The sequence below is a fragment of the Lampris incognitus genome, chromosome 7 (assembly GCF_029633865.1).
Source record: "Lampris incognitus isolate fLamInc1 chromosome 7, fLamInc1.hap2, whole genome shotgun sequence".
NCBI lineage: Eukaryota > Metazoa > Chordata > Actinopteri > Lampriformes > Lampridae > Lampris > Lampris incognitus.
The window spans coordinates 38,611,705-38,900,062 of NC_079217.1; the positions used below are offsets into that span (position 1 = coordinate 38,611,705).

At 44.2% G+C, this 288,358-nt stretch overlaps 11 protein-coding genes across 20 annotated transcripts in view; 6 read left to right on the forward strand and 5 right to left on the reverse strand.

Annotated features, from left to right (window-relative positions):
- Positions 1–11,075: 11,075 nt before the first annotated feature.
- Positions 11,076–14,663, reverse strand: cbln20 (cerebellin 20). Its single transcript, XM_056282853.1, has 4 exons — positions 14,657–14,663; positions 14,224–14,337; positions 13,893–14,033; positions 11,076–11,503 (listed from the first exon to the last, which is right to left on the reverse strand). The coding sequence occupies exons 1-4, from the start codon at positions 14,661–14,663 to the stop codon at positions 11,076–11,078; spliced, it is 690 nt and encodes a 229-aa protein (XP_056138828.1).
- Positions 14,664–23,580: 8,917 nt separating this feature from the next.
- ftr86 (finTRIM family, member 86) lies at positions 23,581–27,759 on the reverse strand. Its single transcript, XM_056284062.1, has 10 exons — positions 27,096–27,759; positions 26,719–26,814; positions 26,288–26,521; positions 25,875–26,037; positions 25,677–25,763; positions 25,539–25,586; positions 25,175–25,225; positions 24,820–24,885; positions 24,454–24,656; positions 23,581–24,277 (listed from the first exon to the last, which is right to left on the reverse strand). The coding sequence occupies exons 1-10, from the start codon at positions 27,624–27,626 to the stop codon at positions 23,942–23,944; spliced, it is 1,815 nt and encodes a 604-aa protein (XP_056140037.1). The 5' UTR covers positions 27,627–27,759; the 3' UTR covers positions 23,581–23,941.
- Positions 27,760–28,127: 368 nt separating this feature from the next.
- Positions 28,128–32,555, forward strand: nudt8 (nudix (nucleoside diphosphate linked moiety X)-type motif 8). 5 transcript variants are annotated; one of them, XM_056283613.1, is made up of 6 exons: positions 28,132–28,290; positions 29,271–29,354; positions 29,543–30,412; positions 30,546–30,678; positions 31,228–31,305; positions 31,418–32,555. In XM_056283613.1, the coding sequence occupies exons 3-6, from the start codon at positions 29,544–29,546 to the stop codon at positions 31,601–31,603; spliced, it is 1,266 nt and encodes a 421-aa protein (XP_056139588.1). In that variant the 5' UTR covers positions 28,132–28,290; positions 29,271–29,354; position 29,543; the 3' UTR covers positions 31,604–32,555. The 5 variants fall into 5 exon arrangements, with proteins under 5 accessions (XP_056139591.1, XP_056139588.1, XP_056139587.1 ...); XM_056283614.1 differs by lacking the exon at positions 28,132–28,290 and adding an exon at positions 28,529–28,932; XM_056283616.1 differs by lacking the exon at positions 29,271–29,354 and having other exon boundaries at positions 28,128–28,290; positions 31,228–31,310; positions 31,418–31,552.
- Positions 32,556–33,158: 603 nt separating this feature from the next.
- On the reverse strand, positions 33,159–63,753 carry mfrp (membrane frizzled-related protein). Its single transcript, XM_056284022.1, has 13 exons — positions 63,700–63,753; positions 63,067–63,169; positions 62,688–62,828; positions 62,106–62,270; positions 43,097–43,316; positions 42,245–42,375; positions 41,958–42,083; positions 38,316–38,392; positions 38,070–38,218; positions 36,510–36,640; positions 34,857–34,991; positions 34,273–34,400; positions 33,159–33,453 (listed from the first exon to the last, which is right to left on the reverse strand). The coding sequence occupies exons 1-13, from the start codon at positions 63,751–63,753 to the stop codon at positions 33,229–33,231; spliced, it is 1,785 nt and encodes a 594-aa protein (XP_056139997.1). The 3' UTR covers positions 33,159–33,228.
- A 1,316-nt stretch (positions 63,754–65,069) lies between these two features.
- Positions 65,070–88,381, forward strand: si:ch1073-280e3.1 (complement C2). Its single transcript, XM_056283096.1, has 19 exons — positions 65,070–65,166; positions 65,328–65,428; positions 65,692–65,839; positions 70,411–70,596; positions 79,091–79,264; positions 79,355–79,453; positions 80,586–80,719; positions 80,938–81,079; positions 81,249–81,383; positions 82,265–82,369; positions 82,508–82,645; positions 83,018–83,124; positions 83,247–83,373; positions 83,587–83,734; positions 84,055–84,128; positions 84,215–84,309; positions 84,464–84,596; positions 88,041–88,090; positions 88,186–88,381. Exons 1-19 carry the CDS (start codon positions 65,109–65,111, stop codon positions 88,366–88,368), a joined length of 2,337 nt encoding a protein of 778 aa, XP_056139071.1. The 5' UTR covers positions 65,070–65,108; the 3' UTR covers positions 88,369–88,381.
- pnkp (polynucleotide kinase 3'-phosphatase) lies at positions 88,369–101,364 on the reverse strand. 3 transcript variants are annotated; one of them, XM_056283097.1, is made up of 18 exons: positions 101,273–101,364; positions 101,050–101,175; positions 100,705–100,751; positions 99,887–100,165; positions 97,661–97,948; positions 97,344–97,423; positions 97,074–97,131; positions 96,445–96,552; positions 96,284–96,355; positions 95,953–96,001; positions 95,714–95,784; positions 94,645–94,737; positions 94,447–94,543; positions 94,249–94,310; positions 91,055–91,164; positions 89,664–89,751; positions 89,427–89,494; positions 88,369–89,120 (listed from the first exon to the last, which is right to left on the reverse strand). In XM_056283097.1, exons 2-18 carry the CDS (start codon positions 101,168–101,170, stop codon positions 89,000–89,002), a joined length of 1,812 nt encoding a protein of 603 aa, XP_056139072.1. In that variant the 5' UTR covers positions 101,171–101,175; positions 101,273–101,364; the 3' UTR covers positions 88,369–88,999. The 3 variants fall into 3 exon arrangements, with proteins under 3 accessions (XP_056139072.1, XP_056139073.1, XP_056139074.1); XM_056283098.1 differs by having other exon boundaries at positions 101,050–101,346; XM_056283099.1 differs by lacking the exons at positions 97,074–97,131; positions 97,344–97,423; positions 97,661–97,948.
- A 300-nt stretch (positions 101,365–101,664) lies between these two features.
- LOC130115438 (TRPM8 channel-associated factor homolog) lies at positions 101,665–132,136 on the forward strand. The gene is made up of 13 exons (XM_056283095.1): positions 101,665–101,843; positions 102,132–102,195; positions 104,388–105,258; positions 112,783–112,996; positions 113,177–113,474; positions 116,382–116,683; positions 118,838–119,012; positions 119,447–119,541; positions 122,117–122,327; positions 128,900–129,136; positions 129,697–129,920; positions 130,121–130,234; positions 130,552–132,136. Exons 3-13 carry the CDS (start codon positions 104,612–104,614, stop codon positions 130,792–130,794), a joined length of 2,760 nt encoding a protein of 919 aa, XP_056139070.1. The 5' UTR covers positions 101,665–101,843; positions 102,132–102,195; positions 104,388–104,611; the 3' UTR covers positions 130,795–132,136.
- Positions 132,137–167,576: 35,440 nt separating this feature from the next.
- Positions 167,577–190,943, forward strand: npat (nuclear protein, ataxia-telangiectasia locus). Of its 2 annotated transcripts, XM_056283517.1 has the most exons (16): positions 167,577–167,715; positions 167,889–168,007; positions 168,131–168,360; positions 168,493–168,533; positions 172,276–172,491; positions 172,918–172,993; positions 173,442–173,544; positions 173,769–173,860; positions 174,981–175,062; positions 175,341–175,437; positions 175,565–175,681; positions 175,936–177,243; positions 177,571–177,671; positions 177,777–177,870; positions 177,956–179,361; positions 189,696–190,943. In XM_056283517.1, the coding sequence occupies exons 3-16, from the start codon at positions 168,224–168,226 to the stop codon at positions 189,774–189,776; spliced, it is 3,951 nt and encodes a 1,316-aa protein (XP_056139492.1). In that variant the 5' UTR covers positions 167,577–167,715; positions 167,889–168,007; positions 168,131–168,223; the 3' UTR covers positions 189,777–190,943. The 2 variants fall into 2 exon arrangements, with proteins under 2 accessions (XP_056139492.1, XP_056139493.1); XM_056283518.1 differs by lacking the exons at positions 167,577–167,715; positions 167,889–168,007; positions 168,131–168,360; positions 168,493–168,533 and adding an exon at positions 168,885–168,970.
- A 302-nt stretch (positions 190,944–191,245) lies between these two features.
- vmp1 (vacuole membrane protein 1) lies at positions 191,246–226,278 on the forward strand. Its single transcript, XM_056283079.1, has 12 exons — positions 191,246–191,446; positions 192,063–192,149; positions 195,666–195,798; positions 196,235–196,325; positions 206,226–206,336; positions 217,230–217,397; positions 217,515–217,646; positions 219,260–219,340; positions 219,532–219,648; positions 222,586–222,647; positions 224,600–224,699; positions 225,182–226,278. The coding sequence occupies exons 2-12, from the start codon at positions 192,071–192,073 to the stop codon at positions 225,323–225,325; spliced, it is 1,218 nt and encodes a 405-aa protein (XP_056139054.1). The 5' UTR covers positions 191,246–191,446; positions 192,063–192,070; the 3' UTR covers positions 225,326–226,278.
- tubd1 (tubulin, delta 1) lies at positions 222,975–242,454 on the reverse strand. Of its 2 annotated transcripts, XM_056283078.1 has the most exons (9): positions 242,204–242,454; positions 241,890–242,037; positions 240,195–240,411; positions 239,495–239,726; positions 236,531–236,695; positions 235,568–235,708; positions 229,725–229,908; positions 227,944–228,083; positions 222,975–223,017 (listed from the first exon to the last, which is right to left on the reverse strand). In XM_056283078.1, the coding sequence occupies exons 1-8, from the start codon at positions 242,352–242,354 to the stop codon at positions 227,978–227,980; spliced, it is 1,344 nt and encodes a 447-aa protein (XP_056139053.1). In that variant the 5' UTR covers positions 242,355–242,454; the 3' UTR covers positions 222,975–223,017; positions 227,944–227,977. The 2 variants fall into 2 exon arrangements, with proteins under 2 accessions (XP_056139053.1, XP_056139052.1); XM_056283077.1 differs by lacking the exon at positions 222,975–223,017 and having other exon boundaries at positions 226,459–228,083.
- Positions 242,455–269,412: 26,958 nt separating this feature from the next.
- rps6kb1b (ribosomal protein S6 kinase b, polypeptide 1b) overlaps positions 269,413–288,358 on the forward strand; it is a 23,600-nt gene continuing 4,654 nt past the window's right edge. For both annotated transcript variants that reach the window (XM_056283200.1, XM_056283201.1), the window contains exons 1-13: positions 269,413–269,562; positions 270,750–270,793; positions 270,902–271,022; positions 271,212–271,280; positions 272,617–272,764; positions 280,458–280,515; positions 280,665–280,765; positions 281,044–281,134; positions 281,609–281,699; positions 281,828–281,935; positions 282,053–282,115; positions 285,958–286,035; positions 287,549–287,656. In XM_056283200.1, the coding sequence (XP_056139175.1) occupies positions 269,425–269,562; positions 270,750–270,793; positions 270,902–271,022; positions 271,212–271,280; positions 272,617–272,764; positions 280,458–280,515; positions 280,665–280,765; positions 281,044–281,134; positions 281,609–281,699; positions 281,828–281,935; positions 282,053–282,115; positions 285,958–286,035; positions 287,549–287,656 (1,218 nt within the window). In that variant the 5' untranslated portion in view covers positions 269,413–269,424. The remainder of the gene's footprint in view (positions 269,563–270,749; positions 270,794–270,901; positions 271,023–271,211; positions 271,281–272,616; positions 272,765–280,457; positions 280,516–280,664; positions 280,766–281,043; positions 281,135–281,608; positions 281,700–281,827; positions 281,936–282,052; positions 282,116–285,957; positions 286,036–287,548; positions 287,657–288,358) is intronic.

Below are 288,358 nucleotides of genomic sequence, written 5' to 3' on the forward strand. Positions count from 1 at the left end.
AATGATATTATACAAACAGTCTACCATACAGATTGGGCAAGTTATATTGTATTCACATACTATACAATACAGATTTTTTTGGGGGGGGGGGGGCAAATATTATAGCCTTTTCATAGCCTTTTCATAAAGGAAAGGTTACATAGTAAGGCTTTAGAATTAGATGTCAGTCTCCCTAAAGAAACATTATTTTTTGTAGATATGAAGTTTCATTGTTTGATTTATATGGGAAAAGTCAGAAGTTAAACTACTGTAACAAAACAGGCAGAAACAGCACATTCACCTGGACTATCTAACGTTATGTACCCCTGCTTATTCATGCATTTACTCCAAGTCTCTTTAATGATAATCCCCTTGAGATGCATCATCTCGTTTTAGATAATCATGGGCTAACAATGCATAGAATAATGCAGTTTTCCGAGTGTGTAGCTGACATAATGCTTGCTTACAGTAACTGTATGTCTTCACAGACAGGGTTGTAATAGTAACAACATAAGTGGCTAACCGATGCTTGTTTACCCTCCACTACACTCCGATTAAAGCCTTATTGAGCAGAAAAACATATGGAAAAGCACATATATTGATCCTCGCTTGTTGAATTAGCTAAAAATCTAAATACCTGTCTAGTATGTAACGTGGACTTCGGTAACAAGAGGGTAGCTACCGGTAGTAGCTAGTCTGCAGTGCAGGGTAGCTAGTCTGCACTTAGCACAAAAGTCGGCGCCAAACTTCGATTTTCAATGCATTTCTTCAATAGCAACTTACCGTATTAACTGCAGCCACCTCTTCTTATCTTTGTCTTTCGGAGGAAAGCGATAGAAAGACAGTTTGGTCTCAGTTTTACTCTCTGATCGATTTAAACAAAGGGGGACACAGCAGTGAGGCATATTGTCAACAAGTCGATGGAGCCGGAAGCAAATTCGCCCGCGCGCGCCTACGCAACAGGGACGTGCCTACGTCATAGCTTAAGACGCGAATAGACTTTGCATGCATTCGCGCCGCCCAAAAATTTCGCGCCGCCTTTGGTCTGAACGTAGCATCAGGCTGTGTGTCGCTGCTGGAGCTAAAGACTTCCAGGCTAACGTTTTCGTTGCTAGCTAGCTGAGGTTGTGCATTGCTGCAACCGATGGTAGACGCTTCCAGACTGTCGTTACTATTTGCTAGCGCGACATCCTCCATCGGAATGCCCTCCTCTTTAAAAACAAAAACACGACCCCCCCTCTGTAAGCAGCAGGATCTGACTGATATTTTGTTGCAATTCCTCAGCTTCACTCAACCATTTTTTAGCATCCTCTTGAAATGTGTTGCTATATTTCATGATGCTGGCAAACCATTCATTTTGTTCATCCTCCGGGAGTAAAGGAATCAACACGTGTGATGCGGTAGCATTTTCACAAAGTTGAATTAAGTTCTCCAAATGAAGTTGAACATGTGAAGCATTTCCCTCTCTTTTCACAAGTGCTTTCATTTCGGGTATGAGCCCTTTTATTCTATTCACAATGATTTTTCGTTCATGCTAAGCTTTTCGATTTTATTTGCCCAGGCCTTGGCTGTGAGTCTAGTTTCTCTTTTCCCACAACCCATTTCAACACCAACATTTATTTCACTCATGTTCCTCCTTTTTGATTTCTTCAGTATATTGTTTGTGCACTTGAAACATCCACAGACCGAAAGGAAATTCATCCAACAAACATCATCCCATATAACAGCAGAGCAGCAGCAACTTCAGAGAGACAGAGCGGAGATTCACACTTTTACAGCATGGAGATAAATTCAGCATCGGGATACACTCCAATAATGTTAATGTCAGTGCGCCGAGAGATTCAATCAACCAATCAATCGTCCACAATTAATAGTCAATATTCAAGCTGCATTCCTTCCATTAATATACAGCCTAATGCGCACATCCACAGGTGTGCTTATTTGGCTGTAGTTCGGTTTGACAGTGGCTCCTTAAACTGTTTAACAGCCAGCGCCTACCTCCGTGCTTTATCTCCGATGACTGTTTAATTTCATCCGTTTCCACTTTTCGTCCTCTTGATCAATTGTGCCAACTGATGATGTATTTTTAATGCCTATTTTTATTGACAAAAATGTAGCGACTTCAATGAACAAAGGAGTCGCTGAGAGGCTGGGGTCGGGCCTGTAACTTGTCTGACGCGCTTCCCAAAATATTCACCGAGATACGAAAAATACGTTCGACTTTCTATTAACAAAAAGATGATCAACTCATGAAAACCAACGTGCACAAACTTATAATCAAAAACAATCATGGTGATCAAAGGAAATAGCGGTCAGCAAAAAATACGGCGACCCAGCTCACTTTCTCTATCTAACCTGGGGGAATATATCTGCTGGGGAGCCAATCAGGGAAATGGGGCGCAGGTGAGCAGGGCAGGGCCAGAACGCCAATCAGGGAAATGGAGAACATCCCCGCCCATATCCATGTGACCCGCTATCTCTCTAAGCAATATGACCATACAATAAATGATATCATAATAATAAAAAAAACACCAAAATATAAACCATCACACACCTTCCCCTTAATATTACCTCTCAATTCATTCACGGCTCCTACAGTGTTTGTGTTTTTCTTTTCAGGTAATGTTTCAACAATATTTACAAATAGTATCTCATAACTGCTGTTTGTAGTGACTGCAATGAAATCCACAATGGTTTGGGAGCTCTAAGGAAAGGCAATGGTGTTATTTAGTCATTTCACAGCTATCAAAAACCATATAAAACAAGAAAAAAATACTTCATATATACTTTGACAATATTTTTGTTTAGGTTTTCAATTAGAGTGCAGTTCAGCCAGGGGGGCACAATATTCTAGAATTCTGTGGCAGCTGGAAGAATGAAGAAGGATCAGATTGTTATAAAAAATTAGAAAGCACAAAAGGATGTAATTTGGATTTGTGAATGCCCACTGCCTACCCAACCACTGACCTCACTGCGCGTCATCGGTCTTTACAGACATTTTGGCCCCATTGTTTTTGAGTTGGACTCTCCACCTTAATGTCTTGGACTTGACTCAAACCTACTCCAATTAAAACTTGGTCTAGATGTGATTTTTGCCTTAAGTGGTCTTGACTACAATGCTACCATTCCCCCAAAACTGACAGCCATCAATCAAAATGTTGTTTTACGTGTCTTCGCTCTCAATATTTTTTTGCGGTGGTTTGTGATTTTACACGGCACTGTAGTAACCTGGCCTTTTTTGTCTCAAGGAGCCATTAGGTAATGGGGTGTTTCCTCACTTCGGGCAATTTTAAAGTAATTTGAGAACTGAGGGGTCACATATTGTTAACAGGGCATTGTGTGGGATATTGTGACAGCCACCTGCATGTATGGAGTCCCCAAGCAGGTGACCTGAATGTTCTCAGCTGGATAGAGACAGGGGTATATCAGGTGATGATTTACATCAGCACTGCTCTCATCTGATCAAGACAGACTGTTTCTGTTGATGATCCCCTACAAAAAAAAAAAATCAAGGTAGAATAGACGTGCAGATGTGGGTCTGAAGGCTGCAGCACTCATGATCTCGTACAAGCGGTTCATGTTTCAAGTTTAAAAAGAACACTTCTCTATTTTTTTCTTACTTATCTGATAGAACACAGTGTGTTTTCCATGGTAATGGTACATCTAAATTATTTGCAGTGAAATATGGTGTGCCCCAGGGCTCAGTTCCTGGTCCTTTGCTATTCTCCCTTCACATCTCTCCTCTTGGCCAAATTATACGGAGCTATGGAATAAATTACACTGCTAAGCTCATGATACTCAGCTGTATGTACCAGGTAAGTCAGACAATCATTCTCATATCAGAAATTTAGGGGCATGCTTATCTGCAATGAAAAATTGGATTTCCTCTAATTTCTTACTGCTTAATTCTGAAAAAAAAACCTGATATGCTTGTTATTGGCCCTGCAAGACAAAGTCAGTTATATGACCAAGTAACGGTATCTCTTGACAACTGTGTGATCTCCCAAAGTTCCACAACCAAAAATCTTGTTTTTTGTTTGTTTTTGTTGTTTTAATTACTCAATCCCTATATTTTGAATTTCACACTTTTGAAATCACCAAGTCGGGCGTCCGGGTAGCGTAGCGGTCTATTCCGTTGCTTACCAACACGGGGATCGCCAGTTTAAACCCCTGCGTTACTGCGGGTGGGAAGCATGGATTATATGTGGGTGAGAAGCATGTAGTATACCGGTGTGGGTTCCATGGCGCCTGTTCTCTCCTATGAGAATTGCTCGCCTGGCGCTTAAAAAGTTTCTGGTTTCTTTACCCTGGTCTTCTTTCCGTTCTACTTTTTTGCCAAATTGAAATGTTAAGAAGATATTTCTCAATTAAAAAAAAAAGTTTCTGCCTTCCGGGTTACTTCCACTGAGTATACGCAGTAGTGTTACTCCCATCATGCTAAGCTATGAAAACGAGCAACCGCGTTCAGGATCCGGCGCTGCGCGTTCATGAACGCTATGCGAGCGGACTTCATGGACGCAAGACTTGTCACTCCCTCCAGGAATTAGACCAGACCATGAGTTCTCTGCCACAGGTGGATTTATTTGTCTACACCGCTTTTCTTCCTTAAATCCACCATCAAACTTTAAACATACAAAATGCACAGAACAACAACATATTACTATCACATAGTACAAGCTATAAAACATAAATATAAATATGCACAATGACGAACAAAAATACAAATAAACATACCTCGCTGGCTGCACCAACCTCGAGGGAATGAGTCCACTTAAGTATAAATAAATAAAATCTTCGAACAAATGAACACTGAAACAAAAACTCCCGACTTTAAATGGCGTACAAAACCTCTTACACCTGTCGACTTCTTCGAGGAGCATTGTGCCACATGGAAAACATCACGTGCAACAACAAAATATGTCCCCTGTGCAACACAAACTGAACACCCAGTTCTCGTGCAGCTCCAAAACAAACAAAATCAAAATTCACGAAAATAAATCATATAACTAATGCGAGAAAACAAAATACATCAAATACTGACATAAATAATATGTATGGCAGTTAAAAGACTACTACGGACTTACTTGGGACTTGAAACCATGGATGTATTTATACAAACGGCAAACTAAAAACAATTACGTTCAAAACAAAGTCTAACAAGTGACCAACAAATGCGACGCAAAACCACAAACTCAAAATATCTGTGTGTGATGTGTGAAAGAGAAGGCTGAGCTTTGTGTCATTTATTCACCTTTACCTTTGATTTTTGTTCATCCGAACGGTGTTTGTTTAACCTAGCAAAGATCCTCGTTGCCGAGACACAACACGACCGCGCGTAGAGAGCGCGTACACAGCCGTGACGTCATGCAGAAAAAATGATTTTTCTGGGCTTTTTCTCGGCTTTGGAAAATTTTTTGAAAAGATTAAAACTCCATAGCTTACGAATATACAATACAAAGAGTAATAATTGACCATGATTATAGCTGCAAGTGCCCTGTCAACAGTTTTACAGGCGTCTCTTTTACAATGGTGGTCTGTGGGGAAAATGCTTTTTGGGCCGCAGAGGATTTTTCGCTGCAATACCGCGAGTGACCACTGGAAAAAATTGGCTGCAAGGCTAAGCGGCGGCGCCGTATCCATTTCTAGTTTAATACAGCCATAATGGGAAGCCAGATGTGGGTATGTGTCCTGGTCGCTGCACTAGCGCCTCCTCTGGTCAGTCGGGGCACCTAATCGGGAGGGGGGGTGAACTGGGGGGAATATCTTGATCCTCCCACGCGCTACGTCCCCCTGGCGAAACTCCTTACTGTCAGCTGAAAAAGAAGCGGCTGGCGACTCTACCTGTATCGGAGGATGTATGTGGTAGTCTACAGCCCTCCTCAGATCGGCAGAGGGGGTGGGGTGATTGGACTGGTACAATTGGGGAGAAAAAGGGGGGGGGGAATTTAAAAAAAATAAATCACGGAGTCCTCCTTTTTCCACCTACAAAACATTGCTAAAATTCAGTGTTTTCTGTCCATGGCTGATGCCGAGACCCTGATCCATGCTTTTGTTTGATCCAAATTAGATTACTGCAATGTCGGTCGTCCGGGTAGCGAAGCGGTCTGTTCCATTGCCTACCAACACAGGGTTCGCTAGTTTGAATCCCCGTGTTATCTCCGGCTTGGTCGGGTGTCCCTCCAGACACAATTGTCCGTATCTGCGGGTGGGAAGCCGGATGTGGGTATGTGTCCTGGTCGCTGCACTAGCACCTCCTCTGGTTGGTTGGGGTGCCTGTTCAGGGAGGAGGGGTAACTTGGGGGAATAACGTGATACTCCCACGCACTATGTCCCCGAACCTCCTCACTGCCAGGTGAGGCGACTCCACATGTATCGCAGGAACCATATGGTAGTCTGCAGCCCTACCCGGACCGGCAGAGCAGGTGGAACAGCAACCGGTACTGCTTAGAAAAGTGGGGTAATATGCCAGATACATTGGGGAGAAAAAGGGGGAAAATATTACTGCAATGTCCTTTTTTCAGCCTGCCATGCATAAGCACTAAACCCTTTTAGCTGGTTCAAAATGCTGCTGTTAGGATATTAAGTACAACAAAAAAGGTAGACCATATCATACCGAATCTAGCCTCCCCTCACTGGTTAGATCTGGTTTTAAAGTACTACTTTTGAATGGGCTTGCCCCTTCATATTTGTCAGATCCTATACAGGCTTAAGAACCTTTACGTGCCCTCTGTTCTCAAGGTGCAGGCCTCCTCTCTGTCCCCAGAGTTAAAAAGCAGTCTGCATGCTGCAGAGACCTCTCTTATCACATCCCCTTTCTTTGGAATAGTCTCTCTGCCATCATCAAATAATCTGACTCTGTAGACTCTTTCAAATCTAAACTTAAAGCCCATCTCATCTCATTATCTTTCCCTTATTCGTTTTATCTCTTTGATTTATCTCTTTGACTTCTTTCAGAACTTTGTCACAACTATCCTCTTTTGGGAGGGTCACAGTCTCAACATATTTATAACTGTAGGTCTCTGCAGTAATTTCTTGGTTTTGTCCTGCCGACGAAAATCTTCCTAAATTTTTCCGAAAGCATCTTACCATCCTAACCTTCTGTTTGTATCTCTGAGCACGAGTGCCCATGTTGTGCTCCTGCCCCCCCCTCTTTTTTCTCTCACTTACAGGACCATTTTTTTTCTTTCATGAACTGTCTAATGACCATGGATCATCTCTCTCCTCTCTCTCTCTCTCTCTCTCTCTCTCTCTCTCTCTCTCTCTCTCTCTCTCTCTCTCTCTCTCTCTCTCTCTCTTTCTCTCGACAGCCTGATGACTTCGGATCCTGTTTGTGCTGCTTCCTGTTTTCCTTTGGTCACAGTCCCATCCTCCCGGAGATTTAAGCTATCTCTGCCTCCTGTGTGCATGCGGTCTATTCTCTCTGCAGGCCCCCACTGACCAGAGGTGGTTTTGTGGCGCAGGGTCCAGACGGCTCTTGACTGTATCTGTGAGATTCTTGACATTGTCTTGACATATTTACTAAATTTGCCATGCACTCTTTCCTTACAATTTTATCACCCATTACGTTTAAATTAGCTATTTTTTTGCATTAACTGTATGTATTCTACTTCACTTGACTATTTTGATTTACAGGATGATTCCATTTTTTTACAAACTGGGTCTTATTTTTGTAGTTTTTAATTTTGCGTTTATCAGTTATGATGTCATTTTACCCGCTTAATTTTTGGAGCTTATGGGCCATCACCAGACACAGCTTAACAACAGCATGTTATGGGGCAACTGAACACGATTTTCAGACATTTTTTAACATGTTCACTTTAACCCAATTGTCTATAACACATATTTGAAAGTTAAAAAAAAGGTGCAAGTTGAAAGTCATTACGTGATACAGTGCATCCGGAAAGTATTCACACCCCTGCACTTTCCTTACATTTTGTTATGTTACGGCCTTATTCCAAAATGGATTAAATTCCTTTTTTTCCTCATCAATCTACACACAATACCCCATAATGACAAAGTGAAAAAGGTTTTGTAGAAATTTTTGCAAATTTATTAAAAATAAAAAACTGAAATATTGCATGTACATAAGTATTCACACCCTTTACGCAGTACTTGGTTGAGGCACCCTTGGCAGTGATTACAGCCACAAGTCTTCTTGGGTATGAAGCTACAAGCTTGGCACACCTATATTTGGGGTATTTCTCCATTCTTCTCTGCAGATCCTCTCGAGCTCTGTAAGGTTAGATGGGGAGCGTCGCTGCACAGCTATTTTCAGGTCTTTCCAGAGATGTTCAATGGGGTTCAAGTCTGGGCTCTGGCTGAGCCACTCAAGGACATTCACAGACTTCTCCCGAAGCCACTCCTTCGTTGTCTTGGCTGTGTGCTTAGGGTCGATGTCATGCTGAAAGGTAAACCTTTGCCCCAGTCTGAGGTCCTGAGCGCTCTGGAGCAGGTTTTCATCAAGGATCTCTCTGTACTTTGCTCCATTCATCTTTCCCTCGATCCTGACTAGTCTCCCAGGTCCTGCCGCTGAAAAACATCCCCACAGCATGATGCTGCCACCACCATGCTTCACTGTAGGGATGGTATTAGCAAGGTGATGAGAGGTGCCTGGTTTCCTCCAGACGTGACGTTTGGCATTCAGGCCAAAGAGTTCAATCTTGGTTTCATCAGACCAGAGAATCTTGTTTCTCATGGTCTGAGAGTCCTTTAGGTGCTTTCTGGCAAACTCCAAGTGGGCTGTCATGTGCCTTTTACTGAGCAGAGGCTTCCGTCTGGCCACTCTAACATAAAGGCCTGATTGGTGGAATGCTGCAGAGATGGTTGTCCTTCTGGAAGGTTCTCCCATCTCCACAGAGGAATGCTGGAGCTCTGTCAGAGTGACCATCGGGTTCTTGGTCACCTCCCTGACCAAGGCCCTTCTCTCCCGATTGCTCAGTTTGGCTGGGCGGCCAGCTCTAGGAAGGGTCCTGATGGATCCAAACTTCCTCCATTTACGAATGATGGAGACCACTGTGCTCTTTGGGACCTTCAAAGCTGTAGAAATTTTTTTGTACCCTTACCCAGATCTGTGTCTCGATACAATCCTGTCTCGGAGGTCCACAGACAATTCCTTTGACTTCATGGCTTGGTTTCTGCTCTGACATGCACTGTCAACAGTGGGACCTTATATAGACAGGTGTGTGCCTTTCCAAATCATGTCCAATCAATTGAATTTACTAGAGGTGGACTCCAATCAAGATGTAGAAACATCTCAAGGATGATCAGTGGAAACAGGATGAACCTGAGCTCAATTTTGAGTGTCATAGCAAAGGGTGTGAATACTGTACATGCAGTATTTCAGTTTTTTATTTTCAATAAATTTGCAAAAATTTCTACAAAACCTTTTTCACGTTATCATTATGGGGTATTGTGTGTAGATTGATGAGTGAAAAAAAAGGAATTTAATCCATTTTGGAATAAGGCTGTAACATAACAAAATGTGGGGAAAGTGAAGGGGTGTGAATACTTTTCAGATGCACTGTATGTCCAGCATTATTAGTGGTCAATTGCATTGCTGAGCTACTACATCCTGGTTTGGCTTGCAGAAATTACTATTTTACATAGAGTAGGTTGTAAGTTAGATATGTAGATTATGGGAAATCGTGTAGGCCTACACAGTGTCATTGAGGCACTAAGGTTTGTTTATTTTTTTTGTTGAATGGACAGGTTTAAGGCTCACGTTCAGTTGCCCTGCAAGATGCCATTGTAAAGCTGTGTCTGTCTGTGTGTCCATATCTCCAAAATGAAGCTGACCAGCAAAATGTTAACCTAACCGATATGCATAATGGAAATACTGTGAAAATAAGATCCAAATTGTGATTTAAAAAAAAAACAGAATTTTCTTTGAAGGTGATTTTGACAGATGCAAATTAATCATTCAAAATGTGTTAAGTCTGAAAACAAAAATAATAATTTCAACATGAATGAGCTTGAAATTCTTAACTGAGTTGTAACCTGCGGCCAAGTCATATGAGATCAAGAGAATGTCCAGGTATACATTTTGATATTGATGGTAAATAAAGAAAGTTAGGGTTTGCAAAAATGGCCTCTATTCATTAAATCTATGCACCCACAACATTATAGTTAGTGCAGCTACATAATACATACAATGACTTAAGATGTCAATGTGCATGCTCGTGTCATTTCGTCCAAGTGTTTTGTTGCCCTGTACAGAATCATCCTTTTATAGGTTGCATTTACGTCTGATATTTTGTAATTTAGCAACTGCTTTTATCAAAAGCCACTAACAAGAGTCAGGAACTGGCAGATGAAATTTTGTGTTTGTCTACGGACATCTCAAAGCATTAAATAGCCAATAGCACATTTCCTGACACATTCAATTTGTGTGAGTGTGAAGTGGGTTGCATTTTGTTTAGATCTGTATAAGTGAATACATGTTTTACATGACCAGGACCTGTTGCTACATATACCTGTAGCTATTCCACCAATTGGTGGATTATCTTCTGCTGAAATGAAACTATCCAACTGTGTGCAGTGAATACAAAGTGACTCAAAATACTACCTACTCTTTCATAAAATCTCAATTTATTTTCACATAAATGTACAGGTGCACAGGTGTTTGGCATTTTTCAATCACAGTTACGTCACATCACAGTTGGATCATGTCAGCAAGTACAAACTATCTCAGCTGTCACAAAACCAAAGCTAACCGGTCCGTGTGGAGATATCACGCAGTTGAGAGGACATTCAGAAGACGGAAAATTATGGCTGAATAAGTAACAAACACTTTTTTTCTAAGGTTCACAAGGTTTCAACATTTATCTAGAGGCAAACCTCAACATGTTTCGTCATCCCTTCACAGGTAGTCTTTTGCAGACTGATTTGCGAATCAAAGACCTGATCTCTGAAAGTAGAACAGAAACAGACAGAGCAAGAGGGATGAGAGGGGTTTATTCGGAGATGGTAGTGTGTGTGTGGGGGAGGGAGAATCTAGGGGGAAGAGGGCACAACAGGGGGACTTTATCTATCAGATCCCAACTGGGTCAGCCAAGCATGCTTTGGTACAAAGTGTGAGGTGGCCACAGTTCCCTAATTTAATCAGTGGAGTAGAGCAGGAAGCCGGTGAAGGTGTTGAAGTGGCTGTTGCTGTCACACAAGAAGCAACCTGTCGGCAGGATGACGTGCACTCGGTCCCCAGCCTGCAGCTGGAGGGCCACAACAGTGGTGGCACTGTCCTCCTGGTCCTGCTGGTTTCTGTCGCGGGGCCCGACCACCAGCTTGTTGTTGACCATGATACTGGCACACGCGTCAAGGCTGTTACCGGGAGAGCCAGAGTCACTGTAGATAGTTAGTGCGAGGCTGTAGACACCTGAGCGGGGAACGGTGAAGACGCCGGTGTCTTTGTTGTAGTTGTCCCCGAGGTTGATGAACACATGCTTGAAGACTACGTCGGTTTCGTCACGGAAGGGGCCCAGGCACCAGCGCTTGTCGGTCAGAGCCACAGAGAAGGCACTGCGGCTGGCTGGAGGCGGAAGGAGAAGGAAAGTGAGGTTATGTTAAAGGAACATTCCGGTGCTTTACAACCTGAGCCTTACTTTTGTCATTTTTGCAAGCATGATATCTGCTATGGTGTAATTCTACTCACTGGCCTCATTTTGAAGATTTTTGACATGGGACCATCACTGTACACAGTTTTGAAAAATTATCTAATGGGGCATCTGAATTCAATCTTTAAACTTGTCCTTTAAATCAGGGGTCCCCCACCTTTTCTGCACAGCGGACTGGTTAATATGAACAATATTCTTCCAAATCGGGCAGTGGGGGGGGGGGGGTAATCACGACTGGAATATAGGTTAGGTTTCTAAGTCAATAGCATCATAACAGTAACAGTTTAAGTAGCGTTTGGATATTAAACACAGCGCATATTTTCCTTGCATGAACATGTAAAAAACATTGCAACTCACCAATATAACTGAATCAGTGAGAGCCCTGGGCTTGTTTCCCTGCAACAAGACTGCCATGACATGCGAGTCATCGGTCACAATAAAGCCATATTTTAGGTATGACAAGTCGCATTTTCTTTTGAAGGAAGCTTTTTTTGTGCTGTCTCTGCTGTCTGTGATATCGTCATCGTTAGACCTTTTATTTCCCCTACCTCTTCCAAAGAAGCTCTCAAGCAATGTTTGTTTGTTACTCATGGTAGCTAGCTAGTTGAAAAACGCACACCGAGTAGGTAAGTGGGTGGTGACCTCGCGTGCGTTGCATTACTCAAGTTCAACATCAGTATCCTCATCCTGTTGTAGTGTGACAGGGTATGGTGAGGAAAGGTGCAGCACAGACATGCCATGCCAAGTTCAATGTAATTATCGCACAAATAGAAGAAAGCCACTTTATTTTGTCATTGTATTCTTACAACGAATTGTATTCTTACAACCAATGTGTTCTCTGCATTTAACCCATCCTATTGTATAGGAGCAGCGGGCAGCTGCAGCGCCCGGGGCCCAACTCCAGCTCTTCTTTCCATTGCCTTGCTCAGGGGCACAGACAGGAGTATTAACCCTAACATACATGTCTTTTTGATGGTGGGGGGAAACCGGAGCACCCGGAGGAAACCCACACAGGCATGGGGAGAACATGCAAACTCCCCACAGAAAGGACCTGGGATGGCCTAGGGTTCGAACCCAGGACCTTCTTGCTGTGAGGCAACAGTGCTAACCACTGGGCCACCATGCCGGCCTATAGGGTTATATGTTTATTATTCAACTTTAAAAAAAAAGTTTTTTTTATTTATTTGCTTGTTTGTTTGTTTGTTTTTTGCCAAATCATATAATTTCTTCATCCAAATGCTTTGCAGCCCGGTGCCAGTCCATGACCTGATGGTTGGGGACCTATGCTTTAAGTAACAACAGCAAAAAAAGAAGAAGAAAAAAAGATCCCCTACTTCCTCAACTAGACTTGTTTATGACTTTTCAGTAGTTCTGGCCAGGTAGTTTATCACTGGTTATTTCTACCTATAGTAATTACAGGTTGCAAATTGAACCAGCAAGTAACTTAGCAATGCAGTCAACCATTGATTGTATTAAACATTTCAGGTAATAATTTTTAACTTTTGTTTTTATTTTCACTTCCAAGTATGTAGTTTAGATATATGAGTTGAATTGGACTTGTTGAAATATGTCTGACGCCCATATTCAGTTGCCTCATCACATTCACGTGTGCACATTTATTGGGGGTGGACCTACACACACACACACACACACACACACACACACACACACACACACACACACACACACACACACACACACACACACACACACACACACAAACACACACACACACACTCACACACACAAAGCACCTTACATACATCAAACACTATTGATGCTGTTAGGTTATTATTGTTACAGCAGTGTTGAAGAGCTGAAACTCAAGAATTTTACTCTCTTATACTTTTATAATGAGATGTAACAAATAAAGAATCTTGAATCTTGACTAAGACACTGTTGTAAAGCTGAGGTCCAGCGGTGGTCCCGTGTCCAAAATTTCTACAATGAAGCCAGTAAGTAAAATGATATCGTAACCAAAATGGATGATGGCAAAAACTACAAATATAAGGCTCAGGTTGTAAAAGAAAAAAAAAGAAAAAAAAGAAAAAGGAATTATCCTTTAAGTTGAAACTGAGAAAGCTGTTTGAGGGGGAGCGCTATTAAATTACATATTAGCTCATATGTAAGTCATCATGGTCACTGATGATTGATGAGGATTTAAAAATGTTCTTGAATATGAGGCAGGGTAAGTGGTACATAATCACCTAGGGATGTGTGTGTATGGGTATGTTTGTGTGTGTGTGTGTGTGTGTGTGTGCGTGCGCGCTTCTATGGGTCAGCATGTGTCTGTGTGTTTCTCACCTCTGACATTGTTGAGGACATTCTGTGTTTTATCCAAACTGTTCATCAACTCATTGAGGCTCATGTTGAAGAACATCTCCATTCTGTGCATCTGCTGCTGCATCAGACAGCAACCGCATGACATCTTGTCCGTCAGGCACACTGCACAAGCACACACACACACACACACACACACACACACACACACACACACACACACACACACACACACACACACACACACACATATGATCTCAAGCGTAAGTTAGTGGGGATTAATGTGTGTGTGCACATCTGCTTTATTTAAACACACACCCTCCAGACTTGATGTATCTCTTGACCTCAAACTCACCGTTTTCTGTGTTGGTGTCTCTGTCACGGGGGTCAGCCGTGCCCCCGGGTCCCTCCCATGTGTAACGGCTGTCCAGGGCCAAAGCTGCCCCCAGCAAACACAGCAAAACAATGGCTGGGAAACGGAAAGTGTGAGCATGTACCATTAGACACAGAGAAGCAAAGTTTGGCATATCCCTGATGCTGCCACTCACAAGAATACCGTTTCATACCCTTACTCTAAAATACTCCCCTTGATGAGTCCGTTTTATCCTTATCTTGGAGATAAACTGCATTTCATCTAAATCTCCAGGTGCAATGAAGATTTTTGAAAGCTGAACTAGTGTCACCAGTCAAATTAATTTCTAGACTCCATTTCTATCCTGTGTGAAGCTTCAAGCATTTCATATGTCATGCCTATAACTGCACTTCCTTTTTAATCCCGGTTTTCTCACCTCTCATGTTTAAGATGGTGGATGATGATCTTAGAGAGATGGATGGTGGTGATAGACTGTTGGAGGGAGAGAAGTTAGGGTTATATATCTGAATCAGAGCCTCTTCCTCTTCCAGAGCCTCTTTCCATTTGCATCACTCCGCCCAGTTGCTTTCCTCAGTCTTCTTTATTTTCCTCTCTGCCTAGTAATACATTCATTTCTTCACACACACACACACACACACACACACACACACACACACACACACACACACACACACACACACACACACACACACACACACACACACACACACACACACACATTTCCCTACAGGGCTTTGTCTTGTGGATGTAGGCCATGTATTGTCTCCCCCTTCGGGTGAGGTGCCCATGTGGTTTCCCAAAGTCTCTCTGTCAGCAGACAAAGCCACCTTAGCCCTTCTGTATTTACAGGTGGATGCAAGCCTCCACCTCAATATAATGCTTATAATGCTATGTGAGCCATTGAACAAGTGTCATGTTGCGTGTCAGAGAGAATATACCGTCATTGTGTGCCATGCTTGTGTGTGAATGTACATATGTATGTACAAGTGTGTGTGTGTGTGTGTGTGTGTGTGTGTGTGTGTGCGCGCGCGTGTGGCGCGCGTGCACACATGCGTTTGTGCATGTGCTTTGTGTGCAGTCTTGTCAAAGGAAGGGCTGAAATGTACACATTGTCTATGGAGTCAGTGTGATGTGAACTGGGACAGATGTTTTTGTCACATACTCAAAGAATTTGTTTTTTAAATGCATTGAACTCAAGTTTATTTCAGTCCAAAAAAACCCCAACAACAACATCAACCCTGGGCTTTAGACTTTTTTCAACATTGTAGAATCAATTCTTTATTCCAGCAAAAATCGCCTGGTTGATACTCTGAAAACACACCGACTGGCTTCATTGTGTGTTACTGCCATCACAAGAGCTCTTCATAATGTGTAAATTAATCTCGCTGTCCATCGATGAATGGTGTTAAACAGCTAACGTTGACAAAACATAACATTGTTATGTGTGTATGGATGATCTGTGCAAAAGGGGTAGAGACACAGAACTGGATACAAAAATATATATTTCCTTAAAGAAAATACGGCGTGAAGAACTGAGAATATGATGGAAGAAAACAAAATCGTGTCTTCATACCAGCCCGCTCTTCAGTCATGACTGCTTAGGTTAACAGGACAGATCTTATCGGGGAAACAGCATGCAAGTAGCAGACCAAAGGAGCTGAGCTAGGCCTCGACCGATTCCTCCCACATACGCATCCATGGGAAGTACTGGAGATATTAGCGATAACCAACAGAAGGGGTGAGGAGAAAAGGAGACGAAGAATGCAATTGGGGCATCGCATTTAGACTTGCTGACATCAAAACCCCCTTTCAAACCTGGTATTGTCATGCAATCTGTATTTGTGTAGTCAAGTCAAGTCAATTTTATTTGTATAGTCCATTATCACAAGTTACAAATTTGCCTCAGGTGGCTTTACAGCAAAACAACGTCCTGTCCTTAGACCCTCGCATCAGATAAGGAACAACTCCCTAAAAAGAAAAAACCGTTTAATGGAGAAAAAATAGGAAGAAACCTCGGGGAGAGTAACAGAGGAGGGATCTCTCTCCCAAGACGGACAGACGTGCAATGGATGTTGTGTGTACACAATTTACAGAATGCAACATTGAAAGAGGATAACAAAATTATAATGGACTTATAAGATGTATGAAGAATATGATGAGAAGGGAGTTCTCATTTTCACTGGGAGTGACGAAGGACAGGATTAGGAATGATTATATTAGAGGGACTGCTCAAGTTGGACAGATTGGAGACAAAGCAAGAGAGGCAGGATTGAGATGGCTTTGACATGTGTGGAGAAGAGATGCTGGATATATTGGGAGAAGGATGCTGAATATGGAGCTGCCAGGGAAGAGGAAAAGAGGAAGGCCGAAAAGGAGGTTTATGGATGTGGTGAGAGAGGGCATGCAGGTGGCTGGTGTGACAGGAAGATGCAGAGGACAGGAAGAGATGGAAACGGATGATCCACTGTGGCGACCCCTAACGGGAGCAGCCAAAAGTAGTAGTAGTAGTAGTAGTAGTAGTAGATGAAGAGAAGGATGCCAAGCAGTGTCCAGATGCCACCGGAACAGTCCAGGACCTCAGCCACGTGACCAGCATCACCATGTAGAGCTGATAGGAGGACAGACTACACATGCACACAGCGGAGACTCACATCACACCATTCACATATGCAGGAGAAGAGACGAGAGAAAAAAAAACACATTAGTCACACATCTGAGTGAGAGAAGGATACAACATTGAAACAGGATAACAAAATTGTATAGCTTTATAAGATATATAAAAAGAAAATGTGATGAGGTGGATGCCAAGCAGTGTCTAGCTGGGGACCACCATCACCATGGAGGAGGACGGACTGCACATGCACACGAAGGAGACTCACTTCACACCATTCGCATACACAGAAAGAAGAGAAAGGAGAAGACATCACTTAGAGAGAGAGAAAAGACATGTGAGAGAACAGTTTAGAATAGTCAATAATCTATATACTATAATCTCATCAGCAGAACAGTGGTTGGTAAATTCATTGAGACAGAAACCAACCCACCATGCAGTACAGGTTGTGAAGCACTCGACTTAAAGGCAACTAAATGTAGGCTAAGGCAAAAAGATGAGTCTTAATTTGGATTTAAGGACTCAACAGACTCTGATTGTCTGAAGGCAGCAGGCAGGTTATTCTACAAGAATGGGGTCCAATAGGAAAAGGTCCTACCACCAGCTGACTTCTTTTTAATTTTGGGTACAAATAGGAGCCCTGTATTTTGAAAGTGGAGAGCTCGAGAAGGAATGTATGGTTTAAGATCAGACAGGTATGATGGGGCAAGCCCATTTAGGATTTTATAAGTCAGCAGAAGCGCCTTGAAGTCTGATCTAACATGAATAGGAAGCCAATGAAGGGAGACAAGAATTGTTATAATATGGTCAGATTTCTAGTTTTAGTTAGGATTCTAGCTGCAGCATTCTGAAATATTTGAAGACTTTTAGTACTAGCATATGGCAGACCTGAAAACAGAACATTACAATAATCAAGTCTGGATAAAACAAATGCATGTATTAGAGTCTCTGTGTCAGTCATAGACAGCAAAAAACGAATTTTAGCTGTTACATAAGTGAAAAAAGGCAGTCTTGATGATTTATTTAATTTGCTTATCACAGGAAAGGTTGGGATCAAACGTGACACCAAGATTTTTGGCTGTCACACTTTGTGAAACCACAGAGTTGTCGATTGTTATTGTTACTTGATCAAATTGGCGTCTGTGTCTAGCAGGGCCAATGACCAGCACGTCAATTTTATCCAAATTTAAAAGCAGACAATTTAGTGACATCCAATTTTTCACAGTAGCCAAGCAGGCCTCTAAGTTAGTCATTTGAGTACGATCATCAGCCCTTATAGGCACATACAGCTGAGTATCATCAGCATAGCAATGGAAATTTATTCCATGACTGTGTATAATTTGGCCAAGAGGTGAAATATAATGAGAGAAAAGTAGAGTGCTAAGAACCAAGCACAGAGGTACGCCATATTTAACGTCAGAGAATTTTGATGTAATATTACTCTCACAGACACAATGTGTTCTTCCAGCTAAGTAGGACTTAAACCAAGAGAGAGCTAAACTACAGACACCAAAATTACAATTTAATTTGTCTAACAGTGTACAATGATCAATGGTGTCAAATGCTTCACTTTGTTCTAGTATTAGAAGCACAGGAGTGGAATGAGAATCCATAGCTAGAAGAAGGTCATTCGCCACTCTGGTCAGAGCAGTTTCAGTGGAGTGACAGGCCCTGAAAGCCGATTAAAAAGGTTCATATAGATAGCTTTCCTCCGTATGGGTCAAAAGTTGTTTATACACAACTCTTTCTAGTAATTTAGAAAAGAATGGAAGATAGAGACTGGTTGATAGTTATTAAGAGACCCTGGATCGAGGGGGGGGGGGTTAAGTAGAGGTTTGACCACAGCGGTCTTAAAACTGCTGGAAACAATGCCAATTGTAAGTGATAAATTAACAATTTCTAGCATTGTAGATCCCAGGAAAGGCCAGAGGTCTTTAAAAAGTTCTGCTGGTAAAGGGCCAAGTAGGCAAGTAGCTGGTTTAGAAGCTGACACGAGCTTAGTCAAAGTATCAAGAGAGATAGTCTCAAAAGCTGTAATAACAGGAACCATCAGTGACACATTGTATAGATATGAATTTGGTAAGACAGGATCTGCAGGAGTAGCTGGAGTTGAAGAACTAATTTTGTTTATGATCTCATCAACCTTATTGCAGAAAAAGTTAAGAAACTCAAGGTCCGTGAATGGTGACCAGTTAATAGACAGCTGCTTTTTAGTAAGTTTAGATTCAGTGTCAAAGAGAAATCTGGGGTAATGCTTATTAATATTTATTTAACAAGAGAGATATGCTGCTTTGGCAGCAGATAAAGCACATTTGTATTTCAATAAACACTCGTGCCAAGATAGGTAAAAAACTTCCAATTTTAATTTTCGACATTTACGTCCCAGTCTCCTGCAGGCCCCCTTAAGAGTACATGTCTCATTGTTAAACCAGGGTGTAGGCCTCTTTATTCATCTAGCTCTGGTAATGAGAGGTGCAACTGAATTGAAGAGACTAGAGAGGGCCACATTTAAGTCACTTGTGAAATTTTCAACAGAGTCTGTCACTACAGTGAAAGGAGCCAAGACTTCAGGCAGCTGCTGACCAAATGCTGCTACAGTGGATGGACCAATATGGCATGTGGCAATTATATCTGTGCCAACATTAACAGGACAGGTCAATAATGCTTCAAATTTGATGAGAAAATGATCTGACACAGCAGATGTGGTTGGCAAGACATTCAGATCAGAAACAGCTATCCCTTTAGATAAAACCAAATCAAGGGTGTTACCACTGCAATGAGTCAACGCTTGAACAAACTGAATAAACCCAAAAGTATCAACAAGTGCCAGAATGGCTTTACTTAGAGGATCAATAGCCTTATTCTGATGAATATTGAAATCACCAAGAATTAGAATATCATCAGAATGAGCAACAAGACCTGAGACAAATTCTCCAAATTCTTCAAGAAATAATGAGTAAGAGCCAGGAGGCCGATCAATGTCAGTATCACAATCTGGACTTAGCCAAGTCTATTCATGGCTGAGGGAGATGGACCCAGAACAACAGCCTCAAAAGACTGGGATTTAGATTCAAGTCTGGAAGTCAGATTGAAAATAGACTTATATATTAAGGCAACACCCCCACCTTGTTTATTTGTCTGAGCTACATGGGCATTAGTATAGTCAGGTGGGGAAGCTTCATTTAAGGTAAGGAAAACATCTGGTTTCAGCCATGTTTCACATAACGCAATCATATCAAAACTATGTTCAAGAATCAGATCATTTATTAGTAAGGCTTTGGTAGACAATGATCTGAAAATTATTAAAACAAACTGAAGCATCTTGTTGAGGTGATCAGTAGTAGGCAGAACTTGAGCTACCAATAGGTGAAATACGAATTGGAATTAGATACCTTGTATTAGTTGACAATTTTGGCGACCAACTCTTTGGACGACATGTGGTCACACTTTTGATAACATTAGATGTTTGATTCTGTAGTTTATTAGATACTTTGTTGCACATTTCACCACCACCAGTGGTAGTAGGAATGATTATTAGATTATTGTGATTCACACATTTAGGAGAGGAGAGCTTGGGAGCAATACAGCAGGGTAAGGAGACGGTCTCAATGTTATAGACCAAGCTGTCAGTCTAATAATCTATATTATGAGAAATTCCCTGACTAAACGTGTTAATTAAATTACTTGACTCCACATCCACACTAGATTTAAACCTAGCAGGCTTTCTAATCACCTGCAACCTGCTGAATGATAAGGCCCTAGTGTCAAACTAAACGTAGACAGCTATCTATACTGGTAGACAAAAGAACGGCGCTTTCCCCGGTAGGATGAATGCTGTCCGCTTATATGTTATATATGTGATGAACGATCTGATCACGTCCTTTACAGTTACACCTGGTGTCAGGTCCGGCTCTGCGGTTTTGGAGGCCCCAAACAAGAACATATTCGTGGCCATAGTACTAAAAAAAACAAAAAACAAAACACAAATCACATATACTACTCACAGCTAATTGGATAAATTGATTTCCTTGCTTACAGCAGTCATCACACAACAGATCTTGCACTTCCTTCATGCTTTGGATGAAACAATATTACCTGTTGATGCATTGCGTCTGTTATACGAACACACATAAAACAAGCAGGCAGGCTAACAAACAATCTTCATCAAACAAACATTTTAAAGACTTATGACAGAAGCAAAGGATGAAGAGAATATCTAAAACTGCAAAGACGAGTATTCAAACATAACAATCAACAAACTTGGAACTATTGAGGAACCAGAAATTTAAGTATGAAGACAGACACTATTTCACACAAATAAAATATTGGGAATCAACACGGGTAAAAATAAAATCAATATTTCAACAATTGTGAAACACAAGGAGTGCAAACTTATTTCACGCAGTCACACTTAATAAGTGCTGTACTGTGGTACAATCATGTACTGCTCATAAGCTACTGTGAAATGTCAGGGAGCGAGTAGATGAACTGAACTTTTTGATGAATATACCTCACCAACATTGATTTCATGTGAAGGGTTGGATGGATCATGCTCCCCCAGATGAGGGTGCTCCAAAGTATGTTAAGTAAAGTCATTGAAAGGAACACAAATGCATATAACTTTTTGCACAGAGGCTGCCAGCCTTTGCTGACAACATTACAATCATGTCCACTTATTTGAAAGGTTGCCAGCTACAATCTGGTGTTAATATTTGCCATGCAGAAGTTAAAAGCAAATATGACGTCCCACATCTTCAAGAGGTTTACTGAATTATCAAACTGATATTTTCCTAAATTATAGCCATTGTGTCATTAGAAAGGCAGCATAAACTTGATATATTTTACAGTGTGCATCCATCCATCCATGTCCAATAGATTCAAAGGTTTGCACTTGGAAAATTATTCCAGTCTCATACTGAGAGATACGGTTGTTGACATCTACCAGATATTGTGCAATAGGCTTCCTAGCAAGAGAAAAATATCCTTGTCATACAGACAGCTTGGTAGACTATCTTAGCAAGCCTGTCAACACATGTAGGAAAAAGCCAAGCTCATTAAATAAAAAAATAAAAAAACATGTAGCTGTAGTCAATGCATGCATGGACTTTGTGCTGGCTTGGTTGCAGGCCGTGACTGCTTGTGACGTTAACCAATACTGGGTTATACTGGGTTATTTTTCAAACCTAGGCTAAAGCAAAATATCTTAAAACCAAATCTTTTTCATACATTTTACAGACAGTGCAGGAACCAGAGACTTAGGCCAAATAGAAAGCAGAATGTCCTTTGAAGGCTCCTGCTGTGTCACTGTAGCTAGATGGCTGTCTACATTTTCAAGGAAATGGTTTACAAATGACTCATGAATATGGACTCAGAGGATTCACTAACTGTAGAATGACTAAATCTCCTCATCCAAGTTTTTTTTTTTAGATATAATAGTCATTACCTTGAAGACAGTTAAGTTTTCAATATGTATGTCCACATTGGTGCATGTTTGCATTTCTAGTGAACATCATATCCAGAGGCCACAATACACCCAAGTCCAATTTGTCCCACAATGCGTGCTGTGTGCATTCACACTTTCAATTAGTTTGCGTTTCTCCTTACTGGAAAACTTATCTGCAAAAGATTGCATGATAATACCAGGTGTAAATGGGGTCAACAATGAGGGATGTTTTTCCTGAGGTAAGTAGTATTCCAGTTATTCCTGCAATGTAATAAGAAAAGGGTACTATCTCATTATCTCACCATCAGCCGCTTCTCCGGGGTCGGGTGATGGTGGCAGCAAGCTAAGTAAGGCACTCCAGACGTCCCTCTGCCCAGCAACACCCTCCAGCTCCTTCTTGGGGATCTCAAGGCATTTCCAGGCCAGATTGGACATTACATTACATTACAGTCATTTAGTCGACGCTTTTATCCAAAGCGACTTACAATAAGTGCATTTAACGTAGGAATTCAGGAGAACTACTAGTCATCAGAGGTCATAAGTGCATCTTCTCTCTAAACAAGAATCTAAGAGCAAAACCAGTGCTACAGTAAAAGCACAAGAAAGAGATTTTTTTTTTAAATGAGTGAATACAATGAGTGCTAAGAGCAAGTAATAGGGTAGTAGTTATTGAAGAGGTGAGTTTTCAATCAGTGCCAAAACACGCTGAAACTCACCGCAGGGACTACATGTCCCTGCAGTGAGTTTTGGGTCTACCCCGGGGTTTCCTCCCAGTTGGACGTGCCCGAAAAACCTCCAATTGAAGGCGCCCAAGAGGCATCCTAATCAGATGCCTGAACCACCTCAACTGGCTCCTTTTGACGCGAAGGAGCAGCAGCTCTACTCCAAGCTCCTCACCCTATCTCTAAGGCTGAGCCCAGACATCCTATGGAGGAAACTCATTTCAGCTGCTGGTATCTGCGATCTCACCCTTTCGGTTGCTACCCAAAGCTCATGACAATAGGTGAGGGTTGGAATGAAGATTGACTGGTAAATTGAGAGCAATTTAATAAAGAATACTCGGCTCCAAAAAAACTGGATGTGCAAAGCACAAAACTACTTGCACATGCCACTCACCAAAACAGCTAAAATAACCTTGGGATATTTAACTGTTACAATAAAAAAAAAGACACTAACTTCATCTCTAAGAAATCTGAGAGAAGTTTAGAATACAAATGCTTATTTTAATAAAATGTTTCGCTGTTACTATTTAGGGATTCAAGTATGATGGGTTTGTAAATTCCTTTATTCACAAAAATATGTGTAAACAAAACTTAACATAAAATAAAAAAACAAAAGCTGAAGAGACACCATTACAATGAAAGGTTGACTAAGCAGAATCCCACCAAAAGGTAGACAGAAAAACATACTGTGACAATGCCATGATGAATTGTAGAGTAGTTTCAATTCCTTTTCCCATTTTTTTTTTGTTTTTTTTTTTTAACTCCAGAGAAAGAATTCCTGGCAAAATATGTGCCTGCCAATAACACTTTCTGAGAATCACCTTCATCTAACCAGATCTGCAAATTATATTAGAAAGTTTATATTTAAGTTATTTGTTCCCAGTATGACTGGGGTTTCCAAACAGCCCATTACCCATCTAGAAGTCAGTTCAGTTTACACACAGTCAGCGTGGATCCTACCCCTGACCAGAACCGGAACCCTGGGTAAAGCGGTCCATTGAACTGACTCTGGTGCTTGTGGATGAGGTGAGCCTGGTTTTTATGGATTCGGTAGAAAGCAAGAACCCCAGCATGTTGGTCCAGATAGATGCCAACCCTTTGAGACTTGGGTGAGCCCAGCAGGGTCTCCTGACCCTTGTGCCAGAAGGAGAAGCCTGTTCCAGACCAATACAAGCTCCACGACTGAGCATTATGGCCTAGACGGCTTGTGTTATCAGAACCCTTGCGTTCCATCTCCCTGTACGCCACACCAATGGTCATCTGCATGGCGAGTGAAGAAAAAAGTGTTATCGGAAAGAACAAAATTAAGCTCAGGAAAAAAAAAATACAGTTCATAATTTAGTGGAAATTCCAATCAATTTATTTTATAAATGACACAAAATTGGTTTGAGCTGCAGAAATCAATTTAATTGATTACTCCAGTCATCAAGCCTCACTTTCTGTCCGGTCCACTCCACCTCCCAGTAGTAGGGGCTCCCACCAAGGGGCTCCTGACAGAGAATCTGTCTCCAGAACTGAAAACGTTCAGGGTGGTCTGGTGGGTTCAGGTTCTCAGCCCGTAGGGTGGCCTTACGGTCCCAATCTGACAGCAACAGGTGGCGATATGCAGTGTTAGAATCCATGGTGGGGTCAAAGCGAACTAAAGGGAACAGAGTGTAAACAATAAGAGCTCTGATTCTTGACACACCTACTATTTGAACTGCTTTAATAATGCAAAAAAAAATATATATATTCTGTCAAGACAACTTAAACTCAGGTTCACTGAAAGAGATTTTTTTGGCCGTGAAATAAGTTGGACTCACATTTCAGCAAATCCTCCCTGGTCTTTGGCTCTGGATTCACAATTTCCACTTCTGTCACAAGAGCTGCTGCAGTAGATAAGGAAAAAATCTCTAAATCACTGTTGAGCAACATATGCAACTTTCCATTACAATGAGAAATTACTGTCTTTCAGGTGTCTAAAGCATCAGTATTTACTGTGAGGTTGAGGAGGGAGGCGGTGTGGAGGAGCAGCTGATGATATTGTCCATGATGTGGGTCAAGATACAGAAAGAGGAAAACAAGGCAGAGAAAATGTCAGGGGAAATATTTCCCTGTCATTTAACATCAACAAAGTAGAATTGTTCATAAACTGTTGCAAGAATTCTAATTCATTACCTTGAGGGTTAATAGGGGGTGAATATGGAAGGATGGCAGCACCTTCATTCCCTATGGATAAAGAAATTGAGGGGATTAGTGAAACAAAACAAACAAACTAACTAACTTTTGCCAGGTCAATGAGAGCTGACAATTCAACAGACTGCTCACTCCGACTCAGCCCTAACCCGGAGAGGACAGTGAATAACTTCACTGAACACCGAGCTCTATCAGATGTCTTAATTGCTTGAGATCAACTTACTAAAGGGTAAAGGTGGAGGATTGGTCAGTGTGTCATAAACCACAGTGGAGGAAGAACAGGTCATTTTTGAGCAAACTATTCTATTTAATGTATATCTTTATAAAGCGATTGTGCAGTATCTACCTGCTGTCAGCATTGGGTTTGGCTGCTTTTCGTGTGCTGCAGTGACCCCTGGTGACACAAAGTAAAAAATGTTAGTCAATAACAAGGGTTTGTGTGTGTGTGTGTGTGTGTGTGTGTTTGTGTTAGTGTGTGTAGTACCTGGGTTTTGTGTGGGGGTCTGGCTGCTATCATCAGCTGCTGCAGTGCCTGTTGCCATCACACCATTGGTCATGGAACAATCATTCACTGAAGACGACAGAATGCTTTTCAATAAAAACTACTGTAATCTCTTTTTTCTTTTGGTTAGAATTTGATTTGATTATCAAAAGAATGGGAAACTTTCTTTCCAGCACTAACCTACTTTGAAAATCTTAGCCAGGACACCTTTGCTGAGGTCCTGTATAGAGTCTCTGAATTCTACCATGGCTGAGCGGATCACAGCTACCACCTCCTTCTTCTGGCCCAGTCCCAATTCATCTATTGCCATAGTCGGGCCCAATGGCTCTAAAGTCAGGAAGTTCTGAAGAACAAATATCTCAAATTAACACAACAGCCGTCTTGAGCCCTCACTTAATGACAGAGTCTAGCCTAATGTAAATACATACGTTCAAAACTCTGCAAAGCATGCTGAAAATTGCAATAGTCAAGGAGTGCTCAACAAATAGGCAAAAAAAAAACTAATAAATACTAATGTACATTAAATTAGCACAACAGAAATAAAACTAATCCATTATCTCAGCAGTATACTCCCTTATCCCAGTGGCCCATACTTTCAAAAAGCAAACATGGTCTTGCATGTCTGCCAGCCGGCTCATCTCCTCGCTCTTCCAGCGCAGCTGTGCCACCTCCTGCTCCAGCCTGTGGATGTGCCCTTCGGCCCGGCTGCTGAGGGAAGCCTCATGGGCGCAGAGGAGCGAACCAATCTGGGTGCCCATGAGCTCAATGCTTTTCACAAGCCCAGAGAACGAATCCACACCCTCCCTCTGTAGAGCTTGGATTGAGGCCTGAGGGTGGAAAGGGATGGGGAAGGGAGGCAGGATGGTGAAAACAGAACAGAGGAGACAGGATTTCAAAAGAGAGAAGAAAGCATGTTAGTCAAAATATAGTATAGTAACAAAGAAAAACAGTAAATGATGAAAAGGCTTCTGCATTAAACTTAGTGAAATGGAAACTATTATTAGTTAGTCTATTGGTTTTGTACCTTGTGTTGTCGAGCAGATTGAGGGAGCTCCTGAAGTGCCTTCTCAGTCACATGGATTCTCCCCTGCATGTCTGCTTGCATCTGTACTAGCTCCTTCTGGATAAACATACTGAGGTATTATGCATGTATTCATCTTAGCATGAACAAAAACATGATGGGAATGGGCACAGATATGAAAACTGGATTACTAGTTGTTCAAAAAGTGTGTCAAGTTCAGCTACATTATAAAAACACTACATGTGTAATAACGAAACATTAAGAATTCAACAATCTTTGAAACCAGAAACAAATGAAATGAACACTGCTACTACAATGCATTATAAAACAGTGCCAGAATTGACCATACTATTGAAATGTTTGTCATATCAAACACATACCTGTCTCTCCCTGCGCGCCTCGTGTGGCTTGAGCACACGGTGTCCCTTGTGTCCATGCTGACAACACTCTTCACAAACACACTCTTTGTCATCATGGCAATACAAATCCAGGGGTTTCTGGTGTTGAGGGCAGGATCTGGGTGCTAGCGTGGGGAGCTCGGGGTAGACACTACCCTGTCGCTGGGGGCCTCCCACTGCCGCCAGCCCTGTATCTGGTAGGACCTCCAGGTATATGGGCATTGATGGTGGTGCGGAAGAGATAGACTTGTGGGGGCTCTGCTTGACACTGTTGGTCATCAGTTTCTCCATTGCTTCTACGAGAACGGTGCTCCTAGCCAGTGAGGGTCGGGGTTTGAAGACCTGTCGACACTGGGGGCAGCTGTACTGACCTTTGGTGTCTCCTCGGTCCCAGTGTCCCTGAATACAGACCAGGCAGTACGAGTGGCCACAGGGCAGGGTAGCCGGATCCTTCAGGACCTCCAAACACACTGCGCACACAAAGGTCTCCTCTTCAGACCACGCTGAGGCCATAGTGCATACAGGCTCGGAAAGGGTGAGGATGAAGTGGATTTTGTTGCTTGTTTGAGCAAAGAATTGAAAAATAAATGTTACGAAGTCACCCAAGGTATAGGAGTGCACACAAAGAAGTCAATGCTGAAATGCCAATTCACATGCTGTTTAAAAGTCTATGCAACCTGGGTTCAGGGTGGTGCTGGAAAAACAGGTGGGACAAGAAGTTTCTGTCTCACAATGATGTCATGGGTATGTCCTGTAAAAACTTTGCTCCATCTCATGCCAACGGGTGAAATTGGTGACGGTGATGATCTCATGTTTGCATTAATGTTTGACACTAGATATGGGCTCATAATTATTTTTTTCATGTTTTTTAGCCAGATAGGCCTATTTGGTCTCCTTTTATGTAAGGACATGGACGCTATGGTTTCATCCAGTTCAATGATGCAAGTGAGAAGGAATTTGTATCAAGTCAGACTGGTTTTGTCCACTTGCATGGGGTTTTCCTAAGACCTACCCCAGCCAAAACACATGGGGGGGGGGGGTTAAGAGGTAAGAGTGCCGTCATCGATGCGCTCAGGTCAAACTTGAATGGCAGTGTCATACTATTTAACTTACGCCATATTGGATAGTGGCAGTCAGCTAGTGCTAAAGGCCAGCTACTGATGTTGCAACTTCCAAGGTGAGTGTCTTACCTCTGCTTTCAAATTATGACATTCAACTTATTTTTTTCCCAATGGTTGTGATATGTGACTCGTTATTCGGCGAGTGGACGGTTTAGCCGGAAAGACTGCCGCTCTTATTTGTGTCTCGCCGGTTTCTTGCTAACTTTTTAGCCGGCTTGCTAATGTTGACAAGTTTGGTAGGTGACGGTCGGACCTACACGTTTTTTTAATGCCACCAAAAAACAAACAAAAAAAACTGATTGCGAAAATTCAAATTGACGTCAGCTTTTATCGGGAATGATCAGCAAAGACGGCGAATCGACAAGGTGGCATTGATTCAAGACCGCGTTTGAAAGCAACGAGAAGCGAGTGACGTGCGAGCTAAGTTCCCAAGTTAGCCTAGCTAGCCTGACAAAAAGTCTGACAAAAATGATGGAACAGGTGGGACTGAATTGATTGACTGTTGAACTCGGGAAATAAATTTGTTGACTTCAACCACAATATCGACTCTTTAACCACAATATCGACTGAAGCGGACAAGAGAACCCCGATAACTAACACCACGGATGTTTACCATCTGAGCTGACATGACACAAACAGCATCCCAGTTTGACTCACCTGGGCGGGCAGTACAGTGGGAACCTCCTCCGGAAAAACAGGTAGAAATAAGAGTTTGTGAAGGTTTTTTTTTTTTAAATCTCGGCCGCCGAGGCATGAGGCAAAACGTTGAATGTAATAGGTTAAAATTATTTTATTTTTTTAGGGTCGGGCAGAGTATAAATGTAACGCTTGATAATTTACTGTCAAGATGTGAACCCACAACTCGGTCACCATTTCAAGTTTGCAGATGGCCCTTGTTCAGTTCGGTCCCAGCTCCCTTCGTTAATAGTCTGTCTGCCCAACTCACATGCCAATTCGAGTCATGAGCTACCCTTGAAAAGTTCGCCTGGTCAGTGTTCATTTATACTGGTACCATTATCCCGCACCTGTGTTGCAGGAATACTCAATATGCGGAGTAAATGCAATCCTGCACGAGGTTTTGGTGTAATTGCTGATGAAGTTATGAGTGTGACTGAAACAGGTAATGAGTACATGTCAAAACTTATTTCTGTATAGCGCTAGGCACTTTCAAAGGAAATGAGTGAAATTAAAAAAAAGTTTTGTTTTTTTGTTTGTTTGTTTTTTTGTTTTTAAGCTGACTCACTCCTTCCTTTTTACTGCATGTAAGGGCCACTGGTGTAAGGACATGTTTTGTTTTATCCTTCGTAGGATGTTCAGGGCTCCTCAGATCCTGACCCTGCCCTGTCCCATAAGACCCCTACTGCTTGGCGTGAGAGACCCTCATCTCACTCTTTTGACTGAACACACCGGCTGCACCTCGCATATTGCCAGAGCTAATAGGGATGGAGCCACTGCTGATAGAGCAGACAAAAAGGAGAACTTTTCAATACCCAACAAGACTGCGTCTTCTTTGTCGCCTCGTATTTCGTCAGTATCGGACTGTCGGAAACAACAGCTGAGTTCAACTTTACCCAAAGCTCCTCTTCCCAGCTGTCCCCGGCTGACTCAGAACTCTGTCTCCTCAAAACCCAGGCTAGAATTTCACCCATGGATGTCCACAATATTAGAACATTTTGCAGAAAATCCCAGATCCACAAACAATTACCATGGCTGTATTAAAAATAAATGCCCTCAACTGCACAGAAGGCCATATAAAGGTATCCCATATTCATTCAGTATTGCCACTAAGTTACATTGCAGTCTCATTCAAAGCACTTTATTTTGCAGTGGACACTTTCTTAGACCTTTTAGCTCCTTGAAACATCGACCGTGGGTTTTTAGCGCCTCCCAGAGAAGACTCCCACAATGTGCTGTTTCTGCGCCCAAGACCAGAGCAGTTCATTGGGCTACTCATTGCGAGGCATTGGCCCTGAGGGACTGCTTTTCCCCAGAGAATGAGGAGAGGTGTCGACAGACCTTGGGGCCCAACCTGAAGCTGTATGAGCGGATGGGGGAGGGTAGGAGCCAGGGGAAATGTGCGTCCGTCCTGGTCTCTCTCTGTTTTGTGGAGGGGGAGCCGGCATTTCTCTTCACACTGCGCTCCAGCACACTGAAGGGCAGACACAAGGGTGATGTGAGGTTAGTTTCCAGCAAGTATCAGTGTTTGCGGCACATGCTGTTGTGTACTTATGTGCCATATGTCTTAGATAGCGTTGCGCTTATATCATAAGTGCTCACCATTTTGCTTTTCCTCATTTTCTTGGCTATGTAGCTTCGCAGGTGGTAAGAGTGATCCATCAGACAAGGACATTGTGGATACAGCCCTGAGAGAAGCCAAAGAGGAGCTGGGTGTTAATGTGGCCACAGAAAAGGTCTGGGGTGTTCTGAAGCCACTCAGGGACAAGGTGTGTAAAAAATGGCAGAACCAGACTGTCAGTGAACACTGTTTGTTTCCTCTATTTTTGATATGAAAGACATTTACTGACTGGATGATTTGATGAAAGTGATGAATACATTGCTCAATGGCTATAGCCTAGGTGCACACCCCTATGCATTGGAGTCTCCCAGCCCAAAGAATCGCTATGCATCGCTATACATTCAGGTCACACTCACATTTAAACATCCTGTGAAAATCTTGCCAAACATAGACTACAAAATAAATAAGCAGGGGTTTTAAAGAGTTTTAATGTAACGTAGTAGTTGTTCCCACCTCTATTTTTCAAGGTAAGCTTGTGAATGTTAAAACAATGGACAGATCCTTGGTCAACAAACAGTTACTATGTTCCCCTGAATTTTCTTGTTCCTGCAAGACACTGTTATTAAACTAAGGCTAAGCTCAGGTAATCCTTATCTTATTGCATGATTTTGTGTTGTCAGTTGCCAACTAAGCACACCAACATAGCTTATGAAAAGGTGTGTGCAAAATATGATTGTCCATGTTTCTCTTCCATTAGTCAGGAATGATGATCGCTCCGGTGCTGGCTAACCTCGGCCCAATAGAGCAGTTGTCCTTCAAACCAAACCCTGGAGAGGTAAAGTCAGTATACATTTAATATCCACAATGTAATTGTATTTTTCTGTCTATGTCAGAATTGAGATGGATAGAAGTCACTTTTCTCTTTCTTTTGTCTGTATGAACTCCAGGTAGAGGAGATCTTCACATTGTCAATCTCTCACTTGTGCAACCCTTTAAACCGTGGCTACACACACTTCCGCACTGGTGTCAAATATGGATACACTCTTCCGGTGTTCCGGAATGGGAAGCATCGTGTTTGGGGCCTGACGGCTGTTGCTTTAGAACACACCCTCAAACTCATTGTGCCACCGTAGCAACTGAATCAGCCAATCACAGTTGTTCTGCGTAAGCACATGATTATTATGTATGATGACTAAATTATTTGATTTGGACTAGAATGCAATCAATGAGACTTTCTGTGCCAAAACCTGGGCAGGGGACAGTCTGAATACAGTTTGGGCTCTAATTCCTCTTTATTAGGTTATGAAGTGAAATTACTTTCATGATCTAAAAATGAAGGACTCTCTGAGCCTTGGGTGAACAAGAAGCTCTCTAGAAAGGATCAGGTATGTAAAGAATGTGGCCAATCGGATTTATAAAGTGAGAGTAGTTACCCTGTTAACATTTGAGTGATTTGCATTGTGGGACAGGCAATGAAAATGAAATCAAGTTGAAAGAAAACAATTTAAATATACTTGATCCATTCTTAGTTGAACACTTTACACTACACTGATAGTGTGCCAAACGCCTAATACAGAATCCTTTGTTAACTTGCTTTTACCAATTCTGTGTCTTCCCCTCACCAGTGAAGTGGGAGTTTATTGGTTAAATCAATAAGGAATCATAGCTTTCATCTGTTCATTCATGGAAATAATGAGTGTTACTAATTTTTGTACCATTAATTCATCATACTGCTTGGCAATCATTGCTAGGAGTATTTTTGTGTTTTCACTAAGGTACTCTGCTCAGACATGGCTTGAAAGGTTGATGAATTTTTTTTACAATTCACTTGGGGATAGCTTCCTTTGAGCCACTTGGAAAAGGCTGCACATCAGAAGACCTGTTGTTTTTTTATTGCGTCAAGTAGGCTCAGTCAAGCTCAGCTAAAATACATTTTAAGGATTTCCAATGCCATTTAGCCCATGTCTGATTCCATTTCCCCATCCATTATGTCAAATCTGTTCTGTTATCAATCATAGGTGTATTTTGAGCACATCATGATGTTGTGCCCTATTCAACGATGCAATTAAATACATGTGAAATTTGTTCTCCCTGTGATATTAATTTCTAATGTATGGTTTAATAACCTGTCTTTGGAATGCTTGAAATCAAAGCAATAAATAAAGAGCAAAAAATTACGTACAGCATTATAATTCCTACCTAAGATTTGAAAACCTTTCACTTGCCTCATCCAGTCTGATCAGCACCTAAATCAAAACTAAAAAAGAAAAACTCAAACACACTACCCCTTGCATCCTCTTGAAAATTGTACTTTTAAAATGACAAATATCCAAAATGTTACAATATGGTAATAGCAGGAGTTCAGTGAGCTGTTGGGATTTTCAAACCACAGAGTACGGTTCTCACAGTACTTCGGTTCAGTGAGCTTGTGTCATCTTTGCTTTTGTTTCTCCTTAGACATATTGCTTCAACAATAGACCTCTTCTGGGTCGTGTACCTCGTGGCCTATGTAATTGGGCCCAAATACAGTGAGCACTCCGTAACTCTTGTGCGTTGAACACATGTCTTTCCTTGGGGCTTAATAGCAGTATTTCAAGAGACTTGTGATGTACAGTGTAGGGCTTTTGAGACCTTTAAATCAGGTGTCGTATGATAACTGGAGAAGAAAAAATGTTCAAAGTGGTCCCAGAGGGCTGTCTCTCTCATCATCACAATACACTTTAACCGCTAACTTAAATCCATTTTTGGTGTTGCGGCATCAAGGCAGAGAGCACTCCATGGGGTTCAATGAGTCCGGCAGCAGATGGCAGTTAAAGGGCCAGCTGAAGGAGAAGAGATCAAGAGCTTGGCTGCACTGTAGTTCAGCTGAGGAGCAGACGGAACGACAGGGCTCGAGGACCCCGCCATGGGGGCTGCACTGTGGCAGGAACATCCCACACACCAGCCTCCTCAGTGGCTCGAAGCATGCCAGCTCCATCAGCACCTGCAAAGAAGAGAAAAATAGAAGGGTTGAGTTAGCCTAAGTAACCACTTTTGTGAGGGAACCAGTGCATTTGTGTGTGTGTTGTGCTTCTGTCTATGTGAGGATTTGAGATTTTAACCATCAGAGTGAGGACATCTTTGCAAAGTGAGGACATTTTGGCCAGTCCTCACTTCTTTAAGGGTCTATTTTAGGGTCAGGACTTGGGTTTCGGGTTAAGGTTAGCAGTAGTTTAGGGTTAGGGTTAAGGACTAGGGAATGAATGTAGTGAATGAGGGGTCCTCTCAAAGAGAAGCACAAGAGTGTGTGTGTGTGTGTGTGTGTGTGTGTGTGTGTGTGTGTGTGTGTGTGTGTGTGTGTGTGTGTGTGTGTGTGTGTGTGTGTGTGTGTGTGTGTGTGTGTGGACAGAATGCTGCCCAGGGGGAAAGTATGTTCTGAGCTTCCCACCAGACCCCCAACAATGAGATGCATTGTGCATCAGCTCTGTCAAGCACTGACCTTCACAAAGCACATTTGTGTCCCTGTTTGTGTGCTGACCTATCTGTTGTGTCTACTCAGGCCGGCTACTTTTTGCCTGGACTGCTAGCACTTCGTCTTTGTTGTACCAGCAAACTTGCACACCACCTGGCACCATTTTCTGCTTTTTTTGACATTGTACAGCACTATTTGGTTGATGTTTCTTTTTGAATGTGCTTTCTAAATATATCGACTTCGCCTTGACAGTAACAGTAAATGTTAGGGTTGCTAAAATAGTAAGCAGTGTTTCCATGCAGGGTAGACACGAGGCTGGTGATTTATGGTGTGCATGGCAGTTTGCCTCACCCGGTACTGTCGGAGCAACGCACCCGCCTCCCTCTGATCAGATATGGACAGCCAGATGTTGGGGAAAGAGGTGAGGTTGTAGCTGAGGTCCTGACACATCTCCACCTCTATCAACTCACACGAAGAAGCTAGTGAAATGGAGAGATAAAGACGAGCAATCTCATCTTACAGAGGAAAGATAGATAAAAACATTGAGATGTACTATTCATGATTTACATTGAGAGCTTGGGGGAGGAGATGGAAAGGTAGATGTAAGTGAACTGGTTACAGCAACAAGTCAGGGAACTATAGCTGCCAATGATGTTTCACTTTGATTTCTGAATTTTATCAGGAAGGATGTATTATGGGTATTGGGTGAAATGGAGGTGATAAATGTCATATACTATGTGTGCTTTGTACCAGATCATTGATTTTAAGATTAGTCTACTGCACCTACAACCTTGTTATGAAGAAGAGCACCAGTTAAATGACTGACATGCTCATGTAACCAAGACCCTGTCCCACAAATGTAACTGTGGTATATGCGGCATATCTATCATGCAGGGGCGGCTAACAGAAAAGGTAATGGTGACACAGTGACTGACTGAACGGAGGGTAGGTGGAATTGTCGCAGCCGTGCTCGTCCGCCCCGTCGGAGCAGTCGCTCCATCCGTCACACAGCCACTCCTGGCGTAGACACTCCCCGGTGCTGCAGGCAAACTGGCTGGGGCCACACGTCCCTGAGACAGAGCACAGCACTGGTGTTCAGACCAGATCAGTGAATGTGACAAAGACATTATTGGAGAATTGACCAGAAGTCTGACTGACTTCTCCGCTCCGACTACTGTTGTTCTGTCTCTTATCTGAGACTGGCTTGCTAAGCAGTGCCAGGCAGGGCGCCCCCACATGTATTGTCAATGAAAAGTTGTGTAGAGCCCCCTTAATTGGGCCCCCTAGCTCTAGTAAGTCAAGTCAAGTCAATTTTATTTGTATAGCCCAATATCACAAATTACAAATTTGCCTCAGTGGGCTTTACAGCGACACAACATCCTGTCCTTAGACCCTGTCATCGGTTAAGGGACAACTCCCTAAAAAATACACACAAAAAACCTTTAATAGGGAGAAAAAATAGAAAGAAACCTCATAGAGAGGAACAGAGGAGGGGTCTCTCTCCCAAGACAGACAACGCACAATGGACGTTGTGTTTACACATTTACAGAATACAACATTGAATGAGGATAACAGAATTATAATAGAATTATAAAATATATGAAGAATATGATGCGCACTAGTAAACGCCTTCTGCAGCCTCTCTCTTTATGGTGCTTCAGTGGGAAGATAGTGAGTTTGAACAAGCTTCAAATGAAACAGCTTATGAAAATACCCGATATCTGATGTGAATCTACAAGTATGTTCAGTGGGCCATGAATGCTGTAGCCTGATGTGTGTCCACCATCTACTGGTTTAATTGTGTAACTGTTAGGACGCCTCTGTTATGCACCTCGTAAAAACACATCCAACTTCACGGCTTTTAAAGGTGTTCCAAGGTTTTCCCATTTTAGAGGTTCCCACCTCTCACCTCTCGAAAATGGGAACCTCTCGCCCCCTCTGTCAAACACATGTCTTCCCGTGGCTGGAGGGAGTTAAACAAAAGAGGAGGCCAACAAGAAAAAGAAGAAGAAGAGGACTGAGCAGTCGATATGACACACAATGTACATGTGTGCAATTGTCACATTGCAAGGGTTGTGGGCAAATTGGGCCAATCCCATCTTTTTAGGCTAAAACTAATTGCTTGAAAATTTTGAAATTTAGCAAGGCCTTCTTTTTGTAACTATTATTCACCAAAAAAATAAATAAAATAAAATGCTGTAACATGTCTAACAAATAATTTTCAGTGACTTGGACAATTGTATTATCCCCCCCCCTCCGTTGAATGACCCAAATCATTGCTACAGTGATCAATTCTTTGCAAATGCAGCTTTGAGTGTCAAAAGCTGCTACAGATATCAGTTGAAATTATGTAACTCCTTTTTATTCTTTAATATTACAATTAGATATTGAAAAATAAAAAATATTGCAATATAGTTTTTTCCCCCTTCATTGCTAGAATAGAAGAAGGAAAAGGGAGAACAAGAAAATAGTTTAGTTTTAAAGAGGTAAGACAGGATGGTTATTAAAATGGTTGGAAGCAAAATGTAATTGGATAAACAAATACAAAAACCTGGTTTCACCCTGAGGGGAAACCAGCAGGAACTTACGGTCTGCAAAGGGCACAGCCTGGTATGTTGCATTGAAGCCACTGTCAGCAACTCCTTCATCCGCTACAAACACTACAGTCATCTGAGGGCCAGAGGAGGTCAGGTCTGGGGGCAGGCTGGAGCCACAGAAACTGACAGAAACAGGTATGTTGATATATATATATATATATATATATATATATATATATATATATATATATACAGGAAAAAACGTTTTGCACGAAACAGGCCTATACTGCAATGTATTAAAGCTTTTTTTTTCCTGTATCTGTATTGATATTCCACTCATTAGTTGAGCACTTATAACAACACCATTGATTGTTTTAAGAAGAAGAAAAAACGCTATAGTATATACACACACACACACACAGATGGGTGACAAATGAAAGGAAAAAGCTGAATGCTTGACCCCTACTGTGAGGGGTCCGGGGGCTCTGTTATGCTGCGGGGGGCATTTTCCTGGCATTGTTTGGGTCCACTTGCACCCTTAGAGGGAAGGGTCACTGCAAGTCAATACAAAGTTATTCTGAGCGATCACCTTTATCCTATGATGAAACATCTCTATCCTGATGGGCGTGGTCTCATCCAGGATAACAATGCCCCCATCCACAGGGCACGAGGGGTCACTGAATGGTTTGATGTGTATGAAAATGATGTAAATCACATGCTATTGCTTTCACAGTCACCAGATTTCAACCCAACTGAACACCTATGGGAGATTCTGGACTGACGTATTAGACAGCGCTCTCCACCAACATCATCTAAACACCAAATGGGGGAATATCTTTTGGAAGAATGGTGCCCATCCCTCCAGTAGAGTTCAGAGACTTGTGGAATATATGACAGGGAGCACTGAAACTGTTCTGGAGGCTCCTGGTGGCCTACCATCTTACCAAGAGACACTATGTTTGTTTATCCTTTCATTTGTCACCTGTCTGCACACACACACACACACATATATATATGTATATATGCATATATACATATATATATATATATCAATACGGATACAGGAAAAAAGATTTTAATACATTTCAGTACAGGCCTGTACTGAAATGTATAAAAATATTTTTTTCCTGTATCCGTGTTGATATTCCGCTCCTCATTAGTTGAGCACTCACAACACCATTGATGGTTTCGAAAAAAAAAACGCTATATATATATATATATATATATAATATAATTATAAAATCTATGAAGAATATGATGCGCACTAGTAAACGCCTTCTGCAGCCTCTCTCTTTATGGGGCTTCAGTGGGGAGAAGTAGTGGTAGTACTAGTAATAGTGGTAGTAGTAGAAGTAGTAGTAGTAGTAGTGGTAGTAGTAGTAGTAGTAGTAGTAGTGGTAGTGATGTTGATGGTGGTAGTGTATATATATATATATATATATATATATATATATATATATATATATATATATATATATATATATATATATATATATGGTTTGCAGTCTTCTCTCCTGCGGCTGAGGCTGTTGTAGTGAAAAGACAGGGTCTCACCAACTCCCCGTACAAACAGGAAGTCATGAAACACACAGGTACTATAAAAGTTCTCACCGCCCCAGAACACGTCCAGCTCCGGTGTTGGTGCTGTCAAGGACCTCCACATAGTCAAACTCACATACGTCTTGAGTCTCCAGACTGAAGTTCTTGAAGCTCAGTCTGATCACATGACCATCCTCAACAGATATCCGCCAAGTACACAACTAATGAAGGAGGGGAGGATATCAGTCAGACAACAAAACCAAGCTTCAGAATTAGTTGGCATTGCAGTTTAGCTGTCTGGACATATTGTCAAGGTACCTGCTGGTGAGGGTAAGGCTTGGGGTGGTTTGGACTTGCAAGGTATCCATACTGCTCAGTCTTCTGCCCCCCACACTCTGTTTAAATGCAAAGGAAACAACTATGAACAGTGACCTTCTAAGGCCCAATGTGACAATTTTAATTCCCCCATTTTTAAAACCCTGGTAAATTGTCAGTATGTTATCAATAATGTTAAACACAACTTTATTTAGGGCGTCCGGATAGCGTAGCGGTCTATTCCGTTGTCTACCAACACATGGATCGCCGGTTCGAATCCTTGTGTTACCTCCTGCTTTGTCAGACGTCCCTACAGACACAATTAGCCATGTCTGTGGCTGGGAAGCCAGATATGCTTATGTGTCCTGGTCGCTGCACTAGCATCTCCTCTGGGCCAAGGGTACCCAATCTTCTTTGCACCGCGGACCGGTTTAATATTGACAATATTCTGGTGGACCGGGGGAAGCGCGGGGGTGGGTTAATAACAACCGGAATATAGGTTAGGCTTATAAATCAAGTCAAGTTTATTTATATAGCACATTTAAAACAACCACAGTTGAACCAAAGTGCTGCACAAGCTTAAAATACAATATAAAATAAGTGACACATATGAATATAAAAATATATGTAAAGAAGACAGTAAAATAAAGAATATAAAATGTAAACAATAAAACAAGAGTAAAAGTATATTTGCACAATAAAATCATGGTGTCAAGCTCAACTTGAATTGAATGCCAGCAAGAAGAGGTAGGTCTTAACCAAGATTTAAAAGTCTCTAGGGTCTGAGCAGATCTTATGTGTACTGGTAAGTTGTTCCAGAGATCAGGGGCAGCCACTGCAAAGGCTCTGTTGCCCCTATTCTTAAGCCTGGATCTGGGAACATGTAAGAGCATCTGGTTTGTTGACCTGAGTGCTCTGACTGGTGTATGATGATGTATCAGCTCAGACAAATAAGATGGTGCCAGCCCATTTAAAGACTTAAAAACAAGTAATAAAATCATAAACTGGGCCCTAAAACAGACAGGAAGCCAATGAAGGGAGGCCAGTACAGGCATTATGTGATCACGTCGTTTCTTTCCTGTCAGCAGGCGAGCAGCTGCGTTTTGTACAAGCTGCAGGCGACGAAGCGACAACTGAACTACACCAACATACAGTGAGTTACAATAATCCAAACGAGAGGTAATAAATGCATGAATTACCCTTTCAAGATCATTTGGCGGGAGATAGGTCTTTAGGTTTCCCAGAAGTCGTAATTGAAAAAAACTTGTTTTGAAGACTGAGTTTATTTGTTTATCAAAGTTAAAAGAGCTGTCAAAAATCACACCAAGATTCCTAACAGAAGAGCGACTGTCGGAAGCTAAAGGGCCAAGAGCGCTATCATAACCATCCAGAAGATCCGGTTGTCCATATACAATTATTTCAGTCTTATTTTGATTTAGTGTCAGGAAATTTAACTCCATCCATGTTTTGACATCCTTTAAACAACTCAGCAAAGCCTGTATAGAATCTCTGCTGTTTGTTTTTATAGGCAGATAGATTTGCAAATCATCAGCAAAACAATAAAAAGACATATTATGTTTTTTTTTTAAATTGACCCCAAGGGCAGCATATACAATGAGAAGAAAATGGGGCCCAAAACGGAGCATTGGGGGACCCCACAGTTAAGTGGGGCCACAGCTGAAGAGAATTGGTCTACATGGACAGAAAAGCTTCTATTTGACAGGTAGGACTTGAACCATTCTAGGGCAGTACCTTTAATGCCTACACACAGCTCAAGATGTGATAAAAGAATATTATGGTCAACCATGTCGAAGGCAGCAGTCAGGTCCAAAAGCACCAGAACAGCAGAGTTCCCAGAGTCCACAGTTAAAAGAAGATCATTAAAAACTCTTAAAAGGGCTGTTTCAGCGCTGTGACGTGATTTGAAACCAGACTGGGACTTTTCAGAAATGCCATTAATCTCTAGTTGCGTTTGTAATTGTACATAAACGGCTTTCTCTAAGACTTTTGAAAGAAAAGGCAGCTTGTTAGCTGCAGCTTCCCCCAACAGTTCACGGCACATGTCCTGGGCAGCAGGCAGAATCGATTCTTCGCCGATAGTGTGAAAGGCTTCTTAGCCTTAGCAACACGGCTAGCCACCTAGTACGACGCTCTCAGAGCAGCAGCATGTGCAGAGGTGGTGGCTCTCATCACACGCTCCTGTCCCGCTGGCTCGCGTTGTTCTCGCTCAGAGAACTGCACGGGTTTGTCTTTAAGTGCGGGGTGCTTGGACTCAAGGTGCCGAAGCAGTTCTGAGGGCTTCATTGCCTCATTAGACCGCTTGTCTCTACACATCACACACAGGGGGTTTGGAGCATGCGAGTCACCGGTTGCAATAAAGCCATATTTTAGGTACGACTCATTATATTTCCTATTGAAGGAAGCGTTTTTGTTTGTTTTTTGTTTTGTTTTTGTTTGTTTTTTTGCTGTCTCGGCCTCTGCTGTCTGCGTTACCATCGTCATTAGACCTTCTATCTCCCCTAAATCTTCTGAAGAAACTCTCAAGCGACGTTTGTTTTTTACTGGTACTCATGGTAGCTAACTAGCTGCTAGTAGCGAGTTGACTGAGTGCGTCTCTGAATTATGAAGTTAGTTACCATTGGTCTGTCCAATACCACATGAGTGAGTGATAAAATTACATCACTGTGTACACGCTTCAAGTATCCGTTTCAAATTAAAAGCCCTCTAGCATTATGGCTGGACCAGGCTTTTATTTGAATATTCTATATCATATTGTTTGCTTGCGGCCCGGTGCTGGTCCATGGTCCGATGGTTGGGGACCCCTGCTCTGGTTGGTCAGGGCGCCTGTTAAAGGGGGAGGGGGGAACTGGGGGGAATAGTGTGATCCTCCCATGCGCTATGTCCCCCTGCCAAAACTCCTCACTGTCAGGTGAAAAGAAGCGGCTGGCGACTCCACATGTGTCGGAGGAAGCATGTGGTAGTCTGCAGCCCTCCCCAGATCGGCAGAGGAGGTGGAGTAGGATATGCTCAGAAGAGTAGGATAATTGGTCAGATACAACTGGGGAGAAAAAGGGGGAGGGAATTAAAAAAACCAACAACAAAAAAACAACTTCATTTGTTAATGGCAGTCCTGTTGTGCAAACGCAACTCCCTCTGTTGTCAACTGTTCAAAATCAGGATGAATAATGCTAACAGCCCAATGAATAGTTTTAGCCATCAAATGGCAGAAGAGGCATAACCCACCCTCCTCTGCTGGATGATATTGTCATATTCAAAAGTGCATTTTCCGATTTTTGGTGCATGCAGAAGGCAGATAGTGGCATACTGTGGCATACTGTATAAAATTTATAAATAAAGCATGTCAATGTTGAGACGTTGTCCTCTTTGTAAATGTATTGTGTTAAAATTGTGTCACATTGGGCCTTGAGGGTCACAAAGCTGCCTTTTCGTTTCTGTGTTTGTATGCACTGTAACTCGGGAAAATCGGGAGTATCACATTGATGCTTTTTACCACATAAAAGTGGGTTCAAGGGTTTATCTCTTCAAACTCAAACTACTAGATTGTTGTTTTCCTGTTATTCTTGCTTCACTGTGAGTTGCATATTTATTTGAATCAAATAATAGTTTAGCTTTGCATGCTCTCACCCTTGTGCTTATGGCTACAGTTAGCCTCATCTGTTTGGTCATGGCAATTTGGCTGGCCATCACACACAGACACAGGGAGGAGACAGCGACCGCTGTCACACATGAACTCTTCTCTGGAGCAGCTCTCTGAGAGAGAACACACACACATACACTGTCAATACTGAGTCTCTCATCCTCCCTATGCAAACTTTAAGCATGAATTTCAAATCTCTTTATGCGACCCCTTCTTTCGTTCCACAAACAAACACCAACACACACTTCTACACACTCATAGACACACAACTGACTATGTTCAGGTGGTATGGCTCTGTACTGTGCGATGAAACCACTTCCTGCAATGCTGCTATCAGAGCGGAAGGTAACCCACACTGTGCTGCTGTTAGTGTTGACTGTTGGTGGTGCAACATTACCACAGAACCTACAGGGGAAAGGGAGGAGAAAAGACAAGATGACAAAATAAGACAAGAGAAAATGGATGGTTGTAAAGAAACATCATTTAAGATAACGCAATACTTTTAGGTTGGCGTTCAGCTTTGTACTGTAAATTCTTGAAAGGATTTGTGAACAAGGGTTATGCAGCATTAGAATTTGTTGGATTAGTTATAAAGAAACCCACCTAGTACAGTCTCAAAGGAATGCTAATTAGATGAAAAAATATAGCCAGAACACCATATGTATTAGATCTTTTGAAGACAAAAAAAGAAAAGACTGTAACTGATATAATCCCGAAACACATGCAGATCTGTAGTTAGTGCCATTTAGCAATTATTAAAGATAATAACAGCCATACTGATGCACTCAAACACAGAGGAATGCCCTTTTGCAAGAAAATTACAAAGATTATGTCTGCTGCACACTTGGGAATGAGTCAACTTGCAAATTTGTACAATACAACCAGTTCCTGAACGTTACTTTAGCATGTTTCTGCTATTGATAAGTTCCCTGACACTATATTTTTGACATTTAGAAATTTATAAGAACGTTACTTTTTCCTTAAGCTGTTAGCTACATGCACCTATTAATCCAAATAGCTTAAAACAGACTCATAAAACAGGAAACATGGGAAAGTACATAGGAAATTACAGAGTTGCATCCCAAAACTTTGATTTGTCTGGTCTGGGCCTGGAGATCTGACCAACCTGGTGACCACAGAGCTGTGGTCAGTCTGCTCCTGTACCCCCAGCCAGTCAAACAGACAGGGTGATGGTCCTTCCACTGTCAGAGAGGAAATGTGGATTTGAACTAGGAACGGTGATTTGACCCGGATCACCCAGACACACAGAGAGTCAGGGGGGTAAGAGCCAGGGTGGTTTGGAGAACTGAAACTGCCCTCCAAGTCAGTCAGTACACCCCCACAACCTGAGAGAAAGAACACAGTGGATAAGGAGAATCTATATATGCACACACACACACACACACACACACACACACACACACACACACACACACACACACACACACACACACACACACACACACACACACACACACACACACACACACACACACACACACACACACACACTGTTGAATGGTAAGCTTTTGTGCCGTGTTTCTCAACTCCTCTGGACCACTTCTGAGTTTTTGTTTTCTTTAAGTAATTGCTATGTTCATGTTGCTTGCATTAGGTCGAAATACTCCCTGAATGGGTAACTAGATAGGCAGAATAGAAAACCAGTACTGAGGCGTCCCACAGACTAGAGATGTAAACCACTGCTACGATTTAACAATCAAACAATCAAGTTGCATTTTTATAGCGCTTTTCTGCAACAGCCACTCAAGAGCACAATATTACCAGTGACAGTGTTTAATTTAAATTTACAATTTTGAAGGTTTACATGCAGACATATGACCTTCTTGACATTTCATAGCTGACAATTTTAAGACAATAGCTAATCCGAAATCATGAATGCTTTGGCTGTTGTAGTATACTGATACTAAATGCTTAGCTGAATGATAATCATTAGTAGACCAACAGAGCTACCTAGTGGTGGTTAAGCTAGGCTCTCATATACCCCGGATGTTGACTGCTGCGCCAGTCGGAGAGTTACAATAAAGAGGACCAGACGTTGGGAATTGGTCTCCGGCTCAAATCACTGTTATGGATATATTAGCAGTATAAGATACATCCAGATAATATAGCGAATATATTACAGTGGCGACGAGGATGGGATACCTTTAATGTGAGAAGGTAATCCCAGTAGTTAATAAAAGCGGACGAAGCAACGTGACGCTACAAGCTAGTTTACAGCCAGCTAGCAAGAAAAGACTAGCTAGCCAAGCCAAGCACAAGCATGGCGCATTTCATCGGCAATATTGCTGAATACAAGGAAGGTAAAGAGGACTTCGAGTCGTACCTTGAAAGATTGGAGCAATGGATGATCGTTAATGAAGTGGAGGACGGTAAGAAGGCCAATGTTTTCCTGTCTGTGATAGGCGCTGAAGCCTATGGCCTACTAAAGAACCTCTGCATACCAGAAAAACCGAGTAGCCTCACGTATGCAGTACTGAGCGGGAAACTAGCATCCCGTTATAAACCCAAGCCACTAATCATAGCTGAACGTTTTATATTTCAGAAAAGAAACCAACTAGAAAATGAGTCAGTGTCTGATTATGTGGTTGCTTTAAAGCACCTGTCCACACATTGTGAATTCGGTCAGCATTTAAATGAAGCACTGAGAGACCGATTTGTTACTGGTTTAAAGGTGGAGGCTATTCAGAGAAAGTTGCTCGCAGAACACAATCTGACTTTTGCAAAAGCATGTGAGCTGGCCTTATCTATGGAAATGGCGTCAAAGAATACGCTGTAGTTTGCCAGCAAACCAAGCGGAGCTGCAACTGTGAATAAGATAGACAAGAAGAGAACAAGCAAGGGTGCGTGGAGAAGCAAGTCGTCCACCAGCGAGTGGAAAAGCAAGCAACCTACCAGTGATAACTCTAGACCACAGAGAACAGAAACGCACCAACCCTGTTACCGATGTGGAGGTAACAACCATGCAGCTCAAGTATGTAGGTATAAAACCGAGACATGCCACAAGTGTTCCAAGGTAGGGCACATAGCAAGAATGTGTAAAACTAAAAATAGACAGGGACATACACAGTATGTGGCTGAAGACCACAGTCCAAGTGAGAGAGGAGATGGAAATGAGGATGAACTGTTTGGTGCGTATCCGATGAATACAGTGTACTCCACGAATACAGTTGGTAATGGAAAAAAGGACATTAAGGTCAATATTAAGTTAGAAGGAAACCCTGTAAACATGCAGCTTGACACAGGAGCTGCCGTAACCCTGGTATCTGAGATAGTGTACAAGGAACATCTCTCACACCTGCCACTGAAAGAAAGTAAAGTGCGTCTGTCAACCTTTTCCGGTGAGAACATTCCCTTGATGGGCCAAGTGACTGTCAATGCGAAATATGACAACCAGAGTGGAGATTTACCTCTTGTGGTTGTGAAAGGTGACAGACCAGCCCTCCTTGGCCGTAACTGGCTGGCCAATTTTAAACTAGACTGGGCAAGCATATTCTCAGTTACACCAGCAGGGGGCAGTGATAACACAGATGTAGAGGCAGTGTTACAGAGACACAAAGCAGTATTTGCTGAGGAGCCTGGCACTATTCGTGAATTTAAGGCAAATATCAAAGTGAAGCCAGATACAAAACCTGTCTTCAGAAAGGCAAGACCAGTGTCATACACACTAAAAGACGCAGTTGAAAAAGAGCTAGATAGGCTGGAAAAAGCTGGTATTATCTCAAAGATAGACCATAGTCAGTGGGCTGCCCTGATAGTAGTTGTACCCAAATCAGACAAGTCAATTCGTATCTGTGGAGACTATAAAGTCACGGTTAATCAGTGTGGAAGAGGAGACCTATCTATTGTATTTAGAAATCACGTCAGGACACAGCACTGTCGCTCGACACAACTGCTACGTTGCATTCTTTATTTAGACTGACACAGCATCACAGGCAGACCCGATCAAACAACCCAGAGCCCGCAGGCATCACCAATCGATCCCAGCACAATAGAACAGCACCAAATCAAATGCAGCACTGTCGATGTGTGCAGACATAACATTCCCCCCCCCGGCAGGATTTCAAACATGAAAGGTTGACACAAAGTCCTCTAGGTGGCCAGGGCATAAACGTGTGCGAACAGGTCGCGGGGCGGCCTGAGGCTGGGCAGGCCGAGGTGGGGAGGGAGAAGGCAGGGGAAGCTGAGGCCCAGGAATGTCTGGGGCCCGTGTAGGAGCTGCATGAAGCCCCGGGGTGTCTCGCCATGCCGAGGGAATGGCTAAGGTTGTGTCACCAGCTGTGTGTGGCGGAGCTGACACCTTCCGTAGACGACTGGAGTGCCACCGAGTGCCATCGCTGAGGAGGTAAGTGGCTGGGCCCAGCTGACGGGTGACTTGGAGAGGAGAGGACCAGTATGAAGCCATTTTATTGTCCCTGTGGGGCCTGCGGACCCTGACCCAGTCTGACACATTGATGTCTGGCACCCTGGTTCATTTTGACTGGTCAAACCGTTGCTTCATCCGCATCTGCTGACGAGTGACTGAGGCTCTGACCCCAGAGGGAGGTGCCTGGGGTGTGGAGGGGCGGAGCCTGTCAAGGGGCATGCACAGTTCCCGGCCTAGCATGAGAGAGGTTGGGGAGACGCCCGTGGTCGAGTGCTGTGTGGCCCGATAGTGCAGCAGAGTTTGACGGATGGCCTGCGTGAAAGAGCACCCTTGGGCCATGTGTGCTCTGAGGCCATTCTTCAGTGACTGGTGAAAACGTTCAACGCCGCCATTGGCCTGGGGGTGGTAGTATGCAGTGCGTATATGACGGATGCCCTTGCTTTCGAGATAAGCAGTGAACTCAGCAGAGACCAGCTGAGGGCCGTTGTCAGTGGTGATGGTCTTTGGGAGGCCCCAGCGAGAGAAAAGAGAGTCCAGGAAGTCGATGATGATCTGTGAGGTCACAGTGACGGAAGTGGTGAGTTCAGGCCATTTTGAGTGTAGATTGTAGGCGACCACCATGAAGCGTTGGTGGTGGGGAACTCCATGGATCTCACCACAAATGTCCAACTGCAGGTGTTCCCAGGGCTGAGAGGGCCAGGCGAGAGGTTGCAGGGGTGGGGGAGCCTGGTGGCCAGTCTTGCCACTCACAAGGCAGGCAGAACAGTCCTTCACCAGAGCCTCAATATCTCTGTCTATCCCCGGCCACCACACCAGGTCTTGGCAGCGCTGTTTCAGTTTCACAATGCCCAGGTGGCCTTCATGCGCCATATTCAAAATACGTGCGCGGAGAGCAGCTGGGACCACTGTGCAAAACTCACGTGCCACGCAGGTGTCGTTCCAGCAGGAGAGCTCCTGTCTGACTCGGGCGAACGCAGCCAGCTCCTCTGGGACCTTGTGAGGCCAGCCGTTCTGGATGTAGGTGCGGAGCTGGGAGAGGACAGGGTCCTGTTCGGAGGCTGCCTTCAGCTTCTGCAGAGAGACAGTGGCCTGAAGGGGTGTGTGTAGCATTTGGACAATGTCCTTTTCCACACAGTCAGTGTCCGTCTGTGGAGCTGGGGTGGAGACAGAGCGAGAGAGCAGGTCGGCGACAACATTGTCTCTGCCTGGGGTGAACTGCAGGCTGAAGTTGTACTGGTGGAGGTGGTCAGACCAGCGGTGCAACCTCAGGGGTTTGTGGCCTGTCCCAGATGTGGACAGCAGCGCTGTCAGGGCCTGGTGATCTGTCCTGAGGGTGAAGGAGCGGCCATAGAGGTAGAGGTGCCACCTTTCACAAGCCCAGATACAGGCTAACGCCTCACGCTCACCCACGGAGTACCGCTGCTCGGTCAGGTTGAGGGCACGGGAGGCGAAGGCGATGGGCTTCTCCACACCATTCTGGGTTTGAGACAGCACAGCCCCTATCGCTGTGGCTGATGCGTCACAGGTCACAAAGGTGGAGTTGGAGATGTCGAAGTGAGCCAACACTGGTGGTGAAGTCAGTTGAGTCTTGAGATCACGCACAGCGTCACTGCATGCCTTTGACCACACCCATGGCTCGTCCTTACGCAGCAGCTGGCGCAGGAGGGCTGTGGTCGCAGAGTACTGGGGAAGAAACCTCAGGTAGTAACTTGTCATACCCAGGAAGGAGGCGACCTGGGCGGCCGAGCTGGGCTCAGGGATGGCCTGAATGGCGTCCACGTTGGATTGTAGTGGAGTTACACCGCTCGCTGACAGCCAGAACCCAACGAACTCGATGGCTGGCACAGAGAGGACACATTTCTCAGCAATGAGAGTTAGCCTGTGCTTGGACAGGGCTGCAAAGACCATGTTGAGGCGCTTGTCGTGGATTTCACTGGTGGGCCCGTGTACCACTATATCGTCCAGATAAATGGCCACACCCAGCATGCCAGCCAGCACAGAGACCATGATTTTCTGGAAGCAGCTAGGGGCGGAGCTGAGACCGAAAGGCATCCTGGTGTAGCGAAACACTCCTGCATGTGTCACAAAGGCTGTGAGGTTTCGGCTGCTGGGGTGGAGGGGCACCTGTAAGTACCCCTGTCTGAGGTCGAACTTGGAGAACACCTCAGAGCCATAGAACTGAGCAGTGAGTTCTTCTGAGGTGGGCAGTGGATACTTATCAGGGACCACTGCCTTATTTACTGCACGTAGATCGACGCAGACACGCAGGCCCCCCGACTTCTTCTTAGCCACCACGAGGTTTGAGACCCAAGGTGATGCGTCCACCGGTTCAATGATGCCAGCTTCCAGCAGTTGTTGCAGCTCGGCGGAGACCCCATCACGTAGAGCCAACGGGATGCGGCGCAGTGGTTGGATGACAGATTTCACAGCAGGGTTGAGGAGAGGTTGATGGGCGAAGGTGGAGAGGCAGCCCAGCCCCATAAACAGCGATGGCCACTTCTGCTGCCAAGGTGTGGCAACAGTCAGGATTGCTGCCCCCCTTGTGTCTAAGAGGGAGAACCCCAGAGCAGAGAACAGGTCCAGGCCCATCAGGTTGGCCCCACGGCGTGCCACATGAAAAACTGCATTGGGCACCAGCTTGGTTCCATAGCGGACAGTCACTTGGAGAGAGCCAACCAGATCGATTTTGGAGTCACCATACCCACAGAGGACAGCTGAGGGTGCGGACAGTGGCAGTGAACCGAAAAATTGACTGTAGGTATCAACATTCAGGAGAGACACACCTGCACCGGTGTCCAACAGCAGGGGGATGCACACATCATTAATGTTGACTGTGCATGATTTGAATGACACTGGCCCAGAGCTCACCTTGTGAATGACAGCGGTTGAAGACTGGGGGGTGTGGCCCTCTGACCCAGCCGGGGAAGATCGACAGACGTTGGCAAAGTGATTTTGCTTATCGCAGCTACGGCATGTCTGGCCACGGGCAGGGCAGTTCTGAGCCCTTGAAACATGAGACCGAGACCCACAGTTACCACAGGACTGTTGAGGGCGGGGCCGAGAACGCCGTCATTGCAGTTGCAGGACGTCCCCAGTGGATTCGGCGCCCGCCTCGCTCTGGCTGGGTTGCGTCCCGAGGGGCAGCCGTGAGTAGAGGGAGGAGTCGTTGGCAGCTTGACTGGAGGTGGCCACTTGCTGTGTATTTAGCACAGCAGCACACTCAGCTGCTCCCTCAACCTGTAGTGCGATGGTAATTGGTCTGGACAGCAGCAGATCGTCTTTTTCCAGCAGGAGAGTCTCACGCACCTTTGCGTTGTTGGTGTGTTCGATTAGCTGGTCGCGAACCATCTCGTCCCGAAGCGCGCCAAACTTGCATGAGCTAGCTAGCCCTCGCAAATTAGCTACATACTGCTGCACAGACTCACCAGGCAGTTGGTGTCGCTGACGGAATATAAATCGCCGAAGGAGGGCACTCTGTGGAGCAACGAAATGGGTGCTCATAAGTCCCACAGCTTCGTCAAAGCTTGTGACGTTCCCCAGAATCCCGAGCACACGATGACCCTCTGCTCCCAAGCAGTGTAGCAACAGAGCCGTCTTCCTAGCCTGGCTCACGTCGTCGAGCCCTGAGGCGATGATGTAATTTTCAAAACTATGTAGCCAGCGAGTCCATGTGCCGGAGGCTCGCCAGGTAATGCCAGGAAGGGGGCAGGTGGTGGGAGAGAGATATCAGCCATCCTCGTCGCCAATATTGTATTTAGAAATCACGTCAGGACACAGCGCTGTCGCTCGACACAACCGCTACGTTGCATTCTTTATTTAGACTGACACAGCATCACAGGCAGACCCGATCAAACAACCCAGAGCCCGCAGGCATCACCAATCGATCCCAGCACAATAGAACAGCACCAAATAAAATGCAGCACTGTCGATGTGTGCAGACATAACACTATCCATTACCGAACGCCGAGGATCTCTTCGCCACACTGGCCGGGGGCATTCTCTTTAGCAAATTAGATCTCTCACATGCCTACCAACAGCTTGAGTTAGAGAAGGACTCAGAGAAGTATTTAACAATAAATACCCACAAAGGACTGTATGTTTATCACAGACTTTCATATGGAGTGTCGAGTGCACCTTCTATGTTCCAGAATCTGATGGACCAGATACTACAAGGCTTAGAGCATGTGACCTGCTTCCTCGATGACATACTAGTCACAGGCAGAACAAGAGAGGAGCACCTGAGGAACCTAGATGAGGTTTTAAGCCGACTGGAGAGCTACGGGGTAAGAGTGAAAAGAGCAAAATGTGACTTCATGCAGGAGAAAGTAGAGTACCTGGGGCATCTGATAGATAAAGAGGGACTTCACCCCACTGAGACAAAGGTTGCCGCCATCGTAAATGCACCCCAGCCCACAAACGTCACAGAGCTACGGTCATTCCTAGGACTGTTAAACTATTATGGCCGTTTCATGAAAGATCTGTCGACCGTATTGCAGCCACTACACCAACTCCTGAAGAAGGAAGTCGAATGGAAATGGATACCAGAGAGTGCAGCAGCATTCAAGGCTGCCAAAGAACAGTTAGTGAAAAGCTCAGTAGTAGTACACTACGACACGCAGAAACTACTGAGATTAGTTTGTGACGCATCCCCTTATGGGATAGGTGCGGTAATGTCGCACATAATGGAAAATGGGGACGAGAAACCAATCGCCTTTGCGTCACGTACGTTGACAGAGGCAGAGAGTAAATATAGTCAGATAGAGAAGGAGGCGTTGGCCATAATATTTGGCGTGACCAAATTTCATAAATATCTCTATGGCCGTAAATTCAGTTTAATAACTGACCACAAACCCCTCCTTGCCATCTTAGGACCCAAGTCAGAAATCCCTACACTAGCCGCTTTGCGTGTGCAGAGATGGGCACTGAGGCTTATGGCTTATGACTACAGTATAGAGTACAGAACGTCAGCGGACAATGCAAATGCGGATGCGTTATCTAGACTGCCGGGGAAAGAAAAGGACAACACAGCGGAGGAGAATAGCATCTTTTATTTCTCATTAGTAGATGAGCTACCCGTGCAGACTACAGAGATTGCACAGAGCACTCTCAAGGACCCAGTCCTATGCAAGGTACTGGGACTGACCCGGTCTGGATGGCCGAGTTACATCAACGATGACACACTGAAACCGTACTTCAACCGAAGGAATGAACTGTCTGTGGAACAAGGATGCATTCTGTGGGGTATTCGAATTATCATCCCACCAGCACACAGAGAACGACTACTGTACGACCTACACCAAGGGCATCCCGGAGGGTGCAGGATGAAAAGTTTGGCGAGGGGCTATTTATGGTGGCCTCAGTTGGACAGTGATATCGAACGTGCAGTGCAGCAATGTGATGCTTGTCAGAGTGTGAGGAAACTACCAGCAGTAGCACCACTACACTGCTGGCAGTGGCCTACGAGAGTGTGGCAGAGGCTACATATTGACTTTGCAGAGAAGGATCAGCAACACTTCCTAGTGTTAGTAGACAGTCATTCAAAATGGCTTGAGGTGATCCCCATGGCAACAACTACCGCCGCCAAAACGATCGAAGTGCTGCGGAGCATCTTTTCGTCCTACGGTCTTCCTGAGGAGATCGTCTCGGACAACGGTCCACAATGCACCTCACTGGAGTACAAAACATTCCTGAAAAGCAACGGCATTAAGCAGACCTTGGTGCCAGCTTACCATCCTGCGTCTAATGGTGCCACAGAGAGAGCAGTCCAGACGGTGAAAGCTTCACTTCTTAAACAGCTGCTCGATGAGAAGAAACAAAACGTCACTATTACAGTGAAACACAGGCTCGCCAACTTCCTGTTGTCATACAGGACCACACCACACAGCATTACAGGTTGCACACCAGCAGAACTGTTCCTCAAACGTCAGCCTAGGACCAGGTTCAGCCTGCTGAAGCCAGACCTCGCTCGAGTGGTGGGGGCCAAACAACAAAAGCAGAAGGACTATCATGACCAACCCGCCTCGAAGCTGAGACATCTGTCAGAGGGGGACTCAGTACTGATCCGAAACTTCCGTGGAGGAAAGGAGAGGTGGACGAAAGGGACAGTGGAAAAGAGACTCGGACCAGTCACCTACCTGGTGTGGAATAGAGTGAACCGATGTTCAGTCCACATTGACCATCTGCTGTTCGACCGACCCTCCAGTCCTCCTGAGGCATTTCAGTTTCAGGATGACCAGATGGGCATCAGCAACACCTACCCTGCAGTTGCGGATTTGGGGGGGGAAAGGCACACCTGGAGCCGTAGATGCTAGCCCGTACTCACCTGAAGATACACCCATTCCAAGGATGCAGGCTCTGGAGAAGTGTGCAACACCCTTACGAGGTTCGGTGGGCAAGGCCGTGTCGCCTCCTCACCGAGCATCCACTTCCCCTGAGGTGGTTGAGCGCCGGTCCCCTCAGAGAGAGAGGGCACCTCCAAAACGACTGTCTCTGTAAGATCAGCCGAGTTCCTGAATAAAAGAGTTCCTGAGAGACTAAATTGTTCAACTCCTGTTCAAAAAAAAAATGTGAAAAAGAGTTCCTGAGACTGATATGTAAATGGACAAATGTGGGTCGAAGTGGGTTGTGTAACCAGTAATGACCAAGTAAAAGATGTTGAAAGTAATTTGCATATCAGCATGTTTTAGAGTGATAAAATGTTATTAGGGGAACTTCATAGTTTAAGGGGGAGGAGTGTAGTATACTGATACTAAATGCTTAGCTGAATGATAATCATTAGTAGACCAACAGAGCTACCTAGTGGTGGTTAAGCTAGGCTCTCATATATCCCGGATGTTGACGGCTGCGCCAGTCGGAGAGTTACAATAAAGAGGACCAGACGTTGGGAATTGGTCTCCGGCTCAAATCACTGTTATGGATATATTAGCAGTATAAGATACATCCAGATAATATAGCGAATATATTACAGCTGTCACTCACCTTAATGGTTTGGTTTCTATCAGTAAACAATCCTGAGAAAAATAATATGCAACATAACATTTTGAATCTTTACTAGACTGCAACCAAATGTAGGAGAATAAGGCAAGTGTAAATGTAGCCATAATGGTGCATACAGTTTATATTAATGGTTGATTCTATGGTTGGTTTGTACGTTGTTTGTTCGTTGGTTGTTGGGTGATACATGGTTTGATTAGTTTGTGATTTTTTCCATGCGTGCGTTTGGGTCTGGTCTCGCGTTGTTTGGGAGACGTGCTTTCGCCTATTTCCGGTCGCGCGCTTCCGCCTGCTTCCTAGCAGGATGATGCATGGACTTTCGGGTGGCCCTCGGTCTTTCTCGTTGTTCGCGGGCATCATGGCTTAATGTTTGTCACGGAAGCTATAAGGACATCAAAGACAACCAGCAAGTTTCACGGACAATTCCCTCATTGTGGCATGCAGCCAACGAGGTACGTTATGTATGTTATGTGTAGCCCACGTTATGTGCGGTCTGATTTTATGTTAATTGTGCTAATTGTATTGTTCCGTTTTGTGTTACAAGTTTTCACGGTGTTGATGGAGATTTGGAGACTTCATTAAACCTGTTCAAGAAAGCTACTTGTGTTCGCCGTGCCTTGGGGGGATTTACAGCAAGTAACCAGCAATTTTAAAGAAAGGGCAAAATTGTTTATTGCTATTTCAAAACTAAATTTTTCTTCTGTGCTTAAAAACCCAGCATTCTTTGAAATGCAAACTAGACTGGTATTTTTAAGTAACACCGATGCATTTCAAACTTTAAATTTTGTCCTACAAGTGTGAAATACAAGAAGTAGATGAAAGGTTTCTAAAAGATTTCGCTATACTAGATTTGACCTTTAATTTGAAAAGCAGAGTACAGAAGAAAATCCACTTCCTGGTTCAGGCTACTGCTCTGGCAACCAAGAGAAAACCATGAGCAGCTTCAGGCGTTGGCGCGAGTGGAGGAAGTCTCTGCAGCCAAGAGGGAAACGGTATCAAATACTTCCTACCAAAGCCCAAGAAACAGGTCCTTTCAGATTACTATATTTGCCCATTCAGAAATGTAAATAGACTTTGTTTCGTTGAGCTAATTTTATCCAGCCAGGCAGAGGCCACTATGGTTTTGAAAAAGGAAGAGGAGTCCTTATGGAAAACATCTGGCCAGGAGACTCACCTGGTTGACCCCATTAAACAAACGGATACCTTGACTCTACTCTGGTTGTTGAAGACCCAAAATCTTGGTAGATGCTTTCGAGACTCCCCTCAAGTGATGACCTCATTAATTTTCATAAAGGGTGATGCTGTGATATTTCAAATCAAATACAACCGTCTCTACACTGCATTGAGACTTGTGATTTTCTGTGACTTACTGGAAAAGAGGTAACTAACAAATCAAGAATTTTAGGGGTTAGTATTGTAATAAAGTGAGCACTGGATATGATGGAATATAGCAGAACATCATCTCATCTCATCATCAGCACTTCTCCGGGGTTAGGTCGCGGTGGCAGCAAGCTAAGTAGGACACTCCAGACGTCCCTCTCCCCAGCAACACCCTCCAGCTCCTCCTGGGGGATCCCAATTTACTCTCAACTTACCAGTCAATCTTCGTTCCAACCCTCATCTATGGTCTTGAGCTTAGGGTAGTGACCGAAAGGGTGAGATCGCAGATACAAGCAGCTGAAATGAGTTTCCTCTGTAGGGTGTCTGGGCTCAGCCTTAGAGATAAGGTTAGGAGCTTGGAGTAGAGCTGCTGCTCCTTTGCGTCAAAAGGAGCTATTTGAGGTGGTTCGAGCATCTGGTTAGGATTTGTCCTGGGCGCCTTCCTTTGGAGGTTTTACGGGCACGTCCAACTAGGAGACGACCCCAGGGTAGACTCAGAATTCGCTGGAGGGATAGCAGAACTTAAGCTACTGGAATAAACTGAGATAGATTTGTCTAACTACCACTTTAGCCATACTCATTTTGACTTGGCCCCCTGAATTGGACCCCAAACCTCAATATGGACTAGCTGGCTTTCAGAACATGGATGTTGAAATGTAAACCAAATGCAATGTAATATAAATATACCTAACTCTTGAGTGCTACTATCAAATCAATGTTTTTGTTTACAAGCATGTACATAGATCATAAGCACTTCATTAACTAAAAGGGTCTTTTTTCTTTGCAAATGGAAAACATCAGAATTTGGGGAATGCCATGAGAAATTTTTAGATCCATTACCTGATGGGAAGTAAAGGGACTCCCTTGGATTTTGTTTGGGCTCTTGGACATTCATTACAATTTTCAGTGCAAAAAATTGAACTTTTTTTCTGAAAATGACAGCGGCGGTTGTCCAAGATAACACAGAGCACTATTTTGATACATTTAAGTTTCTTAAAACCATCCACCACTTGCTTGACCTTGATGACAAGAGCATTTAGCAGGTATGGGCAGTAAAACATGACCAAATATTTTTCCAATGGCAAGGTTTTTCTTAACACCTATTATGTTTGAACAAACTTGTTAAGTTCCACCAGAGAGCTGAAACAGAGATTGGTTGCCAAATCGGGAGCAACAATCAGCACCATACCAAGAGTATCATTGAGCCAGTTGGTACAATTGGGTAGGTTGGAGAACAGCAGTTAGATGTGTTTGGTTGTGCATCTGACCTACCCATGGGATTTGTCTTATGGTTATTATGAAAGAATCCATTGTTTGGCAACACATTGTATAATCATTTTAAAGGGAACCAATGTCATTGAGGGTACTAAATCTAATAATCAATGTCTTCTCCAGAGTGGTGTTGTTGTCTTTGCTATTTGTTGAAAGACATCAAGCAAGCGGTAAGTTCAGTGTCCTTCCAAATCCAAAGTTGTCCCAGTTGCAAAGGGAAAAAAAAAAAATCATACATTCAAGGTTTTGACTTAATGTTTTGTACCTCCACCTGCAGCCTACTATGCTGGATATGAGCCCCAATTTCAAAATCCTGGTACAGGATACCGTCCGGATGATGGCCACTCTAATATTAAAGAGGAAGCCATAAGTAGCCTCCAGCCACCTATTGCAAGTCAGGGAGGTGTATACAACCAAGGAAGCAGTGTTGCCAAGCACCAAGCCAAAGATGTGTCTTGCTATCAGTGCCAAGGGCCCCAGCTCTCACTTGTCACTAGCTCCAAGCCCCAGGCTCTCCAGCTTCCTGGCCACAGGCCCCAAGCTACATAGGTACCTGGCTTCAAGGTTCCCCAGATGCTCAGCTACAAGCAAAACAGCAAGGCAATTGGTTCCCCAGACACCCTGCTAGAAGCCTTAGGCTCCCCAGGTGCCTGAGTAGAAGCCTTTGACTCCCCAGGTGCCCAGCTAGAAGCCATAGGCTCTCCAGGTTCCAGACTAAAAGCCTCAGGCTCCCCAGCTGCCCAGCTAGAAGCCTTGGGCTCCCAAGATGCCCAGCTACAAGCCTTAGGCTCCCAAGATGCCCAGCTACAAGCCTTAGGCTCCCAAGATACACAACTAGAGGCCTCAGACTCCTCAGGTGTCCAGCTAGAGGTCTCAGGCTCCCCAGGTGTCTGGCTTGTAGTTTACGGCTCCCAAGGTGCTCATCTGAAAGCCTTATGCTCCCCAAGTACCCATGTACAAGCCCCAGGTGCCCAAACCACAGGCTCCCAGCTATGGACCCAGTTAGTTCCTGGTTCCTGGCTGTGAAACGGTGGTCTTAAACTCTCAAGAGACTGAAGGTGCAGCCAGCAATGCATGTTTAAGTGGGTAGGTCAAAATGTACTTCCATTTGTAAATAGGTCATTTAGATTATGATTCACCCTTTGCAGACACGTCACAATTATCACGTGATGAGGGAGACAGCGCCATGACGGACGGCAGTAAGTGATAGACCGGGAAATTCAAAAGCGAACAACAAAAGCAAACAAAATATTGCGATGGATGAGTAGCTATTATAGTTTAAATTTAAGTGACGGCTACCAATAGTCAGAGTAATGTTGTGGAGTTGTCCTGTGAAGTGAGTCACCTTGTAGGACGGCACAAAGAGCGATATGTGGAGAAGCTAGCGATAGCAGGGTTAGCTACCGACCCGTACCTTCTTCCTACCAATGTGTTCACGGATCTAGCAAAATCGTCCAGTCTGCCCGGGTAAATCCACACGATCTGTACCACTATGTTACCAACGGAGTGTCCCCATATGCAGGTGCTGACCTAAAAGCATATAAAAGTCTGGATGCTTACTAGTTCTTTGTAGCTGGTTGGGTTACAGAATCGCGGTGCTACGCTCACAGCAGGGGGATGTACCTCATAATTATATATATAGATATACACTACCGTTCAAAAGTTTGGGATCACCCAAACAATTTTGTGTTTTCCATGAAAAGTCACACTTATTCACCACCATATGTTGTGAAATGAATAGAAAATAGAGTCAAGACATTGACAAGGTTAGAAATAATGATTTGTATTTGAAATAAGATTTTTTTTACATCAAACTTTGCTTTCGTCAAAGAATCCTCCATTTGCAGCAATTACAGCATTGCAGACCTTTGGCATTCTAGCTGTTAATTTGTTGAGGTAATCTGGAGAAATTGCACCCCACGTTTCCAGAAGCAGCTCCCACAAGTTGGATTGGTTGGATGGGCACTTCTTGCGTACCATACGGTCAAGCTGCTCCCACAACAGCTCAATGGGGTTCAGATCTGGTGACTGCGCTGGCCACTCCATTACCGATAGAATACCAGCTGCCTGCTTCTGCTCTAAATAGTTCTTGCACAATTTGGAGGTGTGTTTAGGGTCATTGTCCTGTTGTAGGATGAAATTGGCTCCAATCAAGCGCTGTCCACTGGGTATGGCATGGCGTTGCAAAATGGAGTGATAGCCTTCCTTATTCAGAATCCCTTTTACCCTGTACAAATCTCCCACCTTACCAGCACCAAAGCAACCCCAGACCATCACATTACCTCCACCATGCTTAACAGATGGCGTCAGGCATTCTTCCAGCATCTTTTCATTTGTTCTGCGTCTCACAAACGTTCTTCTTTGTGATCCAAACACCTCAAACTTGGATTCATCCGTCCACAACACTTTTTTCCAGTCTTCCTCTGTCCAATGTCTGTGTTCTTTTGCCCATCTTAATCTTTTTCTTTTATTGGTCAGTCTCAGATATGGCTTTTTCTTTGCCACTCTGCCCTGAAGCCCAGAATCCCGCAGCCGCCACTTCACTGTAGATGTTGACAGTTGACAGAAGATGCCAGTTGGGGACCTGTGAGGCGTCTGTTTCTCAAACTAGAGACTCTAATGTACTTATCTTCTTGCTCAGTTGTGCAACGCGGCCTCCCACTTCTTTTTCTACTCTGGTTAGAGCCTGTTTGTGCTGTCCTCTGAAGGGAGTAGTACACACCGGTGTAGGAAATCTTCAATTTCTTAGCAATTTCTCGCATGGAATAGCCTTCATTTCTAAGAACAAGAATAGACTGTCGAGTTTCAGATGAAAGTTCTCTTTTTCTGGCCATTTTGAGCGTTTAATTGACCCCACAAATGTGATGCTCCAGAAACTCAATCTGCTCAAAGGAAGGTCAGTTTTGTAGCTTCTGTAACGAGCTAAACTGTTTTCAGATGTGTGAACATGATTGCACAAGGGTTTTCTAATCATCAATTAGCCTTCTGAGCCAATGAGCAAACACATTGTACCATTAGAACACTGGAGTGATAGTTGCTTGAAATGGGCCTCTATACACCTATGTAGATATTGCACCAAAAACCAGACATTTGCAGCTAGAATAGTCATTTACCACATTAGCAATGTATAGAGTGTATTTCTTTAAAGTTAAGACTAGTTTAAAGTTATCTTCATTGAAAAGTACAGTGCTTTTCCTTCAAAAATATGGACATTTCAATGTGATCCCAAACTTTTGAATGGTAGTGTATATATATATAATATTTGGTTATGATCAAAAACCTCAAACTTCCAAAGTCCAATCTTAACACTTTCCATGGAATGACCCGCCTGCACTATCTGTAATTTCAGGTCCATCATAGTCAGGCTCTGTCTGCGACCCAGCTGAAACCATGGGTGTCTGTGAAGAAGGATGGAACCGTTGTGTGTGGCCTCTGCACATGTAAAGCAGGCCTTGGTGAGGTCTGCTCCCACATCACAGCTCTGCTGTATGCACTAGACTCCGCCGTGAAACACCTGGAAGACAGAAGCTGCACTGATGGGCCATGACAGTGGGGACAGCCTCCCTTGAAACCAGGCAAAGCTCTGTTCGAGGAGGCGAAATCGATTGATCTTCTGCCATCCGTCATGGCGTTCATATTCCCCGCGAGTGGGACGTGACGTCACGTGCAAAGGGTCAATATCTGCCTGTACAGAAATGCCAGTAGATATTTTCATTGAGAACTTTTGTCTCATCAGGTTAAAGGGAGAGGTGGGCATCCGGGTAGCATGGTTGTGTCTGCCGTCGCCTACTAACATGGGGATCACCAGGTCAAATCCCCATGTTACTGCCGGCTTTGTCGGGTATCCCTGCAGACACAATTGGCTGTGTCTTTGGGTGGGAAGCTGGATGTGGGTATGTGTCCTGGTCGCTGCACTAGAGCCTCCTCTGGTCGGTCAGGGCATCTGTTTGGGGGGGGGAACTGGGGGGAATAGTGTGATCCTCCCATGCACGTACACCTGGTGAAACTCCTCACTGTCAGGTGAAAAGAAGCGGCTGGTGACTCCACATGTATCGGAGGAGGCATGTGGTAGTCTGCAGCCCTCCCCTGCTCAGCAGAGGGGGTGGAGCAGCAACCAGGATGGATCAGAAGAGTGGAGTAATTGGCCAAGTACAATTGGGAGAAAAGGGGAGAGGTAACTAAAAAAGGGAGAGGTAACTACACATTTGGAAGGAATAGGAGTCCTTATAGAGAATGTCCAGCCAGGAGACTTATCTGGTCAATTCTGTTAGACAAATGGATACCTCTGACTCTTGTTGTTTCAGACCGTACACCTTAGGAGATGCTTCCAAGACCACCTTCAAGAGATGGCCCTATTGATTTTCAAGTAGAATGATGCTGTGACATTTGAATAAAGCATAACTAGCTTTACTCTGCAGTGAGACTCCTCCCTCTCAGTCATGTTTTACTTGAACAGTAGTTGCTTAATCAGTTTGGCTTGAAAATTTTCATCTTTTAGGTCAGGAAGAAGAAATTTGATAGGGTAGGCAGTGGACATTAAGGGACTTGGGAATATATTTGAACCTAATATATTGAAATGCTCCAGCATATTTTGTGGGATTAGTGATGGTAATGTTTTCATAGAACCTGCATACACAAAAGTACGCACAGCTCTATTAGTGCACAAATAAGAAACTATGTGCCACGGAGCCGGGCATCTGGGTAGCATAGCGGTCTATTCCATTGCCTACTAATATGGGGATTGTCGGTTTGAATCCCTGTGGTCGGGCGTCCCTGCAGACACAATTGGCCGTGTCTGCAGGTGGGAAGCCGGATGTGGGTATGTGCCCTGGTTGCTACACTAGCGCCTCCTCTGGTTGGGGGGGGCGCCTGTTCGGGGGGAGGGGGAACTGGGGGGAATAGTGTGATCCTCCCATGCACGTACACCTGGTGAAACTCCTCACTGTCAGGTGAAAAGATGGCGACTCCACATGTATTGGAGGAGGCATGTGGTAGTCTGCAGCCCTCCCTGGATTGGCAGAGGGGATGAAGCAGCTATCGGGACAGCTCGGAAGAGTGGGGTAATTGGCTGGGTACAATTTGGGGGTAAAAAGGGGGGAAATTGTGTGCTATGGAGTGCAAAGACTAGTTGTATCTCACAGAAAGTTGAATCAGTTCAGAGAATATATCAGAGATGCTGAAATAGATATTAGCAAGTTACTTACATACATGCCTGAGGTAGATGGACATGACAGAGTGTACCAGTATACTTACAATGTACAGTACAGTATAAAAAATGCTTAGATTTATTGACAATGTTAAGCGTTCATTTGAATGACAGCCCGCGGAAAGAAAATTTTTATATTTTGGCGTACAGTGCACTGTAGCGCCTACCAGAGGGAAGGAGTTGGAACAGGTTGTGACCAGGGTGGAATGGGTCTGCAGTGATGTTACCTGCCCGTTTCCTGAGCCTGGAGGTGTATAAGTCCTGAATGGAGGGCAGGTTGGCACCAATGATTTTCTCTGCAGACCTAAATGTCCATCTTAGTCTGTCCCTGTCCTGTTTGGTGGCCAAAGCAAACTAGACTGTGATGGATGTGCAGAGGACAGACTGGATTATTGCAGTGTAGAACTGAATCAACAGTTCCTGAGGCAGGTTGATCTATAGTGTATAAAGAGAAGGAGCGGCGATAGTGAAAAGAAACATTTTTCAAAGGTTTTGAATCACGACAACCACAAGAGGTTCTTCATCATACAGTCATGACTGCATAAAAAAAAAGTTGGCCGATAGGTCTGAGGGATTATGTGTTACACCTGGCAGAGAGAATTAGTGTTAAACGATTTATTGGTGTGGGGTTTGGACGCACCACTTTCAGAATGTAGATAATCATTTGAGGATTTCATTTAAGCAATTGAGATAAACTAGACTATGCTCTGGCCTTTGTCCTGGCTTCCGACCTAGTTACTCATTCTCCATAAGTGTTATAGACTTATCAGAGATCATTATTGCCCACTCCTGGTTATTGCTATTTTCACAGAGAGGAACCAACCAAGACAACACAGCACCATCAAGCAGGCCGGTCATTAATCATTTGTATACGTTACATGTTCGGCTCAGGACTCTTACGTGTGTCAGATGTAGGGTATATAGCCGGTTGTGGTGCTGCCGTGCTGTCCCTCTGGCTGCTGTTACCAGGAATGGTAGATAGGCTGTAGGAAACTCCAACACCACCCATCATGTCTGGAGTTTGTGTGGACAACTGCTCTCTGTCCACTGTCTGCCCATTTATCTCTGAACCAGACAAAGCACAGGTGAGAGAAAAGAGGGATTAGACAGGAAGAATGGACAGAGGGTTATTCCAAAGATCTCAGTGTATAAAATAGTAGAATATATTACAGAGAAAAAAATTTAGGTGGTACTGAAGTACAATGTCCAAGGCCAGTACGATAAATAAGTGTACATATCTTTTACTAAAATTATGAAAAGATGGGCAGATTTCATCCTGGAAATATGAGTAAAAAAACCCATCATGGTTATCCTCCACAATGACAACAGTGTGAAAGTAGGTAGGATTGGCAAAATAGAGACTCTAAAATGAACAAGGGGGGGGAGACTCATTTGAAATCAGTACCCTTGCACCCATTTATGCACCTTTTTTTTTCTGTTGTGATTTCAGTGTTGTCATGACGTGCGGTGGTACTGACTCACGCGTGAGAATAAGAACCAGTGCAAGTCCCAAAGCTGCCACTAGGAGCAGAGCAGCAGCAGTGACCACCACCGTTCCCCGGCCACATCCTGGCATTCGCAAACACATCAGACAAACGCCAAACAGACCCCTGCCTGAGGGATGTATACACACACACACACACACACACACACACACACACACACATTCAATGACACAATAGCAAAGACACATTTGTATTTGGGGTTACAATTTGATAAAAACTTGTTCCTTATCGCTGGCAGAGAAGGGGATTGGAGTGAGTAATCTACTTTCTTAGTGAAATTGTTGAATTCATATTAATTTTAAGTTCTGTAATGCGGTCACTGGGAGCTACACACTGACTGGAAGACTCACTGGCTGATGGTGGTTTGACTGGTTCAGGGGTGGATGAGGTGGTCCTGAATCCTTCCACCCTCTCTTCCCGCTCCCCCTCCAGCTCAAATGCAGGATTGCAGAAAATATTCTGGTTAAAAGCCAAAAGGCAACCTGGAGCGTAAATGACCAACCTAATACACTTACAATTTCTTCATATAGTTAATGTAAATTTGAGGAAAGTATTCATTTAGAAAAAACAAAAAACAAAAAAAACAAAACTAACTACACTACAATGTAATTTAAGGTTAAGGCACTCGATCAAGCACAAGTGAGACTAATCTATTCTCTTTCTTAACTGGAAATGACACATGGTCCTACTGAATGAAACCATTTAAGAAGCAGACTCGCGCATTGCAAGACAGTGGTTTGAAAGTATTCAGAGAGAAAACAGCTTCCTGACCCACCATAAAGCTTTGAAATCACACACAAACATCCATACCGAATAAATCAAGGAAGGGGAGCTTCAATGACATGTTGAAAGTCCACTAAGGCCAAAGTCTACCATGTTACCAAATGTTGTTACCAAAGTAACAATGGTGACATTTCGGTTGTTGGCCCCGTCCATAGAGCACCACATCGCTAACCATTAAGACTTCCGCATGTACGGATCTCACTCACCTTGTAAATATCAGATGAGTCTGAGTACACTGCAATTTGAGTGAGGTCAGACATCTTTAGTCCAAGTCGCCAGTCCTTTTTCTCAGGCAAGCAAGAAGAACCCAGACATAATTCCTCCGTTCTCCACAGAGTAATGTTATGAGGAAAACAGTTTCACTGACATCCTGACGAAAACTGCTTCTCAGTGAGATCGAGTTTAGCTGGCTGTCCTCCCTTGCACTCTCACAAGGTATTTCCATTGAAGTGTAGAAACCTTAGGGCCTTCTCTCAGGCAGCAAACCAGAGCCGCCATTGTTGGAATCCATCCAAGTAATCCTATAAAATGCCAAACAAAAGAAAACTAAACAAATTAAATATACTCCTTGCCTAAAACCTTTCAAAATCCAATCAAAGCATCCATGTTTGTTTGCATTGCCTCCCTTTTGTCTGGGCGATGTTGAAGGTCAGTAGAATAGACGCAGTTCCCTTGCAAACGTTCGAGGGTGAGTAAGTAGCCACAAAGAGTTTTAGAAACTCCTTCACGGTGTTCCACAAAGCCGAGTCAGCTGAGACGACTGAGCTCTCGGAGGGAGAAAGGGTAAGGGTGCAGGAGATTGAACGGAACGGGAGAGGTGGGAAGGACGGGGGTCGTGGGTCTCATTTAATTCGCCCCTATAATACCTTGCAATGGTTTACGCAGATGCACTCACACACACACACACACACACAATCTCTGACCGGCAGAGAAAGAAGATGGACAATTGAGGTGCACATGCTGTGCAAAAGTGCACTCCCGCCTTCAATGGCATTTCTAATGTGTCGAACTACTGTGGCAAAGGCATTTATGCCGCAACATATTTCAGCATAAAGTAGTAACTCAGGGTAAGAAGCAACCAGTAACAAGCATGGCCCTGCAATATAGCCATGCACCATTTCCTTGTGTCTCAGAGACAGTATTAGCTGTTCAAGACCATAACAGTTGTGCTTTCTGAATGATGATTTTTCTCATCTTTGTTGAATTCAGTGAAATTCTCTTTCTCTTTCTCTTTCTTGACTTCAAGGAAACTGGCCTCTGTTTCGACAGGAGTCTGGGTTTAAACTTTGCAACAACTGCTGGCTTAAAACGTTACATCAAAAACGTTATTTAAGAAGTGGACTTTGAAAGGATCTCCAATTAAGAGACCAGACAAAAAAAAAGATTACTTTAAAAAGAGCTTCTATGTGTTATATAGTGAAGCCAGCAGGATTTTTCCAGGATTGCTTAATCTTCAGTTTCCAGTCTGGAGTTGCTACATTAATAGATAACCAGTTCTCAAATAAAACAACTGGCTTCTGTTTGATGTAGACATAACTGACTGTTTTCTATCTCCCCCATACATAGGGAAAAACAGAACACACAAACACACAGGCTGGTGGGAATAACATCCACCATGTTACTGTATACTGTACCGCTGTTTTCATTCCTATTCTTCATCTCTGTCCACAAAGGTGAGTGGCCTGTGTCTATATTAAATCTCCATGTTGCATAGTATCACCACATTCAAACTTTGAGGGTTCAGTGTGTCAGTATGTGTATGTGTGCATACTGTATGTCCATCTGTTGATTCCCTCTGTCTTTGCACATGAGTGATCTTGTGTATGTGTTCCAGTGTATTTGCAGGAGGAAGAATATGACTATAATTATGAGTATGAGCCCCTGAATTGCTCCACTACAGAGACCATAAGAGGTGGAAGTGTCACATACTCACAGGTATGAAAACTCGAAGTTACTATAAATCAATCTGGATAACAGTGCCGGAAGTGTAAATTTAACTGCACAAATAAACCATTGATAAAAAGTCACGGAATGTGTTTTATTTGCATTAAAATGTGACGCTGAATTCATCTTCAAACTGTGGGAAAATGAGAACTTCTATAAGACAAGTGCTAGAAAAGGAGACATTTCAACATTCTTGGTTCATTGTTGAGGTGAACACCAAAAGTAAATCTGGTGATTAAACGTTTGCTACATAGGAAGGATTGGAGGGCAGTGTGCTGACATATCATTGTGGCCCAGGACGGTACCCTTTCCCTGTCAGACACAGGCAGTGTGGCGCTGACGGGGAATGGTCACCCATGAGATCAGCTACTGGCAGACCATCAACACAGGCCTCCTGTAAAGGTAATGTTTTGGTTATTAATGGGAGAGGAAAGACAATTTGAATACATATTCTCTGTCTTTTATGATCCCTTATAGTGTAAAGGAATTGATGGTGACAGGCATGGATGTAAGTCCATGAATACTGGGATGGCATCCAGCGCCTTACCTGTGCCCCCGTCCATGGGGTTAGGGATTGTGTCAGGAAGGGCATCCAATGTAAAATTTTGCCAAATCAGTATGCGGATTTACTAGAACATACTATATCGGTCAAGGGCCGTATTTACAATGACCACCATTGGTGCTGTTGATGGAAACTATAAAAGTCAATATGGCGACCCCTGAGAAACAGGGAACAAGCCAGAAGAAGAAGAACATAGATTAATAGAACTGCATTTCATACTAGTATTCTGCAGGCCTGCCCACAGAATTGGTTGGGCCCCCCAAAAAGGTCTAGTGAATGGGACCCCCCCCCTCCCCAAATCTGCTTACTCATATCAATGCATGCACATGCCCTCTCTCTCCTACTAAACACATGAACTGAGAGAGACTTACTCAGTAATGAGGGCAACACAAAGGCACACACACACGCACGCACACACACACACACACACAGACACACATACATCATAATAGAACTAATTGTCACAGTTAAACACACCAAGGTCAACAAAGATCTGCTACACTTACACCACACATTTCTTTGTAGGAAATTCAATTTAATCTTTGTCTCTTATACAGCCATCTTCCTCATCTTACTGGATGCAAAGTCCTTTATAATTTCTTTAAAGTCCATATGTTTAGCCAGTTTACATTCAATGGCAAGTATTGCCTATTGTCATTATCATTGCTTATATTGCATGGGCTTGCTCCAGGTGCTCCGGTTTCCTCCCACAGTCCAAAGACATGTAGGTCAGGTGAAGCGGTCATACTAATACTGATCTGCTCTCCCCCTGGAACCAGCCTCTACCTCACCTGATGATCTCACCAATCACCTCAACACCACTCAGTCTGACTCCCTCAACACACTGGCCCCTCTCAAAACAAAAACAGTCTCCTTCAACACCTCTGCACCCTGGTTCACACCTGAGCTCCGCACAATGAAACAGACTGCCTGTCAACTGGAATGACTCGTCATGAAAATATCTTTCACTGTACATCAGGAAGCCCACCACCTCCACCTCTCTGCCTACAAAGATGCCCTCACTGCCGCCAAGTCTGCCTATTTTTCCACCATCATTAATGACTCCAACCGTAACCCCCACACCCTCCTCTCCACTGTGAACAACCTCCTCAAGCCCTGTGCTGATGCCCTTTCCAACTCTACTCCGGAACAATGCAACTAATTCCTCCAATTTTTTTTTGCAGACAAAATCCCCACTATCAACAAATCACAGTCTCCTGCATCTGACACGGCAGCCCCTACCCCTCCCCCTGATCGCCGCCTCTCCCAGTTTGTTCCAGTTGCCCCTACCACTATCTCTGAACTCATTAGCTCATCAAAATCCACAACCTGTTCCCTTGCTCCCCTCCCCACCCCCCTACTGAAGAAATGCCTCCCTGCCCTATGCCCCTACCTCACCAACCTTTTCAATTCCTCACTGTCCCATGGAATTGTCCCTTCTGCCTTCAAAACTCCTGCTGTCACCCCAATTCTCAAGAAACCCGGTTTTGATCCATCCTGCCTCAACCACTACCGGCCAATCTCCAACCTCCCCTTCCTCTCAAAAACCCTGGAATGCATTGCTGCCACACAACTCCAAACCTACCTACACTCCAACAACCTACTCGAGCCCCTCCAGTCTGGTTTTTGCCCACTCCTCAGCACTGAAACTGTACTCCTTAAAATACTCAATGACCTCCTCACCTCTGCTGATACTGGAGCCCTTAACATCCTCATCCTCCTCGACCTGAGTGCAGCCTTCGATACTGTGAGCCACAACATCCTGCTCACCAGATTGAAAGATGTTGGTATTGAAGGCACCATACTCAGCTGGCTCCAGTCCTACCTCTCCAACAGGTCTAACTTCATCTCACTTCACAACCACTCCTCTGTTCCATCCACAGTCACACAAGGTGTTCCCCAAGGTTCCGTACTCGGCCCACTCCTTTTCATCATCTACATCCTCCCTCTTGGTCAGATTCTCCGCCATTTCAACCTGGACTTCCGCTGTTATGCTGTTGACACCAGTGTTGTAGTACTCGAGTCCAGGACTCAGACTCGAGTCCGATTTGAGTCCTGATTTTCAGGACTCATGACTCGACTTGGACTTGAGCACTGATGACTCAGACTTGGACTTGGACTCGAGCATTGACTGCATTCAGACTCAGAAGTTGGAGATGAGGACTCGAACTTGTTAATTGATAAAGACAGTTTTTTTGTTTTTGTTAGTTTTGTTTGTAATAGGCCCTAATAATTTGGCATAAGAAGTTGATAGCTATATTAATACCATAACATTGATCCCCACGTTCTAATAGAATGTGGTGATCAATGGCTTTTTTACAGTGCCAGAGTGGAGCACTAGAGCCCATCTCGGAACTCGACTCAGACTCAACCTTGATGACTCGGACTCGGACTCAGACTCAGGTAATGTGGACTTGACTTGGACTCGATTCGGACTCTTCTTTGCGGACGCGGACTCGAACACTGGGGACCCGAGACTCAACTCGGACTCGAAGTTTAGTGACTCGACTACAACACTGGATGACACCCAAATATACCTCAGCACCAAATCCTCTCACAATCCACCCCTCTCTCACATCAACTCCTATCTGTCTGCAATTAAAGTCTGGATGCAGCAAAACCTCCTCAAACTCAGCAGTGACAAAACTGAACTCTTCATTGGCCCCAAGTCCACTCTCAGCCAAATCAACAACCTCACACTCGCCATCGATGGCACTACTGTCTCCCCTTCCTCCCAGGCACACAACCTTGATGTGATCCTTGATCCCACCCTCTTCCTTGAGCCACATATCCACCAAACATTGTGAAAATAAGACCCTCTCTCACACACCTTGCTGCTGAGATACTGATCCATGCCTTCATCTCCTCCCGCCTTGATTACTGCAACTCACTCGTCTATGGCATCAGCGCTAGCTCTATCAAGAGACTCCAATTGGCCCAGAATGCATCCGTCCGACTTTTAACTTTCACCAAATCCTGGCACCACATCACCCCAGTCCTAAAAGACCTCCACTGGCTACCCATCTCCCACCAGATCAATTACAAAATCCTGCTTCTTACTTATAAAGCCCTTCACAAACTGGCTTCCCAAGACCTCACCAACCTCCTCTCCCCCTACCAACCCTCTCGGTCCCTTAGATCCACCTCAGCCTCCCTTCTCTCTACCACCAGGTCCAACCTCCGCAGCTTTGGCGACTGAGCCTTCTCCAGGGGCAGCTCCCAGGATCTGGAAGTCACTCCCCCAAATCATTAGAGACGCAGAATCCCTCCCACTCTTCCAATCCCGTCTCAAGACACTCCTCTTCTCCATTGCCTTCTCGTGCCCCCCCCTCTCATCCACCCCAAATCTGAGGCAGACTAAGGACCGAGAACTCGACCTGCTCCCTCCGTGAACTCCCTCCCAAAGCACATCAGACACTGCTGCGATCTGCCCACATTCAAGTCATTAATCAGGACTCACCTCTTTAGACTTCATCTGCGATTTATGATGTTCGTTTTTCTTTCCCTTTTGTAGCTGTCCAATTTAGAGAGTACTGCTGGCGTTGTGTGTGGCTGCCGCTTCTCTCTCTTGTAGCCCCCTTCCCATCCACCCCTGTATGTCTGTGTTATGTTTGTCTGTTGGCTTGTTTCACCCCGTTTATTGTAAAGCGACTTTGAGTGTTAGAAAGGCGCTGTATAAGTTTATTATTATTATTAAATTATCCCAGGTATGTGTGTGTGTGTGTGTGTGTGTGTGTGTGTGTGTGTGTGTGTGTGTGTGTGTGTGTGTGTGTGTGTGTGTGTGTGTGTGCGTGCGTGCGTGCGTGCGTGCGTGCGTGCGTGCGTGCGTGCGTGTGTGTGTGTCGGCCCTGTGATGGCCTGGCGACCTGTCCAGGGTGTCTCTCCGCCTGCCGCCCAGTGACTGCTGGGATAGGCTCCAGCATCCCCGCAATCCTGACAGCAGGATAAGCGGTTCGGATAATGGATGGATGGATGGATGGATATTGCTGGCCTCCATGGCCCCACCTAACGGCTGGGTCCCAGAAAGCTTTTTCCCCTTGTCTCTCGTTATGGGTGACCCTGGTATTAGGAGCAATTGTGTCTCACCATAGTTAAGTTTTGCTTTATTGATTCGTTTTCGTTTTTTCATTCATACTCTATTTATAGCTATGGGCAATTTAGATTCTCCTGTTCACGTAACATGCATGTCTTTGGGCTGTGGGAAAAAACTCATGCAAATGCGGAGGGAACGTACAGACTCCTTACAGAAGGACCGGGATCAAACTCAATCTCTTTTTAGTCGTGTAATGATTGTGCCAACTACTAAGCCACCATGTTGTATCTATTGAACCACGTAGTAGCTCTGTTTAACTTTTTCCTCCTCTTTTCACTTTTTTGGTACCTGCCTCCATCTTCTTTCTCTGCCTGTCAGAGATTTTGTGTCCGGCCCAGCTCCAGTTAGACCATGGAAACTTCTGGCCCAGGGACCAGTGGTTTCGTCCAGGGACAGTTCAGAGCTTCTCCTGCAAGGAGGGGTTCCCCCTGTATGGGTCAGCTCAAAGAAACTGCACCCTGTCTGGGGATTGGACTGGAAACGTGCCCATCTGTGACAACCATGGTGAGGAAGGAAGAAACAGTTTTTGTTTTCATTTTAATTAGTCGGCAATTGCTGAACATATTACAAATTGTGTTCAGAACATATTTAACATGTGTCTGAGTGTACTGTGGATGTGGAACATTTTGTTTATTAGTTGGGAATGGATGGACTTACACCACGATGAAGGTTAGCTAACGGGTTCATGTACATCAGGTTAGGTACCAATATTATTATCAAAAGGAAGGTGTTTAAGGGCACATAGGCATGTACCTATTTAGTTTTTGGTTATTTAAAGTAAGCATGAGATTACAAGCTTACAGTAGGTAAGCTTACTGTATTTCTTTTTAGCATATGATGCTCATATTTCACTTATTGAAAACTAGAGGGATATACAGGAAATGATTTCTCTTGCAAATATTTGGTGTAAGAAATGGAGATGAACCCTAATTAAGAAGAAAAGAGTGTGTGACATGACAGGACAATAAGCAGTTCATTCACCCATTCATACTGTAGGTGTACTGTCTGTCAATGCTGAACCACAGGCTTGGACTCAAACGCAGACTCAGTCTCAGTTCACAAAAATCAGTCCTTTTAATAAGAATGAGGTCGGTACACAGGTGATCAGATAACAAGGCAACGGTGTCCAAATCGGCAGGCAAAAGGCGAGGTCAAAAAGGCAAAAAACAGGTCAGGAAACTATAGGGCTTAAGAAACTCACACAAGGAAAAAATGCTGGAACGCTGTCACAAGGAACAAGACGAACTGGCACAGAAGGAAGGGAACACTCTGGAGGAGGGGAGACAATGAGACACAGGTGCAACACATTAGGGCAGGGCAGGTAATCGCACAGGAGGGAGACACATGAGGGCAGGAAGTAAAGGACCTGAAACGAAACAAGAGGTGAGTATCAAAATAAAACAGGTAGTACAAGACAAAGAACACTGGGAGAAACGAAAAGATAACTTCACTAACCAGATGGGGCATGACACTGTCTTTCCCTCTACTCGCTACTGAGCAAGGGCGCTGGCAGCAAGTGTCAACACCTTCTTTACATTACCTCTCTGAAGACGCCTAGTGTTGTCCACAAGTTTAATAATGTTGGAAGTTGTGAAACTACAAACAAAAACACAAATCTCAAATTATTGGAATGTACTCATTCATAGTCCTTTACATGAATAAGTTTTTCACTGCTGAGCTAAATAACATGAAAGCTAGCCTAACACTAGCAGTGCATAGTAACAGTTAACTTGGATTATGGTGCATAGTAACGTTAACTTGGATTCCTCCTTATGTTCTAATTAACTAAACAATATGGTGTGGTGACCCACATCTATATATCGAGAGACATTCACCTAAGAGGACGGTGTACCTTTAAGGGAAGAGGCGAGGGGTCAGATAATGCACTTCCGCTTCCGGTTCACAGTCAGTTCAGTGTCGTCAGATGTATGACATGCTAAGTTGGAGCTAGTAAACTACCTCGACTACGTCTACTCTCACGTCTCCTGTCTCGTTGTTTTCTAACTCCACATTGGTGACCCCGACGTGATCGAACTACTAATACAAGTATGTCTGACAACGAAGACGCCGGGAATAATGCTGCCGCGGTACCCGCTCCCGACGCCGGTGCTAACAACATGGCTATTGCTAACGCTAGCATTTACGCCGCTACTGTGAAGCTACCCGACTTTTGGCAGCATAATCCACGGCCGTGGTTTCAACATGTGGAAGCCCAGTTCCAGCTGAGAGGGATAACGCAGGATGCAACGCAGTACTTCCACGTAGTGGCGGCGTTAGACGCATCGGCAACGGCGCGAGCAATGACACTGTTGGAAGCTCCGCCAGCTGCCGGCAAGTACGATGCTATAAAGACATTCCTCCTGAAACTATTTGAACTGTCGGAGCTGGAGAAGGCAGACCGTTTACTGTCCCTGAATGGCCTCGGCGACGGCAAACCGTCTGAGTTAATGGAAAAAATGCTGTCTGTGCTGGGATCGGCTGATCCGGCCTTTCTTTTCACACACATTTTTCTGAGGCAGCTCCCCGCACCTGTACGCACAGCACTGGCCAGTTCTCCTCTCGCCGCCTCCAAGGACTACCGTTCTCTGGCTGCTGAAGCAGACAGGGTTTTCCTGGCCAACCGGCAACAGTTTGTGCATGCCCTGCTACCCCACCAGACCGCCCCACCACCACCTGTGTACGACTATATGGACACCGCGGCTGCGGTGACAGACCGCCGCCAACCTGACGACGGGCTCTGTTATTACCATGCCAGGTTTGGGGCAAAAGCAAAACAGTGTCACAAACCCTGCAGTTACAGGGTTCAGGGAAACGCCAAGGCCGGCGCTCGTTAACGGCTATGGGCGCCGGCCGTGACTGCAAGCTGTTGTTCATCAGAGACTCCTTGTCGGGCCGACGGCTGCTGGTTGACTCTGGCGCTCAACGCAGCATACTACCAGCACAAGCTGTGGACACGATGACCGACAGTCACGGCCCCCAGATGGACGCCGCCAACGGCACGTCCATTTGGACGTACGGTATCAGACATGTGGATGTGTGTTTTGGCGGCCGACGTTTCGGCTGGGACTTTGTGATGGCTGCTGTATCCACCCCGCTCCTAGGTGCGGATTTCCTCTGTGCTTTCAACCTGCTGGTGGATGTTAAAAACTGTCGCATGATTGATGCCGTCTCTTTTGCGTCATACCCCTGCACGCTTGGGGGGGCTGGAGCGCTGTGCCTCGCTAACACACTCGCCACCGGGGATCCATACCAACGCCTGCTCGCCAATTTCCCTGAGCTCACCACACCCACCTTCTCCTCGGCGATGGCCAAGCGTGGCATGGAACACCATATCACCACAGTGGGCCCCTCAGTTTACGCCCGGGCCCGACGCCTTGACTCGGCCAAGCTCGCAATAGCCAGGGAGGAGTTTTCGACTATGGAGCGCCTCGGCATTGTCCGCCGTTCTGACAGCCCGTGGGCTTCCCCTCTTCACATGGTTACTAAGGCCGACGGGGGTTGGCGCCCGTGCGGGGACTACCGTCGCCTAAACAATGCCACGACCCCCGACCGGTACCCCATACCGCACATACAAGATTTCTCTACCCACCTGGCGGGCGCTGCCATCTATTCCAAAATCGACTTAGTGCGGGGGTATCACCAAGTGCCGGTCCACCCACTGGATGTCCCAAAAATGGCTGTCATCACACCCTTTGGGCTCTTTGAGTTCTTACATATGCCTTTCGGCCTTAAAGGGGCGGCGCAGACGTTTCAACGCCTTATGGATTCTGTGCTCCGCGACATGCCATTTTTGTTTGTGTACTTAGACGACATCCTCGTGGCCAGCGCGTCGGCGGAGGAACGCATGACGCACCTCAGACAGCTGTTCGACAGGCTCAGCGAACACGGCCTCATCATCAACCCAGCTAAGTGTCAGTTCGGGGAGTCGTCCATCACCTTCCTCGGGCACCACATCACTCCACAGGGGGCCGTTCCCCTCCCTGCCATGGTTGAGGCTTTCACCATGTTCCCCCGACCCCGCACTGTACAGTCGCTGCAGGAATTCCTGGGCATGGTGAACTTTTATAACCGTTTCCTGCCCCGTGCCGCCCACATCATGCGTCCCCTGTATGAGGCCCTGCGGGGTAAGAAGTCTAAGGACGAGCTGGACTGGTCTTCGGGGATGGACGAGGCTTTTGTGGCCGCCAAGACCGCGCTGGCCAACGCTGCGCTGCTAGCTCACCCGTCGCCTGCCGCCCCCATAGCCCTTACAACGGATGCCTCCGACTACGCCATGGGGGCCGTGTGTGAGCAGTGGGTGGGGGGGGGGGCTGGCAGCCATTGGCGTTCTTCAGTAAACAACTCCGTGAGAGCGAGCGCAAATACAGCACCTTTGATAGGGAACTACTGGGTCTCTTCCTCGCAACCAGACACTTTAGGTTCCTATTGGAGGGCCGACAGTTCACCGCTTTCGTGGACCACAAACCGCTGACGTTCTGTATGGCCAAAACCTCAGAGCCGTGGTCTGGGCGTCAGCAGCGCCATCTCGCGGCGGTTTCCGAGTTTACCACGGACATACAACACGTGTCGGGCAAGGATAACTTCGTCGCCGACTGCCTTTCACGGGCGGTTGTTAACGCCGTTCACTTGGGACTCGACTACGCCTCTATGGCAGCGGACCAAGCCAAGGACGCGACCGTTCAAGACTACCGGTCGACCCCTACGGCGCTACGGCTGGAGGACGTGACGTTCGACGCGGCCAACACCACCGTCCTCTGTGACATCTCCACCGGTCAACCGCGCCCCCTGGTGCCTACTTCCTGGCGGCGCCGAGTTTTCGACACCGTCCACGGCCTTTCCCACCCGGGAGTGAAGGCCTCGAGCTGGTGAGCGTCAAGTTCGTTTGGCCTGGGCTCCGTAAGGATGTTAGAGCCTGGGCTGGCTCGTGTGTGGCGTGCCAACGCGCCAAGGTGCACCGCCATACCAAGGCCCCTTTGGCGCCGTTTGTGGTTCCAGAGAGGCGGTTTGACCACGTCAATGTTGACCTGGTGGGTCCCCTGCCCCCCTCCCGTGGTTATACGTTCCTCCTCATTATTGTGGACAGGGCCACCAGAGGCTATTCCCTTGTCCTCCACGACGGCAGCAGAGGTAGCACGGGCGTTCATCGGCTGCTGGGTGGCCCGTTTCGGCACGCCTGGTGACATCACGAGCGACCGGGGCTCCCAGTTTACCTCGGAGCTCTGGACGGCGGTCGCTGAGCACCTGGGGGTGAAGATCCACCGCACTACGGCGTACAACCCGCAGAGCAACGGACTTTGTGAGCGGTTCCATCGGGACATGAAAGCCGCTCTGCGGGCAAGCCTCACTGGCTGTGACTGGATGGACCGGCTCCCGTGGGTCATGCTCGGCCTGCGTTCGGCCCCGAAGGAAGACCTCCAGACCTCCTCCGCTGAGCTGGTGTATGGCCAGCCCCTGCGGGTTCCGGGGGAGTTTCTTCCGGATGCTACGGCTCCCTGGTCGGCCGCCTCTCACCTCAGTGCGTCCCGGAGCGCTGCCGGTGCCTTCGCTCCCGTTCCGATGTCTCAACATTGCCTCCCCCGGTCCTACGTCCCCAAGGATCTACCATCGGCGAGGTACGTCTTCATTAGGCACGACAGCCATCAGTCCCCGCTGCAGCCCCCATACGACGGGCCCTTCCGCGTCCTGGAGGCGGGGGATAAGAACTTTGTGGTGGACATGGGGGGCAGGCCGGAGCGGGTCGCTATAGACCGTCTCAAGCCCGCTCACTTGGACATTGGGGAGCCAATGCAATTGGCCCTACCCCCGCGGTGGGGGCGCCCTCCTAGGTCGGCCCCGGCACCTGCCTCTGTTCCTGCTTCGGCCTGGGTTTCGGCCCCATCTGTTTCCCCTCCTGTGAAGCGCAGCCGTTATGGCCGCAGGGTCCGCCCCCCGACTCGTCACCTGTTTTCCCCGTGACTTTGCACTATGTCATTGACTGTTCTGTTGTAGGGTCTATTTTTATGTTCATGACTTGCACTTTTGCTGTTTTGCATTGTTTTGTGTAGGTGAATTCTGGGGGGGCCTGTGTGGTGACCCACATCTATATATCGAGAGACATTCACCTAAGAGGACGGTGTACCTTTAAGGGAAGAGGCGAGGGGTCAGATAATGCACTTCCGCTTCCAGTTCACAGTCAGTTCAGTGTCGTTGTCAGATGTATGACATGCTAAGTTGGAGCTAGTAAACTACCTCGACTACGTCTACTCTCACGTCTCCTGTCTCGTTGTTTTCTAACTCCACAATGGTGACTAAATGGCATAAACTTAATGAATATCTGAATGTAAGTAAAGATAAGTATCAAACTAAGAATATATAGACAGACGATGCCACGAAAGACAAAAGATTAAAGCAGATGTAAATTGATCGCGGGGAAGTACGTCAACATGGACTTCCGGAAGATGGCGAACCGGGCAAGCTGGCATTTCTAAGCTCTCGCTCAATTGCCCCTAAATTTACATGAGAACTTCAAGTTTTGCCAGTCAAACGAGATAAAAACCGTAAAGTGAACATCTGAGCAAATAATTGGACTACCTCAAACTACAAAGTTGAACCTGAAAGTTCTTCGATCTACCATGCCGCGTGAGAAGACAGAAACTAACGCTAAGCTAAGTGTGGCCTCAGGCCAAGCAAGCACGATCGATCACGACTTGATCATGATGGAAGTTTCAACCAACAACGGTATGAAGAGAAAACTTACCCTGTTACTTCAGCGGAAGTTCTCCCGCAACCTGTAAAGATGAGAACCTCACAAGAGCCGAATGCAGTTCCAAATGCGATTCTCGTCGAAGCTGTAGAAAAGGTAACCTTAAAGTTGGACAACTTCGGTGATCAGTTGAGAGAAAACTGTCATGGTGGCTTATCTCACCAGACTCTAGTGGAGATGAATGCCGCTGACATTAAAGACTGCAAACTCAAGATACAATCAGTGGAAAAGGCAATGCCCCGTCTCATCAAGGAAAACGAGGAGCTGAAGGAAAGAGTGGCTGAGTTGGAGCAATACAAGAGGCGCTGGAACCTCAAAATATGTGGTTTGAAAAAAAAAAGACGACCAGCACATCCGAGAGACGTTGTCATGGACATCCTGTCCGAAATAGCGCCGCAATAGTCTACATCAATGGAAACAGTGGTCGACACTGTGCACCGCCTCGGGAGGAGAGAGGATACCGCCAGGTCATCATACAGTTCGCCATACGACATCACCAGGATGCCTTCTGGAAGCTGTCCAAAAACTACCGAGATCTGCAAGGACTTAGGGATTCACTTCAAGGAAGATTTCTGTAAAGCCGACAGGTTAGATAGGATAAACGGAAAAATGCGTCAGTTATTTCGCGCACTCATACATTTAGAGGCCTACCTCAGAGGTTCGATGTTAATGAGCACATAATAATAAGATAAAACAAGCACATCTGAGATGTTCTCTTTTGAAACCCTAACAATTTTCTCAAGGTTTTTATAATGTTTTAAGAAAGAAAGAAATTTTGTAACACTTCAATGAGATCTGTTTGGAGGTCGAGCGAATTTACCTTTACCTGATCTCATACGAAGGTTAGCACTTTAAAAGTCAGCAGGTAGAATGAGGCGAAACTATAAGAATATATGTTCACTTTAATTAGATTTCACAATTTGAGGACAAGAATGTTTGTTTTGTAGTAAGAGTTTATTGTATTCAGTAGTTCCAGACAGGGGCATTACAACAGTCTTTAGTTCCAAAAAACTAACATCCGTGAATTCTTTTAATTTAGATTTTTACTCCCTTTTTGTGTATATCTTCTATGTTCGCTTATGTTTCACTTAATATTAAGGGTCTAAGAGATGGTATAAAAAGAAAATCGACCTTCCTCTTTTTTTAAATGAAAAAGCAGTGTTTTCTTCTTCAAGAAACTCATTTAAATGACATGGATGAAAAATTCTGGTCAAACCAGTGGGGAGACAAAATACATTTTAGTCATGGTACAAATCGGTCAGCGGGAGTTGCTATTCTTTTAAACAATTTCCCTGGGAAAATTTTGGCTACTAAAAGGAATACTTTTGGTCATTTGATAATTTGTGTTTTTGAAATAAATACTAACTTTATGATCTTATGTAATATATATGGGTATAACAACCTTAACCAAAACAAATCTATCATTACTGAAATTACCAAATTTGTAAAGGCTCTATGTCAAAGGTAACGTGTCTACTTATCCATGCACGTTACACTAGGGGGTAGTGTAACGTGCATGGATAAGTAGACACGTCGGTCCCTTTAGTGGAGCGGTTAGCGACGTCTCCCGCGGTGCGGTAGATACGGCTTCGCGTCCCGGCTGCGACAGTTCCTGTGGTCGCCCCCCGAATTCGCTACAATATATTCCGCTCCTCATTTGTTGAGCACATTTATCAACATCATTGACGGTTTCCGAAAAAAAAACTCTCTCTCTCTCTCTCTCTCTATATATATATATATATATATATATAATTACAAGGGCAAATTAAAATCATCTTTTACCTTCAATGGTCACAATTTTATAGACGCATAGCACAAATACAACTCTCTTTTTTTGACGTTTTTAGGACCCAAATCGGTTGATAACCACGTCATGTACAGTACAAGGTGTAAGTTTTTTAGGTTTTTTTTTTTCACTCCTCCGATACATGTGGAGCCGCCAGCCGCTTCTTTTCACCTGACAGCGAGGAGTTTCGCCAGGGGGCGTAGCGCGTGGGAAGATCACGTTATTCCCCCTAGTTCCTTCTCCCCTCGAACAGGCGCTCCGACCGACAAGAGGGGGTGCTAGTGCAGCGAGCATGACACAGATCCACCTCCGGCTTCCTACGCCCGACCAAGCCGGAGGTGACACAGGGATTCGACGGGGATTCGAACCAGCGATCCCTGTGTTGATAGGCAACGGAATAGACCGCCACGCCGCCCGGACGGTGTTTGTTTTTTTTTTTACACTACTTTATTCTCTCTGTTCAAACCCAGCGGATGACTGCACAGACCCGGGGATTCCTCCTGGCGCCCTGCGGTCCGGGCGAAACTTCAGGACCGGAGAGAAGGTGGACTACCAGTGTCAGTCTGGTCTGACTCTGCTTGGCTCTGCTGAGCGGTTCTGCTTGGACGTTAGCAAGTGGAGCGGTTCAGAGCCGCGATGTCAGGGTATGGACTCTCACAGATTTGCAGATAAGTAGAGCACATCGTCCATCTGACAAAACAGTGTGTAATCGATCCCCTTGTTCTTGAACACAGCCCCATACATCTTCGACTCCCCCACCAATGTGGCGGCGGCAATGGCAGGGTCACTGTCCGGGCTCATGGATGTGATGTCGCCGCAGTACAAAAAGCAAGGTGGGTGTGACTTGCGACTGACGTCACTGAGCATCTTGACGTTTTGACAGTATAGTAACGTAAAAGTACTACTGTTATCTATATTGCATTTCTGATGAAATTGAATTAATAAAAATATTTTTTTTTAAAAGTTAAAAAAAAAGAAAAGAAGAAAGTGTAGTTGCGCAAAAGTTTTCCCAACTTTTTTAATGCCATGATCCACCTGTGGAGATCCATTTTGGCCCGGGACCTTCCAAAATATTGAGCAATTAAAAAAATAAGCAAGACTATTAACAAACCTGTCTGAATTTCATCAACGCAGTATTCCACTTGTCACTCTTCAGTCTTGGCCTACTAATGATCAAATGAAACAGACGAGGCATGTCAACGCTTAACATTATTTTAGGGCTAATTTGGATTACACTGAAAGTGGATATCAGTGATTTAATTTAGAACACTTTTTATAATATTTGGTCATCCCCATAACCATCAAGTAAGTAGATACACTGAGAAACAAATTCAGTCTCTGTGGACGTTCTAGTTGCTGGCAAACGGAGACAGAAAAGTGTCCCTGTACCCGTTCCTTATTAGCCAACCAGGAGACGCCTTTACAAGCCGACGTCTCAGTTGGTCCCTACTCGCTGTCAATCAGTTTGCCAGTTCAGGAGGCTCTTAGGCAAAAGTCAGGGGGCGGATTCTTTTGCAGGCTGTTTTCAGAATTAGATAGCTCTTGTTAACATCCGCCCAGGATTACCCCCACTTTAAATCATTGCATTATTCACATTGACTGTGTGAATAATACTTGACTGTATGAAATCACTGTTTACTTTAGTGCTGTATTGAAAAAAAAAAGAAAAAGGGACACATTTGTTTTCCATTTTTTATGATAAAATATAAAATAAATGTATCCTTTTTTCTACTGCCAAACAAAATGTGTTTATTGTGGACATCCCGCAACCCACCTGGTCCCCTGCTGTGATCCACTTGTGGGACCCGACCCTTTGTTTGAAAACCACTGCATTAGCGCATGCTCTCGTAATGGAATCACCCAAGAGATACATGAGTACTTTGCAGGCTACGGTCATGTGTGTTCATGTGTGGTAGGAAGGTTCTGGGGAGCATGTCTGCAATGATTTCTTTCTTCTCCTTCAAGTGTCTTTTGGGCGAACCGTGCGCATTACTCAAGGCAGTCGTATGAACATCTTTATCTTATTGGACACATCAGGAAGTATCTCCCTGGAGGACTTTGAGAAGTCCAGAGAAGCCACTATTGCCCTTATTGGGAAGGTGTGTGGAATCTGATATCATATCAATACAACACAGGCACCCATAGACTTACATTATGAAACTAATGAAACTAACGAGAGGATTCTGTCAAAATGTGTCCAACTTTGACAAAGAACATGCTGAAAACACGAACAAATGCTTGCCTGACTTCATCTATTTAATCTGAGTTGATCTTTCAGATATTGGAAAAAGCATTCTTTTATTTACTCCCTGTCTAGCTGGACAGCTACGAGGTGCAGATTCAGTTCCACGTGACTTCATTCGCCAGCCAGGCAAAAGACATTGTGAACATCACCGATACCTTCATGAGCAGCAAAGCTGAGAAGGTCATAAGTCAGCTAAAGAAATTTGACCACAAAAGTAGGATACCACAACATCAGCTTGTCAGTTTTTTGAAATTCATATTTTTTGCCTTTGTTGTGACTTCCCATATTGCAAGTTTGGTTCTGGCAAAAACAACTGTAATGTTTGTATCTACGTGTGCATTGATCCATCTCTCTCATTTGCTTTTTCATGTGTTTACCTGAAGGCCATGGGAGCAAGACGGGCACTAACCTCTACGCAGCGCTATACCGTGTCGCTGAAATGATAGCCTTGTTAAAACAAAACCGCAAAGAGAGCCACTTTGAGGAGACACAGAACATTATCATCGTAGAAACAGATGGTAACAAGAAAAGCGCTTTCAGATTACATGGAATGTCTTTTAGACACATAGGTAGAGCAAACCAGCTACTATGACAGTGTTTCCCACACATGGACGAGCGGCCCAAGTATATTTGGAGACCCACTATAACAATTTTCTTGAAAGAAATCTATACAAAATCACTATTTATTAAAATGAATCGACTGTTGTTGTTGTTTTGCATCACAGTACCCACCCTTACCTTCTACCCCCAAGTGCGCACTACCACCACAAGAGCAGTCTCTTATCAGACGGGCTCAGAAAATAGTATCTGATCCAACTCACATTCTCCAATCTGTTCCTTCCGGTAGAAGATTCACAGTTCTCCAGGGTAGGCGAGCGCACCATAAACATTCATTCCGGCCTATGCCCATTAGGACTCTCAATGCTAATTGTTAATGTTGGTTGTTGGCCATATAATAGTTGTGCAACACCTCGCCATTGCCAGTAGCTATGTATGAATGGCATGTTGGTGTGTCCACTGTTACATGAGAAATGTATTTGTTAGGGACAGGACTCATGTGTACAAAAGTATGAATGGGTCATTGTGTCTGTGTACACAACTGTTGCAGTGTCAACGTCCAAGACAAATTTCCCCATACGGACAATTAAAATATATCCTATGTCCTGTGTACATTTCAAACCTAGGGGAAACATCGTAACAATTAAAATGGCTGCTACAGGTCCATGCAGGTGCACAGTGCAAAATTACACAATGCAAAAAAATAAAAAAATAGCCAGGCTTAACAATTGCTTTGAGTTCTTGAAATACAATTCCTCCGATAAAAAGGGTCAAGAGAGCGACCCTTTCTTGTCAAAGTGTAATCAACCATTCCTCTTTTCTTTTTTTTTTATCCCGGCAGGTTATTCAAACACAGGCACCAATCCCCTAAATGCCCTGTTTAAAATCCGGGCCCTACTGGGCTACAACCCCAGAGCCAAGGAACACACAAATGAGACCCTGCTGGGTAAGATGTTTTAGGCAAACCAGTGGGTTGCTGACTGTTGATTAGGCACCATTGTAGGTAAGATGTGTTACATACCTCCACAGAAAATGTGAGCATGTGTACATACATATACAGGCTTATCTGCTTGTGTGTCTTCAGACATCTATGTATTTGGTGTTGGGGAAAAAGTCAACACAGTTGAGTTGAATGGCATTTCCTCAAACAAGAGCGGCGAGAAGCATCTCTTCATCCTGAGGGACTACAATACCCTGGGGGAGGTCTTCAACAGCATGATCAGTAAATACGTCTTCAACTCAGATGTCTTATCAACACTGAAATATGGAAAAGTACATATTCAACACATTAACAAATTCAACCGGCAATCAAACCTGGGAGCAACTAAAGCAATTTTATGAATGGAAAGGATCGACTGAAGACAAACTGGGGGCCTGTGTGGCTTTTAAAAATGACTGACTGACTAGCTACAAACCAAAGTTTACCTCTGATAGCGGATGGCACAAGTTCAGTGTGTGTGACATGGAGCTATACAATATTCAAACATCAGATCCTGATAATTACACAGTTTAACAATATGAAATAGCAGGTAATATCAACCGCTTTTCAATCCATTCTCTTACCTGATGTTGTTGTTAATGTTAAATAATACAGGTGATGAGAGTTTGGTAAGGTGCGGGGTGGCCCAGGAATACGTTTCTAGTGACCACGAGCCAACCAAACCAGTGTACACCAGACCCTGGCATGTCACTCTAACAATGGTGAAAACTCAATATGCTCTCCCACTGAATTCTTCTGAATGTATTTTTTCAATCATTTTCATATATTACTGTCATTTGTCTAATTTTTTTTTGCTATTTCTTAACCCTTTTCCTCTCTGTAGTCTGAGGGATCAACTGTGAGGACGTGCTTAGGATCCATCGTGAGCCAGAACTGGGTACTGACCGCTGCTCACTGTTTTGCCAGAGCAAGCAACGAGAAAGTGAGGCAACCGGTGGAGGTCCAACACGGTCAGTACAGGGAAATAGTTTTGAAATTTTGCGCAAGCATTGAAGCAAGAAAAATATAGAGCGTGAGGGAGAGCAGGAAAAGGGAACAGAAATGAAACACCTTAAAGAAAGAAAAGAATTGAAGAAGGCAAGACATTTCTGTTTCTGTTCGATACCTTGCTAATTTCACACACTTGATGCTGATGTAATGCAGATGTCTTCTCTGATCCCTAGGGGAGGGGACAGTGTTTGCCAAGCGTGTGATCATGCACCCCGAATACGACACCAGCAGGCTCAAACACAGAAACGTGTCTGAGTTTTATGACTATGACATAGCTTTGGTGGAGGTGGACAAAAGTATACCTCTCTCCTGGAAAGCTAGGTAAGATAGCCCAAAGAAATATCTTATACACAAATCAACCGTTGTGCACAACCAGTATCGAAGACAGGACAATCATTGGCAATTGGGGATAAAACTGAGAGCTACATCCAAGGCTGCTGGTCTTCCAGGGACAAGCATAAAAAGAATAATTTGTTAATTTTGTTTCCAGAGTGTATCTCCGAGTTGAAAATAGGACACTGTTCTTCACTTTACAATTGGACGATGTCGAGGTTAAGATGAAAAAACATCAATGGAAGTCCATGGAATGTTGTGCGAGTTTTAGTATGCCATTGCAAAAATGTGTGTATGTTGTATTACAGACCTATCTGTCTGCCTTGCACTGAACCAGCCAGCCGGGCCATGAGAATTTTCAACTCCACCTGTGAAGAGCACAGTAAGACCCAACCTTTCAGTTTGCTTACAAAAGCTAGTGGCCCAGTGATGACATTTAACTCTTTGTATGCATGTATGTGTGTGTAGGAAAGGAACTCCTACCACACAGGCAGACTCCTGCTTTCTTCATCCATAAGACAGACTCCAAACGCAAGGAAACACGTGTTCAAACAGAGAGTAATGTGAGCAGTGGCTGATGTTTATGCTTTCGGGTTCTTTATTCTTATGGGCGTTTGGAAGTTTCTGTAATTCAGGAATTTTGTGGGAGACAATTTTCCTGTAATTTCTGTGAATGAGGGGCAATTCATGTTTGGTTAATTATCATGGACTCTCCAGAGGGTGCAGTGTGTGGAGAAGGCTAAACAAACTCTAACAAAGCCCACTGATGTGACTGTGGATGAATACATCCCCGATCGCTTCCTTTGTACTGGAGGCTCCGAAGGATACCAGGACTCCATCACTTGTAAAGGTCTGTAGTCAACATACAGTTAGGTCCATAAGTATTTGGACAGTGACACAATATTTGTAATTTTGCCCCTGTATACCACCACAGTAGATTTGAAATGAAATAACCAATATGTGATTGAAGTGTGGACTTTCAGCTTTAATTTAAGGAGTTGGACAAAAATATTGCATTAACCGTTCAGGAATTACAGCCAGTTTTATACATGGTCACCCCATTTTCAGAGGATCAAAAGTAATTGGACACTTGACGAACAGGTGGTTTCATGGGCAAGTAAGACATTTTCCATCATTATTCCATGACAAATTAAGCATATAAAAGGTCTGGAGTTCATTCCAAGTACACTGCTCAAAAAAATAAAGGGAACACCTAAAAAACACAATATAGACCTCGATGAATGAAATATTCCAGCTGAAAATCTTTATTTATTAGACAGAGGAATGTGTTTAGAGCAAAATAACCTAAGAATGATCAATGGAAATCAAAATCATTAGCCCATTAAGGTCTGGATTCAGAATCATACTCAAAATCAAAGTGGAAAATGAGAACATAGGCTGATCCAACTTCTGTGGAAATTCTTCAAGACGATTCAAAATGAGGCTCAATAGTGTGTGTGGCCTCCACGTGCCTGTATGCACTCCCTACAACATCTGGGCATGCTCCTGATGAGACGACGGATGGTCTCCTGAGGGATCTCCTCCCAGACCTGGATCAGGGCATCGGTAAACTCCTGGACAGTCTGTGGTGCGACATCGCGTTGGTGGATGGTACGAGACATGATGTCCCAGAGGTGCTCGATTGGATTCAGGTCAGGGGAACGTGCAGGCCAGTCCATAGCATCAATGCCCTCAACATAGAGGAACTGCTGACACACTCTGGCCACATGAGGACGAGCATTGTCATGCATGAGCAGGAACCCAGGGCCCACTGCACCAGCATATGGTCTGACAATGGGTCTGAGGATCTCATCCCGGTACCTAATGGCAGTCATGGTACCTCTGGCTAGCACGTAGAGGTCTGTGCGGCCCTCCAAGGATATGCCTCCCCAGACCATCACTGACCCACCGCCAAACCGGTCATGCTGGAGGATGTTGCAGGCAGCAGAACGTTCTCCACAGCGTCTCCAGACTCTCTCACGTCTGTCACATGTGTTCAGTGTGAACCTGCTCTCATCTGTGAAGAGCACAGGGCGCCAATGGCGAATCTGCCAACCAAGATGTTCTCTGGCAAAGGTCAATCGGGCTGCACGGTGTTGGGCTGTGAGCACAGGCCCCAATTGTGGATGTCGGGCCCTCATACCATCCTCATGCATTCTGTTTCTCACTGTTTGAGCAGAAACCTGCACATTAGTGGCCTGTTGAAGGTCGTTTTGTAGGGCTCCGGCAGTGCTCCTCCAGTTCCTCCTTGCACAAAGGACCAGATAGCGGTCCTGCTGCGGGGTTGTTGTCCTCCTGCGGCCCCCTCCACGTCTCCTGGTGTACTGGCCTGTCTCCTGGTACCTCCCCCATGCTCTGGACACTGTGCTGGGAGACACATCAAATCTTCTTGCCACAGCACGCATTGATGTGCCATCCTGGATGAGCTGCACTACCTGAGCAACTTCTGTAGGTTGCAGATACCGCCTCATGCCACCTCTAGTGGTGAGGGCACTAGCAAAATGAAAAACTAACCAAAGATCGGCCAGAAAAGATGAGGACAGGCAAATGGTCTGTGGCCACCACCTGCAAATCCATTCCTTTTATAGGGGTTGTCTTGCAAATTGTCTAATTTCCACCAGGTGGAAATTAGACAATTTACCAACAGGTGAAATTGATTCACAAATCAGTGTTGCTTCCTAACTGGACAGGTTAATATCTCAAAAGTGTGATTGACTTGGAGCTACATTGCATTGCTTATGTGTTCCCTTTATTTTTTTGAGCAGTGTATTTATATTTGCGTTTGGTAGCTGTTCATGGGAACTCTTAACATGAAGTCCATAGAGGTGTCAATACAAGTGACGGAGGCCATCATTAGGCTGAAAAAGCAAAGCAAGTCTATCAGATGGATAATAAACACTTCAGGAGTGGCCAAATCAACATTTCTGTACATTCTTAAAAAGAAAGAATGCACTGGCAAGCTCAGCAACACCAAAAGGCTTGGAAGACCACGGAACACATCTACAGTGGATGATCGCAGTCGCAGAATTCTTTCCCTAGTGAAGACAAACACATTCACAACATCTAGTGAAGTCAAAAACACTCTTGAGAGGTAGGGGTATCATTGTCCAAGTGTACAATCAAGAGACGCCTGTATGAAAATAAATACAGAGGGTTTACGACAGGGTGAAAACCACTGGTGTCACTTAAGAACAGGAAGGCCAGATTAGACTGTGTTTAAAAACATCTAAAAACCTGCCCAGTTCTGGAACAGGGTTCTTTGGACAGATGAAGCAATGATTAACTTGTACCAGAAGGATGGCAAGAGCAAAAGTGTGGAGAACAAAAGGAACAGCTCATGATTCTCAGCATACCATATCATCTGTCAAACATGGTGGAGGTAGTGTTATGAAATGGGCATGTATGGTTGCCAGGGGAACTTGGTCATTGGTGTTTATTGATGATGTGACTACTGACAGAAGTAGCAGGATGGATTGTGATGTTTATAAAGGATATACCATTTGCTCAGATTTAGCCAAATGTCACAAAACTGAGAGGACGGCACTTCACACTGCAGATGGATAATGACACAAAACAAGCAGAGAAAGCAACCTAAGAGTCTCTCAAGGCAGAAAAGTGGAATATTCATCAGTGACCAAGTCGGTTGCCTGACCTCAACCCAATTGAGCATACTTTTCACTTGCTGAAGATCTAACTAACGGCCAAAAGACCCACAAACAACCAGCAGCTGAAGGCAGCTGCCGTTAAGTCTTGGCAGAGCATTCCAAAGGAGGAAACTCAGAATTTGAAGATGTCGATGGGTTCCAGACTTCAGGCAGTCATTGACTGCAAAGGATTTTCCTCCAAACATTAAATATAATTGTTATAATCATAGTTATGTTTGTTTGTCCAATTACTTTTGAGCCTCTGAAAATGAGGTGACCCTGTATATCCATGGCTGTAATTCCTGAACAGTTAATGCCATATTTTTATCCAACCCCTTAAATTAAAGCTGAAAGTCTACTCTTCAATCACATCTCAAATACCTCATGTCAAATCCACTGTGGTGGTGTACAGGGGCAAAATTACAAATATTGTGTAACTGTCCAAATACTTACGGACCTAACTGTACTCTCTCCATGACACACACACACACACACACACACACACACACACACACTCTCTCTCTCTCTCTCCCTCTGACAGTCCACGACAAATATCAAAGATATTGGTATTGACATCCAGTCAACAATTACGTATGGTATATAAAGACCAGCTTAATAGAGGGACTGGTTAATTTCCTTTTCCCCCACAGGTGACTCTGGTGGTTCCCTGTTCCTTCAACACAGAATGCGCTACTTTCAGGTTGGTGTTATCATGATTCATCTAAATGTTTTTATCTCACAGTGCTGCCATGCTGTAACAAAGTTTCGCCTGCTCTGCATCTGTATCATCCCCAGGTGGGGGTAGTGAGCTGGGGCACCAAAGAGGTCTGTGAGACATCAGACCCAGCTATGATAGGATACCAAAGTGACAGGCCACCTCCCGATGCTCGGGACTTCCACATCAGCCTATTCACTGTAGTACCATGGTTAAGGCAGCACCTGGGTCAGGAGATTAAGTTCTTGCCTGTGGACAACTAAGAGGACTGCAGTCAAGAAATTTAGTCAAATTCCCACCTCTTATATTTGTTGTGATGGCTATCTCTTAGACCACAGCATAGACATATTTCTAAATGGTAGAAATAATCACAGCCAGCCAGGTGTATTCAAAATGTTCTCTAAGGCTTTATTGTAGACAAGAACCATTGTTTTCTGACAGACAATGCTATAGAGTGCAGTCTATTCACTTTAAGAATGCACTTTGTTAACAAATTAAAAGTTATACCCACCAGCTTTCCTTATTTCCTTTCGCATTAACCTCCCTTCTAAGCACAACTTCAAGTTTGTCCAGCATGTGATCGTCACACAAACACCTCTGACTATTCAAATTTAAATAGAACTGTTAATTTATGCCAAAAAAGGTTTTGGGGTTTTGTTTTTGTTTTTTGGTACAATATTACTTTGGTGAGCAAAGCAGAGGTTTAGTGTGGTGAGTCAAGTCAAAATCCCATAAGCTATCTGCACTAAAGTTAGGGCAAACAAGTAAATCTGTGATTTTTGTTTACTGAATCTATGTGATTTTTGTTTACTGGATGGATTTCATGACAAAGATACCTCATTGGCTGGTATTTTGGCATCTAAACTGCACCAGAAGGATGTGTAAGATATCCAGTCATCCCTCAGAAAACTGTCTAAACAAGATTTCAGATTGGCTGTCTTTGAAGTTAGGGACAAAGTGGATGTGTAGTATCTCAGAGAAGCCCTCAGAGAGACTGGGTGCCACAAAATGTTTCCTGTCAACACAAACTTTGCAGTTAGTATGACCAATATTAATCTCATACAAGACATTCAAATGATATTCCCATTCAGCAATTTGAATGTTTGGAAACTGGAGCAAATTCACCTGCAGCACAAACACTGGACATGTTAGATGCTAGTATTCATAAAATAAGCTGCCTATTGTGCTGGCACTGCTGGGGCTCTGTGTATAAGTACTTAAAGAGGGTTTGGTTGTAGTTACAAATGCACAGAAATCTCATTTTCTTATTTATTTTCTAAGCTGTATAGAGTGGGAGAAAGGGAGTGGGAAGATGACTTACTTGTAGCTGTGGAAAACCATGTCATTGACCTTGGGATGTTTGGTTTCTGAAGGGACCATCTCACGGAACTGTAGAGCACAAAAGTACATTTAGGGACTTTTAAACACAAACATAAAATGAAAGGAGTACTATTCGAAAGCTGGTGCAGAGCTAATAAATACCAAAGAGACGAAAGGTAAAATGGACAAGAGAAAGGCTGTGGAAAGGGGACAGAAACAGAGGAGAGGTTGGTCTTACTCTGTTGTTGTGCTTGGCCTGCTCCAGAGAGGCTGAGAAGTTGAAACAGCGACAGGACACTCCTGCTGCCTTGGCCAGATCGACATATCTGGAAAAGACACACAAAGCATTGATGTACAAATACACATGCTCAAAAACACAGGTATAGAGAGGCAGGAGTGTCTAAACATATGCATAAAGATGCAATTCAGCACAACCACGCACACATACAAACCAGAAGTGATTGCAATAAGCCTATAAGGTAAGCATGGCTTTCCCTAAAAATTTGATTAAAAAAATGAATGCACCAATGAAATGTTTATCAATGTGTCTGTATGACTTTTCACTCATGGTGCAATTCAATATTTTAGCGAATAAAAAGTTAAATATCCGCACTATCGCTGTTACACAATCTGTTTTTAGGTGGACAGCATAGTCTACATGAATTTTTCTGTGGAAGCACAGCCCCTAGAACCCTATTGATGGCAAGCTTCAATTGGATCCTATGGCAGATTCAAGAAAACTGGAGCAAAGATCAACGTTTATTGGACATCAGGAATTTGAAATGTCATTTTGGGTCCTGCCCGGACACCGGACTTCAATGGGAGTCAAAGTATGAGTGCTCTTGCATGGGAAAAAATATCTCAGCGTTTATTGGACAGAAGGCTTTCATAAATGTATTGTTGCCCCATGCAGGAGCTCCGCCTCTCTGTGCGATGATTCGTAGCTCTCTCAAACTGAAGGAATTAGAATTCGGACAATATCAGATGGAGTTTTCTTTATCGTGAGGAATTATTAGACTAAATTCATAATATCAGAAAATGTTAACATTAGACAGATGTATAAATTATTTTACTCATTTGAATGTAGTTTTCCAAGACAGGAAAGAAACCAAACTAAATCTATTATAATCAAAATGAAGAACTTTGTAGTCTAGACTAGTCTGGCAGGGAGATGAGTGTTAGGCAGGTTTTTTCCCCCCCAGTTGACAAGACCACCTCTGTAATCTGTAACGAAATATCTAAAATATCTTAACTGTGTCCCCAGCTGGTTAAACAGGTCAACATCTTCCATTCCATTCCAACATTTTTTGTTGGCACATTCTCAGAGAAACTTTCACAGTGGTCTCAAGATAACTTGAGATTTTCCAAAGTCTCCTTTCACCATCATTATTTAATCAAAAGTCTAAATAGGTTCTACACAGTCTGACTTTCTGCAAAAAAGGGGAAAAATTGAATACTCTAATTGCTTCTCTGTGTAAGAAAGCTCAAGACACTACTGATATAAACAATGGCAGCATGTAACCACAGACACCAATGGCAGCATGAGAATTCACTATCATGTGCACGCACATATATACACACACACGCGCACACACGCAACAAACCCATAGTGATACAGTTCTGGCTTACCGTTTGCGAGACTCCAGATCTGGGTTGGTGTTGTCTACAGCAACGCTGCGGCCTTCCTGTAGAGCGCGTTCACATGCCGACACACATTTCTGCCAGGAACCTAGCATGTCCTGAGGTAATAAAATATGAACAATTTGGTTCTGAGTATTAGTTATTTTCCTGATATCTGGAATCATAGACTTAAAACCCCAATCTATAGAAACGCAGACAAATTTGACCCTAATAATTACCGAGGCATCTGTGTGAACAGTAATCTGGGGAAGGTTTTCTGTAGTATTATGAATGCCAGACTTCAGAGCTTCCTCACCAAACACAATGTCTTGAGCAAAAGCCAAATTGGATTTATACCAAAACACTGCACATCCGATCATATTTACACCCTACATACCTTAACTGATAAACACATAAACTAAAACAAAACCAAAATTTAACATTGTTTTACTGACTTCCAAAAAGCTTCTGATTTTATTTGGCATGCAGGACTTCTACAAAGTTATTGAGAGTGGTGTACAGGGTAAAACATATGGTATTATTAAATCAACGTATTCTGGCAATATGTGCAGTGTAAAAATTGGCAAAAAAAAGAAGAGAATTCTTTATCCAAGGGCGAGGCATTCGTCAGGGCTGTAACCTCAGCCCTGCACTCTTCAATATCTACATTAATGAACTGGATGGATACTATACAAGAAAAGTCCTCTTTCCCCAGTGTAAGTCACCACCATTAGGCGGTGAAATGACTCTTTGTAGATGATCTGGTTCTGTTGTCCGCCACAGCAGATGGCCTACAGCAGAGCCTGGATCTGCTACAACATTACTTTCAGACCTTGGTCCTGACAGTAAACCCCAAAAAGACCACAATAATGACATTCCAAAAAAAGATCCAAATCTCAGGAGGTTCTACCAAAGTTTAGCACTCAGCTCTCAGGACATGTTTTGTACAAATTTGTAGAAAACATGTAGAGTACTGCAGGCACTAGACCTATCTAGCATTAAAACTAAGTTCAACTGGACATTTTAATAAAGCAATTCAAGAGATGAGAGGGAAACCACACCGGCTTTCTATGCCATAAAAAAGTATAGAGGCAGAAATATCAGTTCAGATTTGGTTAAACTTAACTGAGTGTGTTATTGAACCAATTGCACTCTATGGCAGTGAGGTGTGGGGTCCACTTACAAAATGGGGCTTTACTCAATGGGATAAACAACCCATTGAGGCCCTGCACGCAGAGTTCTGTAAGATTCTTCTACATGTCCAGAGTAAAGCTAAAAACAATGCATGCAGGGCAGAATTAGGCCAATACCCACTAATACTAAAAATACAAAAATAGAGCAATTAACTTTTGGACTCACCTAAAACTAAGTGACCCCCTCTCATCTATCGGAACAGTTAACATGGAAACCTATTCGGCCGTGTTAATGTGCAAAATCTGTGTGCTATTCAGAGGCTCTGATTCATTCCCATAATAATGGAAATGGCCATGTTAGGTGCAGGAAAATAACTTTGTAGTTTCTGGTGACCATTCCTCTGCTGTCGCCAATCCATTATCTGCATACCGGCTAAGGTCTGTCACTGGTCTGCTTAATGTCAATAGTCTCAAACGGCCCATGTCAAACCTTTTTGTAATACACGTGTGAATAAGTTAATTGTTGTAAATCACATTTCGGTGGCCTTACGCATACGAAATAGGTAGCGATTGTACAGAAAACGGCTTGTAACAGGTGTCTGAAATTCAGATTTGACCAGAAATGTTAAGTGCTTTGAGTGGCTGTTGCAGCTAGAAAAGCGCTATATAAAATGCAACTTGATTGATTGATTGATATCATTACCATGCAATGCCAAGAGCTGAGGAGTAATAGGTACCCCCTTACCAAACTGGTGCTAAGGCTAAAACCACAAACCTACTCCATTAACACACCTCAGGAACAGAACACATCACCAATCAGACAAAATTACAAAACAGTTATAACAAAACTACATCACCTATTGGCAAACACGAAAAAAACACAGAGCAAAACGCAGTACTACCTGTCTCTAAATCGACAGTACACCATAGCAGTTTATTTGAGCATGGTGACTGATCAACAACGAAAAAGAACCTTGACAATGTACAGACTGAGTGAGTACAGCCTTGCTAATGAAAAGGGGAGACAGAGGAAAACCTGACTGCCTGCAGAGTAAAGGCTGTGGCCTTAGTGAGCCTGAAACAGAGCTACACTTCCTCACCAAATATGGAAAGTATAAAAATTTCAGAGAAGCACATTTTAAGAAATTTGAGTTAATAATAAAAAGTTTTATTAACCCATTATATGAAGAAAAACTACCAGTCCTACTACGGGAAGACTCAAAGAGCTGTAAATTAGCAGCAGTCTGTATTGCTGCCTGCCATAAAGTGAGGGACAGTGAGTGACATTCACTTGACACACATTGTTACTGTTATATTTGATGACAGTTTATTTGTTTTGTACTATTTTTCTTTGCTGTAATATATTTGCTATGTTTTTTCGAATCATTTTTTAGCTTTTCAATGTTTAAACGCTTGCTTTGGAAATATGTACAGTGTTACGTCATGCCAAGAAAGCCATTTGAATTTGAAAAAAAATCTGAATTTGAATTAATAAGATGAATTAATAATTTTAAAAATAATGAATTATTAATTAAAATAATTTAATAATTTCAATTAATAAGATTAATAAGTCCAAAGACATGTAGGTCAGGTGAATCGGCCATACTAAATTGTCCCGAGGTGTGAATGTGTGTGTGTGTGTGTGTGTGTGTGTGTGTGTGTGTGTGTGTGTGTGTGTGTCGGCCCTGTGATGGCCTGGCAGCCTGTCCAGGGTGTCTCCACACCTGCCACCCAATGACTGCTGGGATAGGCTCCAGCATCCCCGCGACCCTGAGAGCAGGATAAGCGGTTTGGGTAATGGATGGATGGATTAATAAGATGTAAGAGATGTGTCCAAATCTGTGAACAAGCTTTTCATTTTTTTTTTTTTCATTTTGCAATGTATTTTCCAGTGTACTCCCAACAGTTAATGTAACAACATGGTTTATATGCATACAATGTTTTTAGAATCCACAGACAGTTTGGGACCTGGGCAGGACTCAACCAACCAAACTATAATTAGTGCCTCATTGAGTTAAACCTACTAACACAACAAGAGGCTGCCATTCAGCACGTTGGAGATTTACTCACCCTGTTGACATACACGTAACCCTTTGGGATAATATGGGTGTAGAAGAAGGTGGATTTACCAGCTGTGTGAGAGAGAGAGAGAGCGAGAGAGAGAGAGAGAGAATGAATTAAAGGGTGTGAGTGTGCAAGGGGCAACTGAAGAGAAGCTGGACAGAAGGGGAGGAAAAAGACAGAAAGGTACATAACACTGTCACTTACAAGCAGGAAAACCCACAGCAACGATGACTTCAGTCTTGCTGGAGGTGAGGGAGGCGGTGGGAGGGTCATACAAATTTGCATCTGAGTCCTGTTCCCTCTGGAGACACAACCACATATTACAGACTTACAATCACAGAGGCACAAGAAAATTCAAACCCAAACAACAAAAACTCAACTAGCATGGTAAGTGTCGCTCACAGGATCAAATTCTGGCAGGCTGTAGGGGGCGCTCTTCCAGCCTAGGAAATACTCCTCTGGGGTGTGGAACTGCAATCCGATATTCAAAGCGTACTAAAGGGAAGGAGAAATGAAAGCCACAAGGGAGGCCTAAGTATCACTTAATTCTTGGTAAATTGACACTGCAGTTTTCCTCAGTGGTATGATTTTCCAGGATTAAGTTGCCAATAACATCAGTCATTTATCAGCTAGGCAGTTTAGAATGCTCAAATTGATTGCAATAATATATAATTTGTTAATAGTGATTATAGAAGAAGCCTGGCTAGATGTTAAGCATCACTTTTTTCTGTCTCTGTTAAGCGACTGTTGTCTAGCGAGATAGCATGAATTAACACTAAGGCTTCAGGTAACAATAGAGTTTATATTTTATCCATCTTACATGCTGGGCAATGCTGAGACTCTTAAACCTGCAAAGGACTTAAACTGAGTTGTATTAAATCCTGTTTTGAACCTGAGGCAATAAAACAGAATAATGCTCACATGGGAGCTCAACGTAATGAGGCATGGATCTCAATCCGGCTGATATCCAAAGGAGTTGAATCAAGTGCAACTGGACTTGGTATTTATCCGTGAAGACGTTTCGCCTCTCATCCAAGAGGCTTCCTCAGTTCGTACCTTTCTGACTAGACCAAGCTAGTCTGACTGGCTGGTGATGAGACTCAGAATTTATCCTCTAGGAGTCGCTGTCAGAGCTATTGATATGCGTGGCTCTTTGTGATCTGATGTTTACCAACGCCCGTCGCTACCAGAGCCATAGATATGAGTGGCTCTTTTGTGTTCCAATGTTATGGCCGCGCCCGTCGTTATCGGAGCTATTGATATGCATGGCTCTCCTGTCTCTCCTGGCTCCCCGTTGCTGCTAAACAAATGCATATCAATAGCTCCGATAACGACGGGTGCGGCCATAACATCGGTGGCGAAACGTCTTCACGGATAAATACCAAATCCAGTTGCACTTGATTCAACTCCTTTGGATAACCATGACCTGGATGAATGAGAACATTCACAGACAATCCGGCTGATATCTTACCAATCTGTCACTGCAAGAGAAGTCCTTCTTCTTTTTACCAGGGGCCCAGTTAGCAGGTCTGCCGGCTGCATCTGAGATAAGACATAACATCAGATACCCATTATTTAATCATCTCACAATTGCATACACATGTGGTACCTTCCGAATCACATGGCTTAAAATATGTAATTGCCCACATCACTGTGGTGGGCATCACTAACGAAACACCAGTCAAATTAACTGCGCATAAGATCACTCACCTCCTACATAAAAACTCTGACTTTTGGCAACAGTTACTCCACTGTTAGCCTTAAAGAAGAAAACAAGCACACAGACACACAGAATTAAAACTCAATATAGCCAATATAAAACTCAAACCTTTTGTTCCTTTTACAGTGTAGCATGCAATGACAATGTTATATGACATATAGCATGCAATGACATTGTTATTTGACAATGTGAAGAATGCTGACTAGGTTTCTTTGAATGTCCATCTGTAATTCTTTGGTTATTTTTTGTCTTAAAAGAAATCACAAAGATGTGGTCATTAAACAAAATGGGCGTGAACGTATGTATGTATGTCTTGTTTACCTTCTCACACAAGTAATTCCACATCCCCATCACTGGTTTTCTGTAGATACCTGGACCAGTTGCTACAAACACCTGAAACACAAAGGGCAAAAACCTCAAGTATGAAGATTTCCTACTTTGGTATGTGGCTGTGATGAGAGGGAACATCACAAAAGACTAACCTGCACAGGTAGCTGTAGTGTGCTGAGGACGTCCTCTACTTTAGACATGAAGACCTCTGGTCGTAGTTTTCCTTTGGCAATCCCCATCTGGTTAGTGAAGAAAACCACCTGAAAGGAAAAAATAGGGACAAATTGCATGGCAGCCTTTTTGTTTCAACAGAGATGGTATTGACTCATTACAAACTCCTGGCACTGTAAGTACATGCCACCTGGCTGCACTATGGGGTGGCAGTAGCTCAGGAGATAGAGCAGGTCCCCTGGTAACTGGAGGGTTGTTAGTTCTATACGCGGCTCCTCCTTGCAAAAATGTTGACGTGTCCCTGAGCAAGACACTTAACCCCTAACTGCTCCCGATGAGCTGGTTGTTACCTTGCATGTTTGACACTGCCATCAGTGTACGAGTGTGTGTGTGTGTGTGTGTGTGTGTGTGTGTGTGTGTGTGTGTGTGTGAATGTGAGGCATTAATTAACTGTAAAGTGCTTTGAGTGGCTGTTACAGCTACGAGAAAAGTGCTATATAAAATGCAATCCATTTATGGCCTGAATCAATCTTGGTGGAAGGTTTGGTTCTCCAAGATATAAGGAAATATTTCCAATTGAGGTTAACTGTTACATGTTCTTCCTCCCCACCTTGTGTCCTTTCTTCAGTAAGCTAGCCAGCCTGGGCTGAATCTCAGGGAATAGAATCCTGTCAATAAAACACAAACACGGGACCATTCCCACAAGTTTAATGAAAGTGACAGCGAAAGGGAGAGAGCGAGAATAAAAAACTGAGGTTAGGAGAGGAGAGAGTTCGAGACAGAATGACAGTGAAAGAGAGAGGGCTGAAGGTAAGAGATGGTGACATAGAGAAACTGGCACAGAGAATTCAATAAATGATGTCCTGGAGAGCAAACATACTTCCAATCATCTGGCGCAGTGGGGAACACTTTTCCAGACTTGGTGGTGATGATGCAGCCATCTATGTCAAACCCGGCAATCTGCCAGAGTTGGCCAAGGAGAGGAAGAAAAACGGTTTATGCAATACATGCGGAATATAATTTTCTTTTAAGTTTTTGTATTTTGAAACAGCTTCCAAGACTCTTCAAGGCACTTTTCAAGATCTTAAAAGTTCTTAATCAAGAAACTACAATGCTGTAGTTCTAAAACACCCTGAGTTATTCCACTGACATTTCTTTAACATTTCATGCATGTTTTTTGCTGACAAGAGTTCCCACCTTCTCACTCCCCATCACGCCAGCTGCAGTGTAGAGCAGCAGGTTCCCTATCTGCTGCCATCTGCTCTTTGAACAGGGCGACAAAGACGACAGTGATGCTGAAGAAGACGAAAGCTGACTACTGCGGCTCCCTGCTGTAGCTTTCTCTGCCATCTCCTGCAGCTGCCTTAACTTCTCCTCCGCTGTTCTCTCCTCCTCATCCTCTTCTTCATCTGACTCCTTCTCATCTTTCCTTTGGCGTTTCCCCTCAGGGTGTCCACCATTTGGGCTTAGTGACCTCTTCAATAACTGGGTGGAAAAATTGTATAAATATCAACTGCTTATTGCATCTTTCTTCAACGCTCCAAGTCGATGACCAATGAAATGTGTTCTTAGCAAATTGCCTTGTTAAAAGAGGAACGGGCATCCAGGTGGTGCGGCGGTATATTCCATTGCCAACAAACACGGGGCTCACCCATTCGAAACCCCGTGTTACCTCCAGCTTGGTCGGGCCTCCTTGCAGACACAACTGGCCATGTCTGCAGGTGGGAAGCCAGATGTGGGTATGTGTCCTGGTTGCTGAGGCTCACGCTATTCAGCGCGATCCTCCCACGTGCTACGTCCCCCTGGCAAAACTCTTCACTGTCAGGTGAAAAGCAGCAGCTGGCGACTCCACATGTATTGGAGGAAGCATGTGGTAGTCTGCAGCCCTCCTCAGATGGGCAGAGGGGGTGGAGCAGTGACCGGGACGGCTCGGAAGAGTGGGGTAATTGGCCAAGTACAATTGGAGAGAAAAAGGGGGGAAATCCACAAAAAAAAGAGGTACACCCATCATATGTAATAAACCCTCAATGCTGCAACATTTCAAAACTGCCTAAAAAAATATAGGTGTGGATATAAATAAGGTGTAGTAGGGAGTAGGGCTGTCAATTAATATTCCAAATTCAAATATATAACCGAATTGTCAAAAAAAAAGACATTTGAGTGTGAAAATTAATATTCGTTTGTGAAAAAAAAAGCTGCACTACTGTGACTGTCTGCCTCGCGAATTCTTGTGAGGTCCTTGGCCGCTGCACTGAATACACTGCATGATGGACAAGAGTCACAAAATGTCACTTTCACTTTTTGAAAATGAAATTTAGGTCACACTGAAATGAGCGAATAATTCAACAACAACCATGTATTAGAGACGAGAGTTCACAACCCAACTTAGCTGCAGAGAGAGTGATTTTCACTCCGAACAATCTAAAAAGCTCCGTTGGAAATACTTTGGATTTTGGTCAGAAAACAGAAAAACTGTGGAACCTATAGTCTTTAAATTAAGTTTTACGGTATAGCACATTTTATTGGTTTATTTTGTAATGTGTAGGTATATAGATCTTTTAAAAGACATGTTTACGCTGAAATACATATATCTATATTGTATTTATGTCTCTTGTATTGATTTACCTTCTTATGGACATAATGTGCAAAAATATATTCGAATGGGTCAAACCTATGTTTGTTTTTTTTAGAAGAAATAATCGAACGTAATTTTCAGCCAAATTTGACAGCCCTAGTAGGGAGAGGAAAAGGAAGCAAGTTTATTCTTCCTCAAACGTTGTCAGATGAAGGTTCTTATAATTCAAGGTTCTGTATCGCCTACATCATTTGAACAAAAGCTAAGCAGGAAATACCCGACTACAGATGCCTCTTGCAACCAATACAGGCTGGTTCAAGCGTAGTAGTTTTTTGCTTTCTAACTTTCCAAAACTGACAAATTATTGGAACAGAGTCTTCAGGACATTAGGACCACTTTAAACAAATGTTAAATAGTTCCATAAACACACCCTATGAACTTTTTTGATCCACACAGTAATAACATTTGGGTGAATGTGCTGTTAAATCACCCGGTGTCTTTTTGAATTTGTTTTTTTTTCTCTCCCCCTTCTCATTTTCTATCCTTGTCACCAACTGTGTATGAAACTTTATTTGCAAAAGAATCAGTCACCTGATAGGAAGAATACCATTATACATAGTTTACATTTTACTGTTAAAAATCCACAATAAAAACAGTTCATGGGGAAAAAAATGAACTGAACATGAAGAGTCTTTCATACTGAATTGGGTCTATTGCTATTTTCAATAGGTATGCTAACGCTATCTGGACCTGTCCAGGTAACTGACCAAAAACTGCAAACTTATAACACATGGGATGATGAAGCAATAATAACCACTGCTGCTATAAGTTACAGCTGAACCTCTAACCTTCATGGGGGATGCAGGAAAGAAATCCTTTATACTCCGTTTGGGTCCCGGACTTGACTGCTTCTCTTTTTCTTTTCCAATCCTCCCTACTTTCATCCTGTCAGTGGCTTTTGGCACTTTTTCTGACACACCAGATGCTGTTCTGTTGGGGCTGAGAGAGTAGTGCAATTTGAGTGCGTGGCTTTCATTGACCAGGTAAAGGGTTTCTCCCTGGGTGAGTGTCCCAGACTGGCCCCTTCCCAGCCTCTCACATCCAAGGGAACTGGGGTTGGGCCCAAGCTGTGGAGAAGGAACAACATTATGCAGACACTAGACTACAGCACCATTTTAGTGCAATGTTACAATCACGAAGTCATCACATTTATTGAAGATAACCACAGTGGGTCTATCCCAGGAAGCTAGATTGCAGGATTAAGACTTCTTATAAAGCAAGACACGCTGGCATTTCACTAGTTTTGTCCTGACTGTGGTTTCAGATATCATGTATAATGCTTGCCACATGTAGTTGGTTGGGTTCACAGCCACACTTACATAAAAAAAAATAATTCTGCAACCTTGCATTATGTCTACCATTCATAATTTCAAGGGTTCTTGTGGGCTGAGACAATGGAAAACAAACAGCTCCTGGAGTGGATTTAAATCAGCGAGTGACTTAATCTAATGATCTTTCACTATCATCAGTCGATGCCAACGTAAGAATGCCACACTGTTTAACTATGATTGTAACAAGAGGGGAAAGTGAAGAGAGATAAGAAACTATTATACTCGGCAACCATAGCACGACGTTAGAGTTGGGAGAAAGGTTTTGAGCTTTATACCTGGGTAACATGTACATTCTGGTCCTTGTAGCAGGCCACCACCTTAACTAAAGGAAAAATGAGGAATATCATCGTCACAAATAATACACTAAAATAAAATATTCACACAGCTACAGAGGAAGAGGATTAGGGCCGATGTGAACATTTACTGGGAGTTCAAAAACAAAAATTAAAGTAGAGATTTCTGTCACGTGGTCCGAATCCTCTTCCGTAGAAATAAAAAAAAATCGCAGAGGTTTTCCATTTTATCTCTCTTAGCAGCTAAAGCAGGAGAAGGGAAGTGGAATAATGTAATATCACAATGAAAAGGTCCGTTTGGATGGTGATATTATTCGTCATCCGTACCCTGGTGTCTGGAGCACTTTTTATCGGTGACCCCAGTCTCCGGACCCCGACCGAGAACAACGGCCCGCCCGTCTGCCAAAGAGATGCGAACCCCGCTAGCGCTCGCCAAGGTACACGACATCTGATCTGCAAGTGGAAAACGATAAGCGTAGTGTTACCTTGTAAAACGTAGAGTAACTACAAAAATTACGGGTCGTTTTCATGCGACGCAGTAACCGCTCACATTTCGAGAAAATATATCGCCCTTTGCAGCTTTCTACGGTTGGTCACTGTAGGTACGGTTTTACAAAGCGCAGAGGGGGGTCTTGTAGGGGGGACGGTTTTTAGTGTGACACGCAGGACTAACGCAAACACACTCGTTTAGAAACATATTCCTTACAACGGTTCTGCTTATTATTTTATCACCATTCACTGTAGTTCTTAAAAGAATTTAATTTCCAAATTATTGCTATTTGCATTACGTTGATCTCGACACAGTGTGCAACAGACTAGGAGAGACGTGTTTTTGTGACCACTAAACCGGGTTGGTAAGACTATCTACGACTACGCCACAGCGGATCATCTGTTCCCATCTCGTGCTGCCCTCTGCGTCTTTTATGACAGCCCATAAAAACACACGTCGCATTACATGCCAGTGCCGTAGCCTGTTAAACGAAACAAATGGACTCGCCAACCATGTTTCGTTTAATTTGTACTTGTAATCATCGTCCACAATCTCCCGAGTCGTTTTGAATGTCAGGTTCCAGGACAGGATGGACAAGTTTTTCCTAGAGAAATGAATTGCTTCAACGCTGGTAACAACCCTATTTCCCCCCCTAATTTTCTAATGTGCTTGGTGTTTTATGCTTTTTATTTTGTTTCATTTCATTTCTTATTTATTTATTTATTGTTATTTCAGGCATGGAATTACACGAATGCTTCGAAATACACATACTTATATTCCAAAATGTCAACTTTGCTCAGTACAAGTTTTGTTAACATCCACAAATATTGACTTGACTGACTGGGAAAACAGGTTTTAAGGCATTTGTGACCCTGCTCCACCCATGTGAGTACATAACAAATTATAAACGTTCCCACAGACTTTTATCAGACAAGCGACTCCCGTCACATGGACCAATGAGATGCCATCTTGCCTTTCCTCAGGTAAAATCCTGGCCTATTGCTGGACTCCTCTCACAGGTGTCCGGCCTCTTACCCTCTTTTACTTTTGTCATCATGGAAAATGTTTCTCACTGTTCACTTTCATTCGCACTGTTTAAACCTCGTGGATAGTGTTTTAGGTAGTTTGCCTGTGTATGTGCACCTCTGTGTTCCTGTTAAAGGATTTAGGCTGGAAGACCAAGTTTACTTTGTGATACATTTTAACATTTTCAAGATACAGCGTTAGAATTTCGTTTAGCAGACGCTTTTATCCAAAGGGACATACATCTGAGAGTTACTACAACACAAGTAAGGATCTAGTCATTAGACAACAAGCAAGTAAGTGCCAAAAAAAACTAGGTTCAAGTCCGATATGACGTCGTTGTCAACAGGCAGTGCGCAAGGGCAAGGCATAGGCTGCATACAGCGATTTTTTAAAAAAAAAAAAGTTTTTTTACCAACCGGGATTTCATATCTACCTAAAACGACTACCGCCGGTATTTAAACTCTGTAGTCTGTCATGATAAATACCCAATTGAGATATTAACGCATTACACGTTAGTATGTCTCTTAGGAAACGACTGACACCGAAATTAACATTTTAACAACTATAATACTACTTTTAAACTATTTAAACTTCAGAGAGACATGGTAGAACTTGAATAGCAAAATTGAAAAAGTGAAGATATTACCTGAAAACAAAACGAAAAACACATATTGCAAATCTAACAAACGTAACAAGGCTTGTAAAACGTGAAATGTAAAAACAAAGAACTGAAAATAAATTTTAAAACGGTCCTAAACAACGACCGGAACTTACAAACTACTAGACCGACCATGGGCCGTCAAAATTACCACCCACGGTTGTCAAGATAAATAAAGGAACTGGAGATGCAAATTACAAATTAGCTGCCGGCTAACTCTGGTGCAATTGTAAAATTGTGCGTTGTCCCTGTCAAATAAACAATAAACAAATACACAACTGAGATGTTAATAAATTGCATATGTTAGTATGTCTGTTAAGAAACGACTGACACCAAAATTAACATTTTAACAACTTTAATATTATTTTTCAAACAATTTAAAATCGCCGCTGTCCAACGCCTGTAAATACTGCAACGCCTCGGTGGTAGTCATGGTGCGTCTGAAACGGCGTCTGTAACCGGCACGTTGGCAATTCAAGTTTAGACTCTGCTCTTAAGGACGCTAGTGTGTTTCTAGGACAGACCAATGAACTTCGAGAAGGAAATGATGCGACCAACACACGTCATAAATAGACATGACGCGCACGATCACGCGCAAATTACAAGTCGTCATTTTGACCGTTCGTGGTCGTTATAGGTAGCGCTTATAACTTTTCTTTTTTTTATTGGATTATTCCCCCTTTTTCTCCTAATTGTATCTGGCCAATTACCCCAACTCTTCCAAGCCGTCCAGGTCGCTGCTCCACCCCCTCTGCCAATCCGGGGTGGGCTGCAGACTACCACGTGCCTCCTCCGATACATGTGGAGTCGCCAGCCGCTTCTTTTCACCTGACAGTGAGGAGTTTTGCCAGGGGGACATAGCACGTGGAAGGATCACGCTATTCCCCCCAGTCCCCACCCCCAAACAGGTGCCCCGACCGACCAGAGGAGGCGCTAGTGCAGCGACCAGGGCACATACCCACATCCGGCTTCCCATCCGCACACACGGCCAATTGTGTCTGTAGGGACGCCCAACCAAACCAGAGGTAACACGGAGATTCGATCCGGCGATCTCCATGTTGGTAGGCAACAGAATAAACTGCCACTCCACCTGGACGCCCACCACAACTTTTTTTGTGCAATTGATCTAAAACTCATTTTAATGCAAATATGTGCAATTTTAGGTGCATTCACGGAGTGGCAGGTATGTATCTTTTTTTCCCGCAAAGTTATCAAACTTTGAAAACCCAAATCTGTCAAAATTACTGCCTTGGTCATTCTAGTGATAACACTAGAACACTAGAAAACTAATACCCTCAGGTGTAGAGGTGTTCGTGAAAGAGCTGGGTCTTTAGCTTCTTCTTAAAGATGGAGAGGGACTCAGCGGATCGAATAAAGTTTGGTGACTTGTTCCACCACCGGGGAACTATAGAAGAGAAGAAGTTCCACTAACATCAGTAGCCACTTTATTTCTGTATTTAGGTCTTGAATTTCTGTTATATTCCCTCATAGGTCATTGCGGCAGACTGTACCTCCATATACAACACTACAGCAAACTGCTCTTGGGTACATCACAGGACTTAACTTTGACCCTTGGGATCATCTACTAATCTTTCATCCTCACCTCATCCTAGCTCATCAGCTCCACTTCATCTTTACACCTTCTGATTCTTATATATCATCTCTCCTCTGCCTGCCTGCACCCTGCACCCTCAAGAGCATCACTCCACCTCACCATGTCCAGCAACCCCACTCCCTCCCGTCACGAGGAGGCCTACATTTCTTTGATGAGAGGCCTAAAAGATCTGGACCTCCGGGGCCCCTGCATACCCAGCGACCTGGTCTTGATTGGGAATGATTCTTTCCCTCTTGCCATGAACAATCGAGGGCAAGTTTTGATGGCTGCCTCGCTGTATGGTGAAGGAAGGATTGTAGTCCTGGGCCACGAGGGATACCTGACCACCTTCCCTGCCCTGGTAGAGAACGCCCTAACCTGGTTGAGGGGAGCTACATCTGATAATCTCTTGGTGGGGATTCATCAGAACTCCAAAGTAGTGGCTAATAACATCAGAAAATCCACCTTCGATGTCCAAGAAATGGGGAGTTTCAATGAAAAGCTAGGAGTTGGGGTGTATGTGACAGATGCCTACAGTGTGGGTCCAGATGTGAAGGGCCTGGTGGACTACCTGAAAGCTGGAGGAGGAGTGCTGATTGCTGGGCAGGCCTGGAGTTGGGCTGAGGAGAATCCCAAGCAGAATGTTTTACTGGGCTTTCCTGGGAATAAGGTGTCTAGTGTGGCAGGAATCTACTTCTCCGAGCACCATGGGGAGGTTGAGTTGCTGCCTGTTTACGCTCAGATCCCATCCTCCTGGCTGGCTGTGGCGTAAGTGTAAATATTTGATATTCTCCAAATTTAACGTAGACTGGAACTGTTTCATAACAAAAAACATCTTCAAATAAATGGATTTCATTTGTATAGCACTTTTCTAACTGTAACAGCTAATCAAAGCGTTTTCAAATCAACGAATGCCTCATATTCACCCATGCACACACACACACACACACACACTCATACACTGATGGCAGTGTCAACCATGCTGGTAACAACAAGCTCATCAGGTGTCTTCCTCAAGCACACCTCCACATTTTTGCAATGAGGAGCTGAAGTTTGAACGGCAACCCTCCAATTACCAGACAACCCACGCTACCTCCGAGCCACTGTTGCACCTAAGTGCACCTAAGACATACACTACCGTTCAAAAGTTTGGGATCACCCAAACAATTTTGTGTTTTCCATGAAAAGTCACACTTATTCATCACCATATGTTGTGAAATGAATAGAAAATAGAGTCAAGACATTGACAAGGTTAGAAATAATGATTTGTATTTGAAATAAGATTTTTTTTACATCAAACTTTGCTTTCGTCAAAGAATCCTCCATTTGCAGCAATTACAGCATTGCAGACCTTTGGCATTCTAGCTGTTAATTTGTTGAGGTAATCTGGAGAAATTGCACCCCACGCTTCCAGAAGCAGCTCCCACAAGTTGGATTGGTTGGATGGGCACTTCTTGCGTACCATACGGTCAAGCTGCTCCCACAACAGCTCAATGGGGTTCAGATCTGGTGACTGCGCTGGCCACTCCATTACCAATAGAATACCAGCTGCCTGCTTCTGCTCTAAATAGTTCTTGCACAATTTGGAGGTGTGTTTAGGGTCATTGTCCTGTTGTAGGATGAAATTGGCTCCAATCAAGCGCTGTCCACTGGGTATGGCATGGCGTTGCAAAATGGAGTGATAGCCTTCCTTATTCAGAATCCCTTTTACCCTGTACAAATCTCCCACCTTACCAGCACCAAAGCAACCCCAGACCATCACATTACCTCCACCATGCTTAACAGATGGCGTCAGGCATTCTTCCAGCATCTTTTCATTTGTTCTGCGTCTCACAAACGTTCTTCTTTGTGATCCAAACACCTCAAACTTGGATTCATCCGTCCACAACACTTTTTTCCAGTCTTCCTCTGTCCAATGTCTGTGTTCTTTTGCCCATCTTAATCTTTTTCTTTTATTGGTCAGTCTCAGATATGGCTTTTTCTTTGCCACTCTGCCCTGAAGCCCAGAATCCCGCAGCCGCCTCTTCACTGTAGATGTGGACACTGGTGTTTTGCGGGTACTATTTAATGAAGATGCCAGTTGGGGACCTGTGAGGCGTCTGTTTCTCAAACTAGAGACTCTAATGTACTTATCTTCTTGCTCAGTTGTGCAACGCGGCCTCCCACTTCTTTTTCTACTCTGGTTAGAGCCTGTTTGTGCTGTCCTCTGAAGGGAGTAGTACACACCGGTGTAGGAAATCTTCAATTTCTTAGCAATTTCTCGCATGGAATAGCCTTCATTTCTAAGAACAAGAATAGACTGTCGAGTTTCAGATGAAAGTTCTCTTTTTCTGGCCATTTTGAGCGTTTAATTGACCCCACAAATGTGATGCTCCAGAAACTCAATCTGCTCAAAGGAAGGTCAGTTTTGTAGCTTCTGTAACGAGCTAAACTGTTTTCAGATGATTGAACATGATTGCACAAGGGTTTTCTAATCATCAATTAGCCTTCTGAGCCAATGAGCAAACACATTGTACCATTAGAACACTGGAGTGATAGTTGCTTGAAATGGGCCTCTATACACCTATGTAGATATTGCACCAACAACCAGACATTTGCAGCTAGAATAGTCATTTACCACATTAGCAATGTATAGAGTGTATTTCTTTAAAGTTAAGACTAGTTTAAAGTTATCTTCATTGAACAGTACAGTGCTTTTCCTTCAAAAATATGGACATTTCAATGTGATCCCAAACTTTTGAACGGTAGTGTATAACTGTTATTTTAATGCAGTATTTGTTTTTGTCTACTGCTATTGATTTATTCATATACCTTCTTCTCAAGTCAGCTGCTGCCGTTAGGGGTCGTCACAGCAGATCATGCGTTTCCATCTCTTCCTGTCCTCTGCACCTTCCTCTGTCACACACCCACCTGCATGTCCTCCCTCACCACATCCATAAACCTCCTCTTTGGCGTTTCTCTTTTACTCTTGTCTAGTAGCTCAATATTCAGCATCCTTCTTCCAATATAACCAGCCAGTGACGCCGGCAGCCGTAATCCTGTACGCATCGCATCGTGCGTACATTTTTTTTTAAGATTTTGTTCTTTTGTTTTGTGCCATTCACGCCATTTGACGCAAATACATTTGAAGGCCAATGATTGGTGTTAATGTCACTGGCTAATAGCGCATGGTGCATACAGATCCTTGTACGCACAGTGCGTACAGGATTATGACTGCCAGCGCCACTGTAACCAGCACCTCTCCTCCACACATGTCCAAACTATTTCAATCTTGCCTCTCTTGCTTTGTCTCCAAACCGTCCAACCTGAGCTGTCCCTCTAACATACTCATCCTTAATCCCATCCTTCTTCATCACTTCCAAAGAAAATCTTAGCATCTTCACCTCTGCCAACTCCAGCTCCCCCTCTGGTATTTTTGTCAGTGCCACCATCTCCAAACCATACAACATAGCTGGTCTAACTACCATCTTCCTTCCCTTTAACCCTTGTTGGTACCCTAAAGTTGCAAATCACTCCTTACATGCTTGTTCACCCACTCTACCCTGCCTCCACTCCCTTCTTCACCTCTCTTCCGCACTCCTCATTACTTTAAACAGTTGACCCAACTCACCCACCTTCACCACCTGTACTCCTTGCATCCTCCCCATTCCTCTATCCTCCCTCTCATTCACAGGGATTAAAGCAACAAAAAAAAATCTTTTGACTGAAATATTTTTTGTGAAAATTACCATATGTAAAATTATAAGATTTCAGTACCACTTGACACACAACCATTGCTGTTGTTCTCTAATGCAGCCATCAAGTTTAAATAAACCCTTGCTGCTGCTCTTTAAGGTAGCCATCAAGTTTAAATACTCAAGACCAATAGTGTTTTAAGGGAAGAAGATGCTTTTGAACAGCTTCTTGCCAGTTTTATTTTTTGTCATTTTGAAATTATACTGATTCTTTTCCTTTTTTGCAAAGCTTGTCTCAGTTTTTACTCTTTCAAATAATTAATTATCTACATTAACAAAACAATGAATTAAACAATGAGAACATTTTATCACTCCATTTATCAGTCCATTGTTGTGCCAGCAGACACAGCCTCCTAGTGGTAGAACTGGAAACAAACAACTACTGAAAAATAGTAACCTAAAGACAGAAATTATGAGCAAAAATACATTTTATTGAAACATCAAACAAACAGCACCAGAATTAGAATAACAAGTGCAATGTGTGCATTAAACAAACAGCACAAACAATAAATAAAATAACATTAAGTGCAATCAAATTTTCATTTTTTTCGGACTTTTCTGGGCAGTGAAACCAAATGCCTGAAGCTTGGCTACCCGTTTGAGGTTTTTCTTGTGGTGACTAGCTACAGCAGTAGGGGCCCCCGACTCCAGGAGTGGAGGAGGAGGTGGCTGTAGCAGGAGTTGCTCTGACTCCAGGAGTGGAGGAGGAGAAGGCTGTAGCAGCAGTTGCTCTGACTCCAGGAGTGGAGGAGGAGGAGACTGTAGCAGCAGGGGCTCTGGCTCCAGGAGTGGAGGAGGAGGAGGCTATAGCAACAGTGGCTCTAACTCCGGGAGTGGAGGAAGAGGAGGAGGCTGTAGCAGCAGTGGCTCTGGCTGCAGGGGTGCAGGAGGAGGAGGCTCTACCAGCAGTGGCTCTGGCTCCAGGAGTGGAGGAGGAGGAAGAGGAGGCTGTAGCAGCAGTGGCTCTGGTTCTAAGAGTGAAGGAGGAAGAAGAGGAGGCTCTAGCAGCAGCAGAAAAGATGGAACCTTTCCTTACTTGGCTTATCCTAACTGCTAAGAGGACCCTCACAGCTTCCCTCAGTTTACTTTCCTTTTGCTTGTCAATGATCTCCTTCTTCTTCTTCTTCAGATGTTTCTTGTATCGCTCATAAGAGGACATGCACGAACTTGGCTAATTTCCATTTTGGATGCTGTTTTCCCTGTTGCCTTCACGTGGGACTTGATGATGGCTAAGCCTTCATGGTTTCAATGTTCAGCCTGGCCCTATCATTCTCAATTATGTCATCCATGAGGTTAAATTATCCTTCAATAAGAGGGCCAGTGAACACTGACAGAAGAGCCTTTACCAACTTCCTCAAGACACGAAATCTCATCCCTCCTTCAGGCGTCTTGCAGGCAAAGATCTTACTCCACCAGTCAACATTGATTCATGCTGTATTCTCCTCAAAGCATCTGGCCTGTGCTCCTAGATCTGAGTCAGTCTGGTAGGCTCGCACCTCGTCGTCCAGTTGACCCAGCTCCTCAGATTTCACAACATTTGGCAAGGCTTTGGCTAAGGTGTTGAATCCCCCTTGGACTGATTCCTGGAGAATCATTGATGGTGCCAGCGCAGACAAAGAGGTGATGATGTCATTCTTGAAGGGAAGGTTTTTTAGGAGGAATGTCGCTGCCTTGATAAAGCCTTCCCTAAGAGATGTGTAGACTTTCTGCACCCAGGGCTTCTTCTCCATTCCAGCCTTGTTCAAGGCATGGAAGCTCTATCTCCCTACAGACAGCCTTTTGTCAGGGTACTGCAACTCTCTTCTGGACATCAAGCTTCAGCAAGTCATTCACCCTTATGGAGATGGCTTCGGGCTTCATGCATTTGGAGGGGAGTTCCCTGACCAGCAGCACCATTTCAGCATGCAGCACGTGGAGCGTGGGCTTCTCATTCTGCAGCTTCTTCAGGAACACCTGGAATGTTGTAAGCACACCTGAAAATCACATTAGAACCTGATTAGAACAGTAGATGAATATGTTTAACCATACATTCCTGATCACAGGAGCCCACTACTTTCCTTTCCCATGCTTTATTACATTAACAAAGTCAATTGCAAATAGGGTCTTCAAAATAAACACAACGACACGGAATGCAGTCGCATGAAAATAAGTATTTCCTGTTTTGATAATGGAAAAGTTAAGATGGTTATAACAAAGTTCCTGAGTAAACCAAGAATTTATTACATTAAAATAATATTTCAATAACTTCTTGAAAAGATTATAAAATATCTACTACATCTATGTCAATCAGTAATTGCACCCTTTTATGGATTTAATATCTTGCATTGGCTTTAGAAGTGATAACCAAAAAATACAAATTATTTTGTATCCATTTCTCATTCATTCAGACACTAGTAGATTTTTGAGCCTGAACTACTAAATCCTTTCAACTAGGCACAGGACTTTGACTAAACCACTCAGAAAAGAAAATTGGCTGAACATACCTCTGTGTAGATCTATCAAGGCTGTGAGCTTGTCAAACTCTGAGAACAGCTGCACACAGATACGTGTCTTCTGTTTTTTGTTGACCACTGTTCCGATCCATGCAGATTTTGCCATTTGCTGTCAGAGAAGAGTGATCCTGGCCTTTTCATCAGGTGTCACTTGATGCTTGTCGAGAACCTGGTTCAGAAACCATCTGCATCATATAAAGCATTATACACATAAGATTAAGGGAAGACAACACACCTGAAATGGACCCATCTGAAAGCCCGCCCTCTTTTCTTGATCTGGCAACAGTTGTGATTAGAGGATCAAGAAAAGAGAGCAGGCTTTGAGATAGGTCCATTGCTATATTTGCTCTGACTTATTTCATGAGTTTGCCTAATTAGCATAATTTAATGTAGAAAAAATAATACTATTATAATACAGTAATATATTGTATGTGTCTATATTACTAAGTTTCATTCTGATAGAAGTACAAGATTTATTTTGTCTCTATTCAACTGTGGTGCCTGACCTTAAAGCACACCCACCCACACATAATATATCATCTATTTTCTCTGTACTAGTAGGCCCCGTCATAATGAAACTTATCAGTATAGACCCACATATAATATTTCTGTATCATACCTTTATTTTTTATCATGAAATTATCCAAATTAGGCAAACATATATAATATAAATATAATGCTCATGCTATTGTACCTGTGTATGTGTTGCTCATGAGGAGACCAGGATGCTGTAGAAATGCACAGTCAGCAGATCCATAAGCTCCCGTACTCTGTCGCACACTTCCAGCATCTGCAGGAACCTGCTGCTGATGGGACAAAGCAGGCTCTTCTTTTCTAAATGCAGCAAAGACTGAAACTCTGAAAAAATTTCCCTTTATTTTGGGAATTTTTCGATATCTTTTTAGACATCCGAGCAAAAATCTTCCACAAATGACTCAAACGGATTTAAGAGGGCCTTGGCTGCATTTGAGACCATGTGGACTGTGTCTCCACTTATGTCCAGGAGTGATGGGTTTAGTCTTCTGGCTTGTGTCTCCACTCCAGACCTTTCCCCCCTCATTACACTTCAGCTGTCCAACAGTATGCTAACAACCTCCATTTATTCTCCATCTCCATTTATTTTTAACTGTGTTGTCTATTTCTGACACATCAGAGCCATCCTTCATGAAAAGCAAGTCCGTGGCTAATCAGGATGGTAGCGTTAAGGAACAAATTACCCCGCAGTGCATGACTGTTTGGGGTTTTTGGTAGGTTAAAGGTTAAATGTGAACTAACATGAACTTAACAAACGCAATGCCAAAGCTACTCGGGCTGCTCAGCCTGAGTCCCTTTATTGACAGCTGGTGATTGCTTATGGCATGAAACAGGCTTGTACTGTCTCAAAAATAATTTACTTGACTCACTGGATTATTTTGCTCCTTATTTGCTGAACACTTTCCTTACGTACCATTGAGTGTTTCTTTTAACAAAGTTTTATATATATTATAAGAGTCCCAGAACCTGGTGTAGACACTGGCCTTCAAAGCCCCTGCAAACCACTTCAACTGGCTCACAGTGGCACTTCCATCCATTCCTCCGACTCTCAGCTACCAGATCTGCATACATGGCTCTCTTCCTTTCTTGCGCCTCCTCCACAAGTGGTTTTCACTTGAGTGTGTATCACAACTGTGGATTGTAGTTTTGGTGGCATGGTGGCGCAAGAAGGTCCTGGGTTCGAGCTCCAGGTAATCCAACCTTGGGGGGTTGTCCCAGGTTGTCTTCTGTGTGGAGTTTGCATGTTCTCCCCATGTCCCTGTGTCTGTGATGGCCTGGTAGCCTCTTCAGGGTGTCTCCCCGCCTGCCGCCCAATGACTGCTGGGATAGGCTCCAGCATCCCATGCCCCTGTATAGGATAAGTGGAAAAAGAAAAAAGAGAAACATTGCATTATACAGCAACATACATTTGCACATACCTTTTGTGTACTAAACACAATTTTTCTTTTCCTACCATTCTTTCTTCATACTTTTTTTGGGGCGGGGGGGGGGTCTCCCTGTCTCTTTCTCCTTGTTCTCTTACCTCCAATCAGAATTGATAAGGATTTTGAGGAGGACTTGGAGTTCCTTCTTCAGGACGTGTCAGAGTTTGACATCCAGGGTACAATAACCTCAGAGATTCTGGTCCATGGCCCGCTTGCCTTCCCCATTGGTACCACCCAGGACAGAAGGGCTTTTTTGGCAGGAGCTTACTATGGACAGGGTCGGGTTATAGTGGTTACTCACGAGGGCCTCCTTGGACGACAGGTGACGTTTGAACTAATCAATTCTGAAAAATTATTTAAGATATAGATAGGTGCCTAACTGGGCATGGTAAATCTATAACTTGGCAAGGATTTGGTTCAGTGATTACACATTGCTCTGTTTAGTGTTATCTTTTTGTAATGGCATCTCTTTTTGTTTCTCTCTTGTGATCTGTCCCTATAGGGGCTGGCTCAATTTTGGCACAATGCCCTTCACTGGTTGGATGAGGGCCGGAATGGGGTTATTGGTGTCCTACCCCAATTTAAAAAATCTTTCTCACAGCTGACCCAATTGGGTCTGAAGTTAGAGGAGACAGATTTTAGGAAGGACCTAAGTGTGTTCGTATGTACAGCATACAGTGACAAACATGCAGAGGAGATGCAGAACTTTGTGGCAGAAGGAGGAGGATTGCTGGTCGGTGGGCATGCCTGGTACTGGAGTCAGACACACCCTGGGCAAAACCCACTGACAGATTACGCAGGTATGCTAGTGTACCATAACATATTAATTTGACATGCCCTGAATCAGTGACAGCTGGTGGTGATATTGGGTGGGTGGGGTAACAAATATAGTATACCCATCTTTAGTTCACACTGCAGCAACAGCAACATAACATCTGAGATACCATGTTAGACCAACAACACAATATACCTTTTTATATAGCAAGTGCTCTACAATAACACTATAGAGAAGTATAAGAATGGCCTGATGCCAAAAAACTCACACACACACACACACACACATGCACACGCACACACACACACGCACGCACGCACGCACACACACACCATTTGACTTTTTCTCTGTTCACATTAGCACATGCCATTTTTAACAAGAACAACATAAGCAAGAATGATGGAATGATATGCTACATGATAGACCAGAATGCAGAATCATGTAGCCCACAATGTCAGAAAAAGGGCTCACCTAAGGATGCACAACAAAACGTGTCCCAACTGAAATGACTGCCAATAAATACTGCAACTGTTTTTATCACAACTGTTTTGCAACACATTGTGTCAAACATGTCCTGAATAAAATAATTTGGTAAGCACAGCAAAAATAACGGTCATTATAGAAGAGAGACAAGCAATATATCTTGAGCGGCACCGTGGCGCAGTGGTTAGCGCTGTCGCCTCAGAGCAAGAAGGTCCTAGGTTCGAACCCTGGGGTTATCCAACCTTGGGGGGTCATCCCAGGTCCGTGGGTTTTCTCTGGGTGCTCCGGTTTCCCCCACCATCAAAAAGTCATGCATGTTAGGGTTAATACTCCTGTCTGTGCCCCTGACCGAGGCATGGCAAGACAAACTGGAGTTGGTCCCCGGGCACTGCATGGCAGCTGCCCACTGCTCCTAGCTACACAGCTAGGATGGGTTAAGTGCAGAGGAAGAATTTCCCCACAGGGATCAATAAAGTAATAAAGTAAAAATAAATAAATAAAAATGTAGACAGGAAAGCTAAATGTGTCCGATGGTCTTTTAAGAGGTCTATAGGCTTGGGCCTACCTTATTTGAAGAGACACTCACATTGATGATCTTTCTGTGATGCAAACAGGTTAATCACCATGTCACCGAAGTCCGGTGATTTTTTGATGAAGTGTTGCTCAATAGACAGCATAGCCAGGGCGTTCAGCCTATCCTGCCCCATAGTACTTCGGAGGAATGATTTGATCCTCTTAAGTGCACTGAAACACCTCTCTGACTCTGCAGATGTCATGGGGCTTGTGATGGCTATTTGTGTTAATTTCAGTGTTTCAGAAAAAGTGCTCTGAAGATTGTTCCCCGAGCAAAATCACGTACTGGCGTACACATGCCACATCGGTTGTCTCATTGGCTTGCACAGCTACAAATGGTGCCTGCGATATTTCATCAGCCAGTTTTTGTCCATAAACAGCTAACATACAATCAAGCAACTCATTTTAACATACAATCAAGCAACTCATTTTGATATTTCATCAGCCAATTTTTGTCTATAAATAGCTAACATACAATCAAGCAACTCATTTTGGCTTGTCTTAGACGTGTACTTGGCAACCTGTGTGTTTGACAGGTGATCAGCTAACTGGCTATCCAAAAAAGAGAACTGTTCAACGAGGTCCAGAAACACGCCCTACTGGAGTGAAGTTGGAGATTCATCAGACCCCCGCAGAGCTAGCTCATGTACCCCACAAAATTCAATACAGTCCAAAATCCGTGATAATGAATGCCTGTTTTTCTTTACCAGCTCGTTGTGTCTCTGTAAAGAAATGCGGTGGCCCTCATCAAGTTGACAGGCAATGTTAACTTTACCCAGCATTGATAGCTTTATGCTATTTCCAATGTGACTTGTGCTGCATTCATGTTTCCTAATTTTGTCAGATAAATGTTTAAAATCCACAATTCCTTGTTGGGTCCAAGCCGTGTCTCCCCCAAAAAGCAAACATGGGGAACAGAAAAGTAAATTCTTAGCTACACTTGCCATTAGCCAGTCCTTTCATTGAAACCAAGTAACACAAAACTTACGATTTTGTTGTTTGTCCCTTTGTGTTATTTGAACATCGTTTGGCCAATGTGTCCGCAGTCTCTTCACTTCCAATTTTTCCTCCAAAGACATTGAAGAAAATGGACGAGAAAGTAAATAATCCACCTCGTTCATGCTAATGCCCGCAGCCGCCATTGCCACAGTCACTCAATTTTCTCCCTTCCCACTCTCACACAATTCAAGTAGCACTTCACTGTATGTACTGCCTATGCTGTCACTGTTCAAAAGTCAGTGGCCCGTGGGCTGATTGAATTTAGCCCAAATGATCAGCAAGTCAAGGGAGTGTGCCAAGACACCTGTCACTCACATAACATGAAGATGAATGGAAGCTGATGCAATTGTTTGGGCTGTAAAATATTAGCCCATTTAGATGTATTTTGTGTTTTTCTTGTGAATATTTAGTGCTGTTGCTGCACTTAGGTTCTACCAAAATTTAAAATAATCTGTTCTAAGGTTTTTTTAACAATAATTTTCTCATCTTTATTGTAAAAGATAGGGAGGGCTTAGCCCTGTTAGCCCATTTATACCAGCTGTCCCTGCCCTGAATGCAATCCATGACATACTTACACATCATAGGTATCCTGTGAATTTGTGAGGAAATGCATCATTGGTACAGTTCACTGATTGAATATAGAAGTATGGCTTTGTTCAATGCAATTACCAAATCAATGCAGACTTCTGTTGCAAATCAGGTAGAGTTCAAATTATACAATACAGCAGTTAATGAAACTGATAACTTAGTGAGAAACATATTTTCAAGTGAGTAGGAAGATATAAAATATTTTCTGGATTGTGATTATGGGTAACATATCATGTTAGGTTCCACCATACAGCAAATCAAGTTGAGCAATGTGGTGCTGCATTTCTAGGGAACCATATCCTAAACAAGATGGGCCTGAGCCTGATGGGGAATACATTGGGAGGTGGATGCTACCAGGCCCCCGTTCCTGGGCAGGGCTGTAAAGATAACTTCCACTTCCGCCGGCTGCTACGCCGCTTCACCGCTCATGTGACCAATGGAGAGGAGCTTACCAAAGAGGAGGAGGCACATCTTCAGAAGCTTGGTGGTGACTGTACCACCTATCTGCATATGGAGGCTCATGGCTGTCCTTCCTATATGCAGGTGTTATCCACCCTCACCAGTGTGTTGAAAAAGTCTGGCGTACCACAGGTCGGCATCTAATGATCAAATCAATGTATAAACAATGCTAGACATATATTGTTGGCCCTCTACTCACCCAGTTTCCCATTGGGGATGGATAAAGTATTCTGATTCTGAGTCTGATTTTGAGTCACCTTCATCCTGATTAGGCTCCAGAAATTTGATCCATTGTGTCCAAGTCTCTATATACAATAGGTATATATGCTTACATTGATGCTATGAGTACAGCTGCTAAACCTTATTCTTTTATCAGTTTTCATTCTATGAACATTTGTTCTTTGTCAGTGGAGCAGCCTAAACCTAGCACACTCTTGCTGCTGTTTCCTCAATGTCATTTTTACATAAATGTAAATGTTTTTATCATATAAAAGGTATAAAGTTGATCAGCCACAGCATGAAGATATGGGAAAGAGTAATAGAAGCTAGGTTAAGATGAGGTGACGATTAGCAAGCAGCAGTACGGTTTCATGCCACAAAAGAATACTACAGATGCAATGTTTGCCTTGAGAATGTTGATTGAGAAGTATAGAGAAGGCCAGAAGGAGTTACATCATGTGTTTGTGGATTTAGAGAAAGCATATTACAGGGTGTCGAGAGAGGAGGTGTGGTATTGTATGAGGAAGTCGGGAGTTGCGGAGAAGTATGTAGGAGTGGTGCAGGATATGTATGAGGGAAGTGTGACAGTGGTGAGGTGTGTGGTTAGAATGACAGATGGGTTCAAGGTGGAGGTGGGATTACATCAAGGATCAGCTCTGAGCCCTTTCTTGTTTGCAGTGGTGATGGACAGGTTGACGGGCAAGATCAGGCAGGAGTCTCCATGGACTATGATGTTTGTGGATGACATTGTGATCTGTAGTGAGAGTAGGGTGCAGGTTGAGGAGAGCCTGGAGAGGTGGAGGTATGCACTGGAGAGAAGAGGAATGAAAGTCAGTAGGAGCAAGACAGAATACCTATGCATGAATAAGAGGGAGGACAGTGGAATGGTGAGGACGCAAGGAGTAGAGGTGACGAGTTTAGATACTTGGGATGAACTGTCCAAAGTAACGGGGAGTGCAGAAGAGAGGTGACGAAGAGAGTGCAGGCAGGGTGGAGTGGGTGGAGAAGAGTGTCAGGAGTGATTTGCAACAGAAGGGCACCAGCAAGAGTTAAAGGGAAGGTTTACAAAATGTTTGTGAGACCAGCTATGTTATGCCCCTTTTCCACTACATGGTTACCGGCTCAACTCGACCCGACTTGTTCGTTTTCTGTCACTGGAAAGTACCGGCATTTTGGTAACTGTTACCACTTTTCTGGTACCACCTTTGTCGAGGTTCCAAAAAAATTGGAGCGGGTACCAAACTCAATGCAGACCAGCTACATTGAGGGGGTACTGTTATGGTAATGGAAAACGACACTGCGAGTCGAGTTGAGTTGAGTCGAGTTGAGCCGGTACCATGTAGTGGAAAAGGGGCGTTATATGGTTTGGAGACAGTGGCACTGATGAAAACACAGGAGGCAGAGCTGGAGGTGGCAGAGTTGAAGGTGCTAAGATTTTCATTGGGAGTGATGAAGGACAGGATTAGGAATGAGTATATTAGAGGGACAGCTCAGGTTGGACGGTTTGGAGACAAAGCAAGACAGGCAAGATTGAGATGGTTTGGAAATGTGCGGAGAAGAGATGCTGAGTGTATTGGGAGAAGGATGCTGAATATGGAGCTGCCAGGGAAGAGGAAAAGAGGAAGGTCAAAGAGGAGGTTTATGGAAGTGGGGAGAGAGGAGATGCAGGTGGATGGTGTGACGGAGGAGGATGCAGAGGACAAGAAGAAATGGAAACGGATGATCGATCCACTGTGACGACCCCTAACGGGGGCAGCCGAAAGCAGTAGTAGTAGTAGTAAATGTTTTTTATCATGTCTACATATTTTTCAACTGAAGATTTTTTTTCACGTGTAAAGAATGAAGTGCTTGAGGGTATATGCAAAAAGCATATAGAACTTTTCTTAAGATTATTAATTTTGATTCTTTATTTAACTATAGAAACGAATGCCAGACCGTGGTGAGTTGGGACATCTGGTGGATGAATTAATTATTTTGACCTGTCAAGAAGAGGCACACCCAACACTAGCTCACACATTTTCTTCAGGAAATGTACATTCCCTGTTCGTTTTCTGTTCTTCCACACAGGTGTGTGCCAACTGCCCGGTAAAGAGCCCAAAGGACCACTTACTTCTCGGTTTGGGGGCAGAGGTGTACAAGGTGTGCCCAGACCCTGATTCCCTTCTGCCCTACCTGATCAAGGACAATCCTGTGATGCCTGTTTGGTATAACCATAAAATCAAGATTGACGCCAAGACAGCAGGTCAGATCTCTTTTTTCTTTGTGACCAAATGGACCAATAACCCATATATACTGTAGTGACCTACTTGCAGGTTATGTATTCACCATGCGTACCAGAGACGGTTCCTTTAAGACAGTGGGTGGGGGTTAGCAAAGGGTATTGTGGGTAGACATGAGGCTGAGGTTTAGCAGAATGAACTACTGACTTAGTTTGAGTTGGAGGAGATAAACAACCCCACGGCTGTGTGGTCAAAAGGAGAAGTGGTCTCGTCTCCTTTCTTTCATCCTCCACAATACGTACATTTGAGTGTAACCTTTACTTTGTGTGTGTGTGTGTGTGTGTGTGTGTGTGTGTGTGTGTGTGTGTGTGTGTGTGTGTGTGTGTGTGTGTGTGTGTGTGTGTGTGTGTGTGTGTGTGTGTGTGTGTGTTCGTGCTTGTGCATGTGTGTATGTTAGAAGGGGAGGAGTGGATCAGTACTGGTCTCTATCTCTCTCCTGGTATGAGGACGTACATGGCCATGCCAGCAGATATTGTCAACAAAGGATGGAAGGTACGTTACACAACGTGAAATAATAATTGAGTTCATCATACATGGGTCCTTCAGTTTCTTCCCACATTCAAAAGACATGCAGATGCAAAGATAATGGATAATTTTGAGTTTACAAAAGCTATCCCATCAAGGAGATCCTCCTGCATCTTGCTTGGTGACTTCTGATATAAAATGTTCATTTTACTTTAATTTATGAAGTACTGAATGTTAATTTATATGGTCAGTATACTTTCAGAACGTTTATGATAATTCATGCAAATTCTACTCTGCTGTGAATCAGTCAAAACAAGAGTCAATAGCAACAGCAAAATAAGCTGTTTGGCATTGGCAGAGAAGATCTGGCAAATACTCAGCTCTGCTGCTCATCCCACAAATGCATGCTCCCTACAAATGTGGCCCCATTTAAAAGGGAAATAAACAGGCTTTCCAACGGTATAAGATTTATTGCCAAGAGGCATTGTTACAACATAGAAATAATCTACCAAACACAAATTTCCTTACTTTTGTGCTAAGTATATATATATATATATATATATATATATATATATATATATATACACACACATACATATATGTATATACACAACTACCAGAGAACACATGCCTCAACAACGGCCTGAATTGCACAAACCTGTGTGAATTACAAACTTGTTCCAACCAACGCAGTGAGGAAGAGCCTGTTGCACAGCTGACGGACTCATATGTGGATGACAGTGGTGTTGATGATGTTGAACTGTAGTCACAGATGGCATGGTGTCTCAGGAAGGGTAGATTACATTGTCTTAATATTGTTCTGAAAGACTGGACACATTTGAATACAGTTGTTCATATACGTACATCTTAACAAATTAAACTACTTTTGACAAACTTTACCTGGCATACTTCCCTCACATACCTGCGGAAACAAAAACAGTGATATATTGTACTTACCTACCTTACTTACCTTTTATAGCCTACCTGTGGAAACAACATGGTTATACACTTACCTACCTTACTTACCTTTTATAGCCTACCTGTGGAAACAACATGGTTATACACTTACCTACCTTACTTACCTTTTATAGCCTACCTGTGGAAACAACATGGTTATACACTTACCTACCTTACTTACCTGCTATAGGTGTGGCCAAAAATGTTCATACATTTACACTTACTTGGCAAGGCATACTTAAAGAGCTATGGAAACACAATTTTACATTTACCTAACAAACCTATGAAGACAACTTGAGACATTTCGGCCAGTCATCCCTCTTATTTTAGGCCTGAAATCACATCGAACAATGAAATGGTATGGGTATGGTATACATTTCCTGAATCCTTGGAGTGCTGTGAGTATTCCAGTTTTTCAGGGCTTAAATAAAGTGTATAGTTTAGGGGAAAATTGTAGAAATATTTGCGTTTTTGATGGTTTGAAGAGCTCTACTGACCTATATGTTTACCAGAGAGCTTCACCAGTGGGCTTGAATGAAAGCTTAGAAAGCACCCTTTAAAAGGATACCAAACATAGTATTATAAAACATTGAAAAGTGTCTTGACCATGAGCCTAAACCAGGATATGCACCAGCGGCAAAAATGCAGTTTACTTTCAGGGGCAGTTTACTTCATGAGGTGATAACCACTAAAAAGCTACCAGTCTGAGAGGTCTATCATATCAAAACATAAACTAGGGATGTATAGGTATAAAAAAATCACAACTAGAATTTGCCCACCCAGATGGTACCGGTATGTCATATTTTGGGTCTTGGCCCATGGAATGTAATGGATAGATAGTACCACAGTTTGATAATTATGATTGTTTTTGTTTGAAAGGGGCTTCAGAGGGCATCTGAGTGGCGTGGTGGTCTATTCCGTTGCCTACCAACAGGGGGATCACTGGTTCGAGTCCCCGTGTTACCTCCGGCTTGGCCAGGCGTCCCTACAGACACAATTGGCCGTGTCTGCGGGTGGGAAGCTGGATGTGGGAATGTGTCCTGGTCCTTTGGTCAGTCGGGGCGCCTGTTCAGGGGAAGGGGGAACTGAGGGGAATAACGTGATCCTCCCACGCATTATGTCCCCTTGGCGAAACTCCTCACTGTCAAGTGAAAAGAACTGGCTGGCAACTCCACATGTAACAAAGGAGGCATGTGGTAGTCTGCAGCCCTCCCCGGATTGGCAGAGGGGGTGGAGCAGTGACCGGGAGGGCTCGGAAAATAGGGTAGTTAGCCTAGTACAACTGGGGAGGAAAAGACGGGAAAACAAAAGGGGCTTCAGTGGAAACAGCACTGCATGCCTGACCATTATGAATACTGATTTTCTTTTTGTTGATGATTGTGTTTTTCCTTTTATATGACATTTTAATAAAAATGATTTAGAAAGATTGATTAATTGACAGACAGAAAGATAGATTGATGTCATACAAACAAAGTACTTATCAAATAGTTTTCAAGTTGATCTCTACATCCATCAAAATGAATAGAAATGAAATTATTAGAAACAAACTACATCTCATGCACTTCCATGCACGCTTACAAAGCAGCTGCGAAGCACTTCCATGCACGCTTACAAAGCAGCTGCGAATTCTCCACATACTCATCAGGTCCAGGTCGGCTGTCAGACAGACCATTTAAAAGCACAGGAGTTGAAGAGAGCACCGTGTGTCCATGAGCGATTTCTGGTGACTACAGAAATGATGCAGGTGTGGAACCTGTGGGGCGGGCTCATCTACCTGATAGCTCCACCCAGAACACAGGTGGACGGAGCAGAGGTCCTTGTGCAAATCGCAGTCCCTGCCCCGTATTACAGGTCTGGTGAGTGTGTTTGTCAGTGACACAGACACAAGTGTGATCCTGTGTATGTGTGTGTGTGTATGTGTGTGTGTGTGTGTGTGTGTGTGTGTGTGTGTGTGTGTGTGTGTGTGTGTGTGTGTGTGTGTGTGTGTGTGTGTGTGTGTGTGTGTGTGTGCGTGTCATCCCCTTACACCTCTTCAAAACAGATCAGTAAATGTTGTGTTTCCACAGGATTTATGTTATTGTAGGTAAGATAATATGAGAAAAGGCACTTATTTTACTTAAGATTGTGTCAGTTGTTTTAGTCTGAATAATATATAGGCATTTCGTATATCTTAGAGCATGATTTCAAATCAAAGTGCATTGCAGGATTCAAATGTAGTACTCTTTTTTACCTTGATATATAACTGATCATTTACGATTTACAGTCTAAAATGGGTGAGTATCTTTACAGATCAAAAAGGCAAAGGATTAATCTCTACACTGGTAAGGCTGAGTGTAAAGCTCCTGCAGAATGTATCAGCATTACACAAACATTCAGGTTATATCTCCATGTGTTATCTACCATTTTGAGTCACACAGCTCCACTTCTATCTCTTTTGCTATTGCAGCTACTCGCTCAAAAGATGCACTGTGTAGGACTGTGTAGGATAGAGAGGGGATTGTTTTGAGTAATAAACATAGCAAACTGTGAGTTTTGGTCTCCTGACATGGGATTGATCGGTGGTGGACCGACCATCTGCTGGTGCAGTAACACTCTTAGTGATTGTTTGGTGTATTTGTTGGTGTGTGCGGGGGGGGGGGGGGCTGTCCTGTGCGGTTGCAAGGCAGGTCTGCGTGTGTCCATCTGTGCGGTCTTGGCCCTCTTGCAATCGTGGTGGAGGTCTATGTCATTGGTCTCTGCTCCTTTTGCTGCAGGCCGGTTCAGTGGGCTGTTGGTCCGTTGTGGGTCGCCTCTCTCTCTTGTGCCCAGGTACTGGTTGAAGGGATGGGCGCGTGCTGGCTTCTCTCCCTCTCTTTCTGCTATGTGTGTGTGTGGGGGGGGGAGTCCGCCACGGTGGGGGTGGGGACTGTGCCGGTCTGGGCAGTGGGGCTCCTGGTTGGACCGGTTGCGGGGGGTGGAGGGGAGTCGGGGTGGGGCCAGGGCAGGTGCAGTGACTGGGGCGTTCTGGGGTGTGGGGCTCCTGGTGGGGCCAGTTGGGGGTCCGGCATGGCCCTAGCCTGTGAAAGACAAGAAACGAGGTTGGGGTTGTGTTGGATGTTCGGCTGATCCCGTCGGGGGTTCTGCTCCTCGGAGCGTCAAAACTGCTGCACCTGCCGTGGTTTTACTTCAAATCCCTTGCTCTAATGGTTAGGGCTGTGTTGGACCTTTGGCTGGTCCCATTGGGGGTTCTGCTGCTCAGAGCATCAAAGCCACTGCACCTGCAGTGGTTTTACCTTGAATCCCTCCTACCTGCTCTTGTGGTTGGGGTTGTGTTGGGCCTTTGGCTGGTCCCGTTGGGGATTCTGCTCCTTGGGGCATCTCGGCCGCTGCGCCCGTCTTGGTTTTGCTTGGGCTCCCTTCTGCTCCCTCTAATGATGGGTATTTTGTTGGATCTGTGGCTGGTCCCCCCAGGGGGCTCTGCTCTCACCGTGGTGGGTCCTCCTGCATTTTCTGGTGGGGTGGGGTGGGGTGTATCTGGTTCCTCGACCTGATCCTGGGCACAGAGAAGGCGGGACAGCTTGCGGCAGCTCGCTGGACTGGTCTGTGGTGGGGGAGCCAGGGGACCGGCAGTGGGGGTTTCTGCCATGGCTGCGGGGGGGGGGGGGGTTGTGGGTGGACAGGCGCGGATTTGTTTTGTGGCTGTGTGGGATTTCCTTCGTTGTGCATATTACGAAGATTATTGAAATTTTTAGAAGAGCCTTTGTAGCAGACCCTAAATGTGTCATGTCATATGTATTTTCTACTACTACTACTACTACTACTACTACTGCTACTACTACTTTTGGCTGATCCTGTTAGGGGTCGCCACAGCGGATCATCTGTTTCCATTTCTTCCTGTCCTCTGCATCTTCCTCTGTCACACCAGTCACCTGCATGTCCTCCCTCACCACAGCCATAAACCTCCTCTTTGGCCTTTCTCTTGTGCTCTTCCCTGGTAGCTCCTTAAATTCAGCACCCTTCTCCCAATATTCCCAGCATCTCTCCTCCACACATTTCCAAACCATCTAAATCTTGCCTCTCTTGCTTTGTCTCCAAACCATCCAACCTGAGCTGTCATATTTAATTTTTTATTATTTTTTTATTTCATTTAATTTCAATATTACGTCTTTGTTATTGTTGGCATCTGTAATGCCCAAGAATTTAATGTTATTGTATAATGTACTTTGTACATTGAAAATTTGTTCTGTATTGTGTTCTACGTTTTGTACAATGTACAATGTGGATCTTTTTTTGAAAAATTGCTCTGTATTTTATCAGTTGTTGAATTTTAAAAAAGTCATATAAAGCTTAGTATATAAGAGGTACCATAATTAGTTACTCTTCCTGGAAAAAAACAATATCAAGCCAACCTAAACTCTTTAGAGAGGGACAGCAAAGAACTTGAAAAGCAATCCTTTCGGTCACAATCACAGGCAATTTTAGATCAGTTGATCTTCAAAAAGGCAGAATACAACATTATTACTACACAGGAGATGGAGAAAGCGATGGCTTGGTTGAAACAACATTATTATGAACAAGGCGATAAAGCAGGAAAATTGTTAGCATGGCAGATAAGAAGGGCAGGTAGGAATGGTACCATTAAGTGATGTGACGTTGAGGAGTTGGTCCGCAACCCAACCTCATAAATCAAATATTTTTAGACTTCTACAAATCTCTTTACTCCTCGCAGGGTGAGAAGACACAGGACATGTCTGAATTTCCAGACAATCTAGATATCCCTAAACACTTAAAAACAATGAAAGGAGATCTCGATTGTGACATAACCAAACAAGAGGTATTAGACACTGTGGCGCAATTGTCCCTGGGTAAAGCTCCAGGGCCTGAAGGATTCTCAATAGATTTCTTCAAAACATTTGCTAATAAATTAATAGACCCTCTTCTAGACACATTCTATCATTCCATAGTACCTAACCGGTTAATTGAAACCCTGGAGCAGGCCCTTAATATAGTTTTACCAAAATCAGGGAAGGACCCTAATCTGTGCAAATCATATAGGCCAATCTCACTTTTGTCATCTGAATATAAAATATTAACCAGAATTATAGCCACACGGTTTATGAGAGTAATTCCTGCACTCATAAGTACAGACCAGACTGGATCCATACAGAGTCGTTCCTTAATAGACAATGTAAGGTGATTCCTTAACATACTGCACAGCGCCAAATCCATGGAAAAACTGATCATAGCTATCTCACTAGATCCAGAGAAGGCTTTTGACCACGTAGAGGGGCACTTTCTCTTCACGGTCCTTCGCAGAATGAATTTCGTCCCATCTACACTAAGGTTGATACACATGCTGTATCTTAACCCTTCTGTTAGAATATAGACCAATGCTGTTATATTGCCACCTTTTCCTCTATCACGTGGCACCAGACAGGGTTGTCCCCTCTCTCCCCAATTGAACCTCTTGCTATTGCAGTGAGGTCGCACAACTCTATCCCTGGAGTTGTGGGGGGGGGGGGGGGGTGAGAAACATGTCATTTCTCTGTATGCGGATGACATAATTTTGTTTCTTTCCAACTTAGATTCATCCATGCATGCCCTCATGGATCTCTTGCTTAAGTATGGTGTGATTTCCAGATATAAGATTAACGCACACAATAATGTGGCCATGCCCCTTAATTCTTTAGCTGAAAAGACCTCAAAGACCAACTTTCCCTTACAGTGGAACACTCACTTCATAATATACTAAGAATCACTGTACTCTGCGAGAGCAAACTCTCTCTCCTCTGTCCTGATACTCCTGGACCTGTCAGCTGGGTTCAACACAGTGAACTCACCTCTTCAAGAACTACTACTCTGTTAACTTGTTCTTAGCACTTATTGTATTCACTAGTTTAAAAAAAATCTCTTTCTTGCGCTTTTACTTTAGCACTGGTTTTGCTCTTAGATGCTTGTTTAGAGAGAAAATGCACTTATGACCTCTGATAACTAGTAGTTCTCCTGATTTCCTATGTTAAATGCACTTCTTGTAAGTCGCTTTGGATAAAAGCGTCAGCTAAATGACTGTAATGTAATGTAATGTAATGTAATATTTGGGCTTAAAGATCCCTTACCAATTAGATAAATTTTTCTCCATAAACCATGACGTACTGCTTAAAAATGTGGAGAAGGACCTGGACAGATGGATGCAGTTGCCAATTTGGTTGCTCGGGTGAATGAACTGTATCAAGATGAACATCCTACCTAAATTTCTTTACTTGTTTCAATCCCTCCCCATACCTATACATAAGAAATTCTTCAAAAAACTGCAAAGGATAATATCAACATTCATCTGGAGGAGGAATGTCCCTAGAATCAAAATCAAAACCCTTTACAATACCCCCCAGTATGGAGGATTGAAACTCCCTGATTTTCAGCTGTATTACTGGGCGGCTCAGTTCAGACCATTATGGCTCTGGCAGACAGAGCTAGTTAACCCCCCAGCTTGGAAACAAATAGAACAGTGCCATACAACAGCCGTGCTGATGGCTGGCATCCCTTTTATCCAGTCATATCATACTTTGAAAATTTGTTCCGGTAACCCATTTATCAAACACACAGCCAGAATTTGGTTTGACATTCAGACACGTCACACATCAAAAGGAGCCACACACATCAAAAGGAGCCAGTTGAGATGGTTCGGACATCTGATTAGGATGCCCCCTGGGCACCTTCCTTTGGACGTTTACCGGACATGGCCAACTGGTAGGAGACCCTGGGGTAGATCCAGAATTCGCTGGAGGGACTACATGTCCAATCTGGCCTGGGAACGCCTTGGGATCCCCCAGGAGGAGCTGGAGGGTGTTACTGGGAAGAGGGACATCTGGAGTGCCCTACTTAGCTTGCTGCCACCGCGACCCGACCCTGGAAAAGCGGCTGAAGATGAGATGAGATGAGATTCAGACACAATTTAATAGTGTTATTGTACTCCACAGTAATACTCCCTTCCACACTAACCCTGCTTTATCAAATGCACCTAGAGACGGCATAACCAAGATATGGTTCATTCTGGGGATTAAAAAAATTGGGGACCTTTATGAGAATAAAACTCTCATGACCTTTGAACAGCTATGTAGAGACTTCCATCTCCCTACTACTCATTTCTTCAAATACTTGCAGATTAGACACTATATCAGCACATGTAAGGGAGGAAACTCCACTTAACTAAAGCCCCTCCCAATTGATGATATTTACAAGGTATCCCACAACCCAAAGGCATCTTATCCTTAACTATAATAGAATATTGGCCGTCACAGAGACTAAACCCCTAAACAATAGGATAAAATGAGAGCAAGACCTAAATTATACCTTTGAAGAAAACGTATGGAAATCACTTTGTGAAAAGGCACTTACCTTCTCATATAATATAACAGCCCCATAAACTTCTGTAGTTCAACATTATTCACAGAACCTATTTTACATCAGAAAGACTTCATAAGATAAATGACTCGATTCCAGATCTCTGCTGAGATGCAAAACAGAGACAGGTAACCTTATTTATTAAATCTTTACAGAGGCTCAATATTGGACATTCTTAAAAAGATCACTGGATTTGAGATCCCCTGCCACCTAAATTAGTCTTACTAGGCAACAGGTCTGACATCCCACTTGACAAAAAGAAAATGATGCTGTTCATGAACCTGGCCATGGTAGCTGGTAATAAATGTATTGCTTTGTTATGGAAGAGTGCAGATCCCCCCCCCCCATTTCTGTGTGGCATAAACAAATTTCATCATACATAGCTTCAGAAAAAAATATGTTTAATCTCAAAAGAAAACCACATCTCTTTGATAATTGCTGGGCCGGTTTCAGGAATTACATGGGAAATATTCCACAGTCTGTCATTGGTTGATGTTTTGAAGGTTCAGAGAATATCGTGCACGTGTTTATTTCTCAAATTGGACCCCTTTCTTCATCCTTATTCATTTTACAATTATTATTGTAACTGTCAATTGCTTTTATCTTAATCTACTATAACTATTTAATTCATTTATTTATATAGGTGTGTGGGTGTGTGTGTGTATGTATATATACGTATATATATATATATATAGCGTTTTTTTCCAAAACCGTCAATGGTGTTGTAAGTGCTCAACTAATGAGGAGCGGACTGTCAATCTATGTTGATATTTTTATGTGTGTGTGTTTAATGTCTTTTTTTCTGACTCCGTTGCCTCTATTATGGCCCTGGTGGAAGGGGTGGGGGGTCTGGTCTTGGGATATTATTACCTTATCATGTTGAACCTTTTTTTTCCCCTCTTATCCTTGACAATTCAACTTTACGTTTTCTACTGTAAACTACTGTTTAAATGAGAAAACCACTAAAAATAAACTGTTAAAAAAATCATATAAAAAATATATATTCCTCTCCAAATGCAATGGTACTTGACCTCTCTCTTCTCCACAGGTGTGACCACACCAGATGAATGGTCAATGCTTCGCACAGCGCCCTCTCCCTGGGCTGAATTGGAGTTTGAAAACATCATCTTCACTGTGACATCAGATGTGATTCGCAGCCTGGACCGCCCCGATCTGGTGGCGTTACTATGGGATAGGATCATGAGGGGTATTGCTGACCTGGCGGCCATCCCACACAAATTTCCTCGTAAGGAACGCTTTGTGACAGATGTCCAAATTTCCAACGGTGGGTTTATTTGTCTAAAACTTCTTTGTAGCTTTATTTTTCTACGTGTGTCCCTGCTGGTTTTTTTTATATATATAATCTATTCTTGTTTTAGCAGTTTTTGTATTACTGGGTTTTTTTTACTCAGTATCGGTCTCTGAAAAAGGAATGTTATAGAACTCGCTCTCTTTTCTATCAGTCCAGTTTGAATGCATTCCACAAACTACTCAGTCTTGAAGCTTCATTCAAAACACCATATCTTTTTCTTTGAATGTATACATTCTACACCAAAGCTGCTAAACACTAACGCTTCATACACATTTATTTGTTTTTAATGGACTTTTATTGATCCGCCAAGGGGAGGTTCTCCTTTCATCGTCTGTTTATAGAGTAGTGTCAGTTGGCTAGTTTGGCACTTTTGGAGCTGGTAAGAGTTAGGTAGTTTTGTGAAACATACTAAACAGGTTTCAGCCACATGAGTAAAATCCTGGCCCTCCAGTTGGAGGGACAACCTCACAAACCAGTAAACCATTCTGTCCACATTTAACTGTCTCTTCCTATTTGTTACACTCTCCATTTAGGATGGATGCATGCGGGATATCCCATCATGATGCACTCACCCTCTGGAGGTGACATTGTCAACATTGACAATATCACAAAAAATGGCCTGTGGGGCCCTATCCATGAACTGGGCCATAACCAACAGAGAGGCTGCTGGGAGTTCCCATCCCACACCACGGAGTGCACATGCAACCTGTGGTCTGTATATGTGCATGAAGAGGTGCTGGGGATCAACAGGACAAAGGTGGAGTACATCAGCTGTTTTAATAGTGTGAATTTTGTGGCATATTGAAATTGTTGATTTAAGTTTTGAATAAAGCGACTTTTCTTTTAAGCCTGTGTCAGGAGAACATCTTCAAGTTTTGCGATGCTCACAGTATCATTTTAATCTTATTTTGCTAAGACTGAAGTTACAATGTGGTGAATGTCCTGTGTACAATACAGGCGCACAGTGCTATATCCGTTGAAACTCGGAAACATCGTGCTGAGGAGTATGTGAAAGGAGGAAGAGACCTCAACAAGTGGACCATGTGGGTGGCCCTGGAGACATACCTGCAGGTAGGAATTCCATTGGATTCTATGGAGGATCATTTCTTGAATTAGTGGACAGTGTAGTATTGGTGCTAGTGATATTTAGTTGTACAGTTTTTCCTTATAGGTGTAGAAAGCATTAACAGCTAAAGCTTCTGAGAATTCCTCCACTTCCTTTGAGCATCTTAATAGTCCCTCTTGCATGTGCACGCATGCATGCGCGCGCGCGCGCACACACACACACACACACACACACACACACACACACACACACACACACACACACACACACACACACACACACACACACACACACACACTGACCATGGTCCCCTTCCATTTAGCTCCAGGAACAGTTTGGCTGGGATGCCTTCAAGAAGGTGTTTGCTGCCTACCACAACATGAGTGATTTCCCAAAGGACAACAAAAGCAAGATGAACCTGTACACCCAGACCTTCTCCAAGACAGTGGGGAAGAACTTGACAGGTTTTTTTAAGGCATGGGGCTGGCCCATAGAACCAACAACTGAAGAAAAACTCTCCAGCCTGCCTCCCTGGAGTGACCACCCAATGGTCCAGTATGGATAAAGTATAGAGTGCTGCTGATAAAAGGTGGAGACAGATAGTATGAGCAATCAAAAACGTAGAGGGTATTTTAAAGTGGGAGGCTTTTTTTTTTTTTGGTGAAAGGAAAGTATAAAGTCAATTTTAAACCAACACTGTGCCTACCCAGACTGCTGACTAGTTGGGAATTAATATTGTGGCTGAACTGCAGACATGTCTGTATGACTGCATGACTATAGATGTGTCAGGTGTGTTCAAAAAGGGAATATTTATATTCTTTTTGAAACATATTATCCTTTTTTTTCCAGTGTGCAATCCAGACTGCATTTTGGGGCATGGAAAAGCCTTTAGGGGGAATTTGTTCTCTTCTTTCTTATTTACAACTTTAAAATATTTTGAATTATTATGTTGTGCTATGAGTGATTGGGTTTAAGCTGAGCTAAGTGACAGTGAATGGCTGTTAACAAAAACCTTTTGGTATGTAAAGTAATATCAAAACTTAGTTTCACTGTATTTTGAGAACAATGTGGGGTCAACTGACAACATTTAGATTTGTGTAAGGAGTGTTTGAACTTCTTAAGTAAGGAAAATTACAGCTTTATGATAATCAAGTACCTCGCTTTGATTGTGTTTGCAGTGTCCTGCTGTCTCCAGTGTTGGTCTGAGGCGCTAGAGCCCACACATATTTCACCCATATCACATAGGACTCTGAGTCTGTGATGCCCCCATATTAAGTAGGCAGGTTGCAAACGGTTGATGTAATGTGCCTGCTGCATCCCTCAAAGCACTATTTGATAGATCTCTTTTGTTTTTGTAACTTTTCATGAAGGAAATCAGTTCTACCATTCTAGGTACATACCAACATATTTTATTTTTAGTCCTGGTAATGTCCATCCATTATCTAAACCGCTTATCCTGCTCTCAGGGTCGCGGGAATGCTGGGGCCTATCCCAGCAGTCATTGGGCGGCAGGTGGGGAGACAAACTGGACAGGCCGCCAGGCCATCACAGGGCCGACACACACACACATTCACACCTAGGGACAATTTAGTATGGCCGATTCACCTAACCTACATGTCTTTGGACTGTGGGAGGAAACCGGCATACCCGGAGGAAACCCATTTAGTTCTAGTAATGTAAAAAAAAAAAAAAAGATTTACCACCCCTTTAGATCAGGATCCCTTAACTTCTCAAGAAAATAAGTGTCTACCTCTGTACTTCCCTTTGATACTCAATTAAAATGTTAAACTTTCATTTTACAGTATGCAAATGTTTCATATTTTCATGCCAAATTATGTGTGTTAAAATTCTTTGCCATACACCTTGTTGTGGATTATCCTGCATGGTCACTTACCAAATAATTAAAATAAAAGCATTCCCTTTTTTGTTGAATGTTTTGGACTCAGAAAGGTTATGAAGCAAAAGTTAGCTTCCAAGCTGTGACTGTTCACTGCACTTGCTACTGAATCAGTGTGGTACCATGGTTACATAGAACAGTATGTTGCCATGGTTACATAGAGACATTTGGGCTGGCAGATGCGGGACCAAGTCATTGTTTTCCAAATCACAATAAGTCTCAAGGATTGACATTCAAGTCCCAAGTCAAAAAAGACAAGTCCCAAGTCAAGACTGACCAGTCCCAAGTTCTAAACTTTGTGTTTCAAGTGCTAAACAAGTCATTATGGGTTCTTCGTCAAATTTAATTCCTTTTCGAAATTCTAACAACAGAGTAATTGCTAATTTTATAATAGTACATTTACACAAATCCTGAATGCTTTTTAACATTTGTATCTATTACAAAGTGAATCTGTAATTATGGAAAAGAAGAGTTGATTGGCTACACACTTTATAAAAGCATTTTATCTTTGGGCTTGGAGAAGATATCAAGTCTTTCAAGTCAAAAGGATTAAGTCCAACTCAAGTCATAAGACATTGGTGTTAAATTTAAAGTAGAGTTGCAAGTATTTTTCAGTTTTGTCAAGTCAAGTCTAAAGTCATCAGATTTGTGACTCGAGTCCAAGTCATGTGACTCGAGTCCACACCTCTGGTGGCTGGCATATGAATTTAGAGCAGTGATTAAACTTTAGCCCGACTGCATGTGTATTTCAGTTTTTTACAACCACTTTGGCATTAATTTTAGAACCTTGATGTCATTTTCAAAACTCAAGACACGACTCACAACCGATGATCAAAATGCACATTTTTAAAACTCTTGGATACAATACACATAACCCTCATTTGTTCACTGAAATCACCTGTTCAAAATGACACAACATGAAAGTGTTACCATTTCAAAATGCAATTCACACATTACATCCGAGATTACTATTAATTTCATTGTAATGATCTATCAATTGACACAACTAATCAAAATGATAAGTAACCGTTGCGTTACTCTTAATGCATAGTTATATGGAAACTGATGAACAATATTCCATGTTAACAGCATGAAAGTTTCAGGATAACGAGATCCATCATTGTTTAGGATAGGGACTACTTTTCCTTCTGCCTTCTCACTGTGCTCCCCAAAGGCCGTGGCACAGCACCGCACTATTGTTGCTTCTAAAAATTAAAACAAATAGAGAAGTATGATCTTTGTTAGTTTATTTGATGCTAATGCCAAGGCTTTCAGATACAACTTTTTGGTGCGTGCATTTACCAATTTTCACTCTAGAAATCACAAATATTTCCTGCTTTTGTGTACACAAGAAGACTTTTTAAGGTATCGGTATCAGTATTGGGGTAGTCCAACCTTAGGGGTCATTGGAGTTTACATGTTCTCCCCTTAGTGGGGCAGCTTAGCTCCAATATTCATAAGGATTGTGCATTTTGTGATAAAAGCACAAAACTTGGTACATATGTAGCTTAATATATTTAGAAGAAATTTGGATATGGAGCCACTGAAAATTAGCCCCGTAGTGGCCATAGCAGGCATGGACGTTATTAGATCGCTTTTAGCGGGGCTGTGGCCTCCCTAAATTTCATGTCAGTCATTATGACAAGACAGAGGGGAATGTTACCTTTCCAGAGATACCGATATCATTGTTCTAGTCCAAATAGAACTAGAGATATACCATTTTACATATCGGATGTCACCATGCATGTTGAAAAAACTAAGTTCCCAGTCACTTTTGAAACATTATTCACATTTCAAAACATTATTCACGCGATAAATGTTACCAATGTTTCCTGCTCTCACTGGGTGTGACACTGTATCCAGTTTTGCCGAACACGGTAAGAAAACTGCTTGGGCAGTATGGATCGTTTTGCCAGACCTGACAGATGCTCTCCTGACGCTGTCCTCTGCACCAGGTGACATACCAGAAGAGGTCATGAGGAGCACAGAAAGATTTGTCATACTCCCGTATAACAGGACGAGCAAGTGCATGGACATCAATAAAGCATGAAAGAAGATGTTTGCAAAGAAGAACAACGTTCAGCTGATACCACCAACAAAGGCAGCCCTGGAGCAACATGTGAAGAGGGCAGTCTATCAGGGAGGATATGTGTGGGGCCAGATGCTGTTACCTGCACCACCGTTGCCTTCACCAGACAACTGGGGCTGGACCAGGAACCAGGAAGGAATGTTGGAGCCATATTGGACAGAACTACCCGAGGCCTCCCACACCTGCCATGAACTGGTATCATGCAGGTGCAAGAATGGCTGTGTAGTTTATCGTATATGTACATATACATATATATTTATACCTGTTTTGGATAAAAACATTTTGTAATGCACTGGTGGCGCACTTGTATTTTCATGTAAAACTTAACCAACGAGCTCTCATGTTGCTCAAAGATGTACTGCAGACATAAAACGGGAGGAAATACTGCAAATTTTGTTTGGCGACCCATCACAGGAATGGGTGGCTTAGCAGGCAGCGGCGCTGGGTAAATTATGTTGATTTAATAAATCAGTCGTTACGTACTAACATTACGTGGATGTATTACTAAATGCTACACAACAAAGATAAGTTCCATCCTGGACAGGCCGCCAGGCCATCACAGGGGCCAAAGTTAACACTGATAAATTAAGCCAGATGATGTAAGCAATTTTGGCTCTTTCAGAGTGGAATGAAGGGGCTTGGGATTCAAAATGTAACTCAGTGTCAAAAAGGCTCTGCAGTCTACGGAGAATCGCTCTGGCTTGGACAAGTGGATGGGAGCGGCCACGGGTGGTGCAGCAACAGGTGGCGGCACAGGAAGAGCAGGATCTGGACTCACTCCAACCCTGGAACCAACAGCTAAATCACTGGAAGCAGGAAGTGTGTGCATCTTTTGCTGGGCCCCAAATGCATCTAGGCACCAAATGCAAACAAACTCTCTTGTCGGTCTGTCATTTCTCTCATTTCATGTCGTAGCACACTTATCTGCTCCTCTTGGTGATAAATTGTTAAGTGATATTAAATATAACCCGAGTGTATTTGTATTACTCTGTAACCAATGTATGCAACCAGAACAGAGGGTGAAGAAAGACACATTCATGTAGATTAAATATATTGCATGCCTCGCACTGAATGTGGGTTGCCCTCCCCTGGGGCCTTGGGAGAGATACCGTGTCTGGTGCAAGGACGGCCCCCGATAAGAGTTACAGGTCCAGACAGGATGAGCACTCCCTAAAGCTCAACCATGAAAGGGAGCATTGACCAAACATAGTGGACAGGAAAATCAAGGTCATGTGTGATGAATGAACGAGGGAGGTTTAGCATATAAAGAAGCTCACACACAAAGAAAGTCAGACACACACGACGGATTGGCAGTGTGTCTCCAGATCTGTACTCAATAAAATTATTTTAATCTCCTAAGACGTGGTGGCTGTTTTCTTCACATCAACGGACCCGGGGACGAGGAACACGAAGGTGATTCCCAACAAATTGGGGGCTTCGTCCGGGATGTGAAGAAGCAGTCCTAATTGGACAGTGTGGCTGCCCGCCGACACCTCCCAAGCTTGGGGTCGACCCACAACACGAATAAGGTAAGCAGAACCTGTTTTAACGAAATCTGCATATTGGACTGAATTACTAAATTGTACTAAGCTCGGGAAGGAGAAGGCGGCCAGTTTAACAAAAAAGTAAGGGTTGGAGTCCCCTACGGTAAGATTAAAAAGGAGATGATCGGTAGAAGAGGTTGGAGTCCTCTGTCTAAGATCCTAGGTAGTGGCGCACCCACTCACTCTCTGACGAGGGGGTGAGGTTACGGCTGGGAAAACTCTCCCGGGGAATTGAGGACCCCCAAAGGAGGGAAGCTTAGAGCTCAGTAAGGGTTGGAGTCCCTGAAAAATTGGTTAAATACAGTAAGGGTTGAAGTCCCTGAACAATTGGTTAAATAGAGCTCAGTAAGGGTTGGAGTCCCTGAACAATAGATTAAATAGAGTAAAGGGTTGGAGTCCCTAACAGATAGACAGGAGACGTAAAAGGTAGAATGGAAAAAGAAGAAGGAGAAAAAAGCGGTGGCGGACCGCAGTGGAAGTCCCTGCAGAAGCAGAGCGACATACTGATACAAATGATGACGAACCAGAAAAATGAGGGTGCAAAGGCAAAGGTGAGACGAAGGGAGGAAGAACAAAGGAGGTTAGAAGAAGCTATTATACGGGGAGAGAGAAAGGCGGAGGACGCCGTTCCGTTGGGGAGGTATTTGTGGAAGCAGGAAAAAATGTGTAAGGAAAAGCGAGTAGAGGCAGAGAAAGGGAGACAGACATGTGGGTTGATGTCACAGAGGAAATGGAATAAGACTATAAGGCAAGCTGAGGAAGATCGACTAAGATGGTATAATTATGCTATCATGTGGCAAGGGCTTGTTCATTGCATGAAAGAGGAAAAAGAGAAAAAGACAGGGGGACCCCAGATAGAAAAAAAGGATCCTCCTCCATACGAGGTGGGAAGATGTAGCCCACAGCCACAGGGACAGTGTGAGGGCGGATTATATCCGGTATTGAACATTACGGATGGTAAATTTCAAATTGAAACAGCTCCGGTGCCCAGCGCCCCCAAGATAGCAACCCGATCACGGGGGAGAATAGAGACTGTGAATGAAGGGCCCAGCTCCCCGGAGGAGGAGGAGGAGGACGAGGAAGAAGAAGTCCCGTTTAAACAGAGATTAGCCAGACAACAGGGAGCCAGAGGGGCGCGGCCGAAGCCGAAACAGCGGGAAAAGGGGGAGAGGCCAGTGGTCATCACAGGCTCATTGTCGGGGGTGTGTGAAGATGATAATGAGATATCAGATACCTACCATGTGGGAGCCATGGGCGTAGCCCAGGGAAGCTGGGAAGATGAGGGAGAGAGAAGTAGAGAGAGAGAGGAGTGTGTGGCGGGGGCTTTACTAACCTCCGCCACTGAAGCAATGAGAGAAGCAGAGTTGTTGTTATCCCCAGGGAAAGAGAGGGGGGGGCAGGGCCCCCTCCACAGACACGGGCTAGGTCCCGATTGCAGTGTCCACTCGTGCAGTCGCATAGGGGTCAGGGGAGCCAAAATAAACCATGGAATTTGGGTGACGTACAAGCCCTAGTGGATAAGATGCCCCCGATAACTGAGGGAGGGGGCATATGGTTGGGAGAGTTGGATAAACTCACATAGGGAAAGACATTGGCTACTAAGAAGTATGAGAAAATATAATTGTATTGTGGCATACCATGCAATGAATGTGTTTCACATGTACTGTTTAAAACACATAGAGAAACACCACGAGGGAAAGAAAATAAGTGTCCTAGTTTAGTACAGCAAAACCATTTGGACAAAATAAGACGTAATCAAAAGAACGAGTCTGGGACCGTCTTTTTCTTTCCTGTAAAAACGGAGAGCTGTCGCAAATTTAGGAAGAAATAAGTAAGAGAAAGAATAAGGACACAGGGAAAGATTTGTTGTTTTTCACAAACTGTGGGGTGGTTTCCTGGTTTTCGAGACTTTTTAGCCTGTGTGGAAGTTTGAAAAAAAAAAAAAAACACACACACACACCAGGCTCCAAAACCAGTGTGTTTGCTTGTCAAATGGGGAAGCCCTAGCAGAATATAAGGAACAAGAGATAAGGTCAGGGACCTAGAACACTGTATAGCGCCTCCAGAGTAAAAGGGCACACTCGGGGAGTGATACCTGAGTGAGATTTGAAGTGAAGGTACAGCCGCCCCGTGTGGGTAGAAGCTTGCTGTATTGTTCTCGCTCGAGGTGATCAGAAAACCGGCGGTTGACATTGGGTGACCCGACGGGGCCCCAACCTCTTCCGTGGCTGAGTTCCCCGCCCTCCCCCAGACCTAGAGTCCACTTGGTTGGTGCATCAGTGTATGTGAACAAAGTGTGTCTTGAAAATGTCTGATAAAATTAAAGCAGTGATAGATGGCTGGCAAAAACTACCCCATGACACATTAGGCAGGGTCCTGCACAAAGCCGTAATGTTAAGAGCATACAGGACTCTGCCCGGAGAAAGAAATAAATTGGCAAAGAAAATTAATTAGTGATTTGGGCACATGAAATACAGGAAGAAGGCCTGCTAGGGGCGTGGACTGATCCACCACCCAGCGCACAACTACTAGAACAATATGAGGCACAAGCCCGCGTTAAAGCGGCTAAGGTGGGAGAAAAAGTTGGACAGACGGGATGTCTAACAAAGAAATCACAGATAGGAAAAGCAGAACGAGAGGCAGACAGACAGGCCACCATGGCCGTCTGGTTTTTCGAAATGTTACAGACTATGCCGAAAACGCCGAAACCAACTCAGCCAGAAACAAAGCAGAAAAGCAGAAAAGAGCAGGATAAAGCAACCAAAGTAAAGGAAGAAGAAGCTGAAAAAGGGGGGCCCAAACTAGGAGACAAGATATACAGGCCCCTCTAATGACTGTTAAAAGCGGGGTCATAGGTGTAAGCATCGCCCCAGACAATGCCAAAGACGCTCCCGTCACTCAAGCAGACCTGGAGCAGAAACTCGCGCTGATAAGCAAACACATGAACGAGAACGTAATGCAAAAATCAGACAGTAGGAATAGAGGGGACGAAGAGTGGAAAGAGTTGGATGAGGGAAAGAAGATAAAGCAAGAAACAGCAACTAAAGCTAAGACTGGGAGAAAGGAAGTTGTACAAAATATAGACAGTAAGAGGGAGGATAATACACGTGATTCAGAAGGAAACAGCACAGGAAGTAATTAAATGGCTGGTTAAAGAACTCGTACCCAGATATGGGTTGCCAAGAACCATCAGATCAGATAATGGTACCCACTTCACAAGTGAGGACCTTCAGAAGGTTGAGGAAATGTTTGGGATCAAACACAAATACGGCTCAGTCTATCACCCTGCCTCCCAGGGACTGGTGGAAAGAGCAAATAGGACAATCAAGGAACAATGGGGAAATTATGTAGCGAACTAAGCCTGAAATGGCTAGACGCCATACCATTGGTACTGTTCAACATGAGATCTCAACCAAATGCAGCACATGGGTTAACCCCTCATGAGGTGCTAACGGGTAGAAAAATGCCATGTCCATTCACCACTTGCCCTACCACAGATGGACACACTCTTATAGGACAAAGAAAAGAGATTGGTGATTATGTAACAATGCTTAACATAGCGGTGAAGTGTTTGTCCTCACAGGTACAGGAAGCGCTTCTGCATGATCCAGACGACGTCGTCCCACCACCGGTGGAAATAGGGGAATGGGTGTTGAGGAAACAACACCAACAAAATTGGAGTGAACCACGTTGGCTCGGCCCATTCCAAGTGGCCCAAGCTACAGACTACTCCCTGAAAGTCTGGTTGCAAACAGACAGACTAAGCAACTGGTGGCACAAGACTCAGTGCTGCAAAACAGACGCTCCGACCGAGCGGACACTGACTGACATTAGAAAAAACCTGAAGGACCTTGACAGTGACTACGACAATCCCAACGAGACCTAGACATGACACAGGAAATCCATTTAGGCTACTCGGATGTGACAGACTCCAAGGACTGATCACCCTATGGTGTCTCTCACTGATGATAGCAGGACCACTGTTGTGGTGGAAAATGGCTCAGGCCTCACGAGAACGATCTAACCTAGAGTCAATTCATATTGAGAGAACTGGAACCCCACTAACTGATATCGCTAACGATACCAATCTGACCCAATTACACCACCACATAACTAAAAGAGCAGTCAACACAGCTCTAAGGGATAAATGTTTATCAATTTACGGGGGAATAGAACTAAATTATACTACAGGGAAAAGCTACACTTTCCAATTCGACCAAACACGGTGCCTGATGGCACACTTACCAGGGCATTGACAGGTCTAAAGATGCTCTCAGACGAGCTCCAAGAACATTCAGGAGTAAATGACCCATTTGGAAACTGGATGTCAAAATGGTTCGGCAAATGGGAAAATTGGCTGTCCTCTCTGGCTGAACCCATATTGGTCATAATATTAGTGTTGATTATTGGAGTTTGTTTCTGTATACCTATGTACAAGGCCTTATACATTCAATGCATGGACAAACACATGAAATCTAGTATAACATCCCTCCCCCTGCCCTACCAGATGACAGAAGTAGAATTGCTCAGGCCTCTCAACCCAGACGGAGAGAGCCTGTTAAAAGGTGAGATAGGGACTTTTAGGGAGAATAACCACTCTCTCAACAGTTACCATTCTGGGATGTTCGGTATGGACCATCCCCCACGAGACGAAGGGGGCCTAGAGGGACCGGACCTCAGCGAGTTGGATTCGGATGACCCAGACAGCCCACTGGACAGCCCTGTCTGAAAGAGGATCCGTAAAGCATGCATTCTGCGTTTATGTCTCTATGCTTGTAGAAACGGCCTAGCCTCCCTCAGTTAACTACACTTTGTATTACTTATATACAACTCTGCTGTGTGCAATGAAGAAATGCTTGCTGCTTGTATTTCGCACCTATGTACCCACATGCTACACATAGGCCTTGCAGGTCATTAAGGAAGCCACAGTGGTGCCTTGCAAGGATGCCTGGGGGACATCCCACCCTGGGGTGGAACCAATGACCGAATACTGATATAGATACCCACGCGCCACACTTAAAATATTATGTGAGGTGATAAATCACCTCAACAGGGGGACTAAAGGAGCTGGGCCTGAGAGTAGGAACATTGTACGCCAGCCTGATAGAGACGGCCTTGGAGTAGAAACACTATGTGCACCAACCTCATTAGGACGGCCTTGGAGCAGGAGCGCCATGCACATAAATCTGATTAGGACACGCGCTACACCTGCAAGACATATAGGACGATCTACAAGAAGCGTCCACCTCTTCGGATGGACTCGAAGGTTCACCGATCCTCCCCAAAGCCGACACTGTTAGCAGAAGTCAGGTTGAAAGTGCTGGTAACCTCTCCCCTAGGTCATAGATGAACTAGCCGGACGATCACAATTCCCGGCCAGAAGTAGACGTAGACGGAGAACCGAGGGGCGGACGACTAGACAGACCAACGTATTAACAGATATAACTATGAATGACAGTCATGAAGACAAGGGGAACAAGGGTTATAATGGGAATAATGACTATGATGGTATGCCTTTGTTTAGGGTTGTGGGCCCTGGATCAGTCCCTTCTAAGAGCCAAAAGAGATGAAGTGAAAAGGGGGGAAGAGTTCAGGTGCAGTCAGGGACCAGGCGGGAGAAGGGGGTGGTACAACTCGTGGGTTAACTGGACCCATCCAGTAGGCACCACTGCCACATATCAGGTAAGGCTTTGACCGTTGCCTATTTTTTTCGTGACTGCCCTTTGCCTGCCGTTTTTGATAGCTCTGTCTGATTTCCGTGTACCGACCTTTTTGCCTGATTAAACCTTTCTGGAACTTTTACTGCCTGTGTCAGTCTGCTTTGTGGGTCCTTGGTTATTGTGAGCCCGATAAGTATGAACTGGCCACAATATGGACTCCGTAGACTCGGACCCGGTTCGTACTGCTCTGCAAGCTCAAGGACAGTGGATTTTGTTGGGAATCACCTTCGTGTTCCAGACAGAGCTATCAAAAACGGCAGGCAAAGGGCAGTCACGAAAAAAATAGGCAACGGTCAAAACACTCACTGAGAAGACAAGAAAATAACGATCACACGGGGATAAAGACGAACTGGCAACATGAGGGCGAAAACACATGGCTTAAATACAACACATGGGGGAGACAACGACACACAGGTGGAACATATTAGGGTGGGACCGGTAATCACTCAGCAGGGAAACTTGACAGGAAGAGACATCTAGGATCTGGGGCGGGTCGTGGTCGTGACAGATTCATTATGTAAAAAAAAAAGTGTTATTATGAATACCTTCGACTCTGGTGGAATCAACTTTCTTTATTTTACTACTCTTGGTAATACCTTTAAAATGAATTGGATAAAGCAATTTCTAAACAACCCTACATCTACTTGGAACTTTATACCTAATTATATTTTCTCTAAGATTGGAGGCCTTTAGTTTGTACTTCTGTGTGATCATAAAACAGAGAAACTTCCTTTAAATTTATCGAAATTCCACTGACAAATTCTTCTAGCAAGGTCTTTAATTAACAAACAATTCTCTTCCCATAATGGTTTCATTTGGGATAATCAGCATATTATTGTAACTGGTTATTTTTTTGCCCGGTGCGACATTCGATACGGGGTGTACTGCACCACAAGGTGGCATCACTAACCGCTCTGCTAAAGGGTCAGACCCGTTAGTTAGGGACTAACGTGTCTTATTAGTAGTTTACATTATGTTCAAAAATAGTTCCCTATTCTATCAAAACTGGTTTGACAATAATATAATTCTAGTAACCCAATTAATTAATGTTAATGGACTGCTGTTGAACTATTCTGAATTCCTTAATACCTTTGCCATTCCTGTTACCCCAAAAGAGTTTGCCACAGTCACGGATGCTATTCCTTCTGGAATTCTAATTCTCCTAAAAGGGGCAGAAAGACCAGTTTGCTTACCAACATTTGACCCTAAGGTAACTTCAGTGTGTGCCTGACTACTACTTTAAGAAATAATCGTAACATACAGTCATTATTTCAAAAAGATATTACTACCTCTACTGTTGTACCCTAATGGTCTTGATTCGTTGATGATTTGAATTGGAAAAGTATCTGGAATCTTCCATACAAATATCTCTTTACCAGTAAAGTAAGGGAAATTTCTTTCAAAATCATACATAGGCATTATCCTGCAAGTCATTATCTGCTTAAGAAAGACATTTATGTTGACTGTTCTGTAATATATTCTCTATATTATCTGGATGTATCTTATACTGCTAATATATCCATAACACGTGATTTGAGCCGGAGACCAATTCCCAACGTCTGGTCCTCTTTATTGTAACTCTCCGACTGGCGCAGCAGTCAACATCCGGGGTATATGAGAGCCTAGCTTAACCACCACTAGGTAGCGCTGTTGGTCTACTAATGATTATCATTCAGCTAAGCATTTAGTATCAGCAGTGATTAAAGTGGGCCGGAGCTACCCGGATCCCGACACCGGCACTTCCCCTCCTCCCCCAAGTCAACCGGAGCTGAGATCCGGCACTCTGTAGACAGGAGTAATTTCAACCTTTTTGTCACAGTAAAATTTAAAACAAAAAACATGATGCAGCCAATTCACAAGCATTACAAAATAAATCGCAAATAAAGTCGTTCTTCTATTTTTATACTACTTTACTTTTTCTAAAAGTTTGAATGATATCGCGTCCTCACGTGACCCGCACCTGCCTGCTGTCTGGCTTCACCAGACTTGACGTCAAAAGAGACTGGCTTCACACTCACGGGTCAGGGTCAGTTCACCGCACCAGGCAGACAAGACTCGAGAGAGCGTCAACCTGCTACCTGCACTATTATCTTGGATTGGGGGGCATAAAGAGTGAGTATCTTCAGTGTATTTCCAATAGGAATTCCAATAGTTTTGTCTAGCTCTGCTGTGGTTTTCATTCAAGCAACTAACGTTAGCGAACGTAACGTTAGCTAGCTAGCTAACTAGCTATCTTCCACCCGGTAACGTTGCTAGCTAGTTGCTGACGTTGCTGGCTAGTTGTTTGAATGCTGCTAGGCAAGCTAACTATCGGTAGCGTCAGGTAACGTTACCGGTAGCTAGCTAGTTATGTTTGTCCAACCTTAGCTCTGGCCATGCAATATTTTCATTCAAATAACTAACTAGCTAGCAAACGTTAGCTACCGGTAGCTATTATTAGCTAACAATGCTAACGTCGGGACTACTGGACCAGGGGTTAGCTAGCCTAACGTTACCTAGCTACCTATCACTCCTGCACTTTTGCCCACCTCTCTAATACAGAGATCCCCCACTTACCAAATCCCACTTTAACCCCTGAGTATCAGAATGCTACACTCCTCCCCCTTAAACTATGACGTTCCCCTAATAAAATATTATCACTCTAAAACATGCTGATATGACAAATTACTTTCAACATCTTTTACTTGGTCATTACTGGTTACACAACCCACTTCGACCCACATTTGTCCATTTACATATCAGTCTCAGGAACTCTTTTTCACATTTTTTTCTGAACAGGAGTTGAACAATTTAGTCTCTCAGGAACTCTTTTATTCAGGAACTCGGCTGATCTTACAGAGACAGTCGTTTTGGAGGTGCCCTCTCTCTCTGAGGGTACCGGCGCTCAACCACCTCAGGGGAAGTGGATGCTCGGTAAGGAGGCGACACGGCCTTGCCCACCGAACCTCGTAAGGGTGTTGCAAGCTTCTCCGGAGCCTGCATCCTTGGAACGGGTGTATCTTCAGGTGAGTACGGGCTAGCACCTAGGGCTCCAGGTGTGCCTTTCCCCCCCCCCCAAATCTGCAACTTCAGGGTAGGTGTTGCTGATGCCCATCTGGTCATCCTGAAACTTAAATGCCTCAGGAGGACCGGAGGGTTGGTCGAACAGCAGATGGTCAATGTGGACTGAACGTTGGTTCACTCCGTTCCACACCAGGTAGGTGACTGGTCCGAGTCTCTTTTCCACTGTCCCTTTCGTCCACCTCTCCTTTCCTCCATGGAAGTTTCGGATCAGTACTGAGTCCCCCTCTGACAGATGTCTCAGCTTCGAGGTGGGTTGGTCATGATAGTCCTTCTGCTTTTGTTGTTTGGCCCCCACCACTCGAGCGAGGTCTGGCCTCAGCAGGCTGAACCTGGTCCTAGGCTGACATTTGAGGAACAGTTCTGCTGGTGTGCAACCTGTAACGCTGTGTGGTGTGGTGTGGTCCTGTATGACAACAGGAAGCTGGCGAGCCTGTGTTTCACTGTAATAGTGACGTTTTGTTTCTTCTCATCGAGCAGCTGTTTCAGAAGTGAAGCTTTCACCGTCTGGACTGCTCTCTCTGCGGCACCATTAGAAGCAGGATGGTAAGCTGGCACCAAGGTCTGCTTAATGCCGTTGCTTTTCAGGAATGTTTTGTACTCCACGGAGGTGAATTGTGGACCGTTGTCCGAGACGATCTCCTCAGGAAGACCGTAGGACGAAAAGATGCTCCGCAGCACTTCGATCGTTTTGGCGGCGGTAGTTGTTGCCATGGGGATCACCTCAAGCCATTTTGAATGACTGTCTACTAACACTAGGAAGTGTTGCTGATCCTTCTCTGCAAAGTCAATATGTAGCCTCTGCCACACTCTCGTAGGCCACTGCCAGCAGTGTAGTGGTGCTACTGCTGGTAGTTTCCTCACACTCTGACAAGCATCACATTGCTGCACTGCACATTCGATATCACTGTCCAACTGAGGCCACCATAAATAGCCTCTCGCCAAACTTTTCATCCTGCACCCTCCGGGGTGCCCTTGGTGTAGGTCGTACAGTAGTCGTTCTCTGTGTGCTGGTGGGATGATAATTCGAATTCTGCACAGAATGCATCCTTGTTCCACAAACAGTTCATCCTCATTTCCATCTCCTCTCTCACTTGGACTGTGGTCTTCAGCCACATACTGTGTACGTCCCTGTCTATTTGTAGTTTTACACATTCTTGCTATGTGCCCTACCTTGGAACACTTGTGGCATGTCTCGGTTTTATACCTACATACTTGAGCTGCATGGTTGTTACCTCCACATCGGTAACAGGGTTGGTGCATTTCTGTTCTCTGTGGTCTAGAGTTATCACTGGTAGGTTGCTTGCTTTTCCACTCGCTGGTGGACGACTTGCTTCTCCACGCACCCTTGCTTGTTCTCTTCTTGTCTATCTTATTCACAGTTGCAGCTCCGCTTGGTTTGCTGGCAAACTGCAGCGTATTCTTTGACGCCATTTCCATAGATAAGGCCAGCTCACATGCTTTTGCAAAAGTCAGACTGTGTTCTGCGAGCAACTTTCTCTGAATAGCCTCCACCTTTAAACCAGGGCTTCATTTAAATGCTGACCGAATTCACAATGTGTGGACAGGTGCTTTAAAGCAACCACATAATCAGACACTGACTCATTTTCTAGTTGGTTTCTTTTCTGAAATCTAAAACGTTCAGCTATGATTAGTGGCTTGGGTTTATAATGGGATGCTAGTTTCCCGCTCAGTACTGCATACGTGAGGCTACTCAGTTTTTCTGGTATGCAGAGGTTCTTTAGTAGGCCATAGGCTTCTGCACCTATCACAGACAGGAAAACATTGGCCTTTTTACCGTCCTCCACTTCATTAACGATCATCCATTGCTCCAATCTTTCAAGGTACGACTCGAAGTCCTCTTTACCTTCCTTGTATTCAGCAATATTGCCGATGAAATGCGCCATGCTTGTGCTTGGCTTGGCTAGCTAGTCTTTTCTTGCTAGCTGGCTGTAAGCTAGCTTGTAGCGTCACGTTGCTTCGTCCGCTTTTATTAACTACTGGGCTTACCTTCTCACATTAAAGGTATCCCATCCTCGTCGCCACTGTAATATATTCGCTATATTATCTGGATGTATCTTATACTGCTAATATATCCATAACAGTGATTTGAGCCGGAGACCAATTCCCAACGTCTGGTCCTCTTTATTGTAACTCTCCGACTGGCGCAGCAGTCAACATCCGGGGTATATGAGAGCCTAGCTTAACCACCACTAGGTAGCGCTGTTGGTCTACTAATGATTATCATTCAGCTAAGCATTTAGTGTCAGAATACTACATGTTCATTGTGGGAAATGTACCCAGAAACAATGCTGCACCTGTTCTGGCAATGTCCCTACACTAACAGATTTTGGAAAGGCGTATCATGGTATATTGTTGATAACATTGACTCTGACTTTTTTCTTTATCGGGGAAATGTACTGTTTGGTTTCCATAATCACAATAGTAATAAACTTAAAGAGGTCTATATAATCAATTAGATGATTATTTTAGCAAAGTGTTATATTCATAAATCAAAATTTAGCCATTCTAAACCTGTATCTATAGAATTTGAAAATGAAACCAGACAGTACATTAAAACCATTGTTAACTCTAAAAATAAGAAAGCTGCAAAAACTGTCTATTTGTGTTCTTTGTTTAATGTTTTCACTTAAAATATCCCCCTGGCTCTGATGTTTTGCCTGTATTAATAACTTTTTTTTGTATGTTAGTTTTATTGTCAATAGAGATGTCAAAAAAAATTGGGAAGACATAAGGTTTTTTGTTTTTGCTTGTTTGCTTTAATAAATAGAGTCTGGTCCACTCACCATTCCAGTTTATGGCGGTAATGCACCAAATTGTTGTTTGTCAACTGCCAATTAACCCAAGGAAGAAGAAGGATGAGGCGGCAACGAGTACAGCTTGTTTGCATATCCGTCACTGCTGCGACGTGCGTAATTCAGATGGAGGACAGGAAGTGGAGACTCTAAACAAGCTGAAGCTATGGAGGACGAAAGCGATTATTGCAAAGGTTTGAATGGACCTGCATGCATTAGATATCAGGGGGGAAAAATCAAAACACATGTTGGATATGATCCATGCCAGCTAAAGAAAACAGACTTTTCAAACGATCAGACTGAGAAATGTATGTGATGTGGAACTGTGGAACATCATTCCCCAAGTTGAGGATTTCTTCAGACAATGTGTTCTTCCTGAAGTGTTGGGACAGCAAATTACAAAGGGAAAATAGTCATAAAGGGAGTAACTTGGCCAAATACAGGGATGTGCTTAATTGTTCTATTTAATTAAATATTACAAATCATTTTAAATTGATGTTTTCAGTCTCATTTTTTTATATCGTCTACAATACTATTTATATGAATATCAAATGTCAATGTTAAAATATGTGGAGAAAGACAGGGTGTACTTACATTTTCACATGACTAAGGAAAAACATTACTGACAATTCCGTATCTTAGTATGTATATTTATTATTTATGAAGATGAAAAAGTATACAACATACATCTGTTGACACTTCAGAATACTGAGTGTGAAAGTATAGACTCAAGCAGGGTTCTCGAAATCTTCTGCCAATATGAAGCTGAATTAGGTGTTCACTCCAGTGGGATAACAGAGTCACAAAGATTGGCTAATGCACAGCAAATGACTCCAATCTTATCAATCAATGCCAGTTGATCACCTGGTTTTATGTGCATGTGTTCTATGGGCATTGCCCTACTCTGCAGAATTTGGTACTTTCTCCTTACCAATCCTATGACCCTTTCTACATGAATACGCACATCAGCGAGTTTTCTTGTTTGCTCTACATCAAGTGCAGATAGCTGGCTCTTCCCTTTTGTGAAAGCGGGCATCTTCAATGAAGCACAGTAAAATCCTACACTATCCCCTACATTAAAGCCACAGTCTGCCAGAATGATATTTCCAGGCAACAAATTCTTTAGAAGGTCACTCTCTTCTGTAATCTGCTTGTCATTAACTCTTCCTCCCCAAGCACAAGAGATGTAGGTGACATATCCTTGAGGAGCAACACCAATGAGAAATTTTACTGTGTTATGGTGTTTATAACTAGACCAGGTTTGTGCTCTAGCAAGCAAATTAGAAGACCTTTCAATGAAAATTTCAAAACAGTCTACTATCACTGCAACCTTGGATCCAAATGCTTGCCTGAATGACAATGGCATTGTCTCTTGCAGAACCTCTCGCTCTGGCCGCTCTATTATGAACGCCAGTCTTTCGTGACGTATGCCAATTACCTTGTGCCAAACCCGAGAAATGGTGGAACAGGAAACTTTGAACCTGAAAGCCAAGTCTTGGAGTGAAAGATTAAGTCTCAACTGAAGTAAAACCAAAACGAACTGTCCAAATTTGGAGAGTGCAGACAGAGTGCTAGAGGTGATGTGTGGCTCACATAGTTTAAACACTTGCATCAAAACTAAAAAATTGGGCAATCCGTTATAAAACTTAGTCTTTTCTTCATTGTTCTGAAAAGCCTCTTGGGTAAATTCTGTGTCCAATGCTTTAGTTCTGAGCTCACTCAGCTCCACTGATGCTCGATTCACAACGTCTTCCATCTTCTCAAGATCATCCATAGTCAGGTCTGTCTGGCAACCCGCATCTACATGGAATATGTTTGACAAAGGGGATGCGGAGGAGAGGGATAGGTTAGTTCTATAATTTATGTAGCCGGGTGGTAAATCTGTTAAATATGTTAAATGATTTTCCACTTAAATTTAGTATAGTTTAACTGTTAATATATGTAATTGTTACACTGTCAAGCCATGTAAAATGTCATTTGATGTATTTAAATTGTGAGGCAGATTGTGAGTGTATTTTTATAGTTTTGGTTGTCATTGCATGTTTTGACCAGTAAGTGGCAGTGGCGGACTATTATTGTAACTCCGTGCAAGTTATCCAAGTGCATCTTGGGTATTCTTTCTTTTTTTCTTGTGTGGAGCGCCTGAAGATTGCGGTGTGACAGTGCTCTGACTCCGTAGGAAGTAAGGGTAAATATCTTGTGAAATATACCTGTAACATTATTCCAAACAATATTGTATGTCGGTAATTTGACAAGATGGTTTGTTTTAGACGCTACTGGAGTTGATGTTCGGTGATTTTGGGCGCGAGCCGTCGACCGCTGTTCGCCATTGCAGGCATGACAAGGTAATGTTGGCGTGAATAAAGCCACACCATGCCATTGCATTTGGGATGTAAAGGTTTTATATGCATTTTAATTCTGTTTAAAGGTAACTGACAGAGTGAGAAGTTGCGCGATCTTCAGGAAGTTCCACATGTCTTTGTTAAACCCTGTTTAACGTACATAGTCCACTGCCGTATTTTGCACCGTATTTTGTATTTATTATTTCCCTTTTTTTTAAATCTTTTCTGTTAAACTTGCCACATCTGTGAACATTTATGATCTGTTTGCTCGAAAGACACAGGAATGTATGCACTCAGTAAAACGATCTGCATTCGAAGGTTCAAACAATAAAATTAAAGCTATAAGAACCCCGGAAGTAATTGTGTCCTGTGTGGTATCTAATTCCACGGGCTACATAAATTTGGTACCAGGAGTGGGGTGTAGCTAAAACATTTTTTTTAAAATTGGCAACAGAGTGGCTTATTTTTACTTTAAAAAAAAAATACGGCAGTGGTGAAGATTGCTGGTGACGTCCGTTGGTGTTGAGTCTGAAGCCATCCTGCTGTGGAGCTGGTGACCAGCGAGAGACGACGTGAGGGCATCTAAGAGGTTCTGGTGCTTCCTGTTTCACATGACTCAGCCGTACCAGCGTAGAGGACTCCAGCGCTAACTTCAGCTACAAAGACCAAGATCCAGCAAGGCTCCAAGTTAAAGACTGTCCTTGTAGTATCCTTGAACCAGGTTTTGAACTAAATATCCTCATTTATACTGGAATGAGTAAAGATTAATATATCATTATGTCTAGTGATTCTGGTGATGAAGGGAGTTCACGTAATGATAATGGCCACACCTCAGGTGGCATAATGGGTATAGGTGAAGGTGCTACAAAAGAAATGCAGACCACCATGCAAGAGCTTGCCAGACTGCGAGATGAGCTCACCAGGTTAAATGGTGAAGCAAGGGCTCAGAGAGCAAGTGATAACAGTGCACCCACACGTTCATACATCTACGTTCCAAGAGAACGCCAGATCCAAGCATTTAGTGGGGAGTGTGGTACAGACAGGAGATCTGTCGAAGAGTTTATTGAAGAGGTTGAAAGGGTTTTAAGATACAGAGAGCAAACAACAGAAGAACAATGTGACTATATACTATCTCTATTGCGTGGCCCTGCATTGGAAGAGGTGCGACTATGCATGAGGGGTCAGTCAGTGGGGCCCAGTGATTTATACTCTTACCTGAGCAATGCATTTGGGGAAAAGCGCAGTTCCACACAGCTTTTGCAGACCTTTTACAACCGTAACCAAACTGATGGAGAAGACCTCCGTGACTACTCCCATGCACTATCCCAGATTTTGAGCTCTGTAGTGAAACAGTCCACAGATGTAATACCTAATGAGAAAACTGTGCTCAGAGACCGGTTTATTGAGGGTTTAAGAGAAGCAGCACTCAGGCGTGAACTCAGGAAAATGGTTAGGGACAAACCAGAGAGCAGTCTTCTAGATGTGAGGAACGAGGCCCTCCTGTGGGAGATGGAGGACAGCAGGTCTCATCGTCCCAGGGTCATAAAGAGCAACCAAGTTACATCAGAGGTTCCGGAAACCCAGTGCTCTATTATTAAAACAAACAATGACCAAGGTATTGCATTAAATGATGTTCGGAGAGCAGTAGCCCATCAAGAAAAACAGCTAGCAGAGTTAGGCAAAACACTCGCTGATCTAGCCTTTGCTGTAGGTGAACTGAGTAAGCACAGCACTCAACAGACATTCCTAGAGCCCAAGCCACGACCTAGACCCCAGCCAAAGTTCACACCAGATGGTCAGCCTATCTGTTTCAAGTGTAGAGGCATAGGTCACATTGCAAGAAAATGCTCACAGGCCAGAGGGGGTCAAGGGGACGCAACACCTAGTTCTTATGTAGTGCAGGAAAACTCGCACCCTCAGTTGTCATGAGCCACACAACTCGAGGGGAGGAAGCTGGCTCACCAAAAGAGACTCCAGACAGAAGCAGGATCTTAGAGCGTGCAGTCGGAGAATGTAAAACTGTTGAGGTGAAACTACGAGGTGTTACAGTGTCCTGCTTACTTGACACTGGTAGCCAGGTCAGTACAATTTCTGAGAGTTTTTTCAGGGAACACCTGTCAGTGAAAGGTGAAGACATTCACCCGGCATTTGAGTGGTTAAAGATCACTGCAGCTAATGGATTAGACATACCCTATATGGGCTATGTGGAGCTTGATGTAGAAGCCATGGGTCTGACTATCCCAGAGCGAGGTTTTCTGATAGTTAAAGATTCTGAACACTCTTCCTCTGTTCCAGGTCTAATAGGGATGAACATTGTCAAAAAATGCAGAGAGCTAGTACACACTGAGTTTGACACCACACTGCAGGAGAGGTTTGACTCAAACTGGAGAGAGGCTTTTAATCATCTTCATGCAGTACATGCAACAGCCAGACTCTCTTTCGCTAGGGTAGCTGGTAAGGATGTAGTCCATATACCTGCTTCATCTGCTGCTACAGTTATGGCTAGGGTACTCAGGACCGTGAGTGAGGATGGTTCTTTTTTGTTGCTGGAGTCTGTGGGTGTCCCCGTTCCTGGAGGTTTGGTTGTTGTGCCTACTTTGGTTTCATCGGGCAATCACATTTTTCCAGTCCGAGTCATGAACATGTCTGATGAAGATATCTGGCTAGGGCCACGGACTAGGCTAGGGGTTTTGACTCAGGTAGACTGTGTGAAAAGTGATGAGCTTTGTGAGGTACAGTTCCAGAGAATCTCAGCAGACACTGAACAAGTGAGTATCAGTGAACACCCCGAAACACCGACAGATGTGCAGGAAATTCTCGGCAAGCTCAATTTTTGTGGTAGCCCAGAACAGCAAGCACAGCTGACTTTGTTACTGGAGAAGTACTCTTTTGTGTTTGCAACAGAAGATGAAGATCTAGGCCACACTGACAAAGTACAACATGAGATCCATCTGACAGATGACATACCTGTAACACAGCCATACAGACGAATCCCACCCACACAGTACAGTGAAGTCAGGGAACATATTGGCAAGCTGCTTAAAAAAGGGGTCATTCAAGAAAGCTCTAGTGCTTATGCTTCGCCCATAGTACTAGTGAGAAAGGCAGATGGTAGTCTGAGGCTATGTGTTGATTACAGGAAACTCAACTCAAAGACAAGACGTGATGCATTCCCGCTCCCGAGAATTGATGAGAGTTTTGATGCGCTGAGAGGGGCAAAGTTCTTTTCGACCATAGATCTGGCGAGCGGATACCACCAGGTAGCTATGCATGAGAGAGATCGGACTAAGACTGCATTTACTACACCGTTTGGTCTGTATGAGTACGTGAGAATGCCTTTTGGTGTTTGTAACGGTCCAGCTACATTTCAGAGACTTATGCAAGTTACTATGAATGATCTCATTTTTCAGATACTCCTGGTCTACCTAGATGACATCTTGGTTTTTTCAGAGACATTTGAGCAGCATTTGGAGAGACTTGAGACTGTGTTTAAGAGACTGGCAGAGACGGGCCTTAAGGTGAAGTTGCAGAAGTGTGCTTTTCTACAACAGTCAGTAAAGTTTTTGGGTCATCAGGTGTCAGCAGAAGGTATAGGAACTGACCCCTCCAAGGTCTCTGCTGTTAAGAACTGGAAGGTCCCAACCACTGCCAAAGAGCTGCAGTCGTTCTTGGGTTTCTGTAGTTACTACAGGAGATTCATTCGAGGCTTCTCACAGATTGCCGGGCCACTGCATGACCTAGTCAACAAATGTTCAGGTGTGAAAAAAACAGGGAAAGTAGGTCACCAGTTTTGTAATATGTGGACACCAGAGTGTGACTCTTCCTTTGAGCAGTTAAAGGAAAAACTTACCTCTGCTCCCATTTTGGGTTTTGCCGATTTCACACAACCATTTGTAGTTGAGACAGATGCTAGTCAGCATGGATTAGGCGCTGTATTGTGTCAGCAGCAAGGTGACACCAGACATGTCCTAGCATATGCTAGCCGCAGACTACGCCAGGCTGAGAAGAATGACCGAAATTATAGTAGCATGAAGTTGGAGTTGCTTGCCTTAAAATGGGCAGTTGCTGAAAAATTCAGGGGTTACTTGCTTGGTTCAAAGTTTGTTGTCCTGACTGATAACAATCCCCTCTGCCACCTCAAGACAGCCAAGTTAGGTGCTATAGAGCAGAGGTGGGTAGCGCAACTGTCTGTTTTTGATTTCAAGGTTAAGTACCGTCCTGGTTGCAGTAATGCCGCCGCAGATGCTCTCTCTAGGCAGGAGTTTGCAGGGGAGCCTGAAACAGACCCTGACTCGGATTTTGACGACTGTATCACTGTGTGTAACCTGATTGAGCGAGGAACAGTTCTGGATCCTGGTCTTGTCTCTAGAGGTCTAGAGTGTTACAAAGTGAGACAGATCCGTGCTGGGGAGTCGAGGTCTGGTGAGACAGGTACTAAACAGGGCAACACCCCCACACTGCCAGGTTATACCAGAGAGGAGCTGGTAGGTTTTCAGGCCGGTGACCCCACCCTAAAAGAGTTTAGGGCATTTTGGGATCGGGGGAGGAGGCCATGTCCCAGAGAGAGAGCAGCCCTGTCTAGTCAAGTGAAAAGATTGTTGAAACAATGGAGATGCATACAACAACGAGAAGGGTTGTTGTACAGGGTTATCACAGACCCACGTCATGGAGAAGTGTGGCAGTTACTCATGCCTAGTTGTTTGAGGGACCAAGTTCTAGAAAATGTACATAACAACATGGGACATCAGGGCATAGAGCGCACTGTAAACTTGCTAAGAGGGAGGTGTTTTTGGGTAGGGCTATGCGAGGATGTGGAAAGCTGGGTTAAAAACTGCGAGCGGTGCATTTTGACCAAGATGCCTCAGCCAAAAATCCATGCTCCAGTTCAGGCATTCCTGGCCTCCCGACCTCTAGAAGTGGTGGCTGTTGATTTTACAGTGTTGGAGGCAGCTTCAGATGGCCGTGAAAATGTCCTTGTTGTGACCGATGTGTTTACAAAGTTCACAAAAGCGTATGCTACCAAAGACCAGAAGGCTGACACTACAGCTAAAGTTTTGCTCAGGGAGTGGTTCATGAAATATGGGGTCCCAGAGAGACTGCACTCAGACCAAGGTCGAAATTTCGAGAGTGAAATTATAGCAGAGCTGTGCAAACTCTATGGGGTTAAAAAGACACGGACAACTCCCTACAGGCCACAGGGAAACGGTCAGTGTGAAAGATACAATCGCACACTCCATGACTTGTTAAGGACACTCCCACCAGAGAAAAAAAAGCGTTGGCCAGAGCATCTGTCTGAAGTAGTATATGCCTATAATGTCACTCCTCATTCCACCACAGGGTACTCGCCTTATTATTTGCTTTTCGGGGTACAGCCACATCTCCCAGTAGATGCTTTATTAGGGCGTGAGTGTGTGTCAGACAGGAAACAGGATTGGTTGTCTGTTCATCAGGAGAGACTCCGACAGGCACATGAGAGAGCCAGAGAGTACTCAGAGCAGAAGGCAGCTGAGAGGATCTCACTGCAAAATGAGAAGGTGTATTGTCCTCCTGTGGACATTGGTCAGTTGGTTTTCCTACGTCACAGACCCCCAGGTAGACATAAGATTCAGGACACATGGACCTCAACAGTCTACAAGGTAGTTGACATCCAGGGTACCACACACACTGTTGAACCTTTTGAGGGAGGTCCCATTAAAAGAGTTCATAGGTCAGAGTTGCGACCTTGTGCGAAACCAGTTCCCAAACCAAGAACTAGAACTAGGTTACAGACCACTACACAGCCTGTAGCTGAGGATGAGCCTGAGTCACCTGAGGCTGATTTTGTTATTGTTGAGGAAGTCATCCCTCGCCGGCTTGTGCAAGTACCTAACCTGCCTCTTGCAGCAGAAAGTGTTAGTTTACCTGTGACAGCACCCACAGATGAGAGTGACGGTGAAGGACCTGAGGAAGGTTATTCAGATATGAGAAATTGTGGCACAGAAACAGAATGTGTTAATGATGTGCATCCAAACGTTAGCGACAGTGACTTGCCCATTATTGAAAACAGGGACAGGCCCGCACTAACAGAGGATGCTGGTGGAGCAGGACGTAGAACCTATGCACCTAAACCTGCCATTAGGAAAAGCAAGCGGGAAATGGCTGGATCTCATTCAAACCCATTTCATCTGCCAAAGTCAGCCTGTAATGCAGTCTCAGTCAGCACAGACATGGTCTCTAAGGTTTTGACAAGCCTGGGTGCTGCTCTCTTTGAAAAGGCCTTGCAGGGAGTATTTGAGTCAGTTCATGTTTCGTAGTCACCGAGGACGTTGACTATATTTGCAGGGGAGTATGTAGCCGGGTGGTAAATCTGTTAAATATGTTAAATGATTTTCCACTTAAATTTAGTATAGTTTAACTGTTAATATATGTAATTGTTACACTGTCAAGCCATGTAAAATGTCATTTGATGTATTTAAATTGTGAGGCAGATTGTGAGTGTATTTTTATAGTTTTGGTTGTCATTGCATGTTTTGACCAGTAAGTGGCAGTGGCGGACTTTTATTGTAACTCCGTGCAAGTTATCCAAGTGCATCTTGGGTATTCTTTCTTTTTTTCTTGTGTGGAGCGCCTGAAGATTGCGGTGTGACAGTGCTCTGACTCCGTAGGAAGTAAGGGTAAATATCTTGTGAAATATACCTGTAACATTATTCCAAACAATATTGTATGTCGGTAATTTGACAAGATGGTTTGTTTTAGACGCTACTGGAGTTGATGTTCGGTGATTTTGGGCGCGAGCCGTCGACCGCTGTTCGCCATTGCAGGCATGACAAGGTAATGTTGGCGTGAATAAAGCCACACCATGCCATTGCATTTGGGATGTAAAGGTTTTATATGCATTTTAATTCTGTTTAAAGGTAACTGACAGAGTGAGAAGTTGCGCGATCTTCAGGAAGTTCCACATGTCTTTGTTAAACCCTGTTTAACGTACATAGTCCACTGCCGTATTTTGCACCGTATTTTGTATTTATTATTTCCCTTTTTTTAAAATCTTTTCTGTTAAACTTGCCACATCTGTGAACATTTATGATCTGTTTGCTCGAAAGACACAGGAATGTATGCACTCAGTAAAACGATCTGCATTCGAAGGTTCAAACAATAAAATTAAAGCTACAAGAACCCCGGAAGTAATTGTGTCCTGTGTGGTATCTAATTCCACGGGCTACATTTACAAACATTTTTATCAAGTTGGTGGTAGGCTACTTGTCAGTTGGTGGTGAACTTTATCTAACATTTGCTACTTGGAAGCATTACATTTCATTTACCTTTGAAATATTCTGATTCTGGGTTCTTTGTTATCTCCCCGAGGTCCAGCAATGCCGCTGCTGCGTCGGTGCGGGTTTCATCTGCTTCTCTGGACTTCAATCTTTCTTCCCGTAGACGTGCTGCCTCGGTCATTGGTTTATCTCGCCGATAACCAAGATGAACCGTAGGAGCCCAGTCTGTAGAGTTAACATCTTTGACAGCACTCAGGCAGCCTAAATAAAATAAATAGCCAAGTGATAGCTTGTTAACTGAAACACTAGCGTTACTGAACAAACACCCAGTGGTGACAGCAGAGGATTAGCTACAGTCAGGTTTAGTAACTGTGCTAGCTAGTGTATGATGCTAAAAACAAATCTCCCGGTAGTTAGCTAACTAGCTATCTCCTGCACAACAACAAAGACAAAACACCGACAAAAAATTACAGAGCAGGGTGGTGATATCGCAGGAAACATAGCTAGCTAATACAACTGCGATATGATCACCCTGTGCCGTGTTTGTTCTGAAGGTAATGTTAACGTTAAGTTTGTGTTGCACAGTTGCAACAGGGTCAGCCCTATGGTCCCACAGCGCTATGTTCCCACATTTCTAAGAATTTTTTTTTCACTGAAAATGTTGAAAATTAGGCCCTATGTTCCCACAGCCCTATGTTCCCACAGCCCTCTGTTCCCACAGCCCTATGTTCCCACAATTTCCCACAAGATTTTTCTTATTTCTAAGACTTTTCTCAAAATGAAACCCTATGTTCCCACATTTCTAGGACATTTTCAAAATTAGGTCTTGTGTTCCTACATTTCCCTTCAATTTAAGCCCTATCCTCCCACAAGATTTTTTGGAAACACTTTATAGTAAATGAATGAGTAATTTTTTTCCACAATATTTGGTGAAGAGCTATGGCGGACAGGATTGACCCCCTGGTCCACAGTGTTTGCTCAAATGGCTGTTTTTCATGGAGGTGAGTTTAATTTCGGTATGAGGGTTCGTCACTCCACAGCAACCCCATGTTGGAGTAGTGGTGTTGCGCTCGAGAGTTTGGAAGCTAGCTCTCTCCTTCAAATCACCAGCTGCGGGATTGAGTGGTGAACCCTCAACTACCAGGGGTAGAAATGTGGGAACGTAGGGCCTAATTTTAAAAAAAATCTTAGAAATGTGGGAACATAGGGCTGTGGGAACATAGGCACGCTTCCGTTGCAACTACTAGCTAACGTTAGCAGCTAGCTAGTAACTAAAAGTAGCTGCAGAAGAACAAACACCACAGGGGGATAATAAGCAGATGTACGTTTGCTGACGTTAGTAATGATTCCAGTTTTAGCTAGCTAGCTATGTAGGTAACATTAGCAAAATGACTTTAGCCTTACAGTGACACAGACATCAAACTCTGAAAATTCCTATTGATCGGCTATGTTCCGAGTTGGAATGTGACCACGGAGAAATTCAGTGGCCAAAACAGCGCGTCTGCGACCACACGAGAGAGATCTGTGATTGACTGTAGATGGTGTCCAATGTCAAATTGTGCCGGTGGATATGTAGACACCAATCAATTTGCATATAGGGTGTGTCCGTAGCAAGATGCTATAAAACCACAGAGAAGCCGTTCTTTCACCCCCTCCTGCTAGTTACTTGGCACGAGTTTGTGCTATTTTGCTGAGACTTTATCGATCTTGCTACGACGTATTGCTATCTATCTATCTATCTAACTATCTGTTATTTGTATCACCGAATCCTCCTCCTCGAAACTGTAATCCTCGCAGAGGATCTCCCTCTCGCTATCCAACATTTCTTTTGTAAATAACAATTGACGAGCGGTACCGAGCCCCACCCACCCAGGAAGACAGTAGCCAATAGCTTTGAATTTTTAAAACCACACCTATTTTCGGTTGCGATTCAAACTAACAATGTTAAAAAATGTGCACAGAAAGGGCATGTCAGTATCTCTTTAACTAACCGTTCACGAAGTAGTCACTGCATACGCGAGCATTGTCGGACTCCACTCCACCAGACTTCAGTCTTAGGTTTTGGATCCATGCCTGCCGCCTTTTTTCTGTGAGCTTTTGATGATTCTTCCCTTTGTGTACGACTACTTTCAGGACTCGAAAGTAGCCCTTGTTCTTCTCGCAGTTGGATCGGTTAGAACAGCCGTAAACAGTGCAAACCATAGGCATTTTCTGTGGTGGTGTTGGTGGTCGTTGCTAAACTTGCCTCAGAACACTCCTTGCCCTCCATCTGGAAAGTGCGTCCATTCGTGACGTCATCCGCAAAGACATTATTCACCCTTTGCAGACATGGCACAATTATCACGTGACGAGAGAGACTGCGCCATGACGGACGGCAGTAAGTGATAGACCGGGAAATTCAAAAGTGAACAACAAAAACAAACAAAATATTGCGACAGATGAGTAGCTATTATAGTTTAAATTTAAGTGATGGCTACCAATAGTCAGAGTAATGTTGTGGAGTTGTCCTGTGAAGTGAGTCACCTTGTAGGACGGCACAAAGAGCGATATGTGGAGAAGCTAATGATAGCAGGGTTAGCTACCGACCCGTACCTTCTTCCTACCGATGTGTTCACGGATCTAGCAAAATCGTCCAGTCTGCCCGAGTTCAATCCACACGATCTGTACCACTATGTTACCAACGGAGTGTCCCCATACACAGGTGCTGACCTAAAAGCATACAAAAGTCTGGATGCTTACTAGTTCTTTGTAGCTGGTTGGGTTACAGAATTGCGGTGCTACGCTCACAGCAGGGGGATTTACCTCATAATGGCAAAGGTAAGACATAGCTAGCCAGCTGTGTCTGTTTGGCACATAGCATCACATTTTGAATTTGTACCTGTATCACTGACTGTAGCCTCATCTTCAGCTTCAACTAATACTGGCCCATTCTTCACAGCTGAGAGATCGAGGAGTCCTCCTGCAGCTTTCCTTTTTGATGACTCCTGGCTCTTCCTTTTTTTCATGGCCTCTCTCACTTCATACTTCTCCAGATTTTTCTGGGCTCGTCTCTTCTCAGGGGTCTGTCTGTGTCTGTCTGTCTGTCTGTCTGTCTCTCTCCCTCCCTCTCCCCCAACCTCGAAGTGAGGTAACAGTTAACAGTTTAGCCCTTCTCAGGACTGATTTTGCATTAGCTGACGCTACTCCATAACTTAGGGTGACCATATTTTGCTTTCCAAAAAAGAGGACACTGCCTTCAGCCTTAAGATACTTCAATGATACTCGGAGTTTACTCAGATACCTTATAATTTGAATATATTTAAAGTAGGCCTCCTCTGTATGGATAGAAAATTAATATTTATTTTATTTAAGTACATGCTTAATGGTCCTGTGGGTGTAGGTTTGGTTTTAACTTAACTGCTCTGTCTCTCTTTTCTCTTCCAGGCACATAAAGAGCCTCACTGCATCATGCTCACTCTACTGAATATGCATTTGCTGACCTGCAAATTAAAATGTTATCATTTTTCTCTGATTTTTACATTTTATTTTGATAGAATACTTAAATCTGAGACCACACTTAATATTTAAAAATAACATAACTGTCACATGAAATGTTATAATGACATAAATGTATAGAAACCTGTAGGTGATGTGCTGCTCTGTAACAGCTGCTGTGAGCTTTTCTATCCTCACCTGAGATTCTGTCTTTCAGTTTGTGTATTTCATGACACAGAGCCACAGTGATGTTGAAACTATCTCAAAAACTTTGTATTATGTTTCATTCAACTCCTGAACTCATGTCTAGATATTTCACTATGACATCAGAGCTCACCTGAGAGGCTGCAGCTCACCTGTCTGTGTCTGTGCTGCTCAGGCTGCTGCTGACAGGATTTTCAGAATAAAATTATGCTTGACAGTCAAACAAATCAGTTGGACAAGCTGTGACTAGTTTAGCTTATAAATAATATTCATGTCTTACTACAATACAAGTAGCAGCACATTAATATCACTTTGTAGAGCCGAAGGAACGGAGAAGACCGTAGGTTCACACTTAAGCCGTGTAGGCAACTTTCTTTAATCAACGGTAAATCAGAGAGACAACAAAACCACAGCTCGACTGAGCGAAGGCGGCAAGAATAACCAGAAAACTGGCTGAACGACCATAACTTAACCCTGCGTTAACCTGCCAGGGCAACCCTGACTTAACCCTTAGTTCCTGGGGTGAATTCTATCCCCAATACGTGTCCACCACATGAACCCCCCCAGAATTCGCCCTAGTAATCGAAGTCAGGCAGGCGCAGGGGGGACGACAGGCCGTCCGCGGCGGCTCCGGGTAACAGGGGCCGGAGTGTCTCTGGGAGGCATTGACGCGGGCCTGTGGAGGTCGGCCTGAGGAGCAGAAGAGGCAGCGCGGGCCTCCACGGGGGAAGGAGGCGGAGCCGGGGGACGACCACGACGAGGAGGTTGGGCTAACTCCAACGGCTGCGTCAAGTCCAGGTGTGTGGGTTTAACTCGGTCCACTGAAACATGCTCGGCCGTGCCCCCAAAATCCACCACCAGGTGCTTAGTTCCCCGTTCCAGGACGCGGAAGGGGCCGTCATAAGGGGGTTGCAGAGGGGGGCGGTGTGCGTCGGATGAACACGTAGTCCGCTGACTGCAGACCTGGGGACACCGGAGCGCCGTGTTGGGCGGTAGGGACGGGTGTGAAAGCTCTGACCCCGTCCAGCAAGGAGGCTCGTTGGTCCACAGCTGACCAGGGACGCGTTGCGTTGGGCATGAAATCACCTGGGTCTCGCAGCGGCGTGCCGTACACCAGCTCCGCAGAGGAGGCTTGTAGGTCTTCCTTCGGGGCGGTCCGCAGGCCCAGCATGACCCATGGGAGCTTGTCAACCCAGTTGCAGTCCTTGAGAGTAGCCCGAAGCGCAACCTTCATGGACCAGTGGAAGCGCTCACATAGGCCGTTCGCCTGAGGGTGGTAGGCGGTAGTGCAGTGAAGCTTGACGCCCAGAGCCTCACCCACAGCATTCCATAGCTCTGAGGTAAACTGTGGCCCGCGGTCAGATGAGAGGTCGGAAGGCGTACCGAAACGTGAGACCCACGACCCAATAAAAGCCCGGGCCACATCAGCAGACGTCGTGGATTCCAGGGGAACAGCTTCAGGCCAGCGCGTAGTCCTGTCCACCACAGTGAAGAGGTAGGTGAATTCCGAAATGTAGGAGAGTTGTCGCTGCTGGCGAGCGGACCATGGCTCGGCCGTCTTGGACATGGCAAACGTGAGGGGCTTGTGGTCCACGTACGCAGTAAACTCGCGGCCCTCTAGCAGGAACCGGAAATGCCGGACGGCGAGCCAGAGACCGAGGAGTTCCCTGTCAAAAGTACTATACTTGCGCTCTCGGGGTGTAAGCTGGCGACTGAAAAAGGCCAAAGGCTGCCAAGCCCCCCTCACCCACTGCTCGTGAACCGCACCAACAGCATAGTCCGATGCATCCGTGGTTATGGAAATAGGCGCTGTAGGTGAAGGATGCGCTAGCAGGGTAGCCTGGGAGAGCGCAGCATTAGTCTCGGTGAACGCACGGTCCCACTCTGCTGTCCAGTCGACCACCTGGTTGGGGGACTTGCCTTTCAGCGCCTCGCACAGTGGCCGGATGATAAAGGCGGCTCGGGGAATGAAGCGGTGGTAGAATGTCACCATCCCGATGAACTCCCTGAGCGCACGAGCTGTTTGGGGGCGCGGAAAGGCCGCCACCGCTTCCACCTTTGAAGGCAGGGGGACCGCCCCGTCCCCAGTGATGCGGTGCCTAGGGATGGGTATCGTTAGGATTTTATCGATACTACTACTCTAATCGGTACTGCTTATCGGTTCGGTACTTTATCGATACTCTTATCGGTTCTTTTTTTATTATTATGCAAGAAAAAAAGACACTTAATTAAGAACAGAATCGACATTGCTTTATTATTCTATTATACAACTTTATATAAATATAAACAAATATTATTTATTCAGCAGCAACAGCAGCAGCAATGTTTTAAATGCGTCTGAATTATAGACGTTATAATCAACATTCAACAACAACAAATAAGATAAAAAATAAAAGTAGATAAAGATAAAGAAAAAAAATATATATATTAAAAATAAATTTTTACAGCAAAAGGCTAACGGAAGTTCAAACAAACAAGAACCTAGAACATTATCCTAACAGTTCTTCTGCAGAAAAATCAACATATCTGCCTTCTCCGGCAGGAGTCGTGATCTCTCCTGATTTATAGTGTCCCCGGCTATTAGCCTAGCTAACTCCGTATCTATGGCTTATATATTTGTAGCTAAACAATTAGTTAAGCAATTATATTTTATTTATTGGCCTATTCGTAATAATTCATTATTAGCCTAGCTAACTCCATATCTATGGCTCATACGGCTTACCTGCAGTGGACGTGGATGGAACACTATGAGCAAAGCAGTCGAAAACTCCGCATTTCTGCAGATTAATACCATGTTTCGACAAAAGATGTTTCGACAGATTGCTTGTATTGCCACCCTTACTGGCAAATGATTTGTTGCACTTGTGGCAACGAGCGTTGTTGTCATCGACTTTTGAAAAATATACCCAAACTTTTGAACGTTTAGTTCTCTCCGCCATGATGAGCACTTGAGCAGAGCTGTCTGAGCGTGTGTGAGCGAGTGTGTGGAGCACAGCACAGCCCGCCCCTCGCGCAGTAAGAGAGAGACAGAGAGATGGAGAAAACGGCAAACAAGATTATGTTCGCGACGTTTAAATTCCTCGAAAAACACAATTGCCACAATATAAATCTCACTCCATGATTTCTCGAGTACCTACCGACTACCGATAGCAGAACCGAAAACGTCGTATCTTAAAAATGCTCCGGTTTTTACTAATTTAGAACCGGTTCCCGTTTAGAACTGGCTTTCGGGGGGCATCCCTAGCGGTGCCCAAGGAAATCAATGGCCGTCAGCCCGAACCGGCACTTCGCCGGGTTGACGATCAGCCCATGCTGGCTGAGGCGTGTGAAGAGGGCGTGAAGATGGGACAGGTGTTCTTCCTCAGAGGCGCTGGCGATGAGTATGTCGTCCAAATAGACGAAGATGAAAGGAAGGCCACGGAGCACTGAATCCATCAGCCACTGAAATTACTGGGCCGCGTTTTTGAGTCCAAATGGCATTCGTAGGAATTCAAATAGGCCGAATGGGGTAGTCACCGCTGTCTTGGGGATGTCCGAGGGGTGCACGGGAACTTGATGATAACCACGGACCAGGTCGACTTTTGAGAAGACGCGTTTGCCAGACAGGTTTGCAGAAAAGTCCTGGATATGCGGGACAGGATAGCGGTCGGGCGTGGTGGCGTCATTTAGTCGGCGGTAGTCCCCACATGGGCGCCAACCTCCATCAGGCTTAGCGACGATGTGGAGTGGGGACGCCCACGGGCTGTCAGAGCGGCAGATGATCCCCATGCGTTCCAGGTGCTCGAACTCAGACTTGGCAATGGCGAGTTTGGCGGGGTCGAGACGCCTGGCTCTGGCGTAGACCGGGGGCCCCTTCGTAGCAATGTGATGCTCCACCCCATGCTTAGCGGTGGGTGCAGAGAAGGTAGGCTGGGTGAGGTCAGGGAACTCAGCGAGGAGGCGGTTGAACTTGTCTGCCTCTGAGAGAGAGTTGGCTAGACCTGCATAGGCCGCTTCCCCCCGCGTACATGCGAAGGAGGAGAAGGTTAAGGCGTCGACCAGACGGCTGTTCTGAATGTCCACTAGCAAACCGTAAGCGCACAAAAAATCAGCTCGGAGGAGGGGAAGCGTTACATTGGCCATGACGAACTCCCACGTGAAACGTTGTCCACCAAAACACAGTTCTACAGACCGCACGCCGTAGGTGTGGATAGGGCTGCCGTCAGCCGTCGCCAACTGGGGGCCTCGCTCCCCGCCCATGATGTCGACGTCAGTAGCAGGGAGCACGCTTCTCTGTGCGCCCGTGTCACAGAGAAATCGCCGACCGGAGATGGTGTCGAGGATGAAGAGTAGCCTGCTCGTATCGCCAACACTCATGGCCACTACTTAGTGTTGGCCCTCTCGTTTCCCGTCGGCCTGTAGTTGCAGGGGGAACGGCACCGTTTAGCTTTCGCACCAAATCGAGCGTGGTACATACAGAGTCCAGAGGGCTTGTAGCGGTCTGACGCTGTGGCGCCACCGTCGGGCCACGCCCGCGATGTCGGCGGGGGGCCAGTGAAGGTAGGAGCCAGCACCCCGGCATGGGAGGAACGTTGCGTAGCGACGAAGAATCGGTCAGCCTCCTTTGCCAGCTCACGGGGATCAGTGATGGTGGAGTTAGCGAGCGCAGTCTGGACGTGGGGCGGCATGTTGCGCAGAAACAGCTCCATAAACACGAAACATGGCTTTTCTTGACCCAGTAGATTTAACATCCTGCTCATTAGCTCCGATGGTTTGCCATCTCCCAAGCCCTGAATTGCGAAGAGGCGACGTGCTCTCTCCGTTGTTGACAGTTCAAAAGTTTCAAGGAGGAGGTGTTTAAGTGCGGCGTATTTACCATCGGCCGGTGGGTTGGTTATGAAACCGCTTATCCTGGAAGCCGTAGCGCACCCCAGCGCTGCCACTGCGTAGTAGTACCTGGTCTCGTCTGCTGTTATGTCTCTGAGCGCGAACTGTGCCTCAGCCTGCGCGAACCATGTAGCCGCGGAAGACTCCCAAAACTCCGGCAGTTTAATTGCAACGGCGTTCGTAGCCATAATGTGTGTGGTTTCAGAAAACTTATCCGAAAACCGACGTCGGGGTCACCAGTGTAGAGCCGAAGGAACAGAGAAGACCGTAGGTTCACACTTTAGCCGTGTAGGCAACTTTCTTTAATCAACGGTAAATCAGAGAGACAACAAAACCACAGCTCGACTGAGCGGAGAAGAATAACCAGAAAACTGGCTGAACAACCATAACTTAACCCTGCGTTAACCTGCCAGGGCAACCCTGACTTAACCCTTAGTTCCTGGGGTGAATTCTATCCCCAATACGTGTCCACCACAATTTATACTATAATAACTCTGCTCTTGAGCCACTAATGGAAAAGGAAGGGTTGGCATTAAATAGTAAATAATTCTCACACTAATTTCAAAGATTAATGTTCGGATTAATTACAGAACATTCTCAGTTAATCATATGTAAACTGTTACTGACACTTTGGTTCTTCTTTAAAAGGGATCAGATGTCTTCATTTGCTTTTGGGAGGAATTTTCAATAACATTAAAGTTAACCCCCTCCCGGATGCCCTGGACAGGATGTGAAAAGAGGACATGTCCGGGGTTTGCCACCCATTGAAGCACTGCGAGGACTCCGGTTCTTTAATTACAGATGGGTTTTCTTTATTGATGCCCTCGAAAGCAAAGCTAGCATGGCTAGCATCATGTAGCATCAATCACCACCATAGAACTACAAGGTAGACAAAATAAATCATGAATTTACATGCAGTTCAGTCAATAAAGTTACACAAATGAAATGAAAGTGAGAGAATAAACTCTACTAACCACTTTGGCCTGCTTGCAGCTCAATGGGAGGGGAAAACTTAGATATCTCTTAAACATCTCTATAACTTTGCCAGACATAACGTGCACAATATGTCGGCTGTAACATAATTTTCTGACAAATAGAAAGTCACTGCGGCAAGCGATGGAAAACCGGAAGTGACAGTCACGTAACAAAATGGAATATCAAAATAAGAGTGCGACCTCTAGTGGTCAACATCTGCATTCACACGGGAAAAAGTGGACGTTTGGTCACCCATAACTCAAGTCATAACTCAACGTTAACCAGTCGTGAGAAGGGCGACTGGTTATGCATTAGCGTTTAGAGTTTGTCTTAACGTGACTCTAACTAACGTAGCTTAGGTTACATAACTTAGAAAACGTTATCTATGAAACTTACCACGTAAAAAATGCTCACTGCAGATCCGGGAGTATTTGGACGGCTGCCAGTCCTTACGATTGATAGCAGCTATCCAGCGCCGTCTTCTGTCGGCATCAAAAGGTACCCTGTAAAAGGCTAGATTGGGCTTACAGCCTTGCCTATTGGCACACTGCACGGCACAGCAGGAAATCACCATCGTACCATAAAAGTAAAATAAAAACTAGCTTCAAACAACGAAATGTCGAACTATAGCTAACGTGCCTGCTTGTCTTAAATTTGACGTCCAAGTCTTCTGCCGTCCGTCATGGCGTTCATATTCCCCGCGAGTGGGACGTGACGGGTGAATTAGCCAATCAGAGGGAGAGTTTCCGCAAACGCAGCGTGATCCAGTCAGCCTTAGTGAACAGACGACATATCACTACCGGGTCACGACTATGGGAGCGAATGTGTGTGCTTGATTTGGTGAGATTTGAAACCAATGTCGTCACTACACTTAGTGCAATGTGTTTAGCTCACTCGGGTCTAGTTCTCTGTGTGATTCTATCTGTTACAATACGACGGCAATATAGCAAAATTTAAGAGACAACTGAGAGGAATGTTTTCTTATAAAACTACATCTACCAAGAGCCTATCCCGCGGAAAAACCCGTGACTTCCGGATGACGCCTGCTTAATTTCCCCGCCTTTTGAACATCTGAGTGACGTCTCGTACACAATACTAGTAATGTTTATTTTTAAGAAAGAAAGAAGATCCATGTCGTTTTGTTGTAGGATGATAAATCAATAGGTTACGATGTGTTACTGACTGTAGCACATAAATTATTAGTTCACCATGTTGCTGCCGTCCGACGTAGCGCGGCTTGTTTTGGGTGAGTCAAACTTGATCAGGGTGGCTAAAGTTAGCAAGCTTTGCGCACGTTAGCTAACCATGGCACTAGCTTGCAACAAAACATCAGCATTTTGCATTCCCGCTGTATTTGATGTGTTGATTGCCTTGTTCTGCCACTTAGCGTTAACCACGGTGTTGGCAATATCTATTCAGGATACCTTCAAGAAGAAGGATTGCCCTCCTCTAGTCGAGCATTCATTCACGAGAGCCCCAATTTAAAAGAGTACGTTGAACACAACACCGAAGATGGAGCCATCCCCGCTTGTGTATTTGTAAGTGGGATTTATTTTTACCCCAGAATTAAATGTCACTGGCATATTGATTTTCTTTAGATCTTAATGGCTTTTCTTGGAAATTGTGTTCTCTTCGAATCCCTGAAATGTTATTTATTGCAGTCGTTGTTTGGGAAGAGCCTGATAACCATCTTGAATGAGTATGTGGCTGCGAAAGCTAAAGGTAGGTAATCTGCCTTTGTGTCCATTCAAAAAATGTTAAACATTTTTAGTCGTGTCACTGACCAATTTGTAACCTTTGTTGCAAAAATATTTCCAGAGACCAGTCACGAAGTACCTGCTATAATGACTTCACTATGGAAAAAGCTGGATTTTACTTTGAATCAAATCAAGTAATGATCATCTCTCACCTTCTTTCTTTTTTTAAAAGCTTTCGGTTGAACTTGGTTATGATGAGTACCTTTAGCGAAATCTCTTTGTTTTTTGATATGTTGATATTGTAGTACTTTTTGATATCTTTCTAGATCATTACAGAACTCTCCTGCAATCTCAGCATGTCAAAGAGGTATGTATTTGTGAAACACTACAGAACCAACATTGTCATATTTTGCTTACACATTAACTGGAAAAAATGACCACTTGCTGCTCATGAATATAATACGCTAAAGAGAATGGAGAGTCACTATGCAACAATTTCAGAAATTTTACTGTTATTGTTCTGACAAGTATGTTGGTCAATGGCCGACGAAATTTTCATGCATTTGTCTAAGAATTTTACATGACCTGATAGGATGGAGATCCATGAAAAAAAGGTCTGAAATTCATTTTTACTTCATGCGTCACATCATTCACTTGGTATATACTAAGTATAACTTGGTGTAGATATGAAAAAAGTCTTTTTGCTTCTTACAGAAAAATGGACCAGTTCCATGTGGACACATTTATTGAGAGAAATGTTTCATCACTCATCTAAGTCACCTGTTCAGTCTCAACTGCCTGCAGGTATCCACAACCTTTATAAACAATACAGTGGCATAATGACTGAAACAACAATAGGTTTTATATGCAAATTGCAGTGATCTTTAACTAGAGTTACAATGGCAATGAGGGGGCGCCCTGGTGGCTAATCTGGTAGAGCACGTACCAGATAAGGCTGAGTCCTTACCGCAGTGGCCTGAGTCCAAATCAGGCCCGGGCCTTTTGCTGTATGTCATCCCCTCTCTCTCCCCCGCCTTTCCTGTCTCTCTACTATCACTATCAAATTAAGGCGGAAAATGCCAAAAGAAATCTCAAAAGAAAACAATGGCAATGTACTATTCACGGAGGACTGGGGAATAGTTGCAATCACAGCATTGTGAGATGGCAACAGATGTATTCTTAGCCCCCCCCTCCATGTTCAGGGATGGTCATTTCCTCTTCACATAGATGGCCTCTTTGACTCCCCGTTCAAACCAGTGTTCCTCCCTATCAACGATGTGCACCTCATCCTTGAAAGAGTGGCCACTGGCCTGTAGATGGGTGTAGACTGCGGAGTCCTGGCCTGATGTGTTAGCTCTTCTGTGTTGTGCCATCCTCTTGGCCAGCTTCTGTTTGGTTTCCCTGATGTACAGGTCATGGCAGTCCTCTTGGCACTTAACAGCATCCACTATATTGCTCTATTTGTGCCAGGGGACCCAATCATCGGGATGGACCAATTTCTGGCGCAGCATGTTTTAGGGTTTGAAAGCAACTGAGACGCAGTGTTTGGAATATATGCATCTCAACTGTTATGAAACTCCCGCCACATAATGGGATCACCACTGGTTTATGCTTAGGCAGCTGTTGTCCTTCTCTCTTCGATCAGCTGGTGCACTGTTTGGACATCTTCCTGGCTTTGACAGATACCCAGTTAGGATAATCACACTTGGCGTCCAGGTGGCGTGGCAGTCTATTCCATTGCCTACCAACACGGGGATCATTGGTTCGAATCCCCGTGTTACCTCCGGCTTGGTCGGGTGTCTCTGAAGACACAATTAGCTGTGTCTGCGGGTGGAAAGCTGGATGTGGGTATGTGTCCTAGTCGCTGCACTAGCACCTCCTCTGGTTGATCGGGGCGCCTGTTTTGGGGGGAGGGGGAATAGCGTGATTCTCCCATGTGCTACGTCCCCCTGGAGAAACTTCTTACTGTCAGGTGAAAGGAAGCGGCTGGCGACCCCACATGTATTGGAGGAGGCATGTGGTAGTCTGCAGTTCTCCCCAGATCGGCAGAGGGGGTGGAGCAGCAACCTGGATGGCTCAGAAGAATGGGGTGATTGGCCGGATACAATTGGGGATAAAAGGGGGGGGGGCAAAAAAAAAAAGGATGCCCACATTTAACCAGGACCTGTTTAATGTGGAATTTCTCCCCTTTCCCTGCCATCTTGCCGCCGTCTCACAATACTGTGACTGCAACTATTCCCCAATCCTCTGAATAGTACATATTGCCATTGTAACTGCAGTTAGTGGTCACGGCAATTTGCATATGAAACCGATCGTTGTTTTCAGCTCAGGCATCCCTGTGACCCTGAGAGCAGGATAAGCGGTTCAGATAATGGATGGATGGATGGATGCCACTATATTTTTTATAAGGGTGCAGTCAGTTGCGACTGAAAAGGTCATTTATTTTTTAAAGGTCCGTTCAAACAGCTTTTAGAGCATTAAAAACTTCCAGAATTTGACATGTATCCAAACAAAATTGGTGGTATTTCATAAATTGTGTAAACCAATGGTTTTTCAGATGTTTAGGTAGCTCCTCCAAGATGAGACTGCAGTTTAAGATGCCGGATGTAGTGTTGGTTAAGGGGCACAGTATTGAGGGTTTATAGTTGTGAGGCTGGTTAGACAATGTCATATTCTCTGAAATGACATGTTTGGCAACTTATGATAAAGAAACGAACATCCAGCCCTCTAGCAGCAGCTCTGGTGGACGTTTCCCGGTGTCAGCATGCCAGTTGCACATTCCTTCAAAATTTAAAATATTGGCAGCATTTTGTTTTGTTGCAGAATTGTATACATTAACAGCGAAAAAAGGATAATCTGCACACCAAAAGCATAGTGCAGGTGCAAAAGGAGGAAAATCTTTGTCAGAATAGAAGCTCCATGAAACTCTGCTATACAAAACAAGTTCATTGGTTGAGCTTTTGGTATAAGACCTTCATCATGTTCTGATGGTCTTTTACTGAAAGCTCAACTAGTAAAATGGTGTTTTGCTTAGCAATGTTGGCAAGGAGCTTCTATTCTGACAGAACTGTATGTATTAGAATGCTCTCTTGCTTGCTACAGAAAACCTTGATGTGTGCTCAATATTCCAGGAAAGGAAATCCCAGAAAGTTCAATCTGTTCATCTGGACACAACCTTTAGTGGGAAAAACATTTCATCACTAATCTAAATTACCTTGTCTGTCTCAACTGACTGCAGGTATCCCCCAGCCTTATAAACAGCACAGTTGCATAGTGACCGACACCAACGATCGGTTCCAATATGCAAATTGCTGTGAACATTAATGCCATTAACGTGACAATGTCCCCACAAACACAGAGGCCAGGGTAGGGGAGTAATCCCATCACGTTTTCGTTTCTTTCAAACCCCAAAACACGCTGCATCAGAAATTGGTCTGCCCCAAGGATCGGTCACCATCTTACAATGCTGTGATTGCAACTGTTCCCCATACCTTTGTGAATTGTACACATGACCATTGTAACTCTAATTAATGGTCGTGGCAATTTGCATATGAAACCAATTGTTGTTTTCGGTCATTGTATAACTGCTGTTTATAAGGTTGGGCGATATCTTCAGTGAGTTGAGACTGAGTAATTTAGATGAGTGAAGAAACTTTTCTCCCATTAAACGTTGTGTCCAGATGAACTGATTTAAACTTTCTGGGATCACTATGTAATGATCATGGATTTTAAATGGCAGCTTGTGATGCCATCCCTGTAAGGTGGGTGGATTATCTTGGCAAAGAAGAAATTCTTTGCATGAAGTTTGCGATTAAAAACCTTTACATGTTACATTAAAATCCTTTTTTGAAGTGAATAACCTGACCAAATCGTTTTAGGTGAAAGCAATGATCTCTATAATAGGGCCAATTACACTTAGTTAATGAAAGGGAGCTGTAGATAGAGAATGTGAGAAGCTGGGTTTTTTTATTTGTTATCTTTAATGCAATTGGGACTCAAGACAATTCCGCAAAGTGGAATGTATTTTGGCATCAGGAAGGTGACATCAAAGATATACTCACTCAGCGATATGCATGCCATCTCACTTTACAAGCCTTTCTCCTTTACAGTACGTTCACGGACTGGAGTGGCAAACATGAGGAGACAGCGAGCCTTGACCTCGTCCGCAGCTTACAGTGGAGTCTGCTCCTCAGCGTCTGAGATTGGGCCTGTTATTAGTCCCATTCATACAACCCACATGCCAGGCCAGAACACTCCTGTGAGCTACACAGCCCAGCAGAGCAGACCTGCCTCTATCAGTGGGACACACCTTCAGATCCAAGAAGGTGGCTGATTAGTTAATGTGTCCAAGCATCATGAATGCAGTGGTTCACATATAATGTTATTTTTGTAGGGGTGTTTATGGGACACAATGTGTTTTGATAATGAACTTCAAGGTAGAATAGAAAACCATCAGTATTGGTGGTACCTGAGGACTGAATTGAAAATCACTGATCTTAACTTTAAAGTATTCAGAGGAAACACGGGTATGTGTAACTTGTTTTTTTGCAGTCATGTTCTTTTTACCACTGTGCTGTTGATGGAATCCAGGGAGAAATTGACTGCTTATTTTTGCGCTGTTGGAAACCGTTCTTGTTCCATAGATAATACTTAGAAATTTGTGAACATAGTATTTTTTTCTTATTTCTTATTAGCCCATTAGCTTGAAAATGGCTGTCTGTGGATTATACTGCATAATGTTTGCATTGCAGGAGATTTGCCGGTACATGTACTCATTCCAGACCAGAGAATAACTTCAGGCCCAATGTCTCCAGGGCGAAGAAAATGGCAAGTAGTTTTCATCTGTGATTTGATTATATTTGGTGGAGCATATGGCCTGGTGGCCTGTCCAGCGTTTCTCCCCGCCTGCTGCCCAATGACTGCTGGGATAGGCTCCAGCATCCCCACGACCCTGAGAGCAGGATAAGCGGTTTGGATAATGGATGGATGGATGGTAGAGCATAATTTGGACACACGTGTTTCATACTTTTGGTGTTTATCTAGTCTGCCATTAATACCGCAGAGAAAGTATTTTGTCCCAAACGTATTTTAGGATTAAATAATAACATTGGAAAACCATTGCTATGTCATATTGGGGCCGATTTTATGCTGATTTCTTTGCATGAAATATTATTTGTACAAATGAAAATTCAAATATCCATTGTATATTTCCGACCAGTAATTTTTTTCCCCCTATTTATCCGGCCTCTACTCGAATCTCTTTGGATGTCTTTAGGGATCCCCCCCGGAGACGAGGCAGTGGTCCGAGTTGGTCCAGTGGAATTGGGAAGTCCTCCATGACAGTTAGTAGCCTGGCTGTTGAACACCAGCCTGAGGAGGTAGTGGATGAGAATTTCCCAGTATGACACTTTGGTGTTTTCTTTTAAGTTAAACTATAAATAGTGAAGTTGAGGTCATCTGTAGTGCTTTGATAAGATCATTCTTGGATATTTATTTATTGTAATCATGGCATTTCATGGTATGCATAAAAGGCACATATATGATTTATCCCCCAGTTCTGTCCTTAATTTTGTCATTTAACAAAATTATTTGACTTCTGTAGCAACTAGTGATACAAAACGCACGTGAGAAGATATTAGGTGACAGATCACTACAAGAGAAGCTTGCTGAAAACATCAACAAAATTCTTGCAAGGTAAAAATACGTTATGCACTTTTTGTTGAGTAAATCTTCAATTTGCCCATTGTTTGTCAGTGTGTTTAGTTGCATAAATAAATTGCATGTCTACAGCAAGCATGTTATTTTTAGTTGTCATTTTTAAGAGTTCAAGCCCAAGGGGATTAAACCCTTTTTTTTTTTGCTGGTTTATTGTTTTTCTTCAAAAATATTTGCAAATTCCTATAAGATGGTACATGGTAGAGGAGAATTTGCCCATTGATTGGAAGTTGTGTGGAAGTGTGGCTTAAGAAATAAAATAATAATAATCATTCCAGTTATATAGTGCTTTATATGACCCCTGTCGGCTCAATGGGGTGCTATAATTAAAGGTCAAGTTTGACTAGTTATAACTCCTATGCTGAAAGTCTGATTTACACGAAACTTGGTACAGACATCCATCTATCCTCACTCTACAACTGCCTCAAGAACCATTAAAGTTTTTTTTTCTTTTGCCATTTGAATATTTTGAAAAGCACATTTTTGATGTCTCCCCCTAAACCATAGGTCTGATTGCTGCCAAATTTTCTGTGGATCATTATTGGACCAAGCTTATCAAAAGTTGCATAAAGCTTGTTGATACCTTATTTCGTTTTCAAGCTGTTGACCAATGAACCTCAAAAGGGTGTCATTCAGCACATAAATAGACCAAAGTCATCAACCGTTGGGCCAATCATCATAACACTTGCAGGAAATGTCCATATAAGTACCTGAAACATACCCTGAAAATTTCATTCAAATCGACCACTAGGCGGCGCTACAAATGCAATAAATGTTCATGGACTAAAACCAATCAGACTAAATCAGAAATTTTGTAAAACAAGTACAAAACTGGCAGCATAGATTTCATAATAATGTTGAACCATGTGTGTAAACTTTTGAAATCAGTCAATAGAGGGCACCGCCAGTTCCAAACACGTGCATAGGCCTGGCACAAATTTGGCCATAAATCAATGATAGTTTGTCCAAACGTCACCAAACTTGGTGGATATTTTTAATTAAGCTGTTGAATTTTCAACTTCTAATAGTCTGTGTTGGCTTAAACACCAGAATTGCCGCTTGCGGCTATATCTTGTAAGATGTTTTTCTTTACTTGCAGTGATCCAACTCCTCAGACAGTTAAATCATCATGCTGTACGGTGGAATCCGATCAGTCTATTGATGAAATTCTGGGACTGCAGGTGCTGACATGCTTTTTCATTGCACTTGTATACCTTTTCATGATGGATTAGTCATAGCCAATTTTCCATTCACATTTCTTTATTTGTTCAACATTGTTTTGTTATTTATTAATTGTATACTTGTTCACAGAAAAAAATCTTAGAAATCAACACAAATTGACTGTCAAATATTGGATTATTCCAACTATTTTTTTTTTAAACTTGTCAAGTTTCCAAGTGTGGGTAGAAGTTTTGACTGTGCCATTACATTACCCTCTTTGTAATGTCTGCATGCTCAGGGAGAATTCCACATGAGTGATGATGCCATCCATGACATCTTGGAGCAAACAGAGTCTGACCCTGCCTTTCAGGCTCTCTTTGACCTCTTTGATTACAGTAAGCGTTTAACAACTTACCATTTTTCTTAAGTGTTTGAAGTGCTTCTTTTCCCATTCATTTCCCATGTATCTCCTAAAGTATTTCAAAGCAAAAGTAAAATATAATTTTTTTTTCTTCCCCCCAGATAAAACCAGAATTATTGACATTGAACCTGGAGAAGGGGCTGTGAGCTGCAGTCCAGAGGAAAGTGATTCTGTTGGCCCTCCATCTACCGATAAGCCTCCTAAGAATGAAGAGCCAGGTATTCTGTCCGACATAAAGAGGAAACAAAATTGATTATTGTTTACCATCTTCTGTAGATCAAGTTTCATCAAGGATGCCCTGAGTTGATATCTTGGAATTATTAGATCATTGTTTTAAAGCATTAAGGGTGTGTGCATCAAAAACATGAAGAATTTATATTTCTTAGTCTAATGACATAGCTGCCTAACACAATAAATTGACTACAAACGTATATAATTTTTAATTGAAACTGGTATCCATGTCGTTGTAAAGGAACTGCACAGAAAGATGCAACAAGTACTCCAGTTGCAACACCAGCTGCTGGGCAGTTGAGGACAGGACAAGAGCCTAAGACCAGGAAAACCAGAAAGTCTGTTGTCTCCAGCTCTTCAAAGAAAACAGTTCTTAATTTCAGTGGCAGATTGTCCAGACTTGATAACACTGCAGCCGGTTTGTTGGTCACTCATGAAAAACAATTGGCCAACTCCCCCTCCTCTGCCACAGTGGACTCTAACAGAGGAGAAAATGACTCTCTGCCTTGTGGTAATGGTGTAGCACCCATGGATGTAGATGAAACTCTGAATAATTCTCCTCGATCTTCTGAAAGCAAGGACTCTCAGGGGGCGTTACAGCCACTCGGCAAGGAAACCACTCCCACCATCACTGCATCAATCATCACAAACTCAACAAACAGGAGTATTGGATCTGCTGCACCAGAAACCATATCTGTATTAAATTTAAACCAAATGGAGAACAAACAAGTACAAGGCATATCAGAAAATACAAACGCTGTAGAGGAGAATAGAATGGGCATTCATGCATCCCCTCTTTCAGGTCCTTCTTGTCAGTCTAGCTTTGTTTCACCTGTATTGGATAAGTCAGGTAAGACTTCTCCACAAAATGACTTGCCTCATGTGACAGTGGCAGATCCGGTCAGTGGAAAAAACCCTCAACCAGTGGCTTCTTCCTCAGTAACTTCTCCTGAATCAGTCTCAACCTCATCTCCTACTGCCACACCAAACCATCAAACTATAAACCCCATCGCCCCAAACAAGGATACAGTCGAGCCCACTAACATAATTTCCCTAAAGATCATCATCGATGAGCAGAATGAGGCTTGCTCAAGTGACTCTGCATTGAATCAGGCTGTTTCCAGCATCTCTGGAGACAATATACCGACCATCTTCCTTTCGTCTCCAGCCAAGTTACCTGCCAGAGCCCCTGCCAGAGTCCCAGACACACCACAGACAAATCAAGATGAGACTGCACAGGCAGTCTGCAGCCTCCAGAGCTCTGAGGTCCTCCAACCTGTAGCAACAGAGGCTCATTCTGTTAGTAGGAAAACTGGGGTGCTAGCTGCACCTACATTAAGTGGGACATCACAGACTCAACCAAGCTACATATTTCAACTACCTTTGGATGCTACTAACTCTCCCCTCCCAAGGGCCACTACCAGCTTCCTTCTTGTGACTGACCCCTCAGCGGCAGACCCTCAGGCAAGACAAGTGTTGGTACCTGCTGGAATCCCTCAAGGGCACCCTTCTATGGCCACACTGCCGCACTCTCAGAGCTATCCCACTGGTAAGAGGCAACTGTGTGGCTAAAACAATGGCTCAGGTAATCGACATGAGCTAATCTTGAAAATTGATTTGATTTTCATATTTGTACCTACAAAATAAGAGGCTTTTACAAATTTTGATGAAGAAAAATGAACATCAACAAGTGTCTCACGAATTGCTCAAGCCATTATTTGCTGCTGCATCTATTGTGGTTCATATACATGTAATTGTTATTTGATTATGTGCTGTTCTGTGGCTGAACCTGTGCTCTTACCAGCTTGTGGACAAAAACTTATAATTCAGGGAAAGTTACAGGAATATTTTCAATATGTTTTTTGTACACTTTCAGCATCAACGCTTGTCTTGCAGTCCTCTGTTCAGCCCATGATGGTTCCTGTATCTGTTATGGGGCAAAACGCTGTTGGAAAGTTCCAGATGGTCACCAATCAGGTAACAATTTCTATGCACTCAAAAAGAGAAAATGTAATGCTGCTTTAACCTCACAATTTTGCCATTCATTTTTTTTAACAACATCTTTTAACATTTTCTTTTTAGCTTGTCACAGTACCAAGCCCTGTATCAATACAGCAGCCAGAAATGGTCCAACCCAAAGACCCCACAGTGGCCCATAAGCAGTCCAAAGTTTCGGGTCTGTTATTTTCCGTCACTGTACCATATCCTTGATATTACTATCCTGAATTGTTCATTGAGCATGTTATTCTTTGGAATTGTAGGTATAACACAAACTACAGAAAAAAATGTTGGTAAACTGGTCCAACCCTCGTCTGCTGAAAACCCAGGCCTACAGAAGATGCCACTAGGGGCTAGTCCCAGTCATAGGAGGATCCTCTGCTTTGACTCCTCTGGAGAGGCCCCGCCCCAGCTGCATACAGCCAAAACAACGACACCCACCACACCTTCAACCACATACAGTCCCCTAACACAACCTGCACAACTGACTGAGAAAGATAACCCTCAACTGGCCCCTCGAACAAAGCCAGCTATCCTCAGTGGCAATAAGCCCAAGAGAAGGATTTATGTTGGAAAATGTACTGATGACACCCAGGCTGGGTTAGGGCTGTCAGGAGCAAAGAATAAATCCCCACAACCACAGCAGGAAGTAACTGAAAGAAAGACACCTCGCAAACAGAGTCACAAAGTCTGTGACCAAAAATCGCAAAGTTTGAGCGATATTAGGGCTGATGCCTTGAAACCTGGCTCCTTGAAGAAATTACTCTCAAGTGGGAGATCAAAATCTGTTGAGAGGAAAACTAATAATGATGGCAATGGTAATCAAGCAAAATCTAAGGATTCCAGTATTTCAAAATCATCGTCGTCTGACAATTTACTGAAATCCGGGAGCAGGAAGGAGAATGAGGAAGCCGGCAGGAAAGACCCAGCAGAGAAAGGCCTTGCCAAATCACGTGAAGGACGTACAGAGAAAAGGACCTCCTCACAGGAGTCACCTAATGTGACAGCCAACAAGGAGAATGAGATAGAGGGGAGCAGGCGAGAGCTGCAACAACAGTCTACATCCTCTTCAGAACGAAGAGAGTCAAACCTACCCCCTGTCACTGCAGCAGCAGCAGCAACAGCTCCTCCTACTTCCCAGTCCAACTCCAGTAAAGTGACCTCCAAGACAAGCTCTCTGGCCAAACAGGCGGCTGAGATGCTCCAGGACATCCAGGGACTCAACTCTCCCTCTACCCCAGCCAAGAAGGCCTGCATAGGCCATACAGATGCTCCCATTCCTCCAACTTCTCAGCCCAGTCGTATCCAGGAAGACATTATGGATTGTCCCAGGACCCCTGCCCGACAGAGGCAGGATAGAGTGGGAGAGGGTACTCCCAGGCACCCGATGCCCCCTACCACCCCAGAGCTCCCTACCTGCAGCCCAGCCAGTGAGGCTGGCAGTGAAAATAGCATCAACATGGCTGCTCACACTCTCATGATCCTGTCACGTGCTGCCATTGCCAGAACAGGCAGCCCATTGAAGGACAGCTTGCGTCAAGAGGAGATAGGAGAAAAGTCTCCCACTACCTCCAAGAACTCCAAAAAGCGCAAGCAGCCTTCTCCACCTGCCAGCCCCCCAGTCAAGAAGGAGTTGAAACGTCTATCCAGCAGCAAAAAGAAGGAAAAGGTGAGCACAACAAAAATGTGTGTCAGTTTATAGACACTTTTGTTAACAGTGCCCCAGTAGAAAGCAGACTGGTTCATCCAAACTGTAGACATCTAATAGTTTATTTTATGAGGATTATGATTAGAGATGTTCTGATACCGATCCCGATACCTGAACTTGCGTATCTGCTGATACGAGTACCAAACCAATGCCAGTGTGTTAAATATATATATTATCTATATCTGTGTTTATATAAATGTGTGTGTGTGTGTGAAAGAGTCAACGGTAGGGAAAGTGCTCAACAAACAAGGGAGCAAAATAATCCAGTGATGCAAGTAATTTTTTTAATTAGACAGTACAAGCCTGTTTCATGCTATGTTCAATCATCAGCTGTCATTAGAGCTAAAGGCAAAGAACATGCATATCACGTGCATAACGTCCAATGGGGAAGGGGAAGAGGGAGGTGCCTACATTCAAATGTTGTTCATCCTTTGCTGCGGCAAAGACCATCTAGTCATCCTGTAGGGGTCGATTTCTGTGGGTGCGAAGATGGCTGGTTAGTCCAATCTGCGCCCTGAATGTTCTTTAGCAGTGTGGGCATGGGATAGTGGGAATAGCTGGATGGTTGCTGGCACAATCTTTCTTGGCCTGCCTGTGGCTCTCTGTTGCAGCAATCCTGGTGGCCTCACATGTGTTTGCACCATTTCAGACAGCTGCATGCCACTCTCTGTTCAGAGCTTTTTGTCCCTATGTGTCGTAGTTGATGGTGAAGGCCTTTAACGGTACCTTCAAGGTGTCTTTGAAACATGTTTTTTGACCACCATGGGAGTGCTTGCCTTGCTTGAGTTCACCAAATAACAGTTTCTTTTGGAGCCGGTGGTCTGGCATGCGAACTATGTGACCCGCCCAATGAAGCTGTAATTGCATGAGGATGGTGTGTATACTCAGCAGTCTTGAGCGAGTGAGAACCTTTGTGTCAGGGATCTTGTCATCCCACTTTATGCCAAGAAGTTTTCTGAGGAATGTTTAGTGTTTTTGCATGGCGTTTGTAAACTGTCCCATGTTTCGCAGCCGTAAAGCAGTGTGATGAGTACTATAGCCCGATACACTTTAATCTTTGTCTCCTGGGTGATGCTCTCTCGTTCCACATATTCTTGTGGAGTCTGCCAAAAGCAGTACTTGCTTTAGCAAGTCGTGTGCTCACCTCTTCATCAATGGTGACATATCTGGAGAGAGAACTGCCCAGGTAAGCGAATTTGTCAGCCACATTTAATCGATGCCCATTGATGGTGACATTGGGTACATTGTATGGCTTGCGTGGAGCTGGCTGATGTAGTACTTCAGTTTTTTTAATGTTGATGGTGAGGCCGAAGTTGTTGCAAGCCTCTGAGAACTTATTGACACTATGTTGCATGTTGGCTTCGGATGTAGCGTTGAGGGTGCAGTCATTGGCAAACAGAAGATTGTTGATGGTTGCCGTTTTAACTAAGGTTTTTGCTTTAAGCCACTGAAGGTTGAAGAGAAAGCCATCAAAACAGTAATTGACAACATTGCCAGCGTCCTTTTCTCTGAAAGCATCTGACAGCATGGCTGAAAACATAAAGCTGAACAGGGTTGGGGAAGGGACACAGCCTTACTTTACTCTGTTAGAGACAGGGAGCGGCTCAGATGCAACTTCTCCCTGATGACTTCGCTAACTTCTTTGACAAGAAGGTAAACGACATCAGATCTTCCTTTTCTCACCACCCGGTTAGTGCTGCTTACTATCCCACCCTCTGCACCCTCGCTCCCCTCTCCCCCGACAAGGTTCTAAACCTCATCACATCCAGTCGCCCCACCACATTCTCCCTTGACCCAGTCCCCTCTCCTCTTCTTCAGTCTATAGCACCTGAACTCCTTCCCTATCTAACCCACCTCATCAACACCTCCCTCCAGACAGGATGCTTTCCATCTGCCTTCAAGACTGCTAGAGTGTCCCCTTTCTCAAGAAACCATCACTTAACCCCTCTGATGTCAAAAACTACGGACCAGTTTCCCTTCTACCCTTTCTATCCAAAACTTTTGAACGTGCTGTCTTTAACCAACTTTTTTTGTACCTCCACCAGAACAACCTCCTGGACCCCAACCAGTCTGGGTTCAGGGTGGGTCGCTCGACAGAGACGGCCCTCCTTGCAGTGACAGAATCGCTGCACTCTGTGAGAGCAAACTCTCCCTCCTCTGTCCTGATACTCTTGGACCTGTCAGCTGCGTTCGACACAGTGAACCACCAGATCCTCCTCCCTACTCTCGAGAGGCTGGGTGTCACAGGCTCTGCACTCTCAATGTTTGCAACCTACCTGACGGGTCGCTCCTACCAGGTGACATGGAGGGGACCTGTGTTGGAGCCTCGCAGACTGACTACAGCGATTTAGTGAAATTCTTGCAAGCTTCTTGCCTGCAATGGACAGCAGGGAAATTCCATGTTGGTTATCACATGATTGGCGATTTCCCTTGCGCTTAGAGAGGTGGATAATGGAGGTATCTTTAAAGTCCTGAGGTAGTATTTCAGTTTGCCATATGAGATGAAGCAACTGCTGAAGTTTTTTAGCAATCGCAGGCCCTCCCTCTGTATAAATTTCAGCTGGGATGGAGTCTGAGCCAGGTGCTTTTCAGCTTGACAGCTGTCCAATTGCCTTAAGTGTCTCTTCCATTGTTGGAAGGGCGCTCAGTGTCTCATCAGATGGAATTTGGGGTAGTCGATCGGTGACTTCATAGTTGATAGTAGAAGGGCGATTCAAAACATTGTTGAAGTGTTCAGCCCATCTTTCAAGAACCTCCCCTTTGTCTGTGATTAGTGTTGTCCCAGCTACGCTAAGGAGCAGGGATGAGCCAGTGATGGTAGGACCGTAGACTTCTTTCAGTCCATTGTAGAAGTTTTTCCATGTCATTTCTGTCACCAGCTGGATCGAGTGGGTGAAGCATCCCAGACTCGACACATCCATCTCATCCATCGCTTTCCTCGGGTTGCTTGCGTTGTCGTGCAAAACAACATAAATGTTGTACTTTGGGATGTTCCATATTACCAGCATCTCTTCAACCGTTTGGGCAATTGACGTGCCAGTATGGAATTCATTTGCTTGCAGCACTGCACTCTGAAGAGCAAATGTCAAAGCTGTGCCCACCCGATGTGCAGTTGAACTGAGCAAAGACATTGGGCATACGTTGGCGCTCCAAATGTCAGTTTAAAGCCAATCTCCTGCACGTATTTTAACCAACATGAAATGTGCTCCCTCACTGTCTCGTACAATTTGGGGAGGGCCGTTTCGGAGATGTATTTGCAACTTGATAAACTGCCTTGGCTCCAAATGATATATTAAGCGGCAAAATCCCACGTTTTTGTCCAGAACAATGAATTCGACAAGTTTGTCAGTTATCTTTGTTGCTTTTGGGCTGTCTTTGTGGAATTTATCACATCATTGGAATGCAGTTTTCAAAACATTTGCTGCTCCAGTTTGTGCCCCCCCCTGCCTTGTTGAATGCATCGTGTTCTTTCGCTTGATGCGTCTTCAAATGCTTTATAAGATTACTGGTGTTGAAATCGGCAACACTAGTGCCACTCCTCGAAACTAAAGCCTTGCATACTGTACACGTTGCCATTTTACTGGTGGGATTTTGCAGTGTAAAATATTCCCAAATAGCTGCCATTTTGCTAGCGTTACACTAAATTACACAAAACCAATTCTTTTTTGCCGCTCTAAAACGGTAGCTGCCAGTGGCAACAGAGCACAACTTACTGTGTATGCTACTGTTTGAGTGGCGAAGAAGAATTGATTTCTATAGTTTTCCTTAATTTTCAGCTAGGGCTGGGCAATCAGAATTGATAACTGTCGATGACCTAAAATTTCTGACAAACTGATCTGACAAGTAGTTTAGATTTTACATTAAGAGAGAGTGAGAGCGAGAGATATATGTATGTGAACAGACATGCTCATATTTGTTGGTACCCCTTCACTAAAAATGAAGAATGCACAATTTTCTCTGAAATATCATGAAACTGAGAAAAGTAATTCGCACCCACCATTATTTATTTCATAGAAATCAGACTACTTTTGATTTATTTTTATTTTTTTAATTCGACATAATATTGTAAATAATAAAACAAATGAAAATGGCATGGACAAAAATGATGGGATCCTTAACCTAATATTTTTTTGCACAAGATGTAGAGGCAATCACTGCAATCAAATGTTTTCTGTGGCTCTCAGTGAGATTTCTGCACCTGTTAACAGGTGTTTTGGCCCACTCTTCCTGAGCAAAGTGCTTTAACTGTTTCAGGTTTGACGCGTGCTTTCTCCAGTCTGCAAGTTTCAGCTCTTTCCATAGATGTTCGATAGGATTCAGATGATAACTCATAGAAGGCCATGTCCAATTTTTTGTTCTTGTCCTTTCTTGGATGCTTTTAGCTGTGTGTTTTGGGTCATTAGCCTGTCTGAGGACCCATGACCTATGTCTGAGACAGAGCTTTCTGACACTGGGCAGTACGTTTTGCTCCGGAATGCCTTAATGAGATTTCATTGTGCCCTGTACAGATTCAAAGCACCCTGTGCCAGGCACAGCAAAGCAGCCCCAAAACCTAACCGAGTCTCCTCCATGTTTCACTGTAGGTAGGGTGTTCTTTTCTGTGAAAGCTTCATTTTTTTTTCATATGTGAACATTGAGCTGATGTGACTTACAAAAAAGCTCCAGTTTTGACTGGACCAAAGAACATTCTCCCACAATTATGGCTTGTCAGTATGCATTTTAGCAAATTCCAGTCTTGACTTTGTTCCTCTCAAAATTTTAAAACTTTCAGAATTGGAGTCCTCCTGGGTCTTCCATGGATCCCACTTTCGCTCAAAAAGCAACAGATAGTGCGATCAGAAACTGATGTACCTTAACCTTGGAGTTAGGCTTGTATCTCTTCAGCAGTTGTTCTTGGTTCTTTTTCTACCATTCGCACTATCCTTCTGTTCAATCTGGGGTTGATTTTCTTCTTGTGGCCACACCCAGGGAGGTTGGCTACAGTTCCATGGAACCTAGATGTGTTAATGATATTTGCAACTGTTGTCACAGGGACATCAAGCTGCTTGGAGATGGTCTTGTAGCCTTTACCTTTACAAAGCTTGTTTATTTTCTTTCTGATCTCCTCAGACACCTCTCTCCTTTGCTTTCTCTGGTCCATGTTCAGTGTCGTGCACACAATGATACCAAACAACACAGGTGACTACTTTTCTCCGTTTAAATAGGCTGAATGACTGATTACAAGATTGGAGACGTGATACTAATTGAAGAAACTAAATAGTTTGAAATATCACTATGATCCAATTATTATCTTTTCTAAGGGGTACTAACAAGTCTGTCTAGGCCATTTTAGAATATCTTGTATGGGTGTCTGGGTAACGTAGCGGTCTATTCTGTTGCCCTCCAGCATGGGAATTGCCGGTTCGAATACCCGTTACCTCCGGCTTGATCGGTTGTCCCTACAGACACAATTGGCCGTGTCGGGTGGGAAGCCGGATGTGGGTGTGTTTCCTGGTTGCTGCACTAGCGCCTCCTCTGGTCGGCCAGGGTGCCAGTTCGGGGGGGAGAGGGGGAACTGGGTGGACTAGCGTGATCCTCCCACGCGCTACATACTCCTGGCGAAACTCCTCACTGTCAGGTGAAAAGAAGCGGCTGGCGACGCCACGTGTATCGGAGGAGGCATGTGGTAGTCTGCAGCCCTCCCCGGATGGGCAGAGGGGGTGGAGCAGTGACCACGATGGCTCAGAAGAGTAGGGTAATTGGCCGAATATAATTGGGGAGAAAAGGGGGGTGGGTATCTTTGTAGAATAAGCCATAATTCATCTTTTCACAGCTTCTTTGCTTCATCCTGACATACCAAAGGCGTGCAAGTGTATATGACAAACTAGCTTTTAATTTCATCATATTTCAGGAAGATTGAAGCATTATTTCAGTGAGCAGTAAGGGTACCAACAAATTTGAGCATGTCTATGTATATGTACGCATGTATGTCTTTTTCAACATACAGACATTTGATGTTCATTTCAACAATATTGATGGATAAAGGTGATCTAATTGGGAAAAAAAACAATGAAAGTTGACTTGGCAATAATTTACTCAACAAAAAAATTAACAGAAATGCAATTTTCTTGTGGAAAAAGTAAGTACAGCGGTGCTTGAAAGTTTGTGAATCCTTTTGAATCTTCTATATTTCTGCATAAATATGACCTAAAACATCAGATTTTCACACAAGTCCTAAAAGTAGATAAAGAAAACCCAATTAAACAAATGAGACAACATTTTATACTTGTTCATTTATTTAAGGAAATGGTCCAATATTACATATCTGTGAGTGGCAAAAGTATGTGAACCTTTGTTTTCAGTATCTGGTGTGACCCCCCCTGCAGCAAAAACTGCAACTAAACGTTTCTGGTAACTTGATCAGTCCTGCACATCTGCTTGGAGGAATTTTAGCCCATTCCTCCATACTGAATAGCTTCAATTCTGGGATGTTTGTGGGTTTCCTCACATGAACTGCTCGCTTCAGGTCCTTCCACAACATTTCAATTGGGTTAAGGTCAGGACTTTGACTTGGCCATTCCAAAACATTAACTTTATTCTTTAGCCATTCTTTGGTAGAACAACTTTGTGTGCTTAGGGTTGTTGTCTTGCTGCATGATCCACGTTCTCTTGAGATTCAGTTCATGGACAGATGTCCTGAAATTTTCCTTAAGAAGTTGCTGGTATAATTCAGAATTCATTGTCCCATCAATGATGGCAAGCTGTCCTGGCCCAGATGCAGCAAAATATGCCCAAACCATGATACTACCACCACCATGTTTCACAGATGGGATAAGGTTCTTATGCTGGAATGCAATATTTTCCTTTCTCCAAACATAACACTTATCATTTAAACCAAAAAGTTTTATTTTGGTCTCATCCATCCACAAAACATTTTTCCAATAGCTTTCTGGCTTGTCCACATGATCTTTAGCAAACTGCAGACAGGCAGCAATGGTTTTTTGGGGGGGGACTCTAAAAACACGGCATTTCGCCCGGATGGGCGTGGTTTGTTTTGGACGTAGCCGTGCACGATTCGGATCAGAAAATTCAAACCAAGATGGCGGCACCGCCGTGTTGCTGGAGTGATGAAACTGAGAGAACATTTATAGCATTTTACGCTGCTTAATTGATGTTTTTGAATCCTAAACGGATAATTTACCTCAATAAATCAAAAAACAACATGCATGTAGATTGATGGGTTAAGTTAAAAATTAAGAGATCGATTTTTTTAGCTTGGTGTAAGCTAACCACTTACCCATAGAGAATCAATGGGATTGCTAGCTAGTAGCATTAAGTTTCGAGTCCCCAATAACACTCAAGTCTAAATAGGTGCAGTACTTCTATAAGGCTTAGTTGTATTTACGCTGGAATAAACCACACAAAGTGTCTTTGCAACACAATATTTCTCACAATAACACAAAGTTCAAGGTTTTGATGATTCCAGTAGGAAACTTAAAATGCATAGAAATGTTAGTGTTTGTAGAAAACTAAAGAAAATTACAATACAGTGAGTGGGAACACTACAGTTAAAATGAGTGTGAGTGCTCACAAAACATCAACAACTCAGCAGTGTGGTACAGGGTGATAATTTCTGATTGATATACAAAAGCTTAAACTATTAGCCAGGAGTGGGAAAGATGCAGAGGCAAACGTGGGAAGCAATAAGACACACCAACACACAGTTGTATGTTACAAAATGGTTCAGAGTTTAATTAACAGTTTTCGTTTTTTGGACAGTTTCAACTTGGACTTTCGAACTGGCAGTGCCCTAAGATCATCTTTTTTCAACATAACAATGTCATCCGGTTTATTTAGCGTCAGTCCATTCTCTCTTTTGCACAGTTCAAGTGTTTGTAGGGATTCGTGGAGTTCGGGCACAGCTCTCTGACTCGTGCACAGCTCTCTTAGTCGTGCACGGCTACGTCCAACACAAACCACGCCCATCCGGGCGAAATGCCGTGTTTTTAGAGTCCCTTTTTTTGGAGAGCAGTAGCTTTCTCCTTGCAACCATGCCATGCACACCATTGTTGTTCAGTGTTCTCCTGGTGGTGGACTCATGACCATTAACATTAGCCAATGTGAGAGAGGCCTTTAGTTGCTTAGAAGTTATCCTGGGTTCCTTTGTGACCCGGCCGGCTATTGCACGCCTTGCGCTTGGAGTGATCTTTGATGGCCGACCACCCCTGTTGAGGGTAACAATGGTCTTGAATTTCCTTCATTTGTACACAATCTGCCGGATTGTGGATTGCTGGAGTCCAGACTCTTTAAAGATGGTTTTGTAATCTTTTCCAGCCTGATGAGCATCAACAGTGCTTTTTTTTTTAATAAATTTATTTCTAGTTTTTCCCCTTATCCCACCTGATTGACCCAATGGCATATGGCCAGAACTCTTGTCAAATAACTCCCCTGGCTCACATTTCCACAGGAAGGAGATAGTCGTTAACACCAGCTTCCTTCAAACTCGTGTCGACTGTTCTCACTATTTTACATGCTGAGGCCTCGCATGGATTGCATTACCTTCAGGCCGCGAAGGAGATGTAGGGAGAATACTTTCGGTTGCTTGGCTGCATGCGCCCGGATGGGCCAGAGGGGTCGCTGGAGAACGGTGAGTCCTCGAACAATACACCGATCTACACCCACTATCCCTCGGGTAAGGGTGGCCTAATGAATGCCTTACCCCGTGGACGCTCTGGCTGTGACCAATTACAGCGAGTCTGGGATACAAACCTCCCAGCCACATGACGTGTGGATTGCAAGAACGGTGGTTTATTCCGCTCGGCCATCAGAGCGGCCAACAATGCTTTTTCTGAGGTCCTCAGAAATCTCCTTTGTTCTTGCCATGATACACTTCCACAAACATGTGTTGTGAAGATCAGATTTGGATAGATCCCTGTTCTTTAAATAAAACACGGCACCCACTCACACCTGATTGTCATCCCATTGATTGAAAACACCTGACTCTAATTTCGCCTTCAAATTAACTGCTAATCCTAGAGGTTCGCATACTTTTGCCACTCACAGATATGTAATATTGGATCATTTTCCCCAATAAATAAATGACCAAGTATAATATTTTTGTCTCATTTGTTTAATTGGGTTCTCTTTATCTACTTTTAGGACTTGGGTGAAAATCTGATGATGTTTTAGGTCATATTTATGCAGAAATGTAGAAAATTCCAAAGGGTTCACAAACTTTCAAGCACCACTATACACCCTTGGTTCTAATTGGTGGTATTGCCCCCCTTTGGCAGAACCAACCTCAATAGGTGTTACTGTCTACCAGTCCTCCATGCAGAATTCTTTCAGCTATGTTTGAGGGGTTTCTTGCATGCACAGCCTGTTTTGAATTCCCCCAACAGCATCTCGATGGGATTTAGATCCAGCCATTCCTTGGTGGATGTACTGGAATTTTTAGGGTCACTGATAATTTGCAAGTTCCACTTTCAGTTGAGCTTCAATCTTCTAACAAATGGTCTCATTTCCTCAAGCACCCTCTGGTACAATACAGAATTCATAGTGATTCCAAGAAAGTTGAATCAGTTCATCCGGACACAATGTTTATTGACAGAAACGTTTCATCGCTCATCTAATGCCCCTTTTCCACAACATGGTACCAGCTCAACTCGACTTGACTCGACTCGCATTGCACATTAAAATACTAAACCAACCAAATCAACGTGTATCCATGATCCTGTAGCGAAAATCAGTCAATCAGTCAAGTTACATTTTATGTAGCGCTTTTCTAGCTACAACAGCTACTCAAAGCGCTTTACATTTCTGGTCAAATCTCAATTTCAGACACCTGTTATAAGCCGTTTTCCGTACAATCGCTACCCAAAAATGATCTAGTTAATTCATTACCAGTTTGCCATTTAACTTGCCCATTTTCTAAAGTAGCCTACTTGAAATCTCAGAAAACATGGCTGGCATACAACCACATGCCAACACAGATGCAGTTGAAGTAGGTTTTTAAAAAAAAAAACACTCCACCCCACCTGTGTGATGTGCCGCGTCTGTGCTTGGTCATGGTTCACATCACGTGCGCATAATTAAAGCATAATCTTATCAGCCTATCATCAGCATTTCAGGCTGATGCTGATAAGTCATTTTAAAGCCTTTATCGGCTGATACCGATGATGAGCTGATGTCATCGTGCATCCCTAACATATACGTGTGTGTGTGTGTGTGTGTGTGTATATATATATATATATATAATTTTTTGTGTGTAATGTTTTTACAAGTTATGATTTTAACTCATTCGTCTAATCCCTTAGAAACACAAGAAAATTTTGGATTGCTTCCCTGATGATTTGGATGTGGACAAGTTTCTCTCTTCTCTTCACTACGATGAGTGACACTGGTCACTAGTTGGAATACTGAGGACTTCCAGATCACAACCTGATTAGATTACTTTCCAGGAATAGTACAAGCCATCTGCTATTAAAGTGCCTAAAACACCCTTCAGTAGCCTTGCCTGAGACCTTGTAATTTCTTCCTTGGCCAATTAAATAATCTTCTTCTGCAGTTTGGATAGCATCCACATAGAATCAGTATTAACTGTAGGTCAACCAGGAAACTGTCAACTTAAGTTAATTAATTCATTTGATCTGATTATCCATGTTCTGTACTGCAGCAAAAGATTTGCAGAATTTAGAGCACCTCTGTGTAAGTGGCGCTGGTAGTAAAGGTCAGATCTCAAAGCATATCCTTGGTCAATATTTGACTCTTATGAATGCAGCTAACACTGTTTTTTTCTGGGTTAGGGTTTAAATGATATCAAGGCAAATGTCGGGACATATGAATTTAAATCTAAGTTTAATGAATCCTGCACCAAAAGATTCGCAGAATTTAGAGGACATCTAAGTGGCGCTGGTAGTAAAGGTCAGATCTCAAAGCATATCCTTGGTCAATATTTGACTCTTATGAATGCAACTAACACTGTTTTGTCTGAGTTAGGGTATATATGACATCAAGGCAAATGTCTGGACTTATGAATTTAAATCTAAGTTTAATGAGGAATCCTGTTGCGTACTTGTCATCATGTACGTTTCTTGCTCTGAAGTCTGGTTCATCCATCCATCCATCTATTATCCAAACCGCTTATCCTGCTCTCAGGGCCGCGGGGATGCTAGAACCTATCCCAGCAGTCATTGGGCGGCAGGCGGGGAGACACTCTGGACAGGCCGCCAAGCCATCACGGGGCCGACACATTCGCACCTAGGGACAGTTTATTACGGCCGATTCGCCTGACCTGCATGTCTTTGGACAGGAAGGAAATGCATGCGGACACGGGGAGAACATGCAAACTCCACACAGGACGACTTCTGTCTGGTTCATTGAAAGATTAAATATTGAAATGTTAATTTGTGAAGGAAACTCATGTTTATATATTTTCATAGATGAGAATAATTCAAAGTTTGAAAGACGCAAAAATGTAACTGTCTTGTTCAAACTTGTTTACCCCGGTTATGTTAGTTCCCATAATCAACATATTCTAAAAATGTTTTTTAATAAACAATGAAACACTGTTTTTGCTTTTCCATAGTGCACACAATTGATCAATGTCTTCTGACCTGCGTTGAGAAGTTGCTAAAAAGAAGAAAAAGATATATATATATATATATATGCATGCTGTGGTCGCCTCATCACAATTTTGTGTCCACAAGGCGTTATCAGTTGTTTGACATTTGAATAGTTTTTTGTTTTAGCCCCTTGAATACAAAGCAAGGTGTTCCGCAACGCTAAGTAAATCTGGCAACCCCTGATTGGACGGTAACAAAACTGGATCTACGTCCCACATTGATTTCACAATAAAAGCCGCAGGTCCCGGATGCCGGTAATGTACGCAGTTGGAATTGAGAAATAATTTTTCGGTTTTCTTTCATTGAAATGTCTGAACAATACATGTGTTACTGAACGCTGTAAGTGACTAGGGACTGGCGTTTCGTCGCGGATGAATGACGGCGGACCTTTACGTCAGAAAATTGTAACTTTTTTATTTCCGGGTGAATAGGACGGGAACAAGGTAAGAGTGTTGTTTCATTCCAACAAAATCGTTGCATTTTCTCCACGAAACGCGTATTTCCTGTGTTTTGAGATAGGCTCCGTGACAAAGAAGGATTTGCTTCTCAAATTAAGTAAAGCCATTCGTATTGATAACTTAAAGCTGTGCTTTGCTATACTCTGTCAGCTGACTTGACAACCATTAACTAGCATTTTTGCTAAGCTAACCGGTTAGCGTGTGGAAGGTGATGCACACGCATTTGGGTCTGACACTAATTGCCTCTTAAACTATATGCATGATATTACTGTTAAGTTATTTCAGCCCCGTTTCCGTAAGTTTCTTACCAGTGTGTTTGGCCATGGGCCATGCCTTGTTTATCTGATGTACCTTGTTCTAGTTAATGTGTAACTATTATATGTTGTTGGCTCGCTTTCGAGTTAAGAGATTGATCGCACTGACAAGACTGACATCGTATCTACATGCAGTTGATATCGATTTCTGTATTGACCCGCGTCTCATAGTGCTTGTCACGTTGTTATGTTTTGTGTGAACTAAATCAAGAAGTGAATAAATAGGGGCAGAAACCTACATGAATCAACCTCTCTACTTTTCTATGATCCCCTGGCCTACTGAACAGTGATTGACATGGCAGGCAATGGAGCAAGCTGTGAACAACCTCAGAAACGAGTAGGAGCGAAAGACAAACACAATGGCAATTCTACAGGTCAGTTTTTGCAAACTTGTTGTTTAATGTTTTTTTTTTACTTGGTGTTATTATGGAGTATAAAGAGATGCGCTGGCACTGACTGTATTTTGAAAGCTATCAAATTTGTCCCAAGGTGCATTTTTCTTATCAGTGAAATGGCTGACTGTACGACGCATGTTTGTTATGCAAGGGTCAAAACCAAAACACAAGCTCTTTGTCATCATACACAGTTTGCATTTGATAATTACTAACACACCAAAATGGATTTAGCTTGCTTACTACTAGATAAGTTCAAGCCAGTCCTTGCCCATGACTGAGTGGTGCACTAAGGAAGAATAGCAGCTGGCTTTGGTAGCTAAGAGAATGTGACACAAGTCGAAACCAAAAATGATCTGATACATCATCGACCATTCGTATCTTCTGCACATGCAACCTTGCTCAATTCATCTTTTATCAGCACAAGGCTTTCCGATGCTTCCAGCCCAAGCAAGTTGTTCTCCACCTTCCCTCCTCCATCACTCTGAATGGTTTGCCTTCTTTACAGAGAAAGTGGCTGGAATCATCTGTCAATTCTCTGCTACTACTTCCTCTGTCATTCTGCTTCCCACTACCACTGGTCTCGAGATGTCCATAATGTTGGACTTATCCTCCCTGTCTGAAGTAGACGTTTCTAAACGTTTCCTCGCCCACCTTCACACAATCTGTTCTCTTGATTGTATACCTCCACTTCAGTCTCATCTTACCCTCACTTCAAACTTGTCAAGCCCATCTGTGTCTTTCCATCTAACTTTCAACTAGCTTGGGTCATGCCACTGCTTATAAAAACATTACTTAATTCTTATCCAGTCCAAAACTATTGTCCTGTTTCACTGCTCTTACTTCTGACCAAAACTCTTGAATGAGGAGTATGCAATCTGCTCTCTGCTGTCTCTACCAGAATAACATACTTGATCCAAGTCAATTTTGGTTTGGTCTATCCACTGAAACAGCCCTTCTTGCAGTTACTGTACCCCCCACTCTGTCAAAGCTTCCTCTAAGTCATCAGCTGTCATTCTCCTTGACAAACTGATGGATCTTGGCATAGTCTGCAAAAAACAGAAATGGATCCAATTGTACCTGTTAGGGAGGTCTTACCAAATGTCACAGAGAGGTCAGATATCAGCCCCCTGAAAAGTTACAATAGGCGTGCCTCAAAGTTTAGTTCTTGGCCCTCTGTTTTTTACACTCTATACCACTTTGCTTGATCCAGTCATCTCGGCACATAGATTTTCTCCTACAATTTCTATGCCAACAACCCCGAACTCTTCTTTTCCAGAAGAAGACATTTGAGGTGTCTGTGCAGATTGCTTCTTGTCTCACTGAATATTTGCTTGAATGAGGGAGCAGCACTTCCATCTCCACTTGTTCAAATCTGAGCTGCTGTTCATCCCTGACAAATAATCCATCCATAGGGATGACTTGTTGAGGCTTGGTACATTGAGCATGTTTACATGACCACAAAAAACCAATAACTGGGGATAACCAGGTAATGTTAATAACCCAATTTTACGTGTTTACATGCACTTTAGTATTGCGATAATCGAAGAAAACGGGTTTACATGATTCCGCCAATAGTTGGATTTCTTTCCAAGTACCTGATGTAAAACTTATTTTCAAAACTTCCTGTCAACATGGTGTCACTTACCATGGCATCTCCGCCGGTCAGGGCTGTCCTTATGTGGAATTTGTTGCAAAATGTGCAAAATACTCCTCCCCTTCGCGTTCTGCATATGAGCAGAAAACGATGAGAAGCATTCATACAGCAAGCATCTGCCACTGGTCGAAGCCCGCCTCTGCCATTTTCGTTGAGACCTTCTCAAGTGTCTCTCCATTTCTGTATTTCCGTCCATCTAATAGATGTAGAATATTAAGATTTGTCATTTCATTTAACATGAATTTGGTTTCTTCCTCACTCCAAAAGTGATTGCTTGCACTGCTGCTCGCCATGTTTGATTGACTGCACCCGCTCGCGTTTTGACAACATCCAGTTTTGTTTGTTTTTTTACACATGCGCAGGTGTAAAAGAACGAAATAAACCAGATTAACGGTATACATGCGCCGAATAAAACAGAATATTGGTCAAAAAGCTAGGTGTGTTTATCAGATTGTTCATAATCTGATAATGGCCTTTATCCGATAAAGTATATCGTATTATGCTGTTTACACGACCACTTGAATAATCTGGTAACTCCATAAATCCGATAATGATCAGCTTATTAGTGTGCATGTAAACATGCTCATAGACTATCATACCCTCTGAATCTGCAAGGAACCTCAAGGTGATGTTCTGTAACACTGTAATACCCACTAATAATATATAATACCCTGGACCACTATAACACCCACTGTACCTACAAATCTAGTCTAAAATATAAATGTACAATATTTCACTCACTACTGTGTATCTGAACAGGCTGTATACTGTACACACACACAAAAATCCAGCAACTATGTACATATACGTATAAAGTAACTTTTTTTTAACAATTTAATCATCTCAGCACTCCTTGCACTTTTCACTTCTTTGCACTATTTGTTTCCTGTTTACAATTCACAGAAACTATTTCACCTGTATATAGTCATTCCTTGTGTATATATTCCTGAAGGTTGCTGTGTTGTTATTCTGTGTAAATACACTTAGCACCACTAAACCACAGTCAAATTCCTTGCATGTGCAAACATACTTGGCCAATAAAGACAATTCTGATTCTGATGTTCAAAAACTGTCTCATTTTCTGACCACATTGTGGCTATCTCCCAGTCTTGCTGCTTTGCTCCATACCACATTCAAAAGATTCAACTGAACTTTATAGGGCATGTAACGCAGTTCCTGATTCAGGCCCTAGTCACCTCTTGGTTCGACTGTATTGCAAGCTGCCAGCTCGTGCAGTCATGCAGCTCTGAAGTATCCACAATAATTCTGGATGTTCAGCCAGCCAAGATGTGAACACATCTTGCCTCTCTTTGTATCTTTAAAATAGTCCCTTGTTGCTACCTACATGAAGTTCAAAACAATGCTGCTAGTTTTCTAGGCAGTTCAAGGAAATAAACCAATATTACCATGTACATTCATGCTCTCCCTCTCCCTGTTCTGGAAAGCCATTGTCTATGCCCACTTCAAAAGGGCTAAGCTAGGTCCAGACCTTTCTCTCACCTGACCCCAGAATGGTGGAATGAACTCCTGTGCCCCCATCAAGGCTGTAAACTGCTTGACATTTTTCCTTTTTCATACCCCCCCTTGATTCATAGCTGGCCCCAAACATGACTGTGATGGTGATTTGGGGCATTATCCAGCTAATTTGTAATGCTATTACCACGACATGCACTCTTGGCTATGATATGATTACTGTTCAGTGCTCTGAGGTGCCTGTAGGTAGATGTCCAAATATATTTGCTGATTGAAGACTCTCTTGTTTGTCATGTTTGGATAAAAGCATATGCTAAATGAGAAAATGTAAATTGTTAAGTGTTGGTGAAGTTCTGTGTTTCCTCTAGATTCATCCATCAGGGAGAGGAGGCAGAAGGATAAGGAAGAGCGCCTGTCTCTGGTGTTATGGAGGAGGCCCATAACCACATTGCACTATTTCTTTCTAGAGACCCTCATCAAGCTAAAGGAGTGGACCTTAAAGTGAGACACTGACAAGAGTTTTTAAAGGCCTTTCATTGCCTTCTCTTGGTTGGAGCAAATGGTTTTTAATGTAGCATGTGACTTTTGCCCCCTCGGGGGACACCCAGCTTTGCTTCTCAGCCTATTCCACGGTTACTTTTTAAGGCGTTTCACTTCAAGAAATGTTCATATTTTTATACTTTAATTTTCTTTGTTTTTACATTTGTGAATGGGGCCCTTGCAGCTGCAGGAATGTAAAGGAAAGTGCATTGAAAAACTACCATGGGCAAAAAATGAGACAAATAGTCTGTCCTTTTCTCACCATCTAAAATGGAGTACTGCAAATCTATGAAATAAGACACATTTTAGAAAATGATTTTGCTAATTGCAGTAATTTGTGGGGGCCTATTTTTGAACAAAACTCTTATTGATGTGTTTTTCCTGCCATCCTGTCCAGGTTATGGCGACGACGAGGCACGGTGCTCCTGTTTTTGGTTGTGTCCTCAATCTTCTCCATTGCCTATTCTACTGAGGGAACACACCAGAAGGTAAAGGTTCAGGAAGCATTTGATGTCTTGTTTGTAATTGATTTTTATTGATTTTTTTTTTTTGTAGTTTATGTTCAACACCACTTCTCCTTCTTACCTGCAGATGTCTAAAGGTTAACGATAAATCCCTTTTTATTCAGATAATCAACATTCTAATCTCACTGCAGTTGTCTGAAGGTTAAAGTCTCTTTTGTTCAGATAAACGTCACTCCCAGGAGAACAGTCATCAGGAAATTATGGTGGGGTATATTAGAATAGAATGATCTTTATTTTCATTATACTCGGGTACAACGAAATTTCGCAAGCTTCTCCCAATGTAGTTAAAAAAAACAAGTAAATAATAAATAAAAGCAGTACCAAAAAGAGTGACGTTTGTGTAAATACTTTTTTTCAAATAGAATGCACTAGTTAAATTTAGACATTTACGAAGTTACAGAGGTTATAAATTGTGTCTCTAAGGCTAGAGATAGGGTGAGGAGCTCGGACACCCAGAGGAAGCTTGGAGTAGAGTCGCTGCTCCTTCGTATCAAAAGGAGCCAGTTGAGATGGTTCAGGCATCTGATTAAGATGCCTCCTGGGCACCTTCCTTTGGAGGTTTACCGGGCACGGCCAACTGGGAGGAGATCCCGGGGTAGACCTAGAACTCGCTGGAGGGACTACATGTCCAATCTGGCCTGGGAACACCTTGGGATCCCCCAGGAGGAGCTGGAGGGGGTTGCTGGGGAGAGGGACGTCTGGAGTCCCCTACTTAGCTTGCTGCCACCGCGACCCGACCCCAGAAAAGCGGCTGAAGATGAGATGAGATGAGATAAATTGTGTCTGTGGTAATAGTCTCTGGGGCTGGAGGTGGGTGTGTGCATGTGTGTGTGTGTGTGTGTGTGTGTGTGTGTATATCAAAGTCCTTAAATGCATGTCTCTGTGCGCTCACAGTACCTGTATTCAGTTTTGCAGTTGGATAGGGAGAAGTGTGATGGAAGCCATAGCTCTCAGAAAGAAACTGTTCCTCTGTCTGTTGGTGCGGGATCTTATTGTCCTGAACCGTTTGCCAGATGGCAGCGGTTTGAACAAGGGAGTGGCCGGGGTGTGTGGTGTCCCTGATGATGCTGCTTGCTTTCTTCCTCAGTCGAGTGGCACAGATGGTGTCCAGTTTTGGCAGCTCCATCCCGACAATGCACTGGGCCACCTTAACCACACGATGCAGGTCCTTTTGCTTGGCGGCTGTGCAGCTGGAATACCACACAGTGACGCAGTTATTCAGGATACTTTTGATGGTGCTCCTGTAGAAGTTTAGCAGGAGTTTCTGGGGGAGCTGAGCCTGTTTCAGTTTTCTGGGGGAGAAGAGTCTTTGTTGGGCCTTTTTGACCACATGTGAAGTGTTGGAGGTCCATGTCAGCTGTTTTGACACAGTGACTCCAAGGAATTTTCCACTGCTTCTCCATGTATGTGGAGGGGCAGGTGGACTCTCTCCTTTGTTCTCCTGAAGTCAATGACCATCTCCTTTGTCTTCGAGGTGTTAAGGACCAGGTTGTTGTCCTTACACCACTCAGCCAGATGTTACGCCTCAAGCCTGTAGGCCGTCTCATTGTGTGGAATCAGCCCACCTATTGTGGTGTCGTCTGCAGATTTAATTATGGAGTTGGAGGTGTGGATGGCGATGCAGTCATGCGTGAAGAGTGTGAAGAGCATTGGGCTCAGCATACAGCCCTGTGGGGTTAGGATGAGGGTGGAGAAGGTGTGTTTACCAATCCTGACTTGCTGTAGTTGGTCTGTGAGGCATGACCCATGAGCACAGCGAGGAACTAAGGCCCAGGATGTTAAGTGTGCTGAACAGTTTGTGGGGGATGACAGTGTTAAATGCGGAGCTAAAATCCATGAATAGCATCCTCACATACCTGGGCAGTCCGAAATCAACTTTTTGACTCACTGGCCAAGACGGCTAGTAGATGAGAAAATCAATTGGCCAAGCATGTTTTTTTACCAGCCAAAATAATAAATTGCCTTTTTGTGTCTCACACACATATATATGTGTGTGTGTGTGTGTGTGTGTGTGTGTGTGTGTGTGTGTGTGTGTGTGTGTGTGTGTATGTATGTATATACATACATATACAGTGGTGTGGAAAAAGTGTTTGCCCCCTTCCTGATTTCCTATTTTTTTGCATGTTTGTCACACTTAAATGTTTCAGATCATCAAACAAATTTAAATTTAAATATTAGACAAAGATAACACAAGTAAACACAAAATGCAGTTTTTAAATGAAGGTTTTTATTATTCAGGGAGAAAAAAAATCCAAAGCTACATGGCCCTGTGTGAAAAAGTGATTGCCCCCTAAACCTAATAACTGGTTGGGCCACCCTTAGCAGCAACAACTGCAATCAAGCGTTTGCGATAACTGGCAATGAGTCTTTTACAGCGCTGTGGAGGAATTTTGGCCCACTCATCTTTGCAGAATTGTTGTAATTCAGCCATATTGGAGTGTTTTCAAGCATGAACCGCCTTTTTAAGGTCATGCCACAGCATCTCAATTGGATTCAGGTCAGGACTTTGACTAGCCCACTCCAAAGTCTTCATTTTGTTTTTCTTAAGCCATTCAGAGGTGGACTTGCTGGTGTGTTTTGGATCATTTTCCTGCTGCAGAACCCAAGTGCGCTTCAGCTTGAGGTCACGAACAGATGGCTGGACATTCTCCTTCAGGATTTTTTGGTAGACAGCAGAATTCATGGTTCCATTTACCAAAGCTAGTCTTCCAGGTCCAGAAGCAGCAAAACAGCCCCAGACCATCACACTACCACCACCATATTTTACTGTTGGTATGATGTTCCTTTTCTGAAATGTTGTGTTACTTTTACGCCAGATGTAATGGGACACACACCTTCCAAAAAGTTCAACTTTTGTCTTGTCAGTCCACAGAGTATTTTCCCAAAAGTCTTGGGGATCATCAAGATGCTTTCTGGCAAAACTGAGATGAGCCTTTATGTTCTTTTTGCTCAGCAGTGGTTTTCGTCTTGGAACTCTGCCATGCAGGCCATTTTTGCCCAGTCTCTTTCTTATGGTGGAGTCATGAACACTGACCTTAACTAAGACAAGTGAGGCCTGCAGTTCTTTGGATGTTGTTGTGGGGTCTTTTGTGACCTCTTTGGATGAGTCGTCACTGCGCTCTTGGGGTGATTTTGGCCGGCCGGCCACTCCTGGGAAGGTTCACCACTGTTCCATGTTTTCGCCATTTGTGGATAATGGCTCTCACTGTGGTTCGCTGGAGTCCCAAAGCTTTAGAAATGGCTTTATAACCTTTTCCAGACTGATAGATTTCAATTACTTTGTTTCTCATTTGTTCCTGAATTTCTTTGGATCGCAGCATGATATCTAGCTTTTGAGGATCTTTTGGTCTACTTCACTTTGTCAGGCGGGTCCTATTTAAGTGATTTCTTGATTGAGAAGAGGTGTGGCAGTAATCAGGCCTGGGTATGGCTAGAGAAATTGAACTCAGCTTTCCAAAGATGTGATAAACCACACTTAATTTATGTTTTAACAGGGGGGGGGGGGGGCAATCACTTTTTCACACAGGGCCATGTAGGTTTGGATTTTTCTTTTCCCTTAATAATAAAAACCTTCATTAAAAAACTGCATTTTGTGTTTACTTGTGTTATCTTTGTCTAATATTTAAATTTGTTTGATGATCTGAAACATTTAAGTGTGACAAACATGCAAAAAAATAGGAAATCAGGAAGGGGGCAAACACTTTTTCACACCACTGTGTGTGTGTGTGTGTGTGTGTGTGTGTGTGTATATACACAACACACACACACACTGATAAACAAAAACATTAAAACCACCTGCCTAATTTAGTTTAGGTCCCCCTTGTGCTGCCAAAACAGCTCTAACTTTTCGAGGCATGGACTCCACAAGACCTCTGAAGGTGTCCTGTGATATCTGGCACCAAAACAGTAGCGTCCGACCCTTTAAGTCCTGTAACTTGCGAGGTGGGGGCCTCCATGGATCGGACTTGTTTTTCCAGCACATCCAACAGATGCTTGATTGGATTGAGAGCTGGGGAATTTGTAGGCCAAGGCAACATCTTGAACTCTTTGTCATGTTCCTCAAACCATTCCTGAACAGTTTTTGCAGTGTGGCAGGGTGCATTATCCTGCTGAAAGAAGCCACTGCCATCAGGGAATACTGTTGCCATGAAGGGTCGTATACTTGGTCTGCAATGATGTTTAGGTAGGTGGCACATGTCAAAGTAACATCCACATGAATGCCAGGATCCAAGATTTCCCAGCAGAAAATTGCCCAGTGCATCACACTGCCTTCATCTGCTTGCCTTCTTCCCATAGTGCATCCCGGTGCCATCTCTTCCCAAATAAACAGCGCACACGCCACCTGGCCGTCCACATGATGTAAAAGGAAACGTGATTCATCAGACCAGGCCACCTTCTTCCATTGCTCCATGGTCCGGTTCTCATGCTCACGTGCCCATTGTAGGTGCTTTCGATGGTGCACATGGTCATCATGGGCACTCTGAGCAGTCTGCGGCTATGCAGCCCCATACACAATAAGCTGTGCTGCACTGTGTGTTCTGACACCTGTCTATCATAGCCAGCATTCACATATTTAGCAATTTGAGCTACAGTAGCTCTTCTGTGGGATTGGACCAGATGGGCTAGCCTTTGCTCCCTACATGCATCAATGAACCTTGAGCGCCCATGACCCCATCACCAATTCACCGGTTGTTCTTCCTTGGACCACTTTTGGTAGGTACTGACCACTGCATACCAGGAACACCCCACAAGATCTGTCGTTCGGGAGATGCTCTGACCCCGTTGCGTAGCCATCACAATTTGGCCCTTGTCAAAGTCGTTCAGATCCTTACGCTTGCCTATTTTTCCTGCTTCCAACACATCAACTTAAAGAACTGACTGTTCACTTGCTGCCTAATATATCCCACCGCCTTGACAGGTGTCATTGTAATGAGACAGACAATGTTATTCACTTACCTGTCAGTGATTTTTAATGGTTTGTGTGTGTGTGTGTGTGTGTGTGCGTGCGTGCGTGCGTGTATTTGTTTCAGTACATTTCATTGACATAAGATATTATGTTGAATACAAACTTAAAGAGGCTGGATCAAAATTTGAAGCAAAATTATTTTAATATATTGATCAACAGTTAATCAATTGCTACTTAATTAATACTGTGAGCAGCAGTATGGTTTCATGTCAGGAAAGACGACGGATGCGATGTATCTTTGAGAATGTTGATTGAGAAGTATAGAGAAGGCCAGAAGGAGTTTCATTGTGTCTTTGTAGATTTAGAGAAAGCATGTGACAGGGTGCCAAGAGAGGAGGTGTGGTATTGTATGAGGAAGTCGGGAGTTGCAGAGAAGTATGTAGGAGTGGTGCAGGATATGTATGAGGGCAGTGTGACAGTGGTGAGGTGTGCGGTTGGAATGACAGATGGGTTCAAGCTGGAGGTGGGATTACATCAAGGATCGGTTCTGAGCCTTTTCTTGTTTGCAGTGGTGATGGACAGATTGACGGACGAGATCAGGGCAGGAGTCTCCGTTTGCGGATGACATTGTGATCTTTAGCGAGAGTAGGGTTCAGGTTTAGGAGAGCCTGGAGAAGTGGAGGTATGCACTGGAGAGAAGAGGACTGAAAGTCAGTAGGAGCAAGATGGAATACCTATGCGTGAATGAGAGTGAGGACAGTGGGATGGTGAGGATGCAAGGAGTAGAGGTGACGAAGGCATATTAGTTGAAATACTTGGCATCAACTGTTCAAAGTAACAGGGAGTGCGGAAGAGAGGTGAAGAAGAGAGTGCAGGCAGGGTAGAGTGGTGGAGAAGAGTGTCAGAAGTGATTTGAGACAGAAGGGTACCAGCAAGAGTTAAAGGGAAGGTTTACAAGATGGTAGTGAGACCAGCTATGTTATATGGTTTGGAGACAGTGGCACTGACGAAAAGACAGGAGGTGAAGCTGGAGATGACAGAGTTGAAGACAGAGATGCTCACAAGTCATTTTTTGCAAGTCCAAGTCAGCTGCCAAGTCTTTGAGCTAGAGTCCAAGTCAAGTCTCAAGTCTTTGAGGGGCAAGTCCAAGTCAAGTTTGAGTCTTTGGTCTCTTATGGTTGTATTGACCGTTCTATCAACTGCTGCATGCCATCCAGTCTGCTTAGAACACTGTATTGCTATATCTAAGGAATTCAAAGCATGTACTGTATTATCATCACTCTATTAGCATACAGTATCAGCATGGATTAGTTGTTTGGTATATAATCACTTTAAACAGGCTATTACAATGCAATTTGAAAAAAGAAAAAACACAATGAAAGCTTTTCTTTTATGTTAATAACTGTATTTTGCAACAATTTGTTATTTTTTGTTCTGCACACACAGGATACATGGTGTTTTTCGTCTGTGTTGAGCATCAATTATCAAAGAGCATCGATTATCAGTGATTTACTTATTGGCTGGATGGCACAACCTTCTCATGCTTAACATTTTTCAGGGCATCCGGGTAGCATAGTGGTCTATTCCGTTGCCTACCAACATGGGGATCGTCGGTTCGAATCCCCGTGTTACCTCCGGCTTGGTCGGGCGTCCCTACAGACACAATTGGCCATGTCTGTGGGTGGGAAGCCAGATGTGGGTATGTGTCCTGGTCACTGCACTAGTGCCTCCTCTGGTCGGTCGGGGTGCCTGTTCTGGTGGGGAGGGGAAACTGGGGGGAATAGTGTGATCCTCCCACGCACTATGCATCCCCCTGGTAAAACTCCTCACTGTCAGGTGAAAAGAAGCAGCTGGCAACTCCACATGTATCAGAGGAGGCATGTGGTAGTCTGCAGTCCTCCCTGGCTCAACAGAGGGGGTGGAGCAGTGACCGGGACAACTCAGAAGAGTGGGGCAATTTCCCAGATACAATTCGGAAGAAAAGGGGAAAATGTTAAAAATAAATAAATTCAGCTTTTAAATTTTGAAGAAAAATTCTGAATTGAAAGTGAACTGATCCCAACCATGGTGCAACAAAAACTGATGACAGTTTGCCAAGAACAAAATATTTAACAATAATCAAATAAAATACAACTATTGCAACGATAAAGCCTGCAATAAGTTCAGACTGGTTGACCTTCTTCTTCACTTAATACACTGGGTATGGGCCACAAAACATAGTTACATTTCAAATGGTTATATTTCAAAAAGTTCAAGCTTGACGGTGTCGTTGCACTAAGCCTTGCTCGGTGAGGGCGTATTATTAGGCCTCCGTGACTAAATACCCTCTCCGCTGGTGCATTGGTGGCAGGAACAGCGAGCACTGTCACAGCCACAAGAAAGAGCCTTCGGAAGACCTTTGCATGCCTTTTCCAGAAATCCAGGCAGTCCATTTCTTCATCAGAGGCCACTTGGATGTAGCAAATGAGCTCAGCCTTGACAGAGCTTGAGATCTTGACAGATCATGGTCTACATTCTTCTTGTTGCTTTCTTTCTGCGATTGCAATTTAATAAACAAATAATAATACAAATAATACAAATGTGTTATGTTGCCATGACAAGTAGCGACTTTGATTTGACATGTTTTACACAAAACCTCTTTCTGCTCAATGTCACTAAGCTTGAATCCAAAATATTGCCATACAACAGAGGTCATGTTTTGTTTTTTTGTTTTTTGGCCACCGGTTCATCGGTATCCATTTTTTCCTTCTTTCTGGTCTGCACACAGCACACTGGATATTCATGTGACTGTAGACTGCACACGCTTCACTGCCTAAACAGAGACTGATTGGTCATCTCTTAATTATGGGCGTAGATATGCAGACTGCACACAGACGTTCACGCACACACATTTTATTATTTAATTAAATCACAGCCTTTTGCGGTTGTATAATTGCACAGGCTGACATTGCGATTGCAGTTGTGATTAGATTAGATTAATCGTGTGGCACTAAGCTGCAGGTGTGCTTGCCATGATCACAGTGTTGTTGCTGCAACTTACAGTCATCTGTGGCCACGCGCATGCATAAAATTATGCATAATAATAAGGGAGGGAATGACATTCAGCTCGTTAGAAATTTCCTTAATACACCAAAAAATCCATCCGTTATCCAAACCGCTTATCCTGCTCTCAGGGTCACGGAACACTGGAGCCTATCCCAGCAGTCATTGGGCGGCAGGCGGGGAGACACCCTGGACAGGCCGCCAGGCCATCATAGGGGGCCAAAAATACAAAATAAAATATTGTTCTCGGGTCCAAGTCGAGTCTCAACTCTTCTGAGAACAAGTCTCAAGTCAAGTCTCGAGTCACTGTGTGTGTGACTTAAGTGCCACACAAGTCCCCATCTCTGGTTGAAGTTGCTAAGATTTTCATTGGGAGTGACGAAGAAGGACAGGATTAGGAATGAGTGTATTAGAGGGACAGTTCAGGCTGGATGGTTTAGAGACGAAGTAAGAGAGGCAAGATTGAGTTGGCTTGGACGTGTGGAGGAGAGATGCTGGGTATATTGGGAGATGGATGCTGAATATGGAGCTGCAAGGGAAGAGGAAAAGAGGAAGGCCAAACAGGAGGTTCATGGATGTGGTGAGGGAGGACATGCAGGTGGCTGGCGTGACAGAGGAAGATGCAGAGGACTGGAAGAGATGGAAATGGATGATCCACTGCGGCAACTCTTAACGGGAACCACTGAAAGTAGTAGTAGTAGTAGTTGTAGATCAAGTGATGACATTAGATCTTTTGTTTATAAAGTGGGTAAAACAAAAACTCATCTTAAATCAACATCTCTAAAAATGTTATTCTTAAAAGGATAGAAAATGTAACTGCAAGCATGGCAGTATGGTTTGGTAGCTTTTATTATTGACAGCCCCTTAGTAAAGTTTCAGGCATATTTGACCATTAAGAAAGTTGTGAGCATTCTATTCTAATGCCACTAGGAGACGCCATGTCTGCTGGAGGAGCAATGCATATCATTACATAGTCTCGATGCTGAGAACCCCCACCAATGTAACTCTTTGATGCAGAAGATACAAAGCACATAAGCTTAAATCAACATCTACAGACAAGCGGGTGGAGTGCAGTGAGTACAAATGAGACAAACGGTACTCAGTAGTGCAGCAAAATTGTGTAAAATAAATACTTGATGTAATGGCCTGTGAACCCAATGCTTCATGTTTGTCATGTGTGTAACGTTCATGTGATGAGCCCATGCAATATCATAGCATTTATGCAAGATATCTGGGGGAATTTAGTTGAAATAGTTTCAGTGGATTAGAATGTATTAATGAAATTGTTGAAGGAATTCTGCATAAAACCAACTTTCAGGGAGGGATATAGATGCATGGTTTCTTTGTTTTGAGTTATTCCTATAAATTGTTAGTTCATATCATAATCTGTCTTCGTAACTTTTTTTTTACCATGTTTCCTTTTTAAGTAATCTATCACAATGCAAGGGACTGCAAACTTGGTTATACTCAAGAATACATTTTTTAAGGTCTTAAAATGTCTAAAAAATGCTTTTAGGATTTTGCTATGGCATTTGTAGGCATAGAATTAATATTTAAAAAAGATACAGTACTCCCACTACATGTCTGTTGTTGAAGTGCTCATGGTTAACTAAATCAGGAAAACAAGTATGAAAAATGTTCTAATTGATTGAAATAAAGAAAAATAAAAGAAAAAAACACTAATTTGATACAAATACCTTAAAAAAATAAATGAAACAAAACGATTGATTTTTGTTTAATTGTTGCCATAGGATGTTTGCAATTAAGTCACCCAGTTATGTTTGGATCCATATCAAAGTAAGTGAAACTATGTTAAACTAAAGTTGAAAATACAGTTTAAACTGTAAGATAGAAAATCGAATAATTTGCAAACTTTTCATTTGTTCTACATTTGTTCTTTCCTTTCTCCCATGCAGTATGTCCAGTACCTGGAGAAGAAGTTTCTATGGTGCGCCTATTGGGTAGGGCTTGGAATCCTGTCTTCTGTAGGCCTGGGGACTGGCCTTCACACCTTCCTACTCTATTTGGTGAGGAAACACCATATTTAAAGGCAGAAATTGGAGCCAGATCAATTTTAAATATGATGGGGTAATAAATCATCATGAGCAACACTAGTGACAATTGAAGCAAATAAGAATTGGCAACATTGCTAGCTCCTTGGTGGCTATCCAAACCAAAAAGTTTTAGATATTTGTATAGTCTTTGTTAACTTACCATGATGTTTGACATGTCATGTTAACATTTACACATTTGACAAAAGACTGAAATGGTAATGGGCCAAAAAAAAGGAAAAAAGGAAGCGGCTGGTAGCATTGCTAGCTGGTTTGATGTACCCAGCAAGCATAAGAGTGGCATTTAAGCAATACAACATGAGAGGGAGTGTGTTGTGGTGAATGACATCACCAATGTGATTTGGCTGCAGCGGTCCCATATATATTTTTTATACATTTTCACAGGCTGTGATGTTATCTGCTATTACACACTCCCTATCGTGTTCCTTTGCTTTTATACAACAGTTTTACAAAGTGAAAACCAGAAACATTTTAAAATGTTACTAATATTTGCAAATTTTCCACCAAATAGTGTGGTTAAAGTGACATATTGCTGTGCAACCAAGTCAAAGTCAAAGTATCTTTATTGTCCCTTGCAGGGAAATTAGTTTGCAGCCAGTATAAAAACTCGCACACAAAGACAAAACATACAAACACCAAGGTGGAATTGACAACAGGACATAGTGGGCAAGTAACAATGGTACAACCAAGTAACAATGTTAGATTTTCAACAATGAAGTGGAAACAAATGTCACCAGCATATAGGCTAGCTTAACTAGTAACACTTGTAAATTATCACTACAAAGAACAACATTAAAAAAATGAATGAAAATTATAATAAATAAACAGAATGACATTAGTAAGCACTGCTAGCTAGATTGCTGCTTTTTAGGTATAGGATTATTTTTGCTGGTACATGGTAATGTGTACACTCATTTATAGGTGCAGGTTGAACTTTAAGGGTGGGAGTTCACAAAACAACACTAGAGAAATACAAACCCCAATTCCAATGAAGTTGGAATATTGTGTAAAACGTAAATAAAAACAATACAATGATTTGCAAATCCTTTTCAACCTATATTCAATTGAATACACTACAAAGACAAGATATTTAATGTTCTGTTTTTTTGCAAATATTCACTCATTTTGAATTTGATGCCTGCAACACGTTCCAAAAAAGCTGGGACAGGGGCATGTTCACCACTGTGTTACATCACCTTTCCTTTTAACAACACTCAATAAGCATTTGGGAACTGAGGACACTAATTGTTGAAGCTTTGTAGGTGGAATTCTTTCCCATTCTTGCTTGATGTACGACTTCAGTTGCTCAACAGTCCGGGGTCTCCGTTGTTGTATTTTGCGCTTCATAATGCGCCACACATTTTCAATGTGAGACAGGTCTGAACTGCAGGCAGGCCAGTCTAGTACCCGCACTCTTTTACTACGAAGCCACGCTGTTGTAACACGTGCAGAATGTGGCTTGGCATTGTCTTGCTGAAATAAGCAGGGATGTCCCTGAAAAAGACGTCGCTTGGATGGCAGCATATGTTGCTCCAAAACCTGTATGTACCTTTCAGCATTAATGGTGCCTTCACAGATGTGCAAGGTACCCATGCCATGGGCACTAACACACTCCCATACCATCACAGATGCTGGCTTTTGAACTTGGCGCTGATAACAATCTGGATGGTCCTTTTCCTCTTTAGCCCGGAGGACACGACGTCCATGATTTCTAAAAACAATTTGAAATGTGGACTCGTCAGACCACAGCACACTTTTCCACTTTGCGTCAGTCCATCTCAGATGAGCTCAGGCCCAGAGAAGCTGGCGGTGTTTCTGGGTGTTGTTGATATGTGGCTTTCACTTTACATGATAGAGTTTTAACTTCCACTTGTAGATGTAGCGACGAACAGTCTTAACTGACAATGGTTTTCCGAAGTGTTCTTGAGCCCACGTGGTAATATCCTTTACAGAATGATGTCGGTTTTTAATGCAATGCCACCTGAGGGATTTGAAGGTCACGGGCATTCAATGTTGGTTTTTGGCCTTGCCGCTTATGTGCAGAGATTTCTCCGGATTCTCTGAATCTTTTGATGATATTATGGACTGTAGATGATGAAATCCCTAAATTCCTTGCAATTGTACATTGAGAAACATTGTTCTTAAACTGTTGGACTATTTGTTCACAAAGTGGTGAACCTCGCCCCATCCTTGCTTATGAACAACTGAGCCTTTCGGGGATGCTCCTTTTATACCCAATCATGACACTCACCTGTTTCCAATTAACCTGTTCACCTGTGGAATGTTCCAAACAGGTGTTTTTTGAACATTCCTCAACTTTCCCAGTCTTTTGTTGCCCCTGTCCCAGCTTTTTTGGAACATGTTGCAGGCATCAAATTCAAAGTGAGTGAATATTTGCAAAAAAACAATAAAGTTTATCAGTTTGAACGTTAAATATCTTGTCTTTGTAGTGTATTCAATTGAATATAGGTCGAAAAGTATTTGCAAATCATTGTATTCTGTTTTTATTCATGTTTTACACAAGATCCCAACTTCATTGGAATTGGGGTTTGTATAATGGAGACAATATACTTGCGTAATTTTTCTACAGGGATCAGTAAAGTATATTAAAAAAAAATACAGGCTTCGTTTACACAAAAATTAATCAGGATACCAGCAGGTGCATTTTCATATCCCTATCATGCTCCTTTGCTTGTATACAACAGTTACAAAGTGAAAACCAGAAACGTTGTTTTAAAATTTTTACAAATATTTGCAATTTTTCCACCAAATAGTGTAGTTAAAGTGACTTATTGCTATGCTAGTAACAATGTTCGCTTTTCAACAATGAAGTGGAAACAAATGTCACCACCATGCATTCTACTGTTAACTTATATAAAAATATAGGTTAACAGTAGAATGCATCACAAGAGACTTATCAATCAATCAATCAAGTTAAATTTTTTATAGCGCTTTTCTAGCTGCAACAGCCACTCAAAGCGCTTTACAATTAATTAATTCACACTGAAAACACCAGTCTCAGTCACGGTCCCACAGTCAGTCAGTAAAATAGTCGTCTACCCAGTCCGATTCAATCCCCAAACAAACAACACAATAATAAGAACATAAACACATTATTTAAACACACAAATCAACAATTTGAACACAAACGTTTAACAGTCCCACAATCGCTTGCGCTTCCCCAGTGCACAGTCACGGACAGTCGGAGCGACCGCCTCCCCGGTCGCTACAATATAAAACTTGCCTAACTACATGTCACAATAATTTCCATATCAACAACATTCATAGTATGTAGAGGATTAAAAAATCGACCTGCTATAAACCAAACAAACAGAAGTTAACTTTTGGAAGAGGAAAAGCAACACTTAAAGGAATAGTTCCGATTTTTTGAAGTCTATCCCTATTTTATAAGATATTCCATCACTCACATGCTCAATGAGTGATGAAATATTGCGAGAATTACCATAGAAACCGAACTCACACAAACCGCAAACCCTGACAGTAAACCAGATACAGATCCCAGCTGTTAGTGTTTCTCCAGAGATAAGCCTTGCAGACTCATTAATAGACCTACCCCGTGGCGTCTAATATGAATCTTAGCATACATATAGAGGAATGCGGCGACAGATTTGTGTTCCGCCATCTTGCGCCACCGCCATTACTGCGGTGACAAGTTGTAGTGATTCAGTGTCTGCTGTTGCCTGCTGACAGTGACAGCACCATGGGTAGTTGGATTTATGACGTTAGGCAGTGGCCCCCAGTTGCTGATGAAGGTACCTTATATGGGTGGCAATGTTAACATAATTCACATTTTACATATTAGACTTTGGTTACAACAGTGACCAGAAATAGAAAGTGGATTTAGAGCAAAAATTGACCACTCGACCATCCGCCACATTTCAAGTGATGAAGTGCCGTGTAATATACTACTGTACTAGCTAGCTGGCATAATCAAGAGTTGCATTTAATCATTATATTAGTAAACATTTAAAAAAATCGAATTCATGTTGTTTTATAGGTATTCATTTCATTAATAGCCTGGCATGTGATGAACAAAACAAAACAAACAAAAAAAACTTTGGAAATTAGACCACAACCACTATTTTATGAAAATAGTCAGTCACACAATTAGTTTACCCTTTGTATTTATTATTATAGAGCAAGGCATTACAACAAAATTAGTTCTGTGTCAATATAAAAAATATAGATAATATTTAAATCCCTATATGTATTTTTTGCTATGGCCACTACGGGGTTCAGTGAGCCCATCGAACCAATGCAAATTGTGCCTGAGCTGTCATTTATTGTGCAGTTAGAGAAGGTGTGTGCTGTAGAACGTGTGTTAGCACTAGATTTAGCTTGCTCGCTTCACCGATGGTGTCTCCCTGTGGGCGTTTTCCAATTCAGACTGTCTGAATAATGGATGTTTTGAAACATAATCATTATTGACACAAACACTTGATGAGAGCCATTGAATTGATCTGTTGATGCTGTTAGATGAGAAGTAATACAGCTGAAGTGACACAACTCCGCTGATGTTATCATAAATAACAAAAAGCTCTCAGCCAATCAGATCACTTGATCACAAACAACTGTGTTATAAATATGGATTGGGAATTGTTTGCCTACTTTCTATTCCTGTTTGTACAGCTTTGGAAGAACTTTGACCTTCTAAAAATGAATAGCCTTTTTTTTTTTTTTTTTTTTACTCATCAAACTTAATCAAACTTAAAAAAAATTTACTCATCATTAATGATTGTGTTTAGAGATGGTCCTCAAACACAACCTCAGCAGTGTTAACCAGTAGATGTGGATTAAGCCAAGGCTATCACATCAAACGATTTCTTTCTAGAGAAATATCAAAAAGTACATTTCCAGGAGAAAATGAGTGCACTTGCTGAAAGTGTTGGCAAGGCGATCTCATCGGTTACTAGAAACCTATGAATAGACAGTCATATGCAACCTATGATGCAACAATCTGATTGCAAGACATAACATACCACCATTTATTTCTGTAGCAGTAACGTGAAAAATAAGTTGTTTCCTAAACAAATCAACACCCCAGGAAACCATCATGCATCAGTTCCAACAATTACCAGTGGATGGCACCGTGCTTCTTGATCGTTGTCTTGTGTCACATCTTGTACAGTGATTATATTTTTCACCCACATGTCCATGGTGCTAGCCTGGGTTAATACGGTTCAGTGACATTTGTCCCAGACAGATGATCAGAGAATGACTCTATTGGTTAATCATGGATATTGCTTTGTGACATTTTTATTGGTTCTGTAGAAATTAGGCATTTATTTAAGGGAAGTGATTCTGCACCAGTGCTGGTACCAACTTGGGGGGGGGGGGGGTGATGTGGCCTCTGTTTGCAGGAACATGCAGATGTGGGCCATCTGTGTCAGCCATTTCAATTTTTATCAAATGGGGGGGGGGGGAACTGTACTGAGACTGTCTGTGATGTTTTCTGATAAATGGTTATGTACTCCCTCTGTTGATGCTCCCTGTCTAGCAGTAGTAGCCTCTCGTTTATTTCCATTCTATTTCCAACCCCACCGGTGGAGCCAGATCATAGTTCCATTTTGTCTGAGTGTGCACGCCTTACGGCATGTCATCTTACCCATTGAGTTGGTGTGACCTCATTCCTTTTCCCCCCCCCATCTACCAACTGTGTGAAATACGTTTCTTTCCACCAACATGTTGTCATCATCTGCATCATCTGCTCCATGTGGAACAATGTAACCCCCCCCCCCAAAAAAAAGAAGTCATGCCTCTTAAGTGATGACTGACAGAAGATTTTATGTGCCTTCTCTCGGGATCAACATTTTGAAAATAGTTTTTCATGTTACCCAAAATGCTCTTAGTGGTGTGTTTTGAGGGTGTTATACTTTGTCAACAAGATGCCCTCCTTTCTCCCTCTTTTTGGACTATTTACCTGTATTATTTTGGTCAGTCCAGCTCACATTGCAGAGACTTGGAAATGCTATGGGAGCTCAACATAGATATTTGTAGATACTAAATTTCTTGTGAAAAATCGGTCTATTTCCAGAGACTTGGAGTCCATCTTAACCCAGCTGTGACTCCTGACCTCCAATGTATTATATGCGGGGCCTTTTTTTTTTATTTATTTTTTATTTTTTATAATTGTTCTGTAGAATTAGTATTAAGTATTTGGTTACAGGTAAAAAAAAAAACTGAAACAAAACCTAATCTGAAAATTACCCTCCTTGGATCCTATAATGAATTTGCTATTTCTTGGCACTTGGCAATTTGAGGGAACTGAGAAATAATAGTGTTTTATTAGATTCACTATATTTCTAGAACTACTGGGAGCTCACCGCCACAGCATAAGGAAAAACCTTTTTGAAAAATCCAGACATAACTCTGTTACCAAAAAGACTAATGAAGTAATCAGCTTGATCAGCCTCAGTTGTTGTCTCACATATAAATTGATTTATTTGATGTGTTTAAAAAGCACTTTATTCAGAAATTAAATCATCCAAGATTTTCACAGTAAAGTGAGGCTTATTTGCATTGCAGCCCCTATGACTCAACTGACAAAGAGATTATTTTCTGATTTACATCATTTCAGCGTAATTAGACTGATAGGGATGTAAAGATCACTTCAGGGTTTAGGACCCCCCCCCCCCCCCGCCAAAAAAAAGAGCCGTGCAATGGATTTACATCAGTCCTCAAGCATTAGTAGATGGCCTCATATAGAGAGGATGAGATCATCCTGCTTTGAGATCAAGTTTTATTCACATGCGTGATGTTAATATTAATCATGGTGCTGTGGTGGCCTTTTTTTTTCCCCCTGTGTCAAACTGTTAAGTTGCATTGTAGGCAATGTGGGGGAGTAAAACTACCAGCCATATTGGTTATTGCTTTAGCTGTTACGTTCATCCACTGCACCAGTCATATGGGCCACCAACCACTGTCATAAAGTTGTTTTTTTATTATTATTGAAGAAAGTCATAATATTGGATAAAATCGGAAATGTACAAACATCGGAATACACATCTGAAACATCTTCTTTGACCTTTGTGTATAACCATACCATAATTGTCTGGCCCTAATGGATATTTAGAGATTATTCAGTTTTGACTCTAATGAAGAAGGTCACTGAACGGCAACTGTTAAGAATTCAGTTTCAAAATCTTGAACCACAGTTTATTCTCGTTAACGCTGACTCATCACTTCCATGTGTTATGCAAGGCCCATCAGGCACAAAAGAACCCTATATTGAGTAAACTAAAGAACTCCAAACATGTACACATACTCTTTTTATTTTTTCCTGCTCAGCATAGGGTGGAATGTGACTGTCAGAGCAGTGGCAATCAGCGCAGACTAATTGCATGCTTACTGTCAGCCAGCTGTATCTTTTTAAAAAACACATAATGGAGCTGCTGTGCTGTAGGTTCAGGTGGCCCTGCTGTTATTAAGGCCAGGTGGCTGAGCCTAATCACTCTTCTGTACTCTGATGGATGATATGACATACCAACCTGTCCGGGTCACTGGGTGATTCAACTAGGTTGGGTGTGTGTTCGTACATGTTTACACATGTACGTATCTCTGTGTATACTAGGGATGGGGGTTTTGGTTTTTTTTTTTTTTTTTGGTACACGTTTACACTTAGAATGTTGGTGGGTATCCGCGGTTACCGTGACATGATGTCATAGCTTAGGCGATGGCGTCATAGCCATAGAGGCCAACAATACTGGTCGGAAATTCTGTGGTAGCCTGTTGTAAGTAAGAAATCAATGATGAAGGATTAACGTTAGGAGGTAAATATAGGTTAGAATATGCTTTACTGTTTCAAAATGTTTTCATAAAATAAACTAGTGTCATGAAATTAAAATAAAACAGCCTTGCTATCAATATACAATTCAATCACGTTGTATTTTTGTTATTGTGACAGACTTTTTACTGCGTTCAGATTATATCATGTGACATGCCTCACGTGAATATAATTACAGATCAGGGTAGGCTACTATTATTATAATACAACGTCTATTATATTGCTACTAATAATAATGATAATGATAATAATAAATGAATAAAGAAAAGCTCAACGTTTTTTTATTTGTAATAAACAAAACATTGATTGACATCAGCATCTATCGATCTCGACAAATAAAGTCAATTCTTGAACAATTTCAATTTTGTGCTTGACAGTAGCCTAACGTGAGGATTTGCAGCGCTTCAAAAACTTACAGAAGAATCTGATCTACAATAAATCGTAATTCTTGACTGTCTGATTGGTTACTATGTTAATTTTACTCTGTAGGCTATTTAAACTAGAAAACTAGACTTTAAATTTGGCCAGACTAGGCTATAGCTTATTTCAACTCACAACTCGGTGTACTTGAGATTGCTTTTTAAAAACAGTAGCATGTCAACATTTTCTGCCATCAAGTGGTTTCTGAGCTTGTTGACCAGAACACTGGCACCGGAGAAAACTCGCTCAGACGGAAAGGAGGTTGCTGGGATGCAAAGATGCTTCTTTGCCAGCTTTGCCAGAAGAGGGAACCTGGCCTCGTTTTTCCTCCAGTATTCACAGGGATCCGAACTGAGCTCTTCAACAGGCTCCTCTGTGTATCTGGTCAGCTCGTCTTTTTCAACGGCCTCCATTCCGTACTGTCCACCAAGGAGGAAGGACAGCGCTGACTCCGTGGAGTGACTCTGTGAACCCGTGGGCTCACCCAACCACTGCCGCTTTTCAGTTGACTCGTCACTCTCGTCAGGAGGGGGCGCAGTTGACACGGCAATCTTCAACTGCTTCACTTTGTTGTACACTTCGGAGCGAACATCAGGAGGAAGGAATGAGAGGTGCTTGTGGTGTGGGTCAAGTGCAGTTGCGATCACCATCGCATTCTTGGTGCTGTTCGGGAATCTTTGTGTGAGCTCCTCAAGAACGGTTGCTCTGAACTTTTACACGGGGGCTGCCGCATTTTCTCTGACTTGCAAGTGATTTGCAACCAGGCCATGGATGATGGGATAGACAGAGGAGATTGAAACATTTTGTTCCAGCGAGATGGCCTGAGTTGAAATTTATGAAAGGTTTGAGAATTGGTATCATGTCAGATACATTCTGCCAATCCTTGTCTTTCAGTTCCAGCAGTTTTGTGGTTGCCTTCACAACCACTTGATCTGCGAGCACCGCAGAGATAGGCCACCTATGATTTAAAAAAAGAAGAATGAATTTTTTTTAATTCATAGGCTAAGCCACAACACGCTGACTGACAGACGGCATGTAGTCAAGGCTTATCGGCTATCTTAATTAAAAAAGTCATAGCCTCATTCTTGAATGAACGATTGCCATTTCAATGTTTAAAATGGCCTTGAATAATCTGTCACATTTTGAATGAAAGACTAGGCTACACGTAACTGCTTAATAACTATAACGTAGGCTATAACAACAACAACAAAAAAACACTGGTTTTAATTAAAACGGAAATCGCACGATGTTCACCTCTGTTCAGCCAGACGCTCGAACATGTAATAAATACTGTTTCAGTGGGAGGGGCAGGACTGGACCAGGGCATGCTTCGGAACATCAGGCTACGTCTGCTTCGCCTTTCAAGCAGTCGAAGCCACTGTGCTGTGGCGGAAAAACCAGACCAGGTTGCTGGCTGCTGCGACGGTGGTCTTCAGTCCAGACTTTTCAAATCCAGCATTCACACACAACTGTAAAGTGTGTGTGAAACAGGACACGTCTTTCCACTCGCACAGTCTCCCTGCAGCCATCATATTGGATGTGTTGTCGCGCACGCAAGCCACAACCTTACTCTTTTTGTTGAATTTCTTCTGTAATGTCATGTAAGCAGGCTGTGATGTTTTCAGCCGTGTGTCTTTCTGGCATTGCAGCAGTTTTGATCACTCAACCTTGCATCTTCCACTCACTGTCGATGTAGTGGACAGTAACTGCGGTGTATGATTCCACAGCTAGGCTTGTCCAGGAATCAGTTGTGATCGCTATGTATTTTTGTTTCTCTAACTGATTCCTTCTCTCCTCCAAGGCTCGATCATACATTTCATGAATCTGCTGTGTAATCGTCCACCAGCTTGGGACTGAGTATGATGGTTCAACATACTCCATCAGAGACCTAAAGCCTGGCGCATCCACTTTGCTTAACGGTCTTGTGTCTTTCACAATCATTTCCACGATCAGCTGGGTGATTTTCGCAGCTCTCTGTGGAGTGCATTTGTTGAAGGAGCCTATTCTGGGTTGGGTGCTAGCATTACCCACCACGGCCTCTTGTTCAAAATCTATGTTCGCATGTTTTAATCACAGATGATTGTTCATTGAGCCGGTACTCCCGCCTTTCACACTTAAAACGACACCACAGAGTGTACATTTTACTGAGTTGCTGTCGGCTTGTTTTGTAAAATAATGCCAGGCTTTAGCTTTTCTGCCACTCATTTTGATGCTTTCACTCAAATTCAGTGACTCACTCCCGCATTTTTCCCATCAACGTTACTTCCGTTGACTCGAGAGATTTCCGATCTAGATATATTTAAATTCTTTAAATATATGTATATAATATTGTATGAGGAACATGACATTTAAATAATTAATATGATTATTCTTTATTATTATTATTTTAAGATTTCGGTTAATCCACCCTAAACGGATAGTGATTAATTTTCGTGTACACGGTTAACCGAGTACATGCCCCCCTCCCTAGTGTATACAAGATGTCTGTCACTGTATTGGTGTGGTAAGCTGAACTCAAAATTGTGTGTATTGATGTCCCAATGTTAGCTCCTTTGTGTGGTTTCCAGCATGGTAAAAACCACTCATCTTCTCCGTCCATCTTCCTCTGTCTCATCCTCCCTCAGGGTCCTCACATAGCTTCAGTCACTCTGGCAGCGTATGAGTGTGGCTCCACAGACTTCCCAGAGCCTCCGTACCCAGACCAGATTGTCTGTCCTCAGGGTGGAGGGGTGGAGGGCAGCATATCCCTCTGGTCGATCATGTCTAAGGTTCGCCTGGAGGCCTGCATGTGGGTGAGTTCCGAAAAAATAAAATAAAAGAAAGACTCATGATTAACTCTCAGACTGAAGTCTATAATGGTGGTAGTTTATGAGCCAATGCTAACTCTATTTGCTTGCATGTATGTTAAGGGTGCAGGCACGGCCATTGGGGAGTTGCCTCCATACTTCATGGCCAGAGCAGCCCGTCAGTCAGGAGCTGACCCAGATGATGAAGACTATGAGGAGTTTGAGGAGATGCTGGAGCAGGCAGAAACTGCCCAGGTCAGTCACACACAGCATGTGTACTTACTCGCCTCAGTTGGATCCCTGTTGATACATATCCCCACTCCCCCACCCACCTCATACATACTAGACCCAATAATCTCCATATAATGGTATATTTGTTTATATTGTTCCCAACAACCCTGGCTTATGTTTTCCCATCTGTTTTGGCCATGCCCCCAAGGAAGTGCCACTAACAGAGCTATTGACCCTTTCCCTTCGTCCATCAATTGGTTCTGAAGTGTCATGCGACTTCAGTGAATGCCCCTCCCTCCTCACAATTCCAGTAAATCTGCTTGTAAGGGGGTGAGTCACCCTCAACAAAGCTCCCCCTTTAATCTTCCCTGAGGCCTTGCTCTCCTATTCTCCCTCCTTCTATTGCCGACCTTTAATTTGAAGGACCGGCAGGAGATGTTCGGTCGCATGCTCACATGACTGGCAAGTGCTGAGGTCAGATGCTGAGCCAGCAGAATGGAAATCAAAGATGCTTTTCCACAGTCGTTTAGCTACTCTCACCTCACTGATTCTCAGTTGAAAAAGCCAAGGAGGCAAGAATTGCATGTCTTTCTTCATGTATGGGATTTATCCATGTGCATTTGAAGCAGTCTACAGGTACTAGTTGTCAGAACAGAATCATCATTCATGTGAGCTGAGCAACCAAGGACATGATGCACAGTCTCATACAAGAGCAATCGAGGGAGTAGTCCTTTGTATGCGATACAATTTTGATTGAAATAAAAATGAATAGCAAAAACTGCCTGTACTTTCCAGTAAACAAAAAACAAAAAACGAAATTCACAGATAATGATGGAGTGGTGGTCAACAGAAATGTGTAGTTGTGATAGTGTTGGCTTACTTGCTGTATAGCTTAAATTGGAAAAACTATTTGGCAAATATTTATATTTATCATTTGAGTATTACAATTAACAGCCTAATTAATTCCTTTTTTTAAATTACAGAAAAGGATATGATATAATTTGAACAGTTGTCTAGTTTCAAAGAATTTGGCATCGATGCGACTAAAACTAAGTTGAATGAAACTGCTAAAACTGATGGCGAAGTCAAAATACTGAGTGGCATTGGTGAAGTCAAAATACTAGGACTGAAATGAAAATGCTATCAAAATGAACACTGATGAGATGCTAGTATTGGGTTTTTCTATGCTCCAGACACATGGTCGATGATCTCCACTATTTAACCACAGACACTTCACCCCCACGGCTATAGAGACGTGATCAAACTAACTCAGCACCTCACTGCCAAAAATTAATATTTGTCTTCTCACTTTGCACTGCTGCTAAACTGCAGTTTTGTTTCTTTTTTATTATTTCTTTAAAAGTTTACATGGCAATTTGTGTATTAAGTTACTTTCATTACCTGTGTTACTTTGAAAATTAAATCTACCTTGGAAAATAAAACTTAGAATAAAATGTTCTGGTGGCATTAAGAGTTTTTTACTTTTTCCACCAAACAATCATATGCAATTTTCACTTTAGTAATTCAGGGAAAAAAACGCCACACAATTGCACATTTTTACAAGCAGTGATATGTTTTTCTTTGATTAAGATTAAATATTCTGTTTTGATTGTGACCTGTATTGGATTTGCTTGCAGGATTTTGTCACAAGAGCAAAACTGGGAGTCCAGAATATGGTACAGAGAGTTGGATTCTTTGGAATCTTGGCTTGTGCTTCAGTAAGTTGAATTTTATCTTTTGTTAACTTGTTAGAAAAATAATTTTCCTTCTTCCTTGTTTTCTATTTTCTATTTGAAATGTTATTATTGAAATTAATTTGGCTAGATTATATGTATTCAAGACCAACTCAAATAATCTTTATGTAGGCTATTTGTATCTGTGACATTGTCTTAAAATGCATATGTTTCAGATCCCCAACCCTCTATTTGACCTGGCCGGGATAACCTGTGGTCATTTTCTGGTACCCTTCTGGACCTTCTTTGGAGCCACACTGATTGGGAAAGCCATCATCAAGATGCACATACAGGTATATGGCTCAGCTGAACTGATCATCAGAAATGGTTTATGTATGACCAGGGAAAATGTTCACTCAAAACCCCCTGAGCTCTCTCAAAATTCATGGTATTGTCAATTGATGACAATTCTTGCAAAAGGGTGGGCTAATAAACATGCCTTGTATTTGTCATTCCCTGGTTTCAAATAGGTGGTACACTGGTACAGTGGTTAGCATGGTCACCTCACAGCGAGAAGGTCCTGGGTTCGTGCCCCGGGGTAGTCCAACCTTGGGGGTCGTCCTGGGTCATCCTCTGTGTGGAGTTTGTATGTTCTCCCCGTGTCTGCATGGGTTTCCTCCGGGGGCTCCGGTTTCCTCCCACAGTCCAAAGACATGTAGGTCAGGTGAATCGGCCATACTAAATTGTCCCTAGGTATGAATGTGTGTGTGTGGGTGTGTGTATGTCTGCCCTGTGTGATGGCTTGGCAGCCTGTCCAGGGTGTCTCCCCACCTGCCACCCAATGACTGCTGGGATAGGCTCCAGCATCCCCGCCACCCTGAGAGCAGGATAAGCGGTTCGGATAATGGATGGATGGTTTCAAATATGATTCAGGATATTCATGGCATTTGGTGGCTCCCCCTCCCCTCTAATGCTCACTGACTGGTAGGGCAAATATGGCATTAAGTGTATAATCTTAAGGAAAAAATGTATGTAACATTAATTTTCACTTTGAGCTGTCCCCACAGCCTCCCAATGCATGGGGTATAAACTTAGCACTTAGATCATGAGTTGGTGACCCACAGAAATGCCTAAATGTGGAGTTGTGGTTAACTCTTAGGGCACTGTTCTGTTGGGGATTCTGCTTTGAATTTTGGGAGGCATCCAGACCATAAGAAGAGGCTGGAGATGGGGGGGGGGGTGTTAAGAAGTCTTGAACGGAGCTCTGGCTTTTTCCTTTTTTCTTCTCAATTCCACCAGATCAAAAAACGTCTCCCAAATTACCAAGTGTTTTGTTAAGTCTACCGCTCTGGTGACTAATATGAACCTAGACTGTGAGAGGCTGACTGTGTGTCTAAGGGTGAGTCACTCAGTACATTAACCAACCAGAGCTATCCAACTCTTAGTTGTACCAGTCACTGATCTCATTGTGAAGCTTGCCGACAAAAGGCCTGCAAGGGTGATGATAGGGAGGCTATAGAGCGGACATGAAAAAGTAAACTGGAGAGAAGGAAATGAAGCAGATCCTGTGAGGCTGCAGGGGGCAGGGGTTTTTTTTTTTTTTTTTTTTTTTTTGGGTTTCTTGGGGTTTGTTTTTTTTATTATTATTTTTGCTCTTTTTTTTGTGTACCTTGAACCTTCCTTGGACATCACGTGTCATATCCTGTCTAAAGACTGGCTGTGGGGGTGCATGTGTCATACTGTTCAAAGCTTATCCATTTCAGGACCAATGCATAGTGTTGTGGTTTTGACCCCCAGTCTTGGTGCGTTATGAACCACATGAAACCTCTCCAGATCTCAATCCAATTGAGCATCTGTGGGATGTGCTGGACCAACAAGTCCGATCCACGGCGGCTCCACCTCGCAACTTACAGGACTTGAAGGATCTGCTGCTAATGTTTTGGTGCCAGATAACACAAGACACCTTCAAGGGTCTTGTAGTGTACATGCTTTGGTGGGTCGACGCTGTTTTGGCGGCACATGGAGGATCAACAGCATATTAGGCAGGTGGTCATAATGTTTTGGCTCATCACTATAGCATTCTTTCCTGCTGAATGGTGTTTAAGATGAAATGGTCAGGGAGGTATTTCTGTGTACCAGAACATATGATCAGAAAAAATTGACTTATATCGTGACTAAACCCACACGCATGTCAAGATAAACATGGATTTTTATATATATATATATATATATATGTGTGTGTGTGTGTGTGTGTGTGTATTTTTTTTTTTTTCGAAACCGTCAATGGTGTTAGAAGTGCTCAACTAATGAGGAGCGGAATATCAATACAGATGCAAGAAAAAAAAAGTTTTAATACATAGCAGTACAGGCCTGTTTCATGTGTCATGCACTCATCAGCTGCTAATATCTTTAATATAGATATTAGCAGCTGAAGCTGATGAGTGTACGACGCATGAAACAGGCCTGTACTGCTATGTATTAAAACTTTTTTCCTGCATCTGTATTGATCTATATATATATTTGTATAGCCCAATATCACAAATTACAAATTTGCCTCATTTTATGTGTGTGTGTGTGTGTGTGTGTGTGTGTGTGTGTGTGTGCGTTTGCGTGTGTGTGTGTATGTATACAGCTAGAAAAGCGCTATATAAATTGCAACTTGATATATATATATATATATATATATATATATATATATATATAATGTGTGTGTGTGTGTATTTCTGATGTTTTAAATTAAGCAGTAATCTCGGCAGAATATTTTTGGCCTAGAAGTAAAGCGTACAACAGCAACATAAAAAAAATCAAAACAATTTTTACCCTCCTGTCCCAGACCAGATATACATAAAGTGTACTAGGCCGATGGTAGTTGTAAGTAAATAATCAAAGTATATTTATATAGCACTTTTCACAGACAAGGTTACAAGGTGCTTCACAAAGAAAGAAAAGGGGAAAAAATATAAATGAAATAGTTGTGTAACTCCTGGTGGGCGAACATGAGGAAAGACACCATGGAATTTTCCCAAATTGGGATATGTAGTGTTGACGTTTTATTAGCTAATAACATTTGTGTGTGTGTGTGTATGTGTGTGTGTGTGTATTCTGAAGATGGTTTCATGATGAACAACTTTTTATTTAGACTGTGCCAGTGTATTTGTTTGAGGAGGTTAGATGGGGCATTTTTCCTCATGTTACTCTACTCTGAGTGTTAATAGACCATTAGGCTTCATAACGAGGTAACAATTTCAAAGCTGATTTCTTCTCTTTGTACTCTTACTATCTTCCCCCAGAAACTGTTTGTTATAATTACCTTCAGCAAGCACATAGTGGAGCAGATGGTGTCACTCATTGGGTAAGCATCTCCTGTGTGTGTGTGTGTGTGTGTGTGTGTGAGAGTGAGAGAGAGAGAGAAAGAGAGAGAGAGAGCGAGAGAGAGAGAATGAATAAAGGTGCTCTGTGGAGTCATCATGGTTCCTCTGTAAGATTGGAAAGCTTTTGAATACAGCTGGATTTTAATCAGTCATTTGTGATCGTTCCTTTTCTGAAAAAATACTGTTGCATTTGTGTGAATAGATCGGCATTACACACAAAGGTATTTCCTTGCCTTACACGCATGCAATCCATCCATGCAGCATTAGTGGTCAGGCATGTGGGACTCGATCAGAACAGGGTGGGCTCTGGTCTGACTCATCAAGTGCATCTCTGACTGAAGTAGATTCTCCCTAGACAGCAGGACACGCAGGGATGTACCAGTCAACCAAAGCAAAACAAGCTCATCATTCATTCAACTTTTTTTTCCAACTGATGGCAGATTTGGCTACTTTTCAAAAAGCAACTTCCCAATGTGAGTTTCAGAGAACCAAACAAGATGTAGGATATTTGAATTGATACCAAGTGAAAAATTATAAAATAAACATGGCACGTATTGATTAAGGAATATCCACTTCACAACATTCAGAAAGTTGTTAAAATTATGGAACGGAGTAGCGCTGTGTGGTCGACTTTTAGGCTTTGGCGATACTAAATACCAGCCTTTACCCTCATCTCAGTCCGTTGAGGGATCATATCATGATTGTCCTGCTGTTTTTCTCACAGATTAAGGTAACAGCAGTTTAATGTCTTCACCAGTTTTTTTTGGTTCTTGATTTCAGTTGCTTATTGGCCTCTTCCCATGATAATGAGAATCCTGTAATGGTGTTATTTTTTTTCCTGACTGGTCAGTCCATCAAGGCACAGGAACCTCGAGTTTTGTATTATTCACAACACATGACTCGCCATGGATGATTCGCCATGATGTGTGTGAATGGTGCCTGATTGCTGAATCGGGATTTTTTTTTTTTCGTTTTAAATTGCAGGGTGTGTGTGGGGGTGTGCGTGTGTGCGTGCGGAGAAGTGAGTGAGTGATACCATGAGTGAGTCAGTCAAAACCAGTCTGGTTTTGTTTGAGATCAACAATTACCTAATTAAGCTTTTAGTGTGTGTTTAGTAAATTGGCTTTTTTGCTTAGTCTACACTGAAATAGTTGCTGTAGTTTTGACCGGAGACTAGATTCATGAACATAGAGGACTGCTTGAGACTGGTCTGTCTAAAGCCTTTCAGCGTACTCTAGTAATGGTAGTGAAAATATTCTACATGTGTAAGTAGAGGCCTCATTCAGCCTGATCCTTTAGTTCTTCAGCTATACCACTGCAATTCCTGGCCCGGTAATACTGAGACCTCGACATGACTTGATTAAATGGTGACTAACCCTCCATTATGGACATATGCATTTTGATCGGCCCCCCGGTGAGCCAGTCTACCCTGCCTTAAAAGGACATGAGACTGCCCTGATTAGATAGCTTTTTGTCCAGAATGCATCAGTGTTGGTAACGGCGATGACATAATGTCGACTCACTTCCTGGTTGCAGGGGCTGACACATGCTGCTATATAGATGAGAGGGGTATAAAAGCAAGACTTGAAGAGCTTCTGCTTCATTCCTCTCAGCTCTCTGCTCATAGCACAAAGTAGAGGTGGGAGCTCTAAGTTAGAGACCTTCCGTAAAATGAGGCCCTCAAAAGTGTCAAGGATATTGCTTCATTCTGGGTGGCATAAGATCCACAGCAGTTTTCAGCGAAAGAAAAAGACTCCCAATGCTGCTGTCTAGGAGTGTTGGGGACTGAGAATTTGTGATCAAAAGCTTCACTGCTAGGCTCCATTTTGGAGAAAAGGTGTTGCGGTAAGTGAACTAATATTTTCTCACCCCCCCCCCTTCCCTTCTCAATGTTGCTCTTTGTGTGGATGTGTATGGAAATGTGTGGTGTCAGGTCTGTGCCAAAAGTAGGACCCTCCTTACAGAAGCCCTTCAGTGAATACCTGGAGGCACAGAGAAGCAAGCTGCACCACGCTGGGGAAGGCACACCGGCGGTAAGAACAATACATCTGACTACCGTGTACTGTTATTGGGTGGGAGCCTAGGATTTTCAGTGTTAGCTTCTTAGCTTATAAGAGAGCCTTATCTAGAATGAACAAATACGCATTTTTCAAATCATAAAATGATTTTGGGGGAGGTTTATTAAGACCAAGGATCGTAACTCTTTCTGCTTAATAGGATTACAACAGAAGACATAAAAAAAAAACAGAAATCACCAAAATTTGAGTTGGGTTTCCTTCTTTTCCAGTTTGACTTCCACCACATTTCCCACACTGAATTCATATTGTGAAAAAGTTTTTGTTCATTTTCTCCCGATGTATTTCTGTATTCAACGATTCAACACAATACACACAGCCTTGGTGGAGAGTTTGGGGTTTTTTCCCCCTAGTTTTGTACTGGAAAATATTCTGTAGTGGTAATGTGCCTTCATGACAGCGGTTCACAGCAGTGTCCACCACATTTCTTTGATTCCCAGGGTGAGAACTGGCTGTCGTGGATCTTTGAGAAGGTGGTGGTGGTTATGGTCTGTTACTTTGTCTGTTCCATCGTCAACTCCATGGCCCAGAGCTATGCCAAGCGGCTGCAGCTGCAGAAGCACTCGGAGGAAAAGACCAAGTGATGACTAGAACTGAGTGGTACGGAAAAGGCCGCTGACTGTTGTTGTCGTCGTCTCTGCTGCTGCTGAGGGTGCCCTCCGTTCAGCCTCGGCCACTTGAAACTCAACAACAAACCTCACCCTCATCCATCCTCAGAGAGGCTGAACACTCAAAAAACCAGGCATTGTTATTCTCTGTGTGTGTGCGTATGTGTATTTCAGAGGGTGTATGTGCTTATCTGTCCCTCTTCAGGTTTTTCAATTCTCCCTCACATCTTTCTTCTTTGTTATGTGATCGGTTCTCCCACCGACCTTTAAAAAAAAAGGTTACTTATAACAGATTAACCCTTTCATAGACCTCAGAAGTAAAGCAGTAGCTGGATGGTGAGTTCCAACTGTAGGCGGCGCCCGCCAGCTTCCATGCCTTATGTAAGATGGAGGGTCCGACTTCCATTGAACACAGTTCTTTCTTGATAAGACTTGATGTGTATTTAATTTTTGTTTGTTTTTTAACAGTGTGTGCATGGATGGTTCTCGTTGGATTTGTGCGTACTATGCTGGCAAAATGATTGTTAACAGATGTTTTGGCTTTGGTTTTGTTTCTCTTTTCAGGGTTTCATTTTCCTTGTATTTTTGTCTTTTTGAACAGTTGGACCATCTGTCTATTTTGCTCTTGATCTGTCATCAGTGAGGAAAGGTTAAAAAAAAAAGCAATATAAAGCCCGGTTGATGTGGTATTGATGGTTTGCACATCCTGTAAATATTTTTTTTGACAGTATGCGCACATGTATTTCTAATGGTTTGTCTGGATATAACTAAACTTGAACCAAAACTTAAAATTGAAAATCATTTGTTAGGTGACACTGTACACTCGGCTAACTACTCCCATTTCTAGTCTGTACATTTAGACTGGTCCTTGATCAGATCATATAAAAAATGTCTTAAGTCATTGCACTTGTTTCCAAGCCTGAGTGTCATTTCTTTGACTTTTCCCCCATGGAGTAGAAAATCAAAAATGTCGCAAATGCTGGTCATGGGATCGACTGTAGCTGTTGTGTTTAAGAATTGGTGCATTTTCAGCACATGGGGGGGGGGTCCATATTAATTTCCTTTTTTCGAAGAAACGATCATCTGTAAGGTAAGTGAGCTGCGGGCCATTTACACATTAGCGTTCGCCTTTCCCAAATGAACTTTAATTACAAGCAACAGAGCTTTCAGTCTGATGTTTCATATTATTGGAAACTTTTTTTGGAGGGGTCCACCATCATTGGAATGCTCTCCAGTTGGTTTGAGTTTATCCACACTCGGAGTCTGAGCATCCGCTCTGCTTTCGTGTCTCCACTTGCTTTCGGTCTTTCACAAGTCAAGTCTGGAATTGATATCTGCCCCATCTGCAACCTATCCTGCAGATCAGGACAAATACCCCTTTTTTGTCAGGAGTGCACCTTTTACCCTACTCTCCCCCCCTGTCAGCTAGCTTATCAGACTGGTGTTGGCTGTTTTAAAATGACACGGCAACAACAGTCTGTAAGCTGGCTGAAGTTGTGGGCCTGCGGCATCTCAGCACACTGTTCAGAGTCCTGTGTCACGTATCGGGCTGTTCCCCTTCGAGTAGTCCCATTTCTGGATAAGGGAGGCCACGAAGCAGTTCATGTTGGGGATGAGGGTGTTGAGGATTTGTTTGCCAGAACGAATCTGTATGTACCAAGTCATCTTGTAAAATTGATTAGTCAATAAATGCATAAAAGGTGTCTAATGTAGAATTCCCTTGTCTTTGTAATGTTTAACATTTAAAAGTGTACAAATTGTGTTAAAAGCATAGGAGTCACTAAATCTGTTCAAATCAGTATATAACCGCACGTGTAACTTTTTTTTTTTGTTCTGAAGAGGCAAAATGGTTCTCATGGGTTGACATTTATCATGAAAGGGCACCAATTTAGTGTAAACACTGTGCCCTTAAGCGTTTTTAATTTCCTTACAGCTAGGTAGTTTTTGGAATCTGTCACTGACATCTGTATCTTGGTGACTTGTTACTCTGAACAGTACTCAGCAACATTTTAAAAGTGCACTTAGAGGTTAACACTTTAAATTACAAGCCATTTATTACACAGAAATAAACAAGTAATATACAAGTAAAATAGATGTAATACGAGTAAAATGGAGGCTTTTCTATTGTCATAATGTGCTGTTAAATACAATCTATATCAAAGTATGGATTGACCATCCTATGTAATTTAACAATAGTAAAGATAACAAGACATTCAATATTGACTTTATATTAATTTATATTAATATTTATCCCTGCCAACTCTTAAGGATTCAAAATACTCGTTTGGCATGTGTTGTGAATTTATCCCATGCAGTGTTTGATGTAAATTATATTTAACAGCGCATTAAAACTAGGAAACATAAGACATGGAAAAGCCCCTATTTTACTCAGCAATTACCACCCATCAGTTAAATTACATCTATTTTACTTGTAAATTATTCGTTTGTCTTTGTAATGAATGGTCTGTCAGTTAAATGGTTACCCAATTCAAAATACGATTTATAAGGCCATTTTTGAATTATTTTACATGTTCAATATAATCCAAAATATAGCAGTTGTACTTCCAAAAATATATATATATATATATACACACACACAGCCCATCCATTTGATGTCCAGAGGTGACGTTAGGAGAGCTGAGTGTAGCTGGAGATGACTTGCTCTAGAGATGTAAAGCTGTCCAGAAAATCTTCCTCCGTGATCCCAAACTTGGTGTACTGATGAATGTACGCCCTGTGACAAGTTGAAATAAATTACAGGAAAACAAACTTACGTATTCTTATTCTTTCCGACTAAGTGACACTTTTGAAATCTACACTACCGTTCAAAAGTTTGGGATCACCCAAACAATTTCGTGTTTTCCATGAAAAGTCACACTTATTCACCACCATATGTTGTGAAATGAATAGAAAATAGAGTCAAGACATTGACAAGGTTAGAAATAATGATTTGTATTTGAAATAAGATTTTTTTTACATCAAACTTTGCTTTCGTCAAAGAATCCTCCATTTGCAGCAATTACAGCATTGCAGACCTTTGGCATTCTAGCTGTTAATTTGTTGAGGTAATCTGGAGAAATTGCACCCCACGCTTCCAGAAGCAGCTCCCACAAGTTGGATTGGTTGGATGGGCACTTCTTTGAGCAGATTGAGTTTCTGGAGCATCACATTTGTGGGGTCAATTAAACGCTCAAAATGGCCAGAAAAAGAGAACTTTCATCTGAAACTCGACAGTCTATTCTTGTTCTTAGAAATGAAGGCTATTCCATGCGAGAAATTGCTAAGAAATTGAAGATTTCCTACACCGGTGTGTACTACTCCCTTCAGAGGACAGCACAAACAGGCTCTAACAGGTACTATTTAATGAAGATGCCAGTTGGGGACCTGTGAGGCGTCTGTTTCTCAAACTAGAGACTCTAATGTACTTATCTTCTTGCTCAGTTGTGCAACGCGGCCTCCCACTTCTTTTTCTACTCTGGTTAGAGCCTGTTTGTGCTGTCCTCTGAAGGGAGTAGTACACACCGGTGTAGGAAATCTTCAATTTCTTAGCAATTTCTCGCATGGAATAGCCTTCATTTCTAAGAACAAGAATAGACTGTCGAGTTTCAGATGAAAGTTCTCTTTTTCTGGCCATTTTGAGCGTTTAATTGACCCCACAAATGTGATGCTCCAGAAACTCAAATCTGCTCAAAGAAGTGCCCATCCAACCAATCCAACTTGTGGGAGCTGCTTCTGGAAGCGTGGGGTGCAATTTCTCCAGATTACCTCAACAAATTAACAGCTAGAATGCCAAAGGTCTGCAATGCTGTAATTGCTGCAAATGGAGGATTCTTTGACGAAAGCAAAGTTTGATGTAAAAAAAATCTTATTTCAAATACAAATCATTATTTCTAACCTTGTCAATGTCTTGACTCTATTTTCTATTCATTTCACAACATATGGTGGTGAATAAGTGTGACTTTTCATGGAAAACACAAAATTGTTTGGGTGATCCCAAACTTTTGAACGGTAGTGTATATGTACTTAAACTAGAGAAATCCATCCTCTGAAGCCATTCACCATCTTACAACTAAGACTGGACTGTTACCAGCTGAAGCGCAAGTTCATTATATCAAAGTATGCCTTGTATGTAAAACTACCATGCAATGAATATTTCACTTCGATTTGACAAAATAGCAAACATCTCGGGTTTAAAAAAAAAAAGTACAATTATTTAAACGTGTGATAAATTTGAATAAATGTCATGTAGGGGTTGTCTTCCGAGCATCTGTGGGAAAGCCTTAACTTTGCTAGAGTTCGTGTGTTTGCTCAGTAAAAAGATGGCACAAATGTTAAAACAAAACAAAAAAACAAAAAAAACGGGCGCACAACTGACCTGGAGGCGAACATATTCCAGGCTTTCCCCGCCATACTCTCCAGAGGTGTGAGCAGCGCCTGGCTGTTGCTGAGCAGCGTGGCGGACTTCTCGTACTTGTTAAACGGCACGGGGGATTTCCACACGCCAAGGGCCTCTGCTGACGGGAGCCAGGCACCGTAGAGGCCTGGCTCCTGGAAGCCTCCTGTGGACGTCACGCAATTCGCTTTACTACTCAGCACTCTTGATAACAACATGAGAATATCTGTAACGGGATATCTAAAATTATGCTATTGGAAACTTCCTCCGCATGCTTCATATAGCACCACCCTGTGCTCGTAGACGTCATGTCTGTATGTTTACGTACAGCATGCTAAGCTTAGTCTTATTTTCTTGCTCAGAGAAGCGCTCATCCAAACTTCACACTCAACACTGCACTTCCTTGGGTCCTCAGCAATACACCCGCCAAGTGTAAAGCCGGTCAGATGAATGGTGTTCGAGCACATCTATGGACAGTCAGACATACATCCATATAATCCTTCCATTTTAGTATGACTAGTGCAGTGCCCATTCAGGAGTAATACCAATCCAACCACAATGTGGGTTACACTCTTTGTGACTAGAAAAGGCGGTGCGGTCGCTCGGCGCTGGCCCTCTATACTTAAAGACTTATTCGAGAGCAATGTCAGAAATTTAAAGAACAGCGTTAAGAGATTTGACGAACTAACCCACATTGAGGTTGGAGGGGTATTACTCCCGAACGGGCACTGCACTAGTTTTACACTTTTTTCTTTCATGTTACTTCGAAGCTTGGTGGATACTATCAGCCTTCCAAGGAAGACGACGAACAAATACCAGGTACAATGTTTGTCATCCGCCTACCACCTTCACCAGACACACCGTCTGTGCCAGAATTGGTCGACTGGTTTGCAGACTGTTGTCGTTTTTGCTCCGCTCCCTCCTCTTCCTGACTGTTGCCATGTATGGAACATACACTATATGGACACAATTATTGGGACACCTGGCCGGCCATTACACCTACAGGAGCTTTTATGACATCCCATTCTAAATCAATAGGCATTAATATGGATTTGTCCCCCCCCCCCCTTCCAGCAATAACAGCTTCCACTCTTCCGGGAAGGCTTTCCACGAGATTTTGGAGTATGTCTGTGGGAATTGTTGCCCATTCATCCATAAGAGCATTTGTGAGGTCAGGCACTGATGTTAGACGAGAAGACCTGGCTCGCAGTCTCCATTCTAGTTCATCCCAAAGGTGTTCAATGGGGTTGAGGTCAGGGCTCTGTGTGGGCCAGTCAAGTTCTTCCACACCGAACTCATCCAACCATGCAGTCATGCTGGAACAGAAAAGGGCCCTCCCCAAACTGTTCCCACAAAGTTGGAAGCATAGAATTGTCCAAAATGTCTTGGTATGCTGAACCATTAAGATTTCCCTTCACTGTAACTAAGGAGGCCTAGCCCAACCCCTGAAAAACAACCCCGTACCATTATCCCTCCTCCACCAAACTTTACAGTTGACACAATGCGGTCAGGCAGGTAACGTTCTCCTGGCATCCACCAAACCCAAACTCGTCCATCAGACTGCCAGACAGAGAAGCGTGATTCGTCACTCCACAGAACATGTTTCCACTGCTCCAGAGTCCAGTGTGCTTTACACCACTCCATCCGATGCTTGGCATTGTGCTTGGCGATGTAAGGCTTGCATACAGCTGCTCGGCCATGAAAACCCAATCCATGAAGCTCCCGGCGCACAGTTTTTGTGCTGATGTTAATGCCAGAGGAAGTTTGGAACTCTGCAGTCATTGAGTCAACACAGTGTTGGCGACTTTTACGCACAATGCGCCTCAGCACTCGTTGACCCTGCTGTGGGACTTTACATGGTCTGCCACTTCATGGCTGAGTTGCTGTTGTTACTAAACGCTTCCACTTTTCAATAATACCACTTACAGTTGACCGTGGAATATCTAGCAGGGAAGAAATTTCACGAACTGACTTATTGCAAAGGTGGCATCCTATGACAATACCACGCTTGAATTCACTGAGCTCTTCAGAACGATCCATTCTTTTACAAATGTTTGTAAATGCAGACTGCATGGCTAGCTGCTTGATTTTATACACATGTGGCAATGGGTCTGAATGAAACACCTGAATTCAATGATTAAGAGGGGTGTTCCAATACTTTTGTCCATATAGTGTATTTGCTGGCTGGTGACCAGAATCGGCCACAGCTTCCAGCACTTCCCATGGACCTTGCCGCTTTGGAAGTAAAGCTCAAGACAATAGTGGAAGAGCTTGGAACCCGGCAGCAAAGGATGGTTTCCAAGATTTTAGAAAAGCTGAGGATGGACTTGGGGGTGTTGCAGATGGGAGCCGAAAAGATGGGAAATTTGGACTCTGTAAATTGGACCAGGAGCTTGATGGCCTCAAAACCAATGTGAGAATCTCTTACACACTCCTAAAAGAGAATGGAAGCACAAGAGGCCTTTATTACCAAGCTCAAACGGGATCTCTCTCAGCTCTGGTTCACATGACGCCCCCTCCTGGTCCAGAGTCATCCGCTCCATCCGTTTCCATCATGCAACCAGGGCTCAAACACGCTATAGACACGTGGTTGCGAAATAGATTGACAAAGGAACTTTTTCAAAGGTCCTGGCCAAGGGTGTACATCTCCAGTGGCAGACAAGATGCCAGACTTTTCCCTGGAGTCCCAAGATGGCTCGGTGGACATCCAACCATGCAAGTAGACTCTGTTTGGAATACCGCTCTGGTTTGACCACTGCACCCAGACGCCCACTACAGTCATTGAGGGTAACCAAGTGATGCAGCCTGGTCAGTGTTGGCCATTCCCTGGTTCTCAGGGTTGTCACTGTTGCACTCTCCCACCCCATCAGTTACCCATGTCACATTGGCCATGTCACATTACCTCTGGTGCAGCGAGAGGTAACACCCACCGGGCACATTCCATCTGCACTGAGACTTCCACATTTATGGCATGGTAATTAAAGACGGCGAGAAAACTCTCCTGAGAAGATTTCGGTTCGACCAGAATTGAGAGCCCACTCAGACCTTCCAAATAAGGACTCCTCAGGGGGTCTACCATTATGTTGAGCTGGAGGTTAAGAGCAATTGGGGCCTGCCAAAATACACCTGCCTGTACCGCTTCAGGGTCCAGGGAAAGATTCCAGCCATGGAAACATGAAAACCCTGAGGCCCAGGGAGGTGGGTGGGGGGGGGCTAAGAATACATATCACCATATTACAATGCTTTCAGTCCTGTCATTGCAACTATTCCCCAATCCTCCATGAATAGTACACATGGTCATTGTAACTCTAATTAATGGTCATGGCAATTTGCATATCAAACCCATCACTGGTTTCAGTTGTGAAGCAACTGTGCCATTTTGGTCGCTACCTAACTGTGCTGTTTATAAGATTGGGGATACCATGCAGTCAGCTGAGACTGACAAAATCACTTAGATGAGTGATGAAACGTTTCTCCCACTAGACATATCCAGATGAACTGAGTCAACTTTCTGGAATTTCCTTACCTGGATAATTGAGCATGCATCAAGACATTGCCCATACAGGGTCCAGCCATATACTAGGTTTTGACCTAGTCTTGTTTAACCGAGCTCTTCCCATGATTTTAGCGCTTCACATGATCAACACTAAGGGGCAAAACAGGGGCCCAGTGGTTAGCCCTGTTGCCTCACAGCAAGAAGATCCTGGGTTCGAACCTAAGGCTGTCTCAGGTCCTTTCTATGTGGTGTTTGCATGTTCTCCCTGTGTCTGCGTGGGTTTCCTCAGGGTACTCCAGTTTCCTCCCACCATCAAAAAAAGACATGCATGTTAGGGTTAATACTCCTGCTTGTGCCCCTGACCAAGGCACCTCAGTGGCAAGGCACCGGGTGTGGATGAGATTCGCCCTGAGACGCGGAAGGCTCTGGACATTGTTGGGCTGTCTTGGTTGACAGGCCTCTTCAGTGTCACGTGGAGGTCGGGGACAGGGAGACTGGGGTGGTGGGTCCCATATTCAAAAAGGGGGACCGGAGGGTGTACTCCAATTATCGGGGCATCACATTGCTCAGCCTGCCTGGAAAAGTCTACTCTAGGGTGCTGGAAAGGAGGATCTGACCGATTGTCGAACCTCGGATCCAGGAGGAACAATGAAGATTGCATCCTGGCCATGGAACAACAGACCAACTGTTTACCCTTGCAGAAGTGCTGAGGGGGGCATGGGAGTTTGACTAGCCAGTCTACATGTGTTTTGTGGACTTGGAGAAGGCTTACGACCGTGTACCCCAGGGCACTCTGTGGGGGGTACTGCAGGAGTATGGGGTACCGGGGCAGTTGCTACAAGCCATCCGGTCCTTGTATAACCAAAGTAAGCTGTGTCTGCATTCTCGGCAAAAAGTCAAACACATTTTCCGTGGGTGACGGACTCCGCCAAGGTTGTCCCTTGAATCCGATTCTGTTTGTGATATTCATGGACAGGATCTCAAGGCGCAGCCAAGGTGAGGAGTGTGTCCATATTGGGAACCTCAGAACTGCATCTCTGCTCTTCGCAGATGATGTGGTTTTGTTGGCTTCATTAGAACGCGACCTCCAAGCGCGCACTGGGGCGGTTTGCAGCTGAGTGTGAAATGGCTGGGATGAGAGTCAGCAACTGCTAGTCTGAGGCCATGGTTCTCTACCGGAAAATGGTGGATTGCTCCCTCTGGGTTGGGGATGACTTGTTGCCTCGAGTGAACTCCTTCTTGTTCACGAGTGAGGGTAGGATGGAGCGGGAGATTGACAAGCAGATTGTTGCAGCATCAGCAGTAATACGGACATTGTACCAGACCGTTGTGGTGAAGAGGGAGCTGAGCCGGAAGGCAAAGCTCTAAATGTACCAGTCAATCTTCGTTCCAACCCTCACCTATGGTCATGAGCTTTGAGTAGTGACCGAAAGGATGAGATTGCAGATACAAGTGGCTGAAATGAGTTTCCTCCATAGGGTGTCTGGACTCAGCCTTAGACATAAGGTGAGGAGCTCGGACATCCGGAGGGAGCTCAGAGTAGAGCTGCTGCTCCTTCGCGTCAAAAGGAGCCAGTTGAGTTGGTTCGGGCATCTGATTAGGATGCCTCCTGGGCGCCTTCCGTTGGAGGTTTTCCGGGCACAGCCAACTGGGAGAGACCCCAGGGTAGACCCAAAACTCGCCGGAGGGACTACATGTCCAATCTGGCCAGGAAACGCCTTGGGATCCTCCAGGAAGAGCTGGAGGGCATAGGGATGCCTGGAGTGCCCTACTTAGCTTGCTGCCACCGCGACCCTAACCTGGAGAAGCGGCTGAAGATGAATGAAGAATGAAATTAACATTAAATGCGTAGAAATTACGTCTTCATGTAGACCACATTTTGCCTACCAGTGCAACATAACTTGGGAGAAATACCTTCACACTAGTCAATATCGTCTCTCTTTCAACCTACAACAGAACAAATTATCAAAATTATTAAATGAATGTGTCTTGTGACGTTTATTTTGTAACCGCATTTTAGCTGGTTGAAAAGAGGGTGAAAAGAGGTCTTGGACATTCAGACCGAATATCACACAGCTTTCAACTAGAAATCAGAGTTGAAATCCCAGTTGATGCTCACCAGGCTGTAGAACATGGGGTAGTGGTGCACTTCAACCTCTTTTGGCCAAAATGAGTATTACAACAACAAACAAACAAAAAGATCCTGACCAAAATAATAATAATAATAAATTCACTTGCCTCTCACAGCTTCTGAAATTTCATGTAAAAGAGCAAAGAAAAGTTTTGAATATCTTGTATAATCAGAGAAATTTAAGTAAGTATATGTGACCTGTCTCAGTGCTGTAGACATCTTTTCCTCTCAGTATCAGCAGATTGGCCAGCGAGGTGTTAAAGCCTGCTCCTCTGAGACTCCTGCTTCTCTCAGGGGCAATAGGATTGATATGAGGGGCAGTTACCTGCCAGTCTATACCTGCAACACAGCAGACGTGCAGGGCTTTTATTCAAATGTGGGCAGGGGTCACTGCTCAAACTATCAAATCAACTCATTTCCTATCCAGATTAAACTGGCATTAGCATTCCAATGAATGTAAAAGGTCATCTTTCTTTTATCTGTTATTTCAGTCATTTCCTAATCATATAGTGCATGACACTTGACTAGTCTTCAACTTGGAATTAAAATGACCCCTTGTTTCACACACCTTTTATTCTAAATCTAAGCCAGTTGCTAATCGTCTTTCAATGGTATTGCATCAGGATGGCATGTGATTGAGGTCTGAAATATCTGAGGGAGTGTTATTTGAAAACTAATTTTGAATTGATATTGTACCCTACATTTCCAAACCATTTCAATGTGATGGACTTCGGTTGGATTCTTAAACATGGTATTTTCACATATGTAAGCAGATATTGTGATACACATTGATAGTGTATAAAATTCCAAATGATTATATTCATATTTCCATATCACATAGCACTAACTGAATTCCTTCAACAAACTACCACAGTATTAGTTCAAATAGCATTTTCTTAATTTAGCCTACCAATGGGAATGTGATAAATTAAAATCGATCTTGATTTTACTTATTTTTTTAATATTTTTCTGATTCGTATAAAATGTCTCATCCTATGTACAAATAAATTTGCCTTGCAACCTTCATTTCTTTTCTTCTTTTTTTTTTTTTTGGTGCATAACTTCAATGTGTTGTCATTTTGTGAAGATTCACAGGGTCATACCAAATGAAGAAGAAATCCAGTTCCAAAAACCCCAAACAAGACTGTGAACCAAACTGACCTTCCTCCATCTTTGTGTTAGAGATGAGCATCTGGCGGAGGTGTTTGAGCAAGCCCTGCCAGGTAAACGCACTGTAGGCAATGGAGGAGCTGGCCATCTGAGGGATGGTACACATGCTCAGTAGCTTATATTCTGGGTGGCACGCCAGGCTGCTCACCAACTCACCTGAAGCACAAAGAGAAGACTCAGTAAGCATCACAATGTGTAAAAGAAAAAAACACAATAGTATCCATACCATAATGGTCAGAAAGAGCTGGTTTGTTTATAGTATATTACTTGTAGCTACAATCCTAAATCTTTACATGCAAACATACACCGATCAGCCAAAACATTAAAATCACTGACAAGTCAGTGAATAACATTGATTATCTCGTTACAATGGCATCTCTCAAGGCGTGGGATATTAGGCAGCAAGTTAACAGTCAGTTCTTGAAGTTGATGCAGTGGAAGCAGGAAACATGGGCAAGGGTGAGGATCTCAGTGACTTTCACAAGGGCCAAAATTGTGATGGCTAAACGACTGGGTCAGAGCATCTCCAAAATGGCAGGTCTTGTGGGGTGTTCCTGGTATGCAGTGGTCAGTACCTACCAAAAGTGGTCCAAGGAAGGACAACCAGTAAACTGGCGACAGGGTCATGAACGCCCAAGGCTCACTGATACATGTGGGGAGCTAAGGTTACTGGTCTGGTCCAATCTTACAGAGGAGCTACTGTCGCTCAAATTGTTGAAAAATGCTGACTATGATAGATGGGTGTCAGAACACACATGCCTCGCAGCTGTGTATGGGGCTGTGTAGCCGCCTACTGGTCAGAGTGCCCATGATGACCCCTGTCTACCGCCAAAAGTGCCTACAACGGACACTTGAGCGTCAGAACTGGACCATGGAGCAGTGGAAGCAGGTGCCCTGATCTGATGAATCACGTTTTCCTTTACATCATGTGGACGGCTGGGTACATGTGCATCGTTTACCTGGGGAAGAGAGCACCAGGATGCACTATGGGAAGAAGGCAAGCCGACGGAGGTAGTGTGATAACCTGGGCAATGTTCTGCTGGGAAACCTCAGGTCCTGGCATTCATGTGGATGTTATTTTCACACATACCACCTACCTAAACATCACTGCAGACCAGGTACACTCCTTCATGGCAACAGTATTCCCTGATGGCAGTGGCGTCTTTCAGCAGGATAATGCGCCCTGCCACACTGCAAAAATTGTTCAGGAATGGTTTAAGGAACAGGACAAAGAGTTCAAGATGTTGCCTTGGCCTCCAAATTCCCCAGATCTCAATCCGATCAAGCATCTGTGGGATGTGCTGGAAAAACAAGTCCGATCTATGGAGGCTCCAACTTGCAATTTACAGGACCTAAAGGACCTGCTGCTAACGTCTTGGTGCGAGGTACCAGAGGAAACCTTCAAAGGTCCTATGGAGTCCATGCCTCGACGGGTCAGAGCTGTTTTGGTGGCACAAGGGGGACCTACACAATAATTAGACAGCTGGTTTTAATGTTTTGGCTGATCGGTATTTACCCTTCTGGGTATTCTTCCTATCAATGTGAAGAAGAATTCACCATGAATTGGATTGTTCGCTCACTAACGGAACAATCAGAAGGGTAAAACTACCCTGTCTCATGGCGGTCTAATCCCACTTCACATTCCATATTAGTGGGTGAACAATCTCACAGCCACATTTAAAGACAAATGCTAATCCACATATATCCAAATCATGAATGCCAAGTTGCTCGTTTTAATGTTTAATGTTGATCAGGACATTACGCCGTTGCAGCCAAATGTAAAAGAACAAGGCAGGTAGCAGTGCGTTTGAAAAATAAAGTTATTTTGGCTGACAAGAATGGCAGACTAAGACCTTTACCGACAGATATTACATCATTTGCTGAACTCAGGTTCACAAAACCGGCAAATTTGCAGACACATGTTAAAAATGAAATTTTTAACACGTGTCTGCACATTGTTTTTAATGACAATAAATTAAATTGGAAAAAAAAACGGGAAGGTGCTGACATAACACCACTGGCAACCCTGCTTCATTTTGAATTAATCTCTGGGATTTATGGTGGTCAAACATCACTACAATTACCAGGTATCACTATAGGTGTCAGCAATTTGTAGCATGTGATATTAACATAATGTAGCCAAGACATACTTTGCTGTGGAATTTAAATAGTACATGCTTGACAGTAAAAGGGTGGAGTTTGCATGTTCAGTGTGAAAGCGCCTTTAAATAGGAACATGTGCATGAGTTTATGCATGCTTGTAAATGTGCATTTGTGTGTATGAATACTCCCATGGTGCGTAGGTATGCTGTGAATTAGTTTTTACATGTGTCTAAGCTGCTAATGTGTAAGAATAATGCAAGCCTGAGTGCATGTGTTAGTACTCCTGCTGTCAATAATATACTTTTCCCACCAAAACTAGCACGTATATATATATATATATATATATATATATATATATATATATATATATATATATATATATATATACGTGCTAGTTTTGGTGGGAAACGTATATATATATATATATATATATATATATATACACACACACACACACACACACACACACACATGATATGAGCTTTTTAAACACGGGAAAACCTGCTAAATTGACTCCTTTCCCAATGCCAGTAGACAAGTATGCCTGTTTTTTTTTCTTCTGGTGTGTCACATTCCATGTCATGAACGCACTAGAAAAGGGGTGAAAACTACACCCTTTTTCCATCGCCAGAAAAGGGACAAAAATTAGCATGTCTATGCAGGTGTCATGTTTGCATCACTGCCGATCGAAGCCAGAGTCGATAAATACCTCCGAGTCATTTGTCCTGGGAATGAATGCCGATTGTAACCTTTCCCACTAAAGACAAAAGCCAGATGTTAATGGGTGTTAGTGGGCTTTTTTTGTCCAGTGGGAAATGGGCTTAAGTCTGACTGTGCCTTTTTGTTTCTCACCGAGGGGATTTCTACTGTAGACTCCATGGGAGTCCCCAGTGAGCGCAGGCTGCAGAACACTGCCCAGCTGGTGGGCAATGACCCTGTTGATGTCACTGAAAGAGGTGTGTTTGATGTTCAGCAACTGACTGCAGATCCTGTGCACCACATCATTCTCATGCACTAAGATGACATCAGACAGCTGGTAGAGGTGAGACAACGTCAGGACACAGTTGTAGTTCTGAACTATCACCTAAAAGGAGAAGCACAAAAGAAGGATAAGAGAAAATAACACAACTACAAATCAATCATCTGCATATTACAGAGGAAGAAAGATGATACCTGTCATTTCTTCTGCAATATGGGCCTTAAAATAAGAAAAGTGTTCTTTCATTTCACTATAGATCTCATTTCACAATACTCAGGTTTTCATTCCTTTGGTAACAATAGACATTTGTTTTAGATTCTGACAAATCTCAGAATTATGTTGTTTATAGGAGAAACTTCCACAGAATAAAAGGGGTCTCCTTTGGATGTTTGGCCATGTTTATTCTAGTTCTCTTCATTTGGATTTTAATGTGAATGTAGGCAGAGTTTTCCATGTAATAACGCCAGAATCACTAATTCAATGTCACATTCTCAGTCTCATCTTTGCTTTTTATACTATCTGTTTATGACTACAATACAGTACAACTAAACCCTGCTCACACTGGTATCATACCTCTCCAGTGCCATATGGCCAGGTGAGGTGGTTAAGGATGAAGGAGTTAGGGTAGACATCTCGCAGACACTGTGTGACGTAGGTGCCGACCCCGGACCCTGTACCCCCTGCCACGCTCATAATGGCCATAATCCCAGCTAATCTGTCACAGCACTCCACCTCTCGCCGCACGAGGTCCTCAACCAACTCTCTGTGACGTGGACCATGAACACAATACCTTGGAAAAGGTAAAGACGCAAGAAGATTTGATTTATTAAGGTTTTTCTTTATGGATCTACCTAAACTAGTATCGGATATCGGGCAAAGAGCAAAATCCAAAACCAAAAGCCATGAGTAACATCATGATAAAAACAAAATGGCTCGATTTACAGCATTTTTGGCAAATGGAAGCCTGTATTTCTTTAAATGTTTAAAAAAAAACAGATCCTATCTAAATCATTTGCCCACTGACCGCAAACTAATGGTCTTAGTCTGCACTGTTCAGGAAAAGTAACGGATCTGATCGGTACTCGGTATCAGCAGATTCTTAAAGATTCATACTCAGAATCTATATCAGCAGGGAAATGTGATATCGGCACATTCCTATTAAAGATAATCATATTTTCCCCTTTCATGTTCTCAATCACAGCCATTGAAAATTTGCATTAGCACACCCACCAATACACTGTAGTCCCCTCTCAGACAACTTCTCATTGTTACTCCAGATGGAGAATGGTCTGGTATTTCAGCAGCACGTCAACCTCTGAAGGTTTGATTTTTTACATAATATCCCTTAGGCAAAAGCAGTCCTTCTATTCTCTGTCTAATTCCATTATAACTGTTATCCTCTTTCAATGTTGTATTATGTAAACACAATGCCCATTGCACGTTGTCCATCTTGGGAGATCGATCCCTCCTCTGTTACTCTCCCTGGGGTTTCTTCCTATTTTTTCTCCCAGTTAAAAGGTTTTTTTTTTTTCAGGGAGTTGTTCCTTATCCGATGAGAGGGTCTAAGGACAGGATGTTGTGTTGCTGTAAAGCCCATTGAGGCAAATTTGTAATTTGTGATACTGGGCTATACAAATAAAATTGACTTGACTATTCTGCTGATCAGGGTTCAAAGGAACCTGTGACGTAGGTTTTCTTAGTAATACTTACTAATGGTTTTGTATTCTCTGGTAAATGGGCACAATGTTGCCTCCCTACACTGGCTCCCTGTTATATTTCAAATTGATTTTAAAATATGACTGCTCACTTTTAAGGCTTTAAACGGTATTGCTCCTTTATACATTTGTGATTTATTGACTTGGTATGTCCCCTCCTCGACCATTAAGGTCTGCAGATGGAGCCCTGCTAGTTATTCCCTGGTCTCGGTTGATTACAAAGGGTGATCGGCTTTTGCTGTTAGAGCCCCCACACTATGGAACTCTTCCTGCTGAGGTAAGACGAACTAAGTCTCTAGCTTCTTTTAAATCTCGTCTTAAAACTTTTCTTTGTATGAAAGCTTTTACAAATGTTTGATAGTTGTCTTTATTTTCACTGTTTTTATTTTTACTCTTATTTGACCTTACTCTTATTCCTGCCCTGTCTGGTTTTATCTGTCTTTTGATTTTTTTGTGAAGCACTTTATAACATTGTTTTAGAAAGGTGCTATATAAATAAAAGTATTATTATTAATGTTAGATAAGCTAGTTCCTGTATGTGATATACCCTTACCCATTAGCCCAGTTATTTCCAGAACCCTCTTTCTGGCTGAAGTGGGATTTGTCTCCGTATCTCCACCTGCCAGACTTTGTAGCTTTGGTCAAGCTGTTGTTGATCACTTTGGGCTCCATGTCAATGAGCACTGCTCTGGCCACAAGCTCTGTTTAAAAGACACGGGTATTGAAAGATGGACAGGAGACCGTGGACCCAACTGTAATTCGGGAAAAACAATGTCTGACAAACGGAATAAACACAAACGAACTTAAAAATCTTTAGAAAGAGGCAAAGCTTTCTGGACGCAAGACATATACAATAAGTATTCCTACCACGGTTTGTCGTTTCATTGTAGAAGCGATCAATGCTGGCGTCGCGATATGCTTTTCCTTTTCCTTGATCCGCATCATCGCAGATAACGTCGAACAACTCCTGTCCCACCTGGTTACCACACTGACCGAGCTGCACTGTCACCACCGACATCCGTCAGAGCAAAACCCTCCCGTCATGGGGGAAGGCTCGTTTTACTATCAACCTACAAGAATATACGATAAATAGACAAGCTCCGGAAGATAAACTGTCATGTTCAGTGCGCCGCTTCTCAAAAGTTCTTCTTCTCAGCTTTTCGTCATCTTCTTCGTCTTTATTGGCGGTTGGTAAACAACGAAATGGTGCATTGCCGCCACCAGCTGGTATGAAGTGTGGCTCCTCTCGCACCGCATCCATAAACCTCTTCTTTGGCCTTCCTCTTTTCCTCTTTTCCTCTTTTCCTCTTTTCCTCTTCCCTGGCAGCTCCATATTCACCATCCTTCCCCCAGTATACCCAGCACATGTCCAAGCCATCTCAATCTTGCCTCTCTTGCTTTGTCTCCGATCCATCCAACCTGAGCTGTCCCTCTAATATAGTCGTCCCTAATCCTGTCCTTCTTCATCACTCGTGTAACCAGGTTAAAATTAATGTTTTTATTTTATTTTGTTTGAGTATGAAATATCACCAAATCCTGTCTGTGTGCTGTTATTTGTGTTTACTACATTTTATTTTATGTCATTATTTACTTTTATGTATGTTTTCCAACGACCGTCATATACGTGTACTGTCGCTTTAAGAGAGAGGTCTTGTGGGTACACGGAAGAGGGAACGCGGGAGAGGCCATTTTTGTTTTGTGGGAGGAGTCTCAAGCAGCAATCGAGCCGAGCCACACGTGTTTCTTACCGTGGGACAGTTTTGCTGGTTGAGGAGAACGTAACCTTGAGTATCCCTGTAAGAAGATACTGCAAGCTGTGGGATAAAATACTTGTTTATCCTTTCTTACATCGGAGTCCCGTGGACGGTTTCTACTTCTAACGCACACGAGTGGAGTCCGGGCAGTGGTTGAACTTCGACCCCCACGTCCGTAAGAAACACCGCTCCCGCTGGAGGACTGGACGGTTGTCGAAGGGTTTGAAACCAAAATAAATGGCAAGGTGGGCCAAATAGAGTCCTGTGTGTCCCCGCTCCTTCCTTGATCATGATGATGATGATGAGAGACTGAGGGCCCCCCACAACACCTGGGACCCCACCGAAAATAGAACACAACGCAGAGCTAACGATGAGAGGGACGGGCGTGCAGCAGGCTGACCAGCATAGAACAGCATAGGACTGCCCCCGTTACATTGGTGCCGTGACCCTCCTGGATTCTGAGAGTGACATCAGTTGCTCGCCGCGGAAGGCTGCTGTCGTCATCAAGCCCCAGACGTCCTCAGGTATTTCTATAGACTGTACGCTCATGTTACAGTGGACTGGAGTTGAGCTGTGTGGACACTGGACAGTCATAGCTGTGGTTACCATGGACTGGGCTTGTGAACAGGACATTTGTATATACTGAAGGAAGAAAAACACACGAAAAAAAAGGAAAAAAGGTTAATGTTGATGTGATTGAATAATCTATTGGTGAATTTGTTGATTGTGTGTGATTGTTTCAATCTCTTAGTGATTTCTAGATTCAATTATTTAAATGAATTGAGCTTTTCACTTTTTTATTTTATTTTTTATTTTATCTGAGTGTTAGAGGTAGGAACATGGCAGAGGGTGGTTCATACGTAGGTGGGGGTAACATTGCTGATCAGGATCTTTTGGATCGCCAGTGTGCTATGGAGAGGGGGTACCAGTTAGATGTGGGTGGGGGTTTACGGCTAGGTGTAGGTAGGAGTTTCGGGCAGCTCTTAGAGGGCGGGGAACTAGACACCAGAGCACCAGGACCTAGAGACCCGACCACATTTGGCACTCCTCAGTTCACCTCCACACGCTACGTAGAACGGGCCAGGCCAGGTATCAGCGAAGGGGCTGTGCTGGGTAACAGCGAGCAGCCAGTGGGTGAGTTAGCCATGCTCATTACTCGGTTAGCAGAGAAGATAGGAGAGTCAATCACTGCTAAGCTGCAGGAAACACAAATGCTTAGAAACACACACACAGACAGTGCTAGGTCTGCTGAACAGTGTTCGGAGACAGTGCCTAGTGTTAGAGTAGTAATGCAGACAGACGCTAGGGAGCCTCCTATTTTCAGGGGCGACAGCTCTGATAAGTTTACAGTTCATGAGTGGGAGAGCCTTATGACTTTGTATTTGAGGAAGCGAGCCATTCCAGTTAGTGAGCAGTCACATGAGATTCTAGCTAAGCTTATGGGGAAAGCAAGGGACGTGGTGAGGATAAAGCTGCGCAACACATCTGTCGACCACATAGCGAACCCCCACATTATTTTTGATGTACTGAAGCAACACTTTAGTGACTTCACATACTCGAGCATGCCCCTGGCGGACTTTTACAGTACGCTGCCCAAGCCAGGTGAGGACGCTATGGAGTATTGGATTAGGCTTAATAAAACAGTGGAGGTGGCTGACGAATGCTTGAAGTGGCAGGGCCGTAGTATTGAAGAGCCAAGCCACGAGGTAAGCATGATGTTTATCAAACACTGTCCAGATCAGTCTCTTGCCAATGTTTTTAAGTTCAAGTCCGCAGGGAAATGGTCTGCTAGCGAGATCCAGGAGAGGCTTGATGAGCACATGCTGGAGAGGAAGTCCCGTGTTGCTGCAGGTGGACAACGTGAAGCAGGCGCGGTAGAGCGTAGGTTCCATTCACAGGTTCATGTCCCTGTAGTCGACATGGCTCCCGACTTGAACACGACCGTGCCGGTGGTGCTATCTCCCGTCCCGGCTCATGCATCATCTCCTATACCATTTTGTGCAAGGTCTCCTACACCGTCTCCTGCACCTGTCTCTGGCGGTGATGATTATATGAGGAGTTTGGTGAGCTTGCTAGACCGTTTGGTCAAAATGCAGACTCAGGTTCCAGTTAGCGCTGCAGTCCGGACACCGACGCAGACTCAACCGCCAGCTAGCGCCGCAGGGCAGGTGTCAGACGCACCGCAGAGGTTGTGCAGGGTTTGTAAGTCTCCGGATCACTCCACATTTTCCCACTGCAGCCGGGAGAACCGATGTATAAACTGTTTGTCTCCTGGTCATTGGAAGAGGGACTGTCCTCACCCTCAGCCGCCCAACCAGCTCCGTTCTCAGCCTGGTGGAAGAGCTGGTCGTCAGTCTCGTCCGTTAAACTACTAAACCCACACCTAGAGAGGGATGGTGTGGGTAATGTAGATGTATCCCTCACTGATGTCTCCGACCTGGCTCACTTGTATGAAGACAAGTGTGCCAAAGCACCTCAGGGTTCGCGTATGGTCATTCAGGCGACACAGAGGATTCAGGCTTTCAGTGACTTGTTCTATGCTCCTGTTCTTGTCAACCAGAGTGTGCAGCTTAATGGCATGTTGGATACTGGCTCTATGTCATGCAGTATCAGTGAAAATGCAGTAGAGAAGCTCCGCTCTGGGGGTGTTTTACCTGAGAAGCAGCAGCCTGAAGAGAACATTGTCTTGATTGGCTGCGGTGGTCTGGAGACTAGGCCTGATGGTTTTTATGACCTCAACATGCAGCTTTATGGTGTTTCCTTTGTCATACCAACTCTGGTCGTGCCCGGTCAGCATGATGATCTGATAGTCGGCACAAACGTCATTAAACATGTGGCCCATGTACTCAAGAGTGGTACTGAGTACTGGGACATCGCGTCCAGACAGGAACATCCATCTAGTCCTGACGTTGAACAGTTCTTGTCCATGTTCACGAATGTAGAGCGCTGGAGGGGTGGTGCAGTTCCTGAGAAGATAGGTACTGTTAAGCTCACCCAGGCCGTGACACTCTTACCGAGGCACGAGCACTTAGTCTGGGGCAGACTTCCTGCTAAGGTGCCTATGTCAGCTGGAAGCACTGTTGTTGTGGAGCCGACAGACTCCAAGGCCATGCCATGCAGTGTCCTCGTAGGTCGACTTGTCACACCGCTCTGGGGTGATAGGTGGGTACCCATGACTGTTGTCAACCCATCTGACAAAGCCATCACACTGAAAAGGAACTGCAAGTTGGCTGATGTGTTTCCATGCTTGGCGATTGAGGACTTTAATGTTTTCCAGGGACTGCAATCAGTTGCAGGGAGGCATGAGTCCAACGCCACAGATAGTGCCTGTCCCCCTGTCCAGCCGGCTAGGAGTTTGTCAGAGCTCGGACTCAGTGACATTGACCTCAGCTCCTGTCAGGTTAGTGAGGCATGCAAGTCCCAGCTAACTCAGCTGCTCACCGAGTACCATGACATCTTCTCCAGGGACTCTCTGGACTGTGGCGAGGTCACAGGATACACACATCGCATCCATCTGGTGGATGAGCGCCCCTTTCGCTTGCCCTACAGGAGGGTTCCCCCAGCCCACTATCAGAAGTTGAGACAGGTTCTCACTGATATGGAGGAGAAAGGGATTATCCGGAAGTCCTCGAGCGCATACGCTTCACCGCTGGTTATGGTATGGAAGAAGGATGGCGGGCTTCGGATCTGCACTGATTTCAGATGGCTGAATGCTCGGACCTTGAAAGACGCTCATCCCTTGCCACACCAGTCGGACTGTCTTGCCGCGCTGGGTGGTAACTGCCTCTTTAGTACGATGGACCTCACCTCTGGCTTCTTCAACATCCCAATGCATGAAGATGACAAGAAGTACACTGCTTTCACGACTCCCCTTGGGTTGCATGAATACAATCGCATGCCACAGGGCCTTTGTAATAGCCCTGCAGCCTTCATGAGAATGATGATTGGGATCTTTGGGGATCTGAACTTCACGAAGCTTTTGTGCTATCTTGATGATCTTCTTGTCTTCGCGCCGTCAGAGGTTGAGGCTCTGTCGAGGCTCCGCACTGTGTTTCAGAGGTTGAGGGAGAACAACTTGAAACTGGCTCCGAAGAAGTGTCATCTGCTGCAGAAGCGGGTGCGGTTTTTGGGCCACGTGGTTGATGGCGGAGGTGTGTCTGTCGATCCCTCCAAAGTAGAGGTCATCTCCAACATGACAGTGCAGGATCTCATGGAAGGTGATGGGTGCACGCCTTCTGTTCGTAGGATCAAATCTTTCCTTGGTATGGTATTTTACTACCAGCATTTCCTCCCGAACTGCTCCTCCGTGGCTAAGCCCCTGTTCGCCCTTACAGCTGGACAAAAGAGGAGGGGGAGGTCAGCTAAGGATAAGAAGTCCCATGGCAGCTTCCGTAAGCTTACCTCCGCAGACTGGACGGTGGAATGTGGGGAAGCATTTGATCTGTTGAAGACGATGTTACTGGAGTGTGTGGTGCTTGCCCATCTAGACTTTGAGGTGCCTTTCATTTTGTCGGTCGATGCGTCTTTGGACGGACTCGGCGCGGTGCTGTCTCAAGTGCCCCGAGGAGAGTCCAAGGCCAGACCTGTTGGTTTTGCAAGCAAGTCACTCAGTGCCTCACAGCGGAAGTATCCAGCTCATAGACTGGAGTTCATGGCGCTGAGGTGGAGTGTTTGTGAAAAGTTCAGCCACTGGCTGAAGGGTCAAAGCTTCACCGTTTGGACAGATAATAATCCGCTGACTTATCTCCTAACGAAGCCGAAGCTTGACGCGTGTGAGATCCGCTGGGTGTCTAAGTTGGCGTCTTACACTTTCGATCTCAAACACCTGCCAGGGAAGAAAAACGTGGTGGCGGATGCCTTGAGTCGCGACCCTTTTTCCAAGCCCGTCAGTCAGAGGCTACTTAGGGAGCCCTACCCGGCCCTTGTTCAGGAAGCCGACGGGGTTGAGGGGGACTCTGTGCAGGATGTTTTCAGACTCAGTTGCCAGTCCCAAACAGTGAGTAGTGCGCGATCTGGGTTTGCTTGTGATGCAGCTGAGGTCAGGGCTTTTTGTCAAGCCAAATGTGACTGGCCTGATGCATCAGTATTCACAGCACTCAGTTTGGTCCAGCACGTTCAGCATCTGTCGGGTGGTCAGGATACACTGCCAATGTTATCCACCGAGGAGCTCAGGTTGAGTCAGGAGCAGGACCCCTGCATCTCCAAGGTGTTGCCCTTTGTCGCTGTTCGGAAGCGGCCATCGAGACGTGAGAGGCATGGTGCTGACCAGAAGGTCCTCAGGCTGTTGAAACAGTGGGAGAAGTTGGAAGTCAATGATGGTGTCTTGTACAGGGTGACAAAGGACCCAGTGTCCAAGCAGAGGAGGTCTCAGTATGTTTTACCTCTGAGTCTGAAAGACAAGGCACTGTCTGGCATCCACGATCACGCTGGTCATCAGGGCCAGGACCGTACTCTCTCTCTTGCAAGGCAGCGTTTTTATTGGCCTGACATGGAGAGGGATATCAGAGCATATGTCAGATGCTGTCGGAGATGTGTGTTTGGGAAGACCCCAGAGCCAGCTGCTTGCGCGCCCCTGGAGAGCATTAAAACTTCCGCACCGATGCAGCTTGTGTGTATGGATTTCTGGTCCGCTGAGGACAGTAAGCAGCGGTCGGTCGATGTCTTAGTGGTTACTGACCACTTCACTAAGCTTGCTCACGCGTTCCCCTGCACCAATCAGACAGCGAAGCAGGTCGCCAAGAAACTCTGGGATCATGTATTCTGTGTTTACGGGTTTCCAGAGAGAATACATTCTGACCAGGGCACAAACTTTGAGAGTAACCTGATTGCAGAGCTTCTCAAGTTGGCGGGTGTAGCGAAGTCCCACACGACGGCTTACCATCCTATGGGTAATGGCGGGACAGAGCGGTTTAATCGCACGATGGGGAATATGCTCCGTTCCCTTCCGCTTCAGCAGAAGCAACAGTGGCCTCAGCAGATCCATTCTCTCACGCTCGCGTACAATGCCACTGTTCACGAGACCACGGGTTACGCGCCTTTCTTCCTGATGTATGGGCGTGTCCCAAGACTGCCGGTGGATGTTATGTTCAGGCAGGTTTTGCATGACCCTCACGTTGTTGATTATGACTCTTATGCTCAGTCTCTGCTTTCCTGTCTAAGGAGTGCAATGGAGATCGCTCAGAAGCACTCCACGGCTGAGCAGCAGCATCAGGCGCGACAGTACAACAGACACGCCAAGGGCACTGTCCTGTCTGTCGGGGATCGTGTTTTGGTTGCGAACCAGAGTGAGCGAGGGAAGAGAAAGTTGGCTGACAAATGGGAGAACGGAGTGTACACGGTTGTCGGTGTCAACCCCAATATCCACGTCTACAAGATTCAGGATGCAGAGGGGCACACCAGGGTGGTGCACAGGAACCGTTTGTTGGAGGTCAACTTCTTGCCCCTTCCTGAGTTAGATCAGGGTGAGGAGTCCAGTACAACCAGTCAGTTGTCTGACTGCGCAGAGTCCGATGAGGAGGACAGTGCAGATGTCCTGACGGTCTCAGGGGATGCAGTGGGGCTAGCAGTCTCATCACTTGGAGATTCGCCTAGATCTGAGTGGGCAGAAGCGGAAGAGTTCATTCCATCTAGTCTGGTAGTCAGTCCTGTGGGGGCCACTGCTCAGTCTCCACCCAACACACACGCACCACACAACACACATGCACCACACATAGAGGCATCACACTCACTCGATGTTGGTGTTATATCTCACACTGATTCGCACACAGGGGCACCACCCTCACTCGATACAGATGTTGCAGCTCGCACTGTCTCACGCACACAAGTAGAGAGCGATGGTCGGGTTAGGACACGCACAGGGAGGGTGGTGAGGTCAGTGAACAGGTTAACAGAATCTATGGCTCAGATGCCATTTCTACGGAGTGTGAGGGTTTGAACTTTGATGGAGGTTGGAGTCATTCAAACTAGTTTAATGTGAGTTATTAGGTGTCTATCAGACAGGGTTGTTTTGGGCCAAGTGCATGGTGTGGCGTATCAGGCGTCACATTGATCTAGGGGAATACTGAGACTTGATCAACCTCATTATTTTCTGAACCTCGTAACCGAGGTAGCTCCTAAGTTGACTGGAGGACTAGGTCCTTCTTTTCACTTGTGCCAGTAGTCAGTGATGGGCTTTTCCTTTCCTCTTTCTCTTTTTATCCTGCTGTCAGGATGTTGGTGAATTTCAGGAGGGGTGAATGTAACCAGGTTAAAATTAATGTTTTTATTTTATTTTGTTTGAGTATGAAATATCACCAAATCCTGTCTGTGTGCTGTTATTTGTGTTTACTACATTTTATTTTATGTCATTATTTACTTTTATGTATGTTTTCCAACGACCGTCATATACGTGTACTGTCGCTTTAAGAGAGAGGTCTTGTGGGTACACGGAAGAGGGAACGCGGGAGAGGCCATTTTTGTTTTGTGGGAGGAGTCTCAAGCAGCAATCGAGCCGAGCCACACGTGTTTCTTACCGTGGGACAGTTTTGCTGGTTGAGGAGAACGTAACCTTGAGTATCCCTGTAAGAAGATACTGCAAGCTGTGGGATAAAATACTTGTTTATCCTTTCTTACATCGGAGTCCCGTGGACGGTTTCTACTTCTAACGCACACGAGTGGAGTCCGGGCAGTGGTTGAACTTCGACCCCCACGTCCGTAAGAAACACCGCTCCCGCTGGAGGACTGGACGGTTGTCGAAGGGTTTGAAACCAAAATAAATGGCAAGGTGGGCCAAATAGAGTCCTGTGTGTCCCCGCTCCTTCCTTGATCATGATGATGATGATGAGAGACTGAGGGCCCCCCACAACACCTGGGACCCCACCGAAAATAGAACACAACGCAGAGCTAACGATGAGAGTGACGGGCGTGCAGCAGGCTGACCAGCATAGAACAGCATAGGACTGCCCCCGTTACACTCGCAATGAAAATTTTAGCATCTTCGACTCTGCCACCTCCAGCTTCGCCTCCTGGTCTCCGTAGCTCAGGGGTGCCCACAATTTTTTGACTCGTGAGCTACTTTTAAAATGACCAGGTCAAAAAGATCTACTCATTAAAAATAATAACAATAATAATAAAAATACTCAATACATGTTTTACATATATGTGAACATTTATATGCAGTGTGTGTATTTATATGCACGTTGTGTTACATATACAGTATTGCAACGGATTTGCATTTATATTGAACCTTACACAGGCAATAATCATACCAAGCATTTGCTACTACACTATGCTGAAATTGCATTACTGCATGAACCTTTACAGCTGTGTTAAATATATTTGTGATCTCTACCTCTCTACTCTGATGATGACCTGCACTGGAGGGAGTCAGACAGGGTTGCATAGTTCAGACAGTAGCTGCTGGTAGCCAGCCTCAAGCAGGCCTCCAAATGATCATCTGTCATAGTGGAACGGTATTTGGACTTGATAATCTTCATGTGAGAAAAGGCTGACTCACACAAATAAGTAGAGCTGAATAATGCCGTCAAGAAGGTTGCACATTTCCTCATGTTTGGGTACTTGTCCTCTGTAAGTAAGTTCCAAAACTCTCCATGCGCCCTGGACTTAAGCTGAATGTCAGCCTGTACTGTCAGCATCTCATCCTCCACTGCAGACGAGTTCAGGTGAAACAGTGTTGCCATTTTTGAGGCGAGGGACTCCACCTCTGTACCTTCCCCAAATGGGTAGCACATAAATGTAGCAATTGGCTCGAGCAAAGCAAAGTCTTGAAACCGTTTGTCAAAGTCTGACCGGACATTTTCAATCTGCTCTGTGTAGCGTGCACTGTCAAGTTGCGCACACACCCTCCCTTGCTTCTCCAGCTCTGCTGCGAGGTTTCAGAAGTTTCCCAAATCACGGCGCTGCAACTTTGAGGACAGAAGTTGCATTTTCCGTTTGAAAGTGTTAACTGAGCTGATCATGTTTACCACGTTTTTGTCTTTTCCTTGCGGCTCTAAATCAAGCTCGTTCAACATGTTGGTTAAATCAGTTAAAAATGCCAAGTCTAGCAGCCACTGACTGTCATTAAGTTGCTTGTGTTCAGCATGTTTAGTCATAAGGAGAAACTCCTTAATCTCCGGGCAGAGCTCTCGAAATCTCTGCAAGAATCCCCCTCTACTAAGCCATCTCACGTCAGTGTGTAGCAAGAGGTCAGAGTAGTTACAGTCGGCCTCTTCCAAATGTGTACGAAACAACCGTCTTTGAAGAGACCTCGCTCGAATAGAACAGGCGATTTTGGTTGCCACATCCATGATCTCTTTCATGTTTAGCATTTTTGCGCATAATGCTAGTTGGTGTATTATGCAATGGTAATTAAGGAAGTCAGGGAAAGCATCGTCCTCCCTGCACTTGGCAATAAATCCATTCAAGGGGCCCACCATAGCAGGTGCACCGTCCGTGGTGATTGACACCAGTTTACACACCGGGAGCTGGATTTTATCCACAAAGTTTTTGAAGATCTGAAAAATGTCCTCTCCCCGCGTGTGTTTCTTCATGGGTAGTATTGTTAACAGCTCCTCTTTTGCGGTCATATCTTGAAACACCATCCGAATGAAAATGCACAATTGGGCCGTATCACTTGTGTCCGTAGACTCGTCCAATTGTAGCGAGAAACACTCGCAGTCCACGATGTCCCTCCAAAGCTGCTGTGTCAAATCATCGCCCATCACTTCATAGCGCCTTGTGACGGAATCTCTTGATAACTGGAGAGCTTTGATTGAAGATATTATTTCTGATTTGTTTTTAAAGTCCCGAAACAACAAGTCTGCTGCCTCAAGGAAGGCCTCTTTCATCATCTCTCCATCTTGGAAGGCCTTCTTATGCTTAATGATGGAGTGACTCACCCGTAAAGATGCTTCGGTGGCTGCCTTTGCCTTTGAATTCAGCTGCGTGAAAAGTGACTGCTGGGCGATTAACTGCGATTTTAGTTCCCTCACCTTTCTCTTTCTCAGCTCGCTTTTCGAAGGGAAGTCATTGTCATAGTTTTTATGAACAGTTCGAAAGTGCCTCTCCACGTTTCCTTTTTTTGGGATAGCAATGCTAGACTTACAGATGAGACAAACGCATTTGGAATAATACATGGTGAAAAAAAAGTCCTCCTCCCATTCCACATGGAAATGGTACGTTTTTTGTTTCTTGCTAGGTCCGGCTCCCCCACTCATTTTTGTTTTGTTTCACTTTTTAGTAGAGTTTTTTTTTAGAGAGTTGAACTAGTTAGCTCGATGCAGTTCTGCATTAGCTCACGTTGTGGGCATGTGAACTTCAAGGTACGTTAGAGAAGGGCTCTGGTTGTTATGGTAACCTAATGTAACAAAGTTTTAGGTTCCGCTCTAGAATCTTTGGTTTTAGGCAACAGCAGACTGGCCGTCCTTTACGTCAATCAAAAAGCAAATGCCAAATGGAGGACAGATGATAGGCTAATGTCTTGAAAAAAATATATATATCTATGTTTTTTTGGAATGTCATGGAGATCTACCAGCACTGCCTTCGTGACCTACTGGTCGAGTAGAGTTAAACCTTCCTTTTAACTCTTGCTGACCAGCACCCTTCTTTCATAAATCGCTGCTGACACTCTTCTCCACCCACTCCACCCTGCCTGCACTCTCTTCTTCATCTCTCTCCTGCACTCCCTGTTACTTTTGAACAGTTGAACCCAAGTATTTAAACTCATACGCCTTCGTCACCTCTACTCCTTGCATCCTCACCACTCCACTATCCTCCCTTTCATTCATGCATAGGTATTTCGTCTTGCGCCTACTGACTTTCATTCTTCTTCTCTCCAGTGCATACCTCCACCTCTCCAGGCTCTCCTCAACCTGCACCCTACTCTCACTACAGATCACAATGTCATCCGCAAACATCATAGTCCACGGAGACTCCTGCCTGATCTCGTCCGTCAACCTGTCCATCACCACTGCAAACAAGAAAGGGCACAGAGCCGATCCTTGATGTAACCCCACCTCCACCTTGAACCCATCTGTCATTCCAACCGCACACCATACCACTGGCACACTTCCCTCATACATATCCTGCACCACTCCTACTTACTTCTTTACTTCCTTATACAATACCACACCTCCTCTCTCAGCACCCTGTCACATGCTTTCTCTAAATCTACAAAGACACAATGTAACTCCTTCTGGCCTTCTCTATACTTCCCAATCAACATTCTCAAAGCAAACATCACATCTGTGGTGCTCTTTCATGACATGAAACCATACTGCTGCAATCCCACACCCCCTCCCCCAAACAAACACAAGGGAAAAAAACTAACTATACTTCACTGAACACCTAATTTTTGATCAGCCCAGTTTCTTTCAAATAACAGATAGACTCGCTGATCCGATGGCAAATACATTTTTAAGACTCAGTTCTTCCACTCCAAGCTTCCTGGTTCCCATCTTTAATGATCATATTCTCATTACATAACGAATAAAAAAAATGTGTTTGATATTACAAATAATCAATTCACGCTTTGCACAGTAAATGGCAGCCTTATAATGCACATCAAAGTCATTATGATACAGCTTTATTGAATGTACATTGGTGGTGGGAAAGTGAAAACCTACGTCCTCTGGTTGTTGTATTCCTACCAGAATCTATTCATTTCTCCACTGACCATCATTTCAAAATTTGTTGCAAATCCATACTAGCAAAACTATTGAAATCAGACTGTCACAGTCTGAAATGAGACATATACAATGGATATAAAAAGTCTACACACCTCTGTTAAAATGGCAGGTTTTTGTCATGTAACAAAATGAAACCAAGATAAATCATGTCAGAACGTTTTCCATCTTTAATGCGAAATTGCAACCTACACCTATAAAATTCAAGTGAAAAAAAGACAACTTTTAGGGAAAAAAAACTTACAATAACCTGGTTCCATGAGTGGGCACATCCCTAAACCAATACTTTGTTGAAGCACCTGTTGTGGTTACACCGCCCCGAGCTGCCTCCCCGGCACGTTCAAGCCACTCCCCCAGCTCGGACGTGCCGGAAACATCCGAGCGCTCGGCTCGCGCTCTGAGGAGACGAGCGCTGCACTGCACCAGGTGTTTGCCATCATCCATCAGGCACACCTGTGGCAATCAGGCAGCCTTCTACAAGAAGCCTCCCAGAACGTCTCTCAGTGCTTCGACGTACTGAACCCTGCGGTAAAGTTCTGACAAGCCCTCCAGCGTTCCTTGCATTCTGTTTATTCCCCAGTGTCTTATATTCGTGTCTCTGTTTCCTCCCAAGACTCTCCCTCCGCGATTTCCACGGCTCCCCCGTCCCCAGCGACCTTCACGTTTCTCCCCGGACCTCTCCTGCGATCTCCCCCCTTGTCCCTCTACCTGGACCCCTCCTTTCGGACTCGACTTCCCGGATCTCGGACCTGGACTTTCTCGGACAACCCCTCTTGGATCACGGACTGGACTTTCTCGCCAGGTGCACGCACATTTTTTCAACACCTCCTGGTCATTTACATACCGCACCACACATTGGCTAAAAACACTCACACATAGTTATTCACGCAAACCACGGGACACCACACATAGTTTATTCACACATCCCACTAACAGAACGCCTTTTTTCACCATACATTTCCCTCCCACAATAAAACCTCCCTTTGTAGCTTTTGAAGTCATCTCGTGTCTGTCTGTCTTGGGTTTCGCCACACGGGTCAGGTTCTGGTGCGCGAGCACAACAGAACGTCGAAGCCATTATGGACCCAGGCAAACCCAAGGAGCGGACGGTCCCTGTGACGCCCCAGAGCTCCGTCCCCCTAGAGGCAGTAGTAAGAAGTCACAGTTGCCAACTGCGCTCTCAGCTCAGAGCTTACTACTGCCTTCACCCGTGTCACCGGAGAGATCAGCGATCTTCAGTCCGGCTCCCAGGCCGCGACGAGCGCGTTGGATGCCCTCACCGCGCAGATCGCTGCGCTCTCCACAGCGGTCTCCAGGATGAGCGACCACCCTGCCCTGGCCTCGGGCTCGGCCTCCGGTTTCCCCGTTCCTGGTCCCGACGTTCCCCCTCCGAGTCAACCCCCGGTGCGAGCCTAACCTCCCCTGCCCCAAGGCCTTCGGTGGGGAGTTCGAGCTGTGCAGGGGTTTCCTTGGTCAGTGTGAGCTCCTGTTCAAACACCAGCCAGCTAGGTATAGGACAGGAGAGACCAAGGTAGCCCTTGTCATGTCCCTCCTCACCGGCAAAGCCCTCAGCTGGGCCATAGCGGCGGTAGGCCATACCGAGCAGCTCGCCTGGGACTATGGTGCCTTCCGCCGCGAGTTCAATCTGGTGTTCGACCACCCAGCTGACGGGCAGGACGCTGCCGGCCGCCTCCATTCCATCCAACAGGGAGCCAGGTCGGTGGCAGATTATTCCCTGGAGGTAAGGATACTCGCGGCAGACAGTGGGTGGGATGACACTGCGCTCAAGAGCGCGTACAGGAGGGGGCTGAGCGAGCCCATCAAAGATCTTATCGTTCGGGACCGCCCTGCCTCCTTCAACGAGCTCGTCACCCTCGCCCTCCAGATGGACGAACGGCTGCGGGAGCGGCGCCAGGAACGCGCCCCGCGCGCTGGCCCCTCATAGACCAACCCCCGTCCGTCCTACCGGTGCCTTCCCTGGGTCAGCGTCCCGTGGGCTCTCTCTCCACCCTCGCAACCCTGGGTGGCTTCTGGATCCAGGCCGGAGGAGGAGCCCATGCAGTTGGGTCGGTCACGGCTCCCGCTGGAAGTTAGGGAGCAGAGGATGCATGGCCACCTCTGCCTCTACTGCGGGAGGTCGGGCCACTATATCAAGGCCTGCCCGACTCGCCCAAAAGACCCGGCTCACTAGTGAGCCTGACGACCCTTCCTCAGCCCCAGCCCAAGAAGGAGCACAACCACCTTTTTCCGGTCACTCTCACCTGGGGTAACCGCTCACTGTCTGTTGGTGCACTCCTGGATTCGGGGGCGGACGAGTGTTTGATGGACACCTCGCTGGCCCGGCAGGCCGGCATTCCACTCGTCCCCGTAGACACACCCCTCACAGCCCAAGCCCTAGATGGACGTTCACTTGGTAAAATCACACACAGCACTGCTTCCCTCACCCTCACTCTTTCGGGTAATCACGTGGACGCTATCCGTTTCTTGGTTTTGCGCGCCCCTGGTGTTAGGAAGACCGTGGTTGGAACGGCACGATCCCTACATCTCTTGGTCTACTGGGCGGATTTTGGGTTGGAGCGTTGCGTGTCATGCCAACTGCCTTCGCTCCGCCCACTCCCCGTCCAGCGGCCTCAGACCCGTGCCGCCTCCCACGGATCTCACTGGTGTTCCTTCCATTTATCACGATTTAGCCCCTGTATTTAGTAGAGAGTGCACTTTCCCTCCCCCCTCACCGTCCCTATGATTGTGCCATAGATCTCTTTCCCGGGGCCGCCCTTCCCACCGGTCGGTTGTATAACCTCTCCGTCCCAGAGAAGGAGGCTATGCGCAATTATATCAGAGTCCCTGGCCTCAGGAATCATAAGGCCCTCGTCTTCCCCGGTGGCGGCGGGCTTCTTTTTTTGTGGCAAAGAAGGAGGGCAGCCTGAGGCCTTGCATAGTTTATCGAATGTTAAATAATATCACGGTGAAGAATAAATACCCACTCCCCTTATGAGTTCCACGTTCGAGCCAGTCACTCACGCCACGGTGTTCACGAAGCTGGACCTGCGCAGCGCGTACCACCTGGTGCGCATCCGGGAAGGGGATGAATGGAAGACGGCCTTCAACACCCACCTGGGGCATTTCGAGTACCTCGTTATGCCCTTCGGCCTCACCAACGCCCCGGCCGTCTTCCAGGCATTGGTCAACGACGTGCTCCGGGACATGCTGAACACGTTCGCGGTGGTGTACCTGGATGACATACTCGTGTTCTCCAGGACTGAGGAGGAACACCACCAGCATGTCCGCCTGGTCCTCCAACGGCTGCTGGAGAACAGGCTCTTCGTGAAAGCCGAGAAGTGCGTGTTCCACTCCGCCTCCGTGGAGTTCCTTGGCCACATCGTGGAGAAGGGGCTCGTCCGCACTGACCCCAGGAAGACCCGAGCGGTGGAGGAGTGGGCACGGCCCACCAACAGGACGCAACTCCAGCGCTTCCTGGGGTTTGCAAACTTCTACCGGCGCTTCATCAGGGGGTTCAGCCGTGTGGCGTCACTGCCTCGCCTCCAACCTCCGCCCCTTCTCCTGGACCTCGGAGGCGGAAGCCGCCTTCTTGGCCCTGAAGAGGCTGTTCACAACGGCTCCGGTGCTCGCCCACCCGGACCCGTGCAGACAGTTCATCGTGGAGGTGGACGCATCGGACACGGGCATCGGAGCCGTCCTCTCCCACCGGTCGGAGGAGGACCAGAAGATCCACCCGTGCGCCTTCTTCTCCCGGCGTTTCAGTCCTGCGGAGAAGAATTATGACATCGGCAACAGGGAGTTGCTGGCCGTCCACGCCGCCCTAGAGGAGTGGAGACACTGGCTGGAGGGAGCAGGGCAGCCGTTCATCGTATGGTCCGATCACAAAAACCTGACCTACGTACGGACGGCTAAGAGGCTCAACCCCAGGCAGGCGCGCTGGGCTCTCTTCTTCAGCCGGTTCGACTTCACCCTCACCTACCGCCCGGGCACCAAGAACGTCAGGGCAGACGCCCTCTCCCGTCTGTTTCCCGAGGGGTCCCCTGACGCCCCAGACACCATCCTTCCCCCGGCCCGGGTGGTGGGTGCCGTCACCTGGGCCATCGAATCAGTGGTGAGAAGGGCCCAGCGCGCCCATCCCGACCCAGACAATGGACCCCGGAACCGGCTATTTGTGCCTCCCTCTGTCCGGCCCCAGGTGCTGGAGTGGGGCCACTCCAGCCATCTTGCCTGCCACCCCGGTGTCTACCGAACGGCGGCCTTCATCCGCAGGGGTTTCTGGTGGCCCACCATGGAGGCAGACACCAGAGTTCGTGGCAGCCTGCACCACCTGCGCCCGCAGCAAGGCTCTCCATCGCCCTCCAGCAGGTCTCCTGCGCCCCCTTCCTGTCCCCGGCCGACCTTGGTCCCACATTGCCTTGGACTTCGTAACTGGCCTCCCCGTGTCCCAAGGCAATGACACCATTCTGACCATTGTCGACCGGTTTTCCAAGGCCGTCCATTTTGTTGCCCTCACCAAACTCCCCTCTGCAGCCGAGATGGCGGACCTTCTCGTCTCCCACGTCGTCCGACCTCATGGGATTCCCCTGGACATCGTCTCTGACCGTGGTCCCCAGTTCACTTCGAAGATATGGCAGGCCTTCTGTAAGGGGATTGGGGCCACGGTCAGCCTCTCCTCCGGGTATCACCCCCAGACCAATGGGCAGGCAGAGCGGGCCAATCAAGCCCTGGAGGCGGCTTTGCGTTGCGTTACCACCAGCAACCCCGCCTCCTGGAGCAAGTACCTGCCCTGGGTGGAGTACTCGCTCAACTCCATGGAGAGTTCGGCTACCGGTTTGTCCCCCTTCGAGTGTTCCCTGGGCTATCAACCCCCTCTGTTCCCCCATCAGGAGTTGGAGGTGGCGGTCCCGTCCACGAGGGCCCATCTCCGCCGATGTCGGCGCGTTTGGAAGACCGCCCGGGCCGCTATGTTGCGAGCTACAGAGCGGGCCCGGCGCAGCGCCAACCGGCGGAGAGTGCCGGCCCCAGCTTATCGACCTGGCCAGAGGGTATGGCTCCTGGCCCGGGACCTGCCCCTCCCTACCCTCAACCGGAAGCTGGCTCCCCGCTACGTCGGTCCCTACACCATCGACCGCATCGTCAACCCTTCGGCGGTGCGTCTCCATCTCCCTACCTCACTCAAGATCCATCCCGTCTTCCATGTCTCGCGCCTCAAACCGGTAGCCACCAGCCCCCTGTCTCCCCCTGTCCAAGCTCCTCCACCCCCCCAGGGTCCTCGACGCTGGTGACATGGTCTGGGATGTCGACCAGCTGCTCGCCGTACGCCGCCGGGGGCGTGGGTACCAATACCTGGTGGACTGGGTTGGCTATGGGCCCGAGGACCGCAGCTGGGTTCCCCGGTCCTACCTGGCCGACCCTGCACTCCTGGAGGAGTTCTATCGGGCCCACCCCAACGCCATCGGACGGTCGCCCGGTGTCTCCCGTAGGAGGGGGGGTCCTGTTGCGCTTACACCGCCCCGAGCTGCCTCCCCGGCACGTTCAAGCCACTCCCCCAGCTCGGACGTGCCGGAAACATCCGAGCGCTCGGCTCGCGCTCTGAGGAGACGAGCGCTGCACTGCACCAGGTGTTTGCCATCATCCATCAGGCACACCTGTGGCAATCAGGCAGCCTTCTACAAGAAGCCTCCCAGAACGTCTCAGTGCTTCGACGTACTGAACCCTGCGGTAAAGTTCTGACAAGCCCTCCAGCGTTCCTTGCATTCTGTTTATTCCCCAGTGTCTTATCTTCGTGTCTCTGTTTCCTCCCAAGACTCTCCCTCCGCGATTTCCACGGCTCCCCGCGTCTCCCTCGTCCCCAGCGACCTTCACGTTTCTCCCCGGACCTCTCCTGCGATCTCCCCCCCTTGTCCCTCTACCTTGACCCCTCCTTTCGGACTCGACTTCCCGGATCTCGGACCTGGACTTTCTCGGACAACCCCTCTTGGATCACGGACTGGACTTTCTCGCCAGGTGCACGCACATTTTTTTCAGCACCTCCTGGTCATTTACATACCGCACCACACATTGGCTAAAAACACTCACACATAGTTATTCACGCAAACCACGGGACACCACACATAGTTTATTCACACATCCCACTAACAGAACGCCTTTTTTCACCATACATTTCCCTCCCACAATAAAACCTCCCTTTGTAGCTTTTGAAGTCATCTCGTGTCTGTCTGTCTAGGGTTTCGCCACACGGGTCAGGTTCTGGTGAACGAGCTTAACAGATTCTGATTCTGACTGTTTTCCAGTGCACTACCACACATATCACATGCACATGCACACGCACTTATTATTATTATTATTATTTTGCATCAGGTGCGCCGTGGGTCTGGACGGTTTCAGGATTGTTTTATAATCATTTAATTTTATTTTATTTTTGCAAATCTAGTAGTATATCTGGTGGCTCTAATATTTGTTCAATGAACACATTTAACCTCTCTCTGGCTGTAATTTTATTAAAATGAATTCATTCTGATGTTAACTGGATTTCTGGAAGTCCACAAGCTCAGGTTGCTTTTTTTCGAACGCGCCAACACATCGGGTCCACTATGACATCACGGGAGCTGAGATATAAACAGTGGTGGGTAGAGTAAACAAAAACGCTACTCAAGTAAAAGTATTGTTACTTTATAATTATATTTACTCAAGTAAAAGTAAGAGTACTTGTAAAAATAACTACTTGACTAAGAATTAAAAAAGGAGTACCACATAAAAAAACTACTCAAGTAGTGAGTAACCTCATTAGATGCGATTTATGACATCAATTACATTCAAACAGGGCCTCAACAGGTAATAACGTCCAGCCATCCATTATGCAAATACTTATCCTGCTCTCAGGGTCGCGGGGATGCTGGAGCCTATCCCAGCAGTCATTGGGCGGCAGGCACAAATGTAGTTTATTGTAAACTTTATTTGTCATATCCACAACCAAACAAATGACAAAATAAGTGCTTTTAAGCACTGTTTAATGTCTTAAACAACAAGGGGGGGGGGGAAAGTTGTATCACTGAAACCGCAAAGAAGAGGCCTGGACGCAATCTGCATCGTGTGTGTGTGTGTGTGTGTGTGTGTACACATGCATTCAGTGTACAAAACATAAAAACTTAACTTTTTTCACATATTTTCCTAAAGGATACATGTTGTGAAACTAATAACATTACATGAATGTATCACAACATCACAACCTGACCTCAACCGGTAATAACAAATGTGAAGCGCACATACTGTTGTTTATGTTGTGGTTACACCGCCCCGAGCTGCCTCCCCGGCACGTTCAAGCCACTCCCCCAGCTCGGACGTGCCGGAAACATCCGAGCGCTCGACTCGCGCTCTGAGGAGACGAGCGCTGCATTGCACCAGGTGTTTGCCATCATCCGTCAGGCACACCTGCGGCAATCAGGCAGCCCTCTACAAGAAGTCTCCCAGAACACCACTCCGTGCTTCGACGTACTGAACCCTGCGGTAAAGCTCTGACAAGCCCTCCAGCGGTCCTTGCATTCTGTTTATTCCCCAGTGTCTTATCTTCGTGTCTCTGTTTCCTCCCGAGACTCTCCCTCCGCGACTTCCACGGCTCCCCGCGTCTCCCTCGTCCCCAGCGACCTTCACGTTTCTCCCCGGACCTCTCCTGCGATCTCCCCCCTTGTCCCTCTACCTGGACCCCTCCTTTCGGACTCGACTTCCCGGATCTCGGACTTCCTCGGACAACCCCTCTTGGATCACGGACTGGACTTTCTTGCTAGGTGCACGCACATTATTTCAACACCTCCTGGTCATTTACATACCGCACCACACATAGGCTAAAAACACTCACACATAGTTATACACGCAAACCACGGGACACCACACACAGTTTATTCACACATCCCACTAACAGAACGTTTTTCGCACCATACATTCCCCTCCCACAATAAAACCACCTTTTTGGATTTCGAAGTCATCCTGTGTCTGTCTGCCTTGGGTTTCGCCACACGGGTCGGGTTCTGGTGCGCGAGCATAAGCGTTTAAGTACCATATACAGAAATAGATAAATGAAAATACACATGTGAAATATCACTCACTCAAGGAGAGGCTTGGATGAAGTCATTCAGAAAGTAAAACATATTCCACTGAGTAAAAAATTATATCTTTACCATATATTAATGCACTTTTGCCACTATGGCGTTAAATTTGTGCCTCGTTTCTGAGCAAGCAATGGCAGATGTTTAATGAGCAATGGGAAATTTTGAGCACAGAAAAATATATTTTGCAAGTAAAAATCTGTTCTGTGCTCAATAAATGTATAAATGTATTTGCAGGGATTTTAGATTTCCAGCCAGCAGACATGACATGACAGAATCAAATAGTGAAAACTAACGCCATATTCCACAAGAAATCTTTCACTAGCTTAGCAGTAATAGGTACTTTTCTCCACTTCTTCACTTGTTTTCAAAACCTCCATCTTTTGAAACCAATAGCACAGTAACAACGCCATTAAACCTCTTAACATAAAACTCCTTGAACAGCAGGAGAGGTTTGGTCAGTCTGTGTTTTTTGTGTATATTTGTCAATGTCTTGTCTGTGTGTCTACACAACATTGAGTGTGTCTTCGTGAGTGTGTGAGAAGGTTAATGTTCATCCTGTCTTGAACAATCACTCGGTAAGGTGACTGTTGAGCTTCACAAGTAGTTGTCTCTTGTGGAGTTAGAAAACAACGAGACAGGAGACGTGAGAGTAGACGTAGTCGAGGTAGTTTACTAGCTCCAACTTTACATGTCATATATTCGACAACGACACTGAACTCCTTGGACCGGAAGCGGAAGTGCATTCTCTCTTAGGTGAATGTCTCTAGTTATATAGATGTGGGTCACCACACAGGCCCCCCCAGAATTCACCTACACAAAACAATGCAAAACAGCAAAAGCGCAACTCATGAACATAAAAATAGACTCTACAACAGAACAGTCAATGACATAGTGCAAAGTCACGGGGAAAACAAGTGACGAGTCGGGGGGCGGACCCTGCGGCCATAACGGCTGCGCTTCACAGGAGGGGAAACAGATGGGGCCGAAACCCGGGCCATAGGCGGGGCCGAAGCAGGAACAGAGGCAGGTGCCGGGGCCGACCTAGGAGGGCGTCCCCGCCGCGGGGGTAGGGCCAATTGCATTGGCTCCCCAATGTCCAAGTGAGCAGGCTTGAGACGGTCTATAGCGACCCGCTCCGGCCTGCCCCCCATGTCCACCACAAAGTTCTTATCCCCCGCCTCCAGGACGCGGAAGGGCCCGTCGTATGGGGGCTGCAGCGGGGACCGATGGCTGTCGTGCCTAATGAAGACGTACCTCGCCGATGGCAGATCCTTGGGGACGTAGGACCGGGGGAGGCAGTGTTGAGACATCGGAACGGGAGCGAAGGCACCGGCAGCGCTCCGGGACGCACTGAGGTGAGAGGCGGCCGACCAGGGAGTCGTAGCATCCGGAAGAAACTCCCCCGGAACTCGCAGGGGCTGGCCATACACCAGCTCAGCGGAGGAGGTCTGGAGGTCTTCCTTCGGGGCCGAACGCAGGCCGAGCATGACCCATGGGAGCCGGTCCATCCAGTCGCAGCCAGTGAGGCTTGCCCGCAGAGCGGCTTTCATGTCCCGATGGAACCGCTCACAAAGTCCGTTGCTCTGCGGGTTGTACGCCGTAGTGCGGTGGATCTTCATCCCCAGGTGCTCAGCGACCGCCGTCCAGAGCTCCGAGGTAAACTGGGAGCCCCGGTCGCTCGTGATGTCACCCGGTGTGCCGAAACGGGCCACCCAGCAGCCGATGAACGCCCGTGCTACCTCTGCTGCCGTCGTGGAGGACAAGGGAATAGCCTCTGGCCACCTGGTGGCCCTGTCCACAATAGTGAGGAGGAACGTATAACCACGGGAGGGGGGCAGGGGACCCACCAGGTCAACATTGACGTGGTCAAACCGCCTCTCTGGAACCACAAACGGCGCCAAAGGGGCCTTGGTATGGCGGTGCACCTTGGCGCGTTGGCACGCCACACAAGAGCCGGCCCAGGCTCTAACATCCTTACGGAGCCCAGGCCAAACAAACTTGACGCTCACCAATTTGGTCGAGGCCTTCACTCCCGGGTGGGAAAGGCCGTGGACGGTGTCGAAAACTCGGCGCCGCCAGGAAGTAGGCACCAGGGGGCGCGGTTGACCGGTGGAGATGTCACAGAGGAGGGTGGTGTTGGCCGCGTCGAACGTCACGTCCTCCAGCTGTAGCGCCGTAGGGGTCGACCGGTAGTCTTGAACGGTCGCGTCCTTGGCTTGGTCCGCTGCCATAGCGGCGTAGTCGAGTCCCAAGTGAACGGCGTTAACAACCGCCCGTGAAAGGCAGTCGGCGACGGAGTTATCCTTGCCCGACACGTGTTGTATGTCCGTGGTAAACTCGGAAACCGCCGCGAGATGACGCTGCTGACGCCCAGACCACGGTTCTGAGGTTTTGGCCATACAGAACGTCAGCGGTTTGTGGTCCACGAAAGCGGTGAACTGTCGGCCCTCCAATAGGAACCTAAAGTGTCTGGTTGCGAGGAAGAGACCCAGTAGTTCCCTATCAAAGGTGCTGTATTTGCGCTCGCTCTCACGGAGTTGTTTACTGAAGAACGCCAACGGCTGCCAGCCCCCCCCCCACCCACTGCTCACACACGGCCCCCACGGCGTAGTCGGAGGCATCCGTTGTAAGGGCTATGGGGGCGGCAGGCGACGGGTGAGCTAGCAGCGCAGCGTTGGCCAGCGCGGTCTTGGCGGCCACAAAAGCCTCGTCCATCCCCGAAGACCAGTGCAGCTCGTCCTTAGACTTCTTACCCCGCAGGGCCTCATACAGGGGACGCATGATGTGGGCGGCACGGGGCAGGAAACGGTTATAAAAGTTCACCATGCCCAGGAATTCCTGCAGCGACTGTACAGTGCGGGGGCGGGGGAACATGGTGACAGCCTCAACCCTGGCAGGGAGGGGAACGGCCCCCTGTGGAGTGATGTGGTGCCCGAGGAAGGTGATGGACGACTCCCCGAACTGACACTTAGCTGGGTTGATGATGAGGCCGTGTTCGCTGAGCCTGTCAAACAGCTGTCTGAGGTGCGTCATGTGTTCCTCCGCCGACGCGCTGGCCACGAGGATGTCGTCTAAGTACACAAACAAAAATGGCATGTCACGGAGCACAGAATCCATAAGGCGCTGAAACGTCTGCGCCGCCCCTTTAAGGCCGAAAGGCATACGTAAAAACTCAAAGAGCCCAAAGGGTGTGATGACAGCCGTTTTTGGGACATCCAGTGGGTGGACCGGCACTTGGTGATACCCCCGCACTAAGTCGATTTTGGAATAGATGGCAGCGCCCGCCAGGTGGGTAGAGAAATCTTGTATGTGCGGTATGGAGTACCGGTCGGGGGTCGTGGCATTGTTTAGGCGACGGTAGTCCCCGCACGGGCGCCAACCCCCGTTGGCCTTAGTAACCATGTGAAGAGGGGAAGCCCACGGGCTGTCAGAACGGCGGACAATGCCGAGGCGCTCCATAGTCGAAAACTCCTCCCTGGCTATTGCGAGCTTGGCCGAGTCGAGGCGTCGGGCCCGGGCGTAAACTGGGGGCCCCACTGTGGTGATATGATGTTCCACGCCGTGCTTGGCCACCGCCGAGGAGAAGGTGGGTGTGGTCAGCTCGGGGAAATTTGCGAGCAGGCGTTGGTATGGATCCCCGGTGGAGAGTGTGTTAGCGAGGCACAGCGCTCCAGCGCCCCCAAGCGTGCAGGGGTATGACGCAAAAGAGACGGCATCAATCACGCGACAGTTTTTAACATCCACCAGCAGGTTGAAAGCACAGAGGAAATCCGCACCTAGGAGCGGGGTGGATACAGCAGCCATCACAAAGTCCCAGCCGAAACGTCGGCCGCCAAAACACACGTCCACATGTCTGATACCGTACGTCCGAATGGACGTGCCGTTGGCGGCGTCCATCTGGGGGCCGTGACTGTCGGTCATCGTGTCCACAGCTTGTGCTGGTAGTATGCTGCGTTGAGCGCCAGAGTCAACCAGCAGCCGCCGGCCCGACAAGGAGTCTCTGATGAACAACAGCTTGCAGTCACGGCCGGCGCCCATAGCCGTTAACGAGCGCCGGCCTTGGCGTTTCCCTGAACCCTGTAACTGCAGGGTTTGCGACACCGTTTTGCTTTTGCCCCAAACCTGGCATGGTAATAACAGAGCCCGTCGTCAGGTTGGCGGCGGGCTGTCACCGCAGCCGCGGTGTCCATATAGTCGTACACAGGTGGTGGTGGGGTGGTCTGGTGGGGTAGCAGGGCATGCACAAACTGTTGCCGGTTGGCCAGGAAAACCCTGTCTGCTTCAGCAGCCAGAGAACGGTAGTCCTTGGAGGCGGCGAGAGGAGAACTGGCCAGTGCTGTGCGTACAGGTGCGGGGAGCTGCCTCAGAAAAATGTGTGTGAAAAGAAAGGCCGGATCAGCCGATCCCAGCACAGACAGCATTTTTTCCATTAAATCAGACGGTTTGCCGTCGCCGAGGCCATTCGGGGACAGTAAACGGTCTGCCTTCTCCAGCTCCGACAGTTCAAATAGTTTCAGGAGGAATGTCTTTATAGCATTGTACTTGCCAGCAGCTGGCGGAGCTTCCAACAGTGTCATTGCTCGCGCCGTTGTCGATGCGTCTAACGCCGCCACTACGTAGAAGTACTGCGTTGCATCCTGCGTTATCCCTCTCAGCTGGAACTGGGCTTCCACATGTTGAAACCACGGCCGTGGATTATGCTGCCAAAAGTCGGGTAGCTTCACAGTAGCGGTGTAAATGCTAGCGTTAGCAATAGCCATGTTGTTAGCACCGGCGTCGTCGTTGTCAAACATACTCGTATTAGTTGTTCGATCACGTCGGGGTCACCAATGTGGAGTTAGAAAACAACGAGACAGGAGACGTGAGAGTAGACGTAGTCGAGGTAGTTTACTAGCTCCAACTTTACATGTCATATATTCGACAACGACACTGAACTCCTTGGACCGGAAGCGGAAGTGCATTCTCTCTTAGGTGAATGTCTCTAGTTATATAGATGTGGGTCACCACACTCTCCAGATTGTTGACCTCGAGTCGTGATCTTTGAGCAGCGAAGAGAACACCCGCGTGACTCAAAAGTCTCTCACGCGCTGCAGATGCTGGGAGACTCGTGGTGATTTTGAGTGACAACTTCTTTAGTTGGGGAAAGGAATGAAAAAGAGCTATACCTCCAAATAAAGCGACACGTGGTCTCTTCACAAACTATTTATATCCTATGCAATATAGCAGGAACTCAACTTCTCATATGTTTAGTCAGCCTACTTTAAAGAGATTACGCATTAATTTATTAAAATTACTTTTACCCCCGAAAGCAAAGGAGCTACACTTTAAAGTATTTAATGATATATATCCCTCGGGAGAACTACTTCGACAAAGATTCGGCCTTGATTACAATAACTGTATATTCTGTAATGAAGAAATAGAGACCACGGATCACTTGTTTTTCTTTTGTCTTTATAGCAACACTTTTTGGTGTGACTTGTATGATTGGCTTGAACCAAGAATCTTTTCTCTTTCCCAATTTAACAGAAATGAGATTACATTTGGAATTATAATGGGGATAAGGAAATTGAACTTTTGTTAAATACTTTATTTATTTTTGGTAAATTTTTTTATTCATAAATGTAAATGCACTAAGACACAACCCTTATTGGTGGTCTTTAAAAGAGAACTAAAACTGTATTGCAAATACAACATTGACTAACGTTCCCTACAGGTTCTGCTTATGTTTTAAAGAAGATGTTTTCATCTAATGTTCAAAGAACATTTTAAGGATGTTTACCATTTCAAATAATGTTCCTATAACGTTAACTGTTAACAAAGGAAGAACGTTTCAGGTGCAACATTCTGAGGATGTTTTGGGGATGTTGTTGAGGTAACAGGTTACGGAATGTTCTTCTGTAAAACATTCCTGCAATGTTACATGATAACAAAGGAAGGACAATTGCAAAGCAACATTTTGAAAATGTTTTCAGGATGTTAGGCCTGAAATTACAGCACGTTTTTCTGTAACACTGGGGAAGTGCAGGAATGTGGAGACGGAGAGATCGAGTCGAGTCAATTCCGTTTACTCGCCACACAAAACGACACCGATACAGCACAATCTCTCGTGGCAACCAGCTAACCGCTAGGCTGCTGCAAACATGGCTCCACCCCGGAAACTCTAAGCAGTGCCTACGTCAGCACTCTGAACGTCTGCCTTAAAGGAGCAGCAGCCCCTGGTGAATATACTCTCAGTTGCGTAGCACTACAACACGTTCCCAGAATGTTATCCTAGGAGGTTCTGTGGACGCAACGAAAACTTCCCGCTGAAAACACTAAGAGAACATTCTGAGATTTTTTTCCCCCAATATTGTCAGAACGTTTTTATAACAAAAAATTACTAGCTGGGTTTCCACTCCGCAGATTTCCATGTGTCTTCCTCCCGTAGAAACGAAACACGAGCAGCTCCTTAATAAGATTCTGATTCTAATCTGACGACGCCTGCTTCCAGTCACCGCCCCTTTTGGTACGATGCGTACTGCGCATGCTCGCTGGCGTAGCCGGTAATGGCGGCGGTGTGGTAGTCCATGAGGTGGGGGAACAGCAGTTATCCTCACCGTGTTGAGAGTGCACAGCGTGCCGAACGAAACGCAGCCATGGCTGGGGTGTTCGACATCGACTTGGATCAGCCGGAGGAAAACGTGTCCGACGACGAGATTGAAGAGGTATTTTGATAAGTGGGGGCGAGTGTAAGAGTTTGCAGAGAAACTGTTGTTCATGCTAGCTACACGAACAGGGGCTAACACCGTAGCTGGCTTGCCAGTAGGGCCCCCTTGCTCTTGGTCTGCAGACGGAGCGATCAGGCCTATTTTGAGAGTGTTAGCAGTAGCCCGACAGCGATCACAAACGGACCTGTCACTTGCACATGTGTATTATTGCTAGAAATGTTGCACTCGTTATTAATATGTCGCATAAACTTTTTTTCCGCGATGCAAGATCATTGCTTTAATTTTCGAAAACCTGTGCAAATTCGGCAAGTGAGCCTCTTGGCCAGGGCGCTGCAGTGTGCCAATGTGCTCTGATGGTGGTGTGCAACAGTTGATTTTGGCAGAAGTGTAAGCACTCGAGGGGATACCGTTACATGTCTCCGCACTGACAGGTCCCAAATTACACAAGTCCTCAAATTGAAGCCGTCAGTAATAGTTAAATCGATTGGTTAATACCTGTTTTTGTAAGAGTAGGCAACTCTGCAGCTGTTGGTTGTCAACTTTGGGTGCAGGTTCTCTTGCAAAATGCCTGGCATCATGCGCAAGTTAATGTGGCAAGGATTGGGCAACCCTTACAATATTACATCACAGGTCTTGTGTGACTTCAAAGCGGAGTATTTTTGTTTAGACCCGTCATTGTGGAACAGGCAACTGTCAACATTTGTGCTCAACGGGATGATTATAACAATACAAGAAAATATGACTATATTCATACCTTGGCATTTTTAAGTTCCTTCTCTATTTGGGCCACTTGATTCTGCCTCATTCATGACTGCATTGCTGTAAATATAGTGCAGATGACAGTCACATTTCTTTGCACGACACATTGAACTTTTGTTGATAACCACTGTAACTTTTGTTTTAAATTAGTAAAGGCACATTTTAAAGATTGGTTCAGAGATTTATTGCTGCAGGGAAAAATACATATATAATGAACTTTGACAGAAACAAACGAGCAACCCTAGTACATTTCTCAAATTCATCAGTTCATCAGTCTTGCATTCATTAGCATCAAATCTATTGTGAATTTAGAGCAGTTGGTGCTGTGGAACACCTTCTCTTCTGTTGTCCCTTCAAATACACAGGAGACAAGAGTAGCCTGTAGATATTTGTGATAATGATGTGTATCCTTCTTTAATTTGCAGGCCCAGATCAATGATTTCATGGAGCAGTGCAGTGGATTTGAGTTGTAAGTGTCCCTTGTGTGTTTATCTATGCAATGATATGTGTATGATTTTGCTGTGAACTAGCAGTCATTTGAATTGACTGGCTCTAATGAATTTTCTCATCTCTACAGCAACATAGATGACTGTGAGAAGATCGAAATATCAGAGGACAATGTTAATCAAGGAACAGAGAGCATCAGGCCTGAGTGCTTTGAGCTCCTGCGGGTGCTGGGAAAAGGTGGTTATGGAAAGGTACTGGTGGTACCCAAGAAGCAGCAAGACTTGAGAAAGTACTCTAACAAACACACACTTCAAATTATTTTTGCTTTTATAACATGAAGCATTGAATTAAATTTTTTGATTTATCATATTTAGCCTACTTTTTTTTCTTTTTTTTTTTTAACCAAGACAAATGTATTAACCCATTCCCTCTCTGCTTAGGTGTTTCAGGTTCGAAAAGTTGTTGGAGCTGCTTCAGGCAAAATATTTGCCATGAAGGTTTTAAAGAAGGTACTTTAATTTATTAATTTATTGTATTTCAAGTCAGTCCTTGAACAATCTTGCTCTGAACACTTTAAATCTGTGTTGCAGACTTACACAGTAGCCAAGGAATAGGCAACCACCAATTTAGATCCAGTGTCGTCTACACTGGGATGAGTAATGGGCAGGCACAGCACAGGTATTGTACCCAGCTCAGCAGGCTTTGACCCAAACTTCAACAGAAGTTTAACTTAGGTTAAGTGTAGCGCTGAGTGGTGTGACATAATGATGCCCATCCAATTGAAATGAGGGACAGATTAAGAAAAGGGAGGAGGAGTGAAGGAACATCTGATTCTGATAATCTCTGATGTTCCCAAATCCCAAGACACTAGAAAGAGAGCATTTATCTGGAATTATATTTCCAATCAAATGGACATAGCAGAAATGTTGAATAGTGCAGAATAGCACAGATTGTCTTGACAGTGTTATCATAAGCTACATTTAATTAGAAATGCACTTGGGTCATTCCTTGTTTTGGTCTCTGGAAATCTTGCCTATTTTGTGTGCTCTTCTCTGCGAGCAAATGAAGCGCACCACCATGTTCAGTATGAAAGTATATTTACCCATCTTCTGCATTGACATAAAATTGTGTTGGTTAACACGACTAAACAGTGTGTCATGTTCATTCTGTCCGCAAATAATGGCTGTCCTTGACACTAGCGGTGGGGGTAAGAGTTTATTGGTAGTTGCCATCTGTGCTGCTGGGCTGCAGCTCGGTCTTAGCCCATTAAACTCTGCCTGATAGCCACACTGTTTCAGCTTGACTGACTGTAAAATGACCCTAGTGACCTGTAGCATGCCTGCCAAACTGAAGCCAATCGCTTTGCATCATTAAACTAAGACACAAGCGCCAATGTGTCGAGCACTGGCAAGATAAAACGGATTAGTCTTAAATATATTACAAAAACAATAGCCAGCAGGGTTTTAGTAGAATTACCAAATTTTATGAAAAAAGTTTTCAGTCTTTGAACTCCTATTATTCACCTAGGACAAGAGCAATGACTATCATGCAACTGTGTAAGCAGTGATACACAAGGCATTGTTTTCTTCAACTTTGATAGGAAACTAGTGGCCTAATGATTTGTCATCTGTTGCAGATGAAGACTTTATTACTTTTAAATACAATAACCAAGATGAAGATTTAATTTCTTTTAGATAGAAGCGAGACCTTGTGTCTCATTTTGCTGCTGTTGCTGAAAGCCTTTATCTACATAGTTCAAAGAAAATGTCTATTGTATCACTAGCCTTATTAGCACACCATCTGCAACTTGGCTAAATTTCATTTCATTTTCGGGGCGACCATCAGGCTATGATTGTACGCAATGCTAAGGACACGGCCCACACCAAGGCAGAGCGCAACATTTTGGAGGAGGTGAAGCATCCCTTCATTGTGGATCTCATCTATGCCTTCCAGACAGGAGGAAAACTGTATCTCATCTTGGAGTACCTCAGTGGTCAGTACAGAGCATTGTGTACACACAAACTACAGTTAAAGAATCACACAAACAAAACGAATCTACACGTTCATTTTAAAAGCTTTTACTTTTTCATTCAGAAAATTAGTTTAATCCACAGGAACATGAGATAATAGAGTTGATACACACACATGTCCTCTTTCTCTCTCAATCTCTCTCTCTCTCATACCTCTCTCTGTGTAGCTCTCAATCTCACACAGACACACAATTTGCTAAAGGACACACATACAGCACAGACACCACTATGGACTACAAGCCATTCTCTCCCCTGTTTCCTGAGATTCTATTCTACTGTTGGATTTTTGTGTCTAGCAGCACAAATGGGTTTGGTTGCTTCACTGGGTGGGCTTTTGATGTGGAGTTTTCTATGTTTTTTCTCTGTAAACAATATGTAATATGCTACTCTGACATTTGAAGGGTGCAGTAAATTAGTAATGCACTATTTTCCAGTTAGAAAATTCAGGAAAGGAATTTGTGTGCTGAATATTTCCATACGTATTGGCTCAACTGTTAATGGCTTTTTTGGGCTGCACATTTTCCTGGTGTTTTAGAGGAGAGGGCCTTATAACTGTTAAGTCAATAGTTTTGATTTCCAATCTGAGAACATTTGCCTCCACTCACCACAAAGGTTTATATAGGTAAAAAAAACAAGTTGTTACTTTTCTCCTAGGGAAATTAAGCTGTAGATCAGAAAAAGTATGCCATGGCCTGTTGGCTGCCCAAATAGTCCATGGGCCAGAGCCCAAAATTTCCTATTTCGGTACACTCAAGGTGGCAAAACTTACTTATAATTTTTGAAAGGATCCCTGTCTGTAGATGATATTTTGGTATGATAACCATTCCTGAGTGGCAGCTGTATCACAGTTATCAGCTCATGAAGTTAACCACCCGCTAAAGTAAATTGCATTCTAGACGCTGGTGCATATCCTGGTTTAGCCTCATGGTCAGGACATTTTTCAATGTTCTATAATATTGTCTTTGGTATCATTTTAAAGGGGACCTTCTTAGCTTTCATTCAAGCCCTGTTGTGGATATTTCTCACAAATATAGAGGTCACTTGAGCTCTTCAACCCGTCAATAACACACATCTTTCTGCAATGTTCGCCTAAACTATATACTTTCTTTTAGCCCTGTGGCATCTAGGAATATCAGGGACACAAAACACAAAAACTGGAATACTCACAGGACTGTAAAGATTCAGGAAATGTATAATATACCCATACTGTTTCATTGTGTGAGGTGATTGTGAACCTTAAATTAGAAGGGCATTATTACTAAGAAACTAACTAGACCAAAGCCAGTTAGTCCATGGGTCAGACCAGATATCGATATCACCCAAAGGGACAACTTCACTGGTGCCATTTTATTTGGTACACTAACAGAAGTAAAATAATACATGATAACCTTTCCAAATGAGCAGCTATTTCATTTTTCTTTCAGGAATCCTGTTTCTGTGCCTCTCACGATTGTGTATTTGCCCAGATTTTTACAAATATAGCATTTCAACACCCCTGGTACTGATTAGCCTAGCTTAAACTCTGAGACAGTTCTTAGTTGGCCAACAACCAAGGACTGTGTACTTCCATTCATTGTGCTAAGCTAGGCTAACGTGCAGCCAGATAGCTTTCTACTAAACACATATAGAGGAAACTGGTATCTATCTTCTTGTCTCACTCTGGAGAAGATTGTAAGCTAATTTCCCATAATGTTAGCGTGTTCTTTTAATGTATATGTTAATATGATTAGTTAAAGTGGCTACGAGGAACTTTCATCTTGTGTTGATTTTAGCGGCCTCATGTGGACAAAATACAGCTGTTGCATAGCAACTAGGTAATGTATCTATTTGTGGCTATGTAAGATAAATAATGGTAATATGACGCTGGTGAAGCAAAGTAAACTTTGTTTTAGTAGTGTTCATACACCTAAGTTACATTTATTTGTTTGTATGTGGCAGGTGAAAACTGACTGAATATGGCTACTGGTGAACAAGCAAGTTTTTACCCAATACCAAAGCGCCCACGGGTGGAGTGCATTATCCACTGTTCTGATGATACAGATAAGCTGGTTTCACTACAAAGTGTCGACTCATGGAGAACTCTGCTCAGGGCAGCTCAGATACGAAATCATGCACCAGTTTTGAAACTGGCAAAAGACATTCCTGAGGGACAGATTCCAGCAATCTACTACCACAGAAAGTGTCGCAGTATCTTCACTATGAAGCAAATTCTTGATGGCCTCCTTGCAAAAGAAAAGAAAAGTTGTGTCTCTGCTGAAGAGAAACAATCTAAGAGAGTAGCTCGACATGCTCCAAGTACATCTAGGACTTATGATGCAGAGTGTATATTTTGTCAGAAAAACAGCAAATATTCCAAGAGACAGAATACGAGAGAAGTACTGGTGCAGTGTCGAGAACTGCGAGCTGATGCAAAGATCAGGAGTGCAGCCACAAAGAAAAGGGACAGCATAATCCTTGCCATTGTGAGTAGAGACCTTGTAGCAGCTGAAGGGCACTACCACAGGTCATGCTATAGACTTAACACCAAAGAAGAGGTTTCCAAAGGAGAGGTTGCCAGCAATGAAGATGATGATGCTGCAGCCCAGTATGAAGCTGCTGTGAATAAGGCATACAATGAGCTGTTCCTCTTCATCAGGATGGAGCTTTTTGGCAATCCTCAAGTGATGACAATGACTGATCTCTCTTCTAGACTGGTAGCTTCAATGAACTCCCAAGGCATTGCCCAAGTCAAGGAATCAACCAAGAAGCACATAAGGCGAAACCTGGAGAGTGAGTTTGCTGGAGCCTTGCAGATATTTTCTGATGAGAAAGGAAAATTCCTCCTCTATCCCGATAACTTGTCCATGAGGGAACTTGCTAAAGAAAATCAGTCTCTCAAAAGGGAGCTGCAGACCCTGAAAAGTGTCAGTGCACAAGATGTTATAGCCAAAGCAGCCATCAAATGAGAGCAGACATTAAAAGTCAAGATGTTCCTCAAACCTGGCCGCCTGAAGTCAAACCAGAAGCAGAATGTCCTACCATTCCAGAGTCGCTCATTATCTTCCTGTACTCTCTACTCACAGGCTCAAATGATCCTGATCATGCATCCCAGAGAGTGCAGTGCCTTCTGCAGTCATTTGGCCATGACATAGTATATGCAGTGACATGTGGAAATACCAAGCCTTCCAAGCACATTGTTCTGCCATTCAGTGTCAAATCGTTGACAGGAAATGTAGAGTTGATAAACATCCTCAACCGACTTGGTCACAGTGTGTCCTATTCACAGATGGAAGAGATCAACACTGCCCTGTGTCTCCAGAAACTCTCATCATCAGGGAGTGGCATTGCCCTTCCAGCTAACATCCATCCTGGCATATTCACAACTTTAGCCTGGGACAATATCGACCGTCTTGAAGAAACTGTCAGTGGTGAGGGAACATCTCACAGAGTCAATGGGATTGCTGTGCAAGCAAAGCCAGTCAACCCACTTCCTGTCCAACCCATGCCCACTGTTCCCAAAACAAAGAAGAGAAGCATTGATGGACCCCCACCAATGTTACCAACTTACAATGCTGGACAACGGGTAGGGCCACCACAAAGCAAAAAGTCAGATGCCGATACTGCAGCCAATACTAAGCTTGCCAGAGAGAAAAACCTTCTTTGGGTCCTAGCACGCATGTCACAACAAGAAGAACAGTCAGTCAGCAGCTGGACAGGCTTCAACATCCTGACTCGAGGAGAGATGACGGTCATCCCCGACAATATAGGCTATCTGCCTACCATCAATGCTCCAGCGACACAAATGTCTACTGTCAACGAGGTGCTTAACCAGTCACTGAGCATCATGCAGTGCTTAGGCCTGAGGAAGATTGTCTGTGTCTTTGACCAAGCCCTGTATGCGAAGGCTGTCGAGATCACATGGAAACACCATGACAAGTTCCATGATATCCTCGTTAGGCTTGGGGTATTCCACACCATCTTCACACTGCTGGCAATAATAGGAAAGCGTTTCCAAGATGCTGGACTCAAAGACCTCTGCATTGAGTCTGGCATGATTGCAGAAGGCTCAATTGCTGGTGTTATGGATGGCCGCAAGTACAACAGGGCAGTGCGACTACACAAGCTCCTGTATGAGGCTCTCATGCGACTGACCTTGAATGGTTTCCTGTCCTGGTTGGAAGAAACTCACAGGAATGACATGGTTCACCTGAATGAGACACTGAAGACCATTGACAGCCTTGGGAAAGAAGTCTCACAACATGCTTTGAAGGAGGTCCTCGAGAACAGCTCTTGTACACGCATCATGGATCTATTTGAAGTCTACCGTGAGTTCCTTAGAGGTGGAAACGGCAGCCTCTCAAACTTCTGGATGTCCTATTTGGACATGGTTGAAATCTTGTTGGGGCTCATCCGAGCATCCAGAGAGGGAGACTGGATGCTACACTCGGCTAGCATTCGAGCAATGATCCCATGGTGCTTTGCTTATGACAGGATGAATTATGCACGCTACCTCCCCTACTACTACGCCCAGATGTCTGAGCTGCCCATCACACACCCAGATGTGTACACAGAATTCATGGAAGGAGGCTTCTCAGTCCAACTGGGCTCCACCAATCCCTTTGGCCGAATCCCTGTTGACCAAGCTATAGAAGAAACGGTGAACAAAGACACCCAAACAGCTGGAGGGACAAAGGGATTCAGCTTGAAGCCAGGAGCTGTGACCAAATATTATCCCACAGCTGAGTATAGAAGCATGTACCTCAGACAGCTGAGAGACCTGACAGGTCAAGGCAGGTGCAAATGGTCTCATCCAGATCTACAGAGTCCAAGGATCAAGAGAGATGAAGCAGATGTCCAGTCTCTCATGGACCTTATGGAGAATAACTGGCTCAATCCTATGTCCCCTGATGAGATTGATTTGGTTAGCCTCTCCACTGGCAACATGGCTCCACCTGATGTGACCATAGATCTCTTCAGAGCTCTTGAGAAAGGAGAAGAGGCCTACCAAGCATTCCAGCAAACAAGGTTAGATGCAGACCCACCACCTGTGAAATTCCACGACAAGATGACCAAGCAAAGTCTGAAAACATTCTCCAATGTCAGCACAAAACAAGCTCATGGAAAGAAAGCACAGGATGTGGTTCTGAAGGCAGATAGAAACCTTTTCAGTCACATGATCCTGGTGGCTGAAAGCAGGAAGGTGAATCTGAAGGATGTCCTTGCCTACCCATTGGGCCCACTACCATGGGCACTGGCAAATGCTGATGGGTCCTTACGAAAAACAAACAAGGCTGCACTTGCCAGAGAGCTTGAAAAGAATGTATCTCCTGCAGAAGACATCCCAATCCCATCTACTTCCATCATTGATGGGATGAGCCTGGTCCAAAAAATGAATGGCAACAACAAAACCTTTGCACTGGTGGCAGAGTCAGCCTTGACCCAGGCCCTCCATGAGGGAGCACAGAGTGGGAGGATTGATGTTGTTTTTGATGTCTATCACCAGACTTCGATCAAAGATGCTGAACGACTGAACCGGGGTGGAGACATCACTCTCCAGTACAAGAATCTTGCAGGGGGACACCACGTCCAGCAGTGGAGAAAATTTCTGTGCAGTTCCTCCAACAAGACCAGTCTCATCAAGTTTCTGGTGGAAGAGTGGAAACTCCCACGATACAGAGCTATGCTGCATGGCAAGGTGTTGTACATGACCTGTGAGGAAACCTGCTACAAGTTGACAGAAGATGGGTGTGAGGAAGCGGCAGAACTGCACTCCACACATGAAGAAGCTGACACCCGTCTGCTCCTGCATGCATTGCATGCAGCAAATGCGGGCTCAAAGTCAGTTATCATCACAGCTGAGGACACTGATGTCATGGTGCTTTGTCTTGGCTTCCAGAAGGACATCACCTGTCCCATCTACCAGAAGTGTGGGACTCAGAACCGCACACGGTTTGTCGACATCACCAAACTGGCAAGTTCACTTGGAGACAGCATCTGTGACAGCCTAATTGGCTTACATGCCTTCACAGGCTGCGACACTGTCAGTGCATTCGCTGGTCGAGGGAAGCTGAATGCCCTGAAGATAGTGAGAAAGCACACTTCCTGCCAAGAGACTTTTAGTCAACTGGGACAGACATGGAATGTGAGTGATGAGCTGTTCCAGAAAATTGAGCAGTTCACCTGTCGGATGTATGTTGCTAATAGCAGCACTGCTGAGGTGAACAAACTGCGTTACCAGCTCTTCTGCACCAAAAGGGGAGAGGTTGAGTCCAGCCAGCTGCCACCATGTAGAGACTGTCTCTTTATGCATGTTCAACGAGCCAACTATCAGGCAGCAATATGGAAGTGCTGTCTGCAGGCTAACCCTGTGGTGCCAAGCCCTACTGAGTACGGATGGACAGACGATGAAGGCAAGCTGGCCATTTACTGGATGCGTTCCCCACCTGCACCAGATGTGGTCTTGGAAATGCTAACATGCAAGTGTGTGCATTCATGCAAAATGTCAAGCTGCATGTGCCTTCAAATGGACTTCCATGCACAGACATGTGCAGGTTACAGACCTGCAGTAACCAAAAACAGCAGGATGGTCCAGAACTGGACTTTGAACTTGGGGAGTCAGATGATGAGAGAAACGAGCAGTTTGATGAATGACAGTGTGATGATTCTGATGGTATTACTGTGGTAGTAGTCTATTGATGCACAGGATGTTGATTCTGGACTTGGTTACCCAGAGCTTGATAACAATAATGTAACCATATTCACATATACCCCTTACCCTACCCATTACCATTACATATACCCACTAATGATATGGGATTACATGTATCATTGACTAAGTATATGTAAATGTCAATGTTGTTTAAAATATTAAAATAGTTCATTACCTCACTATGGTATTCCTTTTTATCATGTATTTTGATTGTGTATTTAAACAAATGTATAGAGACCAGTTTGTGACCTAACTGGCTTTGGTCTAGTTCTCATTTAAGGCTCACAATCACCTCACACAATGAAATAGTATGGGTATATTATACATTTTCTGAATCTTTACAGTCCTGTGAGTATTCCAGTTTTTGTGTTTTGTGTCCCTGATATTCCTAGATGCCACAGGGCTAAAAGAAAGTATATAGTTTAGGCGAAAATTGCAGAAAGATGTGTGTTATTGACGGGTTGAAGAGCTCAAGTGACCTCTATATTTGTGAGAAATATCCACAACAGGGCTTGAATGAAAGCTAAGAAGGTCCCCTTTAAAATGATACCAAAGACAATATTATAGAACATTGAAAAATGTCCTGACCATGAGGCTAAACCAGGATATGCACCAGCGTCTAAAATGCAATTTAGTTTAGCGGGTGGTTAACTTCATGAGCTGATAACTGTGATACAGCTGCCACTCAGGAATGGTTGTCATACCAAAATATCATCTACAGACATGGATCCTTTCAAAAATTATAAGTAAGTTTTGCCACCTTGAGTGTACCGAAATATCGTCTGGCCCATGGACTAAAAGGGGCTGGCAGAGTTGACAAACTTGCCAACCACAATTATAGTGTCACTGCACTTGACTTGGTTATTATCCATCTCCAGCCCATTTTTGGGCCCTCCAACAGTAGGGCCCAAAAGTATGAGCTGTTAATGTCTTTCCCTGAAGTAAATCTTTTCTGTTTCACGTTGAAGGAGGGGAGCTCTTCATGCAGTTGGAAAGAGAAGGCATCTTCATGGAAGACACAGCCTGGTGAGCATGGCCACAAGAACTGCATCCTGTAGTTTATTATCATGTTGTGGAACCAAATGAAACAGGACTTTGACTACAAGTGATTACCACTATTTCTGGTCTCCAGACCCATTTATTTAATGATAGTTTCCCCCTCTGTTTACATACAGTTTCTACCTAGCAGAGATCTCCATGGCTCTCGGGCATCTGCATCAGAAAGGCATCATCTATAGAGACCTGAAGCCCGAGAACATCATGCTTAACAACCAAGGTGAGTGGAAGAGTTTGGTTGTCTGGCTTATATCTATGTACACATAGTCAACACCTGCATTATTGGAGGACACTGCAGCCTAGGTAATGACACGGGTTGTTGAGTTATGTGTGAATTGCGCAATCCAAGGTACCACTTGATTGGCCAGTAAAATGTCATGATAGAAAATCAGCATTACCTTACTGTGGTTCCCTGTGTATTTGAGTCTTTGTCTCAACCAGTGTGTGCTATGAGCTTTCACAATGAATTTGCCTGACATTGCACTTTTTTTCTGTCAGGCCATGTAAAGTTGACTGACTTTGGGCTATGTAAAGAGTCCATTCATGATGGCACGGTCACCCATACCTTCTGTGGTACCATAGAATATATGTAAGTATGTAAGTCGCGTTCTCTGTCTCTCATCCACAGATCCTTATCACAAGTACTGACGAACTCTCAGACTCACACTGTCATACACTCTCATGTTTATTTATTCTGACTCAGTGGTTCTCAATCAGGTCCTCAGGTTCCACTGCTTTTCTATTCTACCAGGTAGTTCATTGCATTCTCATGTTGTTCCAGGTCTAAATCCACCCTAATTTGAGACTGGATAACCAAATAAATCTCGTAGTCACCAGTTGTTGTTATACATGTCCCCTTAGCTTGAAGGGACCTCCATAGCTGCAAGTGCCATTTGATTTGATGTGGCCCTCTGTGATGAAGGGATATTGGGCAGGGAGTGGTTTTGGAAAGGCCCATATGTTCAAGCATTATCTTTCTGTCCCTCTTTCCAACACACACTTTTATCTTTACCTGAAAACGGTGCTGTATTAGTGAATCTCATGTGCACTGAAATTTTGGCAGGGCCCCAGAGATCCTGATGAGGAGCGGACACAACAGAGCAGTGGACTGGTGGAGTTTGGGAGCACTGATGTACGATATGCTCACAGGAGCGGTGAGTTTGTATTGTTTCATTCTCCACTTCAGGTTTATAACATATTAAATGATGATGTTTCTTTAGTACAATCAATCCTGTGAGATTGAAATGCTCTGCGGTAAATCTTTCTTCCTTTGCCACTTCAGCCACCATTTACCGGCGAAAACCGAAAAAAGACCATTGACAAGATTTTGAAGTGCAAGCTAAACCTCCCACCCTACCTCACACAAGAAGCTAGAGATCTCCTGAAACGGGTAAACTGCATTTGTCTTTGAAATGACAGTATTTAAGGTATTATCCAAAATAATGTGTTCTTTGAAATGTTTGGGGGATCTAAATGCTGCTTTTATTCTCCGCTGCTTGTATGACAGTTGCTGAAGAGAAATGCCTCATCTCGGCTGGGTGCAGGGGCTGGAGACGCCACGGAAGTGCAGGTTAGAAGGGGCAGGCGGGGTGCTTTCCAAACAAAGATACAGTGCTGTGTCTGCCCTCGTATAGCCTGGTTATCCAATCCCTGGATAGTTTACTACTTTATATATGCGTTACAGACCAATTTTCTATAAATATGAGGATTGTCTAGGCTCCTGAGTGATATCTGCTCTGTCAGTTTTCGCCCCTAACTGCTAGAACCACTAACCCTTATGAGTAGGGATGGGTATCGTTAGGATTTTATCGATACTACTACTCTTATCGGTACTGCTTATCGGTTCGGTACTTTATCGATACTCTTATCGGTTCTTTTTGATTATTATGCAAGAAAAAAAGACACTTAATTAAGAACAGAATCGACATTGCTTTATTATTCTATTATGTAACTTTATATAAATATAAACAAATATTATTTATTCAGCAGCAACAGCAGCAGCAATGTTTTAAATGCGTCTGAATTATAGACTTTATAATCAACATTCAACAACAACAAATAAGATAAAAAATAAAAGTAGATAAAGATAAAGAAAAAAAAAATATTAAAAATAAATTTTTACAGCAAAAGGCTAACGGAAGTTCAAACAAACAAGAACCTAGAACATTATCCTACAGTTCTTCTGCAGAAAAATCAACATATCTGCCTTCTCCGGCAGGAGTCGTGATCTCTCCTGACTTATAGTGTCCCCGGCTATTAGCCTAGCTAACTCCGTATCTATGGCTTATATATTTGTAGCTAAACAATTAGCTAAGCAATTATATTGTATTTATTGGCCTATTCGTAATAATTCGTTATTAGCCTAGCTAACTCCGTATCTATGGCTCATACGGCTTACCTGCAGTGGACGTGGATGGAACACTACGAGCAAAGCAGTCGAAAACTCCGCATTTCTGCAGATTAATACCATGTTTCGACAAAAGATGTTTCGACAGATTGCTTGTATTGCCACCCTTACTGGCAAATGATTTGTTGCACTTGTGGCAACGAGCGTTGTTGTCATCGACTTTTGAAAAATATACCCAAACCTTTGAACGTTTAGTTCTCTCCGCCATGATGAGCACTTGAGCAGAGCTGTCTGAGCGTGTGTGAGCGAGTGTGTGGAGCACAGCACAGCCCCGCCCCTCGCGCAGTAAGAGAGAGACAGAGAGATGGAGAAAACAGCAAACAAGTTTATGTTCGCGACGTTTAAATTCCTCGAAAAACACAATTGCCACAATATAAATCTCACTCCATGATTTCTCGAGTACCTACCGACTACCGATAGCAGAACCGAAAACGTCGGATCTTAAAAATGCTCCAGTTTTTACTAATTTAGAACCGGTTCCCGTTTAGAACCGGGTTTCGGGGGGCATCCCTACTTATGAGTAGTAACCTTTATTTGTCCCTCACTTGGATGTAGCAGGAGTGAGATGTTGAAAATCCCTCATATAGATTACCCACCCTAAAAGTTTGATGTTAGGTAGAACTAACAAACAGGAGGATTTAATGATGATCCCCTGACCAATGCTGAGCATTGGGCTAGATGGCAAAGAGGAGAGCTATGGTTAGTTTTATCTCAATAAAGCATATTGCCCCTTTTTACATCCATCCATCCATCCATTATCCAAACCGCTTATCCTACTCAGGGTTGCAGGATGCTGGAGCCTATCCCAGCCTTTTTACATATTTACCTTATTAGAGAATTAATTAAAAATCAAGGAATACTCAGAGAAATGGTCAAAAGACAAAAGTTTTATCTTGATCAAATATTGCCAATGGTTTGTCTTTGAAACAATTATTATGGAGGCTGAGGCTGCATTGTATGAATAAATGACTATAGATTGACTATACGTCAACTTAGCTGACCATCTGGCCATGTCGGTGAAAAAGCAAGTGAAACAAAAATAAAGTTGCAATTCTCTTCTATCTACGAAACTACAGATGTAATAAGCAGTACCAGTGCACTGAACACATACACTCATCTTGTCTGAAGAGAGGAAGAGAGCGGCAGAAAACAAAATCCAAGTTTAAAAGGTCCAAGTACAAAATAAAAACGAAGAAGTGAAAAGTGGTAAGAAGCAGAAGAATCAAAAGGTTATATAGGAAGGAAATGGCAAGCAAAGAATAAAGAACAAAAAGATGAAAGGGCATAACGTGAGCTTTCCCTTGTCTGTATAGTGAGCATTCACACATCACCAGAGCAGCATACATTATTCAGTCATTGAGTCTTTTTATGGTCAAGTAGGATCAGTCTCGTTCAGTTTATCAGTCGCTTTTAAATGCTGTATGTGCTTATGTTGAGTTGGAGGGCTTTGGCTCCGCCCTGGCCTGCATCTCCTCACACAGTTGACGTCTAGCTGCAACATCCCGGGTAGATGAAGCTCGTTGGCCTTGTCAGACAGTTCATCTAGGAGAAGGAAATCTCTGATTTAAAACCTCCGCTGCCTTGCGGGTATACTCGTCTACAGGAAAGGCTTTGGGAAGAAACCCTAAGGAAAAATCTGCATCTGTCTCCGTCTCCATTGCCAGTCGTCTCGCTTAGTCTTGCCACTGGTAGTAGGTGATCTCGGACGAGAGAGTGGGGTTGATGATGTGCAACTCTTCCTCACTTTAATCATCGTGCAAGTCATCAGTCATCCATCATAGGATGACTAGATGGTTCTTGTCGCTGCAACGGACGAATAACAGATAACAGCTGCAACATCTAATCCCTTTACGGCACCAGCACTCTTCTACTGCGTGTTATTACGTATCGGATAATTCCAGCTGATGATCAGAGAGAGTGTCTAATTCATCTGTCGACTCTCCCACGTCAATTCCATCAGTAATCAATCAATGGCTGATGACAAAGTAATTGTCATCTCTTCTATCACTTTTTCCTCTTCCCAAGTCCTGTTCTTTTTACTGTTTTTACTCCATTTCTGTGCCTTTCCTCATTTCCTTTGCACTCCTTTCCCGTCCGTACTGGTTCAACAATAACACTGACCTATCTGAGTGCGGTCATGTTCCGGGCTATCTCTTGGAGGGCAGCGTTTTTGTTTTTCTGTCCTTTTTTGTGTCACTTTTACTTGTAGTCTTTTCCACCACCATTTATACTCATTGGTCAATATATCAAACCAAGGGTGTAGGTGGAAAAGAATAAATATTGTATTGTAGCTAAATTGAACCAACATCCAATGTGGAACAATTTGCAAAGAATTTACATATCTATAATTAGACTCACAAAGTGGATCAGATGTTGCTGTTATTTTGTAATAATCGAATCAGTCGTCTTTTGCAATATTCAGTATTTTTCAAGTGCTTTCCACCATGACCTTTGACATTGTCCGGGTGGCGTGGCAGTCTATTCCATTGCCTACCAACATGGGGATCCCAGCTCGAATCCTCGTGTTACCTCCGGCTTAGTCGGGCATCCCCACAGACACAATTGGCTGTGTCTGTGGGTGGGAAGCCAGATGTGGGTATGTGTCCTGGTCGCTGCAGTAGCGCCTGCTCTCGTCGGTCGGGGCGCCTGTTCGGGGGGGAGGTTGAACTGCGGAGAATAGCATGATCCTCCCACACGCTACGTCCCCCTGGCAAAATTTCTCACTGTCAGGTGAAAAGAAGCGGCTGGTGACACCACAGGTATAGGAGGAGGCATGTGGTAGTCTGCAGCCCTCCCCGGATCGGCAGAGGGGGTGGAGCAGTGACCAGGATGGCTCAGAAGAGTGGGGTAATTGGCCAAGTACAATTGGAGAGAAAAGGGGGGGGGTACTTTGACATGTGTTGAAATTCATATGCAGTTTATTGGTAAAATAAAGTGCAATATCCAACCTTTTCAGTAATGAACAGTTGTATTTGTCATACTGATTTTATATTATTGTCCCACAGGCCCATCCCTTCTTTCGACACATTAACTGGGAGGATTTGCTGGCCAGGAAGGTGGAGCCTCCTTTCAAGCCCTTCCTGGTGAGTAGTAATGGAGCAGGCCAGAGGTCATCTAAATTAGAAACTACTACCACCATTTAAGTTCAGCATAAAAATGTGGTGTGAAAGCACAAAAAAAGTGTGAAAAGTTGAAAAATTATGATGTGCGTAAATGTAAAGTTTAGGATAAAATTTTAAGGCAGGGGCATCCGGATGGCGTGGCGGTCTATTCCGTTGCCTACCAACACAGGGATAGCCGGTTCGAATCCCCGTGTTACCCCCGGCTTGGTTGGGCGTCCCTACAGACACAATTGGCCGTGTCTGCCGGTGGGAAGCCGGATGTGGGTATGTATCCTGGTTGCTGCACTAGCGCCTGCTCTGCTCAGTTGGGGTGCCTGTTCGGGAGGGAGGGGGAACTGGGGATGATCCTCCCATGCACTATGTCCCCCTGGCGAAACTCCTCACTGTCAGGTGAAAAGAAGTGGCCGGCAACTCCACATGTATGGGAGGAGGCATGTGGTAGTCTGCAGCCCTCCCCGGATTGGCAGAGGGGGTGGAGCAGCGACCAGGACGGCTCAGAAGAGTGAGGTAATTGGCCAAGTACAACTGGGGAGAAAAGGGGGGGGGGGGAATCCAATTTTTTTTAAAAATAAAATAAAATTAAGACAGCGTTAAGTGTTCGCAGACGGAAAATGATCGCACTGAATACTGTTTTATTTACAAGAGTGGGGTGGCCCAGATGATTTTTACAGAAAACGTAATTTTCTCTTCAAATGCACACAGCCGCGAGAATCTTTTGAGATATACAACCAGGTGAAAAATTCAAAGAAAAACTAACATAAATTGTCTTATTAAGATGATCAGCCACCAAGAGCCCCCAGAACAGCTTCAGTGCTCCTTGTCATAGATTCGACAAGTCTCAGAATTCTACTGGAGGGATGGAGCACCGTTCTTCAAAAGATATTCCCTCATTTGGCATTTTGATGATGATGGTGGTGTCTTAACACGTCAGTCCAAAATCTCCCATAGGTGTTCAGTTGGGTTGAGATCATTTTCATACTCACCAAACCATTCAGTGACCCCTCGTGCCCTTTGGATGGGGGTATTGTCATCCTGCAAGAGACCACTCCCATCAGGATAGAAATATTTCATCATAGGATAAAGGTGATCACGCAGACTAACTTTGTGTTGATTTGCAGTGACCCTTCCCTATAAGGGGATAAATGGACCCAAACCATACCAGGAAAATGCCCCCCACAGCATATCAGAGCCCCTGGACCCCCTCACTGCAGCATTCATGTTTTTGCTTTGATTTATCACCTGTCTATATGTCGGATTAGAGAAATTAAAATAATTTTAATGATTTTCAGTTAATTGTTCAACCCGGGTCTTTCTTTTGTTCAAGGATGTCATCTTATTATTTGACACAGCTGCTCATGTTTCTGTACCTCACCTGTGTTTGTGCTGCTCCTCTCACACCTCTCATCTCTTGTCATTTTCCCTTTTCTGTTCATCTCACCTCCCATCGTCTTCTCTCACCTATCTGTCTCTGCAGCAATCCGCTGAGGACGTGAGTCAGTTTGACTCCAAGTTCACCAGTCAGACACCAGTAGACAGTCCAGACGACTCGACCCTCAGCGAGAGTGCCAATCAAGCCTTCCTGGTAACATTTCCCAGTGCACCCAACCCTTCCTGTTCCCACACCAGTAACAATTTTCTGCTGTGTTCTTTTCTTGTCGAGGCTTGAAAAAAATCACAAATATTTTCCACTAGTGTTGTCTTTAATGAGACATTCTGTATTTACACCTTTGAACACCTGAAACAAAAGTGGGAATTTATGGTTGACGAAACCAGAAAATGATGCACTTTACTGTATGAAAGCCAAAGCTTTTATAAGTCCTGGTGTCCCCTGTTATCCCCTGACTGATGAGGTCACGTAGTTAAAACATGTTTCAGATTCCATCATGCTCAGCATATGAATTGAAAAAGATTCATCTTTCCAACTTCCCCATATAAGAAATGTAGTTATTTTGGGTAAGATGTTTAGCAGTTTATTAAGGTTTGAGTTCATCAGCCTGGAAACCAATGGAGGTCAAGTGTCTGATATTCAATTATCAGAGTCATAATCAAACTGTGGTTTATCATTATTATGACATTGTGTTGATGGCAGCTGACTCTGGGCTCTTAACCATGCTCATTCTTCTTGATCTGAGTGCAGCCTTTGATACCATCTCACATAACATCCTCCTAGAGATATTAGCTTCCATTGGAATGATTGGGACCTCTCACCTAGTTTAGATCATATCTCTCTGGCCTCTCTATTTGTCCAACTTAAAAATTTGAGATCACAGTCCTTTCCTGTTAC

What these genes read in the sequence shown, in the direction of transcription:
- cbln20 (XM_056282853.1), bottom strand. An exon ending in AGACACCAACACAGAAAACG is followed by an intron (nt 14,034 to 14,223) that starts GTGAGTTTGAGG and finishes GTGCTTGTGCAG; the next exon opens with TGTGCCTGACGGACAAGATG. An exon ending in TGTCCTCAACAATGTCAGAG is followed by an intron (nt 11,504 to 13,892) that starts GTGAGAAACACA and finishes TTCCGCCTCCAG; the next exon opens with CCAGCCGCAGTGCCTTCTCT.
- ftr86 (XM_056284062.1), bottom strand. Translation starts at nt 27,626, where the DNA reads ATGGCCTCAGCGTGGTCTGAAGAGGAGACCTTTGTGTGCGCAGTGTGT. An exon ending in AATCTGCTCGACAACACAAG is followed by an intron (nt 26,522 to 26,718) that starts GTACAAAACCAA and finishes TTCCACCCTCAG; the next exon opens with GCCTCAATCCAAGCTCTACA. An exon ending in GGCTAAGATTTTCAAAGTAG is followed by an intron (nt 25,764 to 25,874) that starts GTTAGTGCTGGA and finishes TGTCGTCTTCAG; the next exon opens with TGAATGATTGTTCCATGACC.
- nudt8 (XM_056283612.1), top strand. An exon ending in TGAAGCCACTCAGGGACAAG is followed by an intron (nt 30,679 to 31,227) that starts GTGTGTAAAAAA and finishes CTCTTCCATTAG; the next exon opens with TCAGGAATGATGATCGCTCC. An exon ending in TCAAACCAAACCCTGGAGAG is followed by an intron (nt 31,306 to 31,417) that starts GTAAAGTCAGTA and finishes TATGAACTCCAG; the next exon opens with GTAGAGGAGATCTTCACATT.
- mfrp (XM_056284022.1), bottom strand. Translation starts at nt 63,753, where the DNA reads ATGTCTGACCTCACTCAAATTGCAGTGTACTCAGACTCATCTGATATT. An exon ending in ACTCATCTGATATTTACAAG is followed by an intron (nt 63,170 to 63,699) that starts GTGAGTGAGATC and finishes GCTTTTAACCAG; the next exon opens with AATATTTTCTGCAATCCTGC. An exon ending in AGCCTTACCCTCACCAGCAG is followed by an intron (nt 38,219 to 38,315) that starts GTACCTTGACAA and finishes CTCCTTCATTAG; the next exon opens with TTGTGTACTTGGCGGATATC.
- si:ch1073-280e3.1 (XM_056283096.1), top strand. Translation starts at nt 65,109, where the DNA reads ATGTTACTGTATACTGTACCGCTGTTTTCATTCCTATTCTTCATCTCT. An exon ending in GGTCTTCAACAGCATGATCA is followed by an intron (nt 82,646 to 83,017) that starts GTAAATACGTCT and finishes TAAATAATACAG; the next exon opens with GTGATGAGAGTTTGGTAAGG. An exon ending in ACAGAATGCGCTACTTTCAG is followed by an intron (nt 88,091 to 88,185) that starts GTTGGTGTTATC and finishes TATCATCCCCAG; the next exon opens with GTGGGGGTAGTGAGCTGGGG.
- pnkp (XM_056283097.1), bottom strand. Translation starts at nt 101,170, where the DNA reads ATGTCGTGTACCTTGGCGAGCGCTAGCGGGGTTCGCATCTCTTTGGCA. An exon ending in GCGTGATGGGGAGTGAGAAG is followed by an intron (nt 97,424 to 97,660) that starts GTGGGAACTCTT and finishes CAACTCTGGCAG; the next exon opens with ATTGCCGGGTTTGACATAGA. An exon ending in TGCTGTGGGTTTTCCTGCTT is followed by an intron (nt 94,311 to 94,446) that starts GTAAGTGACAGT and finishes TCTCTCACACAG; the next exon opens with CTGGTAAATCCACCTTCTTC.
- LOC130115438 (XM_056283095.1), top strand. Translation starts at nt 104,612, where the DNA reads ATGTCCAGCAACCCCACTCCCTCCCGTCACGAGGAGGCCTACATTTCT. An exon ending in CCCACTGACAGATTACGCAG is followed by an intron (nt 113,475 to 116,381) that starts GTATGCTAGTGT and finishes CTGCATTTCTAG; the next exon opens with GGAACCATATCCTAAACAAG. An exon ending in TGGGGATCAACAGGACAAAG is followed by an intron (nt 129,921 to 130,120) that starts GTGGAGTACATC and finishes TGTACAATACAG; the next exon opens with GCGCACAGTGCTATATCCGT.
- npat (XM_056283517.1), top strand. Translation starts at nt 168,224, where the DNA reads ATGTTAAACATTTTTAGTCGTGTCACTGACCAATTTGTAACCTTTGTT. An exon ending in TCTCCAGGGCGAAGAAAATG is followed by an intron (nt 172,994 to 173,441) that starts GCAAGTAGTTTT and finishes GGATGTCTTTAG; the next exon opens with GGATCCCCCCCGGAGACGAG. An exon ending in GCAGCAAAAAGAAGGAAAAG is followed by an intron (nt 179,362 to 189,695) that starts GTGAGCACAACA and finishes CTAATCCCTTAG; the next exon opens with AAACACAAGAAAATTTTGGA.
- vmp1 (XM_056283079.1), top strand. Translation starts at nt 192,071, where the DNA reads ATGGCAGGCAATGGAGCAAGCTGTGAACAACCTCAGAAACGAGTAGGA. An exon ending in GAATCTTGGCTTGTGCTTCA is followed by an intron (nt 219,341 to 219,531) that starts GTAAGTTGAATT and finishes CATATGTTTCAG; the next exon opens with ATCCCCAACCCTCTATTTGA. An exon ending in CAGATGGTGTCACTCATTGG is followed by an intron (nt 222,648 to 224,599) that starts GTAAGCATCTCC and finishes GTGTGGTGTCAG; the next exon opens with GTCTGTGCCAAAAGTAGGAC.
- tubd1 (XM_056283078.1), bottom strand. Translation starts at nt 242,354, where the DNA reads ATGTCGGTGGTGACAGTGCAGCTCGGTCAGTGTGGTAACCAGGTGGGA. An exon ending in CTACAGTAGAAATCCCCTCG is followed by an intron (nt 236,696 to 239,494) that starts GTGAGAAACAAA and finishes TTTGTGCTTCAG; the next exon opens with GTGAGTTGGTGAGCAGCCTG. An exon ending in TGGAATATGTTCGCCTCCAG is followed by an intron (nt 228,084 to 229,724) that starts GTCAGTTGTGCG and finishes AACTTGTCACAG; the next exon opens with GGCGTACATTCATCAGTACA.